The sequence below is a fragment of the Haemaphysalis longicornis genome, unplaced genomic scaffold, assembly GCF_048455015.1.
Source record: "Haemaphysalis longicornis isolate Haplotype H1 unplaced genomic scaffold, Haemaphysalis longicornis Haplotype H1 scaffold_2, whole genome shotgun sequence".
Lineage (NCBI taxonomy): Eukaryota > Metazoa > Arthropoda > Arachnida > Ixodida > Ixodidae > Haemaphysalis > Haemaphysalis longicornis.
The window spans coordinates 221,676,012-221,962,261 of record NW_027526295.1 but is presented as its reverse complement, the minus strand read 5'-3'; the positions used below and the strand labels follow the sequence as shown (position 1 = coordinate 221,962,261).

Sequence of the window (286,250 nt, the reverse complement as noted above, 5' to 3'; positions counted from 1 at the left end):
GCTTCTTCGGTCATGTTTATGCTCGGTCGCGGAATAAATGGTCCCAGAACAAATGGTCCCAACTTCAAACTAGGAAGAAATGGTCCCACCACTACTGCTCCTATGCATGAGCGCCTGTATGAGGGAAGGAAGGGGGGCAAAGTATGTATGTCTATATGTTTGTATTTGTGCACAATATATTTGTATGTTTATATGTTTGTATTTGTGCGCAATATATTTTGCATCTGTTGATGTATAATATATTTGCTAAGGCTGAATTTACTTGAGTGAACTACGGTATACAGTTTTTTTGTCGCACATGTACGTCCTCGCGTGATTCCTTTGCACGCCTTTTTTTGTTATTCCGAATACCAGGCAAACCAGTGGCAGGCACTTCAATCAAAATCAGCTGTACTGGGCAGCCCAGGGCCGGTGTTTGGAGCGAATACAATAACGGGCGGCCACAATTTTGTTATTTAGTGGCTCCAAGTGCACTCGCTTCGGTAACAAATTTCTTTGCTTGAGATGGCCCTCATTGCCCTCTTTAGAAGAAATTGGTCATGGTGCTGACTGTCGCGACAGCCTGGCTTGACCAGTGGCTCAGCCGATGCTAGCGATCAGACGTCCGCATGTCTGGAGACTGTGCCTGTCACCAATCTCGCTTACTAGCGGCGTCCCGCTACAGGTGCGGCTTCCTGGAACACGACCGGACTCAGAAACTATCTTCTTAAACGGGAAAGGAGCATTAAGTCTGGCCGTGCCTGGAAATAGTTGCGGTGACTGAGAAAATGTATGAGGGGAAGGGAGGGGGCATATAAAACAGAAAAAATGAAAACATTACAAAAATCGAATAACTGAAGAGAGAGAGAAGTAATAAATAACAACATTCGTCTTCAACGTATAAAAATTGCGAAGACAAAAATAAAAAAGGCCGGAGAAAAACGGCGGAAATACGAATAAAAATATTCCCCAAACGGGCCAATCGTGTAATGCCCTGCACTAGCACAAAAATGCATGGTTGGCAGAAATACCGCGTTTAATCGATATAATAGCGTAAATTGAGATAAGCGGTTTAACGGAATCTGAAAAACAAAGAAAAAAAATGAAGAACTAAAGAAATTATAAACTGCACTCCAGCAAGTTACAACAAATTTGAACAGAAAACCAACGTGGAGTTTTATAGAATCATTTTGCCCGAAGAGGTGCCGGGACCATTTGTTCCGGGACCATAAGTTCCGGGACCATTTGTTCCTACTTTCGAGTTGGGACCATTTGTTCCGGGACCATAAGTTCCGGGGCCATTTGTTCCGGGGCCATTTGTTCCGGGACCATTTGTTCCTACACCCGTTTATGCTCCTCACGGCTATTCTCATCCTCCTCAAGCCTTCTTGAGGGGAATGCCCACAGAATCGATGATTCTGTGCTTGGTCTTCGGACTGCAGTATGTCTTAAACAATAATAAATAATGATAGAGCAACGCGGCTCTTACACTGCTCGCAACTCGGGGAGTGAAAATGTATACAAACGAACGAACGTGATTTGGGACGCTCGACACAACGTTCGTACCCTGCGCTCGCATTAAACGTGTCCCGTTCACGAACTACAGGTGACTATGACATAACGTTTGTCATTTTATTATTTGCGAGCGTAATTAAAACGAAGCAAAGTTGGGATTGAATTGAATGACATTTATTAAGATAAGGGAGGCCGCATGGCCGTAGTTGGGGAGAAGGGAGGAGAGGGGGAGGTCATCACTCAATCGTAAGAGATGACTCGTTGGAGATAGCTGATCAGCGATTATCCTCGAAAACCTTCTTGTGCGCATAATTTGACAAACTTTTTGTTCGCATCACCATGGCCAGTTAGACTCCCTGCGGCGTCTATGTTTTTTTTTTTTTTTTAACGTGCGTAAAAGCTGGTACACGCGAGTGTCGCGCAGAGTTTTCCCTATCGAATCACGGCCACTGCGGCTAAAAATCCAACACGCGTCCTAACGGTAATAGCAGAACGGCTTAACAACATCGGGGCCCGGCAGAGACAAAGAAGCAAGAAAAGACCACCGCTTCTGCAAACGTGTCTGCCCTAGAGGAGAAGGAGGCAGCGTTTTATGCAAGGACTCCGGCCAGACCCCCACGGCTTCTTCATGCACGTCACTTTCCTACGTGGCCCGCTTCGCAACGCATGACGTCAAGCCCGAACAGCGCTCCTCGGAACCGACCCACTTACGGGCCTGCAACTTCTATATAGTTGCGCGTTCCATTTTCCCGCGCTACTGAGCTGACCCAACGCGCAGCGGGGAGAGAGCAGCAGCAGCAGGCAGGAAGCCCCCTCGCCTTCTTCTGTCCGTAATAACAGCCTCAGTATTATGGTAACGACAGCAGACTGGCGCACACTGCCGCCTCGGGCGGGAGCAGCGTAAAAGGCTCTCGCCATCTCTTGCCCGCCTCCTGCAGACGGTCTCGTTAAATGGCAGTCGATTCCACACGCTGCCTGGTGCGCACAGAAAATAGGCACGGCGTTCGAGGACATCGCATGGGCGAAAGAAAAACGCATAGGTGTGCTGCCTGCCTGCATCGGCCTGTAAAGTTTTCCAGCTCAGTGCAGTTCCTTTAAGTGATCATCATCGCAGCGTTTCCGCTTAGTTTGAGAGAAATAAACCGCTGGACACCCGGTGCGTTGCTGAGTTTCAGCTTCTTCAGCGGCGCCAATTCGGCTGGTCTGTTACGGTCTTCAACATCCGCGTCTGACGCTGCCACTTCACAGCCCACTGATTAGTGACGTCAGCGTATACCGACTGTCATGGACAATGACCCCTCCCCTATCTCTCGGTACCCGGTGGAAATTTCCTTTCGCAGCGAAGATTTCGGGCAGCCGAGCTCTCAGCTGCGAAGCCGTCGGTCGCACTAACGTGGACACTACTACCATTCTTTAGAGTTTTCACACCAACTCGGCGGTGGGGATTTCCCGAGCTTTCCCGAAGTTTAACGGCAGCCGGCCGAGCGTGATTGCTTCAGGCGAGGCATGCGAGAATAACGGCGGTGGTGAAGGTTCGCCGGAAAGTACAGACGGGCCATGTATGCAAGCCTCGCAAGGTTGCCGGCATCTGCTCTGCCCGCTAGCATCTCGCAGACCACCTGGCAAACGAGTGGAAAGACGGATGTTCCTAACCCACCATAGCCTACGAGGCAAGCCGCCATCACGAAGCCCGGCACAAGGCGCCTGCCATGTATCGGCCCCAGGTCATACCAACTCGCGCAATTACATCGCTCCTTGTCTTACACATTACGGCGCAGAAAGCCGTGTCGTGCCAGTCCTGTGGAAATACACGTTACGCGGATGCCGATCTAGTCCGGAGCCGATAGAACAGCCCGGCCCCTTTGGCAGCAAGGGCTCGTTGGGCGCATTCTGGTCGCTCGGGGCCGTAATTAAGCCGCCGTTGCTTGCTGGTTGCACAAGGAGCAGAGCCCCCGGATTGCTCCAAAGCGGCGCGGTGGCTGAGCCGAAGGACGCGGGTTCGATTCCCGGCAGCGGTGGCTGTTTTTTTTTTTTTTTTTTTTTCATTTAGAGACGAGAAGCGAAAACTCCCCTATGTCACCGGGTGATGGAAACGAATCCGAAGCACTCCACTGCGGCGCGCCTCATAGCTTCGGCGCGGTAAGCGCCCCAAAATCAAAATCCAAGCCACACAGCAGCGTCATTAACGTATCAGCAATTCGGCGAGAAATGCAACTGTACCACGCCAACAAATGTTAAAGCGTCACTGCGTGAAAACAAACGTAACGTCAATGCAGTCGACGATCAGCGGTAGCGCCTCTTGTCAAGCATACACGCCGTGGACAATAATGCTGAAATAAGATCAAAACAGGTGACGCATAATTTTTCAGAGGCGAAGGTGATATTCGCACATTCAGTGTATTTCATGATAACGCAACACCGCCTGCTTCAATCATTCCTAAAGCACTTAAACACTTAGCGCTGTGTCCGTATTTTCTGCGTTTGGTTTCAAAGAGGTTTGACCGAGACTAGCCACATATGAGCGGGACTTGTCCATTTACGAACAGTACCGCGAATAAACTCACGTTAAAGTCACGACATTTCTTCTTTCTTTCCTTTTGGCATAACCACGTGGTTTCTTCGCGTGTATATCGATACGCTCCGCTCGTGAGTACGGAAACTGAAAGCGATGGAAGTTGTCTTTATTTGGGCGCGAAAAAATTCCGGGCAAAACGTCAACCCAGTAGTGCTGCGAGTTGCGCACGCTTCACGTATGCAACACAACTGCGTAGATGTTGACCATAATAAACGCAACATGAAGGGACCAGCAAAATCTGCGTCGCTAAAAGTCATCGATAAAAAAACAAAATAGAACCCTCCTGACGTCGCGTTTGTAAGCCCACTTAAAAAAAGCGATTCTCGTTTAACCAGTTTGGCACGCTCGCACGCTGACTCACTGACACTGGAAATTTCCCCGGTGTATTTTGTTGCGCAACACCACCAATCGATACACGCAGATGTCGCAGTTATCGCTAACTCCGTGGAAATGGGAAGACTTTCCAGACGCATTTTGCTGCTCCGCACTGGTCGCACTAGCGCAGCAGGGCCGCAGGTGCGAACGCAGCGCTGAAGTACGTCGGGGCCCACCGCGCGGCGCCCCGATCGACAGCGGCGCTTTCTTTCGGCGGGCCACGTGGCGTCGGCGGCGTCCCGGCAGAAAAGGGCTCTCCTCGGCTGTTGCCACGGGCAGCGGCCGCTTGGCGGCGTCAGCGGCACGCCGGGAGGCCGGTGACGCAACACTCCGTCCGCCCTCACTCCCCTGACGCTAGAAGAGGGAAAGAGAGCCAATGCTCTCCCGCCGTTTCAAGGCCTCCCGAAAAAGGCCACGCCGGCATCACGCCGCGGGCGCGCATGCGCCGCTTCGGAGCGGCAGCCCGCAGCGCGCCAGAAAAGAGCAACGCGCAGAAGAGAAAAGAAAAAGGGGGACGTGGAGCGCCGTCGGAGGAGCCCCGCTGCCGCCAAAAAGCGGTCGCGCACCGCCGCTCGCCCTTCTGCTGGCGCTCTTTGAAAAGGATTAATTCCCAAGGGGGTCGCGAGGCCAAGATGTGTTGCGCGCCGACGGTGGCTGCTTCAAAAACATCGCGCGTGGGACAGACAGCGAGAGTGGTCGCGGTGGAAATCGCGGCAGCGACGTAACACGCCCGACTCAGCCGGCGATGTTGCCGGTCAACGGTAACGTCCTTCCTCAGGTGCAGATGCTTTCGACGCGCTTCGGGCGCGGCCCGCCCGATATCCACGGCTCTACTAGTAGGACCAGCGGCCGTCTGAGAGAACGGTGTCAGTGATGGGGACTCCCCCGTGTCGCGACAACAAACGACACTATCGTTTCTGCTGGCCTGGCACGCCTTGGAACAGCGAGAGCTGATAACCGTTTGTTTACTAACAGTCGCTCGGGTTGCGCAAGTCGTCGCAAGCCTGCCCTCGCCGGGGGACGAAACGCGACGGCTCCATCGCGTAAAAAGGCCGCGGTGGGCAGGTCGACCAACACCGTATCCGATACCTTCAAGCAGTAAAATACGGTTGTCTGGTAAGGTCACACCCATGTGCCCCGAAGCACTACGGCCAGTTTCAGATTCCGGTTCCAGCGGACTCCTTACACGGGCAAAGATGCCCACGGCTGGCGCCTGTCATCGCGTCTTGGGCCAGCGCAAACAAACGCTCCTTAATCCACCGAAGACATCGCCGGCGTAGAGGAAAGTTTTTTTTTTTTGAAAACCCTAGATCTCGCTCCAATAAAGCCTAGTCCTCCTCCTTTCAAGTTTTCGCCGACTGTTTCCCAGCTCATTTTGCCGCTGTCGCGTTCATTTGGTCGCACCTCCAGAGACGCGCCGCCGCAGACTGCAAGCCCCCGGTGTCAACCAATGAGTTCCGTCACAAAAGGTGCCGGCTCGTTCGTGCGTGAGCGGCGAGTGAATGCCCTCGACAATGACATCGCCCCGACTCAACTGCGTGCCATACACGCGGTACAGCCCGCGGACCCCCGCAAAATGCAGGCTCGATCGGCAGCCCGTTAACGCGTCGCTTCTCGCTGGAGGAAGGGAAGCGAGCGACGACGCCGGGTCCCAGAGGTCAGCGCGGGGGCTAATGTCCATAAACGTAATCGCGCGGCGCCCTGGAAACGGAGAGCACTGGCACAGAGGACATACGCGCGGGCGGCGGAGGCGTTCACTCCTCCCGCCAGTATCACCGTTTGCCGCGCGTTATCGCCCGGCGGCGGCCGGTGCTTCAAATGGCCATTGCGCAACGGAAAGCAGATAAAGAAAGCAAGCAAAAATGCCGTCCTACGGAGAACACGCCGCCGGCGATCCTCTCCGTGCACGCAAGAGGGGGAGGACAAGCGGATGAAACGACGCACATTACTCAATCGCGCACCAAGGAAGAGAGAAAAATAAAGAGAAGCGATGCTAGTGATAAAGAAGCGACGTGTCAGGGAAGAAACACCGTGTCGCCGTTGAGGGCTGCGGACGAAACTGGGAGGAGGCAGCGAGTATGCCCAGATTACGCAAGCCACCGGGCACAATACTACAGCTGGCATCGCACCCCAGCACTTTACTCGGTTTGAAGCACGGTTTATTAAGAAAACAGGAAAACATCATTCCTCCGGCAAGTGACTAGCTTAATTTCAGAGACAGAGACAGGGTTTGTGCGTTGCCTTCAACTCGCACACAAATGGAAACCAATTAAGTTTGTAAACTAGCCTGCACAAGTACAAAGAAAGCTCTAGGCGTTACGCGCCCTTCGTGAGATGAGGCGGCTGTGATACAGACTTGTCGAGACCGTTTCGTATAACACCTACACGGCAGTATCCCAGATCGAATAGGTGGCGTGCGCAGTCTTTTTAAGGCGCAAGCGATTAGCTGCTAACCCACTACTACTGCTGCTAACGTCAAAATGGTAGCAGCAAGCCAGGTAACTTAGCTCGGCTGACACCGCCAGTCTCATGACAGATTGTTCTCTCTCTCTTTCCAAATGGTATAACCTTGCCGACGTAATAACAAAAGCCGCTTGGGGTTCAGCAAAAAACAACAGCGCGCAGACGCAAGCGCTGCAGACAGGCGAAGGAGCGCTGCTACAGAATACGAGACACAAAGACACTCAGAAAAACTTGTCTCTGTGGTAAGCCCGGCATCGGGCAGGGCTGCCCGGTTAGGTTGCATGAAGGATTCCTCTTCTCTCTTTCCGCTGTTTATCAACCTTTACAAACCGGCCTTAATTTCTCTCGAACACCAGAGAAACTCTCCTCGGGGATTTGTCTATTCTGACGCAGTGTCATGTGGTCCCGACCGTGGAGAGAGAGATTGTAGGGTTTAACGCGCCGACGCAACGCAGGCGATGAGGCGCACCGTAGTGGAGGGCTCCGGATTAATTTTGACCACCTGGGGATCTTTAACGTGCGCCGAAATCTCGTACACACGGGCGTTTTTGCTTTTCGCCTCCATCAGAAAAGGGGCCGCCGCGGCCGGGAATCGAACCCGCGACCTCGTGCTCAGCAGCGCAATGCCTTAGCCACTGAGCCACCGCGGCGGGTAGAGAGGCGGGTTTGTTATCTATCTCTCTTAGAGAGAGAGAGAGAACAGACTTTATTAAGCCAAAAATGCTGGCGCCATGAGGCGCCAGATGGGGTGGTGCCCACTTCACGGGCTCCATATGCTGCTGTTCGGGCATCCGGGCCCCTGGCGATCAGTAGGGTCTGGTCCTCCAGGGCGGGGCTGAGCAGCCATGTCTCCCATCGCAATCGGACACCGCGAAGCGAGAAAAGGCTCACCTACATCTTAACATCGTTCCGAATGCGCAATGAAAAGTTGCTCCAAACTACCCTGATCAGCAAATGAAACGAACCAAAACAAAAATTTAATTTCACACGGGCGGAGCACCGGAAGGCTACCTGCGAATTGCGCCCCAAAGATTCAAGGAGTTTTACATAGAGAGTACATGCGACAGACAACGGTGTCACCCAAATACCGCAGCGCTCCTGTCGTGACGGCAAAGGTAGCTACCATGCGCGCATGAGCTGCTCGTCATTTCATATCAGTATTTCGCCTCCGATCAAAACTCCGAGGCGTGAGATAGAACCCCCTACGTACCGCATTGCAGCGCTATGCAAGCCGCTTGGTCGCCACGGCAAACAGAGAAAAAAAACCTCCGCCTGTTGTCACAACGTCATAAGCGTAACAACACTACTTTCGGTTTGGGCTGGAGATTAGAAAACAGCGCCAAGAAGGATCGCGATGCAAACGAAAGAAAGCACAAGCGAAGTGGGACACGAGCACCATCAACGCCAACGGACGACGGCTCCTCGACGGGGCACCCAAGCAGAGGGGGGCGACCTTGGCCGCCCGGTTTCTTCGGCAGCAGCAGCAGCTTTCTCCGGCCAGGCTGCCCGAGGGCACCACTTCCCCCCTCCCGTGCCAACCGGCGAGTTTTTTCCAGGGCGCTCAAATTCCGCTGCTCGCGGCGACCCCTCCGAAGCGCTGCACAAAAACAGCTAAGCAAAAAGAACGCACCCCCTCTCTGCTCCCGCTGCCGCCGTGTAACCGACTGTGCTGTTTTTGCGACTCCCCCTTTGCCCTAATGGACAACTTCCGGGCACACGGAAAGGAGTTACGCTCGGCAACATTCCTCCTCCGCCTCCTCCTCCTCCGCCCACCGCGGCGGCACGCACTTCCGGCTCTTCCGCGAGCCCGTCCGTGCATGACCAGCGCGTTGCCGTAACAGAGTGATTACCTCATTCCATCCAGAGCCTCGTCGTCACCTCCCTGCTTCGCGTTGGCCAACAAGCGAACGTCGGCCGCGATGATGCGTTGCAAACGGCCGCACCAGCAGAGCGTGCGTGAAGCAGGCGGCGCGCGGCTGACGTCACCGCGGTCACCTTTCCGCGAAAGAAGGAAAGCGTGCGGGCGTCGTTAGTTAGCGTTACTCGCAGAGGGCTCCACCGTCCCTCGAGTCTACCGCCCTTCCGCGCGGAAGATGATCGAAAGGCTTGAGCAATGAACCCGCGTGCGAAGCACGCTAATGGCGCGCGACCAGTGCTAACCAGGAAGACGACGGCAGCACGCCTCTTCGCTTTCCAAGCAGAGCTTGCCCCAGCGTTGCAACACTACGGAGCCGGCGGCACACCTGTCATGTATGCCTCGCGCGTACAGGAGTGTCTCTCCACCGACGCTGTCCTTGACAGGCTCAGACCACAGCGCAGAGCCCCACACACCGAAAAAGACGGACGCCGGCTTCGTACCGAGAACTCTTCGAAAGTGACGGGGACAGCGCGAAAGTGCCCTCGCAGCACATCAGGTAGGCGGCGGCTCAAGTCGTTCAACACATGTCTGAGAACGAAAGCTGCTACTGGATGTGTTGCCTTGTACAATACGCTTGATTGATTGATTGATTGATTGATTGATTGATTGATTGATTGATTGAGTGTATGCCCTTTATAGCGGTGTGATGACGTGTGCCATCGCACAGAAGAAGCTAGTGTATATGTTAACTATTCTCTCTAAATTTTTGCACTGCTCTTAGCACACAGGCTCATCCGCCCAAAGACGGCGTGGAAAGAACGCTCCCAAAAGTGGAAATAGACATCCACAGACGGCGCCAGTGCATTTGATTTCCTGTTAAGCAAACTTGTGTCGAACTTTATTCGAAGCCTACCCTACAGCTCGATTCCAGTCGCACAAGTTCACTTATTCGCACACCGCGCGATACCCATCTGTGTCTTCCGTTAGTGTGTGCGCGGAATCTTTCCCGCCCACGTTTCATTCCGGCGGTGGGTTTCAAAAATGAGAAGAAATCTGTGTCCGAGGGTTGAGGTTGACCAGGCATTTACTCAATCAAGTAAACATGCTTGCTACGAATAATACACAGCCCTGTTTGATAAAACGAGTACCTGCAATACGACCAGTACGAGTTTATTTATTCCCACGAGCGTCGACGCATCCTTGGACCAAGCGAACGAGTACATAGTAAGTACACCGCGCGTCTAAAGCAGTCGCACACGTAGCACTAGGCTCGTTCGGGAATCCCCGAGGAAACATCGACGCTCACGGCCGGTGAAAGGGGGACTCCGGCGTGTTCACGGCACTGGCGAATACAAAACGCAAAAAAGCACTTCACAGCCTCGTCTAACCTCGTGACTGTTGATCAACCACAGCCACTAAGTATTGCCGCGACGGGTGCAATCCGGCATCCTTCACATCTCGTACAACGCCTTTTCGGACACCCTGGCTCAATCAAAAAGTGGTAACGGCGTGTTTCTTCCCGCAGTGACAGTTTTTGGTAACTAAAGGCACGCGAAAACGTACGAGGCCCCGATTTTGTCTCCGGTGAAGCCGCAAACAAAAAAGAACGCGAACGGAAATTTTTAGACGGGCATAAAGGCATGGAAAATGTACCCACAAGATGCTACATTTAGCTGCTGGAAACATACCTACTAGGCTGCGTGGGCAGTAGCGCCGCAGTACATACAGCGGCGGACACACTGGTCCAGTCGAGTGACGTTACACTCCGAGGAAATTGCACCTGGCAGAAACCCGCCCGGGCGGCTCAGTGGCTACGGCGCTAAGCTACAACGTGTGGTCGTAAGTTCGACTGCTGGCCGCTAAACAAAAACTCCCCACCGTCGAGTTTTCAACGCACTTCACTCCCAAGCCTTCCACTCCGGCGCCCAGAACCGCAGGAAGAAAAAGGGAAAAAAAAATCCTTTCTTGTAGCAAGTAGCTGCCGCGCGAAAAAAGAAAAATGCTGACTCTACGCTTTTGCGCACTGCTTCGTACTGCAGCCACTTCATGTAACGCCCAACGAATTTTCCCAACTTTACACTCCACAATGGTTCCGATAGTTCCGCGAAAGTTGTAGAAGTGGTCCTGCCCCCACCCCCCCTTCCCCCCTCTTCTTTTTACAGCAGTCAAGTTACGCGCCAAATCCATACTTGGACTAGGAAGTGCTGCGCAGTCGAGAGCTAAGGAATAATTTGGGCCAGGCGCGTTCTCTATCTGCACTAGAAAAATAACGTCCGTAGCTAGGAATCGAACCCACGACCTCGTGCTCAGTGCCGCAACTACGCCAACGCCGCAGCCGTGCTTTCACCGCACAAACGGCAATCAGACCCGCCTGCGACGCAACCGCAGTTATTATACCCCGTGCGACAGACCACACATCTTCCTCAAGTCTGCAGTAGGCGGGATCCGATGGACCCAGACAAGTCATTTCCCAGCTAGCGTTCCCGGGACGTCACCCGCTAGACTTGATCGAAGCACGCAAGAGCGACGCTTGTTCGGCGTGATCGGCGACCAGATTGCAGCACTCAGCGTCGCCGCCACGGTCATTTAAGGATGGGAACAGATCGCTCGACGCGAAGGAAGTCAAGAAGCGAGGCGGGCGGAGAGGACGGCGGCTTCGTCGTCTGCCTGCAGGTCCACGGCGGTGGTGTTGTCGAGGCGAGGCACACGGGCGCGCGCGTTTGAGGTCATGCGGAGCGGCCCATTCGGCTCCGATTCACTCGAGGAGAGAAAACGCTGCCAGCAAGTGGGTCAGGCCGGAGCAGCTCACCGGCGGCGGCCTCAAGTAGGACACGGCGACGAGGCACGCCGGCCGGCCGACCAACAACACCGCCGCTGCGCCGGTTTCGCGCCTACGTTCGCAGCGGACCACTGCCCGCTCCCAGCCCGAGGGTCTTCGGTGGAGCAAATCTCCGAGGTGAAGGAGGGAGCAGGAGGGGGCGACGGGAGAGTCACGTCGGAGAGAAACGTTACAAGACATCACTCTCTTACAACGAAGCCATACCCACACCTCTAGGTGCAACGCGTAATCTTCAATGGGTAGCGAATGTGGAAAAGTTGTATCATCCTATCGCCACCCTGTATTTGGACGCCAGCGAGCACTGCCGGCATGGAACACACACGCAACCTTATTTCAGGCTTTTATTAAATTCCTTCAGCGGGACGAAATCCACCTTCGCTCCTTTTGAAAGGCGATAGACTCTCATGCGCTACCTAAACGCGAAAGATGCCGTCTGTCACTCGATTCGGCCGCCCGGTCGAAAGTTCGAAGAATGCCAAGACAAGAATGATAAACTATGGCCAAGACCGCTCCGAAATACCGAAAATTTTGGCACGCATCACACATCTGAACGCTGTTCAGCAAAAATAAAACATAAGGAATGTCGCAAGAAATGCAGAAGAGCACAACTAACTGAAAGCGAATAAAAAGAACTTAGCCCTTTCCACTAAGGTGAAACCTGGGGAGGGGCGAAGCATGCAGTGTATAGTGTATTCTCGGCGCCCTGGCGTTTCTGCCCACGGAGATGAAGCCGCTTAGGGCTAGAGGTATACAGCTTTGTTGTGAAAGTCTAAACCTTTGAAGCACGAACCGTTCTAGCGCGAGACATTGGAAAACGAGTGTCCCAGTGTGCTGTTTTAGTACGCGTTACGTTCTAGCGCGAGGCGTTAAAAAACGAGTGTCCCGGTGTTTTAGTAACGTGACTACATGAAACGACGACAGGAGACTTGGACAGCCCGGGTCCCTAAGGGGCTTCGCCCCTAAAAACGCGGTGAAAGCCAGCGTCAAAGACGTGCGAGATAAAAGTAAATACTAAAAAGATGTCTCCATCCTCGAGCTGTTTCAAGGACAATGCAAAAAAAAAAAAAGTACCAACAGATGGCGCGCGAACAGTGCTAAAGCGGGAACTTTGAACTGAGCAAACTTTTCGTTTCACCCATTATCGGGGGCGGTGGAGGCGAGGAGAACAGCCTAAGAGGGGTCTCGAGTAGAGGGAAGGCGACATTTGCAGGGAAGACAGCTGATACCCAGTCATTTCTTTTTCCAGAGGTTTCAGATAAAACTCAAGCATGCAGCCATTACACAAGGACTAACGATTTCTTTTGGCTGTAAGGGGAAAAAAAGTAATTGTTTTTTTTTTCCAAGGGTGAACAGGCAAATGAGGCGTTCTTTTTTTTTTTTTTTTTTGGAACGAGCCAGATTCACCTAAAGCGAATTGGAGGAACAAGCGCAAGTTTGTTACCGGACGTACATGCAGCGCCGTCAAAAGTATTATATGAATACTTTACTCGCCAGCTAGGGGAATTTTATGGCCACAAGTACTTAAAAATTATTCCGTGAATTTGAGCAATATTTGGGGGATAAGTTCGCATTTGGCTCATATTGAATTGCAACGCTCAAGTTCAAGCTGCGTTCTTATGAAAACTTTATTTAAATTGACTTTCAAGCATTGTGCAATTGAGTTCTGGTGAAAAAGGCATTCAAAATATGCAACAAGACCTCAGGAACAGTAGCACTATACATGGAGAGCAGGCGAATCCTCTTGGCACAATTAGCTGCTCTTTTCGAAATCTCGGGCACGCCTCAAGGCACTAACGAAGTATCAAGCTCTTGATTGCTTTGCCACGAATTTTCAAAACGCTTCACAAGAAGGCTGCTCACATCTTATTCTTCACCTTTATGAAGTGGTTCGTACTCTCAAAGCGGGGATTTGCCAGGGCTTGTAAGCGGCGGCTATTTAGTTCAGTACTGAAATGGTAAATATGGGAGTAAAAAAAAATAAATATAACCAGAGTTATTTCGTAGGAACGGGGGAGACGAAATGAAATTGTTTCACATCTCTGTTTCACTTCGTTCACTTCGTCGTTGACATCTGGGGACAGATCTTTCGCCGATCTCCTAATTGCCGTCTTAACAAGCCAACTCCGAAACGCAAAAAAAAAAAAAAAAGGAAACCCTTCCGAAAACACCCGCTAAACAGTCTGGACAATCAAGTCAAATCCAAACTCCCAATGGACAAATGCATTTCGCTCATTTTTCGATACGAACTACAATTTGCGTACACAATTCACGGTGTCATCTCAACTATTTTCTGGCCACACCTTTTTTTAGGGGAAAGTTGTAGCGTTTTGCTTGTCACTGCAGCTTTATCCAACTCAGTTTCGGTTTCTGGATCTGGCTCATTTCGAAAAAGAAAACGCCTCAAACAGAGACAATTTAAAGTTCTGAGGCCTACAGACACAAAGTACAGGGCGCTTTCAGGGTGAAATATGAAATACTAGGTGCAGCAAATAAACCGAAAACAGGCAATAGTTCGATGCATTTTCGTTCGCTCTTATTTTTTAAGTTAGGGGTGCCGGATTACACGCGTCCATACTGTAAAACTCCGTATCCCTACACTATGGCGTGCCTCATACATTGCAGCGTTCCCGCCAGGTGTAGCAGCTTCGGCGCGTCAAGTTGAGCTAAATTTCACATATCCCAACCCGGACAGCCATTACGCGTTTTGAAAGGCTCACAGATCAACTTTCTTTTTTCCCGGCGCTCGCAATATTATTTCTTTTATATCTCTTCATTTTTTAGCGCACAAGTTCCACTTTAACACATTCATTATTCAGGACAGGCGTTCGTTCTGCGCTTGCTTCCATTAAAAAATGTAATTTTTCGCACGCACTTTCCTGCACATCTGTCATGCAGCAAGTTGACTGTCACTCTAGCGCCACCACGACTCATTTTTCGCAACTGCTAACCGACCAGCGACACCCTTCCCGATCCCCGGAAAGATCGGTTTCGCCTAGCAACTGATCACGCCACGCTGCGGGACACTTTCTGCACAACTCGCACCTGGCCAAGAAGCCGCTACACAGGCGCGGACAGCTGTGTTACGTTAACCGGCTTGAGCCGCAGCATCGCGAACAAAGCTCGATCTCATAAGCGCGATTCGGCAGCGCGAAAGTCCGGCGGCAGTGTAATAAGACGGAAGGCACGACACTCGCGGAAAATTGGCGACGCACTTCGTTCGTTTACACGAGCGCTCCCTTTTCTTTTCCGCCTGTCTTGGTATTGGCTTTATTTACACTTTTCCCCTCCCGCCACCAACGGCGGAAGTCGTGAAGAGTGACATGGCATACACAACACCTGAGGCGAAAGGAAGAAGGAGGATGAGAGCCCGCTGCCCTCGTTTCATGAATATATATCGCTTTCTCCGTGCGACGGTCGTGGTTGTGCCGCGGTAGTGGCCGCAGCCCTCCGGCGGCGTCAAGAGGACCCGAAGCGCTCGACGAACCGACTTCCCGGCGACAAATCACACCGGGGCCGCCACCGCGACTCGCTGCAACTTCGGTGCAGCGGAGGAGAGGAGGCCACGCCGCGTTCCATCGAGCTGGATTTCCGGCAGTCCGGGTTCGAGTGTAGCAAAGAGGCTCCGATAAAAGCGAAGACGGCTCAACCGGGAATGCGGCGCGGCACGCCCAAGACTGCCAACGACCCATGTCGCTTCAAAAGGGGACTTGCGTTCGACGTCAGGATGAAAAGAGCGCGAACGAAAAGACGGGAAGAAAACGCGCACGCGTCACACACTCAACGGGGCCTTTCTGGGACCTTTTTGGGACGTATTCTCGGCGTGTCTGCACCCTTGGTTGGTGTGCAGGTCAAGGCGGCCGCACGGGCCCTTTTTGCACAGAACTGAGAGGTGTCCCGCACACAGCCGGGCCGTGCTTGCTGCGGCGGCGGCGGTTGCTGCGGCACGCGCAGCGAGTCAACATTCTTGCGCGGGAACCCTGACCCATTTGCGCCGTCGACCGGCGCCGTGCATATGCACGCGGCGGCCCGCGCGGGCGTAATTTCTGCAACAGCGGCACACAAAGCGGCTTGCGTAACGAGCCGCCCCGAAGCGGAAGATAAGAGCCGCTGCTGCAGACAGCGCCCCTTTTTATGTGCGAGCACGCACGCACGCACGACGGCGAAAGTAAACGCACGCTTAGCGCACGAAACCGCACCGATGTAGGTTAGGCGCTGCTGCCGGCGACCATGAACTGCCTCGACTACGACACCGCCGCAGGAAGGGGGCGCGTAAAGCAAGCCCTCCTCAGTGCCCCCTCCCCACACTTTCCCGCGTTGAAGGCCGGAGGTGCTGGGACCCGATATCTGGGAATCGGCTGCCCGCGAACCTAATTTCCCTCGACAAGGACGCCGGCTATTAAAACGCGGGCCGCGCTCGCTGTCAGCGGCGCTTCTGTGGATCACAGGAAGCTGCTGCCTGTTGTCACGTTCGCTCGCTACCGGCAACAACGAATGCCTGGCAGTCAAACTGCATACAGCACTGGCAGTCTCGCCATTCTGAAGCGTTTGGTATTTGTCCGCTGGGTCAAATTAAGAAGGAAGAAAAAAAAGGACAGTCGCTTCGTGGCCCCCCTGCGGGGCGCGATTGGCGGAGGCCAGCGTTATCTGGCGTAAAGTGAAACCCAGAGGCGCCAGAAAGCAGCAGCATCAGCAGCCCCCGTAAACCGGGAAGAGAGACAAAGAAAGCTTCGCTTTAACAACGACAAAAAAAAAAAAAACACGACGAGCCATACCACGTAATCGCTACACGTGTAAGCACTTGAGACCACGGAGAAAGATAAACAGGAGCGCCGACTTCGCTCTCTCCTGCGGGCTCTTAAAGTCCATCACTCGCGCAGCGCAATGTAGATGGCGCAGCGAATGGTCCGGCGGCTAAGCGGCCGGCGTTCCCCGTGCGCCGGCGGGCGCGTTGGCGGAACGCATTCCGTCGGTTTTTGTCGTCTGCTTCGACGACGGTAGTTTTGGGCACGGAGTGCTTTGGGCCTGCGTTGGCGACGCTTCGCGTTCATTGCGCTCCTCCTTCGCATGGCTTGATTAACTTGTCAGCACCTTCTTGGTAACCCGAACCCGAAGGAATTGAGTGGTCGTACGGCACGGCAAAGATGCGTTAAGGATTGGTTTGCATGGGGGGAAAACAAAATGTAGAACGCACATATAGACATATGCTGCTATACAAACACTACCTTTTGCACAGTGCTTGCCGAAAATCTGACTCCGCTTTGTGAATTTGTGAACACCAATTCGGCTGTGTTTTAACAGGTTTTACAAAAGGCGAAAGGAGCAACTGGTTCTGATCACTAGCGATTACAAAAGTTGCCTCAGCTTTCTCGCCGTTCTCCAACTTACGTCCAAAACAGAGTGTGCCTAGAACACGGACCGGCACTTACACGCTCATCAGAAAGTAACAGAAACGCGATAACATCACCCACGACTGCCCGCGACGTAGCAATCTGCTCAAGATCGAGGCCCTGACAGTGCGGTCTTTTCACAAACCTTCATTTCGCGATATTTGAATTCGTACGGACCCTATATCTCTGTGGTGATGACTCGCCAAAAGAAAAGGTTTGACGAGCCGGTTGTTTTGCTGGTCAGTCGCTTAAAGAAAAAAAAACGCCGGGAACCCTCGTAGGCCCAAAATTGAAGCCATACAAATCGCAGCACTTTATTTTGAGTCCACGGTGTTATCGACGAGATGACACGACCGTAGAGCGACAGTGAACATCGGGCGGTAAGTTGAGGTATGAGTTACAATTAAGGTTGCGTTTGATATTCTTGGGTGCCTTATCAAGATGACAGTGCTTTTGTACACTTATTACAACAGGGCAGCCGTCCAATTCAGTCATTGGCACAGAAATGTGTGTCTCATCGCCGTTTGCTGATGGAGACTCCGGGCGACCCTTGTAAGCATTGTTCGTGCGCAGAAGCGGCATAAATAATTAAGCAGGCGGCTGGAGAACGGGTCAACAACAGAGGGTAATTTTTGCGCTGCATCGCTTTGTCGTAAGCATAATCACGCTAGACTGCATGTTGTGGCGTTTCATATTACTCTTGCTCATTCTTTGGTGGTTCTAAAGTCGTCGTCGTTCAGATGCGTCTTACATCTGCTGGGTTAGTACAATATTTTTAGCGGGTCTTCATATGTCAGAATAAACACCCCCCGATAGGGAATAAGCGATCGCCATGTATGCAGTGGCGTGCGATTATCTGCGCCGTCTATTCCGGCTGCGCACGGGTGTTTAAATTCCGCGCGTGCAGGCATTCCTCCTGCATAGTAGGACAGGCATACGACAGACGTCGTTGTGAAAGAAACGACGCCTCTGGGAAGAGCGAAGGAGGGAAGAGCCATGTACAGAGGCGCAGCGACGAGAGGGCAAACGAAGGAGGAAGAGAGCAAAGGGAAAGCTGGGTGGCCGGCGGCGCGTGGACATTATCGGCCCGAGCAAAATAATTTTTCTGGGCCACAGTCGGCGCTCCTCTTTATATCTTGCTCCGTGCTTGAGACTACAGAGTGAGTAATGAAACAAACGCCGAGGAAGCAAAAACGAGCGCCCGATTCGGCATTTTGTAACAAAGGCGCGAACCGCACGAAGCAGGGCGAGCACGCGCGAACTGATATTTAGGGAAGTCGTGTGAGATGGGCGTCGTTACGAATGAGCTGTTACGTACCGCCAATTTTTCGATTACGTGCGAAGCGCCTTCCAGAAGTGTAATGGGAGAAAGCCGAGCACTGCTACTTGGCAGGACCCATGCTGAAACGTTGAAACGCATTCGCTGAACTGTCTTCCAGCACAGCAGCTCAGTACCTCGTATACTGACTTCTGTGCAAGCACCGCACTTCTCGACGGATTACCAATCGGCGCATTTGGCTCGGCCAGGCGCAATATATTTGTTTTCACTTGAACTTTGTTGCAACACACTCGGTAGTGGACGGAAATCGATGTATCTATTATCAGAGTATTAAGTGACTCTGCTATTATCTATAAAAATGGAGTGATTTTATTCAATGCGTACTGCGCAGCGCTGCAGTGCTGTTACGCTGTCGGAGTGAGCATTTGTGTTGGATTGTGTCGCGAGCCAATGAGCTGTGCTAGCTGGGATATTTCTAGCCGTGGGACGCATCCCAGCGTGCAACGAGAGGCTGAAACCCGCCAGGAGCTAGCTGGCCGAGCGAAAGATCTTTCGCACAGGTTTGCTCGCGCCTGTTCCCACCGAAGCTTGTTTGGTACGGGGTGAGTGAGTGCACTAAGTCAGCGAGTGACAGCACTGAGTGCTATACTGTCAGAGTGAGTACATAAGTTGAAATCTTCGTTGCAGCCCTGTCTGATGCGACTTCGTTGCTGCCTTCGTCTCGCCACGGCTTAATCATTAGTTCTAGGATTGCGTCCGGCTCTTCGATGCCAAAATCGGAATCCAATATCACGCAACTACCTCACCAGTCACGCTACCACGCCAAACAGAGGGTCTTATCGTAACAGCGTGGTCAAGTCAACATGCGGGAATCGCGCATGCACAGCACGGAGATCCGGCAACACGCGGCACAGGCCGACAGGACCGGTTCACATGCGCTACCGCGACGACATGGCACGCGCCAAGACGACCGGCCACACGCGACATCGTCGCCTCCATTCTATCCGTGGGCCGACGACTATCCGCGGAACTGCGAATTACTGGCCTCGGGCCAAGAGTGAGCCTCCGGGACGGCTTACAGCAGCACCCTTTCTTAATTCGGGGGCGCAATTGCACGTGGGCGTCCCGACGGCAGGCAGCCCAGCACAGCTCGTCCCTACGGCATGGCTTAAAAGATAGAAGAGAGTTTTAGCACTCCGTATGTTCGGCGTTGTACGTAGTTAGTGTTGACCGGGGCATTCGTTGGGGCAGGGTGAATTAGTTCCGCGAGCCGGCCCTCGCCATGCCCGCGCATTCGTTACCGTGGGGTGCGTCCTCCTCGCCGTGCCTGCAAGCGCACGCGCAGTCGGGTCCCGGTCAACACGGTAACCACGGAACAGACGGAGTGCTAAAACTTTAGAGATGCGAAAACGGTAAGAGCGGGACGCTGGCACCGCGCGAGGACTCGAGGCCTGTTTGCCGCTGCGCCGCCCATTTTTGGTTTGCACCTTTCTTTTTCGTTTCCTGGTGGCCACGGCTGGTCAAACCTGTCACACGCGCGCACAGGCAGCGAATACACGCGCGAGCGTACGCACACGCCAGGCTTCCACCGGCTCTGTAGGTTCAGCTGCTGCTCGCGACTCGGGCTGAAGTGCCACCCGCGGCAGCGCAGACTACCGCCTCCTGCTTCGTTCATTTCAATGCCGGAAATAGTACTACTTGCACAGATCTTGTAGTGTTTTCGTTTGTTCCGTAGCCTCGGGGCTTAGGTGGATCTCAGCGGATCTCCGCCACCGTCGATACCCACAGCCCACAGCGGCACAAGCCTTCAAGCACGCTTTAACTTCGAAACTATTCATAAACTCAAATATTATACCCCAACAGCGCCACCCGACGACACAAAACCCAAATGGCTGGTTCAAGAACGCTCATCGGTGGCGCGAACGACCCTGACTGAATCGCGTCACATACCAGAGAATATTTGAATATGTGCTGTGCAACTGTCCCTGCTACGCGCATCACTGTGGAACGTTAGCAATGTCGTTGGCCCGGTATAGACAATCGGGCATTGTCCGAGAACGTCCTGCTGGGACCTTGGCCAGACCTGCAGTGTTCAAACATGGCGTCGTTCAAGGCAGTGCTGGCATTCTTGAAAAGCAGCGGTTTGGATGGAAGTTAGGTTGTAGGCCAAGTCCGTTGTGGCGAACCATTCATTTTTTTGTATGCAGCTATGCCCTCGCCTTTACTATCTATCCCCGTCCCCTCCTTCACAAAGAGTAGCAGGCCAAAGCCTATACGATCAGGCCGACCTCTGTGTTTTCTTTGTATTCATTAAAATAGCCCTCTCACTCTCGTCCTTAAAAATCAGGATATGCTGCGAATGACGATGAAGAATGAGCAACAGGCTAGCTACGGGACGAACGTTTGCAGTCAGACCATAAAAACGGCGTTCGGGAAAGCCAGACGACCAAAAGGTACCAGAAAAATGCAAAGCCAGAAAGACACTCGTGGCACGAGTCTCGTATCAAGTAGCGATTTTCTTCGCTCCCGCTTTAATCATAGATCTCGCCAAACGAAGCTTGTTATTGGCAAGGCACCTCTCTCGCTCTCTGAGAAGCGTAGCTTTACCGTTGCAAACGAATTCAAGACGTGCTCTGTAAGCGGATAAGACGCGGCTGTCGAGGCTAACAAGCACTTTGCTGTGCACGATCCACCCAACGAATGAGAAGATAGAGGAAAGAAAGACATGAAACCGACACCGCTCAAACCCAGCAGGCACCGGTTAAACGCGAAGCGAAGCTACCCGCCTGCGCTGCGCACGAGCAACGCCGTACTACTGATCAATACAAACCATCCGCGTTTCCTTCGAGGCCCTGGCCCGATCTGTCGCTGCAGGGAATCAAATGTGCGATCTCGTGCTACTACAGAGCTAACGCGAGTCAAGCACTCCAACAGCGACAGTAAGCGCCAAAAAGAGGGAACACGCAGAATCAGGACACACAAACCGCTTCTGTACGCGCGTGTCAAAAGTAAGCGAAGAAAATGCAGGTTTTGCTGTCTGCGCGGCTTTCGTTACGTGTTATTTCAGTAAACCGAGTTTGCTCTGGATACTGATTGGCCGAGTGCATCACGGGACAGCACGCACTGGCGCTACGAAATTGATTTGATTTGATTCATTGAGTGCGAGGTTTAACGCGCCGACGCAACGCAGGCGATGAGGCGCGCCGTAGTGGAGGGCTTCGGATTAATTTTGACCACCTGGGGATCTTTAACGTGCACCGAAATCGCTACGAAATTCAGAATATGTTTCCACGGGCTACCGCATAGACGCCGCACACGAACTTCCGCACCGTCCCAGCTAAAGCGCCGCTTATCTCCACAGGCCGTCACAGCGGCACTAGTGCCAGCAGAATTATAAAGAAAAAAAAAAAGCATGTGTTACACCGCGACACGTGGCACGGATCGGGAGATTGGACTAACCCGAGGCGGTAAATGCCCGGGACCCTGATTACCAAGCAAGTAGCCGTACTCACTTTGATTTATCCGGCTTTTTTTTTTTTTTTTTTTTTTTTACGTACGTTCAAAAGCAATACGCGCTTTCCGCGAAGCCGGGACCCCTTCGAGCGCAGTGCAATTACGCTCGATAGCAAGGATTCACAGCGCTGCCACGTTTGCGCAACCGAAGAGGCAGCACTTCGCTCGCTTCTTGAAGTGGAGGAATGTGAGCAGCAGAGCCGTTCGCATGCGTGCGCGCTTATACAACGCAAGGCCACCTCGTCGCGCAGGTCACGGAAAACAACCGTCAGAGAGCCCCCCGTATAACATTACGGCGTCGCAATCACATCGCGGAGATATTGTGAGCAGTTCGCCTCTCCATGGGAGCCGCACGAGGCGCTCGAGTCATTAGCGTCGCCCGCCCACCGTCGCGGGCAGCAACGAGTCGCTCGCGGGGCCATGGGCGACGGCCACAAAACCGGAACACAAAGCATGACCCGAGAGGAGGGCCACGTACGGCTAGCAGACAAGTTGCGAAGACGGCGAACGATTCGTTCAGCTGGGCTAACAATGCACCGGAGAGTAGCATGGCCCGCTCTATAAACTGCACGCCATGGTGGTTTGGAGCTAGGCAGAAAAAAAAATCCAGCACGTCGATGCACAACACACGTGGGTCCACGCGCTCACCTGCTCTCATTCAACAACGGCGGCTACCGCGTACTTCGTATGCGATTCATCAAGACCTAGCTGTAGACGCTGAACACTCCTCCCTCTACTATACTGCACGCGTGCATACATTCCCTGCGACTGCAGAGGGGCAACGGATGCCTCAGCTGAGCGCCGCCGCATCGAGCATGCGCACATTGCGAAACACTTCTTGCCCTGCTCGAATACGAAACAAACACCCCCGCTCCCACATCAGTCGCAACAGTTTACGACACAAGCGCGGCCCCGCGGCGAAAGTATGCAGTGAGGGTCATCTTCTTCAAGGTCGCCTCCCTACAAAGGCTCGCCAGCAGCGGGCGCGCTAGGCCGGCGAGTTGAGAAATCGCGAAGCTGACATCCGTAATTATCTTTCGGGCCACGCTCGAACACTACACGCGCGGAGATGACAGCAGCAGCGGGCTCCCCTTATAGAAGAGGGAGGGAGAGTAGCGGCACATGTGGCCGCTTCGCGCTAGGCAGCGTGCCAGTTTTCATTTTAACGAGGGAAGAAGACAGGCTCAACAGCCTCCGTACCGGAGAGCCTCATCAGGCCATAAAAATCGGTCCAGGCCCAGCGCCCGCTACAATTGGCGAAACCGCGCATGCGCACAGCGGGCTTTACGCCTAGAATGCTTGCGTAGAGGTACCGACAATGTACCGCTTTTCCCCTACGCTGCTTCACTCAAACCGAGTTACCATGATCACTCTTGTAGCGCCGGCGTGCCTACGCGGGTCGTAACAAGCCGGCCCAAGTACGCGCCTCCTGACAGTGTTGCAATAGTCGTACCCGCGGCGATGCAAGATATTTAAACAGAAGGGTGCGCTCATCTGCGTTCCAGAAACCGCACATAATCGAGTTATACCATTTGCGTTTCTCCTCAAATAACGATTGACATCAGACGCTTGATTAGACCGCAACGCACGTGTTTGGCCGCCGTTGGGGCTGGGTGCAGTCGCGTTATAGGCATAATGCGCACATTCCACTGCTTTCCAAATCTTCGCTACGGCCACATCGACGTGCTGGCGGATGCTGCTACGTTATGAATCCGTGATTACCGGTCACAGTAAAGGCGGCGATACTCTGTGCCACGAGCAACTCAAACATTGCTTCAAAGCACGGCCGCAGCTTAGCTTCAGTACCGTACCGTAAGTTTTCTGGTACGCCGATTTCCGCCGGCCTCGTGGAAAGCTTGGGGAACCCGTACTGCTCTTGCGCACCACTAAACCCATGTGCTGTGAAATCGAAGCGGAAGAAGGCATATCGAATGACCATATTCTGAGCCATACCTTTTACTCCAACCCAATTGCAATCGCACCGACAATGTGCAAATGCGACAAAAATGTTACATGCAAGATATTGCTCCAATCGCTGAGCCGAGCCACTTAGTAGCAAAAACACGATGTGAAAGGTCGCGCCCCAGCGCCTCACACCGCAGTGCAGGGCCTTCCTGCAACGCACTGCTCCACCAAAAAAAAAAAAAAAAAAAAGGGCCGACAAACCCAATCTCCGACACGGAAAGAGAGCGGGGAGGGATATTCACCCACTTTCCGCACACATACCCGCAAAGCAGATGGGTTTCAGCTGCGGCCACCGGACCCGGGCGGAAAGTAGAAGACTGGGAGTGTGCACATCAAACGAAGGGGAAACGAAGGAAGTCGGCCAGCCGGCCTGGCCAAGTGACCCCCGTCCCTCGTTTCCCCCATTCAGCGACCGCCACCGCCACGCGGAAACCAGAGGCCGCCGGAATTGCGCCAGGAGTGGGAGAAACGATGCCCCCCCCCCCCCCCCCCCTTCCCTCCCTCCTTCCCGCCTGCCCATTTTTCCCCTCCCGCGGAGTTGAGATGCAAGTCCGAGCACAGAGGTCACGGGAGCCGCCCGTCCCCTCCCAAATGGGTCCCCCCTCCCCACCAAGGAAAACAGCGGTTTCCCTTGCTGTCTGCCTCGCGAACAGCTCTCGCGTTTTCACCACGCCCTCGGAAGGAAACGCTTCCGGATGTCGGCCGCGAAGTTGCGACGAAGGCGGCTCGGATAGGAACAATGTTTAGGAGTTGGAGATTAAGACCGAACATGCTCAAGTCAACGCCGTCGTTGACGTCCGCGGATTGCTTCGCACAAGCTGACGTGTTTTGCGTGGCACGGATACTTTGTATACGCAGCCTTTTCTGCGTGGGAATGCCGTGACATATGGACGGCACGGGGCCGGGCATATGCACACAAAATACGCTGTGGTTAAACAACGGAATGACAAAACTTGCTCATGAGGCGTGAATACGATTCCGCAGTTGGAACAGCTGCCGCCATCAAGAAATCTACCTAGGCCCGCAAGGTTCCCTCCTGTAGGCTATCCTTGAACACTGCCAGCATTTACGCCCTCCAAAGGGAATAGCATACAGCAGGGTTTAACCTTGCGAAGGGTGCGTGACAAGACGTGGATGCAAGACAGCTTTTCGAAACCGTCAGGATTTAAATGGGGCTGTATAAAGACAAACTGCCGCTTTGTCCCGTTCGAAAGAACAAGCCCCTCGAGGCTCACTCAGCTCCATTCTAGCCACGAAAGACGTTTTTTTTAACAAGAAATACTGCAATAATTTTATATTTCGCGCTACAGTGACGCATTACACGCAGGCGTGACGTCATATGGGACAGCATTAAAAACATTTTTTTCAGTGCTTTAGCTGCACGTTAACAATGGAGTGATACGATCCGAGGGAACTCCCACCACAATCGCTCAGTCGTGGTTCTTGGTGGTGGCTTAGGTCGCACAAACAAGGTTCTGTGACGTCATAGAAAAGTTGCCGGAAAGTGGCTTGGGAACCGCCACCGCTTCAGATGTTTTTTTTTTTCAATTACTCGGTTATTTGTTTGAAGTTTCCGACGACACTTCTGCCATTGTTATAGGGACAAAGCGGTTTTCTTGCTTCATGACCCCTTTAGGTGTAATTTGAGATTCTCAGGGAAATGGCGTCCGTCCGCGTGAAACCTGAAGCCTCCCCTAAGTCTAACGTTAAAACGTTTTACCTCGATTGCTGCATGCGCGAGAAAACATCGCGGAACACACCCCGCAGCTTTCGAGCCTCCGAGGCCACTGCGATGAGGAGAAATGCTGCTTCGCTAAATGCTTCTTGGGTGCTGTGCAATCTCTGGCGAGCTACCGATGTCTTAACCAACCGCCCTGCTCCACACTGACGCACGCACCCGGAAACGTCAGATCGGTAAACAGACTAGACGAACCCAACGTGCGCATGCCACCTATTGCCACACAGGCGATGCGTGCGCGCCGGTTCCCCGCTCTCTCGGCAGCGGCAGCGGCCACGTACTGTCGTGGTAAATTGAAATACGAACAACGGAGCGCGTGGCTTTCAGTACGTGCTGCGCATCCTGGCGACGGGAACGCATGCGCAGTGCGAACAAGTGACGAGAGTCTGTGTCCAACGTTGTCATTGAAACACCGTCGTTCGGCGTGCAAGCGTTTTGTCTTCCCACCGCGTTCGGCGCCCGCTAACGCAAGCGTTGTCTTTGTTGCTGCGATCAGTGAAAACGGCGCACGCAGCCATAAAGCTTTATTTTTTATTTCGTGCTGAGCGCCCTACGTCCGACGGAAATACGACGGTGTTTCCATATCACGGTTGGTCACGTAACTAGTTCGCACTGCGCATACGCGGCCCGTCGCCAGGATGCTCGGCATGTACTGAAAGCGACGCGCTCCGTTGTTCGTATTTCAATTTACCACGATCCTACAGTACATTCCGGAAAGAACGACTCCGAGGCCTTCGCCTCGGCGCCTTCACCTGCCAGCGGCGCCTTCGCCGTGAGCACCAACAGCCACTCAGTCAAATGAGTTTTAGCATAGCGGCTTTGAGTACGTTACGCTAGCGGCGGCGGGTGCCGGGACCCGACTGCGCATGCGCGCGCGTGCACGGCGAAGCGGGCTACCCTAGAGTTCCTGTATATGCTCCCGTAGGGAGCATATACAGGAACTTTAGGCTACCCCACACCGGAACGAATGCGTCCATGCCCAGTCGTTGCTGGCGTAGAGTACTCTAAGCCGCTATGCTAAGGCTCCTTAAAGGGACAGACAACCGATTTTTGTCGCGTATATGTTCTCTAGCTCATATGAAAGCCAGCGTTTTATTAGTCCGGTAACCACAAGCAATTTTTAAACAAACTGGCGGAAATAATTTTAATTTGGCAGCAAACTTCCTGAAATCGGAAGGGTGGCGGTTCGTAGTGTCGAAACTTGACACTACCATATGTGTCCCTGTCACGTGACCTGCAAACCTAGCAGCTACTGTAACTGCTGAAACGTTAATTTACGTATTGAAAACCTTTTAACACAAGTATTTGTACAAGCTTAAATAGTATATGTATTTCTAAACATTACTTTGAAAATTCTAAAGACACGCCGCCCGCCTCCGCTAGGTTGCTCTCAGTGTGGCTAACTGAGCCACAATGCCCAGAATCAACGGCAGCGTTCAGTAAACAGACCCAGTGAAGGAGCTTTGACGATTCTGTCTGAGTCAGGGGCGTTTGTTCTGCCAAAATATTTGATTTCAGACTCCAAATACGTCAAGGGCAGCTTTAAAAAAAAAAAAAAAAAAAAAAAACGTCGCGCCCAGGGAGAATCGAACTTCCCGCCTCCAAAACATGAAGCCAGATACTACCTATCGTCTATCCCAGCAGATGGCGCATTCGTGCAAAATAGACCCTTGCATTAAAAAAACACATAACGGAACAGGAAAGCCTGCGATTCATACTTTTTTAACTGGGAACAAGTTTTTAAATATCGTTTTTTATTTCGCATACAGACAAAAGTATGTTGCCGAGCTACTCTATGTCATGGTTGCCAGCATTAGTTTTGGAAGGGACACATACGGCTCGTAGATCAAACAATTCGATTTAAAAAGTTCTAGAGCGTTATCAGCAAAACCGTTTCTCGTCAAGGTGCTTGAAGTGATGCCCTTTCATTTGGGATAGAGAATATATACTCGACAAAAATCGGTTGTCTGTCCCTTTAAAAGAAGCAGCGATTTCACGCAAGGGAGCTTGTCGTGAAAACTTTACCACACCGTTCTCGTGTATGCAGAGCGTGATTTAGGGTTAGTACTATAGTAGCACTGTCTGCATATACAAACAAGGTCGTTTCTGTTTAACAGGTGATAATAAACCACTATTACCTACGGTAAGACAATGAGGTTTGAATGATTGGATTGATCAGTAATAAACTTTACTCGAACTTTAGTCTAACTTCAGTCGAACTTTCGAAACTTTAGTCGAACCTCGTAAATTCGGCGTCACATAACTCGAATCAACGGATGATTCGAACTGGTCCATTGGTCCCGGCAAAGCGTCGTGTATTTAAATTGGGGAAAACTCTCGCTAATTCGAACCTGAAACACGTGCTACGGTAATACGAACAACACACTACTTTTCGTGAAATTACAATCCGAAGGCCAAAGTTAAATGCGTCACTAACCTCCGCGGCTTCCCAAACCCGTAACCGCGTGCTTGCTCCGCGTACACTAAAGCAGCTGGCACAAGCCACGCGACCTTCGCACTATGGTTCGTAGCCCAAAAGCACGCGCCTGCTTATTCGGGTTCGCATCTCGAACTGACCATTGCGTATGCCGTACTTTCGCAGCACGTAATTACTGGAAGTGCACTCCGAGGTACGTGCAATACCGTCTACTTTATCGCGCATGCGCTCCTAATACGGCAGAGTGCGCAGTAGCGCCAATAAAAGCCCCCCCCCCCCCCCCCCCCCCCCTCCCCCCTTCTCCCCAGTTCGAACTCCGGCTAATTCGAACGGATTTTCTATCCCCTCGGAGTTCGAATGAACGAGGTTCGATTGTATATGTTTTCTCGCCTCTTCACATTTACATGTGTGCGCCGCTTCCAAGATGGATGAGATGAAAACTTGGCTTCTGAAGCTGCCGTGTATAGCCCTTTTTTGCGATCTGAATAGCTCACATTCGGGGCTGTGGTTAAACTGCCGTCCGACGGCGCTATAAGCACTCCACTACATCGACGTCCACCACCGTTTTGTAAAAAAATGTTGCGCCTATTACTACATCGCTCTACCCCACGTAAACTAAGGTAACCTAACCTAAACTAACATGACCTAACGAACACAAAGCAGTCATTCAAAGCACCAAAAACTAACCTAAGCCACAAAAACTAGAATATAAATGTGAAAAAAAAAAAAAACGGCAAGAGCCAGCTTAGAACCACCGTCCTTGGCATCAAGAAGCTATGACGGGACCCCTACACCACAGCGACAGACGCATGGGGCCTAAGTATTCGAATGTCGTCGGACGGCGGTCTAGACACTGCGAACATGCTAATAAGTAAAATTATAGTAACATGATCGGCTCCACCAAATGGCGAACACAAGAACGGCTATGAAGACAAGCGCTTGCATTTGAAGAACTGTCGAAAACGATTCGACGTAATAGCAGATGCGGTTTATTGCGCGCTTGGAATGCCACATGGCGGCGTGACAGAAGTAAATTTGTTTTAATCACGTAGGTTCCTTTATGTGCGACTAGAAATAAAAGGCTAAATAAAAAACCTACTGATGGCACATTGCAAAGTGATAACATATTGTATATGCGATGGCAGTACACTCAGTTGGCTACCATCAAAATTGGGCTCCATTTCGTTGAGAACCTCTAGTTACTGAGGCCTAAATAATCGCAATACCCAGACACAAATGATCCCACAGCTCGTTCCTAGACATAAGTATCCACAAATACCCAGGGGACGTCCAGGTTCTGACCATGTCACGTTTCAAGGGCTTGCGTATCTTATGTTTCTCAGATGATGCACGACACATCTTTTAGTTCCATGCACTAAAAAAGTCCACTTGGGTTGAAATCATATGTCAACCCAAACAACGACGTGATGACGTCGCTGTACATTGACCAATGCTGTCTCGTTCAGGTTAGTTTGCAAGTGTGCTATCATAAATCTGTACATACTGTTTTTTTTTTTTTTTTTTCATACAGCTGAGGATACATTAGCAAAAAGAATATTAAAAAAAAAAACATCGGTGCGGACGTGACCGGTATGTCCGTGAACACCCGACCGCCGCACCGTAACGTGAACTTCTGGGCAACCGCGGTGCGAGGTTTGACAAACGGTACCGGTGCTACCAGCGCGGGACAGGGCCGAAGGAAAGAAGACTCCCGCCGAAGCCTCCACCAAACGCGCAAATAGTAAACGCAGCACCTGTCCCGAAACAACAGCGAGCGTCGGAAGAGAGGCATCAGAACGAGGAGGAGGAGGGGCCCGCGTTTGCTTTCGGATGGGGAGAAGAGGTCAGGCGACGGAGCGTGACCGGATTTCTACCCCGTGCCTTTCCGCCGCTCAGGGAAGGGGCCGCGAGCAGCAGCCCTTTCGCCCGCCAGCGACTGGTTCGACGCCGCCGCAGCGATGGTGACCTTGCGTCTCGGCGCGCTTTCCCGCCACCAGCGACGACTCGTTGACTTCTTGCTGCTCCCATACTTTACTCGCGCCGTCGGCGAGGGCAAGACGGGCCAGTGAGAACGCGCATAACGTTTGATAACGACGGCCAGCTGGCCGCCTGGTTGGCTGGCTGTCTGGCGCGCATATAAATAGCAGCCAGTGCTGCGCGCACGGCCCCCCATTAGAAGTCGCTCCAAGACGACGGCCGGGGAGGGAGGAAAGACATAACACGCGTTATCAGCCCAGCAGAAGAGCGGCTTTGAACGATGAACAGGCCTTGCCGCAAGTTATACTCGCAGCTCAGGGTCGAAGCGCTGCTACTACAACCCACGACCATGCTTGCGCAAGAACCCACCCCCGGTACTCGTCGCACTCTTTTTTGCGGCTTCTAAACAACCCTCTCGCATCTTTGTAGCCCAGCCCCGTACCGTTACAGCAACGACGAAAACCGCATCACTTGGAAGGAGCAACGGATACACGATCAACTTTGAAAACGGGAACGGTTGAAGGGACTGGGCAAGCTGAGAAAGGTATACTTGTTCCGGCTGTCCAAAAGGGTAAGGACATTGCCCACACAACAGATGTCGGAAACCATGGAGCATGCGCAACAAAGCCATGGGATATGCGGCGCCGAAGAAACCTGATCACGCTACTTAGATTTTCAAGCAAAAGCTTATTTCCCGCGTGTTCCGGAATACAGGCTCAGCGAGTGGGGGACGCAAGTGGACCTGATGCTTACCCGCCATTTAAAAAGGGTCGACGGAGTAATCGATACTCTGAACAGACGACAGCGAATATTGTGCCGCCATTCATTACAATACTGGCCTCCTTCAACGACCCATCCCTTGACTACGCTTCGGAGGATCCCATCCACGCAGGCAGCCTGGTAACCCGCCCATTCACGATAAGCCCAGACGTTCTCCAGGGCCGCGCCGGCGCACACAGCGGCGAGCGAGCCCTGATACAGGCCCTCCGCGGGTCGATATCATGCCCTCGACAGAGAAGTTTCATTGTGTCCAACTCGCATACGGTCCTGAGGACTTCGATAAGCAGAACAGAGCGTTTCGAAACGCTCGCGCGACCGTGAAATGCTGTTTCTGTTAAATGCCGCACTTCCGAAATCCCACACAACCCTTTCATAGGAAGACAAAAGCGCGAGCCGGCGCCACACAAAGGCTGCCGTGCCCGGCGCGCCATTCATGCACACAGCGCGGGCTTAGCGACCGCCACCGTCGATTCATTGACACGGACGCGCGCAGTGGCGGCGTTGGAGGGCGTCGGCGTCGTCACATTCCGTGCTTTTTGCGGGAGGGGATTGCGAAAGCGCTTTTTCCCGGAATCGCGCTCCAACCCGGGCGTTCGGCGAGCCGCCCTCTGCCGCGAAGCCCCAGCCGTCGGCTGCTGGCGTTCAAACAAAAGCGCCTTCTCCGTTGGCACCGAGCCAGCGTACCGATCCGACCTTGAGCCGATGCGGCCGCGTGACCTCGACGTCACACGGGCCACGTGACCGGCTAAGCTATGACGTCACCGAGGGAGCAACGCTCGGTCGGCCACCGCCGCGGCTGGTCCGCGGCGCGCTCAAGGTTGCTCTCGCGCTAGGCGTCGCCATGGGGACGGCTCCCAGCGCCGCCGCCCGTACACGCCGCCGGCCCACGTCGGTCTCGCCGTTGAGCCCTTTCAAAAGCGCGCCCACCACTCCTTTTTGCCATTTAACGCGCTAGCGGCAGTAGCGGATTTCGCAACAACCTGGCGGCGCACATCTGCCTGAAGCTTCGGCGAAAGTGAACGGGACGGGAGTGGCAAGGAGGTCAGAGGGCGAGGGGGATGAGGCAAACTCCAACACAAATCTGTCACAAACGTGTCGTCGCGCTGCTAACCTCCACTGCACCATGAACGGCTTCTTCTAAGCTTCTCGTTTTCCCCTATTTCCAGAGGGCGAAAATCGGCCACTCCTTGATTATGAGGTGCGGCGGCATTCGAAACATAAGCCGGACGGGGCGTTTTTTCAGCCGTCCCACGTCATCGGAGTTGCGCCATCTCGCCCGTTAAATGCAGCGCAGGTGGATCGAGAGCGCACGCGTAGCGCAACCCCGAGAAAGTAGGAAACCAAAAAACAAAAAGAGCGCGCCACATGAAGGTATTTGCCCTCGGCAGGGGACGCCATCGCGCTGTCGCGTGGTACTCGACGCCATAGCTCATTGAGCTACTACCCCTGTGGGGGCAACATCGGAAGCCACGAGCATCGCCAGCTGATTCTTATTTTTTCCCCGCTTCACTCATCTCCATCAACACCCTGAGAAAGTGTCTTTTCTATCTTCAGAGATAAGCGTAGTCGCCTGCGTACACAAACAAGATTAAAAAAAACCAGAACGCCCACACGCGCAGCAACGTGTACAGCGCACCAGGGTTTTATGCAGAATTTCGATTTTGGGGGGGTGTCGGTGGGATGTTTGGGGGGGTGTTGTATAAATCCCTAGGCAGTGTGCTTGTGGTTGTGGAATCTTTTTGCGGGGGTGTCGAAGTCCTTCTGGGGGGGTGTTGGAGGGGTGTTAGGGGGGGGGGGGGGGGTGTATAAATCCCTGCAGCGCACGCACACAATTACCGACGAAGAGTTGGCCACAAAAATAGTGCAATTCTGCGCCCGTTTCAGACGCTGGCCACAGTAGGTGTTCGGGTTTAACAAGCCGAACCTACACCTTAGCTTATGAGGCGCGCCGTAGTGGAAGTCTCCGGATCACTTTTGACCAGCGGGGGATATTTAGCTTGCGGAAAATGTCGATCCACGGGCGTGTTCGCTTTCAGTCTCCGTCTGAAAAGCGGCCGCCGCGGCCGGGAATCGAACCCGCGTCCTCGAGCTCAGCAGCACAACGCCTTAGCCACTGAGTCACCGCGGCGGGTCAGTAGGGCCCGTAATTTACACGCGACCTTGGCGTACAACGGTGCGCCGCTTTTTAAACGCCCTGTCCACGCGCGCCATTATTCTGTATCCCCCTTTTGTAGCCCAGCGCATACGATAAAAAAAAAAAAAAAAAACGAACCACGACGGGCTAATATACTACGGAGCACTACAGTATTCCGCACCGCACCGAGCAGATTAACGAGAAATAAGTTGCAGGCGACCAGCTGCATTCGGTTTCGCTGACGTCGAACAAGTGTCACATGGTTCCTTCACCAGAAGTTGAAAAAAAAAAAAAAAAAGAAAAAAAAAGGAAAGCCTCGCAGGAACGCTGTATACCAGCTGTGGCAGTCTTTTAGTTATCCTCGCATGGCAGAGTATTCATGTGTATAAAAAAAAAGCAGCAGCTACGTTTTGCGACAAGCCAGCCCTCTCTTTTAGTTTTCATTTACGCAAAATCTAAATGTAGCGGAGCGGCCCTTTCGCAATGCGTTGTGCACACAAAGATACCAACCTGCTGGAACACCGCGACACCAGCAGCTGCGTAATGTAAGCCGCAACGATACTGCGTCCCATCCCACGTGGTCCCTACCATGAACGTCCGAAGCAATCACTTTAAAAACTCGTATGACACCGAGCTGTATTTAGTACAGCCAGGATTTTGGGAAATAGACTCGATTCATAAACTAGATCAAATTGTAGGTTACGCTTCTTGGCCTATATTTTTACACAGCGCTCGTGTAACTTCGGGCGCTATTTTACTGCGCGACTTACCTGAATTTCCACCGTTCTTCTACGAGAACAGCTGTATTCGATGTTGCGTTAACTATTGTAGTATACACAACCACTCGATGAGAAAAGAAATCCTACACACAACGGCGCCAAGGATACAGACGTTGTGTAGTAGTGGAAGCATGTAATCTAATTCAGCTGGTGAGCAGTCCTAACTTGATAAGACTAGCTGTCGTGGCCGTAAGGTGCAGTTTCCGATCGACACAAGAGGCGTGCTGTTGCAAGGCCCACGTTAAAAAAAAAAATTCTGAACTCGAGCACGTATTCGGGGAATTCAAATCTGTTTTCGCCTTATGATATGATAGTCTACCCCGCGATTCCGACGACCCGCCGTAAAGGGAGACTGGTTTCCTGAACCGTCCACGTACGGCCGAAATTTCGCTGTTCTCTTCCGAAATTTAACGTCGACGTAGAGGCCTCAATAAGGGGTTTGTGGCTTTCAGAACGATGTAAGCTCGCGCAAGAGTTAAATATTGTTTCACTTTCCGTTTGTCCGCGCAGCCCTGCGCTATTATTTAAAATAAACGCCCATCTGCGGACTGGGCTCTATTCAAATTCATGAAATTTTGTCATTTGCTTCCCCTCTATATAGCGCGGTGGCCTCTACAGGGCGATCTTTCTTTCAATACCTCGAAATTCCTTCGAGAGGCGGCGAGGCCCATCGAAATAGTGATTTTCATACACAATGCCCCAGTTGGTTGTGAAATTGTGGTTGTCAGAAATGAAAAAAAAAAAAGTTTACAGTACGGCTTTTCTTTTCACCAAAACAAATGGCCGATAGAAATGACAATCATCGCAGAAATATCGTACACGATGGCAGTTGCTCTTTCTACTCACCTTCAGAAATAACTCCGAAACTGCAAGGTCAGTTATTTTCCATCTCTCTCGAAGGCTCTTACCCAAATCTAAATAGCTGGTTACACTAACTAGTGCATGCACGTTGTTTCCTGTAATAGTTTAAAACGAGACAGCTAGGCATGCCCATCAGCTTCCTGCCGGACTCGGACCCATATTTTATTTTTACTTTTTTTTTTACACGGCGAGTAGTACTTGACAGGCCAATTTGCATGCATGCCAGCTTGGGCACGCTCCTGTCCGACAGTGAAACCCCGGCGGCTGTTTGCAGTGCAACTCGCACGCCGCTACACGCTCCGCATCTCAAGCCTGTGCTCGGGACGTTTTGCATCGCCCACAGAATTCGTAATGCCGAACATCGCAGAAGACTGCTGATAAGCTTACTTGTGGTTGCCCAACGGCGCACCGGGTTTTAGCTAGACGGAGCAATAGATTCGGCGACTTCTCTCATACTTCCGCAATTCCGGATACTACCAATAAATTTAGGGAAAGCAAAGCTGTCGTACATGGGCGTTCAAGGGTCTAGCGTCTTATCCTTTGTGTGGTCGTAGTTCAGCAGCCACGTGCGCACGGGCGAGTTCCGCGTAGCTGTCATAGCGGTACAGTTAATAGAATTGTCGCATCACCGTCTCGCCCTGACGCCTCAACGCTGCACCAATATACATACACACGCATAGTTTGTCAGCGCTGGCTTAATATAAATCCCCGCAGAAACTTTCCTTGCAACGCTGCTACCTCTGTACGGTTACACTGCTACGAAAGATACAAAAGCGCGCAAAAAATTATTTATTAGCAATTCACCTCCCACAGGAGCCGTTCAGCGCGGACCTACCTTGCTCTTCGGGTAGCCGGCACTATGGCCGGGCAGGTTACGGCCCGACCTTTCCGGTACTAATACCCACGTGACGACAGCCAGAAAAATGCGATGCCAGACACAAGAAGCAACCGCTTCCCAGTTCTGGCCGGCAAGCCTCGGGCGGACCAGCAGCCCTTCGTTTTGGCCGCACAGCGTTTGGCGGCGGTACGAGTTTTCGAGAAGAGGAGGAAGAAAGGGGGAGGGGGAGAGAGCGGGGGCTAGCCAGCACAGAGCAGACGTTGCGGCGGTTTCCGACAGCGCATGCACAGGGACCGTCATTCAAGAGCGGCGGTTCCTGGAAGAAAAGCCCGCGCAGCATCAGAACTGCATGCCAGGAAGCGGCACGGAGGACGAGGGCGGCATGACACTGCAGCTCCCTCCCTGGTTAGAAAGAAACGGCGGCGCACCAAACAGGCACACACGGCACACACGGCGGGGACAGCACACGTCCACCACGAAGCAGCTTTATTCGGAATTTACTTTCTCCGCCGTCCCCGGTGACAGCGGCCACTGAATGGCGACGATTAAAACGGCAGGCGGCTCCTCCCGTCCAACGACAGCCCACACTGGAGCCTCGCCAGCGGAGGACTTTCCGCTGTTTGCCTTCCTTCTTTAGCCGGCTTCTCCTCAGCGCTCAAACAGTGCCCTATCACGCGCCCGCACCCTGAAAAGAAAGCCAGGCAAGCAAGCAAGCGGCACCAAGGGGACAGGGCAGGAGCAGAAGCGCCCTCCTCCCTTTGCAAACCCCGTCTCACCTTCCAAAACAGACAAAAATGATTCAGGTGCACCAAATGTACGTCGCAGAAAGCAGTGACATGCAGAAGCACGAGCAACGAAAGTAAGGGAGACGATATACAGCAGAAAATACACAAAAGATGAAAGCAGTCATGCTGCAGTGCAAGAGGCAGACAGCAAGGGCGCACAGCATCTTAAAGACATCGGATTAAATCACGCCACGGTAACGTCCACTAGGCCTCACTGGCGAATTCGTTCAATAAGCGCCACAGGTCACGCAGTCATCAGCATTACGTCTAATTTAAACATATCACAGCTACTCCGTGCACGTACGGCTGGTGCGTCGATGGCGGCGACGCCGACAGCGCTGAGCAACGGAAATGCAGCCGGAGCAACGCGCCTTCCAAAAGGTTGGCTTGGCATTTAAATTTGACGCTAAATTTAAACGCCGCCGCTCATCTCTCGCGCTCTGCTGAAGGCGCTCAAGGACTGAGCCCCAGTATCCCCAGCTTCAGGTGACGGCTTCAGGACGAGACGGTTTAAAAAATAAAAGCTATATTCTCTGCCTCTGCGTACGAAATTCTATACCTACATCGGCGAGCCCAAACTTGAGTCTTCTCTGTCATCATCGCAACGCAAAATCCGTCACTAGCGCGAAAGGTCAAGAAAGCAGGAGGTAAACGTGCAAAAAAAAAAGTTCCCTATTAATGCAGCGTTCAGATGAAGTTGTCAAACTACCCTTGCTACTTATTCACCGAAAGGCTGCCGTGTCTCTGATTGCATACTCAGCACGCAAAAACAAACAAATAAAAAAGACCGACACGCAGTACTGCTAAGTGATGGGAGAGCGAAGCTGTTAAAATACCAATGAAAAGGGCATTACAAAATGAACGACAAATGCGTTCTGAACGGCAATTCGACAGTACTTCATGTATGAGTGCACTGATTAGGGCGCAGTCCTAATGAGTATAGGAGACGAAACGCGATTGTTTCTACTTAGCCACTTAGCGTTCTTATAAATAAATCGCTTCCAGTTTTTCTTAGTTTTGCTTAATTGCCTGCAGTTTCAACCTACACTCAAATGATTTACCCCATTTGTCTTTAACTTGCAAGAGTGTAATTAACAATAAAACATTCTTTAAAGAGTTTAATCCTGCGTAGGGTTTCAGTACGGCAAGGACAAAGGACGTGTACTGAAATCACGGTAAGGACAAAGGACGTGTAAGGACAAAGTACCCATAAGGGTGTTTTTCTTTGCTTCTTTTTGCTAGGGTGTAAAGATGTTAGTTATGCACACTGATTTACACATTTAAGGCTTTAAATTACTTTGCAGTGATTACTTTGCAGTGTCCGTTTCACGGCGGCTTCATATTCATACCTGCTGAGATGAAACACCCAAGGTTATACAGTAGTCTGAGCAGTCTAGCACCATATAATCTGTTTCGGGACAGCTCCGGTAAAATACGAGTTACATCCGTTTTACGTAACCATACACCTCTCGTTGGCGACCCTGTATTGACAGCAGATTGGAATTCTGTAAAGATTGCAACTTTACCGTGAACTAATAAATAAATAAAACTAGGCGTAATAATAGAGTAGTTTTAACGGCCAATGTCCCCCCCCCCCTTTTTTTTTTCGAAATATCTACACCTATTCGCGAGAAAGTTGGCTTCGCCGCAACGTTTATTCTGCTGGCTGACCACGAAACGAACATATACCGATGATTGAGCCATACACAGCTTCGCTGTAGAAGAAGCTAAAATAAAATATACAAAGGGAGCCGCCGGTTTCCATCGGAAAAACTCGACGCGGTCACTTTCGGCATGCGTACACATGTCGCGCGGTAAACACGGTTCGTCTGGACCACCAAACTATCCCCACTCACCGTTTCAGTTTCACACGGACCGGCTTCAGGCCATTGTAACGCGGAAGCCTTCCTCTTGGCGTTTCGCACATATCCACATGATATCCTCGGGATGCGTCCTTTGTGCTACCACTTTAGCGTACACGTGTTATGGCTGGAAGCGAACACAACGCTGTTCAGCAAGGCAAAGCAAAGCAAAGCAAAACGGAAGAAAAGAAAGCACAGGCAAAAAAAAAAAAAAAAAAAAAAGAAACGGAGAAGCCGGGGGAGGGAGGGGGGAGGTGGGGAAAGGAAAAGGTCACCGGGTGCCGAAATTGCGTGCACAGGCGCGGGGCAGGAACGGGCCCATTAGACGATCAGGGATCGCTACGCGCTACAGCATCCGTCGAGGAGCGAGCACTGAACGACTGAACGTTCGAAACCCGAGTTCTGTTCCGCCTTTTTCCGGCCGCTTTTTTACCATGAAAAGCGGCGCGGGCAGGCGAGCTTTCCGCGACCCTTCGCCGACAGCTTGGTGGGTAGACTTCGAGGCTCTCGAAGATGACGGAACATTTCGCCATTTGTGCCCGCTCCCGATGGCACCAGACGCTGCGCCGGTGCCACGTTTATCAGTCGTTTAATGCTCGAAGCGGAATCGGGACAATCGTCATCAGCCTATATCCGCTGCAGGACAAAGCCCACTCCCATTAATCTCCAACCGCTGCAGTCCTGCGTTGCCCGAGTCCCTTCTTCGCCCCCGAACGTTATTAATTCGTCCCTCCACCGAGTCAACGGTCTTCCCCCATACTTCTAGTCCCGCCTCCCAGTCGCTGCTCCCCTCCCCTCAAGATGGTCCGCCGGTTGTCAGGTCTCCACATTACACGCCCAGCCCATCTCTATACTTATTCCTCTCAATTTGAGCTCTCTTCCTAACCGAAGACGCTGGTTTCCTGTCAATCCCGTCTTTCGTTCCATACACCAAACTCATGCTCGCAGAAAAACAGAAAGTCACGAAACTCGCCCACCCCTGACGCGCGCGTATACGCATTTAATCGCACAGTATAGGTACGTGTACCGAAAGACGATATCAATCCCGCCACAATATTTCACTGCAACGTTGCCCAGCAAACATTCGTCACTGTTCCAGTAAAGGGCGAAGCGTACCGGTGCGACCAGCAGGGAGCGAAATGATGCGATAAACGCGCCGAAGCGACAGCTGTCTCGCACGGCGCGCTGTAAGCTCCAGACAAAATTAGACCCGTCACAGGTGAGTCACAAGCCCACTCGAAGCAGGCGTCACGAAAGCCAACAGACCAAAAGTGGTCTCGAATTTTTACCACGTGAGGTGCAGTGGCTCGCTCCATCACGGCACGCCTGAAACCCAGCCGATCGACGATGTGACACTCTGTTGCCGCCCGCGGGGGGACGACTAGTTTCCCCCATTTCCGAGCAGTAGTCAGCGACAGACGGACTAAACAAAGGAAAGCAAAAGCGGAGGGACGAACGCTAGCTAACTCGGCTGTCGGCACCAGCCGCAGGTAACGACAAGGCCCCCTATCATCGCCGCTCGCAGTCGCTGCCATTAATGCTGCAGGCAGCAGCGAACGACGCGAAGAAGGCTCTGTTCGGAGCCACCCCCCAGAGACCACAATGCCCGCTTGCTGCAACGCCACGCTAGTACGCACCGAAGGACAGATCTGTGGAAACATCCCTCTAACCGGAAAGACCCAGTGCGAGCAAGGTACGCTGTAGTCGCAGCGGCTGCTTGATAAGGAAAGTGAGAAAAAAAAAAAAAGATGCCGGGCCTCGTCGACAAGGTGGTGTTAGCGCGGCGTCAGCGAACGAGCGCGACGCGGTCGCCGTCGGATGCGGCAAAGTCGCAATGGTTGCATGCAGCAACATGTGGCCGTCGTTTGGAGCGGCGGCACCTCCGCGAACTTCCAGCTGTGTCGCATGTGGAGCACGCGGACTGCACGCCAACCAGGGTGAACTGCGAACGCACCCGGCGTAGGCCCCTCTTCCGATTGCTGCTGCCGTCGGCGGCGTGTGCTGCGAACGTCAAAGCCGCTGAGGCCCGGCGCTAACAAGGCCGAGGCAAATGCCGAACACCCTTGTCGTTCGCAGTCCGCGTGACGGCAGGACACCTACGCCTATTTTTTTTTTTTTTTTGCCCCCGCAGCCGACAAAGACAATGCGGCAAACAGACGACGGCGACAGCCGTTTTCGGGTTCCCGTCTACACACAAACGGATGCTCTGCGCGCCACGCGCGAGGAGTCGATCAGGCTAGAGTCTCGTGGTTGCGACACGGGTTTTCTTTTCCTTTCTTTTTTTGTTTGCTTGCCGCGCCGTGTATTGCGAAGGTGGATTGGGAAAGCCTAAACAAGCAAAAAAATGCTGTTAAAAGGACTGCTTAAACGAAGGTAGCCTACATACAGGTTCCGCTCAATTCGTTAAGTGACGATAAAAAAAGAACCACCTTCGGAACATAACGCTACAACGAATGTTTCCAGTTCGTTCCGGCCCATGCTCTATACGCAAGCGTATACGTCCCTTTCTAGCCTCGCGAGTGTAACGTTGGGAGCACAAACGCGACCCAAAAAGGTTCCCTGAGATAAGAACCAACAAATAAAAAAAACAGACCAGGAGGGGTTTATAGACTTATAAAGCAGACCGACCGACACACACATACAGTCAACCATCGTTATAATGAAATCACTCCTTATTTGGATATTCTTTTTTTTTTTTTTCATATTCCTTACTGCGGTGTATGAGGAAAACATCATACCTGCTTGTAACGAAGGGCTGGGTACAAGTTCCAACGAAGCCAGCTTCCTATCCGGAGAACTTCCTTATAACGAGAATTTGTTGTTTTAAAAGAAGTGCTTAAACAGCAAACATTCTTCCACAAAAAAATAATAATAAATAAAACATTAGGAGCAGCTCAAAACTGCTTCACTTCGCCTATTTCGTCGTGTCATTTTGTTTAGAAGTGAAGAAGAATTCAAAAACATACTACCACGGTGTCGGCACGCAGAGACATCAAAAGCTTTGAACCAGAGCCCAAAGAAAGACTGGCGCATTCCAAAATCGTTGCTCACAAAAAAAAAGATAAAGAAAAAGAGACCGAAGTAGAGTCAAAGCGCGCGCGTTTAGAAGTCACACTTTGGCGGTAACGACCCAGGGGCGGCCAACAATAGATTCCTGCTAGGGACTGTGTCGGGCACTCGGAAAAAAGCTAGCTTTTTGTTGTCTTTTCGTCGCATTTCTTTTTATTTTTCGGGTATTTTCGTGCCCCGAAAATGTCCCACAATAGACGACGAACGCGAGCGAGTACAGCGTGTTTTTTTTTTTTTAATACGTACGACGCCCCTTTAAGAGGGCCGTGAAATAAAAACGGAAAAGCGAAACCCCGCTTCCTTTGTATTTATCGCTTTTACCGCCGAGCGAAATGTGGTCGCTGTGTATGTATGTGGTAATAACGCTGCACGTGGCAGAGAAACGGCTTTAATGATGTCGAAAGGTCAGGCGTACGCTCGGGCACGGTTTCTTTTTTTGCCTCAGATAAGTGCGCTGGTACAGAGGGTGAAACGGAAAAAGCCTGGAGGAAAAAAAAAAACAGCAACAAAACGGAAAGAGAATGGCAGTTCAGAGAAAAAATTTATTAGCGCAGCGACCCGCCACCATGCCCCCTCGTCGGAAACGAAGCTGAGTAACCACAGACCACGTGCATTGCAGGCGGTATTAGGTTTTCCGTTACTCTCGATGCTTACTCTCGCTTGTAACGCGACCCGATTCGATTCGATTGTAACGCGACCCGATTCGACCCGATTCGGCAGGCTCGTAGGCCCTGAAAATTATCGCAGCTCGTTCTCGAACTCCGCGCTTCCTTCAGCCAGCTCGCCGAAATCTAGCCATAAGGGAAAACACGCGAAACCGTGCACAGTTTAAAAATTAAAGCCGTTCCACTCAATGTGAAAGCTGTCGGAAGTGCAGAGCAGTGATTCGCCATAATGGGCTGTGGCGCCGTTATCCGCTCACTGCTACCAACCAATGCAATTCAAATTTCCCGCCTTCACAGTGCTCGCGCGCCCCCTGCCTGAAACTGCGCCAGCGGGTGTTCTTTTTGCGCGGGTGTTCTTTTTGCGAACGAGCGTTCCTAACTAAACAAACGCGGACGCTGCCGGTTAATCACGTATATTTTACCTCAAATGTGCCTACAGTTTTCTTTGCGCTAAACAACGGGGATATGTATGACAAGCGCCAGCGGTTCACGAGACGGCTCTGGGTAACGCCGCTACGACGGAACGCCTTGTGGCTCTACTTGGGTCCAGCGAGCCAGCTACGACGACAAGGCGAGCCCCTAAAGTGCTCGGCACTTAAAATGACCGGGTCGGGTTTAAAGGGACACTGAAGTGATTTGTAAACAATGCGGGATTACGAGCGCAAATTGTAGTCCGGAGTCCCTAGGCCCTGTTTCGACCACTCTGAGCGCGTTTACGCGAATTTATTTAGTAGAAAAATCAATTCGAAAATGCTGTCCTCCTCTCTGCACTCTCACCCATTTTCTGTGGCGTTTTCGTGTGACGTCAGCAGGAGAGGAGCTGGCAATTGGCTGCGCTACTGCACGGCTCGCCGACCTTCCGCGACCGAGCCAGTCGGCCCAACGTTTAGTCCGCCGGCCGCCGACGGGTAATGGCAATTCGCTCGATCAGTTGAAACTAAGCCACAACACGTTTGTGAATGGAAGAATGTGCCTTTCTTTACTTCGTTAGTTTGTACTCTGTATCTAGCTCCAAGTCAAGGCCGCTTCACACAAGCGCTGCACAAGCGCACATGCGACGCTTCGCTGACTGGTACGCCAGTAGGAAAATATAAGGCCTCTTGAAGGGGTAGAAGAGTCAGCGAAGTCAATATAGGTGCTAAGGAAATAAAATCAACTGATATTTTTACCGTACAACGTAAACTAGGGCGCGGGATGCACTTTTTTTGCGCTGGGCGAACAGCAGCAGCACGACTACGCATCTGCGAACGCTTTTCCGTCTAATAAATGCAATTGCTAGACGTGAGCTATTGTGGAAACTCGGGGGACGCTTACTGCACGAGCGCAATACAACAAATAGTCACCTAAGCTGCTTGAAATACTAAAACTAAATAAAAGTGTAAACTGGTCATACATTTTATACCTTATATTTCCACAGTCGGCAGCGCTCTCGCCCGTGGCCGTGTTGTCTGGCGCGCTAGGTATATCCTCGCAAGTATTTTGCCAGTCACAAGTTCGAATCCCCGCGGTACAAGCTTTTTTTTTTTATATAAGGTAACTTTTTCGTTTTTGCCGATGTTTTCTATACTGAGTTCACCTTTTTTTGGGCCGCAACGTTCACTGTTCCACGAACTACTCCGCAGAACTCGCGCAGCCTGGCACTGGCGCGCTAGCGAGTTCTCGTTGGCGTGCTGTTGCCATAAGCACCGACTGCTCGCGGGCAGTGGGCACAGGCCAGAATCAACAGACCCTTGGCCTGGTGCGAACACGCTTTTTACCATACAGGCATGTGTGAGGCAAGCTCCAAATATGGGGGAAAAGCGCATGCATTTGTGCGTCTGCGGGGACGCGGAGGGCGTTCATGCACTGCGTAGGCCTCGGCTAGTGAATGCTACGATTCCAAGCCGTCCTGGGAGGCTTATCTTACGCATTTTACAGCCGACAACATGGCAGAAGCGCGGTACTACGATTACTGGGATATTGAGAATGCCCATCCAACAACGCCATCGGATGTCAAACATGTTGTTTTACAGAACCGAAACCGAAACTTGTTTGATTGCTAACCTTGGGCATCGTCCAATCACGGTGCCCCCTCCTCCCAACGTCACAGCTTAGTTGGTGCGGCCACCGCAAACCGCGCATGGTAGTTTTTCTTCTTTCGCGCTTTGTAAAATAATTACCGATGTGTCAACCGGATAAACGATGAAAAGTTTGCTAATTTGAGCCAGTCTACGCAGTGCAAGCAAAAACGGGAGCTTGACCAATTCACTTCAGTGTCCCTTTAACACTTGTAAACCTAGTAACCACGAGAGAAATGACAGGTCGGTGTAGCTTGGTTCTGCAAAGTCTGTATGCACACAGTGTTTCATGAAAGGCAGGCTACTCAATGATAGGATCCAGCCTGTCGCTTGCGCTCAAGCACACACACACGGACATTGCCAGATTGACGACCAAGCGCCGGCAAAGCAGCCGTAACCCCCGCCTAGTCCCGTGGTACCGCAACAGCGTGTAAGCGCAACTGCGACGCCTCTCCGCAGCGGAACATGTGGTGTGACGTCACGCCTGCCCCACTGGCGCTGCAGCGGCTCAAGGTCACTGCGACGAATGAATGACCTTGGGAGACATGGCGTAGTAGAGCTTTCGCTCTAAAAAACGGCAACTGTTCATGCGTGGCCATTAGACTGCTACCTCCTCCTTCCAGACGCGAGGTTCTCACTGAGGTCAAGGTCTATAGTTACCGTGAAGGCAGCGACAAAAGGCGCCGGGGCCTTGCGGGTCCACCTGCCGAGAGGGGAGAGGGAAACGCCCTTTCAAGGCTCCCTTCATGGTGAGTTAGGTGTGGTCAGTGGGCGGACTGTTGACAGCAATGCAGCCTCAACAGTGCTGCACGTGGATTGTTGAATGAACTACGGTTGCACGATATCCCCCGCCACAAACCTCTCCGCTGTGGTTCTGGAAAACGTTGGCCCCGGTCAGCGGACGGCCTCGACGGGAACCGCTAGCATTCTCCATGCGCCAAACGATAGCGCTCGCCTGTTCGCGACGGAGATAAGGCAGCAGCGGGACACTCGCTCGTTACATATGCGCTCCCGACTGTACAGCCGAGCTCGCGAGAAATGAGAGCCCACAACGTTCACCGAAAAGCGACGCACTCGCAGCTTCGGACGGACGAGTAGTAAACTTTTGGTATACAAATAAAATAATATACAGTATATGTATGTATGCCTGCTTTATCGGCACATTTTATTAACGTAATCGTCCTGAAGAACAACTCCACGAGAACTGCAGCTTTCAGAGCAGAAGATATACACAAAAGCCAGTTGGTTCAACCAGGAGTAATCCTCGACCTCCACCACCGAAGGGAGACGCGAATGCACGAACCAAGACCTCTATCTCTCTTCACGCGTAAACCCACCTTCGTGGCTCTATCGTGCGTAGCTGCGCGTGCGCGGAAACTGCGTGCATCGTGTGCGACAACAGGAAGAGGGAAGAAATTAAACGGCATAACTTCGTCCTAAGCCACCTCAAACATGCCTGCTTGATTTGTACGCACTCGCACGAGAGCAACGGATAAAAAGAACGCCGCAGTTCGAAAACCAAGCCCGGGACTAGATTGACTTTTTTTTGCGGATTGCTTTCTCTTGTATTCAAACTGTACAACAAGGCATATTGTGTGAGGATTCCATACGACACACCAACATCCAAGTAAAGGACGTAAGTGAAAAAGCTTAGCTCGTCTCGGTGCTACACATAAGATTCAGTACCCATTTTTTTGTTCTTTATGCGGGGGGTCATCGCTGACTCGGCGTTACTTCCTGGCTGAACAGATCTCGCCCATTTTTGAACGGCATGGGGAAAAGAGAAACGAGACGGGGATGGAGAAATGAGGAGCAGCGTGCACCAACGCTCGTTCCACAGCGTTCACCGAGAGAAGCGGCCGGACCTTGTCACACTCCCATTAATTTCAGTGCCAATCTACCCGGTGCGCCTGACAAAGTTTGCTACAAGGCACCACTATGTACTCATCCGTCAAGTTTGTTAAGTGCTACACAAGATGTCAACGTCGGGAGCACCGTCGGTCCGCTCGGGAAAAAAAACAAAAAAAAAAGAGAAATCGCGGGAATGCAGGCCGCCCGCTGCGCTCGCAGCTGGCTTTGCTGCGTCTAGGTTGGAACCTTGCAACGCAAAATTGCGCAAACGTCACAAAATGACATCATCGTTTATCCGGAAGGCCCCTGTCAACTGGAGACGCTTTCGAACGCAACGTTCGCAAGACGTTTAAAGCCCGAGAGGTGGGGAGGCCGGGGGAGACCAGCAACAGTTCTCTGGCACAACGGTGAATAGCCTTTTCTTTTCGGACTTAAAAACACCAGGGGCGGTATTCTCGTAGCTGTCCCTTTTGAAAACGTCCCTTTTGCGTCCCTTTCATCGTGACGTACTTCCGGTTAAGCAGTGGGCCTTTGATTCAAATACCGTAACTGTACTTGCAAACGCATTTTAAAGAACTGAAACCGTATCAGAGTACCTTTTATGTGTTTATTGTTCCGCGAGCGAGCCAGCAATAAGGCGACGAAAAATTGTCTGCTCCAAATCGTCTGCTCCGAGTAGCCACGGCTCATAGCTCCGCCGTGCTTGCATGGCGTCACATCCGGGTGTACGCTTTTAGCCAATCAGGGCTCGCTCGAAAGGGACACTTTTGAAAGGGACACAAAAGGGACAAAACACGGGAATACCGCCCCAGGGCGTTTCGTATGTTATCGCGCAAAGCAGTACTACTGACAGCGACAGCGCCTCTGCTCTAGGGACGCAACTGGTATTCGAGCAGGCCTGTAGGTGAAAATTCGGTGCTGAGGTCTGCAATGAATTGACCGAGCAAATTGCCTGGGCAGTTCGACAAGGATAGAGAAACCTAGTGCAGCTAGTATTTCGGCTAGTATATAGGTGTGCCCGCAAGTTGGACAAACAGTGACTAGGGATGTCCGATGTCTGACTACCAACAAGGGCAGTAGCCATGACTGTGACAGTAGTGCGACGACAAAAGGAATTGAGGGACGGGAAAGGGGGAGGTATTTGTGAAAATTAGTCTTATGTTTTCATTTGATTTGATTGTACGGTTTAACGCGCCGACGCAGAGCAGGCGGCGAGGCGCGCCGTAGTGGAGGGCTTCCGATTAATTTTGACCACTTGGTCGTCTTTAAGGGGTCGCCTGTTTTACTGCTAGCACTACAAAGGCGCAAGTGCAACGAAGAGTTACATTTAATGGCCAGCCATCCCAAGAACGACCACACGAGGTTGATGGGTTGTGTGAAAACGGACAAGTATATTACCCCGGTACATGCACAATTTCGCAGCAAACAAAACTGGGGGCCGACTGCGCATTCGCGTATGTATATATCTATGTATACATATGCGCGGCCAAATACGCCGTCGGACCTTGCCCTCGCGTCCTTGCGTTTTTTGCAGCGTGTGAAAAACACCTTTCGGTCGGCAAACATTCAGACAGCTCCAATAACAGCCCTCGTAATGGCTATCTTCGCGAACGGCACCGAGGAAAGCGGCCCATCGCAACCAGTCCGTGCAGGCACAGTAAAGCACCATCAGGCGGTTTCCCTCGCAGCGCGGTGGCCGCCGAACAGATCAGCGATTGGGGCGCGCTGCCGCTGCTACGCCAGCTGGAGAGAGAGCTCCTCTTCGCGGTCCAACAGCCGCTTTAGCGATGCAAGGCAAGTCGAGCCCTCGGTTTTTCCACGGCCAGTTTATATTCCCGCCATGGAGGAGCAGAAGATAAGGGCGGCGGCGTCTCTCTCCAGCGCCCATATGGTCAAGGCCAGCGGAGTCACGATCCCTTTCGGAGGGGCCTCCCATCTGCATGGGACTCGTGCCTCCTCGTCGTCGGCGGCAGCAGCGCGAGCCGCGTAATTGGGCACGCTCGTACAAGACCAGCGCCCCGCCACGCCGCCGCGGAGCACGCGAAAGCAGATCGTCCCGGGGGCCAAGGGCGCCGCGGAAGACGAGCTCATCACATGCAGCGTCGACCGGTTTGTCCCTCAGTGCCGCCGTTGCGCCGTTCTCACAAACGCGCCCTGAGCGAGTCTCCCCCTCGCTCGAGTAGACACTCGCCTGGTCCAAACTTCACAGGAGGCGGAGAACCTGCAAGACAATCCCACCTACCACCTGAATCCACCCACCAAGCGATACTCGAAGATGGCTTTAGCAAAAGCGCAAGAGGGTTGCAGGGGTGTATACTACGTTCACTTCCCGGTGCTGGTGCCCTCATGTCCGTTGCGCGAAAGCAGTTCCTTTTCCGCGGAAAGGCCGCTCCGATGGGAAACATTGGAAAAGGAACAAACGTCAAACGGGCCTGCCGTCGAGCAGTGCCCACGGAAACTAAGCGGCGCAAGCAGCTTCGATGTAACGTTGCTTCGATGGGCCTCTTCCCGGCGCATCAGGGCAGGGCCGAACGCCGGCGCGCTAGGCCGCCAGAAAGTCAAGCCCTTCACTCCGGTAGCGCGTCGCTCTCGCCGTCGGGGCGTGAAGCGAATGAAAGAGGAGCAGCGCCTCTGTAGACACACCTGCAGCAGCTCCCATTGTCTCTCCTTTCCAAAGGATCGCCGCGGAACCACGGACGGCCGTCAGACGACAAAGCGCCACTGTTGCGACACACGCGCTATTTTCTACCGGTTCGCATCGCTCGGGCGGCCGACGAGCCTGCCGCGTTAATTGCGCCCCGCTGCATACACTACCCGCCGCGAGCACATTCGGACCTCCCGCGTTCACCCGGCTAGGCCAACAGCACGTCTCACAGCTCTTCTGCTACCGCGCGGTCGTTTGGGCTCCAGCGTCGTATCACCAGCCACGCACAAGGGGCCAAGGCCAGCCTGCTGCGTGGACACAAGGTCGCCGGTTCGACCCCTGCATACTGATCGGGACCCTCAAGAAAAACGCGCCGTCGTAAAGCGGGCCCGAGCAGGAAATCTTGCGACGGCGTCCCACGTCGCCAGCGTTCACCCGCAACCCCGCGACGTCGCCCCAAGACAGGACCCCGCGGACAGCGATAAGAAATATATTAAAAAAAAAAACACTGCATATAATCACGCGTGGGCTTTCACAGAAAGCCCGTTAACATGATGTAGTGGGGGCTGCGAACAGGTCCGTGTTTCTAGAACAAACCACGGAGCGGAAAAAGGTTGCGATAATGGCGTACGCAGGGCAAGTAGCGGTCGTCGAATCCATACCGTCCACCCGCGACCACCCACCCACTCAAGCCACTAGATAAATCAACAAAACGCCTCGGTCAAGGCCTGGTGACACGAAACAAAAGTGGGCTGCATAAACGACCTGAAAAAATCCCACTTACACCCACGAATGCCAGCGACACAACCGGCAGCCTTCACCGCGGGCCTGATCCTTCCAACGAAATGAAACAAATATCCCGTACGTTTTTTTTTTTTTTTTTTTTTTTTTTTTTTTTCCCAGAGTGTGGCGCAAAACCGCCGGCGCAAAGAGAGGGGCCTCGGAGTATTTCCCATTTCGTCTTGCTCTCCTCCCCAGAACGGGAAGTCCCAAATGACCGAGAGGGGGGAGGGAGGGGGCTGATTGCGGACCATTACGCGCGCCCTCCCCCAGATTCCCTCCGGCGCAGCAAGATGGCGGCGTCTACTCCTTTCTGGTGGCGCAACCGCGCAACGTCCCTCCGGAGGAGTCGCAAAATTGCCGCAATGGACGGAGCCGGGGGCCGCTTGCGGAGCGCGACTGACCTCAATAGGAGCAGGCGGCGGCGACGACGACTGCGAAGACGACGCCCTTTCACCGACGCCGCCAGAGACGCGGAACGGAGGAGGGAGAAACCGATTTTTCTTTTCTTGTTTCTCCCTTATTTTCGCCACGGAAGGCACTGGAGAACGCGCAAGAAAGAAAAGTGTACGTACGGAACATTTTCCGCGCCGTGGAACCACCCGAGGAGTAAATTTCCCTCAGGTCTCGATTTCAGGAGACCAGAAGGGTGCACACGCCTGCGAGAACGGAACACTGCTCCGACGCCCAACTTTTACACAAAATAACATCCGGCTGCCACGCAGAGGCGCCCCGAGCCATTTTCGAGGCCCGCAGGTCCTGCGGATGTTAAAGGGACACTGAAGTGAATTTGTCAAGCTCCCGTTTTTGCTTGCACTGCGTAGACTGGCTCAAATTAGCACACTTTTCATCGTTAATCCGGTTGACAAATCGGTAATTATTTTACAAAGCGCGAAATAAGAAAAACTACCATGCGCGGTTTGCGGCGGCCGCACCAACTAAGGCTGTGACGTTGAGAGGAGGGGCGCCGTGATTGGACGATGCCCAAGGTTAGCAATCACACAAGTTTCGGTTTCGGTTCTGTAAAACATAACCAATGGCGTTGTTGGATGGGCATTCTCAATATCTCAGTAATCATCGTACCGCGCTTCTGCCATGTTGTCGGCTGTAAAATGCACAAGATAAGCCTCCCAGGACGGCTTGTAGTCGTAGCATTCACTAGCCGAGACCTACGCAGTGCATGAACGCCCTCCGCGTACCCGCAGACGCCCAAATGTCATGCGCTTTTCCCCCATATTTGGAGCTTGCCTCCGTCATGCCTGTATCGTAAAAAGCATGTTCGCACCAGGCCAAGGGTCTGTTCATTCTGGCCTGTGCCCACTGCCTGCAAGCAGTCGGTGCTTATGGCAACAGCACGCCAACGAGAACTCGCTAGCGCGCCAGTGCCAGCCTGCGCGCGTTTTGTGAACTAGTTCGTGTAGCCATGAACGTTGCGGCCCCAAAAAAGGTGAACTCAATATAGAAAACATCGGCGGAAAACAAAAAAGTTAACTTACAAAAAAAAAGCACGTACCCGCGGGGATTCGAACTCGTGACTCGCAAAACATTTGCGGTGAATTCCTAGCGCCCCAGACTGCTAGGCTACGAAGCGGGACGCGAATGCCTCGCTAATATAGGGTATATGTTGTACAACCGGTTTACACTTTTATTTAGTTTTGGCATTTCAAGCCGCTTAGGTGACTATTTGTTGTACTGCGATCGTGAAGTAAGCGTCGCCCGAGTTTCCACAGTAGCTCACGTCTAGCAATTGCATTTCGTAGACGGAAAAGCGTTCGCAGATGCGTAGTCGTGCTGCTGACCGCTGTGCTTGTTCGCCCAGCGCAAAAAAGTGCTTCCCGCGCCCTAGTTTTACGCTGTACGGTAAAAATATCAGTTGATTTTATTTGCTTAGTACCTATATTGACTTCGCTGACTCTTGTCCCGCCTTCAAGAGGCCTTATATTTTCCTACTGGCGTACCAGTCAGCGAAGCGTCGCATGTGCAGCGCTTGTGTGAAGCGACCTTGACTTGGAGCTAGATACAGTGTACAAACAAACCAAGTAAAGAAAGGCTCATTCTTCCATTCACAAACGTGTCCTGGCTTCGTTTCAAATAAGCGAACGAATTGCGACCAAGCAATTTTTTTTAACCTCCTTGATTGCGACGACCCGCCGGCGGCCGGCGGACGAAACGCTGGCCCAACTGACTCTGTCGGCCGGGGAGCCCGTGCAGTAGCGCAGCCGTGGCGCAGCCAATTGCCAGCTCATCCCCTCCTGACGTCACACGAAAACGCCACAGAAAATGGGCGAGCGTAAAGAGAGGAGGACAGCATTTTCGAATTAGTTTTTCTACTAAATAAAATCGCGTAAACGCGCCTAGAGTGGTCGAAACATGGCCTGGGGACTCCAGACTACAATTTGCGCTAGTAATCCCGCAATGTTTACATATCACTTCAGTGTCCCTTTAATGCCAGCGAGCGTACAGGGTGCAAGTTCTGGACTCTATCGAGTGGTACGTGCCCTTCGTGTAGTTGAGTGGCACCACGAACGCGCACCGCTTCGGACGTTTTCTTCGAGTACGCCTCCATCTTGATCCCATTTGTAACCAGTTTTTCGCAAGTAATTAAACGTTTTTAAATTTTGAAAACCCACTTCCTCCCACTCGACCTTCAATATGAGCCCCGGCCTAGCTTGACGATCGCAGCAGTGTGGACAGTTCGGCCAGTTCGAAATTGTTCTCCTCGGAAATACAGTAAACACTCGCAACAACGAATTCGCCGAGACAGAAAACCGAGTTCGCTATAAGCGGTACTTAGAAGGGGAGATCTGTTCTCCTTTCCCTGCATTTAGAACAGTGAAAATGTTTTCGTAAAGCGATTTCTTTACAACGATGACGTTACTATATTCCATTTTAATCAATAAAATGCTGATCTGCCGGAAAGCGATGGGGGCTGTCTTTCCTGATCTGTGTACTGCTATTTCGCGCTATATTTCCAAAACCAACCTCGACGTCTCTCGCGAGTGAGCAACTTTTCATTTGCCATGGGTTTGGGTGCCGGCAATTTTTGAATACAACGCGACCACTCACCAGAACTTATGTTTATGCAAACTCCGAGACAGCCTCCCCCCACTCACTACCCGCATACACACGCGCCCGACTGATGCATAAGCCCATGTGCTTTTCAAATCCTCGTTCCGTAGAAAGGACTCTTTCCGTTCGATGACGGGCGAGATTACGCATGTCGTCGGCGTTACAACTCCGGCAAGACAAACCTTCTGCCACAAAAAATAAATAATCGAAGCTCATCGCCGTCGAAAGACTGCAGTCTTCTGCCGCCTCTGCCACCCTCCTCTCTCTCCACCCCCCCCCCCCCCCCCCCACACACACACACACACACACACGGTGCTTTCCAACTGTCTCGGCCCTTACATGACAAACGCAATCGAGGTTTGCTGAACGCAATTCAAACTCCCCGCGTTCGCATTGCTGGCGCGCCATCTGCTGTCACATATTGTTACTGAAGTGGGCTTGGCGCTCGAGACACGCCCACTGCTGACAACAAGCCTTCAAAAAGGAGGAATTGGCAAGCCCACCGGGTCTTCATGATTGGCTTCACCTCTTAATCCCAGCGAAGAACGGCGTTTGCTCACCGCACTGCGGATTGGATTGGAACAAACATTAATTGTGACGGCGGTTTGGCGGCGCGCCGCTCTGCGGAACTTCCCCGAGATATCCGGCCCCCACCGTTTCCTTTAGCTTCCCACCCCATTGGATCCATCCAAACATTTTCCCTAATTCCCATAACCTACCCCGTCTCCCCTACACCAAAATTCGCTGAAGCGTAACAAGGTGTATTTGTATCCTTTGTAAATAAAAAAGTGCGTGTTGCCACAACCACCACGAACGAGCTTGATGTTCCAGCGCGAGCAGTTTGTGTATGTTGCTGTTACGATATAGTTTTTAACTCGTTTTCTTTGCTATCGCAAAAATTACGCCCACATTTATTTTCTATTAAAGGAACACTATTAGTACCAGTCGCGTATAGACGTTTTGCCTCAGATACGACTGTTGTCGTTTTGATGAACAATGTTCACAGCTATGAAGTATTGCACCAGATTTACTAGTTTGGAAACGTTTGAGAGAATACAAACGTCCTGTCCGAAAATTCTTTGCAACTTCGGGCCGGGAGGAGGAGGCTGAATCGAACGACAGAAATACAAATTTCGTATTTACGCAGACCAAGAACGACTGCCGTCTTTAAAGAAAAAAATTCACGCATATCCACGAAGAGAACCATGACGAGCGGGCGAAGCACTGGGGATCGTTCTTACCGTAAATCACCCGGGAGAGTGCTTACTGCTGCTAAAACGATTTCTAATCCAATCCAAATCCAATTCAATCCAATGCTTTTCGCGCATGCGCAGCACGGCTCTCTGGGAGCACTCTCTCTAGCCTTTTCTGAACCTTTTATTTTGTTACCTCGGCCTTAAGGTGCTTCGCCCCTAAAAAAAAAACTCCACAGTGGCTCATGAGCTTTCTGCGTGAACGACTAAGGGTCCCCTACACCGCTCAAGTAGTGCGACGGTGGCGACAGCGACGCTGCTCGTCCCACAAGCGGCAGCTCTCGCAACGCGGGAGAAGAAAGAGGCAGCGTGCGCGTCGGCTGTGACAGTGGCCGGGGAGAAATCAGCCATGCAGAAAGGTCCCGGCCAGGGTCGTTCGCTCCGCGACTGCTGTTGCTGCTCCAATCAATACACGCACGCTCGCCAAAGGACGTCGGCTCGGCCGCCGCTGTGTGTGCGTGTTGTGCCACGGGCTAACGGATGAGGTAACCACCTCCCGAGGACGCGCCGGAAGGAAGGGACGCGCTGGTTATTATTGCATGCGCAGACGCAGGGCTTCCCTTTCTGCTCTATCCAGATCAGTTCAACGTCCGTAACGCCCGTCCGCGCTTTAGACATTGCAGAAGACGCACCTACGCCTGGGAAAAACGTTTACGCATCAAGACAGCAATTGGCGTGCGGCGACTAATTGAGCTCGGGCCGGTACTCGGAGGAAGAGAGGGTGCTAGGAGCGAAGACTCAGTGGCTAAAGGCGTTGTGCTGCTGAGCCCAAGGACGCGGGTTCGATCACGACCGCCGAAGCAGTCTTTCTGATGGGGGCGAAAAATGAATACGCCCGTATGTCAAGGCTTCGGCGTACACGTTTACTATGCAGAAGTGATACTATTAACTAATCGGAGCCCTCCACTACGGCACGCCTCATAGTCCGGGCGTAGCTTCGGCGCGTTATACCAGGGAAAAGTTGAATTTCAATTCCTCGCGACGTTGCTTAGACGGAAAAATGAGTACAGCTCCGACTGAGCAACCTCATTCTTCCGGTACCGTCCTTTGAAGGGCTCCACGGACGGGCCTCCAAAGCGAAGCGATGGGGAAATGCGAACGCCGCCGAAGCTCAGGTCCACAAATCCAAGAAACCCGCCCCGCAGAGTTGGAATTTTTACGGCTAAATGATTCTGAAGCCATTTTCGTGCAGGACTGAAAAAAAAAAAACACGACGCTGTACGGCGACCTTTCGACAAACACTGCAGCTCAGCGCACGTGACCAGAGAAAGTGTACCTCGACTGACTGACTGAACAAACTTTATTGAGAAAAATGAAAAGGAGGGAATAGACCACGGGTTAGAATGGAGAGGAATTCAAGAGTGTGACCCTAGGTCCAGGGCCCCAGTGGCGGGTGCTCCAGTCTTCGCTCTCTCCTCGATTCCAATGATGGCAGCGCTGTGCAGCGGGCACTCTGATAAGTTTGAAGTCGCACGCTTTATAACGCGCTGGATTTGGCAGTGATTCCAATACTTTAGAAAATGTTTATGGACTCCCGGGCGAACTCTGCACCCGTCCTGTTTCACTGCATGCCTTCTAAGCAAGATTTTGTGTTAAGCAAAAGTCATGTGTCAAAATGAAAAATGAGGTGTTCGTATAACCAGGACGACGCGGTAATCCGACTGAACGCACCACGAAGTAGGAGCTATGTTTGCCCCACCTTCCTGCTTTTGAGAGCTCAAGGAAGAAGTTCTACTAAAGTTTTCCCTGTGTTGAAATTAAAACATGTGCCCCAAAAGCAATTCGGAGATGCAGCTAGGAATCGAACGGGGAGCCCTACTACCCCTACTGCAGGAAACGCCCTCGCTGCTTGCGTACCGTCTTCGTGCAACTAACGCGATAATATCCTCTGTAACCTTCCCGCGTTAGTTACGGGCTTAAGAACGCAAAGTTACGCGAAAGCGGTTTCCATTGCGCAAAACCTAAATTCTGCGAGAGACCCTGCTCCTAGCGGTTTTTCGGACTCGTGCACCATTTTCATCCCGTATAATTCTTGTACGTGCACGTTGAGTGGACGCTAGATAGAGCTCGTTCGAAATTGCAAATGTTGCTCGGTGTGACTATGCTTATGCACTTACGAAACTGGCGTAACGCTTGTCCTTTTAGATACGTAGTTTACCTCTGTCCTGACACCGTTTCACAGACCGTATATCTAATGGCGCGTCCCACGTTAACGAGAAGCTTTCGAAAAGAGTACTAATATTCACATTAGTGTAGACACATTGCTGGAGATATTTTCACTAACGATGCGTGTAATGCTGACAAAAAAAAAAAAGAAAAATGTCTGAGGTAGAGAGACGGCTCGTAAGGTATTGCCGCAACGTTTTGTCGCAGTTAAAACGTGCCACCTGCATGGATCCACACGCCATGTGGTTCATGAAAATTTATGAAGAGTACGGTTACAAGCATGCCAGAGCAACAGCACGACGTCGTCGTTTTATTTTAACGGCTAACGGCAAATGCTAGCACGCCGAAAGCGACGCTCTGCGTAGCGTATCCGCCGGGGAGGTCGACCCCACCGCACCACTTGTCAAATTGGTCGTGCCGTGCACATAGCCATTTCGCACAACGAAGTGTGTACAGCAACTCCTCAATTAGTTGTGCTATTTATTTGCGTCCCGTAATCATGCTGACTCGTGCGTTGTGCTAAGCGACGCTAACATAGCGACGTAGAGAACTGCGTGAGCATGGTAGTCGGTGAAGCCAACGGCCAACATTAATAGAGAAAATGCTGCACTGCTTGCACGAGTGCAGTCAGCGCATGTTAGAAAAAATGACCCTGGTATGTCGACGGACTCTCGCACTCAGCGCTGCGCACTGTTGTACTATTGCGTTCGGATGCATTCCGAGAGCGTCACAGAGTAGGCAGCGCCACAGACGATTCGGCGCGGCGAAACGTGCGCACAACGCTTTCGGCGAAGCAACTCTGACCCCTGTCACTAAGCCAGAACAGAGGCAGACACAAGTGCCGCTAAAGCCGCAGTGCCCCGCAGTCTTCCTAAAGCCTGTCTGCAGTGTATCAGGTAGGTGCCATCGGGGGACGATCGCAACTGGGCGCCTTTGATGGGGACTCACTGGCACAACAAGCGAGCAGTCAAAAGCCTCAGAGAGAAAAAGCGAGAATGACTCGGCGAAGCGAAGAATCTGGGTTCCCGGAGAGAGGGAATGGATTGCATCAGAACCGGGCCGAGCCTAAAGCAGGTCAGCGGCTCCCGACACGCCGCCGGCGTACCGGGAGGCGGCACGAGCGACGGCTGACCAAAACATCCTAGTCGGCAGCAGGCTGGAACCACGACGCGAACCTGGCCATGACAGCTCGCGAGCAATGGCCGGGAGCATAAGGCATGTTATGCGGCGACGGCTGCGATAACCCGAGGAGCGGGCCGAGCGACGGCCGCGATAGCTGGCCTGGAAGGAGACCAAGGTAGATTTGGGCGCCGGGGAGAGCGCGGCGGCCCAGAATGAGGCCGAGACGCGTAAGCGAATCGATAAGGCAAGCCCGACGCAGCGGCCTCCACAACAACGCCGCGGTGGTCGTGACCGTTCGGGGACAGATTGCACTGCCCGCGAGGGGGAAAAGCTGAAGACGCCGGGCGACGATACCCGGCGCGCCGGCGTATCTGCGGAAGGGTGCTGCTGCTGCCCGGGTCTCCAGCCCGGGAGCCGCGCCCGGGAAAGAAAGGCCGAAACTGGGGCGCCCCCAGGGTGCTCCCCAAGCCCGCAGACGACAGCAACACCGGGGTTTGGGCGCATGCGCAAACGGCACGACCTTCCGAGGGGTCACCCACTGCGACTGACCGGCCTTCAAAATTAGGGTCAGCCACCGCGAGTGTCGCGCTCCCTCGCGTTACATCACCGGGGCCCCGATCACCGCCGGGAACGAAACACCGGCACGCAAAGCGGCCGCCATGTGCGCGCACGGACAGCGGCGGGGGCACACTTACCCTGGCACCCAGCAGAGATGGGATCCGCTCGCCGTCGGTCGGAGTTGCTGGCCGCGCGAGGACACACACCAAATCCCGGGCAACGGGCGACGCGGAGACGGCCGTAGGCCTAAACCGAGACCCTCTCGACGTCGTAACGCACAACACAGCACGCTATCCAAGCCGGCAGTCGGTGCTCGAGGTTGCCGCACGGGTCGTAGTCCAGGCGGGCTGTTTCAAGCCGTGGGCAGACTCGAAATAAAAAAAAAAGAGGAGGGGGAAGGGCTGCCGCCGTCGAGCTCGCGACCGTGCTGCTGCACGCCCAGCACTTTTCCACGGCGATGGCTCGGGGCGGCAGCCTAAGTAGGGCAAGCGCGTTCAGCCAATCGCGGGCCCCCACACGCGCCCAGCGGCGCCCCGCGGACGCCGCATCAACTAGGCCTCTGTGGCAGCGGGGCAGTGCGACGGCAGCGCCGCCGCGTCGGCCGCCGGCGGCTTCATGGCACAGTGGCCATGGCACCGCCGGGTACAACGCCCGCGCAGGAAGAAAGTGCTCCCTGGCGCCGCCGACGTCCCTCGTAAACAAATTCTCTGGGTCGGATCAATGGTGTTGTGCCACGACCAAGGCTGTCTACATATAACCCGTCGCTCGGTGTAGCTTGTAATCGCTTATTAAGTGGCCACGTGCCGTGCCGCACCAGCTGACAACTCATGACTACACGTTCCAGGTTCACGTGTATTTTGCAGGCAACTGAATATTGAAAGAGAATGAAAGAGACAACCTAGTGGAGGTCTGCAATTAATTGGCATACGAATAACAGTGACAACCGAATCGGCGGAGAGAAGGCACAGTAAAGACGGGCATGACTGAAGCGGGTGATGGTGTTCTTCAGGTGGATGACGATTCTGTTGCCTTCCCACGCAGGAAACGGATGAGCTGCCAGCGTTTTGGCGGCATCCTGATAATTCCGCACATGAGTCGGTAGTGTGTCATGATGACCTTCCGCCTCAAGGAACTGCATAATACCGGTGGCGACATTCATAAAAGCGCCACAACAGAGTGGACGTAGTGAAGGGCCGTGGCTTACGCCCGGATTTTTTTTTTTGTCGCCGGAGCCACGTACGCATAAAATAGCTTAATTTAAACACGCACACGCAAAGCACCTGTCGGTCAGCCGCTCGGCAGAAAAACATAATTGCGAATTACGTGAGCGCGAGCACACCTGTACCGCACACAAAATCACAATTGCGTGAGTTAGCAGCTTCTTTTAGGGGTTTTGGGCAGTTTCATTTTACGATGCCTAAATAAATTTTGCTGGGGAGGGACCGCTTCTATGTGGCCTTGGCACATAATTGCGAATGAGTAAGCGCCAGGGCGCCTGTACACGCACTTCTTTTGGGGGTTTTGGGCAGTTTCATTTTACGATGCCTAAATTTTGCTGGAAAGGGTCAGATTCTATGTGGCCTTGACCGATTTCCGGTTCAAATTAACCCGGAACAATAGGTTGGCGCTTGAACAAGTTACGAACCGCAGTAGTTCGTGTAGTGTATCCCTCCGCCGAAACAACAGACCCGGATGTCAAAGCGCGCGCGTTTTGAAACGAGACTGCGCTTACCACGTACCATCGTCTTCTTATTTATAAGCAGATTAAGTACGAGTCCCTGGGCTCCGGTACCAGCCTTGAGGTAAAGGGGGAGAGGGGGGTGCCACTTGTGCGCCTACAATGTGTAATGCGGACGTCGAAAACTGGAAGACGACTGTAACAAGACCACAGCCTTGGCCTGTTCAATTTACGTCCCCACCAGTGTATTCAGATTTGTTTCCTGGTACAATGGAAGAAAGCGAGTAGAATTTCGGCATCCAGGAATGTCGCGGTAGTCGAGGATGGGCGCGGCTTGAGGAGTTAATTGGCTGCAGGGGGAGCGGAGGCGAACAAGGAACGATTCCTGGAGAGGGGGTGCCGTCGGTATGACTTCGACGCCCGAAGGGGTGTAGCGAGCGAGCTTGTTTTTCAATGGGACGACAAGGGGCTAACAAAGCCCCTTCATCACGTGCAGGACCATTGTTGGGGCGACGGACGAGAGCAGTACGGAGGGGATGAGGCATCAGGGCCAACGAGGCTTTGGTCATGTCCTCGGCTATCCACGTGGCTTTTTTTGCGCACATGAGATGTTGTGCACAGGGCTCGTGGTGAAAGAGGCAGTTTCTGTGAAAGTGAAAGCGTTCTGCTGAGTGCTTCGTGAACATTACTAGAAAAAAAAATGTTAATAACTGTGTGACAAAGGACACGACGCCCGGTGTCGTATACAGGATTTTTGAGCTGAGTGCCCCTCCCCATGCATTGTGTGTGTGTGTGTGTGTGGGGGGGGGGGGGGGGGGGAATCTACTGGAACGAGTCAGGCAGCGTCGCCATCGCCTGCAAAACCGTCGCACAGTACTGCGAAACATCAGACCGCAAAAGAGACCGTTTCGGTGGAACGTTCCGGAAGCGTGTCCAACTGGAGAAAAAGATGAAAAGAACATAAATCCTTCCCTCCGAACCCTCCCGCTTGTGTACACGTGGGCACCGCGCTCCACAGCGAGGCTTTGTGAGTGACCGGGGCGCGACAACGTGACCCCAGTCACCCCTGAAGAGGGAATCGAGCTGGTCCCCAAACCTCTTGTTCTTGGTTATTACTTTTGGTTGGAGAGGGCGATATTATTTCGGGCTCTGTTCTTTTCGGTACAGGGCGTTTCGGTAAGGTCTTTTCGGTGCACGGACCTTTCGGGACACGGGCGTTTCGGGACACGGGCGTTTCGGGACGTGGACCTTTCGGTGCAAATACGAATTCTGGCGAACGGTTTAGGCTGCGCGTGTTATGTTCTTGTTCGCAATTTTGTGTTATTTTAAAAAAGGGGATGGTTATAAGGCCGTGCCCTAAAAGACGTAGGTTTATGTGTTAAATATTAGCTGCGATATTTGTAGCATTTATAAAAGTAAATTGTTCATTATTTTGTCTTTTTAGTGGCTTATTATCGCCAGTATTTTATTTAACAAATCAATGAGAGTATCGTGTTTTTCACTCTTTTTTGATGCGTTATTATCAATTGCTTTTTTTATTTCGAAAATTAGTGAGAGTAACTATTTTCTTTTTGCACTTTGTGGAGTCCCTACGACAACGGCTGCGTAAATGAGTGCCACCTCACCGGGAAAGAAATTTGCCATTTTATAAATGACGATTTTACAAATGACGATTTTATAATGACGAAGAGGTTGCAATTTCTTGGCAGTTTGCATTTGTGTGCGTTGCTTTCTTCTGATAACGCAAGTACTTGAGGAGTTATTAGCAATGCATTACGTAAGGAACCTTTTGTAACTTGCCGCATGCTTCCGTCCCGACTTGTTCGTAGTTAGCAGGGACTGCGGCGGGTTTTTTGTGTTTGTGAGTGAAAAGTTGGAAATGCTGTGTAACGACGTTGAAAGCACTCTGCAATGTTTTCTGCAGCGTACTCAGAGTTATTCACCTCCACAAGGACTGCTCATCTGTAATTCTTGCCGTCTTGCCGCAGAGCATAACTGATATAATATGGTCGTGACCTGAGACCAATGTCACCGGCAGCTCCCCATCATCAGTACTTGAGCCGCACACCAGTAAAATGATGTTCGCAGGAGCAGGTGTCGGCGCGACATTATACATGGTATATATATAAAAAAAAAAAAGTGCCGACTGCTACAGGCATGCTCCAGGTTATAATGAGCCGCTGCAAGTCAAATCGCGTGGGATGATGTAAGTGAAAAATCTAGTGTAAAACTTTAGCGCTACTATTCCTAGTGATAATTTGTTTCGAACTGCACTGTTAAACCATTTCCTTATTATTTATAAGGCATTTATTTAGTTTAACAGCACTGGAGAGTGCTTAGTGCGTAAGAAATATTTTCCGCAGCAATCATGCACACCAAACCAGCGTCCCCGAATAGGACCAACGTTGGATCGCGGCTCATTGGTACCTCTGAAGTTCACATTCAGTACTTTTGTAAAAAAGGACTTCGCTACTCCAAAAAAATTTAAAAAACGCTACTCCAAAAAAAATTTAAAAACCCGCCGAGGTGGCTCATTGGCTAAGGCGTTGGGCTGCAGAGCACGAGTTCGCGGGTTCGATTCCCGGCCGCGGCGGCCGCTTTTCTGATGGAGGCGAAAAGCAAAAGCACCCGTGTGTACGAGATTTGGGCGCACGTTAAAGATCCCCAGGTGGTCAAAATTAATCCGGAGCCCTCCACTACGGCGCGCCTCATGGCCTGCGTTGCGTCGGCGCGTTAAACCCTACAATCAATCAATAAATTTAAAATAATGTATAAGTACCGTACTTACCCGATTCTAACGCGCACCTTTTTTCCGCAAAAATAGGCCGAAACATCGCATGCGCGTTAGAATCGGATACGAAACCGAAACTGCCAAAACAGCTGACATTTCGTTCCACCCATCGCCATCGCCATCTCAAGATGGCGCCAAAGCTTTTAGCAACAATTTTTCGGATCTAGGCGCCTAGGCTTTTCTTTCGGCGTTCACACAAATCGTCAAGTTATTTCACTTGCGTGCTTAATAACAGCAATGGCAGCAGCGGCAACGAAGGTGCGCCGCTTCCGCGGCTTACGAGCGGCTCCCACGCGTTCACAACGAGCGGTTGGCTGAAGCGTATGCCTCTGGAGAAGCTCGCGAGATGGGCATGCGAGGCGTGGGCCACGATCCCATCGAACATGGTTGAACGTTCGTTCAGAAGTGTGGCATCGCGAACGTGCTTGACGGCACCAATGACGAGATGTTGCGGTCAGCGGAAGGCGACAAGGAGCTCTCGGAGAGGGACGAGGAGTGAGATGAGTGAGATTACTTCGGGGAGTAAATCGCCCGTTTCTCTCGCATTCGTTTTTCTTGCTCACAAAGTTCCTTGCGTGTTACAAACGGAGGTGCAAGTTTTTTGGGTTTTTCGCCAGGAAAATCGGGTGCGCGTTAGAATCGGGGGCGCGTTAGAATCGGGTAATTACGGTAATTAAATAATCGATTCAAAGAACATTCATGCGAAAAGTAAACAAATGGAAGGGGATCAAGGAACTATCCTCGACAAATATTTACAGGAGAAATCGATTGAAAAGTATGTGGATTCGTAAGTAGGCGCAAATAATCACAAATAAGAGCACAGATGCAGTCTTTAAAAAAATAGATCCTAAAGATCCTGTCCAAAGACAAATCAAAACAAAAACAAACTGATATGTTCGCACACTGAAAACTCCTTAAAACCCGTTAATTTTTTATTCTGGACCGATATTTTGTACCGAAGGGGCTGCTCAGTCCGGATGGACGTTCGCCCTGGGGGTCAGCCACCTGTCTTCCCCGAATTCCGCTCGACGCACGGGAAGTAGGGAAGGAGTGTGCATGGAGCGTTTAATGAGCCAAAGAAATACTATCGCCTTTAAAAAATACTGATGGTGGGGGGCCTTTTATCTCTGATAGGAATAAAACCCGACCAAATTATGACAAGTACAATTTCGGGCAGAACCGTCTGAAAAACACGAGTGACCAGTCCTTGCAAAAAATATAACTACGTAGGTTGCAGAAAACATTCCAGATAGCTTTGAATATTATACAAGAGCCTTTTCAACTTCCAATTCACAAAAAACAGTAAACCCAGAATAGTAACTGCTAACGACGATAAGGCCGGGATGGAAGCGTGCGACAATGTACAACAGGTGCTTTCGGTAATAAATTGATAATGACTCGGTATGTGCATTGCGTCCTCAGGAGAAAGCAACGCCCACAAATACGGAATGCCAAAATATTGTAAGATCTTCTTCGTCATCATGTTGGAAAGATACAGGTTCCATTGCCCCTGCGGTGGCGCTTAATTAATCAGCTGTTATTTTAGTTCCTGGAAAGTGCAAAAAATAGTTACTGTCGCTGATTATTTATAAAATGAGTGAAAGAAAATACCTGATCATACTGTCGCTAAAGAGACGAAGTAATGAACGAGCTATACGTTTTCTGGCTACTGTTACGCAAATAGATAGTCATTTTTTGGCATGGCCAAAAAATTTTACTGGCCTAAAATAACGCAGAAATTTGAGCAACAACCGCTATAATAAACAAGTTCGATTTGCGTGCTTGCAACTCCTATGTTAAAAACGCACGCGAATTTTGCTGCCTCAAACGCTCGCTCGAATTCGTTTTCGTAGTGAAACGACCTGTACCGAAATGTCCTGTACCGAAACGCCCGTGTCCCGAAACGCCCGTGTCCCGAAATGTCCATGTACCGAAAAGACCGTACCGAAACGCCCTGTACCGAACCGCCCTGTACCGAAAAGAGCTAGACCCTATTATTTCCTCAGCTATAGGAAAAGGTTGATTCATCTAGAAGTCGTATTGAGCTATTCGACTGCACAACGACGTGAATGAAATCGTCACCGACATATCTCGATAAGCGCGACCGAACGGTTGTGAGCCAGCGTGTGGCGCCGATACACAAAGGACCGTACGAATCTGATATTTTACTCAAGAGTTCCTTCTTTATCGCTTCGTAAACTCCTACGATTCTGATTTCCTCCATTTGCTGGTGGCTGCTTCACTGGTAAGCCCGAACCCCACATTTGATACCGTGTTCATTTTCCCCAAGACGCCAATGTGAATTAACTTATTTGCAAATGTGGGATGGAATATTTTTACACCGTACGAAAGGAAACGACGACATCGTCGCCGACGAACATCCACACGACCAGCCGCGCACTGGCCGCGTAGACGACTCGTGTACGGCCAGTCGTCTCTTTCCCCGCTAAATGTCCCCTTTCTATCTTCTTCCATTTTCAGTAACCAGATAACCGTTGAAAATAAAGAGACCCGGCAATGTATCTATTTAAAAACGTACTTAAATGCTCACCTAGAGAAATTTCCAGCATGCAGTTCCTGCCACAGAGGCTGCCTTTATGACCAACCGGCAAGCGCAGGCGGTTTTTCCGAATTTCTGGGGCGGTCATTTTCTTCCACATTTTATTCCACTTTTCCTGCACAATATTTGGAAAAGGCTTTTTTTAAGCCAGTCCGACTTTTGTTTATTTGCTGGGACAACTTCTAATTCTCCCCAGCCGTCTTTCACCAGGCTCCACCTGTGGTCCTTCAAGCTTCATTTGTTTAAGGTGTGTTTCTCGGCACACGAAAATTCATCTGAATGAAGTTTTGCATGTGTTGCCTTTAAACAGCCCTATCATTGCTGGCCACTCTCCTCCTGGCCCGCGTGACGTCTGCACGATTTAGTCGGCACAGCGGGCTGCAAAGCTTTCCGAACACCTCTGGCGACCACCTTAGTGTCGTTTTCTGACGAGGCCTGAGACTCTCTCACACCTACAGTGTTCTTGCAAGCATCCATTCGCTTGGTATCGACTGTAAGATGTGGTACTCTCACGATGCCGCGTATCAGCCTACACTTTTCCCCTACCCCACTTTAGTTTGGAGCATTACACCCTGTGCTGCCGCAAGTAGCTCTTGGCCACTTCTTTCTCGGCTGCTAACGGTGTTTTCGTGCTCACGAGCAACACACCACGATGCTCCTTACTGTTAGGATTTTTATCGATGCCTAATTCACTGAAAAGGTCGGTGTTGTTTATGCGAGATCTGCACCTGACTTAGCGTCTAGGGTCTCTAAACCAAGCTCGCGTAGCTATTATGGTTTAGTTTGCTTAAATACCACACAGCTTGTTATCTTGCTGCTTGCTTTTCTGATATATTGCCCGTTATTTATAAATAACTACACATCAATTATCCTGTGGCTTCATTCCGCATCGCATGTTGCATATTATGCATGCCTGCATTGACATCTCGAAGCCCACGCATTCAGTATCTGTGAAAAGATTTTCTTACATTGGTATCTAAATAAAAGATACAAAATTTGTCGAGACCAATCGCTCTTGTCGCGCGACGAGAGGGATGCCAAGCGACAAGAGCGCGACAGAAATCGCTTTTGGTAGCTCTAGTCGCCAGTGTGAACCATCCTTTATATGGTAACAATGGAAGACATTAATATTATTAATAATAACAATAAGACTAGTTTTAGCATTAATAATTGTTTTGTATATGTGAGGGGGTGACAAATTTTCTGGGCCCCGTGTGCAAGTTTACCCAGCAACGCCACTGGTGTCACGTTCAAAATACTCGCAGTAAGGCACTCTCTGCGCTACGTGGAGTAACAACCGGAGCAGTGATGAGGCGCAGGGGCAACTCCGACCGCTTTGTTACGCCCTGCAATCCATTTAAACTAATGGATTGCGGGGCGTATTTACGCAATGACGTTGCTTGCAGCAGGTTTTTTGTTCTTGTTCTTAAGCGCAACTTTCCAGGCTTAAAAATGAGAGAATAATTGAAGTCTGGGGTATCTTTTAAGCAAACGCGACGATGGAGAAAACCCCGGCAGAAGTAACATTGAAACATCATCATTAGCCCATTTAAGTCCACTGCAGGGTGAAGGCCTCTCCAAACAACTTCTGACCGCTCCTGTCTCGCGCTGCTCGAATTCCTTCTTTGCCCTCGAACGTTCTTAATCCATCCTTCCATCGAGTTAACGGCATTTCCCTATCTCCTAGTCCCGTCTTTTGGTAGCCACTTTGATACACTGGTGGTCCACGAGTTGTCATTTCGTCTCGTTATACATGGCCAGTTTAAATCCATTTCGTTTGCTTACTTTGAACTATTATATCTTCCACCCCCATTGTACGCTCCTCCACAAAATGTACCCTACCCAATACTACACGACCTGTGCCTACTGCCCATCCCCTGGCACCCTATACCACCTGGTATGGGAATGCCAGCAATCCCCGTCTTTATCTCCAATCCCCAACCTATACTTACGAGCAGTGGGTGGACCGGCTGACCAGCTCGGACCTTGCGGCGCAACAAGAAGTCGTCGCTAGAGCCCAGGCAGCCAGCCAGGACCAGGGCATCCCGGATCAAGGGCTGGTGCCCCTGTCCGGGATCAAGGATCCCGGACAGGGGCACCAGCCCTGTGGGGCATCCCGGCCCCACAGGGCTGGTGCCCCTGCCATCTAGCACCAAATTTGCTCGTTTTCATTAAACGTTTATTTCTCTCTCTCTCTTCCAGCCTAGTCTGTCCTCTGATTCAGGACGTTCGCTTCCTGTCCCTAAGCGTTATTTCTAGCATCCCTCGTCCTATGGCCCATTGCAGAGATATATTCCTACCGCGTATGCAAAGGGATTTCTGTAACTCATTACCACCCTCACAAGGAAAAAACGGGAGTTCACCCGATAGCTACAAAAGCGGCATAGTTAAAAGGTAACTTTAGTATAGCTGGGCCTCACGAAAGCTTCCTAAAAATTGACCACATTTTTCCGCGGTGGGAAAACATGGGGTGATGCGACGCATCTGGGCGGGGCTTGTTACGGTTGCGCCAACCATCGCGGTAGCAGACCTGTTAGTCTCCATTCATCGGTGGTCATCGGATGTCATCGGAGCGGCGGCGGTGGAGCGACTGAGCGGAGCGGCGCAGTTATCGCGTTTATATGTACCGCGAGTTAACGGTGAGGGGAATGAGAGAGAGTAGCGCATGCGCATGTGTTAACCGAGTGCTAACGCGCGCTGACGCACAGCTGGCATGGCGAGGGGAGCGAGCGCTAACGCAAGATGGCGCTGCGGTGAGAGCGGCGTTACCGCGCAGCTGGCGTGGCGAGGAGAATGGGGGAGAGGCGTGCGGACTACGGATGGATGGAGGGACAAGGCGAGTCAAAGAGATGCGTCGCATCTAAAATGCCGCCAATAGCAAGCTAGCGGTCCTGATTACACAGCAGCGTTTTTAACCTTCTCCGTGACCTCCCGGAACATCTTCCCGATTATGCCTCGTCAAAGATGCAGGAATGCTTCCACTTCCCGCTCCACGCACGTCAAAGCGTATGTCGTAAACACACGGAACAAGGCCAGAGGGCCACCGCAAAGGCCGTCGACGACACCCACAGTCAGTCGCATCAGGTGCAGCGTGCCCGTATACGTATAACCCAACTATCGATTGCGCAATTAAAATTACTGCAGTATAAGGGGGGGGGGGAGAGAAGAGTCCATAATTCTTGTCGCGCAACCAGGGAGCGCTCTAAATTTCGCGTGTAGCGAAATTCTATTTTCCTCTGTCATTGGTGCTACACTGTGTCACATTGTCGGTTCCTATAAGCGTGTCCTACAACAGCGAGAAGGCTTTTTTTTTTTGGCTAGAGCAGAAACGTGGTTGAGCTTAAATTCAAGTTAAAATGTAATGTATACTCTAAATACAAGCAATGTATACCACTCCGTCGGCATACGGAATATCGTTGGCCCATCGCGGTGGCGCACTGGCTAAAGGCGTTGTGCTGCTGAGCTCAAGGACGCGGGTTCGACCCCGGCCGCGGTGGCTGCTTTTCTGATAGAGGCGAAAAGCGAATACACCCTGCCGACATTTTGGCTCCCGTTAAAGACCCCAGGTGGTCGAAAGTAAATCGGAGCCCTCCCTGTACGTCTCATGACACGCTCTCTCGGGAGCAGGTTTACAGACGGTCTATATTGCCCCTGTAAAAGTGTTTTCCCAACAGTAATTTTTGTTTAGTGGTGAAGGCGACTTTGAGGCAATTGGTGTAAGCTTGGTCTTTGCAAGCTGGTTTTTCCACATTGCGTGTTGCGCAGTGAAGCATGGCTATATACGAAGGAAATATGATTACAGAAACCCGTTCTAACTCTTGTGTTATCGAAATTATCACGAAATAACTTATATGAAAATTAGCCGCCAGAACGACTGTACCATTACGCCGAGTTTCATTTCTTTGTCGTACTAATTGGTTCGCAGTGAATTTGTAAACATTACAGAATTAGTTTGTTGTCAATAATCTGCGGAGGGAGTATGGTACAGAAAACGGCTGTACCTGTTGTTTTATCGGAACTATCCTGAAACAAATTATAAGACAATTAGCCGCTAAGACGACTCCAACCCGTTACGTACAAGAAAGAAGCCGTTGCTGAACGGAATCGTCGTAAAGACAACCCACAGCTCCGCTGTTTAGCAGATTTAACACTGGGTGAAACTGGGTTTAGTTTTTTGCTCGAAATCGTATGATGGACGGCTAAAGCGCTAAGTTGGGCAAGTTGGTTATTGTCTAAGGAATTCATCGTACTAGCGAGCATTAAGACAGGGACAAAGCTAAAGAGGAGACGAAACACAAGCTAGACTTCTACTCAGTTTGTGCCACAAAAACAGGAAAAAAACAAAGAAATACACAATATTTGAAGGGGTTATCATAAAAACGCAGGGAAAACAAACAAAACACTATCGCTCATATCACAGGCCACTTTACAGCGCCGGCCCATGTGTTTCTAGCATGTTTCATCTCCTCGTTAGCTTTTTCCCTGTCTTAATGTTCTCGATGAATTCCTTAGTATGATGGACCTCGTCGTTCGCAGAGTTAGCACACTAGGCCACTCCGATTGGTCATTCTGGAACTTTGTGGTGAAGACACCCTACGGAGACTTTTGAGAGTGTGCTCGTTCAATGCACGAAAAGAGAGTGGCTCCACAGAGCGGCTACAACTCGCTTTCTGTGCGCGTGCCTTAAAATAGTTAAGAGGTCATTTGCCTTCAGAGACGACAGTTGGCCAATCACTTCACCTATTATCGTTGTTAATTGAACAATACAACACTACGCTAAGTATCAGTACCGGCACCTGCACTGGTTGTGGAGATTGCTCAAAACTGTTTAGCATAGTGAAATTTGTGGAGTCATTCCACGGTGCGATTGAGACAGTCACACTGTCGTAGAGGGCATCATAATCTGTAAATGTCAACGGCGACAGTTTTTCGAGCGCTTCGGTGCCGCAGTGTCGTTGCGGCAACTGTGACAGGTGCCTTTTTCGAAGCAGCTATACCAAGGTATAGGTTAGGACGCCAACAGCTGCTGACTTCGCAAACTCCAAATCAGCATTTTTGTTTACTTTTTCGTTTTTCTTTATTAAAGCCAGCAACTTTACCCGAATTCGTTCGAGCGCGAAACTTCCTCCCAAGCAACCTGAGTCAAAGTCGAAGTACCATACCCTATCGCTTCTGCCGTGTCGGAATGGCGCAATCATGCATACGTCGGCTTCAAACCCGAGGGACCCAGGTTCGATTTTTTTTAGGCACTTGACGTGCCTTTGCTTATCATCATTGTCATTTTGTAAAACGCATTGTGTAAAGTTGGCTTTCCCGCAGTGGGTTTGATGACCGGTCGGTCGCCATCAGTGAGGCGTAGGAAGCTTCGCTTTAAAGACGCGCCAGAAGCATGTGTACACGCGAACCGATGAGCTGTGTGTGCGAAAGAATATCGACTCCAAGGATCCTATGGCTCAGCTTCACCACAATGGCATGTGCGCTCGAGTGATCAATTCATGCAGCCAACAATGAAATTTCGGCAAATGACGATGTCGAGCATGCAATTTCACTTAAAGGTTTGGTACGCGCTGTGTCAACGCAACGCGCAGCACGGCATTATGCACTGCGCCGTGCCTGCGGGACTTACTGGCAGTCCTAGCCTTGGACCTGACAAAGGCATTTGATAAGGTCCTCAAAGCCATCCTGGCAGGGCTGGAGCGCATAGGACCGGGTGCACGGTTTGACAACTATGCTCGCGCATTTCGATCGCACAGAGCAGCCACGGCGCAGGTGATATATAACCCTATGGGTCACTCGAGGAAGTGGTGCATCCAAAGAAACCCTTCAAGCTGGTGCTACAGCCGTCGTACAAAGAGCCCTAGTGGCAGTGCTCCCCGACAAAGTCAGAACTTCTTGTCTTGCCTGCTAAAGGTCGGAACCTTCACGGGAAGCTTCCATCCGCGTTTCAGTGGACGGACACCGAGTCATCAGTCTCGAAATTCTAGGGCTTCTGGAGAGACTCGGAATCGGCCCAACTCAAGGGCGTGCGAAAGTGGGCAGAATTAAATCCTCGATCAGAAATCATATCCTCGCTCGGTCCAATCCGCAAAATATGCACCCATTATTCCACCCGAAAGGCGGGCGGATCGAGCCATGGCACTAGCTCGTAAATTTACCCTTTCCCGAGCGACCCTTTACGTGGACGCTGCAGAGTATCGACATAAAGAAACATTCGCTAGCGCAGTTATTCATTCCTTATACTGCTGCTCCTCTTGCTGCCCTCACCCTCAACCTATTCGACGCCCGCATGCAGCGGAAGAGGCAAAAATCGCACTGGCCCAAAGGCCCACCCCGGAAACCAGGCGCGTAGCCAGGATTTTTTTTCAGGGGGCGATAAGGTTGTCCTCAGCGCCCCCCCCCCCCCCCCCCCCTCGCCCCAACGAAAAAAAAAAAAGCCCGGTAGTTTACATGTTTGGTCCATTAAAAAGACTGCATCGTCCTGATAACAATGATACGAGTTTTATTGCCAACTTTAAAGGAATAATCGAAATATTAAATAGAACATATGAAGCAGTGGCGAATCCCCGCCCACTTTCCGGTGCGATTTCACTATAACATCACAGGATCTTGTTCGTACGATTGGCGCCCAACGCCCTAAGCCACCGCCAAGGAACATGATTGCGCGATTGTAGAGGGGGCTCCATTGATCCTATCATTTGAATTCTAACGCGCAGTTAACACACTCATAACTACTTTCTAGTGCTGGCCTATATACATCCCTCCTGGCCATATTACGTCACTGCAGCGCTAAATGTGAGTTTTTTATATTTGTTGCATTGCTTCGGTTGAAAAACTTCTGTGACTGGAAGGGAGCGTGTGAGTTGCCAAAGCAAGTTCCCCCAAATTGAACGAGGTTGTATTTTGTCTTCGTATGGTCCCTCTAGGGTCTCTCTCGTGGTATTGGTGTTGATTATGATGGTATTTGCGCCAGGTGAAGTTGTAAACTGGGCGAAAATCCGCAGACCGCGTGGTGCACATTTGTGCCCGTGATACGGGACGTATTCTGTACGCACGGGAACATTGTGCTGGGATTGCATTAAATAGCCATAGTTTCGTGTGATTACTTGCTTTTTTTCAACGGTGGAGTATGATGAGTTTGAGATCCGCAATAAAATGACGTGGGCCGTAAGAATGAGTTTTTTTATTTAGTTCTTGTCCAAAATACACAAGAAAATTTTTTTTGCATATAAGCATTCTGCGCCCGTATAGTAGCTTTCAGTGTAAGGACAATGAAGCTCATTCTGTGCAGCCTACATCGAATTCATGCCATTAGGTTATGTGTAGCGCAGGTCTTATCTTAAAAAAAAAAACGACAGGCTATGAATTATGCCTACAAGAAGCGTTATATCACTAGCAAAAATTTCAGCCAATACTAAACCTATATAAGCACACAGACATTCCGCCTAAGAACAGCGCTGTTAATGGCGAAAATTAGACGAACATGGCAGGATTAGCCCTCACGCAAAGCGCAATAATTCAGCCATCGGTATTTGTTAAGTCATGCAAGTTAAAATTTCCGCTTATGTTTTTGGTATCAACGCAATCCATCTCATACCTTCTATCAGGACTCCGGGCAGACATGAGAAGCTGGTGCTTTGTAACATAGTGAATCTGGTTGACATTTCGGCACAGCCCAAAGGTCGAGTCTGCTGTAATGAGCTCCCTTATTGTGCACTGAAATAGTTGCATTATTCTCTGTCAAGTATTCAATGCTTCGTGCATAAATGCCCTATAGCCTGTCTGAAGACGTGCACTATCCAGTAACTTTTCTGGGGAGGCCATTCCCTTAAGGTGTAGTGTAGGTGCTACTCCTGGATAAGGTAGGGCAAGTCACTGCAAAGTTCACTATTCAATGCTGTATCGCGCTTTAAATTCAGCAAGAAAAAAATAATAATAACGCAAAGACGGCGGTGTCTGGCCATACTCTGTGGTTAGGCATGTTCTGTGCAAGTTGAGCAAAATATTGCTGTGTTCGGAATTTTGTCGTGAGATCTGAGGAAGGAGTTATAATGAGGTCCTATCTATTTGATTTCAAACTTTAATGAAAGGACATACGTTTTAGCTGACTCGTGCGCTGCCATTGTCCAGCCGAGTACACATGGCGGGTTTTAAAGCTAAACGATAAAACAGCATTTGCAGTGTATGAGCATGGTTGGCTCTGGAATGTATAGGGCGTACAGGAATTTTGTAGTTTTCGTTGGAGACTCGGTAAATGGAAATTATGTTGGGAAGCTCCTTGGGCCCCCAAAGAACGGAGCATTGGGCAGTTGTACAGAGCCAGCATCACCTTCGCGCGTGGTGCGATGCTTTCGTTTCCCGGAGTCCACGAAGAAAACATGCGTAATGGCATGGCCCCGCATACATAAATGCTACATACTGCCGTTTTTCAGCGTGAAACAGTCAGTAATGGCACAGTTACAGTATTTTCTTGGTTGACAGCGACCGTGATGCTCACCTTTCAGGCTACGACATGATAGATTTGCTAAAAATTGTGAAGTTTTTTAGTGATCATTCCTCGGTCATATTGGTTATTAAGCAATGCTCACGATTGCTCAAAATTACCTTCATTCGACATTTCAGAGGGTATACGTAACAGTTGCGGATGCAGGCAGGCAAAAGGGGGGGGGGGGGGCGGAGTAGTGCTGGTGCTCTTGATAGGGCCTGTGGTCTGTAGCCTGTTTGTTTAATTACGAAATTCTGTTGTCATGGCAGACCGATTGAGCATTGAAAGGACGATACGTCTACGCACACAGAACTTCGAAGGCCAGGAAGGGCTAACGGAAAAGTCTACCACAACGGCACGTTCGTTTCTGCGCCACGATTACGATTGTCCTTCACTTGCGCACGCTGCATGATGATTTTAAAGTTGGGTGTAGCAGTGCACGCGTTGGTATGAAACGCGGCGACGAAAGTCTCGATAACGGGCACACCATGCGAAAGCGGCTACTTCACATGGAGCTGTGTCCCTGTAAAAGCGAACTACTAAAACTGCACCGAGAACGAATATATTTTAAACTCTTCATGTACCGATACTAATGCTGTCCCGATACACTGAGTACCCCTCTCCAAAATTGTGCATAAAATATTTAGGCGTTTATACGAGTTGAATTTACGTTTTTCTTCATTCAAACTCACCTATCCGCTTTACCGTGGGCACTTCTTTCAACGGCCAACACACATAGAACGAAATACACATTTTTTATCTCACAGACACAAATGTACTGTAACATCGTGTAAATTAGGAAGTGATCAATTGATCTACACCGCACGGCTTAAGGCACAGCAACCTCCATCGTCAAAAGACATCAGTGATCATGCAAGGAAAAATCAACGAAAGAAAATGACTCACAATTTGGGGCCTCTTTTGTGTGTTGGCACTTGGAACATGAGTTTCTTAAAGGCACGGGCGCTTCTGTCCTTGCAGCATATGGCTGTGGTTGTGGTTCAATTAAGCCCCTGAATTAATAGTTGTGGGCAGCCTCCGCTCACGTAAAAAGCGGTCGTGGACGCCATTACTTGTGATTAGTTGTGACCAAGGAGGTTAAAAAAATTGGTTGTGACCGAGGTTGAAGATGGCCATCGGTTCTTTGTTGCTGTCGCGACTGCCGTCTGCCTGTGGCAGGGCTAGTAGTGACCGCCGTGCCCTCACGTTTAGTATAAAGTCTAGAACTGGCTCGGCGAGCCGCAGCGCGCCCTTTTTGTTGACCCGCTGTTCTCCAGTTTCCCAGGTTAGGAAAAAATACCGCCGAACAAATATGCGTAATCGCGGAGGTGAAAATGACTGTCGCAGCACCGCTTTTAGAAGGGGATACGCAGTGCGCACAATCTGAGACCACACCAACAACACCCTCGCGGGCTCGACAGAAACGCGAAAAAGGAAGAATGAAGGGGTGACGCACCGTTGAGGAGCATACTTTGCTGTGCGCCCTCACTCACAAAGGCGCGACATTTATTCAGGTAAATCCCACATTTCGCCCAATACGCAGTCGCTGCATCGCATTGTTCAATCACCTTGCAGGAGTCGTGAATGCCTGCCCACGGCCGCTCGATCTCCCCCTTTTTAGGAGATGGAGCGGCAGTGGTCGGCCACCACCGCTTGCATGTCGTTCTGCTTAACATACAATGATCGTCTGTTCCCTTTAGGCCCTTCATCGTGCCAGTCTTCACCCATCAATAGCCGGCGGTCCTCCTCTTTTTCTGTGCAGAGTTAATGCGGGCCACTCCTTGCTTCCTCGTCCATACCGTGACAAGTCAATCTCCTCTGCTTAGAACGACTAAGCCAGCCATTTATTCTTCGTGTGGCGACATTTCACGCACAAAGGGACGCCTTTGGCGTCCCGCGCGCTGAGCTTACCCGAAGGCGCGATCGGTTTTGGGGCTGCACCCCTCCGCAATTATCCTGACTCAGGCACTTCGTTTTGTGTAAGCACGTATGCGTATAGGGCAGGCATTTAGTCGCGCATGTTTCTAATAGCAACACTTGCGCAAGATATGCGCCTTTGTTCACAGGCGACGTACCAGACAAAACAGGCAGCACGGCGCCGGCCCGAAAAATTTCTGGAGAGGGGGGGAGGGTGAAGCCCGGTCAGCCCCCCTCCTGGCTACGCCACTGAGGAGGGGGGGGGGGGGGGTTCAGGGAAAATTTGGCTACGCCACTTGGCTACGCCCTTGGCTACGCCACTGCCGGAAACCATATTCTCTGATTCGAAAACAGCCGTCCAAAACTTTGCCAAAAGGGCTCATTTCGGCCCTGGCTCCGTCTAAATACGCCATCTAACGTGGTCGAACTCCAGTGGTTCACGGCTGAGACGACATGCATGGCAGCCCGGTCACTTGTCACACGGGCGCACGACATGAACTCCACCCTCCATGGAGCCAGATCAACGAGGGATAGTCTCCTGACCTTCAGATAGAGGAGGAACGCCTCTGGCGTCAACTACAAACCGAATGCCTACCCTGCGGAGCCGTCTTGCATCCCGTCCACCCCTCCCTCTGCCCATCCCCACTCTGCCCCAGCTGCGGTGAAAGGGCCACGGTCCAACACCAAATGTGGAATTGTGCAGAAGACCCATTCCGTCATGTCCATTTTCTTGACCAGTGGATGGAGGCGTTTGGCCGCTCGGACTCCCCAGCTCCAAAAAGGAGCCGGTGACTCGAGCGGCTGAAGTCGTCGCAACCCTCAGGGTAGCGCCCACCGAGCCCTAACCTCTATCAATACACGTGATCTCTCTCTCTCTCTCTCTCTCTCTCTGAGCTGATTGCGGTGTTTAAGGCTTGATATATACAGTACTCGCTAACGAACGCAATAAATTGTATACGCGCATATATTACAAGAAATTCGAGCCGATAAATATTTCCAAGCTGCTCTATTTTCCAACCCATCCAGGCGTAAAGAACAAATCCTGGTCTACTCGCTATGGCGTACTATGAATTGAAGAAAATTACTCTTACTCTGTTGTCCTGACTGAGCACCCGGCCCACTAACCAGCACGATTTTACTGTTAAATAAAGTTTTCTCCTCCTCCTACCCCTCTTGAGTGCGGTTTTCCAAAAACGCATATCTGAATATTTGGAAGGTATGGCTGTGGAAAATGTATGGAAATATCCCTCCAGGTTTGAGCAAACATAGCGTTACTGTATCTTTACCGTAGACGTGACTCGTTTTGCTCAATAAATCTCCATACTGGTTAGAAGCCAGGTATAAAACCAGCACGTACCTATACACACAGTGGATTATTCGGATCTCAACCTACAGTTTTTGCAGCCCATAGTGCAAGTCGGCATACCTTCATGCCATGACAACGTAGATGCAATACTTTCAAGGGCTTGACAAGGTTGCAAAAACTGTTTTCCCTCACGTATGATAACCGGGAATCGTAATGCCTTCTGCTAACGCCGACAGCCCCGAAGGCCTGGAATTTGTTTTGGTCTTATATTTTGGCTGTTGTCGGTTACTAGCTGCTGGCTACTCCCTTTGTTCGAAAGATTACTTAATATAGAAGCTGGCGCCTAGCTCCAACTCTTCGCGCTCCGCACAACACCGGCATCGCAAGGAATGGGTGACGCCGGCAATGTTTCTTCCGTAGCGGTATCAAAAACTATACTTAAAATCGCATACACTAGCTCAAAGCGCGAGTTAAAGTCAATTATTATGATAAAAACTTACGCACACGCAAAATATTGTGCGGACGAGCATCATACGTCAACCGAGCGCAAAAAAGCAGCAGGGAGAGCGAGCCCAAGTGAAGCAGACGACAAATGCGAGAATCCCTAAGCCGATTAAGGTCCCTCGATGTCACAGATATAGTGCCTAGAATATATTCTAGGCACTATATCACAGAGGCGCGCTTCGCAGCGCCACCCGTGGTCTCTCTCACCGCCAATATCCATGCTCGCAGCCAACTGCGCTGCAGCACAAGCATTTCGTGCGTAGTGCCGCTTTTCGCAACCACGGTTCCATTCTCCAGTTGTGATGTGGAGTTCTCAAAGGCAAGCTTAGAGCATCACCACATAATGCCACTGCGATTATTTATATCTATTGACTGACGCCACGACGGCCGGGAATCGCATGGTAACGGCGCAGACGACGGACGCCGGGGCCTTTTTTTTTTTTTTTGCGAGATGCGGGCGCATGCGCAGACACGGTGGACACGGTCATGGAGGCTTTCAGTGTTGCCAAGAGAAGAAATCGCCCGCTGAACTTTTATGTGAATACCATCTATAGACTGCACTTTATAGAAATACTGAAATCGATTCTCTTTGCAGGTAACCTTCACTCGCAATAGACTACAGGCGTTGCACTACTATAGGCACGCGAACGTGGGTTTGATTTCTTTCCTCGCCGGCTCACTTTAAGGTAAAGGCGAAAAAAGCGGGATATCGTGGGCAGCTGTATACATAACTTCAAAGTACTAGCTAGCTATTCAACTGATGCGCTGCGATAGTACGAGCCGGGCAAGCAAAAGACAGGTGAAATCAATCTGGATCCAAGTCCGCCGTTGCATATGGGTTTCCAAAAAATACCACACCGGGAGCTTGGTTGCCGACTTTTCTTTATTACAGTAACTCAAAAAGGAGCACCTTTCTGTCAAGAGAACACGCATTGCCGATGAATGCCGGCTCCCTCAAGCGGCTCCGAAGGGTTGCTTAAGGGCCCCTTTCAGTCCATTTCTGCATAACTTTCGCAGACATGAATAGTCAATAAGCGGCTAGGTTAGAGAAACCATGCGGTCGATACCGGGCGCACGTGACTTTGCTACGATACATGCCAGGACCCTTTCAGCAGGCGTCGCAACTCCGCTGACGTGTGACGTACACGGACGGGTCAGTGAAGAGAGCCTCCGGAACCGAAACGTGCTTCCACCCGGGCTCACAATACCTGCCAATTGCGAGCACGATGTCGCCAAACAATCAGGCCTCATCAAAGAACGAGTTACGCGTTCCCTTGAGACCAACGCAAGGAACGGAGTGGCGGGGTTATCAAAATACCTGTTTTATTACGGGCCTATACGGATGAGGGATCTTTATCCTGCCTTTCTTGGACCCCAGAGACTACCGAAGCATGATACGGCGTTGGCTACTGGACGGCATCCCTTGGGGCTAATTTCTAGACATAAAAACAAAGTCTGCTTCAGTATACGCAAGAGCATTTGGGCTAAGTGCGAAGAATGAGTGCATATATATTATCCTGCCTTCATTACTAACCAGAAAAGTGACATGATTCACGAAGTTTTTAGAGCAGAGCACGCAGGCATCATTAGGAATGTTTCGTGAAAAAGGGTACTTGGCATGTTATATATATAACAGCACCATTGGGGACTTGGCTAAGCATCGTCAGATCTACTACAGTGCTACATTGCACTCTTTGTGGACGTAATAATTTACATAAGCAGTTCACTGCAGTGCCTATTACATGCTATGTACAACAGTGTTACGACATAAAGATTTCATTTGATTTTAAATGTGCATGAGAGGTGTCGCCAGCTTTCGACGACTAAATTCGCACATCCGAGCTAAAATATATTGTGACGAAGACAGACGACGATATAACGAAAGGTCAAAGCGAAGTTTACTGGATGAACTCGTGCTGAAGTGATACGTTACAAAATGACAGGCGGCGAAGAAGCAGTCAAACAAATCGACACGCGCGATCACAGTCAGCCAGTGGAATGCGATGGTTGCTCGCTGCATGCTGGCTTCCATAAAGCGATAACGACACGCGGCCTGTCGGCGACACAAAGACGAACATAAACATACTTTCGCCGCATGATTCACGCCTTGACCTTTCCCGCATATTTCACAACCCCGCGTTGATCTATGCTACCCAAAGGAATGCTCAGGCACAATTTATGATTAATGTCATCGTACCAAATCGGATTATCGTGTCTTCTCTCTCTCTCCGATCGGACGAGATATGACAACATAAGTGCGAAAGAAGTCCACCAGCCGAAGCTTACATTTGGGAAGGCTTCATGGGCACTTTTCTGGAGCCCTTTCAATACAGGTGCACTTTCTGGAGCACTCTCAATTATAATTAGTGCACAAATCTCTTCTGCTCTGTTCTGTTACTATTCACTAATACTGCATTTGTGCGTGTGGTAGCTCATTTCGCTTTACCTAGTTATAACTACATGTGCTCAAGGACTAAGTGCAACTACGCTCATTTAGACGTATGGCTTGCTGCTTCCCTTAAATATATGGCTGATTAGCTGATGCTAATAAGCTATGACCGTCTCATTGATTATATCATTATTCATAGGTTATTGCTATTAACCCCTGCAGTCATTACCATGTCATTGGTGGGCATCATCAAAGCTTATGGGTGGGTCCATGCGAGTGGGAAACTCCTTCTCCCTCCTTCTGGGATATCTGACAAAGTGCTTCAAAGATGACGTGACAAGCCTGACAGAGGCGCTTCGTTGTCGCTAACGCAGACTAAGCGGCGCGCGCCTTGTCAGCGTTTTTGCCAACGGCATCTTCGGCTGTGGGCGTGCGAAGAGGGGTAAAAATAGTAATAATAATAACGCAGAAACATTGACTCCCTGGGGTTGCTGACAGCAGAACCCGTACGAAACATGGCCGCAATACGACCACTCCTACTCGACGTTGTCACTCTAGGGAAACAAAGGGTAAGAAAAGGAGAAAGTGACAGGAGGCGGAACCCTGCCCACGAGTGATGCTCCTGTTTCAACCTCGCAGTTGGGGCTCGGTAGAGTCAGCCAAGCAAAGTGTCGACGACAGGGATTTACAAGGACAAACCCGTATTTTTCTCCATTCGGCGTCGTGCACCACGGATCACGCACATCGGCACCCTGCGGGAGGCGGGTAGGTTCCCCCTCCCTCCATAGGATCAGCGGTCGAGACGGTGAAGAACCTTAGTTTCACAGTTGAGATCAATTTATTACCATTATACTTAAAATTATGATGCTGTTTGTTTTTCTTGCTGCATTTTTAATTCTTCATCGGCAATAGTTTAGTTCCCCTCGTCCTGGGTCCCATATATACGTACGTCCCCACCCCCGAACACACCTTACGAAAATTCTTGCGGAGGCCCAAGGTCATGTACGTATACGCTCGCTGGTGAGCCCGAAAAAAACACTTGTTGCAACAAACACTTTCTGTTGCTGCGCTGGGTTGGTTCCTGCGAGGAAAAAAAAAAAGGATCACACGTATACCCACGCAGGGAATTCGCGAAATTGTGGGAAAGGGAAGAGCTATAGGAGCATTGACATCATCGTCATCATGTCTAGAGATCTAGCTTTTAGCAAATAAAAGAAAGGAGCACGAGGAGGCTATCTGCAACGTGCGTGGTGAATTGGATTATACAATAGAGGGGAATGAAAGGTAGCGTAGCAGAAAATAGGTTGGGGAGGGTAATGAGAGCTCACTACTGTGGCAGAAGTCCGTGCGCACCACAAGCACAAACACGGTAGGAGACAGGAATGACGAAGGAGGAGGCCGGTATTTGCGCCCAATTGTGACGTGTGCGAAGTGGCAGTGCATTCTGCCGGTGACGACATACGGAGCTGAAACTTGGCGCCTTACTAAACACCTAGAAAGAAAACTTCAGTCGGCCCGACGGGCCATGGTACGAATAATTATTGGAGTAACACATAGGGACAGGGCTTCCTGGATTAGAGATTAAACTAGAGTAGAATATATCATTGTTCAAATAAAGAAAAAAAAAGGACTTGGGCTGGCCATGTAGTGAGACGAACCGACAACCGGTTGACAATTACGGAAAAAAAGTGGATGTCAAGAGATGGGTCTAGAAGAAGGGAAGACTGTTACGTATGGGCCTGCCGTCGGGCTTCGTCTCATCACTCCTCGGCTGTACGGCGAAGCCACTACGTGCGCCTTTCAGACAGGCCCCACCGTGTAGGTGAATCATACTTTCACGTCTCGACAAAGCCCGGGTCAGGCGCTTCGCTTTCGGCGCGTTTCAAAACTTCGGCGGCTGCCGGCGAGGCTCGTCTCAACGCTCTTCAAGGACACAGGGGCCCCGCGATCGCAGCGGAGTCCTCCTCTCTCCCCTCTCTCGGACTCAACGTGCGCCGATGCTACCGACTGCTCACGAACTCTGGAAAGAGCGTTGTGTGTTCTGTGACGTTCGTAGCGTGTGCACAAATCTAGAGGGAACGCTGTTTCGACCGTTTACGCTTTTGGGTATAAATACGACCCTCGCAAGCGCGCTATAACCCATTCCTGTTTGAGCAGTGAATCCATGCTGTCGCTCTGCTCGAGTCCTGTACTGTTACCTCGCCCGTCGGGGCGTTGTTCTTTGGCTTCGGCTCAGCTCTCGCTATGAAGAAAACAGTTACGTTAGCCTACGGCTTCTGGACTTCTTCACGGCTGCAGCAGCGGCTGGCCATTCGCTTCACCACGCTACCACACGTATGTCGGAGGCGACAGAGCTCGGCTCGGGTCGGCCCACCCGGTCGCAACAAGACCAATAACACGCTGGAGGGATGAAATACGGAACTTCGGGGTAAACTGTGGACTCGAGCAACGCAGGTCAGGAGCGGTCGGAGGTCAATGGGAGAGGCCTTCGTTTTGCAGTGCACCTGTTGCTGCTGCTGATGATGATGACGACGACGGCGATGACATGTGCGGTGAAGCCGGCCTGTTTTCCTTTCTCGCGGTGCTGCAGAAACGGGCCCCGACGGAAGGGATTCCGAAAAAAAATCGCTCACCGAGCGGATCCGGCCTCTCTTCCGTATGTTTTAATTCAAAATCAAAATCAAATTTATTTATAAACATAATACAATGGGCCTCCTCGATTATCAGTCCCGGATCGTCCCCGGGCTGCCCGGGAAGCGATCCGGTGCTCGATTTTCCCATCTATTCCTATGGGACCTCCGAACCGAACGCAGTCCTCGGACTGCCCGCGGACCGTCCAGGACTGGTATATCGAGGTTACCCAATGTTGATGGTCTCCCTGGCAGGAAAGCTGTCGCCACAGCTTGACGGGGCCAGGGAGCCAAATTGGCAGCCCGAGGTCGACTGCTGAAAGTACAGTGCAGTTATAAAAAGGGACAAAAAATGACAGTGTACTCTTTTTGGCAAAATTGTATAATCATATCCCGACAAATGTTTTGGTATGTATCCGGATTTCGAGAGAACGGAGCCCCTCTTGTTGAGGCCTATTTTTGCAGCACGACAGAGAAGACCGACTCGGACGATGCTGGGCAGGAGCTCGCGCGGGGAGTGGCCACTGGCGAGCAGGAGCTTACGCTCGGCGACGCCATGCAGCAAAGCACCCAGTGCGAGATCAACCGCAGGAAGCATCCGGTGAACCCTGAAACGTGAAAAAGAAAGACAGAAATTAAAGCCAGTTCCACGCCTGTGAAATCTGCTGAAACATCGGAGCTGACTTCGGCACGCTAAGGCCATCGCCGCAGCAGCGGGGGTCGCGCACAACGCCACTCGGTGCGGTATGTACGAAGCTCACCAACGGAGGTCTGATAGTTTATCCAGTTTATCGGTGCATATGCCGAGATGGCGCACTGGACGGCCGTCGAGGCGGTGGTACTATCTGTCGGCCCAGCGGCGCCAGCGGGGTACCTTCGCCTGGCGTGGCGGACATTGCGGGTCCCTAAACAGTTCCGCAGTTAAAAATGGCTCCAATCCACACTGTGAGGGTGGTTGGAAAGCATAGCTTTAAACGACGCCCACAACTTCCCATGCGACGTCACTTCAACTCACACGAGTGGCTCTACAAAGAGTGAAACCATAGATTCTGCCTGCCATTACCTAGAATTCGCAGGGGCGGCAGAAGCGTCGGCCACAGCAGGGATAGGCATAGGTCGGCAAAACAGAAAGAACTCACTCAAACTCAATCACAATTTTTTTCATTCACGCTGTACTCAATCAAACTCAGATTCAAAAAGTTCGTCTGTTCACAAAATCACTCGTACTCACTCATCAAATACTCATTTGTAATCGTACTCACTTGTACTCAAACTCATTTGTCCTCACGAGTATTCATACTCAATCTGTACTCATGAGTACTGAATCTGTACTCATGAGTACTCAATCTGTACTCATGAGTACTACTCATTCTGCACTCATGAGTACTACTCATTCTGCACTCATGAGTACTACTCATTCTGCACTCATGAGTACTCAATCTGTACTCATGAGTACTCAATTTGTATTACTCACGAATAATCAACTTATCTGCACTGTTAGCTAGGTCGTAGCTCGAATGAAAGACTAAGTAGAAAAAATAGATTGTTTAATTGATTAGAAAAACACAGGTTACATATAAATCAGGACAGAGGAAGAAAACGTCTGACGCGGTGCACTGTCGTTGGGCGACTTACTGCGCGAAGGCAAGTACATGTGACAAAGCAAAACGGAACGTAAGCACTCGCGTTGCGTCTGGTGTCTCCTCTTGTTCTCAGGCCGGGTCGGGCTCAGGGGAGCTCGGGGGTTGTCGGTGCAGCCGTGGCCGTAAACTGCGTTTTTCTACGTGTCTTCGGGTGGCAGCTTTTGTCGTCCGTTTTCTTGTTTGCACTACTGTTTGCACTACTGTACTCAGGAGTGCATATACTCAAGAGTGCAAGCACTCGCAAAAACAGTATTCATGAGTATTGTACTCATGAGTGCTGCGTACTCATGAGTGATGTGTACTCATGAGTGATGTGTACTCATGAGTGCTGTGTACTCATGAGTACTCATACTCATTAGTACTCAAACTCATGAGTACTCATACTCATGAATACTGTACTCATGAGTACTCATACTCATGAGTAGTGTACTCATGAGTACTGTACTCACGAGTAGTGGACTTACCCCTATACTCACTCGTCATCGTACTCACTATTTTTTTCTGGGTGTGTGATCACTCATCATCGTACTCACTCGTGAGTTTGAGTACAAATGAGTACAAATGAGTGTACTCACGAGTGAGTACGCCGACCTATGGGGATAGGGCGGCGGACGCCGGGACCTGATAAGGTGTCGGCACCCTTCGCCAGACAGTTTCGGGCCCTTTTCCTCCTACCTCCCCCCCCCCCCCCCCCTTCAAAGCCTCATCGCATCGCATCGCGGCGGACGCCGCCGCTGTAGCACAGACGTGCGTCGGCAGACAGAAAACGGCAAGGAGCGACATTCGAAGGGTCAGAAAGCGGGACCTAGCCATCCCGATGTGCTAGCTCGGGGCTTACATCACCGCGCGACACAAGCGCGGACACCGAAACAATTCGGCATGTGAGCTTAGTGATTACCATTTATGCTGATTTAAAAAGTTAGTTTAGTAAGTTTGAGAATGGCAAGAAAGCTGAGGGAACTTTAATAATCGCTATTTATAAGAACCAGTTGCTTCTTTGCATTTTGTAATATCTGTAAAAGCACAACCGAATTGGCATTGACCAATTTTGAAAATGGAGTACAATTCGTTTCAGGCAGTGCGTTTCTCTAGCGTTTCTCCAGCGGCCAGATGTCTGTATGTGGTCTCTATATTTTGTTTTCCCGCCCTGGAAACCAATCCTTAACGTATCTTTGCCGTACGACCATATAATTCCGTCGGGTCCGGGTTACCCAGGAGGTGCTGTCCAACAAGCTTTAATCAAGCCGTGAGAAGGGAGTGCGCAATGGACGCGAAGCTTCCCCAAAACAGGCCCAAAACAACCGTCGCTAAAGCAGATGACAAAGCCCACTGAATGGTCCTGCCGACGCGACCGCCGAGGTGAGCAGCTCCGGCGCGCGGGGAACGCTGGGTAAACTTAATTCGCAGCGCCATTTATGGTGTGCTCCGTAAGTGAAGCCCTCTGCCCCCCCCCCCCTCCCCCCCCCCCCCCCCCATCCCTCGCCGCCTCCGTCGCGTTGGGAGTTTGTTGTCCCGCACGCCATGAAAGAACCGTTGGCTGGTAGAATAGAAAGCTTTGCTTTAAAGCCGGGATTTCGCCGTAGGCATCTGGGCGCGTGATGTCGGACGTGACCACATTCTCGCAGAGGATTTCTGATCTCTATTCTCAGACAGGTATAGGCAGCGCTCCCCGTCGAACGTGTTGACCACGCAGCGAGCTGCTGTGTTTGAGGTGGGGGGGACAGAAATAAATAAGCTATTGCTCGGACCACACAGCGTATGTTCGCATGCACACTGGATCATTTTGTAAAGGCTAAGCTGCAGCCACACAGCGCGTGTCACTGCAAGAGTTGAAAGATGATTCGGGACTCACTGGCTGAAAAGGTTAACATTACCCCTTCGTGTGACACAACAAAGTTTGTACAGGGTCGTCCATAGGGTGCCTCGATGTCGCACGCATCGAGGCACCCTATGGTTGTGCTCTGCGGAGCGCCAGTGCACAAGCCGCGGGCCGCGCATGGAAACTAAGCGGCGCAGGCGCCAAGGGGCTTGGAGGCGGGGCTTCAAGTCGTGTGCTGACGCGGGAGCGCGCCGTGCTTGCGTTGCTGTGAAGCACGCACACATGGGAGAGCGACGCGATCCCGCGCGTGTTTCTCCGTTGTTGAGCTGCACAACTCCTGCACTCTTCTATTTCCTGTCCCCAAACGCATGGTCCAGCCGAACGCCACGAGCAGATAAATCATCAATATGTTTGTCAATGCATAAATGGGGGCTAGTTGGTTCGAACTGTGAAACATGGTTAAGTAGCGCGGAATGGACGGGACAACAAAGAGGAGACCATACAGGACTAGCGCTGGACATCAACTGAAATTTTTGGTGCGGAGCACCTTAGGACCGCACAATGTCCGTCCGCGTCCGTGCGCATAGCATTTACAACCGCACAGAACCACACAGGCACCGGCAGGATTCGAGCCTGGGTCTGGTAGACCAGACAGAGCTAGTGGCAGTCGTCTTACCCATTGGGCTACGACCGTGAGTTAGTACCCGAGAGTCAACGGCTTACTCCCTCGCCTGTAACGGTGCGGAGTACATTAGGACCTACCAATGTCCGTCCGCGTCCATCCATGCGCACACCACCATCAAGCGAAAATCAAGCGAAATTCGATTTGCGCCGTGAGTTGCAGTTTCATTTAGGGAATAGTCACGGTGCAACTCGCGGCTCAAAACGAATGGCGGTCTGGGCGCAAATCGGATGTCACTGGGGGCGCAACTTGGATGTCATTTCCAGTCCCCGTACTCCGCACCCTCGCCATCATCCACGGAGTGGAGATGCTGCCATTTTTTTACCACACACGAAAGAAGATATACAGGAACGGCGCACGCGTGAACATAGCTAAGCAACAAGAAAAAAATCGCGACGAAATCAGGTGGTTCATTTTGTTACGCACGAGGTTCATTTCGCTACGCACGTGGCAAGTGCACGTTTAGATAATGTTTCTTTTTTTTGACAAACTCTAAGGTGCCGTGCTTACACCGTTATCACCGGCTTTCATGATGCACCACGCTTCAAACAATTCACGGCTGGCCTGGTCCTTAAAACAGCGCAATATCAGTGTCCTCTCGAAACGTGTGACACAGGGGGGAACGAATAGGCAGTGGCACCAATGGTCAGCTAAACGGCCCCCGCAGCGAACGCTTGTACAGCTGCACGGTGCTCTCGTAGCCTGTCATTAATGTACATACGTGTCTGCGCTATGTATTGTTTTCCACAAGATAGAGGCACTTTGTATACAGCACCTTGTTCGCAACCGACAAACTGTGTGGCATGCCTCTTAGCACAGTGGTTGCCCATTTTGTCGACGTTCACAGCAGGACACATTCGTGCTAGTTTTTCTGGGGCGGAAAACACAACGTCGGCCCCACACTCCGCCGTATTACGAATGGGCCCACCGCTGGGCTTTGTTTCAACACTCCTCGGCTGTGCGGCGAAGCCTCCACTACGGGCGCCTTTCGAGCAGGCCTTCCTGTCGGTGACTCACACCTGCAGCCGACAATTCAGACAAGCTGCGACTTGTCTGGATCGGTGGCGCCGCATTATCGGCGTGATCAAACTTCGGTGGCGTGTAGACGAGGCATGCTTCAACTTGCCCCAAGGACGCAGAAGCCCCGCGTCCGCTGAGGAGACCTCCTCTCTCCCCTCTCTCGGACTCAGCGTGCGCCGCTACTACCGACTGCTCACGAACTCTGGGAAGAGTGTTGTGCACATGTACTCCAGCTCACCGGCGGCAAGAAGTGGGGAACACCAATTAAGTCAATGTTACAGCTCTACAGCGCACTGTTCTTGGGCTGTCTACGGTACAGTGCTGCTGTCCTTTATGGAGCGTGCCGCACAACTACTCGGTCACTTCAGGATATACAAGCTCAGGCCCTGCGAACCTGTCTTGGCCTACCACGATGTACATACGTCCACAGCAGCGACCATTGCCCTTGCTCGGAATCACCCTTTAGCAACAACCTTTGTGGAAGTTGAAATACTCAGGACACATATCAGGCACCTCGCCCGTCTACCTGGTCATCACATCGCGGGAATACCAGCGACCCGTCCGCGGGCGTCGTTCGCAAGGGTAGTAGCTGCCCATAACACCACCATTCAATCGAACTATACGCCGGCGATGCGATTGCTCCTTCCGCTGTGGTGTGGGATGCAGCCCCGAGTGTGCCTAGATATTCCAGGAGTAAAGAAAAAACGTGATCTTCCCATACCGGCCCTGCTACAGATAATTTTGACATACCTGCACGAGACATACAGTGACGGCGCATCAAACCGGTTTCAAACTGGTTGGCGCATCAAACAGCGACGACTGTACTCATTCCACTGCCTAGGACGGACGCAGCTAGGGCCCTCCGCATACTTGCCCGGGAAACAGCTATCTCCCAATGGTCTCCAGAAGAATTCACTTGTGCACGCATTGGTGCCCTTGACCCGCACCTGCATCCCCTTCCACTAATTCTCCCACGGTTTGACGCAACTCTTCTTTGCCGTCTCTGGCTGGGGGAGGCTTTCACAAATGCTTATTCATAAACAATAGGAATGGCAGCAAAATAGGAGTGCGAAACGTGTGGCACGCCGGAGACCATACGCCACGTTTTATGCGAGTGCCCACGCTATTTGTCTGAAAGAAAGAAGCTGTCGTCAGCACTGAGGAACCTGGGCTCTCTGCGGCCATTTTCGGAGGAGAAGATTCTGTGCCACTGGCCCTCTCTGTCATCCGCTCAGAAGGCGACTAAGGAACTCACGAACTTAAACACCAGACTATAGACTGAACGCCTCCAGTGTCAACCAGTGTCAGTGCTTCAGCGCTGGGCATACGTGTCTGCTCCAACTTTTCTTCTTTCTTTCTTTTCTCTTTTTTGCCTATTTTCCCTTTCCCACGTGCAGGATAGCAAACTAGGCTCTAGCCAGGTTAACTTTCCTGCCTTCCTTCTACACGCTTCATTCCTTCCTACTCCTCGATTAGATAGATACCTGCGATGAAAGCAGGGAACCCGCGCCGACAGCGCTAACTGCAACTACGCTTATTGGCGTAAATGGACGCGGCGAAGTTGTACTTGACACCGGCGAGGTCACTTTCCCGACAGCTGAGGAACAGCACCACCCTATTCCTTGGAAGCCCGCCGCGACTTTCGGCTATCAAGGCACCTTTTTCGAGCCTATTGTTGGCACCGCCGTCAGCAGATCGCACCTTTTTTTTTTTCTTTTCGACAGCACGCTATCACAACTGAAACCTCGAGCAGACGACGTTGCCTCGCGTCCACAAGGTAGCGGATGAGAGCCAGCGTTTGTTACAGTGTTATGGTAACTTTGTGGTTACGGCCGTAAAATGTCATAAACAAAGATAAATTTTTTGTTATAAGTTTTTTTTTTTAACATTGCTAATGCACAGTACCCGACGCAACGTGTACGCTTCCCTGTAAACGTCACGTGACTTCCGTTTCGTTATTCCGGAAGTAAGGCCACATTTTTTTTGACCCGACCGGAGAAAACGAAGAGCAAGTTGAGGTTGAGCCGGTTGAGCCTCTGACCCTGTCGCGAGAAGTTTGTGTGCTCGCGGCGACACGTCGGTGTTCACAACTAATGTTTCGTGTGCAAGATTCATCTTCGCCATCTGTCAACGAAGCTGTGACTACCCATGAGGCTGAAGACATGCCATTGGCGGAATTCGAAGATATATCAAGATTGTTGGCCGGAGACAAGTATTACAGTGCTACTGTGTGTTGTATTCGGCTAGCGAGCTTTGTTTCGAGCTTCAGTGTAAAACCTTCATTCACTCTAGCTGTGGCTGGAATACAGAACTTTACAAGAAGGCCATTTGTTCCGCGACCGGGGCGGGGCTGGATCATTGAGGTGTTGAAAGCTATTCTGCCACCCCGATATAGATTACTTCGAAAAGCACACACTTCGCTACAGTTCGTATGAAACGTTTGGCCTGTTGACGCGTGATAACAGGCGTTTATTATAAAAAATGGCTCCAATCCACGCTGTGAAGGTGGTTGGACTGTGAAGCTGTAAACGACACCGACACCGATCACCCATGCGGCGTCACTTGAATTAACACACGTGGCTTTACAAAGACTGAAACCAGAGACTGGAAAATGCGCGCAGTGTTCACGAGACGTTGATTACAAGCAGCAGGAAATCGAGTGTTCCAGTGTTCTTTAATTTTTTGGTTGATGTTGTGGTCTCTATCTCACAATATGCACCACCCTAGCACTGCACAAGGCATGCACTCATGCACATTCACGCACTCATGCACTCATGAACGCTCACGGAACTGAGACGCCGTCGCGCCAGCTCAACACCGCCTCTGTTGGGCAGGTGGATTAGGGGGCGACAAAGAAATAAGCCCAGTGTAGTACATCAGAAGAAGGCATTTATTCGCGCCAACCCCTTTAGTTACATTTCAACATCCCCGTGGGTGAAAAGGGGAGATGGGCGATCTGGCGCCACGCGCAAGTGTGCGCGTCATCGGCGCGCTGAACCGGTGGGTTCAGCAATAAGGGCAAAATCTGGAGTGCTGGCCGATGGGCTAGCAATAGAAAGACGCTGTCCTTCCGTTCCCAGGCGCGTACCGCACGGCGTGATCGTCGAGTGTCAGGTACGGCTAATATGTGAGCGAAGGGACTGAGGATCAACCGAAGGCACGGGCCGGCGGCCGGAAGGGCTTGCGAGCTTAGAGCCGGCGCAAAAGAGCTGCGACCGGGCGGTGAGGAAAATAGTTACGCACCTTTGGCTGTCCTCCTGAGCGTCTCTCCGAACGGAACCCCGCGCAGGGCGCGCGTTCGCGTCCCGGCGAGGGTGGGGTTCGGGAATCGTTCAAACGGGCCAATGAGGTGAGGTTAGCTCCAACACCAGGGCGGAGCCCCCGCTGCGTGACAGTGTTTTATCGCCGCAACGGTCGCTGCAGCCTTCACCTCAGGCAGGAGTTTGAGAAGACGGCTCGGCTCTACACAGTGGCGCCGAGACGAGCCGGCAACTCAAAGGAAAGAGGGGGAAAAGCGCCGCGCAATGGCACAAACCTAGCTATCGCGCAATGGCTCGGGCGCCAGGATCCCCACAGTGTCTAACATCTGTATATTGCGTAGCATTCTTTGCCGAGTACCCCCACATCCAGGACCGGTGTAACGCCCTGCATTTCCACAAAAATGCAGATATCGCGGAAGTTCCACCTGTAAACGTTATAACAGCGTAAATGGAGATAACTGGTCGCACGAAATTTTGAAAAACTGAAAAATAAGAAAAATATAAAAAATTACGGAACACGTCGAACCGTGTAACGCCCTGTATTTCCACAGTAATGCAGCTTTTGGGAAAGTTCCAAATGTAATCGTTGTAATAACCTAAAAGGAGATAACTGGTCGGACGGAATTTTGAAAAACTAAAAAATAAGAAAAACATTAAAAAATACGGAAAATGGCAAAGCGTATAACTCATGGCATTTCCACAATAATGCAGATTTCGCGAAAGTTCCACCTGTAATCGTTATAATAGCGTAAGTGAAGATAATTATACGAACGAAATAAAAAAAATTTAAAAATAAGGATTATATAAAACAATTACGGGAAATAGCGAACCGTGTGACGCCCTGCATTGTCACAGTAATGCCGATTTCGAAAAACATTGAAATGTTATCGTTATAATAACGTAATTGAAGATAATTGATAGAAGGAAATTTTGAAAAAAATTAAAAATAAGCAAAATACTTAAAATTATGGAAAATGGCGAAATGTATATCGCATGACAATTCCACAATAATGCATATTTCGTGAAAGTGCCACCTGTAATCGTTATAATAGCGTAAGTGGAGATAATTGGTTGAACTAAAATTTGAAAAACTGAAAAAATAAGAAAAATATACAACAATTACGGAAAATGGCAAACCGTGTAACGCCCTGCATTTCCACAATAATGCTGATTTCGCGAAATTTTCACCTTTATATAATGATTATATTAGCGTAAATGAGACAATTGGTAAGATATATTTTGAAACACTAAAAAACAATAAAATTATATAAAAATACGAAAAATGGAAAACGATGTAACGCCCTGCATTACCACAATAATGCAGATTTCGCGAAAGTTCCACTTCTAATCGTTATAATAGCGTAAATGGATATAATTGGTGGAACAGGATTTAGAAAAACCAAAGAAAAATTTGGACCCGCCGCGGTGGCTCAGTGGCTAAGGCGTTGCGCTGCTGAGCACGAGGTCGCGGGTTCGATTCCCGGCCGCGGCGGCCGCTTATCTGATGGAGGCGAAAAGCAAAAACGCCGGTATGTACGAGATTTCGGCGCACGTTAAAGATCCTCAGGTGGTCAAAATTAATCCGGAGCCCTCCACTACGGCGGGCCTCATGGCCTGCGTTGCGTCGGCGCGTTAAACCCTACAATCAATCAATCAACCAAAAAAATTCCCCGCATTTCCCCGAGGGGAAGAATGTGAAAGTGCGAATGCACGAGTTGAATTTGCGCGTTTCGGTAATGTTCGCGAAAGAGAGATCACACACACACACACACACAACTACAAACAAAGAAAGATGCATTTATTCACAGACACCTATTTGTGTTGTCGTTGTACTTGATTGATAGAGCGGATCTCAGCTTTGAAATTTCGTGTCAGTACTCCTTTAAGCGGGTGCATTAGCCCTTCTCACGCCCGATTCCTGGCCAATCCCCCATGTGGGTATGTGCCATGTCAGCAGGAACAACAACAAGAATGAGCCATGGGGACGCGGCCAGGCAGCGCGCGCCCATCTCCCCCCGTTGCTAGGGAAGACGAGGAGCGCGCGCACCCGCAGCTGTTGCTATGCGGACTACGGCGGCGGACGATTCAGGCTCGCTTAAGAAGTGCATTCGCACTTAAAAATTTGGCTGGAAAAAAGCCACACCCAAGACAAGCGGCATAAGAATGGTACGCATTAGTAGACAATTCTCTGAATTTCTGGAGAATTATTTTTTTCTTGTTACTCGTGTGATTACTGTGTAAGTGTCTAAGCAAACAAGCGTCTCAGTAATTGCTGTAAAGTACATTACGAATGTGGTTCTCAACTGTGCAATATAGTGTGTTATACATAGCTTGCATGTGACGTCCCCACAGCCCTTTCTGGAGTACTGCTCTCCGCTTTCCCAGTGCTACTCGAGATCGGAGGGGGAGATAAGTTCACAGCCTTCCACCGTGCAAGCGGTGCTCCAAGATGGCCGCTACAGTGACGTCAGTGCAAGCTATGACGAGCTCTTCAAGTGGTTCCGGCTTGTGCAAGGAGGTGATTACACTTTAGCAAATACTGTGGGCTACATGAGGACCGGGAAATGCTCATTCTGGAAGGTTGTGCCCTAATTAAAGCGAAGCTTTCTTCGCTTCACTGATGGCGACGTTGCCCCGAAACGCGCTAAACGAAAGCCAATAAGTCTCTCTGACGCTGATGCTGGTCGTGGGGGAAGCGAGAGATGGTTGAAACGCCAAGCTTTCTCTGGTCAAAAGCCCGTGTCTTCAAATTCGAAATCGTTACGCCCAAAACGAACTGCAGGAAAGCGAATTTACACAATGGGTTTACACAATGACGCCTATCCGATTGCGTTACTATTTTTTTTCTTCTTTATTGCCGATTGCATTACTATTCGGACGCGGTCGAAGCAGTTTGGATTTTGGACTTTGACTTTGACTCAGGTTGCATGGGAAATTAAAGCGTCGCATTATAACCATCTTTCTCCTAAAAGGGGCTTTAATTTATTAATTAAATTCAAAGAGTATGCCCTACCTGGAACGAAATGTGCAGTGTAATGGCTTCGTTGGCCGTCTTAGGCGATTAAATAGAGTTTATTTGGAGTGTTAGAGCTAGCTGCAGCTTTTACAGCAGCTAGCCTTTTTTTTTTCCTGGTGGTGCATGGTCCAGTTGTGGTTGGTGAGAATGAACAATGCAAAATTTTGTTCGATTTTGTGTGATCGCATCAAGTTCGTTTGATAACTGGAATCTCGAACCAACGCAAGTTTTACTGTATGTTATAGCTGCAGCGCTATATTGTTGCGCGCGTTGCTTCTGTTTAGACGTACGTGATTAGCAATGTGTCTGTTTCCTTTTTTAGTGCAAGCTAGCTCTTCTATTTTGGGCGCACGCAAATGGGCGCACGCAAATCTGCAGGCAGACACCCGTTTGATTCGTTGACTGTCTGTTCTTAGCTGCCAAAGACAAACGATTCTCTGACACATGCATTGCTTGAGGAAACAGTACCACGTGCCTAAGGCGGATTAGCACCTAATTTTATGGTATTTTAATCACTAGTATTTTACTCTCCTTTAAAGGTGTGAGAACCGCGTCTGTTTAGAAAGCCAAGTGTAGAGATAGCTCTCACAGCCGGGTTGATGATCATCATTCCTCTTCCTAAAAGCAAAGCTCAGCCTCTGCACTTGTAGCGTTTTCGCACCCCTTGTACTGACACTGCTGTATGACGGGAGTAGAAACGACGCAACATCCCGGTGTAACAAGACTAAAATTTTTATTACCGATTTGACACTTTGCTCAAGTGGAGTTTCCGCAACTTAGAGCAAATAGCTGTAAGGGACAACGGAAGCATCACCATGCGTTAGTGCTGGAAAACGAGTAGGTGGTGCCATCAAGCACTGCATACGGTGCTCCAGGTCCACTGGTGGAGAAAAACGAGAAAAGTGACACTGCTACACACTAACTGGTACACGTGGTTGCTGGAGTCACTCTTGGTACCTTGTGAGCCCGTCTTACAGAAGAGAATGTGACGAACTCAAGTGCACACGAAAAGAATGGCTGTACGAGAATGTGCGTACGCGCACTTCCACTTTGATTGACCTGGAGATGTCTTGCGTGTCACCGTTTATCGGTGCACATATGTGGGGTGGTAGTGCGCCGCGTGCCGGGCGCACGAACTGTGATCACGCACTCGACGAGCGGTCACGTCGTCTCGGGAACACTTCTGGGCTCGTAGTAATGGTCCCAAGGTGGCGGGTCGGCGGTGGGCGCGTACGGCTCAAATACGGCCCATCACGATCGTGTACGGCGACCTTTCGTTTGACTACGGCAGTGTTATACGCCTCGAGATTCGCGATCGCTGCGCTGCCTGCCCGTTTGCGAGATTAGCGCTGCGTGGCTGATAGGTGGTCATGCAGTGTTTTGGTTCTCTTTCGCTTCCCTGTGTCTTTCCGCGCACTAAACAACTTCTTACGGGGACGTCTGTAAGCAAATCGCAAGTTTAGGGCACTTAAAAAAAAAAAAAAAACTCCCACCTCCCCTCGCGGGAACCCCTGTGTAGATGCGACGCATAGGGGGTTCACGTTGCAGCGTTGGACAGCGGAGGAACGGCGCTGGAACGATGGAGGGGAGCGGCGCAGGCACCGCGTTTTATAGCGCGCATAACGGTGAGGGGACGCGCCGGCGCCAGTGCGTCTGCCGCGGCTATGACGCAACACAATCCAATACAATCCACTTTAATCCAATCCAAATCCAATCCAAGCTAAGCCAAGCCAATCGAATCCAATCCGATCCAGAGGAGGGGGGTGAGCGGCGGAGAGCGCAGCTCGCGCGGCGAGGAGAATGGGGGAGGGGCGGACGACAACAACGCCGACGACGCGGTGTCGTTGGAAGAGTTGATTGATTGATTGTAGGTTTTAACGCGCCGACGCAACGGAGGCGATGAGGCGCGCCGTAGTGGAGGGCTCCGGGTTAGTTTTCACCACCTGGAGATCTTTAACGTGCGCCGAAATCTCGTACACACGGTCTCGTTGAAGAGTGTGGTATCTAATAAGGCTCTCTGATTTCGGTTTATGACCCGCCGCGGTGGCTCAGTGGCTAAGGCGTTGCGCTGCTGAGCACGAGGTCGCGGGTTCGATTCCCGGCCGCGGCGGCCGCTTTTCTGATGGAGGCGAAAAGCAAAAATGCCCGTGTGTACGAGATTTCGGCGCACGATAAAGATCCCCAGGTGGTCAAAAATAATCCGGAGCCCTCCACTACGGCGCGCCTCATCGCCTGCGTTGCGTCGGCGCGTTAAACCCTACAATCAATCAAATCAATTTCGGTTTATGCTAGATTCTACAGTCTCCCCGTGTCATATAACGACGTTTCGAAGAACAGTTTAGTCGCGGGCGTGGATTATCTTATAAGCCCCAGCATTAAAATTTGTCGTCGTGTGCTGACGCCCGAGTATAATTTTGCATTATCCATCGTACTTCTTTCGTAAAATGTTTGTGAGATTTATGCCGCATTGGCTTGTTCAGGGTAGTGATCAATATAAGCGTAACTTGCGTGCTGTCAGGTATGAGTGCTCCGCTAGATTATACAAGCGCACAAAGCCGATTTACATCACAGTGTGTATGGCCACAACATGACCATCGGAGGAAACACGACTTACGGAGACACTGCCACTAAATTTCAGGGCAGCGGAATTGCAATAAGGTGCATGCATATGCCGGCTTCGGGACGCCGGCCAGTGACACACACCTGGCGCTCATACAGACCAAATTTACCACACTAAGATGGCGTCATAAACGCTTATACTCTCGTAAACACACCACGCTTGCAAACAGAGTGCCTGCTCCACATTATTCCGTATTTCGAACGCGTAAAATCGGTAAATCGCTCTCTTGAACGAGCCCCAAAAGCAACGGCGATAGGGGGGAGCGGGCGGGAGACTCCCGCGGCTGCTTTCGGAACGGGCCGCTAGGGGGATTTCAGTGGCGCTCCTACTACCACTTACCACTTGTTACCACTTGTAACAGTTACCACTTGTAACAGAAAAAAAAAAGTATTTTGTGCCTAATAAGCTTTTTGTGCCTGCCCTAAGCAGCGCTAGTATTGAACCAAAAGTGTAAAACATAGGTATATTAGTCTTTTTTGGTAAGATGACATGTCATCACCCCGATACAAAGGGGAAACCAATAGAAATCATCATCATCATCATCATCATCATCAACTAAGGTCCCTGAAATTACTAAGGTAGCGCCATCTTTAGATCTCGCCGCCTTTCGCCCTCGCCCGCGCTCCTTTGCCTCCTTCGTTTTTTGCCATTTTCTTTTTCGCCGGCGAACGCCGCGCGCCATTGTCCAACGGCCAGTGACGTAGTACCTCGTCCCCGCGTTGTTTGTTTTTTCTTCTCTTCGCCGCCACTGTCCATTTAATAGGCTCAGCTGCCTCGGAGCAGGCCTTATCGAAGCCGCCAGCGTATAACAACCGATAACAACCGAAGAGTCAGCTGCTCGTTTCAAACAAGTGTTGCGTCGGCGTCACTTTATGTAGCTTCGCGATGCCGAGTTGTTGTGCCTTCGGCTGCTCGAATAAGGTCAGTGCAGTCACGGCCAGCTCGGCTGTAGCAAGCCGTAATTTATCAAAGCCCACACATGAATCAATGTTAGCTGTACAGCATAAAAAGGATTCACAATTGCACTTGTTAGCGCGCTTTGGGCACTACAGCTAATTGTAAGCTGAGCGCATTCTTTAACTGCGCGTTCTTTGTGCCAGCCTTTTCCAGATATGCCCGACAGGGCCTTACTCGAAGTAATAGACCCTATGCAAAATGCGCCCCGCCATCTCACGTCGACTCCGGTAACTAGGTCCGCCATTTTGGTACGGTCGTCTGAAACCGAAACCAATTAGCAAAACATAGAAGGCGGGCATTGGCCGCTCTTAGTGATGGACTACAATGCCGGAGCATTGCTTCGTGCCGCAGTGCACGCAATGCGGAAATACCGGTCCAAATGAAGAAAAGGTACGTGAAGTTCCACGCTTTTGAACGAACTTCCTGACGCGAACTATGCCGGCGCGAGCAACCTTTGTGACACCCTGGGAGCGGTGCGCTGGGAGCGAAAATTTGTCGTTGGTTCGCTAAGCGCGGGATTCCGTAGTCGCTGTCCGGATGGAAAATACAGCTGCGTTGGAGTTCTGTGGTCCAGCCTTTGTATTCTACATGAAGCCTGAGCGTGCGCCACCTATTCATGCGACTGACAGCGGCGCTCGACCGGGAAAACAGTACCACACGTTGCTAAAATTAGGCTGTTTCTTCACTCGTCCCTGTGGCTCTGCGCCCGCTTCATTTCATTGTTAAATGGTACGGCTTAGCCCCTACACGAGCCTTTATCTTACCTAGGGCTGTAAACAAACTTTTCCTGTCGCACTACGCCGTCACGGCGCGGTTGAAAATTTCCTCTGTGGCGGGCGCCCACGGTATGGGAGTGTGTTGTTGGTTTCTTTTACGTTGCATTTACCCGCGTGTCGTTTCAGAAGTGGCGTACACTGTTTTATGATGATCTAACGGTGAAAAATTTGAGCTTTTGCACTTGGTTCCCGATTTGCCGGGCTGAAAGGTTTGTTGTTACGTCAAGTTAACTTGGTGCCCATTGTCATTTCAGCCACGATGTATTTACTGTCGAATATTTTGCGACTAAAATACACACTGACTCCTGTAGTTTGTCACATGCTGCATGCATGCCTCCGACGCAATCATAGTGGCCATTGATGTAGGTAGCTGAGACAATTTTCAAGTTTTATTCAAAAAAGAAAACGGCCAGAGTTGCATCAGGCCGCCGCGCACCAGCATGAGTGATTTTGCATTTTTTGTATCCACAGTGAATATCCAAGTAAATTAAACTACTTCGCTGATTTATAGCGCGTACAGTATAGCAAACTGTGGATATAAATGGAACAAAGGGAAGCATTCGCGTACCCCTGCATGCCATGGTCTAGTAAACACGACGTTGCCCAGCCTCTGCGTGCTCGCGAGATGACCACGGCGAAATGTGGCATGCATGCTTGCTGGTAGCTCATAGGTGCCCCTTCAGGTGCCATGCCAGTCCTTGTTTCTGTCACTATGGGGGGTGAGGTCAGCACAACTGGGGCAAAAAACCCATTCTTAAGGCTACCAAGTTTTTCTTCCAAGCGCCCGCACGGCACTTTGTTGCGGCTCGCATTGCTCCTGTACTCGACGTGCATCGAACAGACGCATTGGCAAGGGAAGGGAGGGGCCATTTTCTCGCGGGCTTCTCCAGTCAATGTCGTGGACACTCGCTGGCTTGATGCCCTGCTGTCTCGGAAGTCCCCAATGTTGTTGCAGCTCAGTGCACACAAGCTCCGGTGGCGCCTATTAAAACCTTCGGCTTGAAAGAGGGCGAGTAGGTGCACAGCAGCCAGGATGTGACTCCATGCTCCGCTGCAACCCGCCGGGCAATCGCACGCTGCCTCACAATCGCCCCACTGTCCATCTCAAACGTGAGGCACACATGTACATAGGGCCGGCCACTTTTCTTCTGGGAGCGAAAGCAGCTGCTGAGCACATGGATGAGGCCCAACCTGTAAGAACAGAGAGAGTAACAGTAAATAGCACTCAGGGAAGAACATGACTAGTCCGATACAGTTTATGGTAAAGGGACAGAGCAGAAAGAAGTGGCCGCAAGGAAGACTCAAAATGACCAGATTTTGTGTCTTGCTTAACACTGTTGCAAGGGGAATAATCTACACCTCAAACAGCAATGATGTCAAAATTGTTTGTCAAGTTCGAGCGTGCAAGTATCTCTGCATGCTTTTTTAATGCATTTTCAAGAGAAGGAAGTTTAACATATAAAAACCTCACCGTGGGTAATGATACCAGTACCCGCATAATCGTGTTCGTCCTAACTTAAGCAAGCAATAATATGATTATCTGGAACTCACTTCCAGAACCTTTCGAGATAAACAGGTAAACATTCTGGCTATACCGACGACCCATCGAATTAAAAAAAAATCTTCTAGTTCAGTGAGTTCGAGCTAACGAGGTTTTACTGTATTATCTATTCGTGCACACCCAAAACATGCGCTTTAGAAACAAACACAACCACCCCACCGCCAAAAAAGGGGAAGAAAGACACACAAACAGATTTTTGCTGCAGAACATGCGCAATAAATAATGAAAACACACACAAAAAGAAAATTCAAGGCGTATGTGCGCTTTTGTAGTTGACTTCGCCGCAAAGCGCGATTGCTTTGCGGCAAACGCGCGGGCGGACGACCGTCACGGAAAACGGCCGCAACCTTTCCGTAAACATCTTCGCCAAAAATCATCCCGTAAATTCGATGTAAAGCATTTTAAAATACTTAATCCACCCACTAGCGGTACGGCCTGGCGATTGTCGCTTTCCTCTTTCAGGGTTACTGCAACAGGGTCGCCGCTACGCATTTGCATGGTAAACAACGGTGAACAAACTGCTATACAAATGCTCGTACCGGTTAACTCGCGTCAAGCAAAAAACAAAGAAGGATTTACTTACTGCGAGTCGCACGTGTTTGTCCGCACCGATGAAGACGAGCAATGCGCCTCGGTGGCTAGGAGGCATGCCCTGCTCCGCTGCCGCTCGGATGGGTCTTTGGCGCGGCACCCCGAGTGGTATGAGTCTTCAGACACAGTCGGCAGCGCAGACAAGTCCTTCGTCCACAATCCGCGTTCGGGAGCCGGAAAACGCCGTCCAGTTTGAGCCATACCGCGTTACCGTCACCTACTCTTCCACAGTAAACAATACGAGACTTCCCGATCGGCGCCCGTACCAATATGGCCGACGGTCTCGTTTACATCAGTGTTGCTAGATCACCAAGCCATTTCGCATAAGGTCTATTGTGAACACCAATCGCACGAACATTTCTATGCCACGGACGCACTGCCAAAAGTACAGCCGTCATGGGCGAGGCCAACGAGGAGACGCGATAACTTTGACCCTGACAGCAGCCTATAGCGACGTGAAGGTGACATATATTTTGCAACAGCGTCAAAGCACCGGAAAGTGCACGGAATAAAGGTGGCATAAATGTCAGTAGCTAATGCGGGACGCATACTGAGCGCTGCCTAATGATCTACAACTAACGCAAAAAACGCGAACGCAAAAAAGCCAGCGCAGCGCTCGAACTGCCGCGAACCAAGGTCACCGCGAACCATGCGCAAGCCCTCTGTGCAGCGCTTGCACGACCACAACTTAATCACGCAAATGCAAGAACGGAATTACTGTAACAGAGCAATTTGAAACGTCAACGTTCGATCCTTTCGCGTTCACGAACTATCCTGAGCAAGCCGCACACGTAAACAAACACCGCGCGGTCCGTATGCGCCAGCGGCATCCATCCCGCAAATATCCCCTTCTACACAAAAATATACAACAAAACAGCCTCACTTAGGGCGTGTTGGCAATACGGGGCTCTAGAAATACTATGTAACAGAGCAGTTTGAAACGTCCACGTTCGATCCTTTCGCGTTCACGAACTAATCCTGAGCATGCGTTAAAAGGGGGGACGCGGCATGGAGGAAGAAAAAGGGTCTATTCGATTCAGCCTGCACCTCTTCACGTTTCTCCGGTGGCGCCGTCTCCTAACATTTTCTTCCTCCATGGGACGCGGGGATCAGATTTCGAAAAGTGACCAAAAAAATCGTTTTTTCGAAAGTCACATTTTCGGATTGCACGTTTTATATTCTATGCGTTCACAAAGTTTCCCCGCCGCAAACGATCTCGAAGTGCCAAAGAAAAATATTTATATCGGCTGAGGTGGCAAAATATTTCCTCAAAACGACGAAAACACGGCCGACTCTAACTTTCGTTTTCCGGTCGCTCCTTTTGTCATCGCTCGCTCACAAACGCACAAACGGCAGAAAGAGAAAGATAGTGAAACGAAGCAACTGATAGATGGTTACACGCCATTGGCTGTCCGGCCGCGTTTTTTGATACGGCTCTCCTGATTGGGCGCCGCCATGACAGCAAAAACATGGCCGCCGGGCTGCTGCGCATTTTACGCGCACTGCGCTCCCGATGTTTTCAAGGTTTCCCGGTCGACTCGGTAGCAGTTTACTCGTTTTATATGTTGCGGTACTGAACAGTGACATTAGTGTTATCGCGGCGATAATGCTTGAGATCGTGCGCCAGATAGGGAAGTGCGCGGCTCGAAAGACGTATCGAAAACGTGCCCGCGACGTCGCCGGTGCGTGCGCCTACAATTGCGGTTCGTGAAGCGAACTTTTGGACACATTGTGAGTATTGCGATATTATAAAACGCTGAGTTATTGCTGTGTTTCACAGCGTGCTCGCGAGCTTCGGGAATGGAATGACCGACTCGCCAGTAGTTGCGGCGCGCGCTGCATTGGCGCGACGTGTTCGGGCAGCGACCGGTAGCGGGATCGGTTGCTACTGCACGCGAGTAATTGATTTGATTGTAGGGTTTAACGCGCCGACGCAACGCAGGCCATGAGGGGCGCCGTAGTGGATGGCTCCGGATTAATTTTGACCACCTGGAGATCTTTAACGTGCGCCGAAATCTCGTACACACGGGCGTTTTTGCTTTTCGCCTCCATCAGAAAAGCGTACGCCGCGGCCGGGAATCGAACCCGCGACCTCGTACTCAGTAGCGCAACGCCTTAGCCAGTGAGCCACCGCGGCGGATCACGCACGCGAGTAATAATAATTGATGTACGCGAAGTGAAATTTAATGGGAAAAGCGAAGTGGCCAACCATATCAAGGTTGCCTAAATTACGATCGTGGGGAACGTGCGCGTAGTGGATTGTAGGGGGGGGGGGGGGTGCAATGAACCGTCACCCAGCTTATTTGAGAAACCTTTGCCGTGGCTCTAAACTAGTTCGTACAATGAAGTCTGGGAGTACAAAATAATATTTTAAATAAATTAGAAAAGACGCCGTAAGGGTGCAGCGTTTCACAATTCGATATTTTTATTGGGTTTTCTATTTTCGCAATTTTTGCAATTCTGTTGTCTATTTTGCAATGATTGATTCTCCTTAAGGTGAAGAGCATGGTATGCTAATAATAATCAATGTTTTAATTGTGTAAAAAACTATATTCTGCTTTCAAATAGCTCATCTTATGCTTGTGATGCCCAGATATAACTTTTTGACACTGAACAGCCTCATGTACTAAGCTGTAGCTTTGGCAATGTTATGAAATCCAGAAATCTGCTGAAAATCTGGGGGAACAGTAATATAAAACGAAACCATGACTCTTCGTTTTGGAGACAGCTATGCATTAGGCATACATCAAGTAAAGTTTAGGTACCCTAGTAGCCCATAGTGAACTTTGTGGTACACTAGGTGTAAAACTGGTGCTTCTGCCATCTGAAGGCCTGCACATGAAAACCTTCAATTGGCCAGGAAGGCCTCCCAGATTCACCAAATCAAAGGGCAAAGGTCTTTGAGGTTGTCCCCAAGCAAGGACAGCAAGGACTATGCTGCTGGTGCAGTTTGACCATTTGGAGTGTTTTCCAATGCACCTACCAAATTTCATTACTCTATGTCAAAAAATAAAAAAAGTTTGCTCCGATCCCCATCTCACCGCGGCGCCGCGGGTGAGGAGAGAGAAAAAAGAGGAGGGCAGCAAAGGAGGAGGGAGCAGTTGGCGCTACCTTAGGAATTTTAGGGACCTTAGCTCCTAGAGGTCGCGCTCGAGGCGTATTTAGGTCATCGGCACGCTGCGGCTACCTCCCGCAGAGGCGGGGGTCGCCCACAACGTCACTTGCCGGGTCTTACAGTCACCGCGGTATGTACAGTCGGGGACTTAATTTTGCAGACCACGCGAGCGCGTGGCGAAAGCCACCGATGCGCGCTCTGGAGGCCCGGCGCCTGTTGTCGAGACCGGCGCGGCGCGCATGCGCGTCCTGCTTTACTCGCAGGCACGCCGATTTCTCGCTTCCTGCTGTGGTGCTGCAATTGTCACTCAAGCCCCGCATAGCGACGCCTTTGTAGCATTCCTTTCATCCCGATGGCACAATTGAGGCCTAACGTGACGATTGAGAGGGCTTTGGCGCAAGTGCTCCTCGCGTCCTGATTAAAACTTGCGCGTAATGTTTTATTTGTTTGTTTTTGTTTTGTGCTTTATCGTTCATATACGGTGAGACTAGCGGCTTGCGAACGGCGTCTCCGAATGAAGCGCGTACGAAGCACAGTCTCACGGTGCCGCGCTACCGACGACCAAATACCAGCTATATGAATAGCGAACCTTTATTCACCTTGTTTATTTTGTAATTTGCCCACTGAACATATATTTCAGCTCGCTCTCCGCTGCCCATAAAGTAGGCGATTTGAAAGGTTGATAAAATAAATTATTTAGGTGTTTTGACTGAACCGCCGCAGCGCGCTACCCGCTTTATATTCACAGCGGAGGAGAGTCGCGCATGGGCGCGCTTGCGGCGCCAGAGAAGACGCGAGCGTAGCGAAGCGCACATGCGCAGCTGTTATGCTAATGAGACGGAGTGAGAGTGTTGCATGCAGCTGTCGGAGAGAAAAACGGGAGAGAGTTGCACATGTGCAGTGAGCGTGCGGACGCCGCGACGACAACAACGCCGATGGAGGGACATGCCCGAGAGCAAGAGATGCGTCGCATCTAATAACAAGGTGAATAAAGGTTCGCTATTCATATAGCTGGCCTTTCGTCGTCGGTAGCGCGGTACCGTGAGACTGTGCTTCGTACGCGCTTCATTCGGGGGCGCCGTTCGCAAGCCGCTAGTCTCATCGTATATGAACGATAAAGCACAAAACAAACAAATAAAACATTACGCGCAAGTGTTTATCAGGACGCGAGGAGCACTTGCGCCAAAGCCCTCGCAATCGTCACGTTAGGCACCAAATGTACCATCGGGAAGAAAGGAATGCTACAAAGGCGTCGCTATGAGGGGCTTGAGTGACCATTGCAGCACCGCAGCAGGAAGCGAGAAAATTGGCGGGCCTGCGAGTAAAACAGGACGCGCATGCGCGCCGCGCCGGTCTCGACAACAGGCGCCGGGCCTCCAGAGTGTGCATCGGTGGCTTTTGCCACGCGCTCCCGTGGTCTGCAAAATTAAGTCCCCGACTGTACGCACTCGAAGCTCACCCACGGAGGTCTGCTAGTTTATCGGTGCATATTGTCACGTGTGCAACTGCGACCCCTCCAGGCCATAAGTCCGCAAGGACTATGGGGCATGCTACCCCCTGTGTAGGTACGTGCCGTGTGATGCGGCACAGCAGACGACGACGAAGAGGCGCGTCGGCTTGTGCCTCGTGCTTTGGGTTGTACGCCATCTTGCCAGCCACCGCTATCGTGACTCGGCGTACCTCATCTCCAGTTAGGCACATCGTCTAATAAATAGCTCCTTTACTGCGTGGAGCCAGTCTGCGTCTCCATTCGGTCCGGTAGCATAGCGGCTGCTGGAGGCTCACGCTACGGCGGCGGGTTACGCAAACTCGACTGCGCAGACGCGCACGGGGAGGGCGAGGAGGTTGCCCTTAGCAGAGCGAATGCGCAGACGTGGCGAATGCCGGCCCGCGGAACTAATCCGCCCTACCGGAACAAATGTTCACCTGCCCAGTCGGGCCCCGCTACCCACCGCCGTAGCGTTAGCGGTAGGTACACGCTATGCTAAAACTTTCTATATACGAGAGTAGACGTGCGCCGCGTGCTCCGCACAGCCGAGATCGTGCATTGGACGGCCGTCGAGGCGGCGGCTCCACCTGTCGGCCCAACGAAGTGCCTTCGCCTGTCGTGGCAGGCATCAACGGACATCAACGCCGAAGCGTAACTCGCTCCGGTGCAACGAGCTACACGGATGCAGCGCAGGGCCGCGGCCTCCTGGACACAGGACGCTGATCTCAATAAAGAACGTTTTTCACCACCAGCACCTACTGCTGGAACAGTTAACTATTTAATATTCGATCTCACGTTTTAATTCTATTGTTTTCCATGAACATATGCGTAATCGATTTCGTTTCGAAATTTTTAAGAGCCCGCACAGCCTACACACATATGGTGTGCCGGGCACTTCAACCAAATACTGAATTGTTCGCTCTTTAAAGCTTGGATCGTTTATCCAGGCTGTTAAACAGGATCCACACAAACGTACTCTCGTTCTATAGGCTTGTTTTTTCTCTGCACACGATTGCCGGCGCACAAGATATAAACAAACCTCTCGGTTGAGAGTTAGTGTTTCCGCTGTTTGCTTTTCTGCGTCGACCCCAGCAAAAGAAAAGCGTCAAGCGAAGACGGTGAGAGGAAAGCCAGAACTAAGCAAACGCCGGTTCTCAAGATGACGTTGATTGAGCCGTGGTATGACTTCCCTACGGAGAAAAGTGAAAGGACGGTGCCTTAGCTCGAGGCAGGGATTGCTGATTAATTTATACCTGTACACTATAACTTAAGCATTTTAGTGGGTCTAGGTTTAAATTCGCTAGCACGACCGTAAACCTAGCTCTTGCGTGGTGCAGTCGGTGCCATGCATGGTCCCGAGCGCAGGGCGCACGGGGGCGTCTCGGTCGTCTCCGCAGTGTCCGGGGAATGCATGGCGGCTATGTAAACACAACGTTGGCTGTCCTCCAAGGGTCACGTCTTATCAAGAGGCTTGCGGGAACACATTTACACACTGACTTATTATTTTATGCGCAGCTTTTGTTTATAGCCATGGCATTGAATCGCTCGAGTTTGCGCCGACCCGCGCGAGGACTTTGTTTTTTTGGCTTGCTTATTTTTGTGCCTACGTTGTACGTGGCTTTTACAGGGTACACTTCGATGTGCGAGTGCCAAACCTGAGAGAATGAATGAATGAATGAATATATATATATATTGTTACATAAAATGTCAGGACTGCTTCACTGTACGGGCCAATCCTCCCCGCCAGCTGCACGGCCGATGAAGAAGGGAACGAAGCGCTTTTTTTGGGCGGAATCGTTGTTTGCTGCACGCTCTCCGGTGAACCACCGCCATTACTGTGAATAAACCCCACTTCGCCTCTTACTCGCCTGCTTATCCCCGTAACAATATATATATATATATATATATATATATATATATATATATATATATATATAATATATATATATATTGTAATGACGACTCTGATGCTTTTGGGGAGAATAGCTAATATTCTTCACTACAAATATATATATCAGAATCAGAAAAGTATTTTATTAGGCAATGGATAGATCACAAAATTTTTGTATACAGAAGGAGGTCCCATAGTCAGGGACTGAAACGGGACCTCCTATATTAGGGAACATAAGAAATATATTTGAAGCAGCAAACAGTAGTAGCGAAAAACAAATGAAATACATCGCAGGCAACCCAAGATATTCCAGAACAGAACAGCAAAAAAAAAAAAAAAAGAAAAAGAAAGCAAGAATTATACAGGAAAAAAAAACGGGTAATTCAACATTCCTAATTGTGAGATCGACACACACAACAGAACAGAAAAAAAAGAAAAGAAAGAAAGCAAAAATTATTCAGCAAAAAAACAAGAGTAATTCAACATCCCTAATTGTGAGAGCGACACAAATTGGAAAATAGCAAAAATGATAGCGCAAAAAGAAACCACATTTATTCGCAGCGATATACAACAACCACCCATGAGGTGATTCATCGGCAGAAGGTTCATCGGGTATATAAGAGAGAGGCAGAGAGAATTAACTTATTTTATTCCTTCCCTTCCTTTTACTCCTTCATTTTATTCCTCTTCTTCTTTGTCATGTATTTAACATAATAGAACTTTATTAGAGACGGTGGGCACATCGGTCGGTGTGGGGGTTGAGGGAAGTTGGGAAAGTGGAGGGGGGGGGGGGGATGAAGGAAATATATTGGTTACATTCGGCGGTCGACGCCCGAAGAGCGCGCGAACTCCCACGGAGAAAGGTGCGTTTGCCGCGTATGGCGGATTGCAGCGGCGTTGTTCAGTCCTCAAGTCGCTGGAATCCGGGCGGGGCGAGAGACACTTTAAATGAAGCGACTGGAGGCAGGGACACTCCCATAACGTGTGGTGTTGTACACTGGCATGGCTCCAGTGCAGCACGAGGTGCAGGCAACTGTGGCCACAGGTGACTGATTCTCACCTGTTCTTAGACTTCGAGAACTGCTTATAGAGCGCGCCTTGTAAACGGATAAAATTCGTATGATTACCATGTAATAAAGGGAAAAAAAACGTGCTGGGATGGCACAGCCGGCAGAGAATTGGGCGGCTACTGTGGAAAGAAGCGCTACGACGACGAGGACACGCAAGGACGCGGGACAAAGTGCTAAAAGGGTCACAGTATTCGCATTTAGCCGTTCATTGCAGAGATGGCAAGTGCCGCCCATAACTGCGTGACACGTTAATTGTTGATAAACACAAAAAACGGTTAACAAGAGAACTAATAGAAGCCTTCCGTATAAAGAAAGAAGGGAATGAATGCGTTAGCTAACCATCGGTCTTGCTGTCTGACACTGAGTATGCCTTTTTGAATCAGGGTTGATAAAATGTGTTGCGTTTTGCTCTTGTCAGCACACGTGCGGTTTGATTATGTACAGAATGTTTGGTTGTTGGTGCGCCGTGATCTTGTCGGATGGTAGATTGTAAATTTGGATGTCATGACGGTGGCGTGTATTTCATGTATCTTTTCCCCTAATAAATTTTCAGTTGCTATAGCGCTTTGTCCCGTGTCCAATTGCTTGTCCTCGTCGTCGTAGCGCTTTCCCCACCATGAAAATTTACCAACAAGCCCAGCTCGAAGTTCTTTTAAATACCGGGCTCGAATCCCATCGCATCACCGCTGTGTTATTTATTTATTTACTCATTACGGCGGTGGCCATTTTCTTGGCCGTGCAACAACAACGACGGCACTTTTCCGCAGAATGGGGCACTTGAGGCTTTGGACTTAAAACAGGGCCAGTTAAGGTGTGCGAAAACCACCGAGAAATAAGGGCAGCAAAAGCGAAAGGGCAGACGCTGGATGCATTGGTACGAACGATAGAGATGAATGGCTTGCTGTAATTTAATAACTAACTTATTGTTTAAAGGTGTCTCGGCTCATGTTTGGATTACTGATTTCAAACCAGACAATATTGCGAACCGAGATAGTGTGGTCGAAGGAGGAGGAGGAGTAGGTAGCCTTTGTGGCAGGAAGACTCTATCTACGTCAAGTGGGGGAAGTGGGAGTAGAAGGTGGGGTGTTTGTAACTTGGAACATCTTAAATGTGAACAGTTCGACCTAAAACAGGTGGGCTCCTTGAGAAAACTGGAGAGGCCGCGTGGGGTGAGGAGAGCAGGCTCACGACTTTGAACTGCTCGCGCTAGACCGCTTTTTAGAGATAAATGTGCAATTAACCAGCACGAAGGACCGTTGTGGCGGGGCAGTCATGAGGACCATGTTGATGGATAGAGAAAAAAAACTTGATACAAGTATTTACGTCTCGATCAGAGTGGACAGGCAGTGCGCTCCTACGCGCGCGAGATTAAATAAACACGTTGGGTCCGTTCTACCCGCTCTGGTCGGGAACGCACCAATCACAAAAATCCATGGCGCTGAAACTGACGCCCACACGAAACATTCTAGGCACTCTACCCACACTCTCACACAGAGAGGGCACGTCTCCCCCTCGCGCAGGTGAAGGTCAGGTAGACTACGGTGAGGCAATCTGTCTACGGTCGAAACCCTTCGGACCACCGACGATGAAGCGTCGGGAGGACATCCCCTCCGGTAATCCGGCGTTGGGGGGCTCGTGAACAACTGCGTCTCGGAAGCGCCACAAAGGGCAGGAAAACGATGCACGGCACTCCGGCGGAGAACCATAGCCTTCTTTATACAAGGAGACTGTGGAAGAACACGGACTTTCAGCGTGTTGCTGATAAGGTAGGCGCTGCGAGACGCTTTTGTCGCCGCACGCGGCCTTCGCCGGCGGTGGGTTTTGGTAGCTCTGAAGTCTCCGAAAGCGGCTCATGTCCAGCAGCAGCATGCGTCGCTTTCGGGTCGCTTCCCGTCGATGAGGGGGGCGGAGGGGGCACCCGGCCGACGGCAGGCTTGGGGTAAAACCGAGGATGGACAGATTTTCGCGACAGTACGAACGTTAATACGCTATAGATGAGTGAATAGACGGAATTTAATAATTAACTCGTTACTTAATGGTTTGGTGGCACATGTTTAGTTTACAAATTTCGAATCAGGCACACTATTAGTTGAAATGATGAAATGATATTCCACAAAAGCCGTGAAATGCGCACGCCGTTTGAAATATTCATCAATTAATCTTATTGGCGCCGCAGCAGCACCGATAAAAAAAGAACCAGATATGCTTACGAGACGTGTCCGACCATCTGAGCTAGCGGACGCTTATCATACGCGGCGAAACTTACGTAACAGCGGGAGAAAGTAAATGGCTGCTATGATTTGTTTTTTTTTTTGTATTTTCTTTAATCCGAAACCCTATTCTTCATAATTCCCTCATTTGGCTGCCCAGGATCTACGTCTACGCCACCCCATATGGCCGAACAATTTTTTTTTTTAACGCGAAAGCGTTACTAGGCTCATGGAGCGATTTTCCGTGCGGGCTAGCCGTACGCAGTTGCCGTGAGTATCTGCCGGGCTCTCTAAACGCCCGCGGAAAGACGTGATCATTGCAAACAGGAAACTACTAAGGCGGCAGGCAGAATCGAGCGACCGCCTTCAGATGGAATCAGGCAGAGTGTCAACTGGAGATATGTGACAAGGGGAAGGCGTGATGGTTGGATTGCCGACAATGATATACCGTACTACGGCGGAGAATGAAGGAGACACGTGATTTCAGCCAGCGCCACGCGTTTACAGCGAAGCTCGCACATGGACGTCAGCCGTTCTCGGAAATGACTCCATCACTACAAAGCGTAGGTAAGGTGCCTAGCGCAGGCCTCTCCCACCGGAACTACTTCCGGTTCCAGCATTGCTTGTCCGAACTTTCAACCTAAATTTACAATGGGCTCTTAAAGGAGCACTGACACGAAAATTTTATGTTACACTTTTATTGCTTTTATCGATGCTTAATGGTCTGGCGAACTTTAAACAGCACTTCAAATACTTCAGCGCGCGATAGTTCATTACATTGAACAGCCTGAAAATCGTTTGTTTCAAATTCCCGCGCTTTCATCCCGAACGGCGCATATATGACAGACTCCCGGCCTGACCTCACCGCTTTGTGTGGACGTCACCGGCGCCCGCTAGAGAGGGTGTTGCGCCCGCTCGCCGCTCGTGGGGCCACGCGCGTGAAGGGACGTCACGAGCTTTTGACGAGCGCTATCGCGTCACTTCTTTCTTTTGGCTTCACGGGGTGTTGTCACGCTGATGTCCATTTGCTGAGTGCCGCTCCGCGCGCTGCTCCGTCGGCGCGATAAATGATATCCAATTGGACCATGTTCTTCACCTCGCAGGCCGCTCATATCTCAGCCAGGGTATTCTGTTGAGTGAAGGAAGCGAACTGTGCAATAATATTAACGCCGAAAATTGGTGTCAGTGCTCCTTTAAAATTCAATGCGAGGCTATATTATGAACAGGGACAAACTGGGTTCTGGCTAGAAATGATACCCAGTAAATAGCGTCTAATTGCACGAATGTACATGTTATTTTTCTTACCCCCCGCTGCCCTAGCTGTCACCACCGCAAGCTATGTCTGCCAAACGATGAATGGCACCATGCGGCCAAGAGTCGGCCCCGCCGCGACACGTACTCACAGAATATGCACTCCGAAACACTAAAACTGTCGCATCAACCCCCCGGGCCCCGATGACGTACGTTGTCGTGTTAAGCCACTAAACCGTCGATATCCTCTGTATTTTTTTTATCGAGCTTGCAGGAGGCGGAGAGTGGTCTCCTAGAAATAGTTGTGGTGACGAGTACACAGACCATACGCAAAGCTTCTGTCAGGCTGTTCATACGCCGGCTTTCAGAGGTAAAGCCCCTTAGAGGCTCGGGCTGTCGGCGTCTCCTGTCGCCGTCGTCGTAATCGTCGTCTCATGCAGTCACGGTACTAAAACACCGGGACACTCGCTTACGCCTCACGCTAGAACGTAACGTGCCCTAAAAAAAAAAAAAAAAAAAAAAACACACCGGGACACTCGTTTACGCCTTGCGGTAAAACGCTTCGTAACACGCACTAAAAAGACCACCGGGACACTCGTTTACGCCTCGCGCTAGAACGCTTCGTGCTTCAAAGACACGATACTTGTGCAGCAACGCCGTATACCTCTACCCCAAACGATTTCGTCTCCATTGACAAAATAAGGCGCCAGGAATACACATATAGACTGCATCCTTCGCCCCTCCCCGGGTTTCACGTTAGTGGAGATGGCCCGAAATTTTTTACGTGTCTTCTTTTTTTTTTGTCGCTTTTGTTCCTTAGTATGCGTGCTATTATTTTTAAATATGCAAATCGTGAGTCAGACATAGATTGGTCGGTGTAATTTTTTTTTATTGCGATAGTATGCCCTTTGGCATAAGGTCCTACAGGTACAAGTTGACACCCGTTTCCCGGAGGAAGTCCAGAAGACAGCGGTGGTGGGGCCCCCACAGCCATCGCTGAAGATCGGGGGGGTCTCCCAGGATGCAAGCCTCTGCCGCGAAGGTGTCAGGATCTCGCTGCACTCAGGGAAGGGCACGTCCACAGCAGGTGGTTGGTGCCGGCGCCTTCGGCAGGAGCCGTACAAAAGGGGCTTCCGCTCATATTCTCTTGCACAAGGGCTCATGTAATGCCACAAATCGCACTTACTGACTTGTACCACTGTACTGCAGCGTAACTTTGAAGACTCCGTCGAAGGTTCCTTCACCTTACGCCCACGTGCAAAAGGTGAAGCCAGCTTTCGAGAGCTAGACGCCGGAATCCTAGACGCTAGACGCCCCACCCACTGTTTCGTCCCTCCGCTCGCACTCAGCCGCGGGCTGCCTGCGGAACAGGGCATCAAAATGCGATTTCGTGACGAATCGTAATCGCACGCAATGACGCTGAATGTGCGTGTACGGTTACGGGGACGATTTGACACGGTTTCATGCGATGCTATGACAGCGAGAGCACACGAGTTCCGGCTGCCATATTTCGCCTCATTTGACACGATACGGCCCCGTTCGGTTGGGCGGCGAACCCAAATATGAGGCTTTCCTCTTCATGTCGGGCAACCACTAGCGCCGCCGCGTGCACCAAAGCGCAGTCGCGTAGTCATTAGACTAGTTGTACGCTGCTGCACATGCTGCCGATTCGTTTGCCCTCGCATGGCTTGTTTCGCACGTCGTTATGCAGCACTCAGCTTAAGTCTTCAGTCACAATTGCGTAGCACTTTGGGTAAAGAATTTTTTTGGAATGACGATGGTTCACACCCATCTAAGCCCTCAAATACCTGCCTGTTGTCAGAGGCTCAGAGCACTAAACCATGGATACAGCGTTTCTCAAACATGAGCGCCAGGGACCCATTCCGGGCTTGCAAAAGTGATGGAGGACCCCACGATCAACTATGTTGACCCGTGCCATAATTTCCAAGAATTTGAACTTTCAGCTTAAGTCTCCAACATGACTATCAATGCCCAACTTTTGTGTCCGACTTTTATGCTGATGCGTGTCATTTTGCCGAACAATTTGCTCTTGCAGCTAATAGTCACCGATACACGTACAAGGTACCTTTCGTGTGCCTGGCTTTTCTGCAGAGCTGGCATGTCGTGCAAAAAGCTAACGTTCAACCATGGGCTGCCCTACACTACCTACGCCAAAAATTCAACGTCATGTAGCGAGGACACCTAGCTGTTCGCGTTTCCAGCAAGGTTTAGCAAAAAGAAAAAAAAATGAATGGGGAGGGGGATCAAAAAAATTCCCCCGCACCTCCCCGAAGGGAATCGTGCAGAAATGCGAATGCATTGGGTGCACCGATGAGTGTGTTGCGAGTAATGGCGTAATTAATGACGAGAGTGTGAACGTAATCATTTATTCATCAGCACCTGTTTGTGTTATCGTTGTACCTGACGGCCACAATCACTGCCTTGTGATCGCTAAAGTGCACGGTCAAAGGGTCTTTGAGAAGCATACGCGCGTCACAGTTTCGCGTAAAGACCAGATCAATGCAACTCCCGTGAATGGTAGTGGGGCACGTGTCGAAGCCGGCAGAGAGACAATGCATAGAGTGCCTGGTCTGCATGTACTCGACCAGCCACTCGCCACTCTTCTTGCGCACGTCAACGTTGAAGTCGCCAACCAAGACTATGGGGTCAGAGTAGGGTGCCTGGATGTTCCTCCTCGCCCGCCCCTCCGTGAAGGGTGGAGACATTCTTTGCAGGGTCCCTCGCCGCCTCGACCGGTTTTCGGAGCCGCCGACCGCCATGACGAGCCCCGCTACTGCGGCGGAACCGCCGAATTGTGCAGCGGCCGACGTGCTGTAACTGTCTGGCCGCGATTAGCGGCTCAAAATGCCTGGTTGCTGCGTGCCTCTGTGCACAAACCACTGCAGGAATGGTTGGCGAATGTTTCTGTGGTGGTATCTTGTGCAATATTTTTAATTGATCAAGTGAAGGTGCTGAACCAGACACGTACTTTTGGGATTTCATTGCATCATTTTGAGTATTATAACGAGATGTGGCTGTGTGTAGCAAACTGGGAGACTTTCTGTTGTAACCAGTTCCCCTTGAATTATACGCCTCGAGCTTCGCGATCGCTGCGCCGCCTGCCGCCGCTTCTCCGCGGCGTTGACGGGATTTGCACTGCGTGACAATTATAGGGGCTCGTGCAGTGTTTTGGTTCTATTTCGCTTCTTTTCGCCTTTCCGCGCCTAGAAAAAACTTGTTATGGTGACGACTATAGGCAAAGAGTACGTTTAGGTCACTTAAAAAGCAGCTGCGTCTTCGTAGAGTACGCGATCGCCTGCAAGAGCTACCCGGGGACGCGGTTCTGCGCGCTTCGTCGCCGCTCTTCCGGGCGTCGGCGACGGCAGCAGCATATCACCGATGTCACCTCCAAAACATCAGGCACAAATGAATTCTACTGACGCCTCGTTTAGACCTGATACTGGCACAATGAGAGGTTGGCTTCATTTTGCAGCGTGGACAACGAATGCGGCTTCGTTTCGCATATATACGCCACATAAAAATATGTTTCGGGGATGTGATTACCCAATCCCGGACAATAACTTATGCCTTTTATAAGAATATAAACCATGCGAAAATCTAAAGTATATTCCAAGCTTATGCGTCGCTAAATATGTGCCCACACACCCCATATAGCAAGAACCAAGGAAATGAAACCACAGAAAAATAAATGCTGTGCCAATGCGGAATTTAGAAACATAATAGCTCTAACGGAAATGAAAAAAAAAAAAAACAGTGCAGCTTCTGGGATGCTAAAGACGTTCGTCTAAACTTAAGCCAGGTAGGTTTCACTAGACCAACTATACGCGAAATGCACTGCTATTTCGCGAGAAGTCGGGGGGGGGGGGGCAGGGAGGGGGACGCCGTGTACAAATGCGGAGCGGAATAAAGCAATGAACGTTTTAGTAATCCCATACATAAATCTCGCGTTCACTTTCCTTTTGTTTTTCTACTTCAACGAAGAGCTGATCGTACGGCGGACGCATTTTTGGATGTAAACGGGTAGGCTGTTCAACAAGCGATGAAATGTGTAGTTGGAAGAGTGTGGTACAGTCGAACCCGTTTATAGCGAATTGCAATATGCCCCGCGATTTGTTCGATATATCCAATAGTTCGATATAGCCGAACCCGCCTATAATGAGCTTATTGTTACGAGTTCGCATTGCGCGATAGCCCCCCCTCCTCAACTCCACCATCCCCGCATAGAGAAACGAACACAGTAAAGTAGCCATTAACCATACCCAAAATAATCCATTTATTGCAATTAATAAAGCTTCTTTTGAGTATAAAGCTATTTTTGAGTATAATTATGCATTGTCCATCGTATTTTTGTTGAATATTCCCGAATTTAACACAGACTGGCACGTAAATGGTGGTGATCAATATCTAAGGTATAATATTGGCAAACGTAACTGGTGTGCTGTCAGGTATGAGTGCTCCGCTGATTATGTAAGCGCACAAAACTGATTTAAATCGTAGTGTATAGCCGTAGCATGAACATCTGAGGAACCGGTGGTTACGGAGACACGGCTAGTAAATTCAGGTCAGTGTAACTACAATCGGCTCCATCATACGCCGGTTCCGCGACGCTGGCCTGTGACACACACCTGGCGCTTATACAGACCGAAAATACCACACTAAGATCGCGTCGGAAACATTTACACTCTCGTAAACACACCCCATTTGCGAACAGAGTGACTGCTCCACACAAACATGAATTTCAAACGCCCACAAACGGTAAATCTCAGTCGTGAAAGGGCCGCAAAAGCAGCGGCGGCACTGGGGAGCGGGGCGCGGACTCCCGCGCCTGCTTTCGAAACGGGCCGCTAGGGGGATTTCAGTGGCGCCCCTACTAAGGTCCCTGAAAGAACTAAGGTAGCGCCAACTGCTCCCTCCTTCTCCGCTGCCCTCCTCTTTTTTCTCTCCCCTCACCCGCGGCGCCGCCGTCCCTTTAACTCCACGGCGGGGCCGCCATATTTGTTGGCCACTTGAGAGCAGACGCCCTCGCTACGCTTCAGGGCGCTCGCTGCAGTTTGCTCTTGTTTTCGCGCCGAAATCGCTCTTTGGTAGCATTTATAGGATTTCTAGAGCCCCGTCTTACCAACAGGCACTGAGTGATAGTGTTTTGTTTTATATTTTTGTCTACAAGGGGATATTTGCGGGGCGGATGCCGCTGGCGCATACGCACAGCGCGGTTTTTGTTTACGTGTGCGGCATTCTGTAACACCTCAGGATAGCTCGTGAATGCGAAAGGATCGAGCGTGGACATTTCAAACTGCTCTGTTACGGTAGTTCCGTTCTTGCATTCGCGTGACTGTGGTCGTGCAATCACTGCACAGAGGTCTTGCGCACGGTTCGCGGCAGTATACAGTGCGCTTCATTCGCAAATGCCGTAGTTCGAGCGCTGCGCTGGCGTCCTTGCACTCGCCTTTCTTGCAATAATTGTGTATCCTCAGCGGCGTTCACTCTGCGCCCGCTTTTACTAACGACCTACAGCCTACCTTAATTACGCGCAGTTTAGAGTGCTTTGCCGTTTTTGTAGAAATGTTTCCTTCACCTTCATGTCGTTATAGGCTGCTGTGAGTAGACTAAAAACATACACATGCTGTTGTGCGTGTGTGCACGTACAGCGACGTGAAAAGCCCCTGCTTCCCCGACTTCGCAGCCGGATACACTAAACTACACTCGCGGCCGTACGTTCATGTGCGAACCTAGTGAAAAACGCAGACTTGTAATTCTGGGAATACGCGCCAGAGAAGACTGCGATCAATCGATCGGGTAAACTGAAATTACAGTCCCTCTAGGTACAAATTATGTAACTAGTTACTGCAGTTAATTAATCATGCAATACGTTTTTTTCACCGGGCGCGGTCGTTTACAGCCGTTATTAATGGAGGCGCCTGGACAGAATTGTTTTGTGCTGGGATATATTCTGGCAGATTTGTACATTGCACTAACACAGGGATACACCCGAAAGAAATTCGAAAGAGGACCAATGTCACGATGATTATCAAGAGAAAACAATAAATCATAAAAATGAATTGGTGCCAGCAAATAGATATTTTATTGGAACAAACGTCCGTAATGACGTCGTGCAGGTGGCTTGTGCTGCTGACGTGGCTTCCCGTGAGAAAAAATGTTGGGAGTGGCATTTGGGTTTAGTTTTTTTAACGCCAAGCTTCTCCAATATCCGTTGCTCAAATTGATCCGTGAAATAATCCTATTGAGAAGGGAAAAGAAATGTCGCCACCGAGTTTTAGATGCGCCACAAACACTCCGCAAATATAGGCAATAATGCATTGCAGAAGGGAGTTAGTGACTGTTCTACCGTAGCATGGTCAAATTCGTGTTCGCGCATCTGCTCAGTGCCGCGTCCGCTCAACTCGCTACACTAAACCCGTTTAGCAAGCGCTTTGCTGGACAAAAATACGTCTGCTGAAAATAATATAGTCGCCCAGTGTATTTTGGTTCAAATCGCAATGACTGGATACGCTGCGCCATTGACTACTAAGATGAAGTAAGCGCGCACACTGCAAATGTACGGCATCACGTGTAATGCAAACGTAAGTCGTAATTAACGTTCCTCTGTGCATACACGGAAGAAAGGGCGTACAGCCGTTAGGGTGCGAATATGCATTTGAAGTGCTCATTCAAACGTGCGCGAATTTAATAAAGCGATAACAGAAATTGCGCATCAAACGTACGTCAACGGCGCGGTCACTATATTAGCTGACCTTAAATTGTTTTACCTAGCCGCAATTTTTTTTTCTCGCAACAGCCTCAATTTGCGCCGCACCGACCAAGCCCATATTACGCAGCAAATCACTCCGATGTCATAACAACGGGATTATAATACCACCCGGGTAGCTAACACACTAAACATGACTTCACGCCAAAAAGAGCGTACAAGCACTCGGAACGCACACGATACATGGTCAGACGCAAGCTGCCGTCGGCCAAAACAAGCATGAATTCAGGTGAACAATTCTCGCGTCACGAAACCCTTACGACAACTGACTGAACATGCTACGCCGCTGATATTGTTGCTGGAAGTTAAGCGCGCACATGACAAATACACGGCCTCTTATCCAAACCAAAGCTTACGACGGGACGAACTCGGCGCTGCGCGCAGTGCCTACTCAGAACAAAGCGTGGACGACGGTCGCGAAGGGAATACGCATTTCTTCGTAAGTGACCGCTCAAGCTCGCGCAGAATTTAACAGAGCAAGAACAAGCATTCAGAAACTTACCTCGCAAAAGAGTGATGGTAGCGTCGGCCTGAAGTATGCCCGTTCAAATCTATGCAACCAAACTTTTCTCCTTTCTGCGTCGCGTTTCCCGGACGGAATAACGAAGTCTTGTGCCCTGCCTGACGATATTCGCGCTGCCTAAGGCACAACACATCGACACCGAGAAGCAACCTAAAACGACACCGGTGCGACATTTTTTCGAAGCGAGCAGCTAATTCCGGTACTGAAGCACGGTGGCGACGGTGGCTCGGAAGCCAGCAATGGCGTCGCAGCGGCGGCGTTGCGCAATGTCCCAGCCGGCGAGGCATCGGCGAGGCGACCCGGCGGCGGAGCAAAAAAAACAAAACCACGTGACTTTTCCCTTGGCCAATGGCGCGCGGCGTTCGCCGGCGAAAAAGAAAATGGCAAAAAACGAAGTAACAGAGGAGCGCGGGCGAGGGCGAAAGGCGGCGAGATCTAAAGATGGCGCTACCTTAGTAATTTTAGGGACCTTAGCCCCTACAGGCCGCGCTCGAGGCGTATATCTCATGACTTCTCGCTTTGTTTGGTTGTGTTTGTTTGTTTTAACTTTTTACCAAATGATCCCCAATCCTTTTACTTTTAATTGTGAATCGATTTTTCTTTTTTCGGATAGTTTTCTTGCAAGTTCCCAGGTCCACTAGAGCTGTGCACGGGCCCGGGCCGGCCCGAAAGCCCGAGCTCGGCCCGACCCGCGGGCCGGGCTCGGGCCGGGTAGCATGCAATATTTCGGGCCCGGGCCGGACTCGGGCTTGAACCAAAAATTTTGTCGCGCCGGGCCGGTCCGATCCGGCCCGGGCAGTTCCTGAGGCACGGCTATCCTGTGCAGCAAATTCTAAATTGTTGGCAAGAGAAAGTTTTTTGATATTTCCGGTAAAGTGAAAAAAAAAAAAAAGGAAGTGCTGATTCACTACCGCGCCGTTAAAAGATATGATAAAAAAACGATTGCACTTAGAAAGCCTTCACATCAATAAAAGAAACGTCTGGGTCCCACCAGCTTAGTTCCTGCTGCTGAGCACGAGGTCGCGGGTTCCATTCCCGGCCGCGGCGGCCGCTTTTCTGATGGAAGCGAAAAGCAGAAACGCCCGTGTGTACGAGATTTCGGCGCGCGTTAGATCCCCAGGTGGTCAAAATTAATCCGGAGGCCTCCACTACGGCGCACCTCATCGCCTGCGTTGCGTCGGCGCGTTAAACCCTACAATCAATCAAACCATCAGATTAGTGGGAGAGAGCGGGCCAGGAAACGAGGACACTCCAGCCACCGACTACAACATGATTGTATTTGCTCTCCTTTTCAAACTAAAACAAACCCTTTTCAAACTAAAACAAACAGAACAAACGTGGCCTGGATTTTGCAGTGTGTGCAGAGTTTGAAGAACCAATTTTCTAAGCAGAGCCCATAATTATTTCGCGCAAGAATTTCTTTAGAGCCATGACTAAAGGCAAGAAAGAACTGAAGCGCAGATAAAATCATGCTGCCAACGTAACTAGAGGGAAAGACAAAAATTTCAGCAAGGAATGGAAGAACGCAAGGTGCAATATCTGTTGAAGAATTACAATAATAAAAAAAATCACCTTACTCGGAACCATTGAAGGTATCCTCGGGTGTGCCTTGATTTCGAAGGCTGGCAAATGAAGTTACACGGCTACCGAAAAAAAAAAGCTTCTAAGTGAGGATAAGTTGTACAAAGTTCGGTCCAAGTTTAAAGGAAATTTAAATCTTAGACAGTCGTATTCGCTTTGTGCTTACGCTTTTTAGGTTAACAACAAACATCTTCAAGTTCATGTTAATATCCTGTCGGACTAGGGATGATATTTAACAACACTCTGGCGGGCTCGGGCCGGGCTCGCGCTCAGATTTTAAATATTCGTCGGGCTCAGGCCGGGCTCAATTTTTATGAATTTCTCGGGCCCGGGCCGGGCCCGGGCCGTGTCTCTATCGGGGCGCGTCGGGCCGGGCCTAGAAATTTCGGCCTGTTCACAGCTCTAAGGTCCACCGCCTCACCCAAAATTAACATCTGCATGCTGCGCCACTATTTCCTGTACCTATTAAATGGCTTCGCCGATTAGGCATTTTTCTTCAGTTACAAAGCGCTATACATTTGGGGCTTCTTGGCAGATTTTTTCTTTATGTGTTAACTGCGGTGCTTTAGATAAGCCTCTGCTATTTCGTTCATTCACTTTTAGCTTTTGTTTTCCCCTTGGAGAAACAACTACATACACTACTACAACAACTGAGTGCCCTCGCTTCGCCATTTGCGCATTATCTTGCATATACAAGGTATGCTTTTTGCGGCTATGATTTTCGGCAAAGAAGGCTCATGATTAATATCAGTTAACTGCGAAATCAGACAGACTTAGTGGAAGAACAGGGCAATTCATGTAACATATACCTCTCCCGCGAAGTCTTTTCACAATACATTGCCGGTCGAACGCACTTATATAAGACGCAACTTTTTCGCAGATGAGATTTAACACCAAAACGAACGATCAAGAAGCGAGCCTCAGTGATGCATTATTATGCGTGTTACATTTAAAAGTGTAGAGACATTGCGCTGACTTAAGTTTACAAAACAAAAAAGTAGGAGACGCACGTATAGGCGGTAGGCGCGGATGCGCCTCTGTGTGCCGTGTTTCTCCCGCTATTTCATCTTGTCGACTTAGCTAGCGCAGTGTTTTCACTGTTAAGACGTACAAACAAGCCCACAAATAAGTTCTCCTTCCCTCTGGAAGCGGTTTGTGGCCACGGAATGCGTGTGCATATAAGAATCCGATAGAACATCCCCGTGCTTGCAGCGCGCTGCCCCAGCGGCGGGGATCAACATGGCGGTTTCCGTAGCAGACGACGCAGTTGTCTCCACCCGTCACGGAGGGGCGGCGAGGAGGAACATCCAGGCACCCTAGGTCAGAGGGTTTGGAGCGCACGCGCACACTTTCCATAGCCGCGTCCAGCTGCGCGGCAACGGCGTCTCGAGCGAGGTTGGGCGCGAGTTACACGGTCACCACAAAGACTCCGTCTCCGGTGTAGGCAAGGGTGTACAAGTCCTTGTACGGAGACGTGTCTCGAACGGGAGACGTGGAAACGGCGTGCGATATCAAGTTCCCTCGGGCGTGTCCTCTCCCCTTGCCCTCCGCTACTCCCGCCCGAGCTACCACCTGCTCCGGTTGCTAGGCGCGCCACAGCTGTTGCTAGGGGCGAGGAGGAGCGCGGAGAGATAACACCTGCGGGCGCACGCCGACGGAGCACGACAACCCCCGACTAAGAAATGCATTCGCATTTACGACGACGACGACGACGAAGGCAGAACTACGAGGCGCGCGCTCACGTGCGCTCGCGCTGGAGGAATGCAGGCGCACGCCGGCCAACGGAGCAAGACAACCCCCGGCTAATAAATGCATTCGCATTTAAAATTTTGGCGAGGGTTTCGCGGACCCCTAAAATGCCCCGCGGACCCCTTCGGGTTCGCTGCGGTCATTGGGGTCCATTTGAGAAGCAGTGCTGTATCTATCAAGCCGCTCAAACAATTCTGCTCGCACCGTAAGACCCATGCGCTTTGCAGCTGTGGACTCACGCCCCTTGAACGTGCAGAATCTAGCATCCAGAATTACTTACCTTGGCTTAAAAAGGCGGCATAGGTGGTGTTCACTGAAAAGTTTAGCTGTCAATTTCTTCGCTTGGCAACACTAGAAACGACCACGGAGACGCATTGAGGACAGACAATCTGTTTGTCCTCACGCAACGTATTGAGGTTGCCCAACAGGCCCGGAGCCCCCTGTACGTAGCTTTTCTGGACATATCGAAAGCCTATGACTGTGTGGACCAGCAGATCCTGTGGTCCATTTGGCAGGATTTGGGGCTTGAAAGCAATGACATTGCCCTGCTTAGAGCACTCTACTCAGGGGTGACAGCACAACTGGAGTGGGATGGACATGTTACAGCGCCAGTGAGTGTGCCAGGGATGCCCACTTTCACCGGTACTCTTTATGCTGTGGCGGGGCTGACTCAGCGACTGGAATCTTCGGGCCTGGGATACGCTCTCCAGCACCATGAGGAGGGGCAGTTGGTAGCACGGAGGTTTCCAGCACTTGTGTATGCGGACGATTTCACTGTGCTTGCGGGCTCCCCGGGTGAGCTGCAGCAGTTGTTGGACATGTGTGGCACGGAGATGACACGACTGAGGCTGAGGTTTAACCAGGCGAAATGTGTGGTTACGGTGTGGGGAGTGGGTGCGGAGTGTGCGCAGGTGGACTGGACACTACAGGAAGGTACAATTAGTCGGGTGAAGTCTGTCGGCGTGAGTCTCAGCGCGACGGCTGACTACCTGAATCCTCACGAGCGGGAAATGAAGACCAAGGCGGCCCGCAACAAAGGGATGCTGGTACGACAGGCGCTGTGGGCCTTCAACCAGTACGAAGTCTTGGGGGCGCTGTGGAAGATGGTGGCGGTCCCGGGGTTGACATACGCCAATGCAGCGCTATGCCTCTCAACAGGGATGAGAGAGTTCCTGGAGAGACGCCAGAGAGAAGTGGGCAGGATGGCGTTGGGGACCCACCAACAGACACCAGTGGAAGCGATCCAAGGAGAGCTGGGCTGGTCATCATTTACAGCCCAGGAGGCGGTAGCAAAGGCAGCGTACGAGAATAGGCTCCTGCGCCTCCCTGAAGGCAACCTAGCCCGGCAAGTGCTGGTGTACCCTAGTTTTTGGGGCGGTCGACGAGATGGACGCGGCGGACTGTGAAACTGCGTCGAGTTTTCGACCTGCCGATGGTCAGCCTCGCGACGGCCGGCAGCAACAGCGGGATCAAGGAAGGAGGTGCATGAGAAGGTGCACAGCGCTGAAACCAGGAAATGGCAAGAGGCATGCCAGCAGAAGTCTTCCCTAGCAGTATACTGCAGGGAGAAAACGGAAATCCACAGGGAGTGGCTGTACGACAACTCCAAGGGGAGCGGTTTCCTGGCGGGGCAAGGTGCGGTGTGCTGCGCACGCGAACGTGGAGAGCGCGCTTCACAGCTAATTTGGCAAAGACCTGTGCGCTCTGCGATTCTGCGGAAGAGACGACGGAGCACGTGGTGGTGGCATGTCCGGGTATCTTTCCCATTGCCCGTACATCGCCGCTGTCAATTGCACTTGGGTTCAGGAAGCCGGAGGAAACTGAGACTATCGGGGACGGCAGTGGTGACAGCCGCGGTGCAGCCACTGCCACTACAAAACGGCGGCTGGAGTTTTGGTGGCAACACGGGGCAGTGCAACGGAGTGCTTGAGCTTCATTTGGTGCGACAAAAGTGTAGCATTCTCGCATTCTTGGTTTTATTTTTTGTTATTATTATTTTTGGCTTCGCCGCGCCACTAGGCGAGGGCAACCCGTTATAAAGGGCATAGCCGCCATCACCATCACCATGGCCGATGCGCCACGGACATGGCGCGGCTTGTGCCACTGCGCCCGCACGCCGAGAAAAAAAAAAAAAAAAAAAAAAAAAAAACCAGGGAAGCATGCGCAAGACTTCAATCGCGCAGCGGTTTTAGGTGAGCATTGACGTACACATAGTTCGTTTCAGTAGCACAGGCCCTGCCTTGCGGTTCTAGGGCTAGCTCTTCCTCGGCCATGCGAACTACCCGCGGTCGGGCCATGCCGAGAACTGCGACGATGTTGCGCGCGAGGTCTCTTCTACGATACTGCGCGCATGCGCACAGCGATGCGAGCTTCCGTGCAAAGGGCTCTCCTACGACACTGAGCGGCCGCTACCACGTGTCTTTCCGTTGTAGAGTGGGCACTGGGTAATGCGACAGCTGCGCGGCGCCTACGCGATAACGTTCCTCGCGGGAAGTTTTCGACGCGCGCGAACCCCGAACCTACGGCCAGTAACAACAGCTCCGCTGTTAAAAACAGCGGCGTGCGTCGTCTGCTCCGTTTCAACCCGATTCTTAACGGTGGTGTAAACAGAGATGTTATTACATTAAACTCGAGGCATTCCTTTGCGTTAGGTGTGTTAAAATTTGGAATGTTCAACACAAATGTCCTGGCTGACCTGGCCAGGCTGCTCATTGTCGTCATGACAATAAAACACATCCCCAAGCCCAACACGGCAGCGGCAGTGCTATGGCATTTACAATTCACTCACACCTCCCCGAGACAACTATGGAAGATATGGTGGTAGCCCAGAATTAGAGGCAACACTACTGCGCCTCTAGCAGGCCCCCTCCTGCTGGTACTGTGGGCACTGCCATGCAACAAATATAACAGCATTTTCGTAGCGACTGTTCTGGTGGATCCTTGGCTTGCTGTGAAATGCTGTGCCGCTGGGTGCGGCCAGAGCGAACCTACACCCATTGCACCGCCAGCAGTTTCGCCTGTACCTTAGCAACAATGGCACTGCTGCTGTGGAGCGATTGATTGACTGTAGGGTTTAACGCGCCGACGCTACACAGGCGCTGAGGCGCGCCGTAGTGAAGTGCTCCAGATTAATTTTGACCGCCTGGGGACCTAACTTAACGTGCGCCGAAATCTCAAACACACGGGTGTTCTTGCTTTTCGCCTCCATCAGAAAAGCAGCCGCCGCAACCGGGAATCGAACCTGCGTCCACGTGCTCCGCAGCACAACGTCATAGCCACTGAGCCACCGCTGTTGCAGTGGGGTCACATGATGTGTTGCAGCCGATTGAGATGTCAGGACGGCGCATACCTGCATTTGCAGCCAGTGGGAATTAAGGTGCCGTTTCACTGCTACAGACAATGCCAATACCAGCTTTTTCGCTCAATGGGCCATTTCATGCTTTTGCATTAAAACACCCGCAGCGGATGAGAATCGAGCTCACGACACCTTGAGCTCCGTAGCTGTGGCACCATTGTGACGGGCACAGGGCAAAAGAGATATCTCCAAGGACTTGTTTCAGCAACTATGTTACTCTGCCTTGTTCCTATGACACTCTTATGTACGTCCATGCAGCCAATGAGAGGCCACAGTGGAAACACTTTAAACGTAGAGGCGTTTGCATAAGAAAAGCAACACAGTTGATTTTGGTAAGTTTATATTGGTGCAATAATAAAACTCCAGTGTAGAAAACGAAAAAGTATCGATTGGATCCAACGCACACGCACATTTTAGGAAGTCCATGCTGTTTGCACCGCATGTTTATGACAAGATTAATTCCAGGGAATCAACTTCAACAATACTGTCATGTAAAAGTGTGGACTAATAGTCCTCCTGGTGAGAGGACACTTTTAAGCAGTTTGGTTTGAGCAATACAATAGAGACACTATACACAATATTCTTGCATTGTAAAAGAGAAAGGAATGCGTGTGTTGTGCCTCAACTAGAGCAGACTCAGTAATCTTTATCACTGCTGAGCCAATCTCTTACTACACATTCATTAGTATTTCGGCCACATAATACACAACAAAATATTCTCCCACCGAGAGTGTTAAAAAGACATAATGCAATATACAGGAATATTTCCTAAACATTTAAGCAATAAACTAAGGAACTTCTGTGCAGTTTAATACCATAAAATTCAGCTGTCATGGCTAATTTTGGCATAGTGAAATGCACATTAATATCTAATCACGTGAAAAAATTTCCCACTTGGTGTAAGGAATGTCTTCCAGTGGGCAGGAAGTGTTCTTGTAAACTTGGTCACAACCCCAGTACATTGGGGGACATCAACTGAGTGGTGCAAGGCAGCCAGTCTCAATTATTTTTACACTGCCACGAAAAACACGTTATACCAAGCTGATTCAGCCTCAAACTGGATGAAGTAAGGTGCCTTTTTCATACAACAAATTCATGCAAGCTGTGCCCACATTGTAAATTTTCCCATAGGCTACTCAGCGCTCTTACGACCTGAAAATTCCATTAGGCAAGCACTTTTCCCGATTGTGTCTTGCCTCTACAGGCCTAATGCTTAGGGAAGCAGCAATGGAACACCACAAACAAGTTGCTGCTCTGCATAAAATCTGATGATCTGAATCCGGCTTTGCAGCCCCGGTGTACGAGTCGGTGAAGGAACATTTCAGGGTGGTTCGTAACAGGCATGCTTGGAAGAGCAGGGTTTCTCCCGCAGCCACAACTGCTCAGTTGGTCGGCGTGAACTCGGTGGGCAGCGGCGAGTAGGCGACAGTGTTCTTCGGCACCCGGCGTTTTCGCAGGAGACAGTAGGCTGTGCAGCTGAACACCGCAATGGCCAGTATGGCGCTCTGCCCAATCACCAGGGCCAAAGCTGGGAAAGGAGAGAAGGGGAAAGAGAGAAAAAAAAGCGAGGAAACATTTACTGGAGCAAAATACGCCGATGAATGCAGAAAAAGACCAACTGTAATTGAGAAATAGGGTTGGTGTTCTGCGGTTAGCTACGTGGCCTGGCAGAGCAAGCCAAGTACAAGAAGGCTAGCATAACGTCACCTGCATTCATCCCCCCGCTCTCCACACACACACAGACACACACATTTCCCAACCCTAATCTTTACACCTGAAGCTCGGTCGGAGCACTGACGACGAGATCAATGCCACAGACTGTGGGATGCAACGTTGTACCAAGTGTACAGAATCACCCGTCATCCCAAGGTGCACAAACAGCCCCACTGCATTCCTTCCCCGCACTTTTATGTCACAGGATGTGCAATTAACTGGACAGCGCAGCAGAGCGTTCTTCACTGTGGCTCTAATTGTCGATTGGGTGATACTGGCAAACGTCAGTCTTCGAGCATGCCAGCAATAATGCAGCGGGCAGCTGAAGACTGACTCTCAACCAAGAGCAGCTGTATGGCCAGTGCGAGACAAGCCCACAAGAAGGGCGCCAACACGAAGACAATGCTTAGGCATGTGGCTCAAATGTCTAGCCTGAATGCATTGTGGGGTAATACCTCTGTGTTCTGTGAGTGTGGCGTCATTCTTGTTTGCTGTCAAGAAATCCTGACCACGTGGCTCCCATTCTGAAAGTAGGCAGACATTCAGGTTATGCTTTACGGTGAGACTCCGTTTTTGTTGCTCGCTGAACCTCACTGGTCTTTGATTGCTCTCACTGAAAAAATCATGGGCATGACTACAGAGGAAATGTATGGCAAATACTGGGCCCTTCCTACATCTGAGGTAGACAAACAGCTTGAACAGACTGACAAACAGACGAAACACAGCACACTGTCAAACATTGTCTTGAAACTGGTTACAGTTGTGGTTAGGCTTTTTTTGGTTGAAACTGAAAAATATCAACAAAGCATGCAGCATTAATTTTTTTACACTTGGTTTTCGCAAAATGAGGATTGTGTTTAGCAGTTCTGTCAGGCATGGCTATCCTGCTATTGAGTCAATATGAAGTAAACAGAGGATCGACTGCCTTCTCGTGCCAACGTTAAGCACAGGAGAAATGTCACACAGTCTATGCTCATTACAGCAGATCCACCAACAACGGACTTCCGCTTACAACAGACCATTTCTGTTGGTTTGTCTGGTCCCCGTGCATTTTAAATGGAGTCCACTCCGCTCATAACCGACCCGGCTAGAGCAGATAATCAGAGCTACAACAGACTAAATTTTAGGCGAAAATTGTTTCGACTAACTGTTTACAGCGGACCCGCACCTGATATGCTTTTTCTTTGTTTAGTTTGGCAAGAAAACTTATGTCTGGCAACACTGTTGGCAGCCGGGTTGTTGGCGCAGCCAAACCAAGCCACTGCCAGAGGCCTTGTCTTTCTTTTTTTCTTTTTTTTTTTGTGCGGCCAGCGGCATGAGCTGCACGGTAACTGATTTCTCTGTCGGATAAATTAAGCGTAATTAACGGTGTCGAACATGGGGAAAAACAGGCCGATAACGCCAGAAGTACAAGCCTGTCTAAGCAGACAGTCCGCTTGACCGTCAAGAACAAGGCTGCTGCCAATAAACGCGGCCCCGGTGAGATTAAACAACAGCGCTATCGAATACGCAAAGTGGTACACCTGCAGTCAGGTCTGCCCTCGTCACAGTTTTTTTTATGTAATAAAGAACTTAGGTTCAGTGAAGTTCGGTCTTTATTATTCCCACTCATGCATCATTCCCATTCCGTTCAGTGAAAAAGGTAAGAAATGCCTCAAGTTTTTTCTCCTTCTTTTTTTATAAAATTATTCTTGCGTGTCCTACTCAATGAATTCAATGAATACACATGTTACTCACTATAACTGCTTCATTGTCACAATACCAAGCTCATTAGCCCTGTAGTGTGACTGTTACCAGGCCATCACACCTACTGCATGTGCGTTGTTGCCACTGAAGCACTATCTAAGCATCAAGTAACCCAGACTATCACAATTCCCACTGCTAAAAATGTAGACCGACCCCGCAGCATACAATGCTGAATTTTGAGTGTGTCATGTGCCCTGCCAAACGTGCCCGAGGCTGTTCAGTTCGGCTCCTACATGTCAAGATGACAGCAATTAGTTGCACCCTATTTAGGAGAAGAAAAAAAAAAGTTTTTAAAAGAAAATCAAGGGATTTGGCTGGAGGGGGACCTTAAAGGAGCCATGAAGAGAAAATGCAAGTTGGTTTTATTCGAAAGATTTTGTGTTTTATAGTGCCCCCAGCGCTTGTCCGGATACAAACGGTGCTTTATTCACTGAGAAATTAAACAATTTAGGTTAAAATTTTGATTTTCCCGCTCAATCGTGCGTTTTCGTGGTTCCAAATGACATCACAGGAACCGACCGCTCTGCAGCCTAGAGTACCTTCATTCACGCATCCGCCATACAGGGTAGAGACACATATACGCTGGCGCCGCCATTTTCGGTTGCTCGCTCGCCGCCGAAGCGTCATTGTGTCAAAACCGCGCTAAAATTATCGCCGCAACGCGGTTTACTGAAGAAGTTTGAATCATATTGTCTGTTTCGCGTTGCTAGGTCTCGTGGGAAACGAAAAGAATAACGCGTTGAGCCCGTTGGCCCAATTGCGGCGGCACGGGACCGTTCAAAGGTTGTCTCCACCCTGTACAGCGGTGTTGGTTTGTTCCCGCGTTTCTTTACGTTCCGTAACCTAGATGGCGCCACCATACCGTGGCAAGCGTTTGGTTTGTTTTTGCCCGCATTTAAACCTGGCTTGTTTTTGTTCTGGGAGAAAATATTCGTTCCCTGAAACAGTGCTCGCTCGACAAATGGGGTCACGTAAGACACCGTTGCTTGCGTCAATCGGCCAGTGTCGTCTGAGACAACCCCAAGCCCCGTAGTGCTGTGCAGCTAAACCAAGCATGCTGTGCGCAGTACGAACAGCAGAACGCATCAGTACTTCTATGTTTACATGTGCTTTCGTAACTTCCACTGTTTGTCCCATCATTCTTATTGCTTTGTAAAGAATGTGCCCTAAATTTAAGCGCAAATCGCTCGTTCGTCTAGTTTGTAAGCTCTACCTAATTTTCGTCTGCTTCTGCCAGCCTCCACCAATCGCAGAGCTTAGCTCATGTGACATCATAGGTTCTGTTGCGGGAAATGAGCTGGTGGGTCGCATGACCATTCCCGTTTTTCCTAATTATGCAGCTTATTTGAGCGAAGTTTACGTTAAAAGTGGTGTCAGTATGATTCTAACAAGACAATCTTTTGAATGAACCAAACTTGTGTTTTCTCTTCATGGCTCCTTTAAGTTACTTTGCTGGAGCCTTTTGTTACTAGCACAGAAATTAATGCATTGAAGTTACTGAACCGAAACAGCTGTGGCAACTATCGCTCCATCTAAACATCGCTAAGCTTATTCATAAACAAATGAGAAGGACAGTATGTACATTGCAGAAAGCTCCCTCAGATATTCCCTGCAAGAAATCCTCCAGTGGGTTTCCTTGATTTATTGGTACTTCACAGAAGCTGGCACATGCATACTCTGTGGGTAATCAATCAGTGACCCTGCTTGATTTACCAGACCCAAACGGACACTCAGTAGACTGAGACTCTTCTTTGCGAATTGAAGACCCCGTAGGAATGCACGAGGAAAACAAACGCCGAGTTGATAAGCGAGGCGGCCAGCTTCCCACACTGGCCGAGTGTAGGAGCAGGAGCGTACCTCCGTCAGACAGGAAGAAGGAGTGCTCCAGGCCGCACTCTCTGCGCCAGTCATCCGGGGTGTTCACCCTGGCCAGGCTCAGGAATGTGTCCAAGGCGCAGAACTCCCCACCGCAGCCTGGGAAGTGCACCGGCTGGGGATCCAGCTGGAATGCGTTGAGCGTGAGTCCCCGCACCGAGAAGTTGCCCGTGCCGTTGCTCCACAGCTCGAGGACCAGCGCAGAGCAGTAGGGCGGGGCCTTGCCGTCAAACACCTCCAGGGCGTCTAGCAGAGCCGACACCTCCGTGTCGTGCTGCAGCGGGGCGGTGGATCGGCTTTAACCACTCTTTTCAACATGCACAGAATGTTTAACGCGTTATGTCACTCTGGACCAACATTTGACATCATCAGCATTGTTATCATCATGCAAGAGCTAACGGTAATCTCTTTGCAGTGGGGTGGACACTCTCACACTAACTTGCTTGCAAAGAGTGAGTGAGTAAAATGTGAATCGAAGCCGACAAAAAGAAAGGCTGGTAGCCTCTTCGCAGTCCAGAAAGCTGCAAATTGTCGCTGTTGCTTGGGCCCATGTGATCTGGTGTTTTTGACCTTCAGGCCACAAGCTGGTCAACTCGCACTGGGGCTGGGGAAGGGAACAGCCTGGGTGATGGGGGGCACTCACACATGAGGTGGTGGGCAGTACGAAGCGTTGAGGGGTACTGAATGTTAGGGATGTGGTACTGAAAGGGGGTATACAAGTAAATGCATGTTTGAAGTCTGCGCAAAAGGCAGCTGTCATGGGCCTCAAGAGATGAGTGCGCTGGAGGACAGTGGAGGTGGCTGTGCCGGTAGAGATAAAGAATTTAAGTATGGGAAGGATGAATGAGTTGGGTGCGTTAGCAAGGAATTTTTACCCAGTAAATGTAGACAAGGTTTTTTCAATTACACGGCCAAAGGGTGTCAAAATTAATACAGAATGTAGTAATTTCCATTACAATGTCATTGGACCCGAAGGTTTTTTTTAAAAAGAAAATGCGCCAAACTAGCAAGCTGCAGTATCTGTGTACACGTCTCGTCGTCTTGTTGCCGACTAAGCTACGCCCACACGTGGAAACTGGGAGACTGACAGTGGTTTGTATTCAGCATCTGGGGAGGGGGAGGGCACCTTTTGGAGGCGGCACATGAAACAAGAGTTGAGGGGGAGGCAGTGAGAGAGATGACGCCATAGCCGCGCGTGCTGCCCTCCTCCTCACCCTTTGAAAAACACTCCTCTCCATTTCGTTTCTGCCGACGCTGCTGTGTTCGGGACGCCGCCCCGAATTCAGCATCTGGGGAGGGGGAGGGCACCTTTTGGAGGCGGCACATGAAACAAGAGTTGAGGGGGAGGCAGTGAGAGAGATGACGCCATAGCCGCGCGTGCTGCCCTCCTCCTCACCCTTTGAAAAACACTCCTCTCCATTTCGTTTCTGCCGACGCTGCTGTGTTCGGGACGCCGCCCCGATGAATCCCAGGTAACGGCTGGCAGAGTCCCTGGATTCACTCTTTGTAGGGCAGTGTGTGTGAATTCAAGTGACGCCGCATGGGTAATCATTGTGGGTGTTGTTTACTGCTTTGCAGTCCAACCACCTTCACAGCGTAGATTGGAGCCAATTTTTTTCATATCTCTAGAGCAGTAACATGGCTGCTGGAATCAGCATGTGTACATCAGTAGTGACTGGAAAACGCAATAGCACTTATAAAGAACTGTAACGTCGGGGCATTTAGTCTGCCCAATGTTTGTAACCTGATGCCCTCAACACTTAGCCTCTTTTTTCAACCCTGCTCCCCTCTTAGCAGCAGTTTATACAGCCGTTTACACCCAGAGAGAAGGTGAGAATAAGGTGCCTCTGATTTTTTTTTTTAGGCCTACGTTATTTAAGCAGGATGCCTCTCCCTCCCCGCCTCCTCCAAAGTATCTGCATGTACTCCACTCATGCCCATGAACACTATTCAACTTGAGTGCAACCACTGCACTATTCCCAAGGTTCCATGCACACCATCAAACCTAAGCATTTCTTGACAAGAGTATGGTGGTGCCACATGTTGAACTGTGTGGCCAGTGACAGCACCTTACTCTTCATTCTCCCACTTTTCTGTCTGCTTGTACATGTTCTTCCTCACATTCTCTCCCATGCAGTGGATGAACCTAATTCACTCTTGCGCAGTTTGTGACAGGGCAGTGAACTGAACTGGAACTGAACTGACAACCAGAACTGATCGTTGTTTTTCTTTGAACCCAAGGTGAACCAGAACCACAGACAATAAAAATTACCATCCTGAAATAGTTAAACGAAGCGGTTCGGAAAATCAATTTGGTCATTGGTCACCTTCAAGCCTGGTCTTAGGTTTGTCGGAGTGTGCAAATGAGAACGCAGAGTGGTGAAGAGCGTTCAGTTTCAACCTCACGAATAGTCAATGCTTTCTGGTTTTAAGGTCCTAGAGCGAGCACTCCCAAGCTGCAATCTTCCTACTGTGAAGGAAGATTTCACCTGCTTGACTCAGAAAGAACAGCATACAAGGGCACCGCTTAGCAATAACGAAAGCCACCCATTTAAACTTAACGTGATACGTGAACACTCAAATACCGCCTAGGTCGCTGAAAATACGAGCTGGATGTCGATTCCAAGCAATGAACTAGCACCTACCGTGGAGTACATGAAGACTTTGTAGTGTGACTTGTTTTGCGCAGCCGTCTCCAAGTGGGCCGTCATGTTGGCCAGCAGCAGCCCTGCGGCGAGTGATAGCACATCCCAAAAAAAGAAAACTTAATGTAGCACAAAAGTTTTTTCGGTCCCAGAAGGTGAACCTGACCTGCTGCCTTCGCAACACTCAACACGTGAATCGGAAGATGAAGCTCACCTCCTCGCAGCCGCTTGAGAAGTGGTGTCTTGGTGCGGAAGACAAAGCTCTGGTCGCTCTGGTACTCCATCTCCTTCCACAGGGCTTTGCCCCAGTCTGGTGTGGAGTAGTTGTGGTATTTCTGCGGCAGCAGTGACAGCCCATCCGTTAATACCTCAACAAGGTGGAGAAGGTTAAATAGAAAAAAAAAAAAGAAAACAGAGAAGGGCGCATGACGCTGCACAGCGTAAAACTAGTGTGAACAGTGGAGCCCAGTAAAATGCCGTGTGCGCAGCTGCACATCTGGAAATAAGCTTGAATAGCTTGGCGCGTACCTTGATAACGAACAAACATATGCGTTTTGAAGGTAAAAGAGTAAAGCAACACAGTTAAAATTTTTGAATGATACACGAGCAAAAGTAAAGAGAGTAAAACTTCTCACAAGAGACGCTCTTGTTTATAACTGTCATCTCAATCACAAGTGCACCAAGCATTCTATACACGTGCGTTCTTCTTGTCCTTCGTCTTTGATTGCGCTACTATTTATTCCTCCGATACGCTGCACCAACTAGCCCTATAATGCGCATTATTATTCCAAGCAATAACTTTCAGGGCATGAAAAAGCATGCTAAATTCAGTGGATCAAAATACAGTGACACCTGAGAAGTTTTTAACTGTATTTTGCCATTAAAAAATGTTTCTACAGTGTGGTTACTGTGTAAATTTATGTCGGTGCTGAGCAACTAAAGTTCAAATTTCCTCCAACCTTAAAAATTCTACACTACGCTTTAAAGGAGCCATGAAGAGAAAACACAAGTTTGGTTCATTCAAAAGATTGTCTCGTTAGAATCATACTGACACCACTTTTAACGTAAACTTCGCTCAAATAAGCTACATAATTAGGAAAAACGGGAATGGTCATGCGACCCACCAGCTCATTTCCCGCAACAGAACCTATGATGTCACATGAGCTAAGCTCTGCGATTGGCGGAGGCTAGCAGAAGCAGACGCAAATTAGGTAGAGCTTACAAACTAGACGAACGAGCGATTTGCGCTTAAATTTAGGGCACATTCTTTACGAAGCAATAAGAATGATGGGACAAACAGTGGAAGTTACGAAAGCACATGTAAACATAGAAGTACTGATGTGTTCTGCTGTTTGTACTGCGCACAGCATGCTTGGTTTAGCTGCACAGCACTACAAGACTTGGGGTTGTCTCAGACGACAATGGCCGATTGACGCAAGCAACGGTGTCTTACGTGACCCCATTTGTCGAGCGAGCACTGTTTCAGGGAACGAATATTTTCTCCCAGAACAAAAACAAGCCAGGTTTAAATGCGGGCAAAAACAAACCAAACGCTTGCCACGGTATGGTGGCGCCATCTAGGTTATGGAACGTAAAGAAACGTGGGAACAAACCAACACCGCTGTACAGGGTGGAGACAACCTTTGAACAGTCCCGTGCCGCCGCAATTGGGCCAACGGGCTCAACGAGTTATTCTTTTCGTTTCCCACGAGACCTAGCAACGCGAAACAGACAATATGATTCAAACTTCTTCAGTAAACCGCGTTGCGGCGATAATTTTAGCGCGGTTTTGACACAATGACTTGCTTCGGCGGCGAGCGAGCAACCGAAAATGGCGGCGCCAGCGTATACGTGTCTCTACCCTGTACGGCGGATGCGTGAATGAAGGTATTCTAGGCTGCAGAGCAGTCGGTTCCTGTGATGTCATTTGGGACCACGAAAACGCACGATTGAGCGGGAAAAATCAAAATTTTAACCTAAATTGTTTCATTTCTCAGTGAATAAAGCACCGTTTGAATCCGGACAAGCGCTGGGGGCACTATAAAACACGAAATCTTTCGAATAAAACCAACTTGCATTTTCTCTTCATGGCTCCTTTAATGAGGCAAGAAGGTGGCTCACCCAAATTAAACCCTCGAAGAGGACATTTCTTACCAAAACTGACTGTTTACTTGGTCACACTAGTTATAGTACTTGGGGCGGAATTGTGAGTTGTGTCCGTTTCAAAGATGCGCATTTTGTGTTTGTTTCAATCGTGGTGGGGTTGCACTCGTAAGGCCTCTGACCAATGACATGCACAGAAACCAATGCCCCTCCTTGCTTGTTCTGTGTCACATCGGGTCCACTGCTTTCAGTCAATCAGGGCTTGCTTGAAAAGGACACTTTTACATGGACATGACATGGACAGAACTGAGAACTCCGCCCCTGATGAGTAATTATTTCATTGTTAGCTATGTACTGAGTACCCAAGTTTGTGGCAACCAGGCTTCACTGTATTGTTAATTTTCAAAAGAATAGTGCCTGTGTAGCACCAGAAACTGATTTAATGAAAGCTTTCTTTAGCTTATTTATTATGCCAACTAGAACAACGAGCTTGCAATACTAATTTTTTTGTTGATGTTCTACTTCTGCATAGGTACTCAGATAAAAATTGGTGCAGCTTGCACCAGTGGTGCAAGGCTGGAGAAATAGCAGAGCTGGTGGCCCCTCTCCCTTTGTCGGAGACCCGGCTGTTGCATCACCATCAGCAGCAGCAGCCCACTAGGCCCACTACATGACCAAGGCCTCTCCCATCAACGTCCAACCGCCCCTATCCCGCGCTGCTCGAGACCATTGCTTGCCTCCGAATTTTCTCATTTCATCCCTCCATCGAGTAATTGGCCTTCCTCTTTTTCTAGACCCATCTCTTGGGAGTCCACTCTGCCACCCTGGTAGTTCACCGATTCTCATTTCACCTAATTACGTGGCCAGCCGAAGTCCATTCCTTTCTCTTTATTTGAACTATGATATCTTCTACTCTAGCCTGTTCTCTGATCCAAGAAGCTTGTTTCCTGTCTCTAAGTGTTACTCTGATCATTATCCGTTCCATGGCGCTTTGAGCCGACCTAAGTTTGCTTTCAAGTTGTTTAGTAAGGCGTCAAATTTTTGCTCCGTATGTCATCACCTCACATTTAATTCTGAACTTGCTGCTGGAAGTTCCCCATAACTGGGAGGCCCGGATAATTTTGCCTGCAGGCTTTCACACTCTACCAAAGTGGACCGCGTTAGCAAACGCTAGAACCCGCAGCCAAGTCCAAAGGCAATGCCTGCGCTACAAACCTTTGGCAAAGGAAATGCTGTGCGCCTGGAAGGCAATGATAATCAATCACATAGGCGCCAGTTTCATAACGAGAGGGACCCAGGTTCGATTATAACCAAGGGAAGCATTTTATTTTTCCAATTGGCATTACATGTTATTGTTACCCACCGCTGTTAACCCGCACCCCTTGGACCTTTAGAGTGGCCCAGTGGTTAGGTTGCCAATTTCATGGTGTAAAGGTTCCGGGTTCAATTCCCGGGAGCTCCCTAATTGCATTTTTTTCTTGAGGCTTTGGGGTTTTTGGATACGATGTATGGAATTGAGTCGGCCTAAACAGATCAGCTGTTAAAATAGGGTTTAGTGTCTATTTATGTTTGCCTCTTACAAACCCTCAATTTCTTTTTTTTTGTTCCTCTGTTGCCCTCTTTCACCTGTCAAGTACCTCCGACATCTTTGAACTAAGGTTTACCAAACTCACAATTACCTAACTTTCTCTTCTAACCCCCCTTGCACATGACAAATTTTACTGCTTTGAAAACACTCTGAATCCTTTCATTGTTACAATGTGAAGTAGTGCCTTACAAGCAATTGTTCAATTAACCGTGGACAAAGCCCGGCTGAAACAGCAAAATGTCTTCAATGATGTTCTTACCTGAATCAGAAGGGCATCAAACACATAGGCAGCGTCAGTCCAGTCTGCAATGATGCTGCCAGTCTTTTCCGTCAAGGTCACGTACAATTTCTGAAAAGCCAATGAAGAAATAAATGACCCTGCTTCAGACATTCACAAGAATATTTCACAAACAGAAAAAAAAAAAAAAAGTGTACAATGTATAATACATGTCAAACTGCACGAGAACTGTGTCAGGTATGCCACATAACATGGAAATTATCGTAATTTGTTTTCGTTTCTCCACTGTGGAGGGGGAAAAAAACCTGCACATTGTGGCACAAAAATGCGCTCGTAATTTGTTCTTGTTTCTGCACTGTGGAGGGGGGAAAAGACCTGCGCAATGTGGCACAAAAATGCGCAATTGTTGCTCTTTCTTTTTGCTGTCATTTGGCTCCCACTCCCACCTCAAAAACACGGAATGAAACAAGGTCCAGGTTGTTCTGAGGCCTGGGCTCTTATCAAAACCTTGAGGGGTGCCTATTCAGACACCCTGACCAACTTGCATGCACTAGTGAGGTTATGCATACAAAGCAACGAAAAAGAGGGCTTCCATTCATGACTAGCAATTAGAGATTGATCACTTTAGCTTTAACAAAAAAGGATCACTAAACGTTCACTTGTGTCAAAACTATGAACTGACCCAAAGGGACTCTGAAGGCAACTAGCAAGTAGGGCTCAGACGAAAGTCCAACTGGCCCGAAGCCCTCTTAGCGTTTATTCGGTGGCGAAAGATGTGCTTTAAAGGGGTCCTGAAAAGTGTTTCGAGCACACTAAATGAACAAGCGCAGTTGGTAGGTTGGGTGCTCAACGTCATCTGTGCCAAGTATAACATTTTTACATGCAGCAAAAAGCTCACACCTTCATTGCAAAGTTTGTCGCCCCTTTCCCACCCTTTCCTGTGTGTTTTTAGACACCAGCATTCCGGCGCATGTACATCACAGATTCTCCCATGTGTGTCACGATGCAGATATTCTGCTAGAGGACGGCTTTTTTTCTCACATTTCTGGTGAAGAGAAGCGTCATCTGCTCAGCATCGGCAGGCCACAGCGGCGCCTTTGGTTAAGTAGTGCTTCCTATAGCACGCTTCCACGCTGTTGTGTTCGTTTATATTTACCTTTTTTACTCTACCACCACGCGTCTCGTTAAGGCGCCCTCACACTAGGCTGACACAAAACAACGGCGACGCCGACTTCAGAGTTTGCAGACCGCTTTGCCACACGACGCCGATGGCGACACAAACATGTCGGCCATTCAAAAGTCCGTGTAGTGTGACTGGCTCGCCGACTGAAGACACCAACAAAACCGGTTGGCTGGGTGGTTGGCCGATGGGCCATCGGCAACAAACTTTGACTCGATAACATTTGTGCCGTAATGAATGCGGCTTTGTTTTGGTAGTTTCTAGAGTGTAATAAACTTATTAAGTGCCATAAAGTCTTTACAACTCAACACTAGCGCTAATGCAATCCATATGGTTTGGTTATGGTGCTTCGATCAAGTGCTTCAGCGACTTTGCCTCCCCGGATCTGCAAACTGCATATGCAAGTGCAGCCAGCATGCTTGCACGGAAGGTAATTTAGTAGGGATGGGCGAATATAGATTTTGAGGTTCGACGCGAATTCGATGCGAATAGTGATTTGGTCGAATAATTTCGAATCGAATAGTTCGAATAGTACACATTGCAAATCACAAAGACAAATGAGCAACTTGTGACCTGACTAATGTACACAATTTTTTCTGATAATTAGAACTCACGTAGGCACAGCATTGTGTAAAACTATTACCAGTTGAACATTTATTGCAAAATCTTACACACAGCTTTCCTTTGCTGTATTCACAAGTTTTCATGAAGAAATGCCTGTTGCGCCACATGCTCTAGGTGCAGCAGTTTCCGCAGGCTGCTCATTCACAAGTTTAAGCGCCGCTTAGAAACTCGCAGAGTTAAGCGCCGCCTAGAAGCTCCGCTAAAAAAAGAAGTATTGTAGCCACTAGTATCCTCGGCCGTAGCCAAGCAAAGCGCAAGTGGCTGGCCGCCATTTTGAATAGGCTCGCTTAGTGCGGCGTACTGCCGCGCTGTGCGAGCCTATTCAAAATGGCGGCATGCCTATTCAAAATGGCGTCCTGTACAAGTCTGCTGGCTTGGTGCCGCTATGTTCGGAGCGGTGTCGTTTCAGTGCCGCCTTTTTTTTTTTAACCTAAAGTGTGCTCGCGGCCGAGAGCTTCGTCGAACCTCTAGGCAAGGCAGCAACTCGGCAGTGCCGGCACTGATAATAGAAATGTCCGCGTCGGTGGGTCTTGAGCCAAGCCTGGGGTAACTCTCGTAAAGCTTGACCGAAAAGCTTGGCTTTTAGCCGCCTATTCGGGAGCATCGAATAGTTCGAAAATATCGAATACCTGCATTCGGATCGAACCGAATAACGAATAGAGAGCTATTCGATCGAATATTCGACAATACCGAATATTCGCCCATCCCTATAATTTAGGTAATAAGGAATCGATGTCAGCCAAATGTTTTTGCGTAGATCGTAAAAAAGTACGGCAAGCACTATTCCCGCAGTTCAAAATCACAAGTGCAGCTGGGAACACATTTGCGATCGCTTTTTCTGCCCGAAGCAGTGGTGATCAGCTACGGTGGGGGCTTCAGGGAACCTTACAGCGCAAGTGTTATTCAGAAAATGTTCACTTTACCAAGAAGGTTTTCCTTAAATCAGGTAGGAAACATATATGCAGCATGAAGGGTGGGCCTTCATTTAGTATACACGTTATTTCCCACGCTTCCATTCATTGTCTGGTGGCGCGGTGGTCTAAACTGTCGGTCGCACTCCACCAACATTGCAGGTTAAATTCCTGGCAGTTTATTTTTTTTTTTTCCTGGCCAGTTTTTTAGTGGAATGGTTTGTGTATCATATTCACGACTTCAAAACAAGACTGTTTGAACTATGAAACTTCCATTTCAAATGTCGATACAATGGAATCTCCTTAAACGGTACCTGAATAAGCTGTAGTTTCTTTTTATATATAGTTAAACAAGAAACCCCAGTGCCGTTTGCTGCGCCACCACGGCCGTGAATTATGCTAAATGCTGCATGAGCTCGGCTGCCGTAGGCACTTGGGAACGTTGTCAGGGTCACTAATAAAGGCCGCTTCCTCAGTAAAGGCAATCCCCACCGCGATCGCCGCATGATTGTGATCAGCCACAGCCTGCACATTCTCGTCAACCCTTACGAACTTGCATGCTGATGCGGCATCCGGAATGGCGCAAGGGAATGTTGACAGCTCTCGAAATCACTCTCTAGTTACCCAATGCCGTTGTCATCTGTGTCCGAACACCTCTCGTCTGGAGCCGCAAACGAACCCATTTTGCTGAATCAGCTGCAGGAACACGCACAAGACACGCTCCCGAACGGCTGGGCTGCGCTGCCTTTGCCTTACGTCAGCATGCTGCACAGTGTCGTGCTCAAACGTGCTCCGAGGGATTTCGAATTTCAAATGCCTCTGCATTCTTAAAAGCTGAAGAACAGAAGCTAGCTTTCTTCATTATATCCCTCGGATGATGTGGAATTATGCTCACAATTATTTACACCCCCAACCTCTGGCAGCGCAACGGATTTGCCCCCATCAAGGCAAAATCCTGCCGACGCCCATAGGACGGGCTGATGCTATAATTATGCTCGAAACTGAACTGGGGTGTCAGTTAACCCATCGTGACCATGACCACCATGTCCTTGAGTTGAATTTAGAATCACCGAGAAACACGTCTCTCGAAAAAGTAAGTAAACTCTGATCAGCATCTGCTGACCTAGGTCCCTAAATTGTAGACACTACACCCGCCCTGAGGTTGCAAAGTACAGCAGCAGCACTTACGTGGTACTTCTGCAGAAATTCCTGCCCCTCAGGAGAATCCTTGACACGCTGTTCTTCTGCATCGGCCTCAGGGCAAGTGGCATCTCCAGGCACCAGCATCTGCAGAGGGGCACGAAATTGAAGTGCTAATTTTTAGACACATAACCAGCTCACAACATTCCCATTAGCTAGCTTTTCTTGGCTGATACTACCTGTTTTGAGGTGGCCACTGTCTTGACTAACGAAACCCCTTTAAGAGGAACTGGTTTCTGGACACTAGCCTGCAACTTACAGGCCCAATGGAATTTCACGTGCACCAAAATGGTGTGAACAGTTTTTGCTTTCATGCAGTTTGCGGAGTATCCAACTTAGCAGTGCAACCAAGCAAAAAATTTTCCGATTTGTTTTTGTTTACTCCAACAAAGAAACCGACAGCTCTGACGAGCACGCACGATAACGATAACAACTCTTTGATTGCATTAGAAGTGCATTTTTATCACAGGGGCCCGTAGCAAGGAATAGACTGTACCGGTTTGATCAGTGTAGCGCAAATGTGTTATCAATACACCTTGAAATTTTACCGTTTGCCAGAAAGTATGATGTAGTGTTGAAACTGCTGAAGGTGCCCAAGGGGCAAATTAAGCCATCATTCTTTTCCTTCATCCAAGCAGCGCATGCCCATGAGTGTCTGTTTCCTTTGGAGCCCTTGATGGCACATACCATTGTGGGAGTATGGCCAACAAGATGAACAAGTACTACTCCATGAAATGGGTATATCCCTGACACTCACCTGCAAGGTTGTGCAGATAAAGAGGACTCCTCAAAGTTTAGGTGAAGGTATTGCAAGGTGAATGGCATCAAAAGGGGTTTATAACCCATGAGGGGAGACTGGTGAAATTATGTAATGGCAAACATGACATCACAACCAAAAGCAAAGTCACTACTGACATTGCAACCAAACAAAATGATGTCAATTCCAACTGCGATGGGTGCTGTGGATGAGCGCTGTGCAGAGAAAACTGAAAACTGCATGTGCTTTGCGGTTTGTTTCGTTGCTGCCAAGTTCTGGAAAACCTTCTCCAATTAGGGAAAAAACAACAGCTGGCCTCCTTTACCTATCTCTCTCAATAGGTTGCGGTGCAAACGGGAAATAGACATGATGATAAGGCACGGGAAGCATGCAAGGTCCAACATGTGACCTCCAACTATTAAATTCAAGGGAGTGCAGGAGGCTTTGCAAGCTCTCAGAATGCCTCTGCGAGCTCCCCCGTCCCCATGAGAGGAACAACGGGTAGAGAGAGACTTTTGGCACCCACCCCATCTTCCTGGACGGGGCGCGTGTGTATGGGCACTGGCTGCCAGCGAAAGGTCTTGTTCCAGGCCCATTCGTCTGAAGGCGGAGACAGGCCAGCCAGGTGGCACTGGGCGCTGGCCAAGCACCGGTCCTTGTCCGAGCTCCACACCTGCAGCTGAGGGCGGCCAGCAAGGACGGGGGCAGCGCATTCAGCCAAAACGTGCCACACAGGGTGGAACATTTCTAAGCAAACAGAGCATCGCCCATCACCACACAAAAGGTTATGAAGGTTACGAAATATCTTTCAGTTCAAGCAATAAGTTATCGAGCGTTGGGTGTGCCTTGGAAAGTTCTTGGGGCAGTAAGAGAACAGGGTGCGCAAAACAAAAGGAAGGTGAATTAGTGCACCCTTGCAATGTCGCTGTGTAAACTGAACAGCACTAAAATGCAATGCAGAATAGTAACTCTTTGCATAGTTACCTCATGAGGGTTCCCGGTAAGGAAGTGTGCATAACGTGACTTCAAATGGCTGCCCATGGTGTAATGCTGGTGGCATCCAAGCTGTTCAAAACGGAGAAAATTAGGCACTGCATCTTGGAGTTGTGTGTCATTGAAAAGTTCGTATCTTTTTACAATGCCTTATAGTACGTTACTAGCACTACATACTAATACAGTAGAATCTCGTTGATAATTTCCCGGTTCATACGATTTCCCAATTGCTATGCTCCAGTACGTTTCTTCCCAGATAGTACGTTTTTCCCTCGCGCTTTTTAAAAAAAAAACGTAACAATGAGGTTCTACTGTATATCAAGCAACAGAAAAAGCTAGGATGGTCAGCTGATAGTGCAATTTCATTTGGGAGTGGGAAAACATGATTAAAAATGAGAAGCCACCCAAATCTTTGGCGTCGTGCAATAACCGACTGGAGGGCTGAGCTGGGCAGAGAAATTGAAAAAAGTATTCCGGAATAATATAATGGTACAGGTGTTTCAAATGTAAAATACATAGTATTTGTTCGAATATAAGGCGAGTTTTTTTCCCAAAATCCGTAGTCTCAAAGTCATAGCCCGCCTTATATTCGAAGCTCAGAAACATACTTTTTTTTTTTTGCCTCTCCAAACTGCACCCTCGCCTTATAATCATGACCGCCTTATAATCGAATAAATATGGTATACTGAGACACATTTCTCTTTAATTTAGCAGGATATCTCAGAGGTACTTCTGTAAATACACTAAAAGGTATCCAAGAATACAAAATCAAGAATATGGATAACAAAATACTTTATTAAATATTTTTGGCAATGGGATCCTTTTGAGCTATATTCACCAATCCCGTGATGCAAGCAACTGGCTGCACACTGCAAGGCAAAGCAATTCTGCAATTTACCAACACAAGCAAATTTTCAACGAGTATATGCAGCAATTTTGATGAAGCAAAGTTTGCTAGTGATTCATTCATTAATTTATCAGCCTATTCATGTTCACTGAGGGGCAACGGCCCCTCCTGATATGCAAAGTTTCAGCTACATACTACATCAGGGTGGTCACATCCTGTTTTTTGTTTTCTGCAATTCGTGTTAGCTAAATCCCTGTTGAAAGTAATCCCTGTTAGCTAAAATTGGCTTCAAAAAGGTTATGTCAAAAACCTGATGCCACAAAAGTGATGTCTAAAACTTGACAATGAAAAGCAAATGCAAGAAGTGAGAGGTGCATTATTTGACTTCAGCAATACTACCCTATTCAAATGGTTGTCCTTTTAGGGGCGAAGCTTCTTAAGGGCTTTGGCTGCCGGCATCTCCTGTCATTGTCGTGGTATATCGTATCATGTAGTCATGGTACTAAAACACCGGGACACTTGTTTTCCAATGCCTTGCACTAGAACGTTTCATTGCCGTGGTCAAAAACGCGTATAAAAAAAAAACACCGGCACACTCGTTTCCCAATGCCCCGCGCTAGAACGCTTTGTGCTTCAAAGATATGAGACTTTTACAGCAGAGCTGTATACCTCTACCCCCCAAAAGTTTCTTCTCCGTCGGCAAGAACGCCATGGTGCCAAGAATGCATTTATACACTGCATGCTTCGCCGCTCCCCAGGTTTCACGTAAGCAGAGATGGCCTGTGATTTTTTTTTTTTTTTTTTTGAAGGCATTAGCTCTGTCTTGGCTCAAACCGCAAGGCTCATGAAAAATGTCTTTTTGCCACTGTGGGCCGCCGTAAATTCATGTTAAATACCCCCTTCAATGGTGCTGAATTGTGATAAAGAAGACAGAAAAATGAAAACCGAGTCGCATAAACCCTGCTCAAGGTCTAAAGGGACATGCGTGGTAAAAACTTGCGAGATCACCTCCGGCATTAATAGCGTTGAGGTATTTTTGTCTAACAGAGTATCACTATCACGATAGTCAATATACCATAGGAGCATTTAACTACTTTTTCGATGCCAGTACGATGATGGCCGCATGGTTGTGATGATAAAGGTGTCAAGATATCTGGTGTGCCATAGATTACCTTTATATTTAAAGACAACCACAGTGAACAAGAAGTTTGCATTCTTCCAACACCCCCCAAGCGAGATTGAGATAAATGCGATTATTAGCTCAGCTACTTCCCAATGCTCGGGGTCCTTGGCTACTGTGCAATCTTGACCCCGAGAACGTGTTTGTGGACGTCTGCCAAGGCCTGACAGACTGAGTTAGAGGAACGAAAACAAGCTCCAGTTGGAAGCTCCACTGTTCACATTGATGTCCGTCTATTCGCCAAAGCAAAATAAGCACAAGAAGGAAAAGCCAGTGCCTCCAAGCCACACAGCTGCCAACACGTCGGTCTATTGCCTTGACCAGCCAAAGAAACCAGCGTCCAAGCAAGCCATGCACCCTAATGACGCTGCACCATCATTCAATGCGCACCAACCATATCGCAAGCCTCCTCTCCTGAAGCACCACCACTCGGTCCAAACCACGATTACTACAGTGACATTCACAGCTGAAGCTTCAACAAGGACCGAGTTGAAAAGCAAAGAGGCGTCGGTTGAAAAGCAGTACAGAGAAAGCGAAGGCCTTTGGTGCAACAAAGGTGAAAACTAAAGGCACAGTGGCAGAAGTCTTGTCACAAACGATCTCCTCAAACAAAAAGTGCTAGGAAAAAAGCCACAGTAGCACACTGAGCCCGAGGAGTTCCTCAGTGCCATCCACCACGCAAGAATGCTCCAGGAGCCTCTTGCTGCCAGTGGGAAGTTGTTTGATCTTTTCATGGCCAGGTGCCCATGTGGTTTTCATTTGAGGGCAACCAACAAGCTCTTGCCTCGCACTGAGGCTCCCTTTCTCGTGCCGACAGACCCCAAATAGTTATTCACCCCCACAAAACTAGTAAACTCCAAAATCTTCCATTACTAAACAATAGCTCCCACCCTTTCACCCTATGTTGCCAAGACAAGTGTACGCAAATTTTACCCAGTACGACATCCAGAGCTGTGCTCTTGTTGCAATCAATAAGCTGACCTCTACCATACGACAGCAAGGTATGACTAAATTCCCAACAGCCCTTTAACAAATAGGTGCAGTGGAGTGAATACGACAGCAAGGTACGACCAAATTCCCAACAGCCCTCTAACAAATAGGTGCAGTGGAGTGAGGCACTGACCAGTGTCACCTCCGACGCAAAATGCCGAACATTCACCAAAGCAGCCACCATTACCCGTAAGGCTGTAGCTCTGGACTAGGGTGTTTGTACGTCCCATAAAACGTAAACTCTTGCACCGCCAATCACCTATCAGGAGGCAATATATTTATGGACTAATCATCACGCTATTTTCCGTAGATTTTGCAGGTGCGAATGTTGTAGCTCGAGAACAGTGAAAATGGTTTCGAAATAACAAAATAAATTATAAAACACTTTTTTTTTTTTTTTATTGACAAGTGGTAGCCATTTCTGGTGTTACATATGTGATACCTGCGGAATGACGTCATCAAGATGCGCAGAATTGTTTACCTTTGTCAACTGCCCCGGGCCTTCTTTCCATGCTGTGATCGGGACGGGGTCGTTCTTGAATGTTCTTATTGGGGTTCGGTCTCCATGCCTGTAGACCTACAGCAGGACAAGAAGTAGGGGCGTTTAGAATTTTGGAGCACCCCAATCCTGTCGGTACACATTCAAAATATGTTTGAACGGCCGTATGTCTCAATTTGTACAACGCTGACGGCGACTAAGTACGCAAGTAAAGGTCTACCGAGCGCGCTAGTCATGTCGCATTTAGTCGGTATGCTGTTGACGAAGAGAGAAACCGGTTGGAGCTTAGCCAAGTGTTGAAGGTCCGTCTCTAGTAGGTGGGATTAGTAGGAAACTAAACCTATCAATTTCACACGGCAGCACAGAAAAAAGAATACCGCCAAAGGTGAACTTACAATTTGAAGCAAAACAAGCGAACTTTCGTTGTTTTGTCCGGCGGCCAGCTGACGCGTCGCAGCTAAAACGAACGCGTGGACAAGCAGAAGAGCCAATTTCATCGCCGAAGTCCTACGGTTGGCCTCTGTATGTAAAGAGATATACGAACTGAACCGAGCACTGAAGCAGCAATAAAGATAAGGATCATATGAGGTTTCGGAGATTTGGTTATCGTGCTATCACTTTTTTCGACACATGATTAAACAGGCAAACGGGCAACACGCACACAGCTGAGCCAGCTGCATGCAGCCGCCAACTGCTGCGCTCCCTGGTGTCGGAAGTCAGAAGTGACTACATTTCCTGCAACAACTTGTCAACCTGCCGATGACAACCTCACGGTAGTGTCAATCGTTGGCCCTGTAAGCACTGTATGCTTCTTTATTTATTGTAAATCGCATGTCAGTCGTAGATCGTTCTGTTTTACTCGTTGGCCTTATATCCAACCGATTGATAGAGGGACTGGATTATGGGCTGGATAAACGAAACATTGTCGTCTTCCCTACTCCCTCCCATGAAAACGTTAGGACAACGCAAGATCCTGCCGTGGCATTGAAGTTTTCCGATGCGCATGACCATTTGTGAAATGGCTCTTATAAAATGCCATTATCCCCGCTCAGCGCTTAGCCGTCTGCTTGCAACTGCAGGTTTCGCCGGCCACTGTTTGCAGTCATGCTGTCCAGCCTTTTAAAGGAGCACCAACAACGGCAGCATGTGCGTAGGGAAGAACAAGGTACGCTAAATTCTCGTAAAAAAATACGACAACAACGTAACCTAGATCACCCAAATTTTACAGACCGAAAGAAGAAGGAAGCTACAGCTGCCGCAAGTGCACTTACATCAGCAATGGTAGACCACCTCAATGTTGGGTAAGCGGCCGGAAAAACTTTTTTGCGCACATTGGCCGAAACCCACCAGGGTTAACTACTACAACTGTGCGCTTTTTTTCATCATGTCCCAGGGTGGCACAGGCTTATTTAAACCAGAGAAAGCTGGACGCTGAAGCCAAGCAGCTGCATGCCAACGCCACCAATTTCAGCAAGCAAGCATCAAGCTGGCTTCACCTGGTGGACAACTTTAACCATGCATTGAAGGTGAGGTGACTTAAGCTGCGAGGCTAGTACGTGGACAGTGCCACACGGAAAGCCGATTTGTTTTAGGTGAAATTTAGGTACAGTACATGTGCAATTAGGTGGGGTAATTTGGCCAGTCACAGGCCAGGACTTCTTGTACCTGTTGATTCTGACCACAACTATTGAACGGTACCACATCTGGCTGTATGATTACGTTCAACACCCTGAATACCCCTTTCTTTTTGCGTAAAGACGTGCACTAGAATTTTCTGTCTGGTCACTGCAGGCAATCTACAAGATGTAGCTGACAATACTCTATCTCGAATACACCATCTCAACACGTTCTGATATCTTGTAAGCACCTCAAGGACCACTGAGTGGATCACATAAAGGTGAAGTTTATGGAGCTCACCACAAAAAAGTTGATTGAAGAGTGGACAATGGACATAAAATCACCGAAATCGCCATGTGACCAGTGGGTGGTACTGCTGTCACAATCACAGTTTGGACACTGTGGACTACATATGAAATCAGTCGCAGCAGCAAAGTCATCTTGACTATAGGTCACTTCAGGGTTGCTGGCACAGAAAACAAAACATTTTAAAACAGAGCTTTATTATCCTCACTGATGCTGGTGTACCTTGTATGCGAATATGCCCTGCAGGAAAGCCAACTTTCTCTGACGATCATGATAAATGATCGTGAGTGAAGTGAAAGAAAAAAAATGCTTCCCATGGTCGGAATGGAACCTGGGTTCCTTGCGTTATGAAGCCGGCGTCTACCCTATTGCTCCATTTCGACATGGTGAGAGTGAACGCCAAGCAGCAGGTGCCGATTCGCGCCGTGCACCCCAAACCCAAATGTTAGGCCTAAGGAGTGCACACACGAGGGTTGCTGGGGGTATTCTGGAAAAGTGGTGCTTACCTCCAGAGTAGCATGTACCCTCAGTGTGGGATTGGCCAACCACAGAATCCATCACGGGAAGGCTTCGCGCTCAACCATCGTCGTCGTTAGACGGAGGGGTGCATGATTTTTTTTATCATGACTGAACTGTTCTGAAGTGTGAAAACGTTTGTAACCTGTTTCGTTTAAGGAACTTGGAGATATTGAGAACTGGGCCAAGAGCATCGAGGCAGACATGCGAACCGTCTCCAGTGCCCTGGAGTATGCATACAAAGGTACTACATTAGACGTACTGGCTGCATATGTGCATTTTTCTAAATGATTTATCAATGATTGTTTTGAGCAGTGGGCCAGCAAGGATCATGAACCAGTGCCATGTTTGAGTCTGCATCAGTAAACCAGAGCAGGTAAGCTAAAAATAGCGTACAATTGTGCTTGTTCGTCGGTGTGTTTAAAGAATTCCACTAATAAACCAAAACCTAACGGTACATTTATGACCCTTACAAGATGAAAAATTGCAAGATCAGGCCAAAATCGAAGACAGATTGGATGATTGCATGTTTCAAAATATGTCGCTTTTTTTCATATATCCTGCTACTTTTTTGCGTGTAGTAGGATATATGAGCAGACATTGCTTTAAAGATAAGATTGACTCGCATCACACTGAGGCTAAAAGTAATGGCAGGTGCTTCAGAATGCAAACTTTCCCAGTTCGATTTTCCCTAAAGGGAAAGGAAGAAAAATGGACATTATCATCATTTTTCAGCGAAAAGTTTGGCATGGAAAGTATTACTGAAACTGAATAGAAGAAATGTTGAGGAAAAAATGCATGTAACGGCGCTAAGGAGGGCAGCCAACATCTAGGGAGGCATGGAGGACCAGTTGATGCAATTTTCTCATGTTGGTGCATATGGCTAGGTATATGCTGACAGGGTAGTTTCTGCCTATTCTAAAGAGAGTAGAGCCCGGTACCTGTACTTGTACCTGTACTGACTAGCAATAAATTTTTAAGGTGAAAAACCAGTTTTTGTTCATTACAAAAGATAATCGCTGCTGTGAAGAGTAAATAAAACACATTTGAGCTTGTATCGGATTTAAAACGGCGTCTCCAGGGTAGAAGCCAAGTGCGTTAAAACATTGCTATTCCGCCTGTTGCATACCTGCCAACTCTTCCTAATTTTTTTTGTAAAATGTAGGAATTTCGACCTGGCTTACAATTTTACGTATCGTGCCTGAAATTTTACATCTTCGAAAAAAATATTGGAAGTTAAACCGACACTGTGGTACCTTGCACCGCCATGAGAGGGCAATATATACTCTAGTTATCACCACCTGCAAAAGCTGCAATTTCTGTCTTGGCGAAAAGCAAAAACACCCGTGTGTACGAGATTTCGGCGCACGTTAAAGATCCCCAAGTGGTCAAAATTAATCCGGAGCCTTCCACTACAGTGCGCCTCATCGCCTGCGTTGCGTCGGCACGTCAAACCCTACAATCAATCAATCGAGCAATTTCCGTCTTCTCGGGGTGGGCTACGCATCCATATCCAGAACTCGCTGCAACCTCAGCAAGCCTGTTTATAGAACGTTGTTCAGGGGCCAGCTAGGACTTCCGTGTTCACGTCGCTCTTTGTATGGCTGCTGCTTCCGATTCAGTACGACCGCGATAGTTGCTTCGCAGTGCAGTGGTAGGCTCGAAGCCGTGACAGTAATACCAAGTGTTTTTGAAATCGTACAAGCCAGAATTTGCTTCTCCTGCCCAGTGGAGTTGTTGGTCATTACTCTTCAAGACAGACAGTTTTCACGTATGGTTATGAAAATGCTTGTCACAAAGCTTTAATCCTTTTAAACTTCAAAATTAAAGTGGGGTCATTACTCTTCAAGACAGACAGTTTTCACGTATGGTTATGAAAATGCTTGTCACAAAACTTTAATCCTTTTAAACTTCAAAATTAAAGTGTGCTTCCCCCCGCCACCTTCCGGTCCGCGGGTTTTATGAATTTCCTCAAATACAGTGAAGCAGTGAAGAAGTCTTCAATAAGTATCGCCAGACTTTTGCCTTCAAAGTGCATAAACGGACTCAAGTACGTAGTAGACTTTTAAAGCGAAGCTTTAGTGTCCCCCCTGATGCCCTTGTATTGGCGCCAATATGCCCTGCAGGAAAGCCAACTGATGATCAATGAACGTAGGTGAAGTGCAACACAGAAAAACTTTCCGTGGCCAGAATCGAACCTGGGTCCCTCGTGTTATGAAGCCGGCGTCTATCCAACAGCTCCAGTTCGACTGGTCGAAGTTTGTGTGTGCCTTCAGCAATCTTTGGAAATTTGATGCTTTATACGAGTTTTAATTTAACTGCAAACATTGGCAAAGGCTGTTTATGCCAGCTGTTTAGTTCAAGGTGAGGTAATGGCTGAATTACGTCTGTCTGGTAGTGCAAAGTGTGTTACCTGTACAGTAGTGCTCTAAGTCATCGTATTTTTTTTTAATATCAAAGCTGTGAACGATGTGCAGTGCATATACATGTATAAATGTGTGCTTCACGCAACATTATCACATAAAAAGCTATGATTGAGCAACACTCATGGTTAAACAAGCATTTGCTGTTGGTTTGTTCCACTTACAAAGTTTGTTTCACACAACAGCTTGCCTGTTTCAATTGAAATAGCATCAATTGCAACAGCTCCAAATGTTGCTGCCATGTGTAAGTTCAGTGTTGGCAGCTTTATTTTGCTGCATTTTTTTATTTGTCATGGAAGTCTCGCTGCATGCTATTTTGTGATTACTTTGCGTTCAGATTCTGCCGAAAAAAAAAAAGAAAAATGACAATCAAGACGACTTGTTCTGAATTTTTTCTTTTTTCCTTTTAATGGCCATCTGTTCTGAGAAAGAATTAGTAACCCGGTGTACGGGGCGTCCTACTGGAGTTATGGCCTTGCTGTACGAAACTACCAATATGCGACATTTCAAAGCTTGTAAAAAGCCACTTTCCAAAACTGCGGCGACTAACCTATGGCTTCTCTCGCATGGTCTGTGTTTCAGCCTTGCAGCGCCCGTGCAGACGGCCATTGTCCGTTGCAGCAGCACGCTTCTGTACTCGAATAAATGTGCTGCCAGCTTTGCTTGAGCAAAGCCCTGTGCAAGCAGACAGCATGCCTAGCATGAACCCGGTGACCTGTGTGACTGTTTCACAACGGCAGTTCTTTGAGTTTTCGCACGTAAAGATATGTATTAGCTTTTGGAATCGCATGTCAATTAAGTCCGGTCTAAGAAGCTCTTGTACGAATAAAATGCAGTCTCGAGGCCAGAGACTAGCATGTCAGTTCTTCAGGTTATGTTCATTTCCAAGCACATGGGTGCCTCACTCCTGCTTTCAACGTGGTCTCAAAGGGACAACATGGCCATGAGATGGTGTGACAGTGACAATGGGGGCAGGCATCGTATGCCCGCTACAGGTTGCCCACTTCATCAGGCGTGAGTGTGTGTGTGCGCACAAACCAGCACAATGTCCATGAAGGGAAGGAAGATGAGGGACAGCAATGGAGCAGGCGCGTGGACAGGAGCCGTCACAGTGCCCTCGTTGCCAGCCGTGCCCTGCTGGCTGACTGTAAGCAGCACTCCACATGACGGGGAGGAGGGTCGGGATGGGGAGACACAGGTGCCAACACTGGGTTCCGGCCGGCAGCCGTTAGGCTGGCTCCGCTGGCCCGGAGGTCACCGATGGCGGGGAGCGGGCCGCCGACTCCCACGGCGGCAGGGGGACACTCGCTGGGCAGCTGTCCTCTGTGCCGGCACGTTCATTCAATGCCGTCCAGCTCGAGCTCTTCAATCTGTGCCTCGATCTCGCCCTGGCGCGCCACTTTCTCGAGCTGCTCGGGTTCGGGGTTGGCCAGCTCGCCAGACTCTATCCTCTTGCGCAGCTGCTCAATGTCCCGCAGCTTCTTGCGCAGGTTGCGCAGCTTCTTGGCCGGGTCTGTGCATGCGGCGGTGGCGGCCGGCTGCGGCAGCTCCTCGATTTTGACCTCCGCCTCGAGGGTCTCAGCGAGCTGCTCCACGGCAGCGCAGCCATCGGGGGTGCCCTTGGCCTTCTTTTTCTTCTTCTTTTTCTTGGACGCATCGGGCTGCTGCTGCGCTGCTGCTTGGCGAGCCTCGTACTCCTCGATCTCTGCCTGGGACAGGCCGACGGGGTACTTGGTGCCCGACTGGCTCTTGGCCCACAGTTTGCCCTTGCTCTCGTACCTGCGCGGTGCAGAGAGAACCCGGATGCCGTGCATCGATTCAAGCTCGCAGGAGTGCGGTTTTTTTGACAAGGTATAAAACCACATTCAAGGATCGGAACCCTCATCGGAATTAGCTGAGCCTATGTTAATTCAGCTTTCCCAGGTAGCATGGACACACTGGATTATGTATAAGCTGTGGGCTAATTCAATTGCTTCAAACAGGATCTGTCGACACTGATGTAATGAGGTGTTAGACGGTTCTGCATTATGTGACTGGTTCACACTTGACCGCAAATTTATAAATTTCAAAGCAATCCACACGGAAAGAACATTGTACTCGGACCCTTTTTGGTCTGAAACTATTTTGCCAATTTCTGGCACCACGAAGAAAAACACTAACTGTGCAAGGAAAACTCACAGGATATTTATTTTTCTCTTGAATTATGCTCGCAGTTCCTTTACCAATATTTGAGCAGCGTGTGAAACCAGTTGAAAAAATTACCCTGGGTGCAGGCCACGGTTGTTGCTGCAGGTTTTGCAGAAAAAGTTTCCTTTCTGACTCCTTTGGTTTTTCTATCACTACAACAGCAGATCTGATGGAGGCAAGCAATTCTCTACCTCACTTTCGCTAAGTGCACCACCATAAAACACATGCAATGAGACAGCAGCCAATGTTTCTCAGTGAACAGCGCACACGTCAAAACGCTCTGGGATACAGAAGGCCCATGCTCAACATTGTGCTGCACCGTTGTGCAAAAAGAAGAAAAGTTCAACTAAGTTCACCTATCCCTTACGAGAACACGCATCATGTATTCAAAGAATGTGGGCACATTGCAGTGAAAAAAAAAGAAAGGCAAAATTTAACCATGAGCACCCAAGTCGTGCGGAACCCGACAATGGACCGCTAAGGCCATGTTGCGTTTTAGGGCAGGACCAAACATTGGACGAGAAAGGGTTAATGATGAGACATGCAAGGCAGGGGCCCAATTCTCCAAAACGACGGGCCGTCGCTTTGAAACGACGGGGTAGCGCCATTGAAATGTATGTGTTCTGGGGTTGGGGCCGTCGCTTTGAGGTGCTCAGCGTGAAGTAGGAGCTGCAAGAAAAGCACTATGGCAAGGACGCGAAGCGACACCCACTTCCCTCTGTCATTTCACTTGTCGCTTTGCGTCCTTGCCACAGTGCTTTTCTTGCAGCTCCTACTTCACGCTGAGCACCTCAAAGCGACGGCCCCAACCCCAGAACACATACATTTCAATGGCGCTACCCCGTCGTTTCAAAGCGACGGCCCGTCGTTTTGGAGAATTGGGCCCCAGGACATTCCACTAGATGATGTAGCAGTTAAAGGTATAACATTGGAAGGCAATAAAACAGCACTTAAGAAGCTGTGGCCCTGTTCCCTATTTCAAGATGTATTTGGAGATCTGGATGCTTACAGCACCTATACTCCATTTATTCAACTCCTCATGGGTCCATTGGTGGCCTCTAGTGCCCACATGAGCTGTTTTCCCTTGGTGGATATGTACCGGTACCATAAAACAAGCAGTATTATTTAAAAGCAAAAACAGAGCTAGAGTAAGTGGCTTTGACAAACTCAAAATATATAGGATGAAAGCAAAAAATTATTCACGAAGTAACTGAACTTCAGATACCATGAGCTTACTGTGACTCCAAATTATTTTCACTGAAAATTCTTTTTTTTAGGGATAATGATATTATTCCAACTCCAGCAATAAATATGATGTAAAGGCCCCCTCTTCAAACTCTTTGTGGGCTCCTACCTTCCCCAAAACAGCATTAATGCTGGCATTTCCTTCTACTGCATTTTGCAGCGTCTTTGGACCATTTAACAGTGCAGCTTTCCACACACGGTGCATTTTTCCATGGAGAAAATCTGAGACTGACCACAGCTGCCACGCAGCAATAACATCCAGGTGAAAATTTTCTTATGGCCTTAACAGAGGCTCAGTGTGCATGTCGCACTACACAAACTGGTTTCCTGTATGATTTACGCCTTGTTATTGTTAATTTAACCAGAGCAGACTATAAAGGCAAAATACAACTATGTTCAGTTTGAAATAACTTGACTTTGGTAACTTGCTCAGCTGTATGCTTAGCATGAAAGGCGTTTTTTAACCTAAGAAACACAAGAAATATTGAGAAATTTTCAAATTTTGCTTGGCAGTGACAAGTACGGGCCAGCACTAAGCACATCACTGTTAACTGCACATTGGCATTCAAGTGGCAGAACTAGAGGCCCCAGTACGACTGCACAGTCATGTTTCTTAACAGTGGCTTAGGTCGACGGCCGCCAGTTGCACAAACCAAGATTCTGTGACGTTACGGGGAAATCGCCAGCAAGTGACTGGGGAGGCGCCTAATAGTAGCTACATTGTTTGTTTGAATTTTGCGATAAAATTGGTGTATTGTTATTGTGACATAGCAGTTTCTGTAATAAACGAAACTTGCATTCTGTCTTCATGGCCCTTCAAAAAAAGGAGGAACTGGAGTTCTGAATGAAAATTGGAAAACTTCAACACAGGCAACACACGGGACAAAATCTACGGCATTGATGTCGCTGACACTAAATCCCCTCCGTCCATGGTCGTTTCAGCAGCAGGTGAGAGCAGTACGGAGCAGGCTTAAGCCTGCACTAGCGATGACAGGGCTCGACAAAGGACGGAAGGGTTCAGAGAACTGCGATGAAATAAAGCTGAAGAACTGGAGTGTTGAAGGCTCGCAAGGAACTTACAAAGGCACTTCTTCCTGGGGCACATAGCCATCTTTGACTCTGCGAGCCTTGCGCCACGTTCCATCAGGCCTCTGTGTTGCTGGGATGTATGAACCTGCAAGAGATCCAACAATGGTTTTCTCTTATATACCGGCATAATTCAACAATTGCCCTATCCATGTATAACAAACTATACTCGCACGCAAGTCCCTGAATCATTCTTAGCGCCCTTGAAGTGCTCAAACAGCAAACAGCGCCGTGGTCTCTCGTAAGAGCAGTGCATTGGGCCGCCACTATGTTCTGTACTATGGCAAAAACGTGGAGAAAAGTCAAGGTGCGGTGGGCCAACACCACCTTTTTGTTTAGAGCAGGGGTTCTCAAGCATGTTGGTCCCAGGGTACCCTGCTAAGTTCCGCTAAGTGCCAAGGAACCCCCCCCCCCCCCCCCCCCCGCCATTTTTCATTCCGTTCATGCTACATTAACGTGCAATAAATTCAAAAGCAAGCAAGGGTATAATTTTTTCCCCCATCGACTTTACGAGAATGCGTACGCTAGCGGCACCTATCTCCAAACAGGAGAACATGGGGTAATATAAGACCGAGATTAAAGTGCAATAGTTTAACCACGTGGCTCGTTTTCGGAGTCTGGCTAGCTACAAGCTGCTGGCGAGATTTATTGCGCAGCTCGCGCGTTTCTGTTATGCGCCGAGATGTGCTTACTGACACTCGGGCGTGAGTAATGGAGGTTCCTTAGATCGATCACACCTCAAGTTCACCATATAAGACTTTGCGACTGCGGAACCAGGGAAAATTTATCAGTGGCTCGCGGAACCCTGAGGAGGGGCCTGCGGAACCCCTAGGTTCCGCGGAACCCACTTTGAGAAACCATGGTTTAGAGTGTAGTGGAGAATTTTGTACAAAAGTGGGGTGTCAGTATGCTGAATACAAGTCAGTCTATATATGTTTGTTATTCCACCATGGCAGTGATTTGCTTGAAGCAAAGTTGTGCATTGTCATCATGGTCCCTTCAAGTTGTACTGAAAAAGATAGGAACGTATCTGTACAGGTAACCTGTTCCCTGCCCTAAGCGATTTGCTTAACTCTGTGTCTGGCTGCCTTTGCAGTCTTGCAGGCAGAAAGCTGGTGCAGCAACCAAAGGCTTGGGGATGTATGAAAGTAATGGTTGGCGGCTAGAAACGGGCTTTCAAATGACACAGATGCTTCAAGGCAGAAGCGCCAACTACGGGGGGGCAGTGGGGCTCGTGCCCCCCCCGGATGGCTTTAAGGGGGGGCAGAGCCCCCTCCGGCCCCGGCTGAGGATTTTTTTTAAGGGCTTGGCTCGGCTTTGCGCCCGTCGACATCGGACTGTTGGCCGTCCTGTCTGCCAACTATTGTTTACAATAGTGGTTGGGATCTTGAAAGACAGTTCCGTCCTCCAGATGGGCAGGGGGAAACGTGTCGCTTTCCTTCACGCTGAGTTAGACGTGCTCAGTGTGCGGATTGTTGACAACAATGTAGCGCTTGGCTTGGCTATGGTGGCTAGAAGGGTGGCCCTTCTAGCCACCATAGCTTGGTTCAAGCAGCACGCCAGCAAAGCGACATTTTGTCGGGAGCATAGGTCGGCGCACTCACTCGTGAGTACACTCATTTGTACTCATTTGTACTCAAACTCACGAGTGAGTACGATGATGAGTGAGTACACACCCAGATTAAAAAAGTGAGTATGATGACGATTGAGTACAGGGGTAAGTCCACTACTCGTGAGTACAGAACTCATGAGTATGAGTGCTCATGAGTACAATACTCACGAGCAAGAGTACTCATGAGTATGAGTACTGGTGAGTATGGTACTCATGCGTACACAGTACTCATGATTACAATACTCATGAATAATGTATTTTCGAGTGCTTGCACTCGTTGGTACAGCAGTGCAAAGGTTCTATCACAAACTCAAGTCTGGGCGCGCGTGTACGAGGTTCAGACATTTAGCGGTGGCGCTGTGCTGCTAAGTCTCAAGGATGGTAAAATAAGGCAACGAGAACTGCACCTCCCTCCTTTGCCTGTCCTTGATTGGCGTTGTTAGCGTTTTTAGCGTTAGGACGCTCGCTAAGGGGTCGCGGTGAAAAGGGAAAAACGATGGGGTTAGGTCCCGGTGAGAAGCGCGGCCACAGTTGCTCTGTTTCTACGGCACCTGTTGATTGGAGCAGTTATTTTTGTTTACAACTGCGCGGCCTGGGAACGCGTAGCTGCTTCGTTCCGCTTGCTTCATTCAAATTGTTTTAGAGGAAGCGGCGGGGGCTGCTCACAATGCATGCACTACGCGCACTGAAGTCGCTCTTTTCTGGTCTTAAGCAGTTTCCATAGATGCATGTCATGCTCTGGAGTCGTTTCGTGAGCGGAACCGCTCATTTAAACAGTCTCAGTTAGTTTACGTGATTCGCGTCAAACTGACTGCATGGTTTGTGTCAACCACATGGTTTTATTAGGCTCCCATTTTGAAACTTTTGGCTCAGGTTTGGTAGGACTATGTCCTCGTGCTGTCCATTTACAAGTGAGCATATAGCCCCACCGTGCAGGTTGTGGGTTGTTAATCGGACATCATAATGCCCAGTCGAACGCGTGTGACGCCTTGTTTCGCCTCGCATATTTTGTCGAACAGCGCGGCATCTTGCTGCTGGAGGAGCGTTTTGTTTTCGAATGGCAACCCGATGCGCTGCTTCTCGTTTATGCCACCGTGTAATGATGAAGCTGACGACGACGGTGAATTTCGGTGGTTGTTCTTCCCCTACCTTCATCTGATGTTTACTAGCGGGGCGACCACTCCTCGCTAGCAACTTGTGCCGAGTTTAAGATCGCACTGTGGAAGGCCTCGTGAAAGGGCCGTTTTATATGATGAACGCCAACGCCAGACGTTGGGTTTTTACCTTTAGCTCGCGTCTTGGAGCGTCTCGTAAAACATGTTGCTTGCCCATAACGACACCACCGCATTTTTTTATCGATAGCTCTCAGCTTCATCAGCGCTTCTCGAACCAAGAGCTGGAGATTTCCATTGTGCAACCAACGCACCAACACGGGAATATAGTGACGTCCGTGCAAGCTATCACGCCTCCGAAAAGCCTGTCTGCAAACTTTGTTTTCGAGGTCACGAAGCACGCCAGAGCAGTTGGACAGTGCTGTAACGGCTGCCAAGCACCGGCAGTAACTTGGTGCACTGCGGCCGTCGACTGCGAGCGATACCCGCTCCAAGCCTCCAAAACACATACACATACACTGTTGGGACTGGGCCATCCCAGCTCAGTCACTACTGTTGCAATGTTGCCCTGCCCAGTCCGCTATCGACGCAGCGCAGATCATAGCGACGAAATAGCCGAGCTGACCGTTATTTGAAGCAGCATTTATATACAATATATACAAAGGTAGCAAGAGCGTTACATGGCTAAGACAAGCGCGATAGCACTTCTCTACTCAGGGCCTTCGATGAGATGCCGCCGCACCACCACTGCTTCCGGGCTGGTTTTATACCCCCAGGGTTCCGTTGCAGCCGCGTGCAGTTCCAATGCCTCCAGTCGGAGCTATCACTGGCCGCATTATGAATCTGGCGAATGGTGGCGACGAGATTGCGTCAGCCGAGCCACCACGACCGGGAAAGGGAAGGCGACTCGGCGGCGGCGTCTCCAGGCGTGTCTGCGGAGATTAGTTCGTCCCAGGCATGATTTGGTCCAGCCGTCGCGATGGGAAAGGGAGAGCAGACTCGGCGGCGCCTTTCCCGCCAAGTCGCGGCACGTCTGACGCGGGCGGTTTGACCTAGGCGCGAATCAACCCCGCCATCGGCACGTCGCCAGGTGCAGCGAAATTGTGTCGGGCGCTCTGGCACAACACACACACGGATACAAAAATGAGTGGTCAAAGTCAGACCCGTTTTGGGGGCTCTTAACGGAAATGAACATAGCAGCGCGTAGCGCCCCTGTCGTGTCCCTTTCTTTTTACCCCTGAACGGCTCATTAAAAGAAAAACAAATCTACTCGCTTTTTGTGCCTATGGTTCAGTCATGCAATATTTTTGAATAAATGGGACCAGTAAAACACGTATTCAAAGAAATTTCTACTGGATGCGTCAAACCGCTGAAGTTCACGGTTCATAGATTTGCGGGACGTCTTATTTGGGGACACCTAGTAGTTAGCCGACACAATGTAAAAGGCCCTCACTGCTGCAGGTGCCCCTTATGATGATGATGATGATGATTAGTGGTAGCCTCTTTGTAGCAGGGTGATGACGTGTCATCTCATAGGGACCCCCCCCACCGCTTCCTCCCCCCTCCCTTCGCCGCTTCGAGGCGCACTCCAGGTCTGCCCCCCCCAGAAAAATAAGAAGTCTACGCCACTGCTTCAAGGTTCAAGAAATGGGCTAGTTACAACAACGTGCAGGCACCAAGCTTTAGTCTTTCGCTAGAGCAGTGGTATTTTTTGAATGCGGGAGCATCCACATTCCGAATAATGCTTCAGTAAATGTTTGCGTGCGTGTAATATAGTGTATGGTTGTTACTGACGGCACGTTGTGGCCACAAAGCTCGGAAAACGAGACGACACCAAATATAGCTATTATGGTGTCTGGCATCTCTGAACGTCTTCCCGGGAGGCAGAAAATAAACATTTAACATTTACTGGCGTAATCGACACTTGGTTGACGTCTCGAATGAAGCTGTAATAACGTGCAAAATAATGCACTACGTTACGCTGCGAGTAACGCACACGCATGCAAAACAACAAGACGGAATTCGGCCGGCCCAGTAGGAATTGGTGGATAATTCTCATCAAAACGCAAAATAGAGGAGAAAAAGAAGAATCGAAATGGGCAAAAATCCACTAAGCTGCACTCCTGACAGCAGAAAGTGAACTGCGCTGCTGGGAACAATCAATATGCTGATGCAGTGTTGTTGGGGGGCCAGTGCTCCTCGAGTTCATTTGCACAAGCCACAAGTTGCATTCACGATGGACAAGCGTTAGTTTCTTACGGCACGAACCTGCACCAGCACTAACACCGTCAGCCATAGACATGTGTTTGCCGCGAGAAGTTAAATGGCAGATATTTGCCTCAACTCTCAAGTGCCTAGAATGTTTTGTAGGCAACTCGGCCGTGATAACATCACCCAGCGAGCGATCTGCCGGCAATTTATGCCGCACATGCGCACAGACGGAATAAATTCAGGGCACTTCAGAAGAAATCGTTTTAAGCAGGCAAGGCGGTGACTCAACGCCACTAGTGCATGCAATTGCAATACTAACGGAAGTGCACAGTAGCTGTGCGTAACTTCAATACCTTTTTCATCTGTCGCATACAAGGGTGCCGTATCAGTTGACGCCATTGCGATTGTCGCGGCCCCCTAGCGGCGACGGGCATTGAACCGATTGAACACTGGGCAAGAAGCGGCGCTGGCTACGCAGCGAGGACATACGAGGACGAGCATGCCCCCTTTCTTTGAACTAGTTCACGCCGCGGTCGAGGCATGGAATATTTCTCACAGCCCGCAGATTAAAAATAAACTGCCGTGGGGTGCGTGTCCCGAGCTGCAGTCTTGTGCGACCGTGTTAAAAACAAAAAAATGCCTCTTCGAACAGCTTCGAGACGGCGACGCCGCGGCTTTCAGTGCGTCTGCTCAGGACAAGCAAGTAGATTGCCAGCTGCGGATGCCTCCCGACTGGCCTTCCGGGAGAAGTGAACACCTGAATCTCGCGCACAACCATCCGATCATGTGGACGACGCGGGCCGGCAAGCAGGTTCAGCACGAAGGTGGTGGTGGTGGCCCATAAAGTGGCGCATACCCACTCAGGGGGATTGGCCGAGATTTTTTTTTTTCATTAAAAAGATCCAGATAAGACAAAATGGCACAGTCGAAGAAAGAATTTAGTACGTAGATTGAAGAGAGAAATAGAATAAGAAAGAGGAACGAGAGAGCCTGATCAGAATCGTTTTAGCAAGGCAGACGAGCCGTCTCTGAAATGAAGGAATGGATGGCGTGACAAACATCCCCATGGCAGTGGCCTAGCTTCGTGCCTAAAAAAAAAAAAAAAAAAAGCACTGGCAAGGTTAGTGGCATTCCAAGACGCCGCAGTGGAGCCTCCAACAGCCTTCTTCGGTGATGAGAGAATCGACGGCAAGAAAGGTAGCTCGATCGGCACCACGCAACCTAATCTAAAAACGTTGGCACCACGCGGCTGGCCCATAAAAATGGCGCATTCCCACTAGGGGGATTAGCCAAGAATTTGTTCATTGAAACCAAACCAATCAGATAGAGCAGAAAAGATTTAGCCAATATGTTAAAAAGAAAGAAATACAGAGCAGAGGAGTGGACCTATGAAATAAAAAGCCAACTCGATCTATCTGAAATGATGGAGTTGACAGTGTCCCTATGGCAGTGCCCCAGCTTTTGCGGAGGAGGAATCAGCTTTGACTCCAAAAATTTCCCCGCATTTCCCCGAGGGGAAGAATGTGAAAGTGCGAATGCACGAGTTGAATTTGCGCGGTTCGGGAATGTTCGCGAAAGAGAGATCACACACACACACACAACTACAAAGAAAGAAAGATGCATTTATTCACAGACACCTATTTGTGTTGTCGTTGTACTTGATTGCTAGAGCGGATCTCAGCTTTGAAATTTCGTGTCAGTACTCCTTTAAGCGGGTGCATTAGCCCTTCTCACGCCCGATTCCTGGCCAATCCCCCACGTGGGTATGTGCCATGTCAGCGGCCAGGCAGCGCGCGCCCATCTCCCCCCGTTGCCAAGGAAGACGAGGAGTGCGCGCACCCGCAGCTGTTGCTATGTGGACGGACGGCGGTCGCCGGAATTCAGGGTCGCTTATAAAGTGCGCACTTAAAAGACGAAGCACACGTGGCGCTGGTCGCCCATAGAGAAATAGCGCATACTCGGCGTGTTTGGCCAAGAATTTTAGTCATAAAAATTAAGCGGCGGAACGTCTATTGAGCAAAAAACAAATAACAAAGACAGCCCCGGGACTTCTGGACTGAGAAGACCCCACAATGCCATGGGTCCAGAAATAAAAGATACAAATAAAAAGGAAGGATTTAGTCAGTATATTGAAGAGAAAAAAGGGGGGGCATTTCATGCTGGAGGACAAATAATCAATAGGAACTTTTTCGAAAAGAAAAAACCAGAGATAATTTTTAATTTTTTTCTTCCCAATCAAGGATTCCCTCTTCCCCCTGGAAAGGATATCTTAAACTCAAATTTTGAAATCTGCCTTGATGTTGCAGCTACACAGACAATGATGCTTATCTGTCTCATCGTTTGCCTGGCTTTTTGCTGCACTTAATGGTGGTCAACAAGGAGTACCAACCAGCTCATATTGATACGTTAAGCCAGGATGGTTGAGAGGGTCAGGATGCCGCATGGTTGTAATGATCCAATTGAAGCCACAAAAGACAAGTTAAAAATGCAGGAAATAACTATCACAAAGGATTGACCTCCCGCAACCAGCTGAAAAATTGTACAGAAATTGAGAATTGTCTATACCATGTGAGCATTCCTATGGCACTTCTTTAATTCGCCAACCTTTATATTTCCTTGGTGGCATCAAAGGAACATGTCTGCTTTTACTTATGCGTAAGCATGAAATGGCCCACGGAACGAAAAATATAGCCAGGAGCTGGGTACAAGATTCACTGCTACGTGTTCCTGAGCGCATGCATCAAAAATCAACACAAAGCTATGGCACATTCCAAAGCACATGCTATGGAATCACACGCAGGCACCCTGCGGGCATGAGCACAGCTACGTAGGAAAACCTTTGCACGGACCAGATTCATCCGAAACTACAGATGTTCAAGTGTCCTCAGAGTTTGTTTAGTGTACATTTTTGAGCTAAATGTGTGTAGGAGGGCACTTGACCTTGAAAGCAGTCGTTACTACTATGTTCAAATTCATTGTTGGGAATATATTTGTTGCAGGCACAAGGTGGGCAGTTAAAATACGAGGTACCTAGGTCAAAACCCATTTGAGGTTGGCTTCAATACTCTACACAAATGCGTTGCTAGCACCAAACTATGATGGCATTCCAGTTTAGTGCCAGATGGATCTGGTTGGGTGTCTTGTTTTGATTCTCAATACACTGCACTGGTGTACACCAGACGTCATCAAAATCGTTGGGTGCACCTCTGCAGAACGGTTCCGAGTTGCCCCTTGCACCCCCCGCACGCATTTGGCAAATCGATGGAGTGCCAAGGTGCAATGATGCTTCGGGACAGTCATCTGGAAAGGGTTGAGGTGTCCGTGGGGCACTGGAAATTGCACCGGTTTTTGGGCAAAGCCTCAACGCCCCCCATAAAACCCTGGCCAGCATTGCAACTATCTGGCGTGTCACAATTCAAAAACCAATCATGAAACCAGAAAAAAATCTGTAAAACTTTATTGACAGAATCACTAAAACATATAAAACCGTAGGTGTATGTTACAAAGTCGTTGCTCTTCCCCCCCCCCTCCCCCCGTCATAGATGCATTAAAAAAGTTCCCCTGGGATAACTTCTTGCAAAAGATTGGCGTACATGACACATCATTCAGTATACAATGTCCTGGTCACACACTTGCAAAGTAGCTCAATAGATATGGGTCTAGCATTGTACACCTTGGTTCGCTCCAACCTCTTTCCACACAGCACTACTACACAGGGCTGTATTTACAGGAACGGCCACAGCCCCGCGTGCAAATACAGCGCCCCGACAACGTGTCCGTCGCTAGCGCGGTACACAGGAATCCAGCAGCACCCCCACGGCAACTACGGGTGTCTTCAGAAATGGAGCAAGCATTGTATCTTGCATGAAGAGCAGAGAGAGAGATGCACACCCTTGAGCACTGGCTGGCAATTCACGCAACACCACGCCACAGGTTATTCTAGAAGCATCGCGGCCATGCTGCCGTTGGTCATAAATAGACTGAGTTATTAGTCCTCTACTGAAAGTACCATATGTGCTCCAGCGGGCATGTACGAGGAGGGGTGCAGTTATACTTGATCATCCCAAGCGTGTAATATATGCACATACTTATGTACATGGACACAGTTCGTCACACACACAGACACACACAGCTAGCTGACTATGAAACGCACCTCGACGTGTGCAAAACATACATGACCACATGGGGCCCACAAGCAACGCAAGCCCCCAACAAAAGGAAGAACAGGGAGGGGGAGGATTTGGCACTTATCAACATTACACTGAGCTGGAGATGATAATGCTGGCCAAAGTTTTACAACATTTTCACTCGCTGGTCGCATAGTTTGTTCGCCACTACGTTATCTCTGTATAGATGGGCACCTTGCCAATCTTTATATACAAAAGACAAAGCCCACGTGGTTGCATTATGCTTCAGCAATAAACTAGAACAACAAAACACTCATTGAGCTTCAAACAAGACAACCTACAAATAACTAAAAAACACCAGTTAAAAAGCAAAAAAAAGGGAGTGGGCCTGAATTTTATGTTAGCAAAAGCAAGCTTCCTTATTTTTGCAGAAATAGAATATGACGTTGCCTTCAACAAAGATTAAATAAATGTTTGCTTTTGTTAAAATACACAAACAAAAACCAAGGTGGCGGCACATCGCAACAGGGTCAAGGCTTCTTTTCGAAATGATGCAGCAAATAAAATTCTAGAAGAGCCGAGGCTAAAGTGGCAAAGTGCAAACTGCAATGCCTACTACCTCCGCATAAAATGGGGAATTTCAACGGTTGATCTAGGGCAAATCCTTTCTGCATTTTTCATTTCTCCCTACGACCGATTTTTCTTCGCATTCCACTGGTTGTCGCCGATCAACTCCATCTGGGACAGTGAACTCCATCTTGTTCCCGTGTTCCCTCACTCAGAGTTTCACTTTGTGGACCTTTGACAGATTTAGTTGCCTGCTCCAGACCGACCAGTGCGATTCACTTCGTGAATGACCCAGCTCAGCCTTCCAATTTTGAAAACATCGCCCAAGCTGGTACCATTGCTCAGGTCACCAGCCTTCCAGACAAGGCTTGCACAAAATTTCCAGCTTCTGTCGGAGGACGTGCAGCCGTTGTGCTAGCATCACTCTTGTTCTAGACTAGTGCATCGGGTGGTTGCTAGTTGCGGGAAGAAGCGAGCGATGTCAAGCACCACTTATTTTTGGGCTAGCCTGCAAGGTGTTGTGCACACGCAAGTGGAAGCGCACGATACGACACGAATTTACACTGGGCTCAACGAGCAGCCCACTACTGCACACCCCGCGCCAGGCAGCAGAAAGGAGGGGCGACTAGCAGCACCTGTACAACAGAGCGTAAGGTGTCCTCACATCGGGGCGCTACTCCACCTCCCTCGCTTGGCTGCTTTCCCTTCATGTAGAAGATGAAGCCATCGAGGCTTACAACAGAGAAATTCGGAAGCCAGTTCAGATACAGTGCGTCCACCTGGCAAGCCAGATTCGGCTTCAAAGTTATCTACCCCCACGAAGATAACAATGGCGTGGAGATAACCCTGACTTTCAGTTCAAGAAGAGGGAGAGACGTTATATGAATGCTTCAGTACAAGCATCTTTCCCAAACCAGGCTTAAAAAGCAAGTAACTAGGAAGGAGGAAGAGTGACAAGTGCAGGGGACTCTTCCCCTTCTTGAGATAAATCTATGCAATTCTGTACAAGATAAATACTGGCAGCGACATCAACCAGAGGCCAAGGAGACGACAGCCCTCTACGCAGCTAGTGGCACTCTGGCCACGTTTTTCCGCGTCCAGAAGTTTCAAAAGAAAGCAGCACTGCTCCACCGTGACGAGAAAAGCAGTAGCGGTGGCGGAAGCTGGCGGCGCCCCACTTCTCCGACTACAACCAGTATTGCACAAACAAAAGGTTAGATATGTCACAGTCTGCACCGCCACTTCTATAATAAGAGCGCACTGGGCCACTCACTCGAGCCTCACGCATGAGCTGTAAATATCCTTGGTTCAAGCATGGGCAGAAGCCATGGCTTGCCGAAGGAAAGGAGGGGGGGGGAGGGGGAGAGGAGCAGCTACCACATTATGGCAAGCCAGTCCACTTGGGCACCTCCACAGTGCACAATGGCCCCAGAAAGGAACAAAAGGTTTGCATGCCTCGGCCAACAATTTGCTGCTGACCAGGCAATACGCAGAGCATTCTTAGATACAAATAATTTTCTCAAATTTTCAGCAGATCTAGCCCGGCCTGGGTTGAAGGAAGTAATCAGTACACTGCTGAGAGAGAACCAAAACCAAGCTTCGCAGGCACTCGCTGAATGCTGCACTCTGATAAGCTGTACCTCAACGTGCCTGTGTGCAGAAGCAGAGTTATGCCAATCCGTTCGCCATGCTTACATCTCGAGCAATCAAGTGGCATCTTGGATTACCAGCCAGAAAGTTGGAATTCAACAAAAAAATGCACTTATTGAGGCAAAGTCGAACAGTAGGCCGGCACTTCTTACTTCACATGGAACAAAGCTTCTCTTCCTCGCAGCAGTGAAAGCTGTACCGGCCACACAGGGCGCAGCACGAACAAGCAGCGCAGTGGATGCTTGTGGTGCCCGACAGACGCTCCGGAGAGGAGGAGGGGCAGGGAAGAAAAAAAGCCATTGACCAGGTTGTGCGATGAGGCCAGCCGGCCCTGCCCCGAGTGGTTACCAGTTGGCCATGCCTGGCTTGTTCAGGGTCATGAAGTAGATCTGGCAGGAGGTGCCGCCCTTGGCCGACGAGAAGAACACCTGAGCCAAAGAGAGAAGGGGCATGGGATCAGCTGTTGCAGCCTCGCAACGGGGCAAAGAGCACTCCACACTGACATCTCAGCACCAACGTGCAACCACTATGTGCAACCAGAGCTTCTCCTGCCCATGTCACGAATGAAGGAAGGAACACGTGAGGCTCACAACACGCAGCCTTTCATGCGAGGACACGGGTGAGACAGCTGAATCAGATTTGGGAGCAGTTTTTTGGAGCAGCGAAATCTCTATTTTGGAGCAGAAGAACCTTGATTTGGAGCAGAAGATAGACATTTTTTGTGCCACCTTAGGAGCGCAGAAATCAAATTTTTGGCAACTCGGGGAGGGGGGGGGGGTGCACTTTTTAATCAGTTTTGAACGCAGATAACGCTGAAACAGCCTTTAAATAAAGTTTTTTTTCTACCAGAGTATCACAACGTAAAAGTGCACTACCTTTTACAAATCATTTTTATTTAAATTCTTAGGCTGTATGCACAGAAAGCTGGAGTGCCGTTGAAAATATAGAATTAAAAAACTAAGCAAGTGTAGGGCATTTTTATTATCACGTGAATGCCGAAAATATTATTTTTGTAATCCCAGACACAATGTAATCCCAGACAATTTGTAATCCCAGACAATTAGGCACAAGTGTAGAGCTACGGCAAAAGTTGCACAAAGCGAAGGTGACAGTCGTCGCACCTCACAAGCCCTCCCACTTCAATCCCCAATGTGCACGTTCACAGTTCACTACGATCATTATTTGAGTAACGTTGGTATGTTTAGCCACCTCCATTTTGGCATTAAATTTCACTTCAGATAAATGAACCATTATTACTAGCGTGCAGTAGTGGCCCGTCCCGCTATAAGGACACTGCTTGAACATTTTGCAGCGATGTAACTGGCGCCGCCACATCTGCAATGTCGATCGTCCCATTCCCGCCGCTCGCAAGCTCACTGTCAAAGACAGCAGTAACTTGGTGTTTTATAACACCGCAATGAGTCCGAAATTTTACTTCAAGCATGCACCGCGCCTCACATTCAAAGCCGAAACACGGCAAATTCCCGGGAATTGCATTGTTTTTGATGAACCCCGGTCTGTCGAGTCACGCAACTTCCCGAAAGAGATCAAACAACTAAATATAAACCCAGCCACCCCATAACCAAAACCACGGTAGCAACCAACCGCCGAAGAGCACCCTGCCTGAACCACCAGCAACTGCTTCGCCTGGCGGCCATGTTTTCCAACCTTCACCACATCAAGATGGCGGCGCCCACTAATGTCGTTCCGGAGATACAGCGTTCCGAAAATTGCCGTTTTTTTCATCAACCTGCACAAGTAGTTTGTCGCCTCAGTGCATATAAGTATTTCTGACAGGCCTTTGCAATTATTTTCGACAGGAAAACTTCAAAAACTCGCAGATTATAACATGTGCTACCCAACATTGTGACTTTCACAAAAACTATCTCGGGGACAATTTTGTGCAGGTTTTTTATTGAATGAACAATCAATTAAACCTTTACAAACAGCATCACCTTGGACATGCCGGAAAAGTATGCCGTCAGTAAGCATTTTTCCCCACTGAAACTGACGGGAGTGTTAAATCTTTGGCTCTCAGACTGTTTTGGAGCAGTTTGGCGCAATTTTTGCAATTTTCAAGCTTTAGGAGCAGCCTGGCGCAGGAAAACAAATTTGTATCAAAACTGCGCAATATGCGCAGCTGTCTCACCCCTGGGTGAGGAGAAAGAGCGGGGTACAGTGTAAAGGATCTGTCACGTAAACAGCTAAATGCCTGTTGGCACCTCAAAGTAAGTTAACTCTCACTACTGCCCACTTTCTATTACAGTCCGCCTTCCACTTTCTGCTACAACAAACTCCACTTCATCGAAATTTCCGCTTCAACGAAATATTTCCAATTCCCCATCAGTTAGCCATAGAAGTCAATGCAACAAAGTCCTTGCCACAACCATTTGTCTGGTTTGCTTTCGCTTCAATGAAATTTTCGCTCATTGGGGCTGGGTTTGAACATTTGTTTTACAATAACATGAGCATAACGTCGGCTATCTGGAACTTTTTATACATTCAGGACGCTTAGTTTTACCGAAAACGTGCACCGCGCGCCCACACCACCACCCAAAACAAAAACAAACTCATAGGTGGACGCCATTGTTTGCTGGTGATAACGATGTGGCTGGCCGCTTTTACATGAGGCGCAGGCCCGATTCGCCAAGTCAAAGCTACAGCCAATCCGCATCCAGTGGAAATTGTGCAAATGTGCTCTGCTGCTGGCGCGGTGCCGTAACGTGTGTTGTGAGCAACTGTCCTTGCAGTTTTCCTTCCACAATTCTTCAAAGTCAAAAGCAAAAATAATGCTTTCGTGTTTAGTCTTGAAACCATATCATCCTATCTTAGTCACGAGTGTGCGGTTGCATTGGATGCAAGTGCGCGTGGCTTGCCTGCTAAGATACGTTGTTGCTGTGCCCAGTCAGAGCATAAGATGACGGCACTGCTCCTGCCTCAAGCGGGAGGGGGCTTCCAACAGCCTAGCAGCTATCTGGAAGTAATCAGCTCGGTGGACACGCCTTGTTGTACAGCAATACGTTTTGCGCCTGCATTTTTTCTCCCCCCGTAATGCACTCTTTGCGTGCAGGTAAAAAACAGATAACCATTGGTATGTTTGTTATCCGAATAAACCAGGGTGTCGAACCGGAACCGAACCGAACCGAAAACCGGAACCGAACCGGTATTTTTTTCGGAACTGAACCCGAACCCGAACCGTTATTTTTTGAGCACGCTGAACCTGAACCGGAACTGAACCGGAAAAAGAAATAACGGTTACCGGTTCATGCCGAAACGGTTCGACCCTCTGTTGTTGATATTGCACAGTCAATGCAATTCAGGCCTTTTTTTCTTTCCCGTACCATCAACTTCGTACTTGCTCGCGCACTTTCCCCTCCAGACAATTGAACACTATCACGCTTTATGTAACAACAGGGGAAATGAATGAGCACCAATGTAGCATTGGTCTGTTGCTGCTGGAGGCGCGAGCGTAGTGCAAGCTGACCAAACGAAATGTCATTCTCGGCAGCTTGCAGGTGATATAAAACGACTTTGCCCTTCCCTACCTGCGACTTCATTGGAGAAATCAGGCTGCAGGAGTGCTCCACTGCGCAACAGCGAAAGCTCACACCCGATGTGTGCAAACTTTTTGCATTTCATAATTTGTTGAAAAGGTCCGACACCTGCAAATTATTAATACTTGACAAGTGTGACCGCAGGAGCTGCTCAGTGGCTAAGCTGTTTGCTAAGCCGTTTGCCCAACTCGCTACATTGCTTCTACTGCTACTCGTTCCGGAGGGGAGTACTGCTGTGGACGAATTAAAGAGCGTCTACCCAAAAAGTCCCATCTCATGCTCCACGTGTCAAATTTCCCTTTCATTTTGTAACCGCATTATCTGTTATAAGATTCCGCAATGTAGCACACGGAACGATGGTAGGGGTTCAGGCGGTACGATGACATACTGATTGTAATGCACACTTTCGGTATCGCAAAAGGAATTGCAGTGGTCAGAGCAATAATGCAGTGACTGAGCGTAACTAAAGCTTACTTTTAACAAAAGTGTGGCTAACACATTCGATAAGGTGACAGCTAACAAATTATTCAGGGTTACCAAATAATCTAATTCATTGGTAGTATTTATGTGCCTGTTGTAGAATTTTTCTGTTTTGTTACAAATATAAAAAATGTGCGCCATTGTTATTAAGCGCTGGTATTTGAACACGCCCGTACGCAGGACTAAATTTAAGGCCTCAAGGTTAGCGTGATGGGCGATTGCATAGCGACAATTGCGATTTCAACAAAAAAGGAAAGGACAGAAAATATATCCCACCATCATATCTCTTGGCGTTGGCTTTATGAATAGTTGCTAGGACAACAGAAAGTCTGAGCGATAAAGAAGGTGGTAAATCGTCGCCACTTCATGTGTTTTTCTAATATCTCCTAATTGTTTAAAGTTTCCTTTGCAATTGCGCCACTGCCCTTGGGGAGCAGCACCATTTTGAATGTTAGTTTGTGTTTTGATTTGACGGTCGTTTTAAACTAGTAAATGTTTTTTTTTCTAATTTTAGTGATAATTCAACTAATCGAACCGGTTCGCGAACCGGTTCGCGAACCGGTTCGGTACGTGATTTTGTCGAACCGAAACTGAACCGGAACGAAATTATTTCACCCGAACCCGAACCGTAACCGAACCGGTATTTTTTTCGGTTCGACACCCTGGAATAAACACGACGTTATTGTGCATCACTCCTTTTTCTAAACATAGTATTACACTGCCAATGATGTAAAATCATACGTGGCCATTTTTCTTGTCCTTCTGTGGTGTGCCGGGGCAGATTTGCCCTCAACGAATTTTCACTTCCAACGGAATTTTTCGCACGTCCCGTCAATTTCGTTGTAGCAGGATTCGAGTGTAACAGGGTCAACATGACCACTGCTGTATGCACAGTAGGAACAACGCTGCTATAACCTTGCATGCACACCAGTGTTACGCCAACTACACCAACTGCAGGGTCCCTCCGGACATGTGGCTTCAACCAATACCACTTGAAATTGCTCACTTGTCAGACCCTTCATTCGCACAGGGTGTATGTAGCTGGTCCCTTCAGCTTCCCCTGCCTGTCAACACAATTCTAGCTTAAAAACTATTCACACTGTGCTCGGTGAAATCAGCCTAGCAACAGGCAATGGAACTTATTTGATCAAACAGTGGCCCCACCTTGTCATTACGTTCACACAGAAACTTGAGCTTTTGCGACTTCTTGTGCATGAAGACGCCGTCCAGGTGGCCCGACTCCACGCTCCGGATTTCAATGGCCTTGTTGCCCCAGCCCATGATCTGGCCCGTGCCAACGTAGGCTGCAGCGCAAGAAAAACAGCACGCACGCCCAGCTTGTTGCCACAACACAGGAGAACCGCACAGCTATCACAGCTACACAACGCCACAAAAAAGCGGGCCGCTGAAAACCGATCGGACATGATTCTCGCTGATTAACGGCTTATAACAAGGTGTTTTGGCTCATCCTTTGCAATTTTGTCACAACAAGGTGTTACCTTACAGGCACTACAAAATAAACCCGAGTGACTGGTTCAAGAGACTACACACTACGTCAACACATATCTGCATTGAATAACAATATGTACTTTACTGCAACAACGAAGTAAAAAAGCTCTGCACTGAACGTTACAAGGCATGCCTGAGTGTTACGAGTTGCTTGTTCTGGCTGCTCCTGTTGCGAGCTGGCACAGTCGTCTGATATACCCTTACATTAAATAAGAGCGGTTTGAAACTACATGTCCAAAAAGTTGCACAATCAAGCCGGCTTACGAATTTTGGATTTAGAAGATTCTAAAATTTCGTGAGTACAATTAAATACAGCAGGCAGACATAGCGGAAACCCACTGCTACAATCAGATAAGGGCTCACCAACTGAGGTGGGCATCTCTCCCCACTGCAGGACAATGTTCTTGCTAACTCGGCCGTAAATGCTCACGTAAACGCCTTCATCTGAAAGGAGAAGGGCAAGAACAAACAGTTGCAGTTGGTTAATGTACCGAGTAGGGCTCGTTGGAGCAACAATGCGAATGGGGAACAAAAGGGGGAAGGGAGGGGGGGGGGGGGGGAAGCTTAAGCACGTAACTTTGACTGACGAGGTTTATTGTGCTGGTTGCAGAAAACACAAGCAGGAAGCAAAACCAGTGACATGGCATGCTGATCTTGTTTGCCGTGGTAGCAACCAAGAGGACTTGTACTGGAAAAAGGTCCATTAACTACATTCCACAGGTCCTGCTCAGAGCTGCAGAGTAGTTTTGAATGTTATATTTAATAGATGGCGCAACTGTTCCGTCGCACTTAGAGTTCCTGTATATCGCGTAGTGCGAGAGTTGCGCGTCTGATTGCCACATGCCGTGGGTTCCAGTTCGACAGAAAGCCCGTTTTCAGTGCTGCGCACTGTCAGTTCTACTCAACTGGGCATCGGCGGTTATGGAAGCGGCGGCAGCTCATCTGATAAGCGGTCCAATATCGTGCGCCAGTTTTTGCCCGGCCGCTCCTCGCCACTCCTCGTCGCCGCTTCCACACTGGCGCGGAGGCGAGGCGGCAGCTTTTTCACGCGTGAAGGGTGGCTTTTCCGCACGACCTGGAACGCAAGATGGCGGATGGACGCGCAGCTCTGCTCCCCTAGGGGAGCTATATACAGGAACTCTAGTCGCACTGAGCCAATGATTATCACCGCAAGCTTGGGCGTGATCATTAGGTGAGAAAAATGCATCATCACAGAGGCCAATGCACAAATATGTTTTTTGATGAATTTCTTCAGCAGCTACTTTGCTTCCTCAGCCACCCTCTGAAAACAGCAAATCTGTGGTCCCGATGTGACCCAATTTTACGATGCATTTTTGGGTGCCGCCGTGCGGCCATTAGGGTGAAGGAGAAAGTGCGATGAAAGCCTCTCACTGTCGTAGCAGAGCAGGAGCTGGACGCCCTTGGAGTTTGGAAGGGTCACAATGGTGTGCGGGGTGATCTGGCTCTGGTTCTGAAACGCCACAGCAGAACCACACCCGAGTCAGGGACGAGCAACAATGCTCGTGCAGAAGAACAAGAGAACGGCTTCGACAAACATCTCAACACACACCGGGCCAGCAAAGATTACGCCTCATCATATTCAACCTTGTTGGGTTCAGTGCAGATCACTTCAAGTGTAGCAGGGCTTGAAGTTTGGTTGCACATTTGTTCTCTGCATGCCAACTTGAAGTGCACAAATGAAAAAGAAACAAGAACGGCTTAAAGACAAAAGTCTCCCTTAACAGAAACACCAACTGAATGTCGTATTTAAGATTAGGATATTTACACAATACTCGGAACAGAAATTTTCCACTGTAAATACCAATATCAGAAAACAAAAGAAAACCTCATGCAGTGGCAAGTTCGGGCACAAACAAACGATGCACTTGCAGTAAGGCAAACCTCTGAAACCACCCAGATAATTTCTGCACACACAGACACCATGAGAGAGGCGATGTGGGTGCTTCTGACTGCAGTGCGTGTGCTGCCTTTACACTCCCACCTGTGCTGTTCTTATGGCTGGCTTCAGAAGTCTGACAACGTGCTCACTAGTGCAAGGTACTCATACACAGCATGCCTGGCTACAGTGCAGTCAACGGCTCTAGCAGCTGACCCCGGGATGTGCTCAGTGTGCAAACCAAGTGCTGACTAGTGGCTAGCAGCTAGTGCTTACCCCCACAGACCGCTCTTGAAACTGCTCCATGACGGCACAAGAGAAGAAAGCATATGCCAAAGAAACACACGTTAAACAAATCTTTTGTCACAACTTTAGCGGCACTTGGCAGCAAAGCGGCATGTAATAACAACCTTCATAAGGCTCTTGGGACTGATGAGCCACTGATACAAAGCATTAACTCGCCTCTCCCGCAATTAGATCACTTAGTACGTGAAGAAGAACAGCCCAGGAGCTATCTGGGTCTAAATGTCCCAAAACTTTGCCATTAAAGCAGGTACAGGATCACTGTGCTTCATATATGGCTTTCGAGGCAAAGAAAACGCCCCACTGATATAACGGAGCCATCGTCTGTACAATAATTGTTCCTTTGTGGAGCCTCTGCAGCCCATGTGAAATTGTTAGAATAGAAAAGGTTCCACATACATGGAAACCTTACTTGGTGTTTTATAGGCTGCTTATTCTATTCTTTGAAACCATAGAGAGCCCTGCCCATCAGCCTGCGCACAAAAAGACCAAACTTGTGGGGGTTCAATCATGATTCAACGGTGTTGCCAAATTAAAACGGCTTCCCCACACCAGCCGCTGGTCAAAATTTCACCAGATTTCACCAGCACTAAAATACTGTAGTTATAACGTATTTCTGGCTCCTGAACTTTTCTCTGCATTCAGCATACCAAAACAGTCTTGAGGAAGGTGTTTTTGTTGCTTTTGTTCATCCCATCACAGAGAGGGCGATCGGATTACCTCCAATTAGGTAAGCAAAATAGGTTTGAGCAAAGTGAAATATAATTTCTTCATATTTGTCGCAGTCCCAGTTAAAAGGACACTTACTCCATTTTCAGTCGGCATATACATGCTCGCACAGGAAGTTACCGCGCACCCAATACAGTGCTCGCTGTGCTGTTTGCCTATCTTGATATTCAAACATAAGACGTGGTGCAATGTGCATTTCTCTGAAGTTATTATGTGAGCATTTAATATATTTCACTGGTCATTGTACAATCAACATGCCAAACAAAACAGGTTAATTAGTTGGGGTGTGGGATGTGTTGCATCGAGAATTTTGAGGGATGTTATTCACTGTGGCTTGTTCGAAATACAAAATGTGACACTTGACTTTTCAATACTTCCAAGAGGTGGTAAAAACCAAGAATACTTATCGAGCACGTTAAAACACAGATGCAGACCAGTAATGTGAGTCACACATGGTGTTCAGGTGCTGGAGAAGCTTCTATTCAGGAAAGAAAACCAAGGTTCAAAGCAGTTACAAACTTTTTTCACCACTTTTCACCAGATGTCTGGTGCAGCTGTAACCAGCAGCCACTCTATTTCACCAGATTTTTACATCTGGTGCTGAATTTCACCATTTGGCAACACTAAGGCCAGTACCTACCTCATCTTGGGGCGAAAAGTTGCGTGTTCATTTTTAATGCGCAAGCACTCTTTTGCGAGTGCTCTAGCAAAATCTGTCCATAACAGGAAAAACATGATGAATTATATCTGCAAAATAGAGTGGAATCTCGATGATACGATTCTGGGTGATACGAATTTCGGGATGATACAAATTTCTGAGAAGTCCTGCAATGAGAAGCATTGTTTGCAATGGGCAAAATTTCGGCTATTACGAACGACCCTGCGCGGCCCAGCGGATGATACGAACGAGCTGGCGAGGTGCCTCACTGCAAAGCAAGCAGGTGATGGCAACGTATGGCCTTTCTCTCCCCTCTTTGTCACTCTTTCTCCGGGAACAGCCGGGCTGTTGTTTTGTTGTATGAGCGCACACGGCGCACCGAGTCTACCGCGGCCATGCCACCAGAGAGAGAACAACGCCTTGATGGCCATGGACAGGCAGTGATGCAGTCAAGTAGCGACATTCAGTTCAGTTGCTGGAGTGCCTTTGCAATGCGCCGCTCCTCGCCGTTGCTGCTGTCTGCTCACGGTGGATGTTCGGTTGCTGATATGTGTGTGCAAGGCTTTTACTGTAAATAGGCTTCTTCCAACCAAATCAACCAGGCTGCCAGCTTTGTCGCACAGTCGACAGCGAACCGAAAAGGAAGTGCAGCGACTTGGCAAAAGAGCTCAGCCTGCCACCGTCGACGTTGTGCACCATTGTTGGGCAACGGGACATGCTTTTGCAAAACGTGCAGCACTTCAGCGTGAACGTCAAGCAGGCCAAGACAGCTGAGCATGCAAAGCTTGAAGACATTCTCCTGATGTGGTTCAAGGAAGTTACTACGGCTGGAGTGAACATAGACAGAAAAGTGCTCCGGGAGAAAGCCGATGACATCGCCCTTTTGCTTGGCATTGAAAACTTTCAGTCCTCTTGCGAGAGAGTTCACCGTTTCAATCAGCGGCATGGTCTTGCATACTAAGGAAAGAAGGTGGACGACTCAGTGGTCAGCGACTGGATGGCCGACATTCTGCCGGCGCTTCTATCGGAGTACGAAGCACTGGACGCATTCAACGCAGATGAGGCAGGGCTTTTTTTTAATTTGCAACCCAACAAAAGCTTGTGCTCAAGAGGAGGAGCTTTTCAAGGTGGACAAAACAGTAAGCAAAGAGTAACTGTGCTCTTCTGCTGTAACGCACGCGGGTCGAAGAAGCTGAAGCTAACGGTCATCGGGAGGTCACAAAAGCAGAGGTGATTAAAAACACAGCCAGTTTGCCTTGCCTGAGCAAGGTGAACAAGGAAGTGTGGATGACCGCCGAATTGTTCAGGGAATTCCTTAGGCAGTTGGACCGCAAGATGGCAAGTAAAAATAGAAAAGTTTTGCTTTTCATTGACTAGTGCTTGGCTCTCCTCGTTTGAAGAACCACTGGCTATTGAAGAGTGGGACCAGCTTGGCGTGGAATGGTCGGCGCACGATTTTGTCACCGTCGACAACAATCTCGCCACTTGCGGTGTCAGGACGACTGAGGTGAAGGATTTGGAGCAGCAGTCGGATAGTGACGGCGAGGACTGTGGTGGAAGTGAACTAGCACCATCGACAAGCGAAACCCTGCAAGCCCTTGACATGTTGCGGCGTGCAGTAAGCTTGTGCACTGTGAATGAGGAGACGAGTGCGACATTTTATGCACACCAAAAAGGACTGCTCGGCAACATGAACGTAGGGAGGGGGAAAAAGCAGAACAGCACGGATTTCTTCATGCGAAAACAAGAAAGAAATAAACGAAAACTTGTTTCTTTTTGGTGCTCAATTTTTTGGTCTGTGTTGGTTCATATGAATTTAGGACGATACGAATATTTTTTAGGGTCTCGCGAGATTCGTATCTTCGAGATTCCGCTGTATATGCATAATTGGTCAAGTTTAAGACATCCAATCAATGTAATATGGCAAATGTAGATGATTGGTATCTCAAAAAAAGGAATAATAAAATAACTGACATGATGCACTAGAAATGCATTCGTATATAGTAGTGAAGCTGCCTCTAAAGGGGGACTGTGTAGAGTGCATCGTCGGCATACTTGGGGCCTTATACTTTGATATGACCTCGTACGGTTCTGCTGGTAAAATATCTTTGCAGCATTGCATTTGTGTATGATAGTAAAGCTGACTTTAAAGGGCTAAGTCTGAGGCGGAGCGGCTGGAAAGGCTGCTGATGCATTAGCAAGATAATTCCCAGAAATTTTGTACCATTCTGTTCTTTGCTTCGTTATGCATGAGCTTGAAGTTCCATTATGATGGCTTCAACAAGAAAATGCGTCCTTTGGGCAATGGGAATGAAGGAAATGAATTATTTCATGCCCGAGCAGTATGATACTAGCACGTAAAGCACAGTGAACTAGCAATGCCCCCAACATGCAAGCTTACATGTGAAGGAATGTAGACATCGTAGACAGCTCCAGAGTCTAAGTCCACAGCATGGAATCCTTGGCAAGAGCCGTACACCACCTGCAATGAAATCACAAGACGCGTGCGGCTAGTACTTCAAGCAAATAAAACACAAATGCAACAAGAATCAAGTTGCTAACATTTCCAACCTGAGGGGAAAAATTAGGTGCAAAAAAAATGGAACAATTGAAAGTGCACCAAAGTTTCCAGCCCCTTGACCTCAACCGCTCTTATCTAGTTTATTTTAAAGTTCGAGCTTCATGCCTTATTAATGAAAATGTGGCATCAATAGACAGTTCTAGTTTCACATACATAGAACTTTCACGGGTGACCAACGTGCATGCTCAGAACGCAAAGGGCCTATGTGAGGCTCACGTACATACGCGGGATTTGAATTTTTATGCTGCAGTGTTCACGTTGCTTCCGTACGTAGAGTTGACCAACACGATGGCGCCCTGCCCTCCCACTTTGCAGTGAAAACAGCTTTGTTGCTAATTCCTCGGTGCGATATCGTGTTCTAAGCTGTTGATTTCGCCTTCAATTTGCCCATTCTTACACTTACCCGAAGTTTAAATCGACAAACAGCTTTTGTTTTTCAGACAGAAGAGCCATTTTTCAGCTGTTAAGCCTGACGAAGTAGGGTTTGCGTCGTCATAGCAACGGGCTTGCATCCAAACGCCCTATCCCTGTGTCCTTTTCTCCCCTCTCTTACAGGTGGCCTGATCTGCACACAAGCAGATGCGGCCCGATGTTTTCAGAGTCAATGGGATAATCATGTTAAACGGGCACTAAAGGACGAAAAACTTTTTCTTTTACCTGAAAGATCGCAGTCTGTATTCGACAACGAAATGCTCTTCATTGTTTAGAAGTAAAACAAGGCTGGCATTTCTCTCTCCCTGTCCCTCTAAAGTTTCTATGCAACTAGAACAGTGAGACACAAATGAAGAAAGCCAAGCACTTCCCACATGCTGATCCACGAGCTGCTGTCATCTAGGAGGTGCAGAGAGTATGGGCAGTAAGCCGACAGTGAAAGCTGTCACATATTTTACATATACACGTTGCTTCTTTACTTTAATTTCCAAAAATTGGCTGAACAAGCTCCGCCAGTCGTGTTTTGCTATTGACATTTGTGATGTCAAAAGTAGCAGTGTGGAAAAATGTATGATGTCACTATGCCAGTTTTGGTGCTTTTGGAATTTTCTGCCCCGCTAAACGACTGCTGGCTACTACAAGTGGCCTATTTTCACTCTCAGCACTGCAATGAACTGGTACACACCACACTTTTTTACACATTTTACAGCTCCCTTATTGTGAATGCAGTGTGCAAATGGGATAGGGTGCTGCTGAAATGACTTGCGCAACAAAAGCATCCCACCATCCTACCCCTCAACACTGCTTACAAAAATGCGTAAATCTGCCTTTAGCCTTACAAACTGTATGTGCTTCCACTCTTGGTAAAAAAACTTTAATCAAGAGTTCTGTTTTACTAAATGCTCACAGCACTCAGACTTCCAGCTTGCTGACAATTGCAATGTCAAATAATAACCCCCCTCCTTCGTTATGCCAGACATGGCACCTGTTACTCAACCACCTTCAAGGCTTCCCACAGGTCACCAGAACAGACTGCACAGCCAGCATAATTCATGTAGCTGATCTCTCTCTCCCTCTCCCCACCCACACGCGCTTGCCTACCCACCCACCCCCACCCTCGCGCGCACCCACCCATACAGCCCACACCCATCCACGCACGCACGCGCACACAAACACACACACAAAAAGAAAGCCCGCCAGTGCACAACAGCAGGGAGGGTGGGACACGCACCTTGAGCCGGATGTTCTCCTCGATGGTCATGTCGACCACGAGTGGCTTGTGGACCAGCTCGGGGAAAGACTTGAACGCCATGAACTTGTGGTATGGCTTGGGCGCCCAGGCGTAGATTTCAATGCTGTCCCGCAGCGCTATCACCAGGAACTTGATGCGCTCGTACTTCACTGCAGGGCCACGCCACCGAAGGGAGGGCGGGAGGGAGGGAGGACCACGTTTAGGACACGCCAACTCCCCCACTGGCGGCAATGATGTGTCATGCACCACCACACACCGTGACCCTCGGGGCCTCTCCCCACCTTCTCCTACCCACGACCACTACCTCCGATTCGGAAGCGGGCATGCTCCACGGCACCAGTGGCAAGCAGAGAAAGGGAAACGGGGAGAGCGAGCAAGGCTACCAAGTTACCAAACCGTACGAGTTATGTCCACAGATCATGCAAGAGTAGATGGCCCCTATGTGCTGCAGAGCCTGCAAACCTGGTATGAAATGAAAAGCCACCACTAATGACCAAGCAGGGTGCCACAAATGGCACTGACGGCGAGAAAGACAAGGCCACCTCAACGGTCATGCGCTTGCAACAGCCACACGGAGACCAGGGAAGAAGGAGCAGACACATCCTCTCGCTACATGAAGGCCATCCAGAGCCACAAGCAGCCAGGAGAAAAAGGACAGCAGAAAAGCCAGGCCAAGGAAAAGGTCCAAGCAGAGGGGATGAAAGCTCTAGTTACCGTTGCCACTCCAAATTCGAAAGGTATTTTCCCACTCCTTTAGATCATGTTGGGGAATTGACCACACCACTGCCCTCAGCGAGTCACGGCGGGGACAGAGAGAAGAAAGCCAGGGGGGAGCAGAAGGGGAAGAGAGAAAAAAGAAAACCGCCGTCAGAGGAGGAAGGCCGCCTGCTGGTGCAGCGCAGCACCTCACAGAGCAGGACTGTCCTACAGAAACACTGCACATGCACAGCTGGGGACGGATAAGACAAAAAAAGCCTGCAACTCAACATGTTCCCTGCTGCGAAAACAGAAACAAAAGGGGCCCCTTTCCCATCTTGCAAGTCCCACTAGGTTTCGTGCTCACTATAATGTTGATACGGCACATAATGTCAAAGGTCTTAACAGTTAACGCAGCAGAAGTGCAATCAGGCTGGGGAATCAAAGTGTCGACTGGCCATTACAATTGCCCAGTGTCAGTTGCACAAAGGTAACCTAGATGCACCCTATAGCACAAGCTCTGCCACTTTTGTGAAGGCTCCAAAACCAAACACCCACTGACCCAGATGGGCAGTTTTTTGAGACACTCGCACATTTCAATCACTCGAACCGCAACTGCCCCCAAAGTCCTTCACGGCAATCCACAAACGGGACAAGTGGTGCGGTCAACACCCCACCGGATACGAGTGACTAGACCGAGGCCAGTGGCAGCGGCAAACCATCTTTCTGTTTGAGCCACACGTACGTCCTGGATAGGCAGCCAAGGACCGTATTCTCATCGGACAAAACTAAAGAGGTGGGGTGATCACGCACACATACACACAAAAAGAGGAGAGCATGGGAGCGGCGGCGGCAGCAGCAGCGGAAAGGGTACAACAAAGTAAAAGCTTACAGTTTACAGACCTCAAAGTAAAAGGCATGTGCTACACTACCTATCCATTTATAAAAACATGCATCAAGCACCGCGTGAATGTCATGTCAGAAGCTGCTCACCTATCTTGAAGTGCACTGCACCATGGAGGTCCCCGACATTTATCCAGCCGTTGCGCTTTTCCACTTGCTGCAAACGGGGGCATGGAAACACAGCATGACATAAACAATGCTTAAAATGCAAGCTATGGCAGAAAAGCCACTGTGTGCGGATTCAGCGCCCTTTTTTGAACACACTGCCTACCCTGCTCCTCTAAAATAGTACTCAAACTCCTAGGAATGCACGAAAATAGCACCCACAAATTTAACGGTCAGTGAATGTCTGTTCTTACTGGGCATATGCCATGGCTGAATGCGTGTTTATACAAAGGCAGGCAAAATGCAGAAAGGTCACTGTCAGACTTGTAATGCTTAATGGTGCTTTTGTCTATGCGTGCCATCATTTGAGTAACGATTACAATAGGTAAAAGCAATTGTTACCAGGTGCACTTATGTGCAACATCACAGCTTCTACGATGGCCCAGTTGCAATCGAGTTATTCCTCTAAACGTGCCCAGCGACACGGCACACTCAAAACGGAGGAGGAGGAGGAGAAAAAGGAGGAGGAGGAGGAGGAGGAGGAGGAGGAGGAGGAAGAAAAGGGAGCCACGCACTGCGTCCGTGCGCAGAATCTTGCTCTTGAGCCAGGAGAGGTAGTAGACGCGCACGCGCTGCTTCTTGCCCGAGATGGTGACCAGGATGTTCTGGCCCTCGAGCACCTCCATCTGCTGGAAGCGGCGGCGCGAGATGAGCTGGTACACCTTGCCCTGCCCACTGCGGTCCAGCAGCATCAGGCCGTTCTCCGTGCCAATCAGCAGGTTCACCCCTGCGCCACGAGTGGTGGGTGGTGAGGGGCAGGGGTTTATGCAGGATTTCGATTTTGGGGGGGTTGTATAAATCCCTAAGCAGGGTGCTTGTGGTTGTGGAATCTTTTTGGGGGGGTGTTGACGTCCTTCTGGGGGTGTGTTGGGGGAGGGGGTGTTAGGAGTGTGTGTATCCCTGGTGAGGGGCCTCCAGTGAGCGCATCCAGGCCCGGTATTAGACACACGAGTGAGAAGTCCTAGCGTCCCTCCAGCCAAAATAGTGGCCTTTCCACCCTGGTGTCCTATACTTAGGACATTAACCAAAATTCTTCTACAAAATAAGAGAACAAAACAGCTACTTTTCTGAGGAATAGTTATTCAAGGATGCCTCTTCCGATAGATATCACCACTGTTCGTTTTTTGCTGCAGCTGAACGTTAGAGAGAGGAAGGCATTGCAGTGACGGCCAAACTGACATCCATTGAGACCCCAAGGAATGAAGTCCTAGTTTATTACAAGGCTGTAAATAAAAAAATACCTGAAATACCAGCTCTATCTTTTTTATGTGGGTTCAGTGATTTCCAAAATTTACAAAAACAAGCAAGAAATTTTTCAGCTGGAATTTACCAAAACTGTGTTGTTTCTTTGCACGACAGTGGTTTTGTCTCTGTTTCATTAACGGAGACAAAAACATCAGCTCTTCATTAAAAATTGAAACAGAAGCAAGAAAAAAAAAGCACTCCTGCCCCAGCTAAGGCCAACGAGTCTACAACCATAAATAATTAAACAATTACTAGGTTTCTTCAGTTCATGGTGCTATGGCAGCATGCTGGCAGCTTAAAGGAGCCATGCAGACAAAATGCAAGTTAGGTTCATTCAAAAGATTGGCTCGTTAGAATGATGCTGACACCACTTTTAACATAAACTTCGCTCAAATAAGCTGTATATTAGGAAAAAAGGGAATGGCCATGCGACCCACTAGCTAATTTCTCGCAAACAGAACCTATGAAGTCATACCAGCCAGCTCTGCGATTGGTGGAGGCCGGAAAAAGCAAACGCAAATTAGGCAGAACTTATAAGCTTGCCAAACGAGCTATTTGGACTTAAATTTAGGGCACATTCCTTTTATATCAGTAAGAATGGTGGGACAAACAGTGGAAGTAACAAAAGCACACGTAAACATAGAAGTACTGATGTATACTGCTGTTGGTACTGCGTGCACTAAGGTTCATTTAGATGCACAGCACTGCGGCGCTTTGGGGTTGCCTCAGACGACACTGGCTGATTGACGCAAGTGACGGTTTCTTACATGACCATATTTGTCGAGCGAGCACCATGTTTCACGAAATGATTATTTTCTCCACGAACGAAAACAAGCCAGGTTTAAATACTGTCACAAACAAACTAAAGGCAGAAAACGTCTTGCCGCGGTGTGGTAGCGCCATCTAGGTTGACTAACAGTAAGATGTCTTCGCTCCACACCAAGTTTAGCTGAAAGACCTGTTCTTATGATGTCATTGCAAACGTCGTTCAAACATACATTTTGGCACGAGAATCAAAGCTTTAGCTTAAATTGATTAATTCCGCACTGAATAAAGCATCGTTTGCTTCCGGACAAGCGCTGGGGATACTTTAGAACACGTAATCTTTCGAATAAGACTTCCTGGCATAAAGTTGCTTGCAGTTCTGGCAGCCTGCCAGTAGCCCATGATGCCGATGCAAAGAAAAGCAGAAGAGGCAGGAAGCTACCCAAGAAAAACGAGTGTCTGACTCTCAACCTGCAGGTACCCCACGAAAGTGGAAAAATTTCAAGAAGTCCATTCATAGCCGCTTTCAACATGTGAATCCAAACAGAGAGAGCAGCTATTGGTGTACAAGTCTTATGGGCATAGAGACCCATAGGGACATTAAAGTCAGTGTCGAGAGGGTCTTGCTTGCGGCTGCACTGTATAGCTTCCGCATGCAATGCTTGATTCCACAATTTAGCTGAAGTTTGGAATGCTCAAAAGAAGAGAAAACCTAACGGCATACCTGCCAACCTGGTGACTTGGAAATTCGTAAAACCAGCAGTCCGGGGGGGGGGGGGGGGGGAAGGGGGAAGGGGGAAGGGGGGGGGGGCGGCAGTACAATACAAGTTTAAAAGGATTAACGTTCTGTGCCAAGCGTTCTCACGTTTTCGAAGTGAAATTCACAAGTCTTGAAGAGTAATGAGCAACAAGGAAGGAGGAGCAAATTCTGTTGTGTACGATTTTACAAACACTCGGTACAGTATTGTCGCGGCTTCGCGTCATTGCACTGCGAAGCACGTACCGCGGCCATGCCACAGGTCATAGTGCATTGTCCATGGCAGTCATACGAAGAGCGACGCGAACACGAAGGTCCTAACCGGCCCCCGAACGACGCGCTCTAAACAGGCTGGTCGAGGTGGAAGCGAATTCCAGACATGGATGCGTAGCCCACCCTGAGAAGGTGACAAAGTCGCAGCTTCTGCTGATGATGATAACAAGAGTACGTATTGCCCTTTCGTGGCGGCGCAAGGTGGCACAGTGTCATTTTAATGGACATTCCTTTTTTTTTCGAAAATCAAAATATTTTCCGTAAAATTTCGGGCAAGATTCATAAAATCGTAAGACTGGTCGAAATTCGTACATTTTACGGAAAATTCGGAAGAGTTGGCAGGTATGCATAACGGGCTCTTAGCGGCCACCTTGCATGCCACTGCTGCAACTACTTCAGTGACGTCACACCTTCTGAACTGCTTTTTGATGTTATCCCATTGTCTAATATATAAATTTTCATGTATATCAAAGAAAAGTTGACTTCTGTTTCATGAACATACAGGCCACAGAGGTTAAGCACGTTTAAAATGTGATGAACTTTGCTACCTAGATGTGACAAGTGTCGCCACAACAGCCGCATCAATAAATTAGCAAATCGGCAAGAGGAATTTAAAACTTGGCCTACGAGTCGCAAACCTTGTATACGGCTGAGTGATTAGGCGACGTGTTCGTTTCAGTGGCCCTTAAGGGTCGGGCGAATGGCATTTAACCCAGAGATCACACACAAGGGGCAAGGGAGAGAAGGGGGACTCACCCCAAAGGGCCGCACAGAGGATCTCCGAGTAGAAGCGCTTCTTGTACTTGCGGATCTCCGGGGTGGTGCTGACGGCCTCGTGGGAGGTGGGCGTCACGTTGACGTTGACGTGGGACTCCCGCCGCGGAGAGGGGGCGGGCGGGGCGCCGCCCCCGCCCCCCGCAGTGCTGCCCCCGCCCGCACTAAAGCCAAACGTCAGGAACGAGCGCTGCTTCTGTTGCAACTGCAACTGAGGCGGGGGAGGGGCCACCGCAGGGTTAAGAGCCTGCCGGTACTATCCAGGGGCGGTGGGAAGGGGGAGAGGGAGAAAGAAAAGAGACGGGACGCACACACAGGGCGGTCCGGGCCTTAGGCACACATGCAGGCAGCAGGGCGCCGCTGGAGAGACAAAACGCATGCACACCCTGTCCCCTGGCAGCAGCGGCAGCACAACCTGCACGGCTCAACCAAAACCTGTTAGGGAGGCGAGCAGAGGCAGAACCAAGGGTAGGCAGAACCACGTACGTTAGCTTGGCAAAGCCCCTGGCAAACTGCTGCCGTGCACAAACTCAAGGAAGCAAACTGAAAATGGTGCTCGCAGCAGCTTCACACAGTACATTGCCTCAAAAGGAGGGTTCGTGTGAATTACGTTCATTGTTCACCGCGCTTCTTTACACCCAGAGCTTACTGGTCTGCCTCAAATACTTTTTTCTCACACAAGGTCACTACTGTTTGAACGACTTAGCTTCAGTGATGAACTCATAAAGAACTACCGTATAAGTCAGAATATAGGTTGAGATTTTTACCAAAACATTTACTGAAAAGCCACCCCTCGACCTATAAACCAGTCAGTGGCATAATATTGGTTGTCATCTGGCAACCAGGCAGCCCTTCGGGTCTATCCAAACCACAAAGGCACCTTCGTCGGCGACATCAATCGGACTTGCCGCTATTTCTTTTTAGATGCGACGCTGATAGCATCTCTTGGCGGCCCTGTCCTTCCTGTGTGTGTCTGTCGTCGGCGTCGGCGTCCGCACTCTCCTCCGCTCACCCCCTCTAGGGGCATTGGATTGGCTTGGATAGGATTTGGATTAAAGTGGATTGTGTTGGATTGTGCTGCGTCATAGCCGCGGCAGACGCACTGGCGCCGGCGCGTGCCCAGGTGAGAGCGAACACACTCTCTCAACATCTGCGGGTGTGCAGCCCAGCGCGCTCTCACTCTGCCGGTGGGCGGCGCTGCGCGCGGTGCTGTGCATGTGCAGTACTCTCTCTCTCCGTGGTCTCCTCTCCTTCGGGCGCGCTGCGCATATAACCGGTGTGCTGCTCTCCGGCGGCCTTTCGGTCGACGGTTGCTCTCCGCTTGCGCTTGAACCCCCCTCAGCGTCGCATCACACCAGGGTTCCCGCGAGGGAAGGTGGGCGTAATTTTTTTTTGTTGCTTCTATTGTTGACAATGAGCGTGTGCGTGATATTTTCTTCTTGCTCAAGATAAGTTCAGGCACTTAGTGCCAGTTCATCACATAATTTAAAAGAAACATTATATTGTATGCCCAAGCCAACGGCAACACGTCCAACTAGTGCCGTTCTGTTGTGGCCAAAAAGAGGGCACGCTACTGGTGCAAGCTGAAAAAATAGCTTGGTGTGCAAAGTCTGGAAGACCTTGTTTTGTGGGTGCTGCGCTGTGCACCTAAAACTTGCGGACAAGATGACCACTTTTGTCCACGAGCACTGAGCGACGTCTCTACGAATAATGGCCAGCCACAACACCAAGACTGGTCTGCTGGTCGCCTGCGCAGACCAACTCTCGCGACAGTCTTGCTTGGTGGTCGCTTCCTTGTGAGTGTTTAAGTGCTCCACAAGAAATCACCCGGACTGCACCGAGGACGACTTGCTGTGTAGGTGATGCAGACGCAGACGCAGGCGCAGAGACAGCTGTCTGGCAATATTTCAGACAGCTCTAATGAGTAACCTTAGACAAAAGTGCTTATAGCCTCAATAAAATGGTAATATGCCCGTAATTCTCACTTTCCAATTTTTCAGCCGCAAGGTAAGGGGGTCGACCTATATTCCGACTTAAACGGTAGCGGTGTGCGCACACTCACAAAAAAGTGCATTTTTACAAAATCTTGATGGGTGCCACAACTAAGTATACTGCATGCACTCTACACTGCGCATTAATACCAAATTCAAGCCTCTGCGATGTTGGCCGCCTGCTGCTGCATGAAGTGCACCCCAACATCCAAATAAAATTTCCTTCTAGAATGAAAGTCAGAACAAAGCAACACCATGCAAGGCACTACGACACTCATGGTACTTTGCACCTTTCCACTGCTCTTGCTTAGCACGCTACACAGACAGATTGTCCCCGACATCATTTCCACTTTAGGCAGCAGTAAGTGCAAAGCACAGCTAGGGTGCGCAAATCTGCCTAGCCACTTGCGCCTCGACAAGAGCAAACGTAGGTTAATGCTCATGCACTCGCTTGGTCAAAATGTGAGCGGCTACACAGTGCAGAATGTACTATCTCAAAAAAAAAAAAACAGAAAGAGCAGTAAAAAAAAAAAAAAAGTCACAATGCAACACAAACCATACTTACTTGTGTAATGAATGCACCCTCTATTTCCAATTAAAAGTCCTAAAGCCAACTGCATCGCTTGCAGTGTGCCCCTCTCCTTTCCCCCCCGAAACCAGTTTACTGCTTCCATGCTTTCTGGCCTTCATAACGTTATGGTGACAAAAAAACCAACAAATAGGTCCCTGTTATTACATAAAGCTTGTTTACAGTAAAGCTGCTACAACAATGGCATCTCATACAAGCTCACTTATAACACAATCTGTAGGACAATGAGCAAATTTTGAGTTGCTGTCCGAATTTTGTACACACGCAATGCGAGCCAAGTGACAATTTAAAAGAAAGAAATAGAGACACAGTTTAGCCTATCACATTCCTACTGCTGTGCACATTAAATTTGAACATTGCCAGCGCTCTTCAATGTTTAGTGAGAAAGTAAGAAAGGAGGGCACATTCACTACGCAAGAAAATACGGCATACTAGCGTGCACAACTGGGGAATGTTGCCACACTGTAAAGGCAGGAACTAGTGTAAGGCACAACACCAGTTTCCGTCGCACAGCAGAAGAATAATTAGGTCGTAACAGTCATACTCATAATTATTGTAACCACCGCTACATTTTGACCAGATACCTATGCCACTAAGCACGAATTTTGACAAAAAATGCCATCCACATAAAGGTATTTTTTAAAAAGTGAATGGGACCCATGTCAGCTAATGTGGCTGAATCTGTACAATTGAAGAATAAGCACCGGCATGGTGCTGTAAAGCTTCCATCACTGCTGAAGCAGCATCTTCTAGGCATTGCTTGGAGCACGATTTAGGGACCAACCAGCACTAATCCACACCATCCCACAGTCACCCACCAATAGCATGCTGGTTAAAGAGTCCTTGTCACCCCAAAAAAGTTCCAGCCACATCACCACACCCGTTCCCGACCACCTCCACCCCACATGCTCCCGAGCTATGCTTTTCACCACTCACAGAAATTGCGAAAAATGAGGCATAAAAAGTGACATAATATCATAAGAAAAAGAAAGCACTTTTGCAGTCTTGTAATTTGCAATGCTCACAAGTGGGACCACGAGACAAAACACAAGTCTGGTCCATTTTAGGACTGCCGCAACAGAACAACAGTCATGCCAACCTACACGACAATTTTAAGCTAGACGAAAAGGAAAACAGGTGAAAGGGTGGCGACACACTGGCCATTGTCTTGCACTGCCTCCGCGAAGTCAGAGACACATGCTGCACCATTGTTGCACCAATGGTTGCACATTGCGGTGGTGCTTCTGGTGCCATTTTACTACCGCAAAGAATTCAACACACTCATTACTGCTTTTTATAACCTGACTGATGATGCTTTGGCCCTAGAATGAAGCTGAGCAAACGATCAATGGCTATATACTGCTTAGATAAAATGAGGACGCAAGTTGCCTTCATGGTCCCTTCAAATTTCGAAATGGTAAAAAAAAAAAACTTGCTTAATTTCTATGTTTCATCACACTTCAACAAAAACTGCAACAACACTGCTGTATGCGCTCACCTTTAGCATTTCTTCAGGCAACCGCAACAGAAGATAAAGAAATACAAAAACAGCGTTTCCGACATGTCACTAATCAAGCTTAAGCTGAGTCGCTCTTAGAGTTGGCCTACGATATGGGGCTCCAAAAGGCAAGCAAGAAGCAGGGTGGTGTCTGCAATCTTGCCACTAGTCAGGGTAGGGCTAGGTTTGGGCATCATCAGTGGTGGAGGGCACACAATTAGGCACAGAGCCTCCCTCTCTATCTATCTATAGCAGAGGCGTGCAGGGTTACCTCTTCAGAAGTGGACTTGTCCTGCTGACGCTGCTGTGCATGGCGTGGCAGCAGGTCGGGGAGTTCGCCCCCACTCGACCGGGCACTGGAGAGGTTGCCCGAGGAACTCTGGGACAGGTCAGACCGACCGAGCCGGTCGTCGTGGTTGCCCTAGAGAAGAACACCAAACACGTCCACACAAAGGGGGGCTGTCACTCGAGCACTACGCGATTCTTCTTGGAATAACTTGCAATTTTTACTACTTCACTAACAGCGTATTCACTTTGGTGATAAAGAATATCAAGCACAATGACTCCTCTTATACCACAGTGAAGCTGCTTTTCACATAAAATGTGACACTACTATTTCTGCAGGAATTTTATTTGCTGCTCGACGTTTACAAAAAAGCATTATCAGTTGGCGGCACTGCACGAAGGATCGTATCTGAACTACTCACGAGTTGATTTTTGCGCAAACAGCCAGCAGCCTTCACACACGACAGTTACAAGGTTGAGGAAGAGAAGAGAAGACATTCCAATTAAAAGTGACGACAGAAGCCATGCAAGAGAGAGGAGTCAGAGGAAGAGGTTACTGTAGAGACCTTCACAGAAAAGGAAAGTGTGGTTAGTTGTCAAGAAAGAAGAAACGAGGTTAGCCAGAAGAGAAGGATGCAGTGTCAGTAGTAAGAAGGCGCACAGAAACAGAGTGGTAGATCATGCCAGCATCAGTATTAGAAGGAATGGGCACAACATTGGCGAAAGCTTACAAAAGACGCACGGGCGCTAAATATCACACGACTACAACTGCCGAACAAAAATTTGCACTTGCAAGGATGCTTTACTCCAAGATGAGTAAGAGTGCGTAAGCTGTCTGATCTTAACGTTCATCTCCTTAGTGCAACATAGGCTGCGAACGAGTTACATCCGATGACCGTTTGCCACTGCCAAAAAAAGACACAATAAGCTAGCTAGCATCCTTGCAGCCATAAAATAAGTGGCACGTGGTTAAAGCCACAAGCGATGACACAGTTACATTGCAGTGGGCCCCAGATTCAGGCCATACGTTAATGCACAAGTCTGTACGATATTTACCAAATCCTAACGCACACCCCTTTAACCTATAATGGAAAAAAGGAATGAAGGTGTGTCTGGCAAAAAACATTCGCATCCAAAGCAAATGCGAACCCAGAGCCATTCCAACAACAGTCAACTTAGCAATGTAATGACCAGATCAAAATGGCAGGGTATCGATTAGCAGGTTTACTCTGCAGTGCTCAACAAGTGGTTCAGGTACATTTAAACTTTGCCTGGTATGGCAGTTACAGAGAGGGGCACGCCAGGACTGAGTAGATACAGCAACAGAGATACAAGCGTACAGAAAGCTTAGTTTCCCTCTAGCAACTCAGCGAGCCAGCATCGACAAGCACAAGCTGCAAGCACACCCAAGACTCCTCTGTCCCTCACTGACCTTACTACTTGTCTCTTCCCGCAAAAGAGCAGCATCACCGGTTGAGTTTGCAGGATCTGCTCCCTCGCGACGTGACAACCTTTCGGGGCTGGGAGCATTGGTGGAGGAGGAGTTGAGGGGCGACCTGACCGCAGGGGAAGCTGAGTGCTTGATGAGCCACTCGGCGACCGCAGCCGGGTTTCGGTCTGTCCGTTCGGGGAGCTGCTGCGAGTGCTTCCGCTCCGTTGGCCGGCGCACCTCGTGCCGGCTGGCTACCTCGGATGCCGTCGTGGCCGAGGCGGACGACTCCTTCCGGCGCCCTTTGCTCTCTCGCGGGCGCTCCTTGGGCCGGTGTTGCTGCTGCTGCTGGGACTGGGAGTGGCCAGACCGCCTGGGGTGCTCTTCAGACCGCCTGCTGCCACCGCCGCCGCTCTGCAATGGCAGGTGGCTGCTTGCCGTGGGCACTCTTGCCGCGTGGTCGGCCTTTGGGCCCGCCGCCGATGAATGCCGCTGTTCGTTGTTGCCGCTGCTGCTGCTGCTGCTGGGTATCTGTAAGGTGGCGCCTCTCGTTCAGCTTCCCCCACTACTGTGCACAGCCACTAGCTTACTAGCTTCACACTACTGTGCTCACTAAGCGCTGTGCCGGGATGCAACTGCAGCAAACTGCCTAGACATACTATGACACACAATACACACGCTCGCCCACTCCGATCCCCTAGCAACAATCAACACAGCCCAAACATTTTGGTAATGAGCCTGTGCACGTGAGGGGGCCTGCTAGGAGACGTGAGACTGAAGAGGTGGGCGACACCCGAGGGCATGCAAGAACTGGTGAGGTTAGGGGGCGCCCATCCGTAACCTAGGCCAGACCCACGACCGGACCGAGAGAGCTGGTTGGGCAGAGGTCAAAGAGACAACAAGGCGGGAGAGAAATAGAGGGAGAGGGGGCTTCCAACCCTGCGCATGACCAGGGTGGCGTCGTTGCGGCCTTCCTCTTCGTCGGGGGTCGGAGGAAGGGGCCGGTTGGGGGCCTGGCACATGAGCGGGTCTTCCGAGGCCAGGCAGCGCAGCGTTTCCTGGTTGTAGCCATCAGGAGGGCTGCACATGCGAGAAGGGAGGGCCCCCCCACCCCATTGATGCCTTCACAGAAACACTAGGGAAAGACTGGAACCAGACAAGCCCTCTCACAATCTCATCTGCGTGCCTTACAAGAAATAAACACAACTAAACAAGAAAGATGAAAAACCCCAGGTAAGTCCTTTTAAGTTCTTATGTGCAATCCTTAACCCTTTGAGGGTCGAATTCGGATGAATCTATTTCGAGAAAAAATTGTAATTTTTTTAGGGTGACCATAAAGTGACAAAAAAATCGTTTGTGTTGTTACATATATGTGGTCTATTCACGAGTAATGCAAAAAAAATTCTAAATAAAAACGAGAGAGTAACAAGCTGCACCTTTTGAGTGAATCAAAATCAGATAGACAGACATCAGTACTGCAGGCGCAAAAAGCGGGAAGCGCCCGGAGGCGATACCAAAACCAGCCGCTGTGCGCGCGCGGCCGGATGCAGGAGCGATAGACGGCGCACCGCCCATAAAATACCCCCCCCCCACACCCCCCCAAAGAGAGAGAGAGAGAGAGAGAGAGAGAGAGAGAGAGAGAGAGAGAGAGAGAGAGAGAGAGAGAGAGAGAGAGAGAGAGAGAGAGAGAGAGAGAGAGAGAGAGAGAGAGAGAGAGAGAGAGAGAGAGAGAGAGAGAGAGAGAGAGAGCCTCATCAGTTTCGCAGGCTTGGTTCGTGGCAAGCGCAAGAAGCGAGAGGCGCCCGGGCGCCCAGTGGGCGATACCCAGCGCACCCCCTCGTTAGCGGATGCGCAAGCGATAGCTGGCACGCCACTGAAGTAATTCATAAAAAAATAAAAAGAAGAGCCATCGGCACAAGAAAAAAATTTGACGTATTTCCTAAGTGTGGCAGCACATGCCAAGCAAGAGAAGTTGGCGAAAAAGGGGTGCTTTTTAAAGATACAAGCAATGCCGTACATGTACGTGATTGACCATTTTGAAAGTGTTTGCCGATGCCGTACATGTATGGTCATGACCCTCAAAGGGTTAAAGAAAATAAACAAAAATTCTTCCACGGCACTTGCATATGCTTATGCGCTTTGAACCAATGACTTGTTGAATGGTACACTGCATTTGCACCTCTTTCTTCACTTTCGCTTCTTCAGCTCTTGGTGCAAATTATTCTGACAGGCTCCTTTACGGCAACACTGTGCTTGTGTTTCATTCTTTTTCATTTCAGTCTGCGATTGGATTCTGGCAGATGTGTTTTCGTTTTGTGGCCACCAAGTTGTGTTTTTGGTCGTTTTCATTTTCACTGACATCAAGCTTTGTGTGCACCAGTTTATGGAGGGAAGGGGTTATGTTTTTATTCTCTCTTAACAACAGTGTCCATTTTCTGTATGAATAACTACGCCGGTGTTTCTTTGCAGAATGGAGCACTTAAGGGGGGACGCAGGTCTTAGAATGGCCAAAAATCGCGAAAAATCGTGTTTTGAGAAAAATTCATTTTTGAAGCCTTTGTAACTTCACGAACCTACTCTAAAAATTTCACCGCTGAATTCGATAGAAAAGTGTCCAAAAATCAACTTTGTAAACATGACGGTGACCCCAAATTGTCGAAAATCAGGAAAGAAATGCTTGAACTTCACGCGCACGCCATGCGCGAAGGCGACGACTGGCGGCAGCCATCTTGGATGCGTTTTGAAGGTCGTTTCTTTGTGCGTATTTTGGAAATCTCGAAATGGCGTAGCATGGCGTGGGCCCTCACTCTCGCTATTTTTCGAAAGGTCGCTTACGAACCCGTGATTGGCCAGACCGCGCACGCGCGAGACGAGCCCCTCGCATTGCGTCTCTGATTGGGCGGCGCGGCGAACCCGGTATTTTTTGCGCTGGTATTTTTGTTTTTCTTTCCTCGCATTCACCTCCACGGTAGTTTTTCTCATCTTGTGTTTTTGTCTCTGCTGCTGCAATTTGGTGCAACGTGTTCTTTTTCGTGCTACAATGCCGGGAGACGTTTGCATAAAAAAAAAACTACGCGTCAAGCATACGAGAAGCGGCGGAAACGCGCGTGGAACACGGGGACGACATCGCCTGTTGCGTCTGAGACAGAAGATTGTTCAGAATCTCCGGCCGTGACAAGTTGCAGTGCTTCAGGCATCAGCGAACCGTCATCCGGCTCCTCGGGTGCCAATCAGGACCGCATCGACACCGTGTATTACACCGCTGGTGAATCTGCCGAGCGCGCTAAACATGTGGCGGATGTGAAGAAGCGTTTGGCATCGCAGTCGGCGACAGAGTGCAAGTTCAAACTTTTGGACAGAGAACCAGTGAGCGAAAGCTCGGGAAGTGGCACGGAATTTGTCATCGTGGACTTGGACGTGATAAATTCGTGATAATCATTGCATTCGTATTGAGTTGTTCTGGCAGGTGATGCTATTTGTACAAGCCTAGTGTTGATCACAAAATTGCAATATCCAGCTACGGCCATGCAGTTTTTTGTTTTGAGAGATCCCTCTCCCCCTTATGGGGTCTTTTTTTTATCTTGCAGTTGAGCTATGATGATAAGACTGGTATCATTGCATTCGTATTGAATTTCTCTAGCAGGTGATGCTGTTTGTACAGCCCTAGCCTTGATTAGAAAATTGCAATTCACCTATGTCTTTGATTTAGTTTTGAAAAGCATAACGGAATAATGTCACTTTTTCATTGGCTGCTGTGCTTTAGCATTACAGGTAGCAGAAGAGACTGCAGTATGTGATGTGTGGGCTTGTATGTAGTTTTCAAAGGCACTGGAATAAACTGGGAAATAGTAAATCTGGTTTCTGAAGTTTATTAGTAGAAAATCTACCTTTTCTCAACTGTTTTCAGAAATTATGCTTGGCTTTACGCTGAATGTTTTGTGGTACAGGCACATACTTAGTGTGCTTTTCTTCGTGAAGAGCTGAGCTACACAGTGATGCCATTTTTGTTATTGTTGCTGTGCTGTAACAAAAGTTACCATGATCGGAAACTTCAAATGCATTTTTCTCAGTTTCTTTTTTTGCGAGACCGTGCTCCGCCTTGCGGGGGTTTTGTTATGTTGCTCTTGAGCTAGGATGACAAGACTGGTATCAATCATTGTATTCGTATTGAATTGATCTAGCAGGCTATGCTATTTTTATCACTCTGTCGCTGTTCACCTATAAGCAAAATTGAGTAATGATGAAATAATTTTATAGAAATTGTTGGTATAAAATGTTCACTTTTTTCATACTTTGCAAAAGCTTTTGACATGAATAAAAATAGCATAGCGTGGCAGAGTGGACCTTCGGCATTATGACCATATAATTCATCTTTGAGCTTGATGAAGCGAAATTGCTCTAAACCCCCGGAAGAAATGCCTCAATAAATGGATTTCAAATCACTGTATTTCTTTAACAAATCCTGCTATGTTAAAACCAATTACATATTTGAAATCAGCATAAAAACTGCTCAAGACTGCCAATTTTCATCAAGCTGGCACTAAAAATAAAAAAAAATTGTCCAAGGACCCAACCTCCCCCCTTAAGCCTTGCGGGGAGGGGAGGGGGTGGGGGGAGTAGCAACAACAGAATGGGTAACTTTACATACATTTTTCAATTTACTTACAAGATAGCAGGAAATGAACTGTTTCTTCGCCCGAACTACCAACAAAACAGTAAACTAACAATGAGACGAACAGGTTCACTGTCTTAGCATGGCCGACTACACTTTTTAAAGGAGCCATGAAGAGAAAACAAAAGTTTGTTTTATTCGAAAGATTAGGTGTTTCATAGTACCCCAAGCGCTTTCCCGGAAGCAAATGATGCTTTATTCACTGAGAAATAAGGCAATTTAAGCCAAAATTTTAAATCTCCCGCTAAAATTGCAGATTCCGCGACGTGAACCATGGCGTCATACGAGCCGGTCCATGAAACAGATACTTAGTACGTCGACTCCATATAGCACCCACACGCGGGAGTCGACTGAGACGGCGGCCATTTTAAAAATACTAGTAAAACCTAGTGCACCCGCAGCCCTAGTCATGGAATCGCCTGATCCGGAGAACAAAACTCTCGCCGAGGTGCTCGGGCTTACATTTAACAACCTCACACCACTTGAACGCTCAATGCTTCTAAGTGCACGAGCGGCAAGAGTTGTGGGATACGCGGTGGACGAGAAAGCGACCACTCCGCGATAGCCACAACAGACGAATGCCCTGCCGTCGGCACCGCTGCCTCGTCAGCCCCGTCGCGACGGACGAATACAGACTGGTACGTATGTGCCGTATTTTCAATTTCAGTAGCAGTATCGCTTATGCCAGTTGGCCGGTATCGTGTATGGAAAGTCGCTCGCGCGAGCTCTCTGCTTCGACCAGAAAGATACGAGCGTCAATGCGCGGTGTTTACTGCATTTTTTTCCCCCAAGGTCAGAGCGCTTTGACCATTTGACGAAGTCGGCGACGAGCGCCAGCATGTCCCAGGAGTGAGCTAACGTAAGGGTCCCTGCCGTAATCACTTCCTCGGAAATGAAGCGAGCACACTCGTACTTCCTTTAGCTCTCTTTCTCCTCCATTTGCAAAGTTCACAAAACGCAGCCACTTGCTTCGCCGAGGTTCGTCGTTGGGCAGCACATGACCTCCTCACCGGGGATGTCGCACTCCCTCAACGATTTGCCCGTACTACATGGGCATTTCAAAACGTAGCAACGAAATTTCATTGTAAAGTACTCGAACAAACTGAAGTTTTCAGTGGTTGTAAACTGGAAACGAGCTCCTAACAATAGCAGCAAGCCAACACCATTCCGAAACTGCGACGACTGTCAATATCTCGTCGCTGCTTGCTGTTCCTTACTCCCCTCGTTTCTATTTTTACATTTGTTGGTTGGCGATATGACGGCCAACCTCCTGTGAAGGGATTACGATACCAAGCAAGGTGGCGGCTGTGCGTGCTGGGACGGTTCGTTGGCCCCTAAGAGCCTCGAACCTGAAAATTCGTCTGCGCGACGGCGAGATGTCGAGCTCGGCCGGCGGTAGTTTCGTACGCATTGGCGCACATGCTTGCGTGTTCGTTCGGAATTTCAACCGTTTACTCCACCGTTCTTTGTCATAAAAAGAATGTGCAGTATGTTTCACGGGCATTTAGCTCGCTATGCAAACTGTAAGCCCTGCCTAACATGCGTTTGCTTTTGCCGGCCTCCGCCAATCGCAGAGCATTCTCGAGTGACATCATAGGTTCTGTTGCGGAAAATGAGCTGGTGGGTCGCATGGTCATTTCCTTTTTTCCTAATTATGTAGCTTATTTGAGCGAAGTTTGCGTTATAAGTGGTGTCGTTATGGTTCTAATGAGGCAATCTTTCAAATGAACCAAACTTGTGTTTTCTCTTCATGGCTCCTTTAAGCACTTCACTGATAACGATGTCGGGTTTGAATGTCAGGTATGCCTCCGGCGCATTGTGGCCACACTGGGAAAAGGATTAAGCCGAAGACGGGTGCGTTTTCGGGAGATTTTTGTTTCGGTCGTACAATCGTACAAAACCATGAAAATTCGGGAAACCTGGCAGGTATGAATATTAGAAAGCATCCACACAACCTACACCACTTGTACTGCTAGTGAGGAAGGCAAATTTCCCATCCCCTAGCTAGGCACACCCTCTAATAACCCTACTCTTGATAGTATTCAGGACTGCCTTATGGCAGCACCAACCTGATAAACATGCCTTTTCCCCCTCCTCCTCACCCATTACACTCCTGTCCGACTGCAAGCTACTGGCATGCCGCCTTAATGAATTAGATAAATATGAACGCTCGGCTAAACAGCCATCACCAATAGGTTGCCAAGAAAAGTGGAGACGTCCAAACAACTAGCATGATTGTTTGTATTTAACACTGTGATCAAGCCAGTCTGCATGCAGAGGGATCCCCGACAAAGCCAAGGTGCACCCCCTCCAGGGAGCAGCGAGGTCCTGAGCAACTCACAGGGGCCTCGGTGGATCCGACGCCAGCATGGTGCCATCATTCTGGACTAGTCCATCGTCCTCGTCCGAGTCGGAACCCTCGAGGTCAGCGGCTGCGGGCGGCCTTGGCTGGGCCCCGTTGAGCCTCTGGGCAGGCGCCAGCCGGGCTCCGTTGGAGCCCCGCCCACCGGCTCCGCTGCTCAGGGCCAGCTCGTTCAGCTGTTGTGCAAGAACTTCCAGTTCCTGCGCACACATGGGAACAGAGCGAGGGGTGGTTTGTTTGATGCGCGCACAGCCGGCATTTGGCATGCAAGTGAAGCCACGTTGCTCTCAACTACAACTTTCCCACACTGTAAGGTAAAAAATTGGCGCTTTCCCGAAACCAGCAGTTTTCCTTCCTCCCTTACAATTTGATCAATAGCCCCCAAGCTGGACATACCGCGGCGCCAGAAAGAGGCACAACCCACCTCTGGTCTCCGGTTCAGGGGTCTGCTGGGGGGTGGAGGCAGGGGCTGCTGGTGGGGCAACCCTCGAGCGCCCTGGTGGTTGCGCGGAGGGGTGGCGGGCTTGCGCTCTTCCTCCACAGGAATGGGGGGCAGGGGCTTGCTGGGGGGCGGTGGGTCAGGCACCACTGCGGGGGCACACCCTTCCCTTAGGCATCGCTGCCCACACCATAACAGCTGCTTGCAAAATTTCACAACACGCAGTCTGCAGGAATGTGGTGTGCAGCTGGCTGGCATTCTGCTCCATTTGTGAGAGAACTGGGCTGGGCCCAGCTTATCACTTTTCAACACGTTTCCGGGCTTCACTAGGCTCCAACAAGAATGCACTACAGGGGGCCGCATGCCTCTCGCTCTCAAACCAGCCACAGAGGTACACTGCATTGCGACACTACCACAGTATGCACAAGTGACAGCCCGTTCTATGGCCAACAAGGGCAGAGGGGGCTCTTACCAATGACCCTCTGAGGTGGCACGGGTGGTGGCCTGGCGGGCAGCTCGGGTGGCTTGACGGGTGGCTGCGGCTGCGGCTGAGGCTGCTGGGGGGCCGTGAGGGTGCCGTCCCGGGCCTGCAGCTGCTGGAAGTTGCGCTTCAAGGTCAGGTCGCGCTGCGCCGGCTCCACTGAGCCTGGCTCGCCTGCTGTGCCGTCCTCGTCCTCGCCCTCGCTGCCACTGGGAGGGGGCACAAAGGGGGGTGAAGAAGTCACCTCACTGGTGGACCACCACCCCCATTCCCCAGGGCATGGCAGTTGTGCGAGGAAATGACAGTCAGAGAGAAGAAGCAGAACAGCAGTACTGAACGCATTCATAATGCATCCCCAATTTTCAGCGTCAACAGCCACCGTATCCACTGGAGTTCCATTACTTGCGCTACATCTCTGCAACCAGCAGCCCCTCTATGAAACACTGCATACTGTCTCGCATGCAAGCAAGCCGCTGCTCCCACACTGCTGTTGCTTCTGCCGAGAGTGATCACGGCATACAGGAGGCGGGGTGGAGTGTCATGACTGGACACACCTCGAGTAGTACTACAGCTGGCTAAGCACTCACGTGGGTACTGATACGCTCGAACCATCCCCCACAGTTGCTGCGCCCTCCCGCCTTTCTCCCCCTTCCCTCCAGCTGATTCCTCCTCCTCTGATTGGATGACAGCGATTTAGCTTCACAGCCAACTCCACGACGACAATATTTAGCTTGTAGGCCAATCAGAGGAAAGAACGGCGATGGTGACCAACTAATTACAGGCGATGCAGATGTCCTTCCTTTTGACAGCTTACACAGCGGAACAACCTTTCCAAGGAGCCCCACTTTTAGGTGCAGCGTGGCAGAGCACAACCAACCTGTAGCGGTAGTCATCCGGTCCTCCGGGAACCTCCCGGGGCCCCCCTGCTCCGGAAGCGGAGCGCTTGTGCTTGCGGCACCTGTCCATGTGGTCCTTGAGTTGGATGCGCACCTGCACCACAGTCGGGAGGCAAGGGGAGATCACGGCCCACAGTATACAACTGTGGTCTGACAATCGAGATAACCACGTTCCCCGCCCCCCCTCCTCCCAAAGACAGCCTACACTGGACTCTGGAGCTGCCGCCGTAGTATGCGCGCACACGCACCTGCCTCTCGGTGGGCTGGTCCTTGATGAAGGGGTGCTTGAGCAGCTGCTCCGTGTAGGGCCGCTGCTGGTAGTCCTTCACCAGCACCGTCTCAATGAAGCTCTGGAACTTCTTGGCCCACTTGCGCGACTTGAGCCGGGGAGGGGGGTTGCGCGGGATCAGGAACAGCGCCCGCATGGGGTGCATGTCGCACAGGGCTGCGCAAGGACGAAAGTGCCACACCTCCAGTGGCCGGACAAAGTGGACCCCAACGTGTTGAACATATTCCTCCCCAAACCTAACAACTCGTCTTTAGACATTTCTCAACCGCTCAGAAAATTGTTGTCACGAGATCAGAGTTTTTAAAGGCCAACTGCACTCAAATTTCATCTTGATCAAATTTATTTTTAATGTGTAGCAAGTAGCCCCAAATCAGCTGGGACACGAGTGGTAGCCCAATGAAGTGCCTCATTAAGCAGTCAGAAGCATTTAAAAAAGCTCTGCCGCAGACCACGCTGCACCTGCCAGCGGATCGCGTAAACAGTCATGACGCGCTTGTGACGCTCCAGCCGACAAGGGCTTCTTCCTTTGGCCAGCCACGCAGCTGGAGAACCTGTCGAGCTCTGCTGCACACGCTTCACCCATTTGCTGCTCCGTGCGTGTGTAAGCTCGCGCAGGCTCGCTCCCGAGCTGCTGACCGCCTGGCCGCTTGCTGGACGGCTGCAACGTCATTCCAATCAATGGCCGCGCTCTTCTCAATTTTGGTTTTAAAACCGCTGATTTTCGCTGACCGCTTGCAGCGTCCACGCACATATTTCAGCTGTTGTATTTTGCATGTTGCTTTTTTTTTTTTCCAGGAGAGACTATACGGAAATAGTGTTTTCAAGAGGTCGAAATTTTGAGTGCAGTTGGCCTATAATAAGAGCATCAAGAGATACTCACGTGGCTGTGATTCCGCCATTTCCAGTGCAGTGATTCCAAGAGACCACAGGTCACTCTGCAATGGGCATGCACGAGAAGTTGCACCTCATTAGCACTGGCTTGCATGAACTCAATCAACACCTGACAAGTTAACGCTTGCTGTCCTTAAAACCTTGACGACTGCTACTGGCAACTGCGTGCATGTTACCTACCCTATTGTCATAGGTGGCATCTGGATTCTCGTCACATGCGATCACTTCTGGGGCCATCCTGGCAGAGAAGAGAAGGGCAGCATTCACATTACTTGAAGGAACTACTGAACTTTGCAATTCTAATTAATTGCTTGATTGCGGGGTTTAACACGACGAAGAAACACCTGGGCTATGAGGCGCGACATAGTGGAGGGCTCCGGATTAATTCTGACCACTTGGGGATCATTAACAGCGCCGAAATCTTGACCCACGGCCGTTTTCGCTTTTCACTTCCATCAGAAAAGCAGCCACTGCAGCTGGGGTCGAACCCACATTCTTGGTCTCAGCAGCGCCACGCCTTGGCCACTGAGCCACCGCGGCAAGTTTTTTGCAATTCCCTTATCATATCATGCACGAATCTTAACAGACTAAGTCGATTCAGTTGAATCGTGAAGAAAAGAAGTGCACCTCACACTAGGAATAGCAGGCCTTCAAGTTTACTGAACGATGCGACTAAGCTCTAAGCACAAGAGAAATAAAATTATTTACACAAGCTATAGCACAATCAAAGAAACTCCACAATGGCAAAGATAAATGGAAGGCAAAGCGCTTGTGTACAGTCCCAATGCGATCTGTCACGAGGCACTAACAAAGACAAAAGGGTGACCAACGCAAATAAAGATACACACGAGAACCTTGGTCTGCAAACAAATGGAGGTAAACAAGTTAGCTTGAGCTGCACGCTACAGAAAATACAGCATCCACTGGCAGACTGGCGAAAGCAGCCATTTTTTCATAAAAGGCTCAGCAGTATCACCAACTGGCTGCCCTTTGCGGCTGGACAGTGGCCAGAATCTTCATAACGTAGTTGCTCTATCAACAACAGCAGGGGTGAGATAGCCCAAAGAAATTTGGGAGCAGTTTTCGGAGCAGCAAAATTTCGATTTTGGAGCAGAAGAATCTTGATTTGGAGCAGGTAGGGACATTTAATACATCGTCTTGTGGGCTTAAAAAATCATAATTTCAGCAATTTTAAAGGTCAAGTACACATTCCAATCAGTTTTGAATACCCAGAACACTGGAACAGCCTTACGCGAAATAATTTTTTAAGAGTATCACAAAGTTCTAACTGCACTACCTTTTTCCTAACTAGTGATTTTGTGTTGCGGATGTACGCAACACTGACAACAAAACTGCCGTTAACATTATCAAATTTAAGGACTCTGCTATTGTGGCGTGTTTTCTTGCCATTTTAATGCTAAAATTATTATTTTTGTAATCCCAGGCTGCGTTGTATGAACGAGTGTAGTCACGGCAACAGTTGAGCAACTTCGAGATAACGATCGCATAGCCCAACCTGCCTACCCGTTGCAGTCCGTGGGGCGCACGTCCACCCGGTAATCATTTGAGTAGCGTTACTGTTTAGCCACGTAGATTTGGGCATTAAATTTCACTTCGCATACATCAAGTGTTATTAGACGCGTGCTATGGCAACCATGCAGTCCTGCAGATATTGGGCGCTGCCTGGACAGGTTGCGTGCCGCAGCGCAGCCCGCAACTTTCGTGCCGACCGTTCCCTCCAGGGCCAAGGCTCGCGATCGCGCTTCGAAGCACAGCAACACCTCAGCATTTTATAACACCACAACGAGCCAAAAAGTTCAATTCACGAACCCGATTATAGACGCACGCACCACGTTTCGCACTCAAGGACAAACCACGTCGAAGTCATAGACCCCACATTTCAAAACTTTTTTACGAGCCGCGCAACTTCTCGTAATCTCGCACCAATCTCAAACCATATCCTCGCGTTAACGTCACTGTTCAAAGCCACAATTGATAGAATGAATAGACTGGAACCCAGCTGATAGCGTAAAATATACCAGGGAAAATATCGGCGATGCGCAGTGAGCGCGTGAAGTAGGCAGTAGCAGGCAGATCAGGCGGCGGCCATGTTTGTAGCCACAGCGATGCCTAATCGGGAAGGCCGTTTCAGCGAACCCGGACAGAAAGCCAATCGTGTTTTAGAAGCTATCGTTTGCTTCATTTCAGTCTTTCTATTTCTGCCATTTCTGTGTTTGCAATTGACCGACAATAAAAGCGGTCACTGGGATGCAGGAGGCTTTCGTCCCCGCCGGAACTGACATGAGCATCAAAATCCGTGCCTTTCAGGCTCTTCTGGAGCAGTTTGGCGCAATTTTCGCAATTTTCATGCTTTTGGAGCAGCTTGGCGCAGGAAAATGGAATTGTATCAAAAAGGCGCAATATGCGCAGCTGTCTCACCCCTGCAACAGGCATACCTGGAGGACAAAAGCAGGGCACCAAGGCAACAGATAATACTCGCAGCCACTCACCAATAAGGAGTCCCAATGAATGTGTTCCGCCGTCCTATCGTACGGTCCAACTGAGCGCTCACTCCAAAGTCCACTGCACAAAAGTAGAATCAATTAGCGTGTTCCCCAAACACCCTTACATTTTCATAACCACATTACTCTCTTATTTAAACAATTAGTGTAACTAGCACCAACAGAAACTACTCGCAAAATACTCTCTTTCGGTTCTTTCTGTCGCAGTTCGTTAACTTCAAGCTCAGTTGCTCCCCAGCAATGCAGATGGAACCAACTCACCAAGCTTCACCTCAGCGTTGTCAGTGAGCAACACATTCTGGCCCTTGATGTCTCTGTGTATGATCTTGTTGGCGTGCAAGTGGCTCAGCCCCTGGGAGAGAGCAAACGCAGGACAGCTCAGCACCACGGCACTAGAAGCCGTATAACGGCAGCTGCACAGCCTCACTCACCCTGAGGATCTCTCTGCATATGTAGGCGATCCATTCTTCCTTCAGAGACTGGCCTTTAGTTGCTGCAAGATGCCACAATGGTTGCTCTCATGTCAAGCATGCTCTCCCTTCTCTGTTGGAAACCGGGGCTCGTACAATTGCAATCTAACTGCACTGTGGAACCCCACTGGACAGTAAGGCTAGCATAACGAGCACATGGAAACAATTCCTCAGATGCGACATTGGTTCAACTGCAGGTTTTGTCACAGTCAACGGCTGCCACCCGATTGCAAAGTGAGTGGCCGCACTTTGCATCATTTCAATTGCTGTCCAGTTCAGCACTCATTCGAACAAAAACAAGTTTTGTTCCACGTAAAATAAAAATATAGAAAAGAATTTCAGTACCCATTTTGCAAACACAAACAAGTACCATTCCACATAAAAATTTAAAGAATAAAAATCAACTTTGTGAGAACATAACTGTCCCTTTTTTACTCGCCAGCACTTGTGACACCGAAGTAGTTGCTGTCATCAGAGGGTGAATAAACGTTTGCTGCAACAAGGCAAGTGATACGATAGAAGCTAACCTGACCGAAAGCAGTCTTTTCTGTTGCCTTGTACAAATATAAAAATGGTTTCCCACTTTACACATTTGAGGCACTTACACTTGACCAGATCTGTGACTGAACCAGCACCGCAGTACTCCATGACCAGCTGAAAGAACAAGAGCAACAGTCGTGAGAATCAGCTTCCCAATAAATGACACTCTGCGCAGCCAACATGGGAAAGGAACAAGGCAACTCACCCACAGCTTGTCATCTTTTCCCGGCGGGCTCTTCTGTATAAATGCCCCGTAATAGGTAGCGATGTTGCGGTGGTGGGAATACTGAAAGGGCAATAATAACCTGTCAGCACTTGACTGTTATGAGAGCCCTCCAGTCAATCAAAGAGGGGAACTGCTAATGCTGAGTGTCCCAGAGTGTCACACATTTACTTACTCGTTACACAATGAATTTAATTGCTGGTAATGAGAAAAAACAAAAACAAAGAAGGTGCACAAATAAGAGGTCGGGGAAGATTGAAAAATGATAAAACTCTGTTCAAAATTTCGAATGACCAGCGTGAAGTGATGAAATTAAAGAACGGAGCCCCCAGAAAAGTCAGGTGGTCAGGGGTTAGAAAACTGGAGCATTTCGTGTATTTGCAATTGGAACTGAATCAGCAGCTAAAACAAAAACTGCATTTGATTTTCTGTGAACCACTACGAATTACGGTGAAGCTGATGGATACACGCGCACAATGATAATCCACCAGCACAGCCACATTGAATCGATTACACACCTTTTTCAGAACGTTAATCTCCAGTTTGATTTCCTCTTCCTCATCCTGCGAGGTGACAAAACAAGAGAATATGTAGATCAGACATGTTCATCTCCACAAGAAGACAAAACTGTGTGCACACGACTTGACAAGGAATTTTCAGAATTTAACATTGCATTCCCAGATAACCATATTGGCTCATAACTAATTTAAGGAAAACAAGCGTAAAACTAACCAAACACGCTTTCCAGTTCTTCACTGCCTACATTTTGACCATATTTGTGTTGAAGGGCAAACCTGTTCTACTTTGAGGCTACAGAAGTGCAAAAACAGGTTTGCAAATCGATTGACTGTAGGGGTTAACGCGTTGAAGCAACGCAGGCGATGAGGCACGCCGTTGTGGAGGGCTCCGGATTAATTTTGATCAGCGTGCGCCAAAATCTCGAACGCACGGGAGTTTTTGCTTTTTGCCTCCATCAGAAAAGCGGCTGCCGCAGCCGGGAATCGAACCCGTGTCCTCGTGCTCAGCAGCACAACACCTTAGCCACTGAGAGTTTGCAAACATAGCTTATGTGCCGGCACAGGAAAGTCTATGCCAACTAGGAAAATGCTCCGTCAATTCTCTACACTACGAGACAGATCCTGCAAGAACTGCACAAGGTATTAACCCGCCTCCACTGATGCCCGTGTCATCCCACCTGCACGACGTCACACTTTGACGTTACCCTACAGTCTTTTATCAAGCCCAATACTAAGCTGTACGGAAGCAAAGCACATTAAAACTCAACGCATGCACACAGAAAAGCCTTTTCCGCAAGCAAGTGTCACACAGCCAGTAGCACTGACGCATGCTGAACACATAAGGTCAGTCACCTCAGTCACATCCATTATCTTGATGGCTGCAAGCTGCCCCGTCTTGGTGTGGCGGCCCTGGCATGTGCAAAGGCAGGCAGTCAACAGCAACGCCAAAAACCTCTTCTTTAACATCGAGAGGGCTAAAAGATGTACACACCTTGTACACTTGGCCATAGGTACCATTTCCGACTACCTCAATTAGCTCGAATATACCCGCTGGGTCCTGCAGGAAAAAGATGAGCAACATGTTACCAGCTAAAAGGAGAACGAAAACAGCGCGGGGCCTGTGAAGAAGAGAGCCATGACACTGCACGCACGACTGCTCAAAGCCCTTCCTCGTCACACTAGGTTCACAATTAGCTCATTGGTAAATCCTGATTGTGACTGGTCCCAAAAATAACGCATACAATGTTTTTTTTTTCTCTGTTGCACTTTGAGGACAATGTAACACTACCATATCAGCATATTTTTTGTTAACCCTGTGGCAATGGACTTCTCCTTGAAACACACCATTGAGAGAAAAATCAACATGCAGTATAATTGCAATCGAAAATACTACTACGAAAATTTTTAACACTGGGACCACCAAAGGGCAGTCAGGCCGATATAAACCAAAGGCACAAAGACATGAACCTGAAAGCACCGATCAAGAAATCCTGTCTATGAACATAAAACAACGGCATGGCCGCAGATACAAAAATGAAAGGCAACCAACTTATTTTGTATACCTTAATTTTGCCCGTTTGGATACAACCATTGTGTTCTTACTCACATTTTTGTGCCTGCATTTCGTTTCCCTGTGACTGATCATCTACGTATAATGTAAAAGTCCAAAACTGCTGCTTTCACATCAAGAGTGTTCGTGTCATTTTGTGCACAGCGTTCACTCATACCTTAGTAAACTGCGGCCTAATAAAATTATAATATTTAAGAGAGAATGACGTCCTCCTCACAAGCCTTTCAGCACTTGAATGCTTTGAAATAGACTGCATGAATGTTTTTCGAAAATGCAAGAATGAGTCACCACAGCACTGACTGAAGGGAACACAAACATACCGAGGCATTAAACGCAGGCACGCAAACAGCCCTGAACCATAAAAGATAGCCCGATATTCTAGATAACACAAGCCCGCAGTTATATGCTGTGGGCGGCATATTGCGCTTCAGCAGTACAGGTGCATTATTTTTTCAATGACAGGTGGCAGAAGCACACTAAAGACTGTGCACATCTCCACCAGTAACGAAGCTCACTTGAGCCCTATGGTTGTACTTTGCATACAAGAAGTCACAGCCGCAGAAGTTATCCGGCCCCTTATTGCAAAAATCATATGAATAACCTGGAAGAAAAATAATTTGAGCTGTTGCAAACTGCTATCTAAATAAAAAATAGAAATATTTGAACAGTTGCTGAAAGAAAAACATTGGAACTGCAGTTCCAATGATGAAACGAGGGAACAAATAATACCAAAGGATACTGCCCTGTCATTTGAACACACCAATGACGAAAGTTTTTCCGAAATATTACAGCCAATGATCATATATCCTGAAGACGCAAAACAGAGATCAAAACACATCCATGAATAATTTATTTATATAACCACAACAGTACTGACATTAAGTAAAGGTGTGCGAACATCGACCCCTTCTCTCCCATAGTGTGGACACCACAATACAGTGAGGCCTCTGTGAAAGAAGGCTAAATTGCTGGCAGAGTGCCACTCTTTCCAGTCATCAGAGCGGATTCAATGAGTCATGTGCAGTAAAAGCACACCAGTGATGCCTGCATCGTCGGCGGCAATGTGGCACTACTATCGCACTGCGATCAGAGCTGTCTGGCACGCCGCCAGATCAGCCCACATGTGCAGAAAAAAATACTGCATGCCTCTGAACGAAATTAACCGGCGGGCGCAAAGGAACCAATTTCGCCCCTGATACTGGCACCACTCGACACCGTGTACCAGGAGAAAACGCGGTATTTGAATCTCAAATTTTCAGGGGAGTCGGCCACAGGGCGTTTCTCAAGTTTCGTTTACACAGTCGGAGCGGAAGGGCGCTGCCTGGCAGGTTCACGGGAAAAACGCGAGGTCTTCGACAAATAAACACCTTCGATCACGTATAGGTCGAACTATAAATGCCTCATTCGGACAGCCGATCGAGCTTGCGCTAGGCCGTCCCGTCCGGAGCAGCGTCTGCAGCTTGTACTTATTTGCACGCTACACGCAACGAAGCACATCTGCCCGATACGGTACAACCAGGAACTTTATTTAGCCGGCGTTGCGGCAAAGCGGTCAACTCGAGTGAGCGGCAATACGGCGAGTCACCCTCGTGTTGCCAGGCCTGTCCGGTCGGACGCGAAAGAATGCGGGCGTGCGCTTCCTGGGAGAAGTTGCGCGCGAGTGCGGGACAGGGCATCGGCCCAGTCACTGCAGTGACGGAAGCAGACGAGAGAGGCCGATACCAGGTCCGCGGGACAGGGCAGTGGCCTCTTCAAAGGAAATAATATATACTCGGAGTTGAACGTTTTTTCTTTTGCTTCAGTGAGGAGGTCAACAAAACAAGCTCAAATTCAGAAACGAAACCGCAGACCGAGCTGCTCGAGACGCAACCATGCCGGAAGTGAACGCTAGAAAGCATGATATGTTGCTTTCGCCTCCGGTTGGGCGTGAGCGGGGCGAAAGCGAGGCAGGGGAGCTGAACATTTCAGCGAGACTTGAAACTCTCATTGAGGGCAGCAAACGTCGTCTCTAATCACGCATGGCACGTGCGTACGCAGCGAGCTCACTAGATTTCAGGGCAATCTGTCAGGAACCACGCACCTACAAAAGGAACCGCTCTGCTAGCGATACCAAACTTGTTAGGCCTAGCAAACAAGGAGGCATTTCGGTCGACCAGCTGACTTTCATGGTGCACGTCTGAACACATTATTACAGAGATTCAGTTATTTCACGTCATAACTACAGTGGTGTTTTGCTAAGCACTAGCGGGCGACAGGAGAACGCGATATAAGCTCCAAAGATTTCGGCGAAAGTAGTAGGGCGAATGACACTACAGCGACCCTGTGCGCTCGAGCACGAGCAAATTAGGTGAAGGGGCAGTTTTACTAGTTTAGGATGGTTTCGTATACCTTTAGACTGTTGAGGTCGATGTCATCCAGACTGCAGTTTACACTCGGCTGGGTATGCGCCATTGCGTTGACTGAAGCACAGAAGCCGACAGGAACAAAAGATGTCAGGCGCCCGTAGGTGCCTACTGGAGGTTCCCTCGCCGAATAAAGCACGGAAAGGGACTCCGGCCGGCACGAGCGTAACGATGTTTAGCCGAAACGTCACATCAGTTTTAGGGAGTCAGTCAAGTGAGCATTGTCAAAATGCGACATAGTTTCAAGGTCCTCATCACAGATATTCTTGCACACCCAAACTAAACAACCAGCCGTCAACGCTTGCTCCACAACATCCACTAATGCAGCCCACCTCGACGTTCTCTCGACCTGCCCCAGCACGTCTCCCACTTCTGCAGTTTTCTTAATAGTTGTTGTATTATCCGTTACTGTCGCTCTATACCTAAAACTAAATCACAGTTTTATTTTATTTGGCGTTTGATGAGATGTATTGCAACTGTAAAAATAGTTAATCTAAAAGTTAGTAAGACACGTAAAACTTTTTTTTAACAATGCTAAAATACCACGTGACTTTTGTCTAAAGTAGTTGGTTTCGGTTTCATTAGATGCAAATTAAACCATTTTCATAGAATTCATAATATAGACATAAAGAAACTTGAACTACACTTTTATGCTGTTTAAGACGTTTTTGCTACATAATAGAGGTACACAAGCTGAATTGCATTTTATGCTGTACCGCAACAAGAGCGCGCGTTTTTTTAAAAACCATTCGGAATAATTGCTTTCAAGCTCTGAACGATCAGCTAAGAAGGAGTTCTTGTACTTACTCGTGCAGCGTCTTGAAAGTCTCGTTTCTTCGCTCTGCACATCAATAAGGCGAATACGTCGATGTGCAGCGTTCATTACCGGCGCTCGGGCTGTAGCAACTGTTCAAAGACGTCCTTCGTAGTTTTTGGCGCAAACTTGGGCGAGATGTCACAGGAGACATGCGCAAATGAATGCCCGGCTCATGGCGCTCGTGGTTCGAGCCTCGTGGTGAGCTCATGGCACGCGCACTACGAGCCCCGTGCCTGTCCACTGCCGCCGGGGGTGCCAGCTGGTCAGCAAAGAAGACGACGGTCTCGAACCGCAGGTGAGATCTTCTTCTGCGGCCCGGGGCCGCATCGCCGCACGGTAGAAAACGAGAAAGAAAAACTCTGGCCCGTAGGCCCCGGACGGGCGTCGCGGCCAGGTTTTGCAGAACGAGGTCTTTAGCCAGGTTCTTCCGACGTGTGCCGACGTGGGCGAAGAGCCGGCTTCGATCCCCCGCACGCGCACATATCTTATTACATTTCCTCTAGCAGAATGTTACGATCAATCCGCACATGTGCGCAGGGCAGGCTGTCGTCTGCTCTTGGAACTTCCCTGTTCTACTACGTTGTCTAGACGCCAATTAGACGCATTCGGCGTGAAGACGTGCCGGCAGTTAGCGCCACCCTTTACGCCACAAAATATTCTTGCTGCAAACGATGCGTTCAAGCGGCCGGTCGTGCGAAGCTAGCTTACTAGCGCGAAATAAGCAAAATGCTGTAGTATGTATTTTTTACTGCGTAACGTTTTTACCCCTATTTTAGAACCGCTTATGGCCGGAGCGCCCGTACGTGTTTCGATGGTCAGGAAAACACCATTCGAAACTATACAGGGCATGCATACATCATGACGAAAATGCTTACAGTTTGCAATGCACTCTGTTACCAGGACTGCTTGCGTTTTGAATGAAACATAGCAGTGATAAGAGCCTAGCTTGGCAAACTTGGAAAGATGACAGTATTTGGTGGAGAGGCATCTTCAAATCACAGATAACCACATCCGTGCATAATCTAATTTCTGAGAAAACGATTTTTTTGTTGTTGAACAATGTTCTGATAATATAACGTTCCAAACGCATTGTGGATTTAAAGGTGTGTGAGGGTGAAAGATTTTTTTGTCCGATACGAAATTCTTATGTGCATCAATGTATAGGTGAACCAGCTAGCTGATACGAAAAAAAAAAAAAAATTCTGCATATGTGAGCACTTGTAGTAAATCTGTGGAGGCCAGCAAGAAGTGTTCACACTTTGATTTTATGCACGATTCTGGTCAATGAAATTTAACTTGCAACTGAACACCGAATGTCACAGCGTTGCTTAGTACCCCTTGAGCATGTGTGAAACACTCATTCCACAAGAACTGCGAGGAGCGGCAATGGTAAAGAGACAGTTTTATTTTTTATGCATTCAGGCTGAATCATCCAATTTTTGTTCCATGCGAACTCCCAGCCAGAATCGATTGGTGTGCATGGCATGACCACATTTGGTTGCCTAAGGTCCAGGATAACTATATAAGAATTGGATTTGAGTGCGTGAAGAATAAGATATATTTGGGGGAGTGCTACGAGCACGGCCTTAATATAGAACCAGTCCTTTCAAATTAATTCATTATACATGTTAAAGGTAATACACTACTGCTTCATTTCTTCAGCAGGCTATGAAACACATCCTTATATTGACATTTTTCATAGTAGCAGAGCTCGTGTAAAGCACAGCCTTAAATTGATAATTCCATCTCATGCTCATCCCTTTCCTACTTTAACATTCTTCATCACTATCCCCTCTACACTGCCAGTGAAAGCCCTTGAACCTCTTGTCAAACTTGGCTGCACTACAGGGGCCGAATCCTACTGGGTGCCGGAAGGCATCCGGAGGAGCACATGAAGATATCTAGCAGAGTTAGTTTCCCATGGGGTCTCACGCGATTGGCTGAGAGGCAGAACACCACCCAGCCTGCGTCATGCAAATAAGTTTTGGCTACAATTCGGTGACGTCATGTAGACCACGCGGGAAATCAACCCCATTGGATATCTTCCAGCGCCCTTCCGGCACCCAGTAGGATTCGGACGCTGGCAACACCGGTTGTAGAAGTCATGGCGACATGTCTCTTAGGTTTTTTTGTCATGGTACTTGTTCGACTCGTCGTACTCCATGCCATATCCCTGCTCCTGCAATGCCTCGTCGAACTCAACTATACTTTTTGGTGAAAAGCCAGCAATTAATCTTGTTTCTATTGAAAGCTTGCTCATACTCCTCAGTGAGCTATATTGTCACACCTCTAGATAAGCTTAATGTCGCCTTGATTCTGGCAGCCTTGGAATTCAGTTCCTCAAAAACATCTATGCCAAATCACTGGGCTGCATTCAACGTGTTGACCATTGGTTCTCCCTTTGGTTGCTTATAAAAGAATGCTTTGCATCACAGAGTTAAAACACTGAGTTCCCTTGAATTCTTTTATTTCAGCTCTGATGTCCTTGGTGGTGCCCTTATCCTTGTTGACATTAGTTTCAGAATGTTTAATACATGAGCATGCAACTACAAGCAAGCAGTTGCAAGCAAGTTGTTACAATGAAGCACTTTTAATACGAGTTCCAATTTGGGAAGAGTTTGTTTTAATGAAGCCCTTCACTCTATTTTGAATGCGCAGTGTTGCACAAAAGAGGGCCTCAATGCAGTTCTTTCAGCCAAGTTGATCAGAGCACTATTTTACTTTCCACCGACAGGCCACTGCTCCCAGGCTGAGCCCTTTTATTTGGCCAAACTGACCCTTTCCACTGCTGCTGCCACCGTCCTGGTGGCCAGGTCAGAAGTGGAGCTTGGTCTGCGGGGACACCTCCCCCACTGAGAGGAGACCATGGCCTTGGACGGAGATGGCATGCAGGTAGGGCCATGTGTGCACTGCTCTGACATCACGACATTAGCGGCCACCGGTGGGTTCTGGGGTACATGGCTAGAGATTTCTGGTAATGCCGGCATTGTATGAACACACTCAGCACACATGGCGAGGCATGTGTGGCGGCTTTCCTGTACGTGCGTACACGCTCACAGACTTGTGCTGCTGCTGCAGGCAGGTGACTCATCTCACCCAGGCCTACACCGCCGCCTTGCGTGCAGGACCTGGTAAGCACGCCGGCCATGAACCTCATAGACTTCTGCTCCATGCCCGTGCAGTATGAGTGTGTGGTGGCGCCCATGGCCTCGCCGTACGGGCCTCCGTCGGGGCCGGGCTCATCGCAGCTGGGATCTCCTCCCTCGCCCCCTCCTCCTCCTCTTCCTCCTCCCCACCCCCCCATGAACGCAGTGGTGGGGCCAGCGCACAACACGCGCTCCAAGCGAGCCTCCCTGGAGTCCTCGTGCATGCGACTGCAGTGCTACATCTGCGGCAAGAAGTTTGAGCACCCCTTGCACCTGCACAACCACATGGAGCTGCACGCGCCCTTCGCAGCCGATGGACAGGGGCTGGTGGACGCTGGCGGCAAGATAATCCCCATGCCGCTGCTGCCCGCCCCACCGCCACCCGCCCCGCCACCTCCCCCGAGCCGCCGCAGTTCCTCGGGGAAGAACTCCCAGCAGGCGCCCCTGCACTCGTGCTACATTTGCACCAAGAAGTTCAAGCAGGTAGGCACGCGTTCGCATTGACCCACCTAAGTGGGCATCAAGAATTGAGGTTCTCTTGCTACAGCCCCCAGTTCTTGGTTTCAAGTAGTCTAGTCATTCCACACCGAATGCTTCCTATACACACACACACACACAAAAAGTGACAGCATTTCTTCAGCCAGGTAACACCCCCCTTCCTTTTCCCTAATGTTATTCCTCGTCCCATCCTAATCTACCTCTGCCAAACCTCTACTTTTTTTTCCTCTCCCTTTTCCATTTACCTACCTTTTCACTCTTCCTCTTCGCGACCCCACCCCGTCATCCTTCCTTCCCCTACCTCACTATCCACTTCCCCATAACCCTCCTCCTTTCCCAACTCCCTACTTTCCTCCTCCCCTTTCCAACTCACTCCCTCTCCTCGTCATGTGATCCACTGGAGACCCATGGGTCAGTCACTGATCGGTCACCACTGGTAGGTACCCAGCGGCCTATCAATTGCCAGTGAGTCAGTGATCCACTAGCAAGCATACCTGCCAGTATCATTTCTGATTGATTCCTGCGTTAGACGGACAAGGAGACAGACCAAAATTTTCATGTTCCTTGTTCTAGAAAGACTTGTGTGTTTGCACAAAGGAAAATGTGACATCCACCTGAAATGCAGCCACACAGCTATAAAGGAATGCTAACAGCTTTCCACAAACTTCGCAGTTGAACAAAAGTTTATCTTGGTCCAGTATTTGAACCCAGGACCACTGCCTTTCCTCACAGACTCTTAACATGAGTGTTTGCTTGTTCATTATATGCCCCACAGCTGGTTGCTTATACAGAGATAAGTGCCATTTGTAAATCACACATGCACCCATAAAAAGGCCTTTGGGTGGCGAGCAACAAGAAACAATTTTTCACTGCTCACTAATGTAATTATTGATGAATCACTGCAAGATGTTCAGCATGGTTTTAAATGACGAAACTTTTAGTGTGAACTGTCTCAGCACCACACAGCCTGTAACATATCCCTTCAACCCTGCCTCCCCTTCACAACAGTCCCAGATACGATAGGAGCTGCTGCTGTAGGGAAGGATAGAATCACTCTCCTTTCAAGACTGTGTGTCAACAGCATGGTGGGAAAATGGCAAAGGTGCGAAGTATCATCCTCCCCTGCACAACCTGTGCAAGAGCACAACATGAAGTAAAGCTACTCCAGCTGAAACAACCATAACACTGGCAAGAGGTGCAGCAGCAAAGTGGTGTAGTTTTACCTCTGTGTCACTTGCACAGACATCTCTTTCTTGCAAGTCTCTTTCTCGGCACTCGCAACGGGAGAGCAAGGAAGTTTGAAAGTGGGGTTTCGTGAACTGAAGCTACATTTGGACTATGAGGCCCGATGCAATGGAGGGCTACGAATTATTTTAGATGACCAGGGAATCATTAATGCGCATTGTACCTTCAACCCACACACGGGCATTTTCACGGGAACGCATTAAATGACTGCACGCGTGAAATGTTGGTGTTGACGTCGGCGTCTCTAATGGCAAAACAGCTCATAGACCACGCACCTCTGAAGCGTTCCATAGCAGAAGGCAATCCATAGCATGCGTTTAAACTTTGGAGTAGCGCAAGGTGGCCTGCATGCCAGTGCACTGCAGGCGAAGTAAGGGAGCAGAAGAACGCAGCCAAGCGAGCGAACAGAAAGGCAGCGAAATCCACCATCGTCACTAACTGTCCCAATACATGGCAGCAGGAATGAGCAGCAGCACAATGCGTAGGACACAGATTAAAGGCATTTGAAGGCGTAAAGTAGAGGCAGATCGCAAAGAAAGTCATGTCACGCGGCAAAGAACGAAGCCCTTTGAGAACACGGGGTGGAAGCAAAGCATCTCAGGCGTTCAAGTGGACATAAATGTTTCCGCATTCAGAACCCCTACGTAGGTGTCCTCAGACTTTGTTTTTCACCTCTGTCAGAGAAACAGTGGGAGTCAAACTTGCGTCCTCGTGCTTGGTAGCGTGGCCACGCCTTGGGGGTTGGCACACGGTAAAGGAGGCCCTCGTGCCTGCCTGCCCGCCTGCAGGTGGGCCACCTGAACAACCACGTGCGGTTGCACACGGGGGAGAAGCCGTACGAGTGCCAGGTGTGCAAGAAGAAGTTCACGCAGAGCGGCCACCTGCTGAGCCACACGCGCATGCACACCAACCACCGGCCCTACGAGTGCAAGTACTGCAACAAGAGCTTCACCCAGAGCGGCCACCTCAACAACCACGAGCGGCTGCACTCGGGCGAGCGGCCCTACCAGTGCACCGTCTGTGCCAAGCGCTTCACCCAGAGCGGACACCTCTCCAACCACCTGCGCCTGCACTCGGGCGAGCGCCCCTTTGAGTGCCAGGTATGTGGGCAGGGAACGGGGGATGGGCAAAATGAGGGGAGGGCAGGCGCTGTTCTGTTTGTTCCCAGGTGGGGACAAGCCTGGCACTTCCAGTGCGATGCAGAACTTGGTATGCCACGCTTTGCCTCTTCAACGGACCCAAAAGATACCAAATTACCCTTATGCGTAGAATTGAGCTAACAATGTTTTTAGTGTAAAAAAATCATAGGTCATAATGAAAAGAAAAAGAAGCATTGCTAAGGCTCAAATGCAGGTTGTTCGATCCGAAACCTGCGGTTCTGCCCCTAACCTACTGGGGCCTAAAGCGCAGTTCTTTCAAATGAACAGAATGAGTGTTCCAAGCGGACCAGTAGACGGCGATATATGCGCGCAGGAAGTTTCGGGCTTGCATCTACCTGGGAACGGAGTGTCGCGAGGGGTAGGTGAAAATTACTGACGTGCAAGTGGTTTTACTTGTCACAGATGTGGTGTGTGCTTGGCGTCAACTTAGTCCTCGTGTACATCAAGGCTGCCTCATCATCATCATCATCATCATCATCATCATGTGGTAAGCTTGGGGGAGCCCTTCACCTCAGAAGTATTACTAGCAGAAGTGCGAAAGGGACATTGAAAGGGTCAAGGAGGCCAGCAGGATACCTGATCCCAACCTATGGTGTTCTCATTACGTCATCACATTCCGTGTTGCTATTTTTGCATGCTTTATGCACGTTTCTGTTCTTCATACAGCATTTTCACTGTGCGAGAGAGCAAACAGAACAGCACGTACTCCGTGGAAAAGCTGGAAGGACTTGCATGCTCTGCGGCAAAGCGAATTTTTCTTGTCACCATAAGCGTCTGACCAGGTTCAAGTGAACAGGAATGGGCCTAAGGCATGAAAGTCACCCGCTGCGGTGGCTCAGTGGCTAAGGTTACGCTGCTGAGCACTATGTCGCGGGTTCGATTCTTGGCCACGGCGGCCGCTTTTCTGATGGAGGCGAAAAGCAAAAACGTTTCGGCGCACGTTAAAGATCTCCAGGTGGTCAAAATTAATACAGAGCCCTCCACTACAACGCACCTCATCGCCTGTGTTGCGTCAGCGCATTAAACAAACCCTACAATTAATCAATCAAGGCATGAAAGTCAGCAGGGGGTGCAAAAGGAGAACTTGCCCCCTCCCCCCAGCCACGCCAGACAATGCCCCCTTCCCCCCTCTCCCCTTCTCCCCTGCAATGCAACAGGTTTGCCCCTCCTCAAGACAAAATCCTGTCGACGCTCGCGGCCTGAGGTGTCCTTACTGTTTTCCTAGGCGAGTATTGGACAAAGAGGACGCTGCAGAAGCCCACATGACCGCGTGATTCTGGTGCTGCTGCAGGTGTGCACCAAGACGTTCACGCAAAGCGGCCACCTGAACAACCACATGCGGCTGCACACGGGGGGCCGTCCACACTCGTGCCCGGTCTGCAACAAGCGCTTCACCCAGACGGGCCACCTGAGCAACCACATGCGCATGCACACGGGCGAGCGCCCCTACGACTGCCTCATCTGCGACAAGGCCTTTGCCCAGAGCGGACACCTGGCCAGCCACCTGCGGTCGCACCAGGGTACCCGCCCCCTTTTGCTGCCGCCCCCCCCCCCGTGCATGCGCGCACACACGAGGGAAGGGACCGGGATTCCGGCGCCCCGCTTTCTCTTTTTGCTCGCATTCTTTTGTGCCGCCACAAGGAAGTGACGAGGGGCTTATCCGAAATTGTATATGTTGAATGCTTTACGTGGCGGAAGTGACATTACCATGTCAGCTTTAATGATTGCGCAGAATAATCATTTCCAAATTGAGAGCCTTTGCAGCTAACACATAGTTGTAAACACGACATCTATCAAAGCTCCGGCAAGGACTGCTCATAAAAGCACTGTGAAGTGTCGCAGAAATGCATAGAACCTTAATTGGCATTGAAATTCGCATGTTTCCTTCTGAAGCTCGCACATAGCCAGCCATGATTGTAGGACCAGCATATGTCCTGTGTGTGCCTTTCAGGTGTCCCCCCTTTTAGCGCTACTAAGACGTCTTCATTATCACAATTATGGTTCACGCTCAGGTGATACGTTCACAAGCATCTGCACAATAAGGTGCTCTCTGCCCAAGTTTCCTTTAACCGCAATGTCAGCACTATCCATGCTCGAAGTTTCTTGTCCAGCCAGTTACAGCATATAATGTGTGGCTTATGACCGACACAGAGAAAGTGGAAACCTCTGCCCAGTGTGCACACATAACCAAGAACCATAGCTATGTAGGGCCTTGTTGCGCACTAAAAGGCTGCCTCTTGCAGGCCTCACACTTGGGACGTCGAGCAACTCATGCTCCTCACGGATGGGCGGCATCCCGCCGCCACCACGGCCGTCCCCACACATCGTCAAGTTGACCCCGGCTGAGCCAGGGGCCCCGCAAGAGTCACAGCCACAGGAGCAGTCGGAGCCAGGCACAGAGCCCGACATGAACGAGGCAACGGCCTCCGAAGAGGTGCTCCAGGAAGAGGTGGTTGAGCAGTCAGCTGCAGAGGGCACCAAGGAGGTGAACTATGTGCAACCGGAGGCGACCATCCACGAGGTTGAGGTTCCGACAGCCTTGCAGGCAGGCACAGTCGGCCAGCAGGAATTCCAAAATGGCATGCACGGAGAGGGAGACAGTGCAGCACAGATGCATGGCGGCATGCCTGCCGGAATGCAGATAGGGATGGAGACAACAGGCCTGATGCTACACGGGGGAATGCTGCATGAGGGCATGCTGCGCCAAGGCCTGCTACCCGAAGGCATGCAGCACCCTACTGCAGCCATGGAGGCCCAGGCCGGCTTGCAGGCAGGCATGCAGGCCCGAGTGCACACACAGTTGGAGCCAGAGCTGGGCTCTCAGCTGGAGCTGGAGCAAGACCCGAGCTACAACTTTGACTGTGAACTGTCCCTGAACCCACACTACGGCGACTCGCAGACTGACACCGACAACAGTGACAATGACAGCGACATGGGGTCTCACTCGCACACCCTGTACAACATGATGAACATGCCTGGCACCAGCCTGGGGAGTTGACGACTCTGCTGCCTAGGTGCCAACGAAGGACAACTAGCAAATTGTTCTGCCGTAGCTTCCTCGTACGTGCGGTTGGCCAGCAGCATCTGTTGAAATGTGCATAGCTGATGCCCTGCTTACAACGTGCTGTCACCATCGTACTTGCTACAGGCCTGAAAAGGCTCTCGGACTTGAACATTGTGTGAGATGGAGGTTTTACCAGTCTTTCTACTCTTTTTTTTTTCTTTCGTGGTGCAAGTTTCCCAGACAGGAAGATGGCTTGAGATGAAGGTTTGACAGGTCTTGCCTTTTTTTTCCTTTTTCCTTTCTCCCCGAGGTCATGTGCCAATAAAAGCTGCAGTTACTCGTCACCTCACACTATCAGTTGGCAGATCCAGGTAGGCTGCTGCACATTAAATGGTCGGTGTGCAACATCTTGTGGAAAGTTTTTAGCGTAAATGTAAAACAAATAGTGCCGATTTCTTGAAATTTTGTGTGCACTACTTTTATGCTGAATCGAGCTGTTGTGTGGGGGGTATACTGCCAGACATTATGAAGGCACCTTGAGTCATTTGTGAGCGGACCTTGTTGGACATGGAGTCTGGGTTCACGAAAATACGGCCTTGAGAGGCACAATGCATGCCACCGGCACGCTCCAGTGGTATAGCTGCAGCCTGTGCTTTACCACACCAGTGGCGCAATTTTCTGTCACAAGAGGCACAACTTTGCCACAGCACGAAAAAGGACAGGGGTTTAATATAGCAGAGTGAAAGCCCGGGGGCGATTCATGACTTCAAGTGTGGACTGGATATCATCGATGCAAGCCGGACTTATCACGTGACAGCGAACATTGTAACCTTCATAAAAATGCTTGTGATGTGCCTCACTGCGTACATTTGATGTCTCCTGCTTTTCATATACAGTAAAACCTAGTTACAAGCGACACTGTTACAAGAGACACTTGGTTATAAGAGACATTTGGATGAAAACGGTTTGGTTCGTCTTCCTATGTTCGCCGTGTCAGCAACATTGCATACAAGAGACCTTGGTTACAAGAGACATGTTTCCTGGGTCCCTTGAGTGTGTCTTGTAACGAGGTTTTACTGTACTCCCGCTACAGGCAACGAAACAACCTTTTTCAGCTTTTTTTTTATGCACTGATTCAATTTGAGGCATTCAAGGTCTTCTCTCATGTTGACATTAGGCAAGACCAGTGCCTAATCAGCATAAAAACATTCCAGGGCACAAACAGCTGAGCAAGTGCGGCCTATATCGATGGCTGATCTACCAAGTTATCGCGCAGGAATGTCCAATAATTTGCCACTCGGTGCTTCCTGGCAACACCGGTACGTAACAGGCACGTCTCCTTTTCCACGTTATCACGCTTGTTGAAATAGCTAGGGTCGACATTTCTGTAACCTGGCGGAATTTATTTTCTCCGTACGTTCAGCACCGGTTGTCGTACTGACTTTAAATTGCTTGACATTTTGAACTAGCCAGGCATGTCGTGCGCTACGTATGTAAAAAAAAAAAAGCTTACCTCCGATGAAGGTTCTGCAGTCTGCAGGTGAGGAGGTTCCTTTTGGAGCCCTTTGAGGGCATTCCGAAAATTTCCTGCACTTCAGGTTACAAAGTGTGGAAATATCAACTGTACTAGTATTTTGCCAAAGGACATCTTGCGTACTCCTATCAATGCAAAATCCTGCAAAACTATGACACCACAAATGCTACTTATCAGTACTAATGATATCAAAACCATGTCAATGATTGATTTACAGATAGCTGTGCTGTCAAAAAAAAAAAAAAAAATTCGCTGTACAAGTTTGGTTTTTTAGCAAAAGGCATATCTTCAGTGACTGTTTAGTTTAAGAATTTACTAGCAGTTTGTAAACTGCTCGGCCCACCAGCCATTGAGTCATGCATGTGCCATGCAAAGAAGTACCTCAGCTTTGCCCTCTACACCCAGTGAGTGTCGCTGGCCTACTATCAATACATAGTAGCCATTCGAAGACTCCTACAGTGCTGTCTGTCGCTACTTTTTAACCAACGGCGACAGTAACAACACATTGGTCAGGAAAGATTATGTGCACATACAAATGCTGACAGGCGTGAAATTTATTCCTTCCATCGACATTTGAGTGCCTTTATGAGCCTCGGAAGTTTCAGTTGGGCAGTGACGTCAATGAGCCGGCCCAGAACGCCAGCGGCAGCTAAGTGGTTACGTATCCTTTCTCTTCCATGCCCAGACATTGCACTGATATGATAAATAATGCCACATGCATCCCACATTGGGCGCTCGCGTCGCTTGGCCACTTGGGAGAAATGAAGATATATGGTTATCAAATTTTACAATTCTTTTGTAGCTCACAAATATTTCGAGCCGAAGCTATTTTTTCGGAGCTGTTTGCTATTGAATAAAGAAGAATATTCTCTTATATTCTTGGAATTTTTTTTTCTCAACACCTGACTAAATTTCTGCCTTAGCGTATCAAAATTGCAATACTGCAACATTTACGCTGTTAGAAAGTGTCAATAGTGCCACTTCATTGTGCTGCATAACATTCTTAACTGCAAGGCATCACCAGAAAAAAAATATTAGCAGACATGAAAACTTTGCTTCAGCATGCGGCACTCCATGAAGCACTGCCGTTTTTGTTGGATCTGTTGGCAACCCGAACCAAGTTCTCCTTTCTAAAAGTACCGCCCAAGGACATTTCAATAGTAGCATAACAAATATTTAAAAAATGTGCGACCCATTACCTAGTGTAAATAGAATTTATTAAGGTAACTAAACTCTTGCCCTCACAGCTGCAGTGTTCATCGTTATTTTTCGTCCTTTTCCGACTCATTGTCGCCTTTGTTTTCTTTAGCACCTTCTTTCTTCGTGTCGGCATCTCTGTTTTCCTTTCCATCGGCATACGGCATCACTCTGGAATTGTTTGCTGGTCCCTGAATGAAGGCACCACCACGCATCATCCAATCCTGGAAGCTTCCAGGGTACACCTTGATGCTGGAGGAGGAGAAGAATCGGGAGGAGAGCAAAGAGATATTAGCAATTTCAACATGTACAAGTCTCGTACCTGAATTAATTTAGACCACCTTGGGTCATTAAGGCATGCCAAAATCTCACACACGTTGGCACGTTTTTTTTTGTTTGTTAAAAAAAAACAGCTGGCATAGATAGGAGCTGAACCTGTGAACTTACTGCACAACTCCTTAGCTGCTGAGCCACTGCAACCAGTACCAAGCATGTCATATAAAGACACATTTAAAGTGTTCTAAGGCTATGTTACGTTCATCTGCACACAAACGAGTGTGCATAGTTTAATTGAGAAAAACTGCCAAGCTCTACACACCTTATACCCTAGTCACGCGGGCACTTTCAATCGCAATTGAGTCGATCTGGATCAAGCTCAATCCAAATTGGGTGCTGCTACATGCCAGTTTCAATCGCGATCGAGCCCGATCCCGCTCTAACTTAATCGTGGTTCCCCAAGCACGATTGAGATTTCTAAGCGTGATTGGGCAAAATCAGTGACATTCTCATCCCCGCTGAATAATGACACAGAAGGCGATAACTTCAACAAACCATATCAAATGAACCTGTGATAACATTTATATAGTTATGTACACCTACGACCGCGCAAAGTTACCGGACACTGGCCGCGAAATACATTTTTGGCGCCATCTGGCATACGCGAGTGCAACCAGTGCAACTTCTCAGTTGGGACTGAAACGTGCCGTGTAGCAGACAACACATCGAGCACGCTTGAAAAGTCAATCGCACTTCACTTCAATCCGGATTGAAAGTGCCCGTGTGACAGGGGTATTAAATTTGGGGAGTGTCTAACATCTACTTTCTTTCAACAACCATATGCACAACCACTACCATGGGCAATGCCCAGGCTCAAAATTGCAGAGCAACTGCATGCCAAGACTTGCACACAAAACACAATCAGAACACAAAAATGTGCATGCTTTAGTTTAGTGGTGACCCTACTTGCAAACTATCTTAGAACTCATTCATTTCGGCGTTCGCCCATTTCTTGGTTGGTATTAAATTTTTGTTTTTTCAAGGACACTTTGTACTGGTTAAACATACCCGAAATACATTAGGTGCTACCCTCTGGACTTGGTACTGCGTCGTCACAGCCAACGTTATCAAGCCAGTGTAGTTGGTGCAAATAAAACAGCCCTTTTTAAATTTCAGCTATGTTGTGAAAAAAAAAAAAAAAAAAAGCATGTAGTATATCCACTAAACAAACTTGAAATAATACCAGCTAGTATTTCTGTATCTAATAAAGCAATTAGGTATTTGTTACAAATATTTCAAAATCTCTTTAAAAAGCCCGAACCAACCACTGCCTTTATGCCACTTTTGTTGCAGAGATAAGCTTTTCAAGAGATTGTATACATGGCCAGCTGTGCCCAATCACATGACAACCACAATAAATGTGTACAAATTAGTGTGCGGGCTCTTGAAATTACATACGAGCGAACAACATATTTCGGTGAATAGGGATTGAATACGGAAACCTGGGAGCTAAAATGACTCCTGATAATTGCGTGATGATGCCAAAACAAATGGTGCACAGCAAAATTCTCCCTCCTAAAACGCATTTGGACATAACATGACAAAAAGAGTGCTCACGCAACATTAATTTAAAAGTTTACTGCAGACTTTCTTTACCGGTAAGCCCACCGCAGCTTCAACAGATGACTGCAGCCCCCCATTTTTATCAAAATAGGCTACCCGAGTGGTATTTTGGTTAAAAAAAAAAGAAAGCTACAGAAGCTTATTGAAATAGCGATGATTCTCGCTATTTTGTCTTGCATGCAAAGGCATGTTGTCTCATTTAACTTTGCTTGTGTGCGTGGCCTTGGAAAAATTGGCTAACAGACACATGCATATCAAAGCACACAACTACAGTGGTTTGTGCTATGTGAACTCAGCCCCCCCCCCCTTTTTTTTCCCACAAAAGCTGCACATATTTTCAGTTGTATTTAGTATACCGGTGTTGAGGCAGATGTTCCGTGGTTGAACCACATCCCAATGGGCCTGGCTCCTGCCACGATTGGATTACCTGGTGACCTTAAATCAATACTAAAGTGAGTTGTAAATGTGTGTCTAATTAATTGCCTCGCCAACCTAACGACTAGGATGTGCCAGCCATGTTCTGAGCTTTCCTGATCAATTTTCAATGTGCATTTTTCAATGAGAAAAATGCATCCAAAAGATCCACTTACCTCGCATTACCCCATTCCGATTTACCAATATCAGCTATGAAGACACTAGCAAGTCCGCAATGCTAAATTATGTAAATTTTAAGCATGTCTGAACATGAGTAAAAATCAAAATTTTGTACAGTTGCAACAGAAGAAGATTGGCACAAGCGACTCATGACCGGAGCAGAAAAATCTCGACACGCGACGCTATTGTTCCTCAGCGCACCTACAGCAATAGTGCCAAGCACATTCCATTTTCGCGAGAAGGGGTGGCCGGCGAAAAGCACTCCAACAAACAGCTGACATTTGAAATGATAGCTTGCTCGTTGTTTATGGGCAAAATTAGTGCCAACATTCCTCCGGACGTGAGTTCATTCCTTTTTTTTTGGCGTTGCGAGCAACAGTATTTTCTTTGTTGGAGTTTATCGCAGGGCCAACAGCAGGATGGGCCACTTTCTGTCGGTCACCCTTCTTTGGAAAATGGAATGTGCTTGCTACTCTCGCTATAGGTGCGCTTGGAAACAGCACCACGTGTCAAAATTTTTCTTCTCCGGTCATGAGTCACTTGTGCCAATCTTTTTCTGTTGCGACTGTACAGCATTAAAAACACTCCGAAAGCTACAGTGATGTCATTAAGGCAATTGGTGCGGCAGCCTCGAATTGTGCATGGTGTTTTTTCTTCTGTTGCTGGTTGCAGAATAACTACAGCTCTGTACAACCACTAAATAGCCGAATAATGGATCGCACGAGTTAAGCTCTACATTGCTACCCTAAAAGACATCAATGAATTCACTATTGTGTCCCTCCAACGTGCCCGAAAATTTCGCTAACAAGAGTGGTTTTGTTTTTTGACAACTAGAAAAAACAGCCATTCCAGCTAGTAATCAAACAGGCGACTCTGCATTCACCCTAACGCTTAGCAACTGCAGTAGGCCCATCGTAAGAAGCATTTACGTCAGCATGTTTGCCTAGGCGAAGTCTTTCATTCCCCTTAAAACAAAACCACGCCATCATGCAACTATTAGCACTTTGTGTGCTAAAAACGACCTTGATATCCCCAAGATGTAGCTTCATCACATAAATACGCGAGCAGAATAAATTTGCTAAAGTGACTCTGGTAGGACGGGTTGGTTTACGCTTAGACAGAGCAGCAGTTGGCAACACATCAGTGGCACAACAAGTAACAACATATATCTACAGCCTAGTTGCGCACAACCCAAAATACAACGATGAATTTTGAAAAAAATTTTGCAACATACATCACTAGCAGTTGGATCCACAGGTCGGCAGGCTCACTCATGAGTGAACTCACACACCCACCATTAATTGTGGGGTTTAACGCGCCGACGCAACGCAGGCGATGAGGCGCGCCGTAGTGGAGGGCTCCGGATTAATTTTGACCACCTGGGGATCTTTAACGTGCGCCGAAATCCCGCACACACGGGCGTTTTTGCTTTTCACCTCCATCAGAAAAGCGGCTGCCGCGGCCGGGAATCGAACCCGCGACCTCGTGCTCAGCACTCACACACCCCCCCCCCCCTTGCCACTGATGGGTGAGTGGTGAGGAAGCCTTGCCATCGTTTTGGACTGGCGAGTGTGAGTGCGAGCCCCATGCGCAGTGAGCCTTGCTCACCACTCGTGAGTGCGAGCGCCGCTCGCAGCGAGCCCCACTCACCACTCGCGAGTGCGAGAACAACTCGCAGGGAGCCCCACTCACCACTCGCGCTACTCGCGCCATTTGCAGGGCTTACCGCGGTGAGCGCCACTATTGCGCTTTTACTCACTGTCGGCTATTTGTCGCAGGAGCCGCTCGCTGTGATGGCTTTTAGTGGCGGGATTGCTTTTAGCTTCGGAAATATGTCGTCACTGAGCTCCTGCTACGGGGCACCCTAGAATTAATTATCTGGCGGCGTGTTGATTTAGTAATATGATTTGGATGGCCTTCTGACGCCATAATGCACTAATCATGTTCTGTTTCGTGACTCATGGAGGGTCTGCTACACACACAGGGGTGAGACAGCCCAAACAGATTTGGGAGCAGTTTTCGGAGCAGCAAAATTTCGATTTTGGAGCAGAAGAATCTTGATTTGGAGCAGTTAGGGACATTAATTAAATCGTCTTGTGAGCTTAAAAATCATTATTTCTGCAATTTGCAGGGTCAAGTGCACATTTCAATCAGTTTTGAATGCACAGAACACTCAAAAAGCCTTACCTGAAAGAGTTTTTAAGAGTACCGCAAAGTACTAACTGCACTACCTTTTTCCTAACTGGTAATATTGTGTTGCGCCTGCACGCAACACTGACAACAAAACTGCCGTTAACATTAGAGAGTTTTAGCAGTCCGTCTGTTCTGTTGATTACTTTGTTACCGGGTTTACCGGACCGGTCTGCGCCTGCGCGCGCGGAAGGGCGAGGAGGCGCGGACAAGGCAGGTTGAAATTGAAATTTATTCCGCAACAATAAAATGTTACGAACAATAAAATGTTACGGTTCGCGGAACTAATCCCCCTACGGCTACGAATGCCCAAGTGCTCAGACGAGTCCCGGTGAGCACGGTAACTACGTACACGACGGAACAGACGGACTGCTAAAACTCTTATCAAATTTAAGGGCTCCGCAATTGTGGCGTTTTTTTGCTGTTTTAATGCTAACATTATTATTTTTGTAATCCCAGGCTGCGTTGTACGAACGACTGTAGTCACGGCAACAGTTGAGCAGCTTCGAGCTAACGGTCGCATAGCCCAACCAGCCTACCCGTTTCAGTCCCCGGGGCGCAGGTTCACCCTATGGTCATTTGAGTAGCGCTAATGTTTAGCCACCTAGATTTTGGCATTAAATTTCACTTTGCATACATCAAGTGTTATAGTCGCGTTCTATGGCAACCGTGTAGTCCTGCAGCTATTGGGCGCTGCCTGAACAGGTCGCGGCGCCGCAGCACAGCTCGCAACTTTCGTGTCGACCGTTCCATCCCCGAGGCTCGCGATCGCGCTTCGAAGCACAGCAACATCTCAGCATTTTACAACAGCACAACAAGCCGAAAAATTCACTTCACGAACCCGATTATAGACGCGCGCACCGCGTTTCGCACTGAAGGACAAACCACGCCGAAGTCGTAGGCCCTACATTTCAATGAACTTTTTTTCGAGCCGCCCAACTTCCCGTAATCTGGCACCAATCTCAAACCATAACCCCGCGTTAACGGCACTGTTCAGAGCCACAACAGATAGAATGAATAGACTGGAACCTGCAGCTGATATCGTAAAATAGACCAGGGAAAATATCGGCGATACGCACTGAGCGCGTTGGTAGCAGCCAGATCAGGTGGCGGCCTTGTTTGTTGCCGCAGCGATGCCTAATCGAGAAGGCCGTTTCAGCGAACCCGGAGGGAAAGGGAATCGAGTTTTCGAAGCTATCGCGTGCTTCATTTCAGTCTTTCTATTTGTGTCATTACTGTGTTTGCGATTGACCGACGATAAAAGCGGTGACCGGGATGCGGGAGGCTTTTGTCCCCGCCGAAACTGACATGAGCATCAAAATCCGTGCCGTTGAGGCTCTTCTGGAGCAGTTTGGCGCAATTTTCGCCATTTTCGTGCTTTTGGAGCAGCTTGGCGCAGGAAAATGGAACTGTATCAGAAAGGCGCAATATGCGCAGCTGTCTCACCCCTGCACACACTTGCGTGCTAGGGGAGCCGACGAGTGGTGAGCGCGAGCGTGAGTGAGTGCGAGTGGTGATGGCGAGCAGTGAGCGTGAGTGCGAGTTGTGACGGCAGCAGTGAGCGTGAGTGGGAGTGGTCACGGTGAGGGGTGAGCGCGAGCGTGAGTGGGAGCGAGTGGTGGAGGGCGTGTATTGCAAGTGAGTGCAAGTGGTGAGGACGACTGGTGAGCACGAGTGTGAGTGAGTGGCGCGCCCAATTTCGCTGAGGTATGGTTGGAGGGAAACGTTTTGCACAAAAATTAACATAGCTTTCCATGTGTTGATCTTAGTTGCTCAGGCATACTGACCTCAAAGTTTTCCCTTTGACTGCAATGTGGCACGAAGGAAGTGTGGCACGTTGAGGGGTAGGCGCATATTCATTTTTATTGAAGCGTGAACAGACAAAACTAACAAAAAAAAAACACGAGATGGGTGCTTCCCACACTTTTCTTCATCATTAATTTTGTCTGCAACGCCGAGGTAAAAGTGGCCATACCAAACACTAGACCAAAAAAGCTTCCAAGTTAAAGGACATAGTGTTAGAAAAAAACTCCGATATGACGTATCTACAGGCTCTCCTTCTCAGTGAAGCCACATCGCTCCGATGTGGCTATCGCGGAGCAGTGCACGTAAAAACTCACTTTGGGTAAGTTTCCAGTTGCTGAAGCTGTTCTGCTGCCATCAGCGCCCTCCGTCCAGAGCGGCAGGAGAAGATCACATCGTTGTTGGGGTCGGGCTTCTTAGCGTGGAATGTAAGCTCAAATTCAAAGGGTGTCATCACAAATGCCATCTTCACTTGGTCCACTGCAACAGACGTAATGCACATAAGTGAAGAATCATTGTACAGCAACATATCTCAGAGGTTGAACAGCTTTCGTAAAGGCAGTATACAGCTGCAATGCACTATGCACAATAAGAACACGATTGGCGACCGATTTTCTGGACATGACCGGGGCGGTGAAAATGCCAGAATATCACGCAGTCCCAAAAAGTGATAGATACGAAAAAAGCACTAATACGTCACAGACAGCCCCAGCAAAAGCAGCCGAAGTTTCGGGAAGTGCGAAAAATCGGCAGGGGACTGCACAATTGCCGTAAAGCCCCAGGTAATATAGCTAGAAACGCATCTTTTTAAACCAAAACAAAAATTCACAACAGATAAGCTTAGAAAATTTACCATCCTTTCCTAAAGAAAGCCGAGAGAAGTGCGAAAGCTAAAAGTGTGTCCAACCTTCACGGCAAGTGCGTCCAATCGACCGTTAAACCTTCAAAAGATTTAAATCGCAAACAAAGAACAAACCCATGCGACAATTTCTCGCGCACTAAGTAAACGAACCTACGATAGACCTCAATGCATACCGATACGTGGTTTATGAGACAGAGGTATACTATTGTGCTCCTTCTTCATGAGTGATGCATGTATTGTCTTACACAGAACCATTTATTTTTCGTGATTTTCAAGTAACCGTCTTGACACAATCGAAGCCCGGTTTCATGCATGCACCGCATGTCCAGACATCTTATCAGAGTTTTTTAGTCCGCCAACCGGTCTATGGGGAAATGTATTAGTTTTTTGACAGAATGCCATCGATCCCACTAAGAAAGCTTTCGGTCTAAAGTTTTTAAAGTAAAAACCAATTTACTGACTTAGGATTGCAGCACGTTACCCTGGAACACGGTAACAACCAGGGCGATTATTAAGAGAAGCATAATGTTTTGCTTAGAGCATATCCAATAGAATCTCAATGGTACCTGAAACGACCTGTGCAAAACTATGCTTAGACTTGTTCTACAAAGGTATTCCATTCAAGAGCTTCTCTCTTTACTGAGGAAACACTGTGCCAAAATCCCATAATCGCTAACCACATGGAGCAATTTTACAAGCTATTTTAATGAGTGACGCGACTAGAGACGAACTACTGTTCGCCGTGGACCAAATCGCTCATCGAATTGCTCAGTTCTGGGTCGCCAGAGATAGTTGCTCACCTCCCAGAAGTGGCCTCAGCGACTAGCCAATAGGAAAGCCGTAAGGGGCGCAATTAACTTCCGGCTTAAAGAGAGAACGAGGGGAAGGGGCGAGCTTCTCACAAAATTAAAAAAAGAAAGAAAGAAAAAGGACGAAGCTTTTAATATGGTACGCATCACGATGGCACAGTGCATCTTAGAAAAGTATGACCCTCTGCTTACTGAAATACGTTTATTTTTCTGAGTTATAAAACAGCATGGGAAACGAGACTACGGAAAGGGCACACAGACAGGGCTCTGACTAACAAACGAGTTTATTGTCACTGACCGGGTATTAAATAGGAACAGATAAGAGACACATGATATCCTTCTTTAGAAAAGAAAGAACAACTAAAGGCACTAAAAAAATGTACAATCGATCCTATAAGGTACAGTAATCTGAATTACCAACAAATTCGTGGCAACTAGCACGCCTTGTATGACAGCCCTACTTAACTCCACTTTCACCAAGAAAGTGAATTTATTTTTTCGTGAGAGCAACGGAGGGAGCGCTAACGCAATTCTGTTTCAGGGTATGCATTTCCCAGGCTTCTCTAATCTCTCGTTGCATCCGGTCCCGGTATCGCGCCAGCATGTGGTTTTTCTCAAACAAGGGCGAGCAGCTTGGCCATTTGGCAACGTCTACAGCAAGTGTGCTACCTGTGGCGTTTTTTAGATCGCACGCGTGCTCCCGAAGACGTTCATTGAGGCAGTACTCTGTTTGTCCCACTTACGACCTCTTACAAGACAGTGGTATCTCGTAGATAACCTCCGGCTTGCACTGAACGTAGTGCATCGCATGTTTCTTCGTGGACTTTTTTGTAGCTGGACTTTCACTGTTCACTTTGCGGCAAATGCCACTTAATTTGTCAGAAGATCTAGCAGAAAACACGAGGTCAACAGCCGACTGCCCTGCTATTTTCTTGAGCCTGTAGCTCACACCATGGCTGTAGGGAATCACGGCTATCTTCTTTCTCTCTCAGTTGTAAGTCATCTTCTCAACTGGCATAAAGGTGTTTCGGGCTTAATGGCGTCTCATTTTTAGAGGAGCTAGCTTGTATGAGAAAGGTCGTTCATTCAAGTCAAGTTTTGCTTCACAAGAATACTTGGCTAATTGCTGCGTATCAAAACTGAGCAGTAAAACATTTATAGCAACGTTTGATTACGTTACATGTTTCACAGTGCGCACTGAACTGCTATATCACATGAGCAGTTCAATGACTATTGGATGTTGTTAGTAGCCAGCCCAATGTTAATTAAAACGGCTCATGTTCCAGTGGCACAGGAGATCTAATAAAGATAAAAGGTAGCCCCACGGTGTCACTGTTTTCAAAAGCAGCTCCACCTGAGGATGCACACTACTGCAGAAGAAAAGAATGCACCACTTGCATGGAACGTTGACAAAGCCAGGAACTCTGCCATCGTCTTCAAGCTCCTTCTCGTGACGAACATCAACCACAACTCCTTTGGTACCATTGGCCTCGAGAACTTCCCTGACCTGCTCATAGTTCAGCTCTGGAAATTTGGCCTTTACTTCAGTCATCTTGGGTCCTGCAAGAAGTCAGATGATGGCCTTTTAAAAACATACATTTGAAATCATTTAAAATCACAGCAAAGCATTGACAGTAACATTGTGCACTTATGGCCACATGGGCCCCTAATTGTAAGCCCAGAGATCCGCGATATTCACAAACTAAATTTTAAAACTCCCTGGTTGCAATTCCAGAACTATCCACCATAAGCACCAGGAAGTGAACTGTCAGCTGCTGATGTAGTCAAAGCAGCAAAGGTTCCAGCTAGTCAGCTTACCTACGTGCTTGGCCCTGGGAATTCTGTGCGGCCTTTTAATAACGCGTTTCGAGCATTCCGCTTGCGACAACAGGAGGACCAAAACGAACGCAAAAACAGCACAAGCGCAACGCATGTTGCTTACGGGCACTGCTTGCTTGGGCAATTGGCCTTAGGGCAAGCTAGAGAACAGGAATGCGTCACGTGCGCGCATGCTTCTGCTTTTTTTCGCCTTTTCCTCGTCGTGACTAGCTATTCGAAAACCGGCATAACTGGCAAAGTTTGGTTTGAGGTTCCAGCGAGGTGCATTTTTGTTGCTACACTTTCACCTCGCGTATTTTATTGTTCCAAAGTTTTTACGCTAGCTATGTGCCATGTACAGGGTGTTGCGGCGATAACTGGAACACTTTAAAAAATTTTCCTGAGCGATCCGCCGCTCTGTTCGCGCTCAAACTTCACACAAAGGTCGCATTTTGTGGTCTATTTTGTTTGACACCGGGAACAACAACGGTACTTACCTGTTTATTCTGAAAATAAATAAAAACGATTTTCGCCTATGGGAAAATGGCGGCTGATTTGGACGTGCGAGCCAGCGCAAGTTGATGTTGGAACGACGGAACCACCTGCAGAGTGAAACGCATGTTTGGGATTCACGTACGGAGCCAAATGGTGCAGCAGACGATCAGAAAATGCACCTAGAAATGAGCTAACAGACGATCAGAAAACCCGGTTTTCGGGCTCGCACGTCCAAATCGCCGCCATTTTCCCATAGGCGAAAATCGTTTTTATTTATTTTCAGAATAAACAGGTAACTACCGTTGTTGTTCCCGGTGTCAAACAAAATAGACCACAAAATGCGACCTTTGTGTGAAGTTTGAGCGCGAACAGAGCGGCCGATCGCTCAGGAAAAATTTTTAAAGTGTTCCAGTTATCGTCGCAACACACTGTATAAATAAATAACACCACCGAATACATAGAACGCATATTCGCACTTGGCCCCGGGGGATTGACGCTGCCTAGCTGGCCGATTGCCCGGTATCTCCTGTACGGCGCAACGGCTCCATCGGAGTAAAGGAGTAAAAGTTTATTGGCATGAGAAGAACTTCAGTGCGAAGAAAGAAGACGCGCTTCGCGGTTATTACAAACATACTGATTATTTTTTAACATTAAACGTGTTTTGACTGTTAACAAACTTCGGTTTGTGTTTTGGGCAGATTGCATAACGCTTATGCACTTACTTTTCCGTCAAGCGTCTCGTTCGGCCGGGCTTCAAATGAGCGCACCTTATCACGTTATTTGTATTCTCCGCGCCACTCGTACACTGCGAGTCAGGTCGTTCGAGCCATGGTTTCAAAGGCGCCGCGAAGAAAAGACAAAAACCGATGCGGCAGCGATGCGGCCTTGTTTACAGCTCCAGTTGAATGTCTTGTCCCGGGAACGGCTGTAGCGGCAAACGTTTCGAAGTTTTCTGTTTCGCAGGCGACAACAGAAAGTTTACCAAGTTGTCACGTGGTGTTTCGTGAGCTTGCCTACCGGTAGCCCTGTGCAGCTGTGCTACAGTTTTGCCAGCCTTGACCTTACCTTGATCAGCGCCTAGACGGAGTGTTGGTGTGGGCGTGCACGTGTTGCTCCGGTAACGTATGTTAAAAGCGGCTCCATTTACCGAACGTTGTCTCAGTTGTCTCCGAAAGTGTCGTGAATAAAAGCGCCCGTCCCGTTCGCTTGGTTGTTCAGCGGGCACTGTGTGGTTGCGCTCTTGCGAAGACTTGCTTTGATCAGTGTTCGGCGGTACTGCTGGCGGTAAGGTTGCACAGTTGCGGAGCGGCAGTGCGGACAGCGCATTAGGGGCGAATTTTTTTCGCTACGCGGCGGCGCATCCGTTTGTCAGTCGATTTTTCGGAGCACCGTTCGAGCCACCTCGGATTCGGCCGGTACGGGTGGACTGTGTTCGCAGTCTGTACTGATTCTCGTACGTTTGGTCTACGCTGGGTACAGCGGCCGCTGCACGTCGTTTCTGGCAAAAGTTTGGCAAAAAGCTTGGCGCGTAAGCTAGTCCGTTCGGATCACAGTTTTGATAGCCGGGAACAGGCTTCTGCCAGATGGAGCTCGAAATGCACTGCAGAATATTTTCCAAGGAGATTGTCAGGTTGCTCAATATAAGCAGAAATTTGGAACATATTCGAATGCGGTATATCGATGTAAAGGAAATCAAACTGCAGTAAATGAGGGTATTTGAATTAGTAGAGCATGTTTATATCAAACGCAGGCATTTTGAATAGCAGCCCCAAAATCACCTTGAATATTAAATGTAAGGGTGCTGTCCATCTGTACTGATCGAACTCCTAACCTCTAACATTCTATGTATCAAGCTGCAAGCTGGGCCCCTCTAAAAACACCCCTTCTGAATCTGTGTGTACTGTGTCTTCAAAAAGGTCAAGTCAGCATAGCGGTGGGAGTATGCGAGTTCGGCAGTGTAACTTTCAGTTATCCCAGCTGTTGAGTTGCCATTGACACGTTACTGTACAAGGGGAAAGAAACTGACTGAAGAAATCCTTCGAAACGCATCTTTCAACATTATGCTTGTGTATGCATGCTTGCTTGCCATCGATGGAAGTTTCATTTGTTTCTCTGTACCAGCTGTCGATCTAAGGTTTGAACTTGGCCTAGCTGGTTCTATTAAATTGATGAAAAACAGCGCATAGGCAAGGACAAAGAAAAATTCACAAACACAGCGCCTATGTTCATGAGTTCCTCCCTTCATCCTCGTCTACACGCTGTTTTTCGTTGAAATACATTTCATTTGCGCCAAGTTTCTTTGTATCGACACCTTGCTGCTTGCACAGCTTCCTCTACACACTGGGGCAAAAACTTTCTAGTTTTATGTTTTAATATTAGTTTTAGTTTTTGTAGTTTTAATCTTAACTGGGACAATCCTGGTGACCAATGTTTTACGTCAGACCCACCCAAATATGCTGCTTATTTACCCAAGATAGTTGACAGAATTTCCTTGGAAGCTGAGATATACTTACTTTTTTTTATATACTATACAAACAATGCCAGCGTTGGCATATTGTATTGTGATGGGTTTGTGCATATTGGCTTAGTCATGAGAAGATTCAAACCTTTTCGCTGCCGTTGCTTTGGTGCACTGATCTCTTACCTTTGGCACAGATGCTGTTCTATCGGAGGCTTTATTAGCGTGTGTTGTACAGCAAATTATCAATACATCCAATTGTTTTCTGGCCATCTTCGAATTCGATATATCGTGATTTGACTTTAGTGGCTTAGGAAGTTTGGGAAGTTGAAGCTAAGGAACTAAATTTGCAAAAGGCAGTGCTGTCGATTTACTGGAGGACACATTATCTAGCCGATAAACTCCCTGCCTGTTTCTCTGTGTCTATGGCGTCAAGCCACAGCATTTCATTGTTTTTGACGCTGCAAAATGACATTACTACAACTGCCTTTTAATCTTTCTGCCAGTAGCGTTAATTAAATTGAGTTCATATCACTCGCCCTTGAGGTTGCCCGAAAACTTTTGCTTATGACTGTGCCTACCTGAAATGCAAACATCCTTTCTTTTTTCGTGCATGCCAAAATAATTTTGGGAATTTCATACTTGTAAGTGGCAGAATGGAACATTTAGAAAACACGTTAAATGGTCTAAGCGCCAAAAAGATACTTTTTCTGTGGTTCAAGTTTGGGGGCTTTCACACAGGTCATCTCGATGACTATTGAGCCTATTGCCTTAGAATTTTCAGGGGTGAAGACCGGCTTACAAGTTCCATTATTATCGGCTCTATGGTTATTGAGTTGCCTGCATGACAAGGTTACAGAAATACGGTACAAACGTGGAAAAAAAGCATTGAAAAGTACCCTGTTGTGTTGTATTCACACCGTATTGTTGACGCTCCATAGTCACCTCACACACAACCTGCTTTTCTGAGCGGTCTCAACTTTTTGTAATGCAGTGTACTAACTGGGAACACCTTTCTCTTCCCATTTCCTGTGACATAGATTATGGCATTTTGCAGACTACAGGCTGCACCGTTCTTTAAAATAGCACGGTGTCTCGAAAGGCATGCTCTGAAAAATGTCACCTTCCGGCAAAAGCAAGGTAACTTTATTGCTCTTATTATCTTCCTCACCTTCATTAAGTGTTGCGCAGTGTGGCTTTCATTATTGGAACTAACTGAAGCCACCTTCGTGATAGCAGTCGTAGTGTGTCTGTTTGTTGGTTTAACATTAAGCCATGTACTCTGCAAGTACTGGTTTATAATTGTTTAAAGTCTCATTCTGCTGGCTTGAATGGAACTGAATGTGCATGATTACTGGAGGTGCTCTTTTGATTTGACGGGCATTGTTATGACTGAAGTATGGCAAAACCATAGAAAACTAAAAGGTAATCTAATCCCTGACATTTTTTTTGGTGCGTGCAGCGTTGAATGCAGAATAACGCTACTTAATGTTGCAACAGTTTAAACCAAAACTGGTAGCGGTAAACAAATGTTTTATAAATGATAGTATTGAATGAAAATGGGATTGAAATTATACTAAGGATGCATAGGATAAGCAGCATAAGAACACGCTAACCTGCAACCTACAAAGTTCAAATTTAATTTTATCTTCACGTCGCCCGTCTCTAAAAATAGAAAAGTACAAAGCAGGCTTTTTTTTTTTCAAATTGTTGCTCTTGCCTGCGCGCTTTCTTTTCATGAGTGCCCACAGCAAAAAAGTAATTTTATTCAAATTTGTTCCATTCTGTGCAGATGTGCAAAGTACCAATGGCCGCTGTCACTACAAATTTGCTGTACAGTTGAACTGATATAGCGAATTATCGGCTATAGCGAACTAAATACAAACTTTGGTTGGTCGCGCTTTATTTCAATGACTCTTATTCTTTTGTAACGAAATTGAAACCGTGAGAGCCCCGCAATATCGGATATAACGAAGAAATGTTTGACCAGGAGGCTGAGAAGCTACTTGAAAAAATCTCACATAGTCCGAAACTCCAGAAGTATCAAGGCCCTTTTGTTCGTGGACACTGTGAAAAATTTCATCCTGCTCATGGCTGCGAGTAGCCACGAGACGAAGATCACATCCTTCATCAAATAAATAAGCACGCAGGCCTGTTTTGTCAAGTGAACTTTGTTCTGTTGCAATTTCACGTACTCATGTTCCAGTTCATTGAACTTGAAATGCAACAAGGAGAAAGGTAAAGGTTACCTTGTATGTAGTGGGTTCGAAGCCTTAAAAAATGCATTTTTGTATCAAGTATTTTTGCGCGAGCCTGATTGTCGATTGGTTATGGCCTAATTCTACCTCTACTGTTTTAACGAGTATCGGTTATAACGAACTAATTTGCTGTCTCAATACTACTTTGTTATAACGAGGTTCAACTGTAATTGTAATGCTGTTGCGAACAGGGCCACTAAGCAGACACAAGAACAGAATTCATCTTTATACCCATCGCGGTGGCTCAGTGGCTAAGGCGTGCTGCTAAGCCCAAGGACGTGGGTTCGATCGCAGCTGCAGTGGCTGCTTTTCTGATGGAGGCGAAAAGCAAAAACGCCCGTATGTTGAGATCCCCAGGTGGTCAAAATTAGTACAGCGCCTTCCTCTATGGCGTGCCTCGTAGTCCAGGTGGAGCTTTGGCAATTTCAGCCCCGCAGTCACAATCGCGCAGAATTCATCTTTAGCAGAGTATTGTTTGCCTACATTTGCATTGTTCTAATATTGTACAAAACTAGTCTGAATATAAAAGTGGTACATTTTAACACCTACCCACCGTCCCCTGCCTTTACCTAGGCGTGCCAAATCCTTCTCTCTTATCAGATGTGCGTATCGTCCATTTTTCTCCTTACTTTTCAAAGTGTATCCTTTCCAGCCTTTCGGTGCCTTTGCTCAAGTTCAGGCGGTGATGCACTCGCTACACAGCCTCTGAAAATGCATGCTTCGAGGAACAAGCTGCTTCTTGGTATGGAATGTGGTCCAACACGCATTCTTAGTGCAAAAGGTGTGTAAAAAAATGCCACAGATGTTTTTTTTTTGTGTGTAAAATGCTTGTTCGCGAAGTAAAAAATAGCACGCAATTGTCATCCACAACGTTTGAGGTGGTCACCTGTATCTTTGTGCAGGTTGGTTGTGCAAATGTAGTTAAACCTGGGTATGGTCAAGTTTATGTAACAATTTTTTTTTGTTTCCCAGTTTTAGTTCCTATGAAACACAGGGGACAATATTTGCACTTACATAAACTTTTCATCTGCAAATCTGGCATTGTTATACCACTGTATAACTGTTAAGTTTATGGATGCTGGAAGTTTAAGAATACTGGCTAAATGAACTGCTTTACTCTTTACCCCATAAGCAAGTCTGCCGTAACCTTAATCCAGTTTTAGCTTCCAAACTATATGGTAGATGCACCTAGTTTTTGGTGTGTTATATATTGGTCATAATTTACTCGACTATGCTAGGAAACTTTGCTGGATGTTGTCTTATATAGTAAGTGCACATTTTCAGCTTATGTTTTCAATCGCTGAGCCAGGACAGACATATTCATTTTGCAAGCACTTTGTCTTGTTAGTTCTTCATTCTACTGCGTTTGAATACTTCAAAGCAATTTTTCTTTTGCTACCAGTATCTATAGACAGGGCTATGGACGAGCTTGCGGATGCTGTGTTTATCACATAAATTACGAACACAAATCTTGGGTGATTTTTCGTTGAAATATTGTGAGCTCAAATCTCGAGTGATTCCTCGTGGAAATGTATATTTTCCATTATTTCCCTCTTTTCCCATCCAGCTTACAGCACAAGCCACGGTGAAGATGTTGCTTCACCAGAAAACTTAAGTGAGTCTTTTTAGGGTCCCTGCTGCCTTGTGGTCGATGTGTGGAATCATTAAGCAGGCTCTGTATTCTTTAGGTCGTTAGGGGCGGTTCTTCTGCCCCGTTGGGAGCCTGTTGTTCCGGGTCGTTACCTATGCAAACTTGGCAACTGTTGGGAGCTTCAGTTCAAGTCTGTTTGCAGAGCAATTAGAGTTTGAAAAAAAAAAAAAAAAAAACCATTACCCAGAGTGAGCATAGAAGGGCCTCTTATAAAAGGCATGCGTGTCCTCGTTGAAGCCACTGTTCTCCAGGGGGTCTTGTCTCTGCAATGGCCGACGGAGGTGAAGTCTTGGACTAATCTAACTGCACCCTTTGTGTCAGCAAATTTTGCAGACATTCTTTTTCCTTCGTTGGCAGCCTGATGCGAAAAATTTATTCCTTGAACACGCAATAGTAGTTCTAGATCTTCAGGGTCTGTCCAGCTGAATAAGCTACTACCCTATCTTTTCCCCCCATAGTGCGTTTAATTGTAAAGTGGAAGTGATGTGGGTGTAGAATATGCATTTGAAAAAGATTTCTGTGGCCCGTTGGTGAGCATCTAACTGCATCATTTGCAGTACATACCAACAGGACTAGTATTCATTGAGAAGTAGCCCTTGTAATGCTGTGTGTAAGAAAAGCGTACCTAATTTGCATGGTCTTTAAGCAAGCTTTAGTCATTTCAGGCTTTACAGGTAAGACAGCCATTGCAAATGGATGCACTTTTGCCTACTGCTGTGCAGGTTGTGACTTTGAGGAAGTGAAGGACTTGCTCCAGAAAGGCACAGCATTCTTTGTTGACGTGAGAGAGCCGAAGGAACTCGTCAACGATGGCCGCATACCAGGTGCTGTCAACATCCCACGTGAGTGTTTTTGAGCCTCTGGATCGCTTGAAGAGACCCTGTAGTGCAGAAACAAATTGGCCTTTATCGGTCGATTACAGGGCTGTGAATACATTATTATACACCTCCCGGAGCAGCCGCAGTGGTGGCTTATTAAGAGGGGGGGGGGGCACGCTGGTCTTATTAAACCAAAAAAGTCTATTTTTGCAGTTATGATGATGAAAATTGTGGGGCGTATGTAGTTTTTCATTCTGATTGTAGATATAAAATTTGTTTTCATGTAAAACAAGTTTTTGACAATCTTTGTAAAAAAAACTGCTAGAGGGAGGCAGCTGAACAAAGTACCAGTGAACTGTGCAGAAATCAAGGAGTTCAATAAGGCTAACATTATCATTATATCTGGTCTGTAGCAGAAATTACGACTTATGGCTTGAAAGGTGGCAACCAGAAAAACCGGTTTTGCCTTCCAGGCCCAAATTTAAAATAGTCGCAACTCCTGCTACAGACCAGATAGAATGGTAATGTTAGTCTTATTGCACTCCTTAATCTGTGCACAGTTCACTGGTACCTTGTTCAGCTGCATCCATCCAGCAGTTTTTTTTACCAAGGCTGTCAAAAATCAAATATAAAAATCCGAATAAATTTGAATATAGTCTCTTTGCACAAAAACAAATTTTATATCTACAATCTAAATGAAAAACTACCTATGCCCCCCAGTTTTTATCATCATAACTGTAGAAATAAAGTTTTTGATCAAAGACCCAAGTCCCTTAATGCAGAAAATTCCAAAAGTGTGAAAACAATTATCCTTACTTCATGCACTTTTCTGCATTAAGATTTGTGATGTCGCATGGGAATGCAAATACAAGGTGGTGGAGTTTGCCTGAGCAGTTTCCTGAAACAAACATGAAACCAGGTACATGTAAACATAAAATAAATGTGTGCAGAAACTTCTGCTGAGCACATGTGTTTAAGAGAGGCACAGACTTTAGCTCTGAAATGTTATTAAGTAGGTTCTTGTACCACAACTTCTGGTAAGATTTGTTTCAGTTTCGGTTTCGGTGCAAAATTTTGCATAGCTGCACAAGCAGTCTCTTTTGCTTCTTCGAGGCGGTAGTATTTTTTTTGCGGGAAATGCATTGAATAACTTAGCAGGCGGCCCCTTTTTAAATTATGTGATGTGATCTTTTACATCTGGTAAGAATCGAGGGAAACGAAAGAGGTATGACATGTCTAGTTAGTTATTTGTAATGAAAGAAAGCATCATTTGCTGTCAAACAAAAGCTGGAACAGCTGAGACAGCTTTTAATAGCGTGATCTTTTGGTTCATTCATTCAGCCTTAGGTGCCCTGTTAAGGTCGATTTTTTTTGTTATAAGTATGTTTGCATGCATGCATAGGTAAGAAAAGATTGCAGATACCCTTGTACATTCAAATGATGTTCTGGTAAGACAAAGTAATCAGTGTTCTTAATTTCTACCATTTACATACCTACTTGTGTAGTAAGTAAACCAGCATGATATGGAATCACAGTATAAACCATTAAGAATGGTTCAGTCTTAAGACTGCCATCATTGTGCCTTCAAGAAGCATGCAATTTTTTTTTCTGCTATTTTGTCTAAGCCTTGCTGTTCTGCAAAAAGTTTTAAATAGTAGGCAGCCTGTGAGGTTCAAAGCCAGAACCTGCTTCACTGGACGCTTAATGCTGTCATCATGAATGGCATAGGCTCTTAGCATGTACACTGCGATATGCTTCCTGCAAATGATTAATCATGCACTGCACCTAAATGCGTACAAATAATTTTCTCGTGTCTTTTGAGTTCAAGCACTATGCCAATTTTTTAGACAGGTGGCGTAGCATGTCTTTCTTTTAAGACGAAAGCAGTGTGCTTACCTCACCCCGATTCACCCTTGCTTGGGCAGTCAATGATGTTAGTTCCGCCCTGGAGCTGTCGGCGGACAAGTTCAAGGAGAAGTACGGCCGAGCCAAGCCTTCCCCTGACGACCCGAATCTCATCTTCTCGTGCCGGAAGGGCGTGCGTGCAACGAGCGCCATGCAGGCAGCGCATGCTAAAGGGTACCACGCGTAAGTGCACTTTCACGAGCACGTGGAAAATAGAGCTATTTGGCCAATATCCATGTTCACAGCACAAAACGTACTAAACACAAAGGCGAAGGTGAACGCAACACAGGTGCTCTATTGTGTTGTCCTTAGTGTCTGGTTTGTTTTGTGCTGTGAACATGAGTTTGATTTCATGAAGCTTGAAATTGAACTTAGTGATGAGCAAAAACAAAGCAGAGGGACAGAGAGAGGAGCCAGGAAACATGAAGGAAATGTGTGTTTCCAGCATGGCTGGTTGACAGCACCTATGAGGCCACGTAGGAACTTTTCATTTCTATTTTTATTATCTTCATTTTAGTGCTCTGTTGTCTGAGCTCACGAATAGACCAAATGTAGCCATATGCATTTCTAGGCTCTTTCAGTGGTGTGTTCCGAGAACTGTATACAACAATGTGCCGTAGCTGAATTTCAGGCTGCTTTGCATCGTATTCAGATTTGAGTTAGTCTTCTACCACTTTTTTTTTTATGCCTAACTTGTCAAATTTTTAGTCATGGTTCCGCTAACAAGGCGGTAGACTTACTTTGTGATGAAAAAAATTAAGATGGTGTCTAACAGTGAACTCTGCTGGTTGGCTTGGAGTAGCAGCACCAAAAATTAAAAAATCGTACGTCGAGCGAGTCAATATAGTTGGTTCCAACTAATCCTGTCGGAGCAAGACAGAGAGCTTCACAGTGATTACACTTTTTATAAAATTTCCTGCAAGTTGCCTGAAAGAGCTTGAAATGTGGCCTTTTATTGTGGATTTCAGCCGGCAGCAGTAATTAAACAAAGTTCATAACTCACTTCAGTGTCTCTCTTAGAATGGTGCCTGTACTAAACCATGCACTTCTGTAACACCTTGGCATAGTCTATAACCAAATACTACGTTCAGGGTCGTGCAGACCATTTCTGTCCAACTGACCACTGTGGATGTGCAACTTGTGACAGTGAAAAAGTAGCTTCCCTGCACTGTTGTACAAATGGGCATTCGTCAAGTTCCTCATTTATTGGCACCAAGAAAGCTCTTAATTTGGAGGTTTCTCAGTGCAATCCCCAGTCACTTGTCGTGTGTTCCTGGAGCAGTATACAGCAGTGTGCCATAGTCAAATTTCAGGCTGCTCTGCATTGTGTTCGGATCCCAGCTAGTTGCCTATCACTTGTGCGTTTTGATGTTTAACTTGTCAAATTCTGTCCTTCTCTTTGTGTGCAGCAGTTCCAGAAATTGACATGTTCTTGTGCCCCTTGCATGCTGCGCACAGGGCCCGTTTCTACAGAGGAAGCTTCTGCGACTGGGTGGAGCGTGGAGGGGAAGTGCTCAAGGGCTGAGCTGATCCATTCATGGGAGAGCCCACTTTGATCATTGTTTTCCAGCAAGGCAACCCTGTTTTGATATCTAGAGCCGAGGAGGCTAGCTCTCCTCTCATATTTTCAGTTTCCGTAGACAGAAGACTAGTGTACTGGTTTAGCTCATTGCGAGTGTGTAACTCTTGATCGAAGGAGCAAAGATAGTAGAGAGGGAGATCCCTCCAATGGTTGCTTTAGAGATGGCTCAATTACTTCAAGAGCACTATTCACTGCGAGTGATTGTTCATTTGTCTGATATCAAATAAAAAGAGTGTGTTTGCTGCAACTAGCGGTCATTTATTACTGTATGCCCCTTATTCACTACTGCTCAATATAAACTGTCCCACAGGAAAACATTAGCGCTCGCTCATATTTAAAAAAAGAACTTTACATCATCATCATCATCACCTCTCAGACGTGGATTGGCCATTGGATTTCCCAGAATTTCCTGACAGTAGGCCTACGCTTTGAGGTCTAACTGACATTAAAAATTACCGCAGTTTGGTGTGTAATGAGTTTCACGTTGCTTGGTACGTTAGGGGATTGAACCAAGCAAGGTCTTATTATAGCACATACCTTACGAGTAACGAAGAGTACTGGGCGCGTTCGCTTTCCCATGTGCGAGAATCTAGGCTCGAGGGACAATGACCTTCATGCGAAGAGGGGCGACCGTTGGGATCGCTAGCTTTAATGGGAACTATTAGAATAAGGAGAAGGAGTCCTTCATAAGGAGAGGAGTAAAATACCTAAAACGAAGGGCGTCGGACAAGGAGACACAATCTCTCCAATGTTATTCACAGCATGTTTACAAAAGGTATTCAGAACATTGGATTGGGAACAGGTGGGACTACAGGTTAATGGAGAATACCTTAGCAACCTCAGATTTGCTGATGACGTTGCCTTGCTAAGTAACTCGGGGGACGAACTGCAAATCATAATTACCGCATTGGGCAAGCAGAGTAGGATCGTGGGCCTGAAAATCAATGGGCAGGAAACTGAAGTGACTCTCAATAGCCCCGGGAGGGCACAGTGGTTTGAGATTGGTGGCGAGGCAGTAGAAGTGGTAAGCGAATATATCTATACTTAGGCCAAGTAGTGACCCCGGATCCCAACAATGTGGCAGAGCTAATTAAATGATAAGAATGGGGTGGAGTGCATTCGGCAGGTATTCTCAGATAATGAATGGCAGCCTACCGTTGTCCCTGAAGAGGAAAGTCTATGACAGCTACATCCTACCGCTACTCACCTATTGGCGGTGAGCGCGAACACAGGCGGCGCTGCGAAGCGCGCCTCCGTGACGTCGGCTTAGGGATTCTCGCATTTGTCGTCTGCTTCACTTAGGCTCGCTCTCCCTGCTGTTTCTTTGCGCTCGGTCAACGTCTGATGCTTGTCCGCTCCAGAATTGGCGTGTGGGTAACTTTTTATCATAATAATAGGCTTAAAATTGCATACACAAGCTCAAGGTGTCAGTTAAAGTATAGTTTTGGATACCGCTACGGAAGAAACACTGCCGGCGTCGCCCCATTCCTTGCGAAGCCGGTCCTGTGCGGAGCGCGAAGAGTCGGAGCTAGGCGTCAGCTTCTCAGTTAAGCAATCTTTCGAACAAAGGGAGCTAATAACCGACAACAGCGAAAATGGAAGACCGAAACAAATTCTAGGCCTTCAGAGCTGTTGGCTTTGTCAGAAGACATTACGATTCCCGGTAATCATATGTAAGGTAAAGTTGCCTCCTTGCCGAACGTTGGAACGTGTTGTCACATCACTTTACGTTGTCCAGGCATGAAAGTTTGCCGACATGCACAATAGACTGCAAACACTGTAGGTTGAGTTCCAAATAACCCAGTGTGTATATAGGCGCGTGCTGGTTTTATACCGGACATCTAACCAGTATGGAGGTTTATTGAGCAAAACGAGTCACGTCGATGTTAAATTTACAGTAACACTATGTTTGTTCAGAGCTGGAGGGATATTTCGGTACATTTTGCACAGCCATATCTTCCCGATATTCGGATATGCGTCATAGGAAAACTGCACTCAAGAGGAGGAGGAGTACGGGGAGGAGGAGAAAACTTTATTTAACAATTAAATCGATCTGGTTAGTGGGCCGGGTCCTCAGTCCAGGACAAGAGAGTAAAAGGAATTTTCTTCAATTCATAGAACGCCATCCCGAGTAGAATAGGATTTGTTCTTTGCGCCTGGAAGGGTTGAAAAGCAATAAAGAGCTACATTGAATTATTCTTCGGTTTCGATTCTTGTAATATATGCAGGTATACTATTTATTTCATTAGTTAGCGAGTATATCATGCCTTCAACACCGTAATCATGTCATTATTGTTCGGGTTGAGAGTCAGTTCGTTAGGATAACGATATGATTACGATAGAAATTCGGAGCACAAAAGCCGCCTTCGAGTACTGTAGACAACGTTGTTTAGGGCGCGATCGCTGTGGCGTAGCACAAACCTTCTCATTGTATTTGCATGTGAATAAACAAAGCACGCTGCCGATATGCACCTTCTTGCACGCAGCCGTAATGAAAGCCAATTTGTGAAGAAGAAAATGTGTGCAATACAACATGAAGGAAATATCCACACGATCTTTGTGAGCCTCCCAAACATTCCAAAACCTCCTAATAAGACGTTTGTGACGGCGCGGAAAAATTAATGCGTTGGGCAGAAAAAAAAAAGCAAGAAACACTAATCTGATACAAGACAATAACAACGAAAGAAATAGAAGAAAGCCGCTTTATTTCCTGCTGTGCGATGCGCGTGTAGTGGCCTCTGCTTGGTACGTACCATTAGACGGTTGAGTCTTCATAAGAGCATCTCAAAAATACTGCAGGGAAGCCTACGCATTGTGAATACTTATCGAGAAGCTCTGATCGCTGATCCTCGTGAATAAGCTAGAAAGGACGAGTTACACACGATCTTCTGGGCGATGCTCTGAAGAAAGTTGTTCTCTATCTCTTCGTGTGTTGCAAACTTGTGGTGGATACAGCTTCAAATTATTCAGATGCGTCAGAAGCTGGCAAAATAACTGAGTCACTAGGAATACGCTTTTTAACGCACTACAGCAACAAAGCGGGCCATTTCTAGCACAGGCACTGCTGCACCTCACAAGCGGAGTGTAGCAGACGACAGCGGCGCGAGTCCCTAAGCCGACGTCAGAGCCAGGGGGCGCCACTCAAACATCTCACCGCCAATAGGGGTCAGAAACTTGAAGGCTAACTAAGAGGGTTCGACTTAAATTGATGATGACTCGGCGAGCAATGGAACGGAAGAGGACAAAATGAGAGCGGAGTGGGTCAGGGAACAAACGCGTGTTAAGGACATATTAGTAGAAATTAAGAAGAAGAAGAAATGGACGTGGGCAGGGCATGTAATGCGAAGGCAAGATAATTCCGTTTGTCATTCAGGTTAATAGAGCGGATCCCTAGAGAAGGCAAGCGTGGCAGGGAACGGCAGAAAGTTAGGTAGGCAGATGAGATGAAGTACTTTGCTGGGATAAATTGGTCGCAGTGAGCACAGGACCGGTATAATTGTTGATCTATGGTAGAGGCCTTTGCTCTGCAGCGGGCGTAGACAGGCTCAAGATGAAGGTGATGAGAAGAAGGATGAAGCAGCACGAGCTCTCCGCGCGATGATCGGCACCATGATGATGATGATGTCATCGGTGCATCAGAGATGGTGACACAAAGTTTCAACATCTTCCTCGGCCACTAAGCAGCCCTGGTCATTCGCTTCTACACTGAACTACCGTTAAGACGAATTCTCGCTTATGCCGAACAACGTGGGAACGTTTGTTTGGTTTTCCGTAGACCCATTGCAAAAAAAAAGTCCGCTTAAGACGAACAGCCTTGCACGTACTCTTCGTTTAAGACGAACAACTTTCGGGGTGACTACCACTGCTGACGATCTTGGGTAGCGAACACGGCAGTCTTGGCGGATGGGGAGGTGCATCCACGCGGCCAGAGGGAAAGAAAAGTAAAAGAAAACCACAGCGCGAAGCGAACTGAAGCCACGGAGGAAGGGAGGGAGCGAGAAAAAAGCCACGCGGATAAAGCTACCACTTCTCCTACCCTGAAACCCGCGGAGCCTGCGTCAAAACAAAGAACAAAAAGCGGGGGCGAGTTTAGTGTACGCCCTGCTCTTGAGGAGAGAGTTGAAAAACTAGGAGGATAAAAAAAAAAAAAAAAACAATATCGACGATGGATGCTTCCTGTTCGCGAACGTGGCAGCTCTCCTGACCAATGCCGTTTCTCAGCGGGAGCATGTGAGTTCGCGTCGTTTTGCGTCGCGAGTCCCACCGCGTCACCGCCGAGAAAGCGAGGAGTTCCCTCGGCCTCTACTGCGTTGCCGCTTGAGGTAGCGGGTGTACGCTCTCCGTCGCCGCTTGCACTGGATAAAACCAGGCAAAAGCACATGAAGACAGCCTTCTATCAAGTTGAGCACTGAAATGATTTTTCGTATTTTCCCTCCATTACAAGCCTACTTTATTCCCATACTGAAGCATGCACCTGGGCGTGTTGCTGATGCTTTTTTGGGGAGGTCATGTGATAAAAAAACGGACAAGGTATCATGCTCCCTTCGAGTTTGTCTTAACGGGAGTTCACTGTAGTTGGTACAAACGTTGCAGTGGCCGCTTTGTGATTAGTCTACTCGGATATGCAGGAGCGAGTTTTGTTGTGACAGCCTATGGATGCGAGCCAGACTCTAAAACGCATGTGGTTTTGCATCAAAGTTAATAAGCAGCACTGATCCACCTTTAGCTCGTCCGATCGCTGTACACGACTCTTGCTTTGATGGCGAAGTTTGGGCGAGAATTCCCTTCTCGCTGCGGCCAAATTTTGTGTGACGTTTGTTTTCGCCGTTCCGGGTTGCTGAACATCAATTCGCTGGTAGGGTTGCAAACATAGTCGAGAATTTTTGTCGGCAACTGGAAGATTGTCAGGGAGGTGTACATCTTTTATCCGGGGAAGCGTAACCTCATGTTGGCCAACCTTGTTCGAGATGGGTTCAAGAAATTCCGGTGTGATCGAGTCAAATCTATCCAATACTTTTCACGCCTAAAATTTATTGAGGAGTTGATATCACATCTGACTAATCGGTACAAGCATGGAGTGCTACGACGTTGGAGCAATGTACTCGTCTTGTGTATTTCTTCACTAGTCCTTGCACGGTCCATCCAAGCCGGGTCTCGATTGCTTTGAGATTTGATCCTAAATTTTGAGTGCTTCCTGTCACCACATCCCAATAAAAGTCCGGTGCAATAGAACGGCGATGCCGTTGTGAGCAGCATCTTGACACACGAGGCTTCTTGTGTAGATGAGATTGCCTCGTAGCGCACCTATCACTCTTTCGTCTGGGAACGCAATTGCGCGGTTGGAAATTATTTCACTTCGGGTGCTTCAACGAACACAGTAAAACTGGTTGTCAAGCTGTGCAGATCTACCCGCATTCTATTGAATGTCTCTCGTATCCCCCCCCCCCCAAAAAAAAAAAAACTGCTACTGTGAGTGTTTCTTGTCCAACCAGATCGCAGCCTAGCTTCCTGGAAATGTTAGTCGAAATGAAGCTGCGTTGACTGCCTCCGTCGAAACGAATCCTGCAGTTCAACGCTCTTGTCGATCCGGCCACGTTGATCGTCAGCGTTTGAAGAAAGTTGTGACTTGCTCGTTAACTTTTCTTTGTTCTGGGTTGCACATCGACGATTGATGTCGCCGCGAATAGTGCTGACAGATGATTGTAACACCAAAGTGTTTTATTCCGGGATTCACGAAGATTTAACTTACGTCATATCCTTCGCGGAAGTGACGCCAGTACAACGAAGCAAGCGGCCTGTAAAGGGTGCACCCCTCCACACAGGGTCTTCTTGCGGGGAAGCAACCTTCAGTACAAATGAGTACGTTATACTTCGGGTTGTTCGTTTTTGGAATTTTATATTTTCTCGCGAAAATGTTTTATGCTGGGATACACCAAGATTTCTCCGACGTCACATCCGTCACAGAAATGACGCCAGTACAACTTTGCCGAAGCGACCCGCCAGCAGGACGTCGCTCGCCAAGCACACCCACAAGACAGCCGCCGACCCGCAAATCACGCTCAGCTGCAGATTTCGCTGCACATTTCACTTTCGTGTTTTACCGATTTCTATGGCAGAGGAATCAAACACGGTTTTTTTCTCTTGCATTATCTAGCAAGGTATCCTTGAGTCAAGCAACGAAAGTAGCGTCCCTCTCGAGAGAGACACACCTTCTTCTCCTCTAAGTTTCCGATTCAGAGAAGGAGAAGGCCGAGTCATGCGTGAACGAGCAAAACATGCATTTCCTTATTACAGATGCAGTACTGCGCAGGGATGCTACAGACGACAGTTGGGAATATGCATGCTGATGATGCCAATTCGTATCTCGGAACTCGTAGTTTGACGTAGTCGGTGTCATTGCTTCCCAGCATTAAAGTTCTTGCCCTCCAAAAAGTTATAAGCTGCTCAAAGTTCTTCTCGTGGACGTCAATAAGGATCATCATTCGTGGTGGTTGTCATGGTCATCTTTGACCCCTGATGATATCTAAGCACCAGATCTGAAGGTACCGTCTGGAGCAGAATACCGGCTTCTGCAATGAACTTGAACGTGGCCATAGAGGTTTCACGGCCGCTCTACGTCGGGCATAGGTCGGCAAAACAGAAAGAACTCACTCAAACTCAATCACAATTTTTTTCATTCACGCTGTACTCAATCAAACTCAGACTCAAAAAGTTCGTCTGTTCACAAAATCACTCGTACTCACTCATCAAATACTCATTTGTAATCGTACTCACTTGTACTCAGACTCATTTGTCCTCACGAGTATTCGTACTCAATCTGTACTCATGAGTACTCAATGAGTACTACTGCTCATGAGTACTCCTCATGAGTACTACTCATTCTGCACTCATGAGTACTACTCATTCTGCACTCATGAGTACTCAATCTGTACTCATGAGTACTCAATTTGTATTACTCACGAATAATCAACTCATCTGCACTGTTAGCTAGGTCGTAGCTCGAATGAAAAAATAAGTAGAAAAAATAAATTGTTCAATTGATTAGAAAAACACAGGTTACATATAAATCAGGACAAAGGAAGAAAACGTCTGACGCGGTGCACTGTCGTTGGGCGACTTACTGCGCGAAGGCAAGTACATGTGAGAAAGCGAAACGGAACGTAAGCACTCGCGTTGCGTCTGCCGTCTCCTCTTGTTCTCAGGCCGGGTCGGGCTCAGGGGAGCTCGGGGCTTAACGGCGCAGCCGTGGCCGTAAACTGCGTTTTTCTGCGTGTCTTCGGGTGGCAGCTTTTGTCGTCCGTTTTCTTGTTTGCACTACTGAAAGAAGAGAGAGAGAAAGCTCTTTATTAGAGGAAAGCAGAGAGGTCTGCCGGCATGTTAACGCCGACATGCTACCATGCTACTCTGCGGGGTACGGGAGGAGGGAAAAAGTTGCAATAGGAAGAAAGGTGGAAGGGAGAGAAGAAAGGAGAAAATAAAAGTGAAAAAAAAGGAGGGAGCGTGTGCGTTGGGGTCCGTCAGTGCGACACGTGAAAAGTCTATGGGCGGTTTTACAGTGCAAGAATGGTGTGGTCCTATATCAGCTCAGCGACGCCGATGTCGTTGAGATATTCAAATAATGCGGTTAGCACTTTACGCTGAGAGGAGGGAGATGGCCATGGTCCCAGAAGTGCTTTTAAAGTCAAGGAACTGTGGTTGAGGCACTCGATCTTCTGTGCGAGGTTGTTTCTTGCTTGATAGTATGTAGGACACTTCAGTAAAATATGCTCGACGGTTTCTGGTGAACCGCAGTTGTCACAATAGGGGTTCGAGGTCAGGCCAAGGCGATAGCGGTAGGTATGTGTCAGCGCCACGTTGAGACGTAAGCGATGGAGCAAAGTCTCTAGGCGACGTGGAAGTCGCTCCGGTAACCTCAGTGCCAAAGTTGGGTCGACATAATGCAGGAATGGGTGCTGGTTTTCCGGGAGAGACCAGAATGTGCTTCTTTCCCTGAAAACAAGCTCCTTTGCTAGCCTAGAGGCATCGTGCTTCGTGAAGAAAATGTTCCTCACGTTCCGCAGTTGCAATCCTCTCTTGGCAGCCTCATCTGCTTTTTCATTGCCTATGATGCCGCAGTGGGCAGGGATCCACTGCAGTATCACGCGGTGTCCGGCGACACAAACTAGATGATTTAGGTAAGAGACATCGCGGGATATATGTTCGTGAATGCTGAAGCAGCTGGCACGTCGAAGAGTTTGCAGTGCTGCCTTCGAATCCGTAAAGATTACCCACTGTGCTGGCTGCTGGCGGAGAATGTAGCGAAGTGCTTGTTTGATGGCATGAAGCTCAGCAGATGTAGATGATGTTGGGCGCTCAAGACGGTATGAGAGTGCTTGGCCGGTGGATGTAATGAAGAGCCCAGAAGAACTGCAGTCAGGAGTAGATGATCCATCAGTAAAAATGTGGGTCATACGAGAGTATTGGTCATTTATATGGGCAAGTGTTAGTTGAAGGAGGCATATCTGAGGCATAACTTTTTTTTATGTGAGTCCAGGTATGTTTAATTTTATGCATAGGGGTGATAGAGTCCAAGGGAAATCAGATGGCATGAGTTGTCGTCGTTGGGTAGGTACAGAGATGTTTATATTATTTAGAGTTTCTGCGAAGCTCGAAATTTTGTTGCATTGTACAATACCTGCCAAGAACTTGGATTTTGCGTGCAGCGCACGCCTCAAGTTTGCACTACTGTACTCAGGAGTGCATATACTCAAGAGTGCAAGCACTCGCAAAAACAGTATTCATGAGTATTGTACTCATGAGTGCTGTGTACTCATGAGTACTCATACTCATGAATACTGAAACTCATAAATACTCATACTCTAGAATACTGTACTCATGAGTACTCATACTCATGAGTAGTGTACTCATGAGTACTGTACTCACGAGTAGTGGACTTACCCCTGTACTCACTCGTCATCGTACTCACTGTTTTTTTCTGGGTGTGTGATCACTCACCATCGTACTCACTCGTGAGTTTGAGTACAAATGAGTACAAATGAGTGTACTCACGAGTGAGTACGCCGACTTATGACGTCGGGGGATGAAGCAACTGGTTTCAATTCAATGAGAGCTTGCGTATGATCCCGCACAAGCAGCGCCTGATCTCCGAACCTCTGCTTCAGTAGCGCTATTGTAATATTGCTCTGTCGGAGCCATTCCTGATATTGCGGAAGCGGCTTTTCAAGTTAAAAGTTTGACTAAATATTGTGGATCGTAGTCTCAAACTGGTTCCAGAATTGGAGCCACTTTCGTCGGTCTCCGTCGAATTTAACTCGAGGGCTGGTAGCGGTGCTTGCGTTTCTACGGATGCGGTGGGCTTTTCGCAGAAGGTAGAGTGCAGGGCTTACCGCTCGGATGGTCTCGGGACCGAAAACAAAGCTCCGCCATAACTTGGACGATTCGGTCGTTGAAGGCTGCATCGGATGTCTCCACTGGAACGTGGTTGGATCTGTCGGAATAGAAATTCGATCCGCTACAGAGAATAGACATGCCCATTTGTTTGGTAAGATTTCCATTCCGAAGGCCCTCTTGCGCGTTCTGTACGATGATTTCGAGCTTCTCTCGTAGTGTGCTTCGCCGCCGTAGCTTCCTTTCAGTAGAGGTCATCGTGGGTCCCTAGAGTCTGGTCCGCCGGAGCAGGAGCCGTCGTAATCAGGTAGCGGTACTGCTGCTCATCGTCTCCGACGTCAATTCCCGGGTTTCACGACACAGAGTTGTGAGAATCTAGGCTTAAAGGGCTATGACCTCCATGCAAACAGGGGCGACCATGGAGATCGCTAGCTTTAATGGCGACTATGAAGGATGAGAAGAAGAATGAAGCAGCGCGAACTTCCGCGTGATTATCGGCACCATGATGATGATGTTGTCGCGACTACAACGTCTTCGTTAAGGGAAAAGAACTGTATTTACATTACATCACGGACAGAACACGCTAGATCGCCGCCATAGTTCGTCATCGTCCTCTTCTACCAACATTGGAGATCACTTCTTTGTCTTCGTGGAAAAAAGTTCCAACAATCTCCACAGCGGCAAAAAAAAAAAATATCCCCCCTCTCCCCGCGAGGGAACCCCGGTGTGATGCGGCGCATGCATACGCGAAATGAGAGAGTACACGTGTTTTAGCGACCACCACCCAGCTCTTTATTACATTTAAGAATGATGACTTTATGGTCAGTAAAGTGCACAGTGAGCGGTTGCCGCAGCAGTGGTCGAATCTTGGTTTCATCGTCGATGTTCGAGAAGAACGAGAGCGAGCGCTGACTGAACCGCCGCGGAGCGATACCCGCTTTATATGCACAGCGCTTGAAGGAGAGGAGACCGCGGGAGAGAGTCGCGCATGCGCGCACATGCGCACCGGAGCAGCTGCATAGCGCGCGCCAACCAAGCGCGCCAGCTGTCGTTATGCTAATGCGCCGGAGTGAGAGTGTTGCGCACAGCTGTGGGAGAGACGAACGGAGGAGAGTCGCGCATGCGCAGGTGGCGTGCGGACGGACTCCGACGACGCAGGAGGGCATGCCTCTGAGCAAGAGATGCGCCGCATCTAAAAAAAAACAGTGATTCGTAGGGGATAGTCCTAGCACTCGTCCTTGCGTCTGTACTTCCACCAGCGCTGCGGTTGTCTGTATGGTCCGTTTCCAGTAGTTCCGAGCAAATGGTGGCCTCGCTGACGGCTCTTGCGCCTGTATTTCCAGGTGTACCGAGCAGCAGGAGAAGCCTTCATTTGGTTGCCGTGGCCCTTCTTCTTTCTTCGAGAGTGGAAGCTGTCATGGTTGTGGCGATGACCCCGATGACTGCCATGCAAGCCATGAGCAACGACAATCGTTTGTTTCACGTTCGTGTATTGGTGCAGAGTGAGCTTAAAAGCAAATCTTGAGGTAGCATCAATGTCTTTTTTATCCCTCCTCTTGTCTTTTCGTATTTGGTTCACCCGCGTTCTGTTTGGCAAGGCTTCCTTCAATGCGCCTACTTTTAGGCCAGATGGACGCCACAACTGCGTTGGGGATACGTAATTAGTTGCAATGGCTCCAGTTCTGGCTGGGGTGTCGCTCGTTGACGAATTCTGTTCACTGTTCCTTTGTCCATCCAGTTCAAGTAGGACGTCGGGATAAGCACATTTCTCTGCAGGCAGACCTTGCGGTTTCTGTTCAAGTTGAACGGTAGCTGCCGGCGTCGTTTCATGTATCAGAGATTGGCTACTAGAGTCCTCGATACGAGCGGATGCAGTCAGAGAACCGCTTGTGACTTGAAAAGGCATGTTGGCCCGTGATGCATCACCTGGGCAATTGAAGTTGCATGATTTGGTGCGGGCGAGAAACTGTGACGCTACTTTGCCATATTTGAGACAAGCACCCCAAAGATGGGCACTGCATTGCTTGCTTTAAAATCGATTGCCATGTGACGATGATGTCACGAAACTCAAAAGTGTTCATAAACTCTTGCTAAGCGTAGTTGCCAGTCAGAAAGGGTTCGATGTCACGGTCGGTGTTCCGTAGTTGTCTGGACACGTAGTCAAGCCGTTGGCTTATGGCGCAAATTTCTTCATTGGTTGTGTCCGCTTTGAAAATGGCAGCCTTCGCTTGGGAGATCAGTCTCGTTATAGTAGAGCGTTGAACACTTCGTTTTCAGTATAGCTGATCTCTAGTAGGCTTCGTTTGTGATTCGGTCATGATGAGAGTGGTTTAAGTTCTTTTCAGGCACTGGTCACAACCGTTGAGGTACATACCATCGTTCGTTGATCCCGCGGGATTTCGGCACCACTTTGTCGCGACTACAACGCCTTCGGTAAGAGGAAAAGAACTGTATTTGCATTAGAATACACACAGAACACGTCCGATCGCCGCCATCGTTCGTCATCGTCCTCTTCTACCAACATTGGAGATCACTTCTTTGTCTTCGCGGAAAAAAGTTCCAACAGTTGTCATCGGTGCATCAGCGATGATGATACAAAGTTTCTACACCATGGATGTTTCGTTTCTTGCGAGTCCAAAATACTAACATAGTGTTACATACCCACACTTCATCCGATGCCCGCCTCAGCCAGTGGCTCAACAGTCACCGGCGATCCAGTCCCCTCTGCCAGGCAGTACGCGCCGTACCGCTGTTGTGCCTGAAGCATCCAAATTGTCGGCAGCCGCTCGGTCGGTGGCAGCGAAATGAGGTCGTCCACGCTAGTGCCAACAACTCTAGTAACGTTGGCCAGTGCTTTGCAGACACCTCTCAACAAAACACGAAAACGTAAGTTGCAGCGCACAACTCGGATAAACACTGATAAGCAGCGTTCCGAAGTTGGGTCTTAAAAGGACCCTGCAACACTTTTTTAAACTTCTTTTGAAATCTAACTGCTTGTAGAACGAAGTCGCCCGACACACCCAGTACTTAGATGAGGGGATCGCAAAGCACCTCAGCCAAAAATTACTGCTATATGCCCATCAGATAACTTGGAAACTCGCCGATTTTTCTCTCTTTCCTTGTCTTGACGTTCTTCGACCGCCCGAATTACGTCACTAAGGCCATGTAGCGGCTCTTGGCCGGTTTTCCTTCAGTTGCGGCAGTGAACGCTTTTCGATAGCAACTTTAAAAATAAAGCCAGAAGAACAAAGCAGAAACGGAAGGCGTATCTGGTGCGACGAGGAAATCACGCAGTGCCGCTACGTGCTGGCGAGTGCTTCTAGGCGTGCAGGAACGAGTGAAAGCGTTTATCGAAATTGTTGCAGGGTCCCTTTAATGATTTCGCATTCACAACCCACAAAACGTGCTCAGGGGTCCTCGGAATTTTCGGACACAAATCCTGATTGACCTGCAACGGGCTTAATTTTTGCCGTTTCCAATTTCAGTCGAGACAAATAGCGAAGACCGCCTTGTGGACTTCATAATTAAATAAAACGCAAGCACAAAACCTCGAAATTCATCATTTCCGCTCCGAAATCCGCGGTGCCTGGGTTTGATCCGCCAATGATTTTTAACTGTTTATACACGAAAGTGTTTTATTCCGGATACACAGATTTCACTGACGTCATATCCTTCACGGAAGTGACGCCAGTACAACGAAGCAAGCGGTCTGTAAAGGGTGCACCCCTGCACACAGGGTCTTCTTGTGGGGAAGCAATCTTGAGTACTAAAGAGTATGTTATACTTAGGGTTGTTCGTTTTCGGGTTTTATATTTCAACGCGAAAGTGATTTATGCCGGGATACACCAAGATTTTACTGACATCATATCCGTCTCGGAAATGACGCCAGGGCACCTTTGCCGAAGCGACCCTCCAACAGGACGTCGCTAGCCAAGCACACCCACAAGACAGCCGCCGACCCGCAAATCATACTCAGCTGCACATTTCGCTGCACATTTCACTTTCGTGTTTTACTGATTCCTGTGACAGAGGAATCAACCACAGTTTTTTGTCAGATCTGTGCTATCCGAGCTATCCACGCCCCATGAAGCACGCACTCACGCATGCACACACGCACACGCAGCAATGCTGCCAATACTGCTAACGGCATTTTGTGCCTTGTACTGAGAGCTTGCGCCAGGGGCTTGCGGTTAAAACAGAAGCAGGCGCAATAACCGCAGGCAGCGCGGCCGGGCCAATGTCATTTTCTTTTCAGCCCTCGCCTCGCACAGGGTTCCCGTGGAAACCTCCGCTCCGTCCCGTTGTCAAGGCAGCGGACCGTACACACGACGCGCGGCCGTCAGGGCAAAAGTTTGTGACAGATTGCTCGCGAAGGGCCTTGCACGGCGCTCGATTTGGCGTGCGCGCACCGCCCACGCGAGACGTCTTCGGACGTCCCGACGTGTCTCCCCCTAACAGCGATCGACGCGAAGCGAACGCTGCTTTGCTGGCCGTGTCCGAGAATTTCATACGGCAGAGGTCTCGCCGGCGGTTGCAGGAATCAACACAGCTTACATGCGCACCAGCCCTTCCATGACAGCGCCCTCAGAATCTGTCGAAATGGTAAGTCGGTGAAGAGAAGTGGGGCTGAATTCAACGAGGTACCGAGCCCAAACTCGTGGGAAGAGCCGAATGCGACAAGTGTATAGCCTCGTAAAGCGTGTACCTATTTCCGGACTCAACGGGCACTCTGCCAAATGTGACGGGAAGTTTTGGGAAATGCTGTTGCTTTCGCGTGGCTCTACCGTGCTGATGCTTTGACCTTTGCTAGTGAAATGTCCCGCAAGTAAGCTAGAGTTTATTTTACAAGCTGCGTGCAGGAGGGGTGAGGAGGAGATATGTCTTTAATGATGAAGAGAAGTCAGCCTGCTATGCAAAGGTAATTCCATGCCTGCATTGCGGGGGAATATCTTTCCAAGGCACCAACGCGCATATTGTCGTTTTTACTCAGGTGGCCTTTGTAGAATATCACTGCGAGTTTATGCGTCCGTTGGACAGCTTTGTTGAGAACTACGTAGCGCCCACCGTGCTCCGCGCAGCTTGTGAAGCGAACTTATAGATGGCAAGTCGGGCCGTCTGGAACCAGTTGGACGTCGTGGACATTTTATGCGTTTGTGGTCTGGGATTCAACTTCGGGTATTTACTATGTGATAAATAAATGACTCCGTGGCCAGAAAGGTCGGTATTTCGCGTCTTTTCGGGCAATGCTTGAAACAAAATTGTTTACGACGTTCGCCAACGCGTGGACGACTTTCGCGTGTGTGTTCCCCTCCACGCAAAAACCTCCTCCCAAAGCATCTAAAATGTACACGGCTGTATCTATTCTTAATGCTTTGTACGATACTGTTTCGGAGCAGGCAAAATACCTACTCACAAGTTACGTACACGAGAGAATCGATTTACAAATTCTTTACAAGGCAGTTAAGCTCTCAACTCCTCGAAGTGAAATCGTCCATGTCGTCCGCTCGAAACCGTACTACACACCTAACTCGGCTCGCCATGGCCGCAAGCACTAGCTGAGTCGGTGTTTTTCCTGCGGGGAGCTATGCCACAGGGCACCGGTAGAAGATCGCTAAGTATCGAGAGACCCCGACGCGAAGGGTGCACTTCCCCTAGGTGGGTATCCGCCATGTTTGTGTGGCGCTGGAACACCAGCCAGCCGTCGAAGAAGATGAAGATGCTCCGGCGGACTAGTGCGTGCGCTATACGAACGACCTAGCTGCCCCTGCCTGCAACTGGTTTGTAAATAGTTTGTGCAAAGATTCTCCTGTGTACGTAACTTGTAAATAGGTCTTTTACCTGATCCGCACCAATATTTTCAGTAGAAACATACAGAGAAAATGCAATCATGGGAGGATATAGATTTACTTCGAAATATGCACGGAACAACGTTTTCGACCTCAAACACCAAAAATTTGCAGCTTGCGCGTGGTATAAGGGAAGCCACGACTGCATAAATCCACGATTGCCCCGTTCCGCTGCGCGAATGCCAACGCCTCAGCCTAAAAGATGCTCATAACAAAAAAGGCTTCCATTAGTACTGCTAAAACTTGCGCCTGTGAGCGAAAAAAATCGCCACCGACAAAGAAAACAATAGGAAAACTACCCAATACCTTTACCGGCGGTTGTTTATAAAGATTCTGCATGTCCACTGCTAGAGGCGCAGTGCTAAAGGTAACTTGGTTTGGAGGTAACAAAACTGTTTCGCATCAAAACATGACACATATCGAAGTGGGTGATGGGCCAATAATTGATAAAGGATTCACGCACGGTGCTAGCAACTACGGCTTCCTTAGTAACTTGTTTGCTCACCATAAGCTTCATTTTCGTGCATTATATGCTACTTTCGCAGAGAAAGGCCAACTTCCATTTTATTTCTTTATTTATTTGTTCAATACTGTAGGCCCGAGCAGGAGGTCAAATGTACGGAACTTTGGCACGGTTCAGAAATGTCGGCAAAGAAAATTGTTTCAAGATCATTGGCGGATCCAGAGGGGGGGTCCGGATGTCCTGACCCCTCCCTTAATTTTTGAATTTAAACCTCCAAGAAGATGACCACTCAGGTCGCAGAAAAAAGGTGAATTGATTACTTGTTGTATTCCTTGTGTTTTTGCTTTCCCGAAATTTCAGTGAATAAATAAGGCCCCTCCTCCTCCTCCTGCTCATCATCATCATCATCATCACTGATAGGAGCTGACTCCCCTCTCAGAAAAAGCCTGGGTCCGCCCCTGTGAATCAAGATTAACCGCTCACATATTTGCACAAAAATGCGTGTAGTACAAAATTCATGCAGGGGAAGGAGGAATTGCCCAAACCATCACAGAAGGAAAGATCCTACATGCTGCCTTATCACAGGCCTATTTAATTGTGTAGACGATCGCGCGTTGGCTTCACATTTTCTGCCGGTTCTACACACAGTAGAGGACCCTACGGTGAGAGAGATGCAATAGGTCGGTGACTGATGCGGGCTTATTCTGTGGTCTTGCTATGTTCAGCAAAGCTTTGCGTATCCCCAACCATCAGCGCCATTTGTGGCCTACTGTTAACCTCCACATGCCTTATATTACTGCTTTGCTCTGGGAAGTAGCAGACTAAAATGTGTGTCTCAGGCCGGCTTCTTCTCTTTTGAATAAGCCTTTCTCGCCGTGTTGTTTTTCATGCCGTCCTTTCAATGTTTCAGCTCGACCCTCGTCTGGATGGGGCCAGTTTCTCCGTTAAATAAATAACTCTCTTTTTCGCTTCCTATGCAGTTATTCTGCATGAGGAATGCGACATTTATACAGCGAATGATCAAACGTATGTTGCGGAAGCGTTCCAATCTCTAGAAAAGGCGTAGTCCTATAGATTTCACGAAGAAAGTATACTGTCTACTTCTTCGAATGCAGCGCTAACTACTTGCAAATAACTTGTTAAATATAAACGTCTCGAGATTGAGTTATTTTAGTGTTTTTTTTTCAGCGTCTCTTTTTTTAAAGAGGGTCTATTGTAAAGCTGACGGTTGGCTGCTGCAGTTGCACGTTTCAAGAGCGGACAATACGAACTGAATCTATCTACCTCTCAACCGTCTTTTCCGAATGTATCAGAGCCTAGCTGCTTGCGAATAAAGGTCTAACAACAACAGCAACTATCTCGGCTCGCAACGGTATAATGTCAGTCACGGAAGGCGAAAACAAACTCTCCACAGCACCGCACAGACGAAGACAAAGAGAGGGGGCGCGGTACAAGTGCTGCGCCCTCCTTCTTCCCACCTCCTTTGTGAGAGAAGAAATCATGCAGCGAGCAAAAAAAAAAAAAAAAAAACTGTGGTTGATTTTTCTGTCATAGGAATCGGTAAAACACATAAGTGAAAAGTGCAGCGAAATCTGCAGCTCACCATAATTTGCGGGTCGGCGGCTGTCTTGTGTTTGTGCTTGGCGAGCGACGTCCTGCTGGCGGGTCGCTTCGGCACAGGTGTACTGGCGTCATTTCCGAGACGGATATGATGTCAGTGAAATCTTGGTGTATCCCGGCATAAATCACTTTCGTGTTAAAATATAAAACCCGAAAACGAACAACCCGAAGTATAACGTACTCTTTAGTGCTAAAGGTTGCTTCCCCGCAAGAAGACCCTGCGTGCAGGCGTGCACCCTTTACAGGCCGCTTGCTTTGTTGTACTGGCGTCACTTCCGTGAAGGATATGACGTAAGCGAAATCTTCGTGAATCCCGGAATAAAACACTTTCGGGTTAAAATAAAAGAAAACACAGTGGGGCTCTTCGATTTACCATCTCGGACACACCGCGGATAGTCCGCGGGTAGTCCGAGGATTCCCCGAAGCCATAGGGATACGTGGGAAAATATAATGCCGGACTACTTCTCGGGGAGTCCGCGGTGAGTCCGAGACGGTAAATCGAAGGGCCCCAGCGTTACACACCAACGAGGAGCGCGTACACCCGCCGTATTGTATTGGCCAATGCTTGGACATTACACACAACGTTACGCTTTGAGGTCTAACGACGTTAAAGCAACAAATAACCGATTTTTGTGAATTATACTCTCTCCATCCCAAACGAAATGGAATCAAAACACCTTGAACAGACAGGTTGTTCTAATAGGGCCCAAGAACGTGTGAAAGTGGAATTTTTAGACCTGCCAACCTTACGTATGCTGTCAAAACGAATGCTGGCAACCATGGCAGTGAGCCGTGTAAGTCAGATGAAGAGGGATGAAAAGGGGCATATAAAAACGTGTCCCCTGCTAAACAATTGAAAAAATGCAGACTTTTTTTATTTTTTAATGCGGGTTTTTAATAACGCATTGAAACCGACGGTGGTGGGGTGGTAACGCGCATTTTTATTTACACAGGGTACAAATCACGAAGGGAGCTGTTTGTATACGTACGGTAGTGTCACAATAAGACGCTACATTGCGCTACCTTTCAGATTTCAGAAACATTAGTCGCAAATTAAAATTATTTCCGCCAATTTATTCAGAAATTTCTTGTGGTCACCCCAGTATAGTAAACGCGGGCTTTCATATGAGCTGAAGGGCATGGACTCCACAAAAAACTGTGGTTGATTCCCCTTTCATAGGAATCAGTAAAACACGAAAGTGAAATGTGCAGCGAAATATGCAGCTGAGCATGATTTGCGGGTCGGCGGTCGTCTTGTGGGTGTGCTTGGCGAGCCACGTACTGCTGGCGGGTCGCTACGGCAAAGGTGTACTGTTGTCATTTCCGTGACGGATATGACGTCAGTTAAATCTTTGTGTATCCCGGCATAATACACTTTCGTGTTAAAATATAAAACCCGAAAACGAACAACTCCAAATATAACGTACTCTCTAGTAGTAAAAGTTGCTTCGCTGCAAGAAGACCCTGTGTGCTGAGGTGCACCCTTTACAGGCCGCTTGCCTCGTTGTACTGGCGCCACTTCCGTGACGGATATGACGTAAATGAAATAGTCGTGAATCCCGGAAGAAAACACTTTCGTGTCAAAAACGATTGGTTGTCCCTTTATTAACTACCTGCAACTTGACACCATCAGTTTGCCGCTGCTTGGCACATTGTTAGGCCCAGCGTTAGGGCTACGTAACTTTAAGCCTAACGATGTCGATGCGATAGCCGTTTACCTGCACAGATGTATTGGGCAATGCTTACACTTGGGATTTTCCGTTTTTTTTGGAGTCGTTAAACTCGTAGCACTTAGCGTATATACTCGCTGACGCTGGAGCCAGAGACCAATACTACCGGCTGTGCGGATGTCTGTGGTGCAGACACCAGCGACGGAATGCTAACCTTCATAACCATCAAACACAACCCGCGAAAAATTCATAACAGACTTCGACGCCTTCACGAGTAAGCACTTCGCGTGGGTGAGACAAGAACACGACACGCCTGCGGTTTTCGTAGGCGACTTTAATGATGACATTGCGAAACATGACAAGACAAACTGCAGGTCCCTGGCTTTTGTCAAGGACTACTGTGGACTGCCATGCTACAACGGTCTTAATAAACGAACCACACGGTATATAAACCGTGTTTTCATGTAGTCTTCGCAACAAAGCGATTGCCCCTGCCATTATTCAAGAGCAACAAAACACTGCAGTTCTATCTCCATTGGCAGCAAAAACGCCACGTGTCGAGATTTTGGCGCGCGTTAAGGATACCCCAGAAGGTTGGAATATATCCGGAGATCTCCACTACGGCGCACCTCATAGCTGAAGCGTTGCTTCGGACCGTAAAACCCCCAAAAATTTGAATTTTTTTGAATCTCCATAAACAGCTGAAGTGATCTTGCAACAGCTTCTCTGGACATTTACTTTCGAGGGTAGGGATGGCGCTTCAACTTTCTTTTTCGTAACTAATCCAACGCAAATGCTTAATCTAAGGAACGCACAATTTTCGTCTATGTACTTATACACTGCCTCAGTATACGGCCAAGGTTTGCTTTGCACTAAACAATCTTGACAAAATGAAGCCGTGCCATCAGCGCTAGTATATAGTTTAGGAAGGTCTTGCCTGTATGTACTTCATGCACACGGTGTTCGGCTTAGCAGAAGTGCTTTTCCAACGGAGCTGTAAGCGTTTTCAAATATAGAGGGTGACGCCAAGACATTCTTCGGCGAGCTGCTTACGGGCTTTCAAGGCGAAAGTCCGGCGATGCTTATCAGAGGCTGCTGCTGCTTGATTGTGTTTGCGTCTCTTTCTTCGCTGTGCTTTCTTCGTCTTTAGGCTCGAATCGCTTGGACAGGCAGGCCGGCGACGCTTGACGCCACAGCTTTCCCAGAATCAGAGGAGTTCCACGTGGCCGAAGTGCACGTGTTCTACTCACGTACCGTCGCGTTCACCTGTCACGTAATATGACGTCAGCGCCACATTCAGTAGGATAACTCTTGTTTTACGGCTGGCAACGTGCTGAGGTAGCCCGGTGGTAACGCACTGGCCTCCTACACCAGAGACCAAGGTTCAATTGATTGATTGATTGATTGTGTGGTTTAACGCGCCGAAGCAGCACCTTGGGGCGCAGTAGTGGAGGGCTCTGGATTAATTTTGACCACACGGGGATCTTTAACTGGAGCCGAAATATCGACACACGGGCGCTTTCGCTTTTCGCCTCCGTCTGAAAAGGAGAAACCACGGCCGGGACCGAACCCGCGTCCTTGTGATCAAGTTGTGATCTACTCTACAACAAATTTAATTTTATATACCGGAGAACAGTAGCAACAACGCCGTTTTTTTTTTTTTTCTCTCAGGGTTTCGCGTTACAGAGGTGACCTCGGAGTATTGAACCAGTAAATTTGCCGGGCTTTGCCAAGATGTCTTTCGCAGGTTTTAAATTTAGAGTCCCGGCATCTCTGGGAATCCTGCCATGCAACTTCAAATCCCCAAACAGGCGTTTAAAGCTGTCGTAACGAGAAAATTAATGTCCACTTCGACAGGGTGTCCCAGTTTCACTTGTAGGGTACGGCCGATGGTGGTTAACGTTGGCCTTCTCAGTTCACCGATGCTTTGCGCTTCCACTATATCTTTCAGGTATTGTGGGCAGCTTGGGCAGATTCTCCGTGGATGTTGTCGGCGATAATCCGATGACATATATAGCTAGAAAGTTCTAAGAATGCTTGTGTTAGTTTTGTCGTTTTCTGCGTCCTCCGTGTGTACACACGGTGTGCCATACGAAAATCTGCTGGTAAGGAGAGGCCAGTTTATTCTGACGCAGTCTTCTCCTTTGAGCACTAGTGGTTTTCGTTGGGCTAGTCGAATACACATGACTTCTCCAAAAGCAGCGCGGAGACTACGGCCCGACCAAAGAAGTTACAAACACGGGTGCTGACGAACAACTGGAATAAGTTATACCAGGCGGATAAAACAAAAGAACTAGGCACACGTCAATGAGAGCAAGTGAAAACACCCCATATAGACGGAACAAGTTTACATCGGTGACAAAACAAAGGGACAGCGTCATTGCTACCTAGAACAACAAAAAATTAAAGCAGTTACACTCAACGGGAGAGCTATCAAGTGCGGAGCACTGATTCGCCAGAGGGGCTGTGGCGCCCTCTCTCGACTAGTTCCAGTGTCAGCCTGGCGTTGACACCGAAAGTAGTCAAGAGAGGGCGCTGCAGCACCTGAAAAGGCACATAAAGAGACACTGGATTGAATTGTTAATAATTTGGGGTAATTAATGTTTTCCGTATTTCATATTATTGTGCATTTATTTGCGGCATAGCAACGGTAGCTTCCGTAGCAACGGCGCAGCGCAAAGATCACCCCCAAACACATTGTATACAAGAAACGTGTGCCTCTGTGGCGTAATGGGATTGACATCGGCTCCGTAACGCGAGTGGCCCAGGCTCGATCCCGACCAGGGGAAGCGGGGATTTTTTCCGAGCCTCTGTTCGGGTGCGTGACGCCGCGCGACAACGGTGCCCTCGGACGAGCTACAACGACAAGCCGAGCCCCTAAAGAGCTCCGCACTTAAAGAAAGCACTTTGAACTGGCCCAGAGGCTATATTCTTCGAGTCCTCTCGCGTGCTTGCGCAGTACCAAGAGTTCGGATTTCTCCGGTGCACATGATGCCCCCAGCATCTCGATGTGCTCCTCAGTTGTAACAGTTGTTGCGAGGTAGGCCAGACTGCGGACCGGTGACGATGAAAGGGACGTTTATTCTTTCCTCAGGCCTTTCGTCGTCCGGACGAGCGTTCCGTGGACAGCCGTTCTTTACCGTTGCCCAAAGACGACTCTCCCGTTTCTCTCTCCTCCGGAGGTCTCGAGTCGCGCGCACCGCCACGGTCGCGCGGTTCCGAGAAGCCGGCCTTCGGTCTCATCTGAAGCCGCGACCCGCTGTCCCCCCGATTCCGCCGGAGCGCACACGTGTTCCGCTTCTGGTCAAGAGGTCCAATGAGTCAAGAGGTCCAACGAGACAAGAGGTCCAATAGTCACGTGACGGCCGAGTCAAGAGGTACAACGAGTTAAAAGGTCCAATTTGGGTCAAGAGGTACAACGCGTCAAGAGGTCCAACGCGTCGAAAGGTCCAACGCGTCAAGAGGTCCAACGCGTCAAAAGGTCCAACGAGCCTCCTTCAGCTCACTTTATAAAATCGCTGGAAGCAATAAAATGTCCTAGTAATATCTGCTTTAAGTTTTGCGGGTTTAGATTGCGATAAATGGGTGCTTGTGATGGTTACTGATTGTTCTAGCTATTTTGATGATTCTGTACTATACGACTGCTATATGGTTGTTGGCGAAAATTAGACAGACAGACCCTACTTACACGGGCGCAGTTAACAACGGTCAAGCGAACCGCGGTTAGACAAAACCGCAGTTTGCTGTGTTACACGGTAGACGGTTACCCCGCTAACCATGGTTAACGCAAACTGAGCTTGGCCACCTCAGTTCACGCTAACCGCAGTTGCCGCAGCCGCAGTGCTCAAAATCGCGCAAGTGAGTTCGGACGCAAGTGGCGGCGCATCAGCGAAGGCGGAAAAAAAAAAATCACCTGGCGTTCGGAGGAGACAAAGGTTCTCAAATAGCGGGCGCCCCAAAGCTGTGCCCAAGAGGCGCTTTCGTTCTTTGCGTCGCTCTCGCAAACATGCGCGACTGCCCGTCAGCAGCGGCTCGTTTCCCGATCCACCCGATCAACTATGTATACGACAAAAGCCGTGCTAAATTTGTGAATTCCGAGCGTCGTCCGCCAACAAAAAAAGGATAAACCAGGCAATCGTGAAGCGTTTTCAGCACTCGAAAACGATCGGCCCGCATGTCGGCCGTGCCTGCGAACACGCCGGCGCGCCTGCCCGCACGGAACTGCAAGCGGCTCGAACCGGCCCATACCACGGCAGTAACAGCTTATCGCCGCTCTTCGAAATCAACCTGATCGCGGAAAAGAACTTCCACACGCGAGAAAGTGGAAGTTAGTGGGGTGAAAAATTCTGCTATATATTGTAATTCGTAGTTGTAGATATAGCGGCGGTCAAATATCCACCGCGATTCTAAGCCTAAAGTTCACAACACCGAGCAGACCTGAGCAAACCAAGCCGGTTGCGAGATTTTGGAGAAGCCCCTCACCTCGCCGCGCGCGACTGCATTGCGTTTGGCTCTGAAGCGACTGTTTTAAATATATTTCCTTTTGTCTACACTGCTTCTATTTTGTTTTTTATCGTGAAGTTAAAAGTGTGGTCATTTATTTTTGTTACGCTCACAACCAAGTGACCGCGGTCACCACACTTGGAATTTCGCGTGTAACAGCCGAAACCACAGTTTGTGATAACCGCGGTTAAAGTTAAATAACCACGGTTAGGCTTAACTGCGGTTACGTCCACAAAGTAACTAGAGTATAACGGTTCCTGGTAACGGTTACTAACTGCTTGAGTGACATATTTTGGTCTTTTAGAATTTAGGGTCTGTGTTCCAGCATATGCGTTCTATGACACATATTATACTAATTCTATAGAAATTCTCGCTTCAGCATCTTACGTTCAGCCTTCCAGTTTAGTATATCAGTACTCTTAATCACCAATACTTCCTTGCGTAACTCTGACCAGTCCTTGGATCTCGTGTGTTCTGTTTTTTTTTTTAACGTGACTAGCGATCGGGGCCCCTCTCAAAGGTTGCCGAATGCTGTAGTCCCCAAACCGAATTAATATTCTTTCAACGCGTAGCACAGATTACCTGTTTCTTCGTCCGTGTAAAGTAAAATAATTGAGCTTCCATCTAGTAACTTCCCATTAGAAAATGTGTCAGCAACACAATGGGGTTTGCTGTAGTCACTTCACGAAAGCTGACTTCTTCTGGAGCAAAATCCGTAAGTTTAGTTCACTCTCTTGTTATTGATGGTGTGTCTTTCGTGCATGTTGGGAGTGTCGTTTATTAATAGATGGTCTGCAGCCTCTGAAACCGCGGTTGAAGAAAGCCGCCGTACCGCCACATAACATTCCTATGCGCATGCACGAGAAGAAAGTGAAGCGAAGAACAAACAGGAGAACGTCATTGTTCTCTGATTAACGTGCTGGTTGCTTTTAATAAATGCTGCATTCCAGTTGCATTTCGTGCTTTGTTGGGTTGTTTGTGCTTCGTGCTCTTTTTTAGCATTATGTGTGATTGCTATTTTGAATTTGCTGCTTTTTTTTCTTTCTCAAACCCCCACAGGAATGGACGATGTAGGTATTTCTAATAAATAAATGCACTTGTTACTGCGGCATCTTCGTTTCCGACAGCGCGCTGAAAGCGCAGCACGGCTGATGTAACAGGCCCTGCCGTAGAGGCGTCAGCGTTTGATATTTAGTTTCGGTATTTTTATTATTACCTGTAACCTGCGTAAACGCCGTTGGAGCTTTCCTTGTAAAGACAGCCCACAAAATTATTATTTACTGGCATTATTCGCACTTCTCCCAACACAATTGCGTAAGTGGGAATAACAAAACGCTGTGCATGGTTGCGTCTACCGCGCTCTGCTTGGCGCCTAATATATATTCGTAAAGTGTGCTTGAACAATTCTACGTGCATGGATGCAAGTGTAGCATCCTTTATAGAACCTGCAGTGCCAACAAACGTTCACGCAGTGCGTTTGGCAGCTTGCGGTGATTTGTTAAAGCTTGGACCTCTCGACTCGTTGGACCTTTTGACTCGCCTCAGCCGCGTCAAGAGGTCCACGGTGAGCCAAGAGGTCCAAAGAGACAAGAGGTCCAACGCGTCAAAAGGTCCAATATTGGACCTTTTGACGCGTTGGACCTCTTGACTCATTGGACCTCTTGACTCGGAATCCACGTGTTCCTATTTCACCGACCGGACACCCAGCCGGCGGTCTAAATCAGTTGCTTCTGTTCGGCCTTGGCTCCCCTCCCAATGTCTTACCGACGTGACAGGGATGCGCAGGCGCGCCAGAGTTAATGGCCGTAGAGGTCCCCCCAGAATACCGCACGCAACACAGTGGTTTCCTGCAGCGCCTTTTGTTGCTCCCCTGCCGATCCTCCTATTTTCCGGATGGTGCCAAAAAGTGAAGCCATCCGAGTACTGAGAAAATCATGGTTAGTAAGGCATAGATGCGTTATCCCCGTAACGTCTGCACTCCGCAACATACTGTTCGGGATTGGCTCGTGCTTTTAAAGCGAAGCTTTCAGCCTCTCACTGATTTCGTCTATTGTCCACCCAAAACCCAAACGCACTCGCCAGGCAGAAGCGGAGCGAGTCGCAGCAGACGGGGGGGGAAAGGGACGAACTCCCGAGTACCTTTCGCGCACCGCTCACGCCGACGCCGGCGGGGCCTAGTCCCGAAGACGTCGTGAACGTGGGTGGGATGTGGAGGCTCTGCGCATCCCAACCTCCCACTCCCTGCTGGCCATAAATAAAGTCTCTCTCTCTCTCTCTCTCTCTCTCTCTCTCTCTCTCTCTCTCTCTCTCTCTCTCTCTCTCTCTCTCTCTCTCTCTCTGTGCAGGAAAGACAACTTTCTCTGACGATGATGATGATGATCGCGGATGAAGTCGGAATCGAACCTGTGCCCCTCGCATTATGAAGCCGGCGTCTATCCGATCGCGCCGTTCCGGTACGGTTGCGGCAGTCTGGATTTGGAGAGGGGTTCATGTATGTGCAGAATTACAAAGAAAATGCACCCCTCCGTCTAACGACAATGATTGAACGCTAGGGAATGCCACGGGATGCCCGTATCGGTAAAGCACGAGACAGCACAATCGCAGGGCAGTAAACCGTCCCGATAAGAAACAGGTGTTCGCATAAAGAGGTGTTCGCACATCATACTCTCGCCCAATAGCTTATGGGTTGGTTCGTTTGGTCTGTCCTTCAATGCTGGTTTGGTGTTTGACTTGATTTTGTTAACTTTCGCGTTCCCCAACATTGTCGTTTCGACAGAGATGTAGTTGATTTTTTGTACTGACGTTAACAGAAACTGCGAATGCAACACGGCGACGCGGGCACCGAGGCAGAACGGCGTACGCATGAACGAATGTAAACGGACCACTTGACAGCCGCCGAATGCCTCGCTGTGCGTAAAGCATTAGTTCCCCGAGGATAGAGTTCAATGCGTACGTATATTGTGGTGAGATATATACACGTGGCGATGGCATTCGCCACCATCGCAGGTGCTGTACTATGTCAACTTCTGTTCCTTCTCGTTTCGCGTCGATGCCAGCATACCGGTGGGAAGTGCAAGAGGTGCGGGCTTCGAGTAGAACTACGACAAATTGCGGCAACCGGTATATAGAATAAAATAACCGCCGATAAGTGCAATAATTTTTTCCAGTGTGCCGTCTGTAAAATAAGTAATCATCACAAAGCGCTGCTTTCTCTACTTTTTTTTTTTTGTAGCGCGCATTCCACAAAGCATTTATTTACCATTAAAGAGAACGCTGCTTTCTCTTCTCACTCCTAACCAACGCCGAAGAAATTTATCCAAGGAGCCAGCTGGTTTGAGCTACCACTATAGCGAGCACACATATGTTGCGAAGTTGTTCCATTGTCTATAGAGCTTCAATTGTAAATGACAAAGTTGTAGATTTCGAGAAGAAAACACTTCGTGCCGCGTTGAGGGGCTAAATGCTACTCGCGAATAACCGGACTTTTTTCGACTCGACTCTGCCATATACACTGATGTCCGTCGGTCGTGATCAAACAATTTTTCCCCCCACAAAGGCGCCGTTCCGCTCGTTCGTTCCTTTTCAGGCACCTGAGTGGGAACAGCTGTTCTCCTCCTCGCGTTCGCTCCTCGGCAATCAATATGTCACACGGGTTGGCTGCTGCACGCATACACGTTTAAGTGCCTCGCGTGACAGCCCGCTGCCAGGGCGGCGGCAAGGCCGAAGTGGCGGCGTGATAGAGAGGCAGAGCGTGTCGAATGGTGGCCCCGTACAACAACCCGGTGTGAAAAGTGATTCGGGACACGAAATGCGCCGCCGACCGACACTCTCCGCCGGCCATGGAGAGCGAATGAAAGCGAACTGGGAACGTTCGGCTTCCGAGCACGATTTTCCCGCCGTGTGGGACAGCGTAACTGTTTTTTTTTTTAGATTATTCCTCTCGGCTATCAACGCGGAGGCAGTAAACGCCCGACGTAGAGCAGCCGTTGCTGCGGTCGTGAATACGAACCACACGCGTGTAGAGGCGTACATAAAAATGATGAGATTGCGGTGCAATGCACGACTGCATTGAAAGGCGGCCAGTGGGTATTGGACACATTGACTATTGTGTCTGATGCTCTCTGTATTTTCAACGTAACAGTGACTGAAGAATAAGCTTGTGCCGGAAAATATTCGAGATACTTTCTTTTTTTCAGTCACTTGCAATAAGACGCTACGGCGGCTGGCAGCGTAGCGTTACGGGCGGCCTTATCCTTGATGGAAGTGTTTTTACTGCAGCTTACGATTTGCAACTTGTTTATCGGAAAGGAAATTTTAGGCTTTGAATTTTATTACATTTAGCGCTCAAGACCGTGACCGAAAAACCGGCATTTGTAGCACCACGCTTTTTTAAAGCAGCCTTAAATTTCTAAACGAAACGGCGCTAAAGCTATTCAGTATTCACTATTATACGCATGCCAACACCTCTGTAGCAGTGCGTTATTCTACAGGTTCGACGGCTTGCATTCCGGACTAATCGTGAATGCGTCGGAGTTTCTCATGGTCGTGGCATGAACGTCTACTGGTGAAACGAATAAAAAATTGCCAGATACACGTGGAACCCTCATTGATAGATTGTAGGCGCGCCTACGTAACGCAGGCGATGAGGCGCGCTGTAGTGGAGGGCTCCGGATTGATTTCGACCACCACGGGATCTTAAACATGCGCCATCCGGACTACTGTGAGATGAGGCCTCGGAGTACAGCTGAGCGGAACATTCGGCATTTTTCGGTAGTCTTAATGATTGATGATTGATTGTGGGGTTTAACGCGCCGACGCAACGCAGGCGATGAGGCGCGCCGTAGTGGAGGGCTCCGGATTAATTTTGACCACCTGGGGATCTTTAACGTGCGCCGAAATCTCGAACACACGGGCGTTTTTGCTTTTCGCCTCCATCAGAAAAGCGGCCGCCGCGGCCGGGAATCGAACCCGCGACCTTGTGCTCAGCAGCGCAACGCCTTAGCCACTGAGCCACCGCGGCGGGTCTGTAGTCTTAATATTGTATCTTCCCAGTGTATTGATATCTAAAATGCTACTAATGCCGGTTGTATTTTTTTTTTTTGGAGCTCATGGCAGCACCATATCATATGCTGTAGGTCTGCTCTGCTGTTGCACCAGAGGTTTCAATAAAGGTCTGGATAGCAACAGGGATTGGAAAAGTGTTTGTCTGCAACTGTCGCCCCGTGACTGCCCCTTTTCTGATAAATGCGTGGCTGGCCGGTGTATACTTGCACCTTGCTAGCCTGTTGTGATTTATCGTACCATCCCTGTGTGTGACTAGCCTGTCTTTTGTGATCTAATGATGTGAGCTTGTTCTTGGCCTTCCTGTGCTGTCTGGTATGGGGATGATGGTAGGTGTGGCGGCGTAGTCGGCAACACAACTCGGTTGCTTAGAGCTCGAGTGTTTGCGTAGGCCAGTTCCTTCCCCGGTAGACCGGTGTTCGTGAACCCAAGTCTTTTACATAACAGCAATCGCACTGCTATCACGCCGCACCGATGCGAAGGATCGCCCGTAATTTGTTGTTGTTTACGAATGATGACGATTATTTCGCTGTACAGAGCCTCCGCTATTACGTCGCGCGAGAGGTCTCACGTATACGGCCGGCGTTGTAATAACGGAGCTTCTGTCACCACTGCGGCAGACGACTGCGAATGGCGTTAAAAATGCCTTAGCCCGTTTCCTCAAGGGGTCCCCAGGACAGACGCTCTGAAACTTCGCAGACTCCTTCGCTGGGATGTTGTACTGTGTACATACAAGTCCGAATTTCCACACGAATTTTTTCCAACCCCCACGGTGGCTCGGTGGTTAAGGCATTGTGCGGTTGACTTGACCCAAATGCCGCGCATTTTATCCGAGAGTTTTATCCGAGCGTAACACCCCCATAGTTTGAAATTACATAAATGTTTTCACGTCGTGACTGGAAAATACGCACACGTTGCCACTAAAAGTATCGCTGAGGAGTGAATGTGCCCACTCTGCGTGTTTTCTAATTTAAGCGCGGCACGATATTGCAAAAATCTCCTTGCTGCGGCGTCAACGGAAACATGATAGGCGTCGGGACATGTTGGGGCCATGGGTCACGTATTCCGCGCAGAAGCGGTCACGCACGTGCGTTGCGGGTCAATCAGCCTCGATGGGGCCAAGGTCGCTGTGCACGTGCTATCCAATATGTTTATTTATCTTGCGAGGACGAAGCAACTGCGTTATCAGTGGTACGTTCCATCTTGATCACTCCCCATTTAATTCTCCAGCCTCCACTACTTTGGCAAATAATTAGCTCGGCCTTAGTGTTTCTAAAAAATTCAGCAAAAAAAGTTTTTATACATTTAACCGTAGGGAAGGAAATGGAATGAAGCAAGAGGTGATGTAAGAGATGCAAGAAAAAGCCAGGCCAATGATGCGTCGATATTCGAACCATAAAAACATCGGTGAATAGTATTTGTTTTTAATTTTATTTACCGATAACTCTTACTACTGGAAATGTTCCAGTTTTTTCCTGGTCAGGATTACGAATGCTGTTAGGAATTGAAGTTGGCTTCACTGCAAGATACTTACTCATACATTCACCGCGCACCATGCACTTTGTGACTGCTACCGAACTTCTTCTTTCGCTTTACTGCAAAGCGTAAGGGTCGTGCGAGAAAGCGACACACGTTTGGGAAGGAAAACTGTACGGGTGAGAATCTTAGTTCGCGAGAGAATGGAAAGCAATTCTTTTCCTCTTCTAAAGACGCAAAAATTTTGGCTTCCTGCCTGTCTGTATGTCCCTCGATCTCTTAAAGGAGCCATGAAGAGAAAATACAACTTCGTTTAATTTGAAAGAACTAGGATTCAGTATCTCACTCAGCTCCATTACAGCCACAAAATATGTTTTTTAACGCGAAAAAAGCAAGAAGTATTTAAAAATTTTCAAATTTGGCGTCACAGTGACGTGTTATGAGCAAGAATGACGTCATACGGGCCAACAATAAAACATAATTTTCAGTGCGTTAACTGCACGTTAGCATTCAAGTGATGCGGTCAAATGGAACTAGAGGCCCCATTACAGACGTCCAGTCATAAGTCGTCGCGACTGGTCAGTTAGGCGGTCACCAATCGCACAAACAATGTTCTGTGACGTCATAGAAAAGTTGCGGGAAATCGGCTAGGGGGTCGCGACTGCTTCACACGTTTTCTTTAATATCTCCTTTATTTGTTCGAAGAGTGCGATGATATTGGTATAATCGTTATTGGGACTAAGCAGTCTTTCTTATAAACCCAACTTGTATTTTGTCTTCATGGCTCCTTTAAGCATATCGTCAAAAAGAAGTATATATAGTCGGAACCGTTCCAAACTACTAAAAATGTTGGCGTTCGTCATACATATTCCAAATATTTAGCGCAAAAGGAAATCTCAGGCGCATTTGAGGCAACATTTATTACTTAACCAGTAGTTACCGTTTTCTTTTAGTTAAGAATGCCCGTTGGGGTGGTTTTCAAAATTGCAAGTGAAAAAAGAAAAACGGGTTAAAATAGCACAGCATTGCTCCAGAACATGCAAGCACAAGAAGAACAGAGCTCCCACTCATACTGTTCCACGCAGAACAGGAAACAAACAAAAAAAAAGCAAGAAAAATAATTCTGCAGAAATTTAGAGAATTATCCACTAATGCGTAGCATTCTTACGCCGCTTATTTTTAGTGTAAGTTTTCTCCAGCCACACTTTTAAGTGCAATGCACTTCTTAAAGGAGCCATGAAGAGAAAACAAAAGTTTGTTTTATTCGAAAGATTAGGTGTTTCATAGTACCCCAAGCGCTTTCCCGGAAGCAAATGATGCTTTATTCACTGAGAAATAAGGCAATTTAAGCCAAAATTTTAAATCTCCCGCTAAAATTGAACATTCCGTGACGTGTACAATGGCGTCATAGAGCCGGTCTATGAAACAGATACTTAGTATGCCGACTCCATATAGCACCCACACGCGGGAGTCGATCGAGACGGCGGCCATTTTAAAAATACTAGTAAAACCTAGTGCACCCGCAGCCCTAGTCATGGAATCGCCTGATCCGGAGAACAAAACTCTCGCCGAGGAGCTCGGGCTTGCATTTAACAACCTCACACCACAAAAACGCTCAATGCTTCTAAGTGCACGAGCGGCAAGAGTTGTGGGATACGCGGTGGACGGGAAAGCGACCATTCCGCGATAGCCACAACAGACGAACGCCCAGCCGTCGGCACCGCTGCCTCGTCAGCCCCGTCGCGACGGACGAATATAGACTGGTACGTATGTGCCGTATTTTGATTACGGTTAATAATAGTTCAATTTCAGTAGCAGTATCACTTATGCCAGTTGGCCGGTGTCGTGTATGGAAAGCCGTTCGCGCGAGCTCTCTGCTTCGACCAGAAAGATACGAGCGTCAATGCGCGGTGTTTACAGCATTTTTTTCCCCAAGGTCAGAGCGATTTGACGAAGTCGGCGACGAGCGCCAGCATGTCCCAGGAGTGAGCTAACGTAAGGGTCCCTGCCGTAACTGAACAAACTGAAGTTTTGAGTGGTTGTAAACTGGAAACGAACTCGTAACGACAGCAGCAAGCCAACACCATTCGAAACTTACGCGACGACTGGCACTATCTCGTCGCTTCTTGCTGTTCCTTACTCCGCTCGTTTCTATTTTTGCCTTTGCTGGTTGGCGATATGACGGCCAACCTCCTGTGAAGGGATTACGATACGAAGCAAGGTCGCGGCTGTGCGTGCTGGAACGGTTCGTTGGCCCCGAAGAGCCTCGAACCCGAAAATTCGTCTGCGCGACGGCGAGATGTCGAGCTCGGCCGGCGCGCTAGTTTCGTACGCATTGGCGCACACGCTTGCGAGTTCGTTCGGACCTTCAACCGTTTACTCCACCGTTCTTTGTCATAAAAAGAATGTGCAGTATGTTTCACGGGCATTTAGCTCGCTATGCAAGCTGTAAGCCCTGCCTAACATGCGTTTGCTTTTGCCGGCCTCCGCCAATCGCAGAGCATTCCCAAGTGACATCACAGGTTCTGTTGCGGAAAATGAGCTGGTGGGTCGCATGGTCATTTCCTTTTTTCCTAATTATGTAGCTTATTTGAGCGAAGTTTGCGTTATAAGTGGTGTCGTTATGGTTCTAACGAGGCAATCTTTCGAATGAACCAAACTTGTGTTTTCTCTTCATGGCTCCTTTAAGCGACCCTGAACCTGCGTCCACCGGCGATGTCCGCGCACGTGGAGATGGGCGCGCGCAGCCTGACCGCTGACATGGCACATACCCACGTGGGGGATTGGCCAGGAATCTCCTCGTCTTCCTTGGCAACGGGGGGAGATGGGCGCGCGCTGCCTGGCCGCTGACATGGCACATACCCACGTGGGGGATTGGCCAAGAATCGGGCGTGAGAAGGGCTAATGCACCTGCTTAAAGGAGTACTGACACGAAATTTCAAAGCTCAGATCCGCTCTAGCAATCAAGTACAACGACAACACAAATAGGTGTCTGTGAATAAATGCATCTTTCTTTCTTTGTAGTTGTGTGTGTGTGTGTGATCTCTCTTTCGCGAACATTACCGAACCGCGCAAATTCAACTCGTGCATTCGCACTTTCACATTCTTCCCCTCGGGGAAATGCGGGGAATTTTTTGGTTTTTCTAATTCCTGTCCGACAAATTATCTCCATTTGCCATATTACAACGATTACAAGTGGAATTTTTGCGACATCTGCGTTGTTGTGGAAATGCAGGTCGTTAGTGTACGATTTGCCATTTTCAGTACTTTTCTATATTTTTTTATTTATTATTTTTTCAAAATTGCTTTCGACCAATTATCTCCATTTACGCTATTATAACGACTAGAAGTGGAACTTTCCCGAAATCTGCATTATTGCGGAAATGCAGGGCGTTACACAATTTTCCATTTTCCGTAATTATTTTGTATTTTTCTTGTTTTTAGTTTTTCAAAATTTCGTTAGACCAATTATCTCCACTTATGATATAACGATTACAGGTGGAGCTTTTGCGAAAACTGCATTACTGTGGAAATGCCATCCGTTATACGTTTTGCCTCTTTCCGTATTTTTAAAACATTTTTCTTATTTTTTAGTTCTTAAAATTTTCGCCCGTCCAATCATCTCCATTTACGTTATCATAACGACCTCATTTAGAACTTTACTGAAATATACATTATTGTGGAAATGCAGGGCGTTACACAGTTCGCATTTTCCGTAATTATTTTATATTTTTCTCATGTTTCTAGTTTTTCGAAATTTCGTTGGACTAATTATCTCCATTTATGATATTATAGCGATTACAGGTTAAACTTTCGCGAAATCTGCATTATCGTGGAAATGCAGGGCGTTACACGTTTCGCCATTTTCCGTAATTCTTTATATTTTTCTTATTTTTTCAGTTTTTCAATATTTCGTGCCACCAGTTATCTCCCCTTACGCCGTTATATTGATTACAGGTTGAACTTCCGCGATATCTGCATTTTTGTGGAAATGCAGGGCGTTACACGATCCGGGCTGGGTTGGGGGGGGGGGGGGGTGCTCGGGAAAGGATGCTACGCATTAAAAAGATGTGCGCTGTACCAAAATATTGCGCGTGAGAAGTGCGGAGGCGGGAAACTTGATCTGCATTGAATAAACCTAAGATCCATTCAGTTCATCGCGAGCGGAGCGAGATGTGAGTGGAAGAGCGTGAATCGTGGAACTGAGAGCGGAGAAGGAGTTACGTGGCAGGGGCGGCAAAAAACTCGTATTTCGACGACATTTGCTGTGAATCAAGAAGATACGCGGTCAAAGTTTTTGATTATAAACAGTGAAGAATTGAGCAAACCCATTTAAAATTGCTGGGGCGATTGCAATGTTTACCTTCTAGCCTGCCTGTTTCATGAGAGTGAGTAAGTGAGTGAGTGAGTGAGTGAGTGAGTGAGTGAGTGAGTGAGTGAGTGAGTGAGTGAGTGAGTGAGTGAGTGAGTGAGTGAGTGAGTGAGTGAGTGAGTGATGCAGAAAATCACCATTTATCACTGAGTTCTGGGATTCATGAAAACTGTAGCCGGAGACTAGACACATATCTCCACAGATGCTCGCGCCCCTTTATAATGTGGGCATTTTAAACCTAGCTTAAGCGGGTGGAAGGGCACTTCTGTTAAAAAAGCGTTCTGCCAAATATGTTCTTTTTCTTTTAAAAGCGATGTTTGCCGGGGAAAAAAAAACTTTGTCTTGTCTTGTCTTGAAATGAACGCGCGTGTATTCAGGAATATTCTGTTTTTTCCCTAGTATTCTCGCTTTGTTATTCGACCTAGAGGCAAAACATGAATTCGATGTTTGAGCTTCTCTAGTAATCACATTTTCAGTTCGTTAATCACGCGTGCTTTCTGTCTGAACATATACTGGTCCTAGGTAAGCTGAAGTTGAACCTGGAGAGTGGCAGCGTAGACGAGTTGATACGTCATGGCTACCTAATCGCTTACGAATACTTACTTTAAACAGCACTGAAGGAGTGCCATTCGGAGCCATTATGGCCAAGAGAAGACGTTACGTAATCTCCGCATGCAGACGCAGTACAGGGACTTGCGCCATGCACTCGTTCGCACAGCAAAGGGGCCCCGAAGGCAACATACAAGTTTATGGTTCATTAGAAAGACTGCTTTGTCCCGATAACAATGATACCAATTTATCGTAAACTTCGGAGAAATAATGGTGACATTAAAGAAAACATGTGAACTAGTGGCGACTCCTCAGCCACTTTCCGGCAAATTTTCTATGACGTCACAGAAACTTGCTTGTGCGATTGGCGGACGCCGACCTAATCGCCAAGACACATGATTGGACGATTGTAGTGGGGCTTCTAGTTACGTTTTATCGCATCACATGAATGCTAACGTGCAGTTAGCACACCGAAAATTATGTTTTTTCAGTTATGGCCCGTATGACTTCACTCCTGCCCATAACACGTCACTGCAGCGCGAAATTTGAATGATTTTTTTTTATAATTCTTGCGTTTTTCCGGTTAAAAACGAATTTCGTGGCTACAGTGGGCCTGAGTGGGGTACGGATCGAGGCCTAGTTATTTCGTTAAACGACGATGTATTTGGTCTTCATAACCCCTTTATATATAATATGTGAGGGGCCATATACAAGTTTACTCAGGCCTGAGATTAAAGACGTGATTCAATTTTCTCCATTGGCGTCACTTAATTGCTAGTGTTTTGGTGTGATTGAAGGAATCAATCGCAGCAGTTGGGTGGGGACGTCTTAAATGGCAATTGCGACCAGGATCGATGTGGAAAAGCCTTAATGGACCACAGGAAGTCTCTTTAAAGTTTTGTCGTCATAGCAAACAACACCCATGGCAAGTTTTACAGCCGATCAATATAAGTGCACAGGAGACATTGAATTTAATGGTTTAATGGCAAACAACGCCTGCCGCAAGAGGATATGAAGGGAAATTCATCACCCGCACGGCGGCTTTCTTTGCATCTGGTGTCACGCCATATGTCGTGATGCACTGCGGTACGCCGAGTCCACTCCTGTCGCTCATCGCTTCCGCCTAGCCGGGGAAAAAAAGGAAACGAAAGAAGTGATCAGGGCGCGATTTATTGACGACTACATAGGAGCTAGCGCATTTCTCAGAGGCTTTTTTTATTTCCTTGTGCCCAGGCTCCGTGCCGTCTAAAGACAGATAGGACGGGGCCGGTTCACCAGGAGCAAGCGGGCCGCCAACGCGCGGCGCCAGTTTCGTGAAGAGAGCGGCGTAGGGCGGGATCCTGGCGTACCTCCATCCGGCATGGTACTTCTGGTAAGCCCAACTTTCACGCAGCTTTGCTTTTGATGAAGCGCTTGCCATTGACACGTACAGGTGTGGGTGGGATGATACTCCTAATCAAGTCGTTAAAGGCACGCTGAAGACAGAAAGTGATAATAATTATTAATTTGTCAGATTGACGTGTACGGTTGCGTGACCCCCTCAATTTAACATCTTACCTCCACCTCTTTAATCCACTTCCCTTTAATCCACTTCCAATCCCATTAATCCACTTCCTCCAACAGGCTTAGAGCCTGCCCTGCCTACAATTAAGATGGTTCTCCCCCACCTCTCCTAGTAATCAGTTTTCTTTCTTTCTTTCTTTCTTTCTTTCTTTCTTTCTTTCTTTCTTTCTTTCTTTCTTTCTTTCTTTCTTTCTTTCTTTCTTTCTTTCTGTCTTTCTTTCTTTCTTTCTTTCTTTCTTTCTTTCTTTCTTTCTGTCTTTCTTTCTTCCCCCTCCCTCCCTCCCTCCCTCGCTTTCTTTCCTTCTTTTCTTCCTTCTATCTCTTTCTTTCTCTCTTCATTTCTCTCTCTCTCTCTCTCTCTCTCTCTCTCTCTCTCTCTCTCTCTCTCTCTCTCTCTCTCTCTCTCTCTCTCTCTCTCTCTCTCTCTCTCTCTCTCTTTCTTTATTTTCTTTTTTTTTCTTTCTTTTTTTGTGTCTTTCTTTAACTCCACCGAGCATTTCCTTCGCGGCTACAGAGGTGTTATTTCCGTTGTACCATTACCTTCGTAGATATCATGACGCAGACTCTGACGACACACTTTTAAGACCACAGGGCAAGATTTAACTGTGTGTGGCAGATGAAGTAGATAGTAAGCATGTGACAGGCAAAAATTCAGAATTTCACGATTGAAACGGCCTCAAAATGCATTGCTACACTAATGTGACGTCATTGGTGTAGCTTATGATGCAGCTGCCGAGGGAGCACACTGTTTTTTTATGCTTAATCGTTAATTTCTACGAGGACTATACAGATACACGGGGTCTTATGGAGGTGTTTAATAATAGGCTTTAAGGCCTTTATACTTTGATGTCATACTGCTAATGTTACCTAACCTAACCTAACCTAACCTAATTTAACCTAACCTTCCTAGGCATGCATTTTTGTTCACTAGGGAAGACGACTTTAAAGCGGCTCCCTGTATAGCGCTCCACAGGAATACGTGAGATCTCGTGGAACACCATGCGTTGGTATCAGACTGACCTTATAAAGGCCTTCCCAGCAGTGCATTTGTGTAATGTAGTGAAGCCCACTATGAGCGGCTTACGAATTTCTCCGACATGTCCCACATGGGAATTCGTGCTAATTTTTCATTGCGGTAATTTCCGTAGCAAATTTTGGCGAAAACACCCTGTAACGTGAAAGGAGAATTTACAGTGCACTGTGGCTTTATTCCTGCGCACGCGTCCGCTTGTGGTAAAGTAGAGGACATACCCAGTGAAGGGCAAGTTACCACCAAATCTGTGGGGTTACTGTGAAAAAAAATATTGTAATGTCTTTTAGGCTGGAAATTTCCCATGCCGGAGCTTCATTCGAGCTATGTTAAAACAGCAGTTACGTTGAATATATATTTGTTATATTTTCCTCATGAGGACTAAGTAAAATTTCGAAGCCGTGATGCGTTGCAGCCACGATTCAAAAGCGACTTTATTGAAATAGGGCTTCAAGCTGGCCGCACCTAAGATAACCCACTCATTCAGCGAACATGGACCGGTTTTCACGACTTCGCTATCGGCAGGACGTTTTATTCCACAGAACGCATAGCCCCCCCCCCCCCCCGCCCCCCCCCCTCCCCTGCGCCGTTTATATTCGCTCTAAAACGGCCGGATGTTCTGTGAAAGCTTCTGTGCGGCACTTACGCGAAATTTAATCTTTATTCTTAATTATATGTTGTTCTTCCCGTTCATCTGATGGATTCCTGGAGTAGGAAACCGCTCATACCTAAAAAAAATAACAAAAAAAAAAAAAACAACAGCAGCAGAAGCAGCAGCAACACTAACGACGAAAACGGTTTACTTCTACAATATCAATACTACAATCGCAACTCCCCAAAGAAGACAGCTTTTGTGGCAGGACCCCTGCCGCGATTGACGGCGCCTTCCGAGTGCACAGGCGGGTCTCCTGGGTTTCCGCCACGTGCAGGATCGCGCTCGCGTTGGTGTTGATATCGGCGGTGTCCTTGACTGTGCTCTGCATCCTCTGCTGCCGGAGGCCACGGCGCAAGTCCCTCTGCCTCGCCACCGCAGCCCTGCCTGCAGCCGCGCTCAGGACGAGTAAGCGTTCCCCTCCTGGCCAGAGGCCTATTTCCTCAATACCTCCGCCTTTCCCAGTAAGAGCACGCTGTATCCACCCTTGTTGCTTATCTTGTCAGCCCTGAATTGGCATTTTTTTTCTTTCTTCCCAAGTCCCTCAACTTCTTCCAATGAGCTACCCAGGTTCTTTCAAAGTTTTTAGGCATGCACAGCACCAACCCATTTTCCAATTTTTTTTGCGAGCAATATAACTGTGAGCCTTTCGCTGCATAGTTAAGAAACATGCTTTGCATAGATGCCGTTAACCACGTGGCCTAACGACTTCGCTATGTTCACAACTTGTTTTAGAACCCTTTTAATATAGTCGGGAGAACTATACGAGTTTGGCTGTTGTAGCGAGTAGATGGCAGGAGTGGCAGAGACAGAGGAAGGTGGCGAGGGAGATGCATGGGAGTACTGCGGAGCCGGTCTGTAACATGAGCCACATTCGGGCCTCGCATTACTGAGCGAGGTATGGGTAGAAGGGTAGTGGAAGCGACTGTGGCGATAGTGGGAAAGACTTTCTTGCCGCTCTTTGCCCTACTTGGTCTTGCGCCATAAACACTCAAACATCATCATTGATAGTGGGAAAGAAGACCGGCATGTGTGAGGGGGAGAAGGCGGAGGGGAGGCCTGGGTGCACTTTTCTTTTTTCATCCCTCAGGTCACCCAGAAGCGCGCAGCACACTAATCTGTGTTTTTTTGTTCGTACTTTTGGGGTCAAAGTTTTTTTTCTCGTTATTTGCAGTTATAGTTCGTTTATTATTTAGTTCGTTTCTGTTGGCTCAAAATGGGGTGAGGTTGTTGTCTTAAAAGGGCACGTTCGTCCGATTATGTAAAACGACCGACCCTTTTGTTGCCTTAGGCGTCGTCCCTTCAAAGACGTGTCCTGCGTGCTGTTCCAGCGCAAGACGCCCAGGGCATCATCCACCCCGACGTCGCCTTCCGCGTCTTGGGAGAGGCCTCGGGAGCGGCCGCTCCGCATTCGGAGAGGCTGAAGCCAGCAGAATCTTCGTCGCGCGTCATCACGCCGCTGCGGCCGCTCAGTCCGGCCTACCAGCCGACTCAACCTGTCAGCGTACGCTCGACCCCGTGTCACCGGGGGGCCCTGGAACTCACGCTGCCGCCGGGCTACATCGCGCAGAGGGAAGCCAAGCTGGCTTCCTCGTGACCCAGCCGTTGAGGACATAGGGGAGCCTTCGTACGAACCCCTTTCGAGACTCCAGTCTAAGTCTTGGGTACTAAAGATGCTATCACTGAACAAGCCCGGCAGCAGTTGCGCAAGCAGGGAGTGCTCACGTCTCGAGCCAAAGTCGGTTCCATGAAAACCGCGTGCCTCTTGAGATTCTCGAAAAGGCCTCTTGTGCGCCAGGTGGCTGCAGGTGGGTTTAAAACGCTTTATGCTATATACTAGTAGATGTGATGCACTTTATCAGTGCATGGAGTCCAAATCGGCCATGAGCCAAAACTTCATCTACCGCTGCACCGAAAACTAATCTTATGGTGCTGCTCCCGCTGAACTTACCAGTACAGGTACTTGTAGCCTCTTGTAAACGACTTCGCTGGGCTGTGGAGTTGACCCTGCAGTATTAAGCGCTATAATGCCGCTGTTTCACGGCTTTAAGTATCATTTCATCAGAGTAACGTTAAAGCACACATTAACGCAAAATTTAAAGGACCTACTGGTTCATGAGGTCAATAAGCTGTGTTATTCATATCAATGCGCTGTGTTGCATTTGTTCATGTAATTACAAAGGAAAAAAAATATTCGTTTATCTAAAATGATATTTCGCTATGTTACGGAGGAAAGGATTGCCTCTAACGCTTCTGTACATAATCCGAAACGCGTTCTGCCATTGACTCGTGTTAACAAAAAAACATTCGTCTTCAAGGAAGGCAAAAAACAAACAAATCAAACGTTACTGTGTGACTGTGTAGCGAGTTGACAGAGTGTAATGAAATGTTGCGAAGTCACTGATTTCTAGGGGAGAGCAGCACGAACCCGGGTTCAGGTTCGTGAACAAAATGGGAAACTCCGCCTTGCATGGTTTTTATGGCGTTCGTATCCGGACGGGGCGCAGGGGCCTTCGCATATATGTTTTTTTTTTCTTTCTGATAGCACGATTTCTTCAAACGAACATCGACATTCGGGTCATGGGGTAATGTGATACTCGCTGTACAAAAGTGTTTTACTGTTTTCTTCCTTGTGCAAAAAAATTCCCAAGTTCATGCCAAATCCAAAGGTGTAGCTCATAGTCTGAACGCTGTGCCCTAAATAAGCGGCTGACTATAGCACTCACAAAACGATCATCACCATCCCTCTAGTAAGGCTACACTGCATCGGCACTCAAATTGTTGACTTCCTATTAAATTGTCACTTGATGACAAACTGCAGTATTTCTGTAGAAATTACCCATTCTTCGCCAACATGGTTCGTTCTGCATATTGGGGACCTTTCAAAGGAATCTAAAGCCATGGGAATTAAATATGGCCAATTTGTTTGAGTCACGATACATTTAACAATAAACAATGTTACCCAAATTGAAATCAGCATGAAACATATTTGGTCACTCGTAGATTGATAGCAGCAAATTACGTTACACTGATAACAGGATGTATAGCAACTTCTGCACGAGCATGTTTGTTTAACGAATAAAGTCTGGATATCGTCCGGTTCACTTCCGGTAAGAGCGAAGGAAAAAAAGCGTTAACGTCAGCATTCTTTTAATGCCTCAGCAAGCAAAAAAAGGGGACCTTTGTTGGCAGAGGTTGCTCATCAACATTTCCCATCAGTAACTTGTTCATCAACGTGTTCTCTAGAAAGAGACCCTGGTTAAATGTCAATTAGTACTTACGCCAACCGATGTTACGTGAAGAACTGGAAGCACATAGACTGGTCAGGAATTGATTGAAGGACGGCATCATAAATATATGATTGGAAGTGGCAATCACGTATTTTAGACAGCACGATCAGCAAACTTTGGGCGCTTCTGTCAGGTTTAACCTTCGACAAGCTGAACAGGTTTTCGCCTTTCGGTTCAGTCCTAAATTGTGTACAGTGTACGCGCTGCCATTGCTGATATGCGTAATGATAGCCGATGAAAGCGCTGGCGCGCCAACGAGGCTGGTTTCGGTGTTCTAACCCCCACAAAAGACAGAAAAAAAAGGGTGCAAACTTTGAGTGTAAGTTGTGTGTTCTGCCCCCATCTTCGTCCCCAACCAACATTCAAAATTTTATAAATCGTTCCTGTGTATTTAACCCCCACTCCTTCCCCCCTGCAGACACAAGTCCGAAGTGCTTTATAGGGTAAAAACGGTGAGGAAGATGTCGATACCTGGAGAATCGACCGATAATCAAAGCCTGACATCACATCACAGTGCTGCTTTAGTGCGTTTTAGAGAAAATTCCTTGAAGGAGGGAAGTTTGCGTGCCTTGAGGTGAGAGATACAAATGGCTCGAAAGACTTGAAAAGCGTAGGAGCCTGTTTGCAGTGATTTCTTATATTCACCATTCGCTGTTGTCCACACGTGTCTATTAAATCAATCAGTAATTCTTAAATAGTATGTCGCTTATCATATACATTCATACACCTTCGCAAGAGATTTTTGAAAAAATAGAGGCATTTTGTCTTCAAAGTGGCGAATTTGATCATAATAAAGCAAATCACTATGCACAGGTTTCGAGAGCTGTTATAAATGATCACCAGATAAGCACGGAGTAACGTCATGGCGGCGGCTTGCCGACGCAAAACTCCCTTCCGGCGCTCATTCCCGGCATTCAATGTGCTGCCGAAATGGAACAAATTGTTATGCATGCTCAATGCCCCTAGCTTTCTTAAGCACTTGGGCGACACGAATGTATTTTTTCGATAAGAATTACCAACAACAGCAACAACGCTGAAAAACAGCTAACAGAAAGCAGCAGCTTTACTGTTTCGTCCTCGCAGATTGACACGAAGTATCTGCTTGAGCAACCAGCATTGACGAAAAACGAACCAATGGTGTCCTCTGATATTGTACCCCATGATTACAATCACGCCCTTATGTTTCCACCAATGCGTTAAGGTGAAGAAAGTGGCTGCTCGCACAGATTTGTGAAAAAGATTGCTTTGGATGAATGACGTGGCTGTTGCTGCAAAGGAATTGTTCCTGGTGGAGTCTGGTTGAACTCCACTGTACACGCACCTGTTTTTTATGCTTGCGAATGATGTACAATGCCTTGTGTTTCGCGTGCAAGATGCGGATGGTGCACAAGCTATACACTTGCGCACCCGCCAAGCTGACTGTCACCCTTGACTTGCGTACGTTCATTGTGACTAATAAAATGCTCACAACTGAAGTCGGATAACTATGGCCTTCTAGCCCGTTGCATCCGTGTTGTATATTTTACCTAGTTTTTAATTAATTAATAAGGTTATAGTATAGAGCAAGATACACATTTTGCGTTCTGCGGCTCGTGTTTAAAGGGTAGTTGCGGATGACCTACACAATTTTTAACAAAAATGATGTAGTGCGTTCTCCATCGTAGTCCTCTTTATCACACCAAATAGAGAAGATGTTAAAGGTTTTGTGCCCCCGCACAAGAATTTTGACGTCGGGCTCCCGGCAGCTGCACAGCGCAGCCGCAGCGAATGGATTTCTGCTGGGCTGGCCACCTTGTGCTACGCGAAGCTGTTACTATGCTGGCCATAGCTATTACGTCGCA

At 48.8% G+C, this 286,250-nt stretch overlaps 9 protein-coding genes across 22 annotated transcripts in view; 4 read left to right on the top strand and 5 right to left on the bottom strand.

The window, feature by feature from the left end:
- Positions 1-22,559, bottom strand: part of LOC144169968 (ecdysone receptor-like) — an 86,856-nt gene extending 64,297 nt beyond the window's left edge. Inside the window, exon 1 of the mRNA XM_077699443.1 lies at positions 22,432-22,559. Coding sequence (XP_077555569.1) covers positions 22,432-22,441 — 10 coding nt within the window. The 5' untranslated portion in view covers positions 22,442-22,559. The remainder of the gene's footprint in view (positions 1-22,431) is intronic.
- Positions 22,560-124,719: 102,160 nt separating this feature from the next.
- Positions 124,720-146,014, bottom strand: LOC144169965 (prostatic acid phosphatase-like). 2 transcript variants are annotated; one of them, XM_077699437.1, is made up of 11 exons: positions 145,881-146,014; positions 145,468-145,563; positions 141,961-142,041; positions 141,503-141,655; positions 140,208-140,306; positions 136,326-136,415; positions 132,590-132,710; positions 132,376-132,458; positions 129,713-130,004; positions 126,565-126,633; positions 124,720-125,924 (listed from the first exon to the last, which is right to left on the bottom strand). In XM_077699437.1, the coding sequence occupies exons 1-11, from the start codon at positions 145,980-145,982 to the stop codon at positions 125,779-125,781; spliced, it is 1,332 nt and encodes a 443-aa protein (XP_077555563.1). In that variant the 5' UTR covers positions 145,983-146,014; the 3' UTR covers positions 124,720-125,778. The 2 variants fall into 2 exon arrangements, with proteins under 2 accessions (XP_077555563.1, XP_077555564.1); XM_077699438.1 differs by lacking the exon at positions 126,565-126,633.
- Positions 146,015-146,140: 126 nt separating this feature from the next.
- On the top strand, positions 146,141-151,053 carry Blos1 (biogenesis of lysosome-related organelles complex 1 subunit 1). 2 transcript variants are annotated; one of them, XM_077699441.1, is made up of 7 exons: positions 146,141-146,279; positions 146,565-146,650; positions 146,714-146,786; positions 146,879-147,011; positions 148,084-148,168; positions 148,240-148,300; positions 150,930-151,053. In XM_077699441.1, the coding sequence occupies exons 2-6, from the start codon at positions 146,590-146,592 to the stop codon at positions 148,257-148,259; spliced, it is 372 nt and encodes a 123-aa protein (XP_077555567.1). In that variant the 5' UTR covers positions 146,141-146,279; positions 146,565-146,589; the 3' UTR covers positions 148,260-148,300; positions 150,930-151,053. The 2 variants fall into 2 exon arrangements, with proteins under 2 accessions (XP_077555567.1, XP_077555568.1); XM_077699442.1 differs by having other exon boundaries at positions 150,051-151,053.
- Positions 150,725-160,308, bottom strand: Pym (partner of Y14 and mago). 2 transcript variants are annotated; one of them, XM_077699439.1, is made up of 3 exons: positions 160,154-160,308; positions 154,860-154,953; positions 150,725-152,126 (listed from the first exon to the last, which is right to left on the bottom strand). In XM_077699439.1, the coding sequence occupies exons 1-3, from the start codon at positions 160,197-160,199 to the stop codon at positions 151,685-151,687; spliced, it is 582 nt and encodes a 193-aa protein (XP_077555565.1). In that variant the 5' UTR covers positions 160,200-160,308; the 3' UTR covers positions 150,725-151,684. The 2 variants fall into 2 exon arrangements, with proteins under 2 accessions (XP_077555565.1, XP_077555566.1); XM_077699440.1 differs by lacking the exon at positions 160,154-160,308 and adding an exon at positions 159,858-160,033.
- Positions 160,309-163,684: 3,376 nt separating this feature from the next.
- On the bottom strand, positions 163,685-209,543 carry Msn (serine/threonine-protein kinase msn). 7 transcript variants are annotated; one of them, XM_077699430.1, is made up of 30 exons: positions 209,171-209,543; positions 206,204-206,269; positions 206,065-206,121; positions 205,213-205,257; positions 204,677-204,757; positions 204,537-204,585; positions 203,893-203,954; positions 203,723-203,813; positions 203,450-203,522; positions 201,120-201,177; positions 200,929-200,983; positions 200,008-200,204; positions 199,741-199,853; positions 198,855-199,072; positions 198,368-198,531; positions 197,923-198,143; positions 191,848-191,989; positions 190,913-191,440; positions 189,467-189,616; positions 185,100-185,373; positions 181,819-182,030; positions 181,229-181,295; positions 180,254-180,322; positions 179,519-179,688; positions 177,676-177,756; positions 173,861-173,881; positions 173,080-173,158; positions 172,051-172,131; positions 171,343-171,482; positions 163,685-166,572 (listed from the first exon to the last, which is right to left on the bottom strand). In XM_077699430.1, exons 1-30 carry the CDS (start codon positions 209,231-209,233, stop codon positions 166,489-166,491), a joined length of 3,711 nt encoding a protein of 1,236 aa, XP_077555556.1. In that variant the 5' UTR covers positions 209,234-209,543; the 3' UTR covers positions 163,685-166,488. The 7 variants fall into 7 exon arrangements, with proteins under 7 accessions (XP_077555556.1, XP_077555559.1, XP_077555557.1 ...); XM_077699433.1 differs by having other exon boundaries at positions 185,100-185,328; XM_077699431.1 differs by having other exon boundaries at positions 191,860-191,989.
- Positions 209,544-210,008: 465 nt separating this feature from the next.
- On the top strand, positions 210,009-221,280 carry LOC144169959 (uncharacterized). 2 transcript variants are annotated; one of them, XM_077699422.1, is made up of 6 exons: positions 210,009-210,296; positions 212,736-212,893; positions 213,127-213,630; positions 215,679-215,990; positions 217,342-217,570; positions 218,294-221,280. In XM_077699422.1, the coding sequence occupies exons 2-6, from the start codon at positions 212,867-212,869 to the stop codon at positions 219,046-219,048; spliced, it is 1,827 nt and encodes a 608-aa protein (XP_077555548.1). In that variant the 5' UTR covers positions 210,009-210,296; positions 212,736-212,866; the 3' UTR covers positions 219,049-221,280. The 2 variants fall into 2 exon arrangements, with proteins under 2 accessions (XP_077555548.1, XP_077555549.1); XM_077699423.1 differs by having other exon boundaries at positions 213,080-213,630.
- Positions 221,281-221,430: 150 nt separating this feature from the next.
- Positions 221,431-233,539, bottom strand: LOC144169961 (rhodanese domain-containing protein CG4456-like). 4 transcript variants are annotated; one of them, XM_077699428.1, is made up of 4 exons: positions 233,403-233,539; positions 231,341-231,502; positions 228,589-228,751; positions 221,431-222,037 (listed from the first exon to the last, which is right to left on the bottom strand). In XM_077699428.1, the coding sequence occupies exons 2-4, from the start codon at positions 231,492-231,494 to the stop codon at positions 221,851-221,853; spliced, it is 504 nt and encodes a 167-aa protein (XP_077555554.1). In that variant the 5' UTR covers positions 231,495-231,502; positions 233,403-233,539; the 3' UTR covers positions 221,431-221,850. The 4 variants fall into 4 exon arrangements, with proteins under 4 accessions (XP_077555554.1, XP_077555552.1, XP_077555551.1 ...); XM_077699426.1 differs by having other exon boundaries at positions 233,321-233,479; XM_077699425.1 differs by lacking the exon at positions 233,403-233,539 and adding an exon at positions 232,978-233,371.
- A 107-nt stretch (positions 233,540-233,646) lies between these two features.
- On the top strand, positions 233,647-243,172 carry LOC144169962 (rhodanese domain-containing protein CG4456-like). Its single transcript, XM_077699429.1, has 7 exons — positions 233,647-233,670; positions 235,754-235,853; positions 237,624-237,752; positions 238,539-238,586; positions 239,345-239,464; positions 241,366-241,528; positions 242,804-243,172. The coding sequence occupies exons 2-7, from the start codon at positions 235,757-235,759 to the stop codon at positions 242,868-242,870; spliced, it is 624 nt and encodes a 207-aa protein (XP_077555555.1). The 5' UTR covers positions 233,647-233,670; positions 235,754-235,756; the 3' UTR covers positions 242,871-243,172.
- A 17,850-nt stretch (positions 243,173-261,022) lies between these two features.
- Positions 261,023-286,049, top strand: LOC144168508 (uncharacterized). Its single transcript, XM_077697478.1, has 4 exons — positions 261,023-261,037; positions 279,206-279,246; positions 281,397-281,527; positions 282,451-286,049. Exons 1-4 carry the CDS (start codon positions 261,023-261,025, stop codon positions 282,714-282,716), a joined length of 453 nt encoding a protein of 150 aa, XP_077553604.1. The 3' UTR covers positions 282,717-286,049.
- Positions 286,050-286,250: the final 201 nt, after the last annotated feature.

What these genes read in the sequence shown, in the direction of transcription:
- LOC144168508 (XM_077697478.1), top strand. An exon ending in CATCCGGCATGGTACTTCTG is followed by an intron (nt 279,247 to 281,396) that starts GTAAGCCCAACT and finishes CGCCACGTGCAG; the next exon opens with GATCGCGCTCGCGTTGGTGT. An exon ending in TGCAGCCGCGCTCAGGACGA is followed by an intron (nt 281,528 to 282,450) that starts GTAAGCGTTCCC and finishes GTGCTGTTCCAG; the next exon opens with CGCAAGACGCCCAGGGCATC.
- LOC144169959 (XM_077699422.1), top strand. Translation starts at nt 212,867, where the DNA reads ATGGCCTTGGACGGAGATGGCATGCAG. An exon ending in TGGACGGAGATGGCATGCAG is followed by an intron (nt 212,894 to 213,126) that starts GTAGGGCCATGT and finishes CCTTGCGTGCAG; the next exon opens with GACCTGGTAAGCACGCCGGC. An exon ending in CCACCTGCGGTCGCACCAGG is followed by an intron (nt 217,571 to 218,293) that starts GTACCCGCCCCC and finishes TGCCTCTTGCAG; the next exon opens with GCCTCACACTTGGGACGTCG.
- LOC144169962 (XM_077699429.1), top strand. Translation starts at nt 235,757, where the DNA reads ATGGCATTTTGCAGACTACAGGCTGCACCGTTCTTTAAAATAGCACGG. An exon ending in CACCTTCCGGCAAAAGCAAG is followed by an intron (nt 235,854 to 237,623) that starts GTAACTTTATTG and finishes TATCCTTTCCAG; the next exon opens with CCTTTCGGTGCCTTTGCTCA. An exon ending in AGGTGCTGTCAACATCCCAC is followed by an intron (nt 239,465 to 241,365) that starts GTGAGTGTTTTT and finishes TTGCTTGGGCAG; the next exon opens with TCAATGATGTTAGTTCCGCC.
- Msn (XM_077699430.1), bottom strand. Translation starts at nt 209,233, where the DNA reads ATGGCGCATACCCAGCCGAGTGTAAACTGCAGTCTGGATGACATCGAC. An exon ending in TCGACCTCAACAGTCTAAAG is followed by an intron (nt 206,270 to 209,170) that starts GTATACGAAACC and finishes TTTTTCCTGCAG; the next exon opens with GACCCAGCGGGTATATTCGA. An exon ending in ACAAGTCCACTTCTGAAGAG is followed by an intron (nt 185,374 to 189,466) that starts GTAACCCTGCAC and finishes GCCCCTGGATAG; the next exon opens with TACCGGCAGGCTCTTAACCC.
- LOC144169961 (XM_077699424.1), bottom strand. Translation starts at nt 231,875, where the DNA reads ATGCGTTGCGCTTGTGCTGTTTTTGCGTTCGTTTTGGTCCTCCTGTTG. An exon ending in TCCCAGGGCCAAGCACGTAG is followed by an intron (nt 231,503 to 231,760) that starts GTAAGCTGACTA and finishes GACTTCTTGCAG; the next exon opens with GACCCAAGATGACTGAAGTA. An exon ending in CAACTGGAAACTTACCCAAA is followed by an intron (nt 222,038 to 228,588) that starts GTGAGTTTTTAC and finishes CTCCTCCTCCAG; the next exon opens with CATCAAGGTGTACCCTGGAA.
- LOC144169965 (XM_077699437.1), bottom strand. Translation starts at nt 145,982, where the DNA reads ATGAAATTGGCTCTTCTGCTTGTCCACGCGTTCGTTTTAGCTGCGACG. An exon ending in TTGATGCCCTTCTGATTCAG is followed by an intron (nt 132,711 to 136,325) that starts GTAAGAACATCA and finishes CTGCTGCCGCAG; the next exon opens with AAATACCACAACTACTCCAC. An exon ending in CTTCTTCCTGTCTGACGGAG is followed by an intron (nt 126,634 to 129,712) that starts GTACGCTCCTGC and finishes GCCTACTTTCAG; the next exon opens with AATGGGAGCCACGTGGTCAG.
- Blos1 (XM_077699441.1), top strand. Translation starts at nt 146,590, where the DNA reads ATGCTGTCCAGCCTTTTAAAGGAGCACCAACAACGGCAGCATGTGCGT. An exon ending in GTAGACCACCTCAATGTTGG is followed by an intron (nt 146,787 to 146,878) that starts GTAAGCGGCCGG and finishes ATCATGTCCCAG; the next exon opens with GGTGGCACAGGCTTATTTAA. An exon ending in ACTTTAACCATGCATTGAAG is followed by an intron (nt 147,012 to 148,083) that starts GTGAGGTGACTT and finishes GTTTCGTTTAAG; the next exon opens with GAACTTGGAGATATTGAGAA.
- Pym (XM_077699439.1), bottom strand. Translation starts at nt 160,199, where the DNA reads ATGGCGTCAACTGATACGGCACCCTTGTATGCGACAGATGAAAAAG. An exon ending in GTATGCGACAGATGAAAAAG is followed by an intron (nt 154,954 to 160,153) that starts GTATTGAAGTTA and finishes GATCTCTTGCAG; the next exon opens with GTTCATACATCCCAGCAACA. An exon ending in CCCCAGGAAGAAGTGCCTTT is followed by an intron (nt 152,127 to 154,859) that starts GTAAGTTCCTTG and finishes TGCACCGCGCAG; the next exon opens with GTACGAGAGCAAGGGCAAAC.